Source organism: Ovis aries, chromosome 2, assembly GCF_016772045.2.
Source record: "Ovis aries strain OAR_USU_Benz2616 breed Rambouillet chromosome 2, ARS-UI_Ramb_v3.0, whole genome shotgun sequence".
Taxonomy (NCBI): domain Eukaryota; kingdom Metazoa; phylum Chordata; class Mammalia; order Artiodactyla; family Bovidae; genus Ovis; species Ovis aries.
In genome coordinates, this window is record NC_056055.1 from 31,990,828 (window position 1) to 32,279,185 (window position 288,358).

The following is a 288,358-nucleotide window of genomic DNA, read 5'->3' on the forward strand; positions in this document are numbered from 1 at the left end:
ATACTGCATGGGAAGGAGTCTGTGGGGCTTTATATGTACTTCTCTATATAGCAAAGACCAAAGCCTTCTGGACCAATAAAACAATGAATTTTAAAGCCACACTGCCCATGACCAACCAGTAACTAGTCTCATGACACAGAGAAAACAAGGACCACTGGGTGTTCCCCCCCTCCCCCCCCATGCTTAGATTCAATGGAAATTCAATGGAAAGAAATGTCCCTTATTCTAAGACTCCAACTTACCTAGTTTTTGGACGTGGGGCATTATAACGTTAATTTTTTTTTTTTTTTTTGGTCAAGGACTGGTGACAATATTTGGTAGTCATTGTATCTAAGTGGTCTTACTTTGCAAAACAAAGTGTCAGGTACCCATGTCCTTTATGACATTTTACTAGTCCATGCATTTCCCAAAGCATGGAACCACTGACACAGTAGTATGTCTCAGAGTTCAAGAGTTAGTAAAACAAAAAGCTACTTACTGGGAAAAAGCTTCAGGCTATAGCTTTTGGGACCAGAGAGAAGTAGAATTCACTTTTATTTTTCATTTTCAGGATGCGCATTCTTGCTAAATGATGGATGAAAGTCAAATCTAAGCTTTCGTCTTCCTTTGTCCAGTTCATGGAGAGATAAGTCAAACATCATGAGGAGGAAGCAGTCAGCTAAATCCACAGATTAGAACCTTCTACAAAATAACCGGCTTCACATTTTTGCACTGGGGTGGAGTGCTCTCTGCCTAAATAAGACTTTAGTGGGGATCTTCACTACCTACAGCTTGTTTTGACTGAGATGTTCATCCCATAGTTTCCCACTATGCTGGATAGGGGCCCAGTGGTACAGCTGGCTCCCAGGGTCAGCAATGTGTGTCTACTGGAGAACTGGGACTCTTGGGTACGATGGTTGGGGAGCCACATAGATAGAAGAGACCAGAGTACCAGGAAGGCTGCGTCCCCAGTGAGGAAAGTCTGCACAGAAACTCAGCACACTCAATCTGATGGAGAAGGACATTCACTGTGACAAGTGGCTAGTGAGTGTCTACAGTTAAATGAACATATACATTTACATATAGTTACTAAATAAGAAAACTCAGCATGTCAGCAAATCCTACAGCTCATGTATATACTTGATAGAATTTTCTTGGATTAGAAAACAATTCTCAAAATTTATATGGCATTGCTGCTGCTGCTAAGTCACTTCTATCATGTCCAACTCTGTGAGACCCCCTAGACGGCAGCCCACCAGGCTCCCCCGTCCCTGGGATTCTCCAGGCAAGATCACTGGAGTGGGTTATCATTTCCTTCTCCAATGTATGAAAGTAAAAAGTGAAAGTAAAGACGCTCAGTCATGTCCAACTCTTCGCAACCCCATGGACTACAGCCTACGAGGCTCCTCCGTCCATGAGATTTTCCAGGCAAGAGTACTGGAGTGGGGTGCCATTGCCTTCTCCATATGGCATTCCTAATAATGAATTTTGAAGCTGAAGGTTTTCTAACCAATCAGTAACTGTAATTATTAACTAATCATTTTCATGTCTCATGATGGTGATGTTGACTGAAAAGATACACAAAACCTAAAAGTTGACAGTTATCTTTTACTTAAAGGGAATTCTTACTGTTTAAGTCTGGAGGTAGCATCTCAAGAACCCTGAGAGAACTGCTCCTAGGAGGCGAGGCGAGGAGTCAAGTAATATAGAAGTTTTGAAACAAAGGGCAGGTAGTCTGAAGGTCAAAACTACTTTTGCTAATTAAAGAAAACCAAGCAAAGAAAATGCACTGGTCATAGCAAACACCCTCTTCCAACAACACAAGAGAAGACTCTACACGTGGACATCACCAGATGGTCAACACCAAAATCAGATTGACTGTATTCTTTGCAGCCAAAGATGGAGAAGCTCCATATAGTCCGCAAAAAGAAGACCAGGATCTGACTGTGGCTCAGATGATGAACTCATTGCCAAATTCAGACTTAAACTGAAGAAAGTGGGGAACACTGCTAAACAATTTAGGTAAGACCTAAATCAAATCCTTTATGATTATACAGTGGAAGTGAGAAACAAATTTAAGGGACTAGATCTGACAGACAGAGTGCCTGATGAACTATGGACAGAGGTTCATGACATTGTACAGGAGACAGGGATCAAGGCCATCCCCAAGAAAAAGAAATGCAAAAAAGCAAAATGGCTGTCTGAGGAGGCCTTACAAATAGCTGTGAAAAGAAGAGAAGTGAAAAGGAAAGAAGAAAAGGAAAGAAATACGAACGCAGAGTTCTAAGAAGAGATAAGAAAGCCTTCTTCAGCGATCAATGCAAAGAAATAGAGGAAAACAACAGAATGGGAAAGACTAGAGATCTCTTCAAGAAAATTAGATGGGGAGGGAGGTGGGAGAGGGGTTTATGTTTGGGAACACATGTAAGAATTAAAGATTTTAAAATTAAAAAAATAGAAAAACTAATAAAATTTTAAAAAGAAAAAGAAAATTAGAGATACCAAGGGAACATTTCATGCAAAGATGGGCTCAATAAAGGACAGAAATGGTATGGACCTAACAGAAGCAGAAGATATTAAGAAGAGGTGGCAAGAATACACAGAAGAACTGTACAAAAAAGATCTTCAAGACCCAGATAATCACGATAGTGTGATCACTCATCTAGAGCCAGACATCCTGGAATGTGAAGTCAACTGGGCCTTAGAAAGCATCACTACGAACAAAGCTAGTGGAGGTGATGGAATTCCAGTTGAGCTATTTCAAATCCTGAAAGCTGATGCTGTGAAAGTGCTGCACTCAATATGCCAGCAAATTTGGAAAACTCAGCAGTGGCCACAGGACTGGAAAAGGTCAGTTTTCATTCCAGTCCCAAAGAAAGGCAATGGTAAAGAATGCTCAAACGACTGCACAATTGCACTCATCACACACACTAGTAAAGTAATGCTCAAAATTCTCCAAGCCAGGCTTCAGCAATATAAGAACCGTGAACATCCAGATGTTCAAGCTGGTTTTAAAAAAGACAGAGGAACCAGAGACCAAATTGCCAACATCCCCTGGATCATGGAAAAAGCAAGAGAGTTCCAGAAAAACATCTATTTCTGCTTTATTGACTATGCCAAAGCCTTTGACTGTGTGGATCACAATAAACTGTGGAAGATTCTGAAAGAGATGGAATACCAGACCACCTGACCTGCCTCTTGAGAAATCTGTATGCAGGTCAGGAAGCAACAGTCAGAACTGGACATGGAACAACAGACTGGTTCCAAATAGGAAAAGGAGTGTGTCAAGGCTGTATATTGTCACCCTGCTTATTTAACTTATATGCAGAGGACATCATGAGAAATGCTGGACTGGAAGAAACACAAGCTGGAATCAAGATTGCCAGGAGAAATATCAATAACTTCAGATATGCAGATGACACCACCCTTTTGGCAGAAAGTGAAGAGGAACTCAAAAGCCTCTTGATGAAAGTGAAAGAGGAGAGTGAAAAAGTTGGCTTAAAGCTCAACATTCAGAAAACAAAGATCATGGCATCTGGTCCCATCACTTCATGGGAAATAGATGGGGAAACAGTGGAAACTGTGTCAGACTTTATTTTTTGGGGTTCCCAAATCACTGCAGATGGTGACTGCAGCCATGAAATTAAAAGACGCTTACTCCTTGGAAGAAAAGTTATGATCAACCTAGATAGCATATTCAAAAGCAGAAACATTACTTTGCCGACTAAGGTCCGTTTAGTCAAGGCTATGGTTTTTCCTGTGGTCATGTATGGATGTGAGAGTTGGACTGTGAAGAAGGCTGAGCGCCGAAGAATTGATGCTTTTGAACTGTGGTGTTGGAGAAGACTCTTGAGGGTCCCTTGGACTGCAAGGAGATCCAAGCAGTCCATTCTGAAGGAGATCAGCCCTGGGTGTCCTTTGGAAGGAATGATGCTAAAGCTGAAACTCCAGTACTTTGGCCATCTCATGGGAAGAGTTGACTCACTGGAAAAGACTCTGATGCTGGGAGGGATTGGGGGTAGGAGGAGAAGGGGATGACAGAGGATGAGGTGGCTGGATGGCATCACTGACTCGATGGACATGAGTCTGAGTGAACTCTGGGAGTTGGTGATGGACAGGGAGGCCTGGCGTGCTGCGATTCATGGGGTCGCAAAGAGTCGGACACAACTGAGCAACTGAACTGAACTGAAGCATCCCAGGTTCAGGAATTTAACACTCTTCTCTGTATAGAAGTTGCAAGAGTCTCGACTCATGGAAGTCATTCCTTTCATAAATGCATCTCAGCTATCTGAGGCCAGTATCCTGTGTTTTCACATCTTGAGCTCCTTGAGGCTCACCGTAGGCACGGAGTGGCTGCAGTCTGATGGAGGCTGATGGCAGGTATTCTCCTTCCTCAGTGCCCTTAGGTTCACCAGATCACATTGGAGGGCTGTAATCACTGATGACTATGACAGCCTTGTTTACTGATATGGCAGGAAATATTTCCTCTCTCGGTGGAAAGATTGAATTTTCTTTCCATTCTTTCTAAATGAATGATATTATAAAAGCTGTTATAAGCAGCAAAAAATGTAGTAGGAGACCATCATAAGGTGTGTTAACAGTTAATAGGTAAAATAACATTTTTCTGGGAAAATAGAAATCCAGACAGAGTGCAACACGAATGCAGGTTTTTTGTTCAGCAATAAATGTTTCTGACCTTGGATTTTTAATTGTCATGTGACAAAGCTCCACCCCTACCCCAAATGTTTCACGTCTAATCCAAAATGCAGGGGGGAAAATGCATAAAGATGTTTGTCCCAGTTTTACTTATAATGTGGGGAAAAGACCTGAGTATTTCATGGTAAGGAACAACGAGGCCAACTGGGATATGACAATGCTATTTTAGTATTAAGCAGCTATTAAAACTAATGTTTTCAAAGAGCTTCTAGTAACATTGAAACAGCTGTCATGTTACATCAAAGAAAAAGCAAGTACACCAGACACTAAATGATAGAATATGTCAACTATACTTCAATTTTTAAAAGAGCAGCATATAAAATTGTACATCTTAATGTCCATTAAACTATGTCTAGAAAAAAGTGAAAGGAAAAGACAACTTCCATTGCATGGAATTGCCTCAAAAGCCAAAGAACACACTTGAGCCCCAGGGAGGGCCGGCATAGCACGGTTTGCTGCCTTCAGCAAAGGGCCTTCTCCTTCCCAGGCAAGAACTGGCCACAGAATCCCATGATTTAGAGGAAACAGGCCTGGCCTCCCTCTAGGGTGACTGCCTCTCCCTTCTGGGAAGACAGGAACTTTGTCATCAACACTGGCTGTGATGTAATCTGGGGGCTGTGCAGAACCCCAGAGGGTCACACTGGTGTGGGAGGTTGGCAAAGGATGGGGCAAGAAACTTCTCGTGATGCTGTTAGTCATTCCGGCTACGGGGAATAGGCCCTCAAGGCTGAATTAGCAGAAATAGAGGCTGTTGCCCAGAATAGCTGCTCATGAAACGTATACACACACTTATACACAATACACAACACACAGACATTTATGCACATATACACACATACATATACTCATACACAAACTTATACATGTATATACACATACACGTGGGTTTCCCTGGTAGCTCAGCTGCTGAAGAATCTGCCTGTAATGCAGGAGAGTCCGGTTCAATTCCTGGGTCATGAAGATTGGCTGGAGAAGGGATAGGCTACCCACTCCAGTATTCTTGGGCTTCCCTGTTGGTTCAGACAGTAAAGAATTTGCCTGCAATGTGGGAGATCTGGGTTCGGGAAACCTGGGTTGGGAAGATCCCTTAGAGGAGGGCATGCAACCCACTCCAGTACTGTCTGGAGAATCCCCATGGACAGAGGAGCCTGGTGGGCAAAAGTCCACGGGGCCACAAAGAGTTAGATACTAAGCACAGCACAGCACATGTACACTTAGACACATGTACACACAGGTACATGTAGGCATGGACACATGAACATGCTGCACACGTATGCATATATTACACACATACACTTGCGCACACTTAGGCATACACACACAATATATACACATACACATGGATCATGACACACATACTACTTTACAATATAGACACTTAGCAGAGGAGTATAAAGGGCCCCAGTTGTGGTCAGAGGGCCCACCACTTACTCTAAATTGTGACTAATTGAACCACACTATTAGGTCTAAATCTTTTAAAACACTTTCCCTCCAAAGAGTGTGATTGAATCACCATCTGTAAGATCTCTTTTCATGGTAAAATTCTGTGATTTCAGTGGGACATTATTCACCAGGAGCTTGTCCCGGTCCTTTCATGGTACTGCCAACAGGATCCCCATGGGCTAGCGTCCACCTTGGGCACCTGGCCAGGCCACCCTCACCAAGCATTAGCCCCTAGAGTGACGGGCATCAGAGTCCAATGCCATGGAAACCCCTGCTGTAGTATCTGTGAGGCTTCTTTCCTGCGCTCCTCTCCACCCCTACACATTTCTTTTCATCAGAGAATTGCCTTGTGGACAGGAGACACAAGCACCTGTTTGAGGCGTTTCTGCCAGGATTAGCAGCTGTTTCCTTCTTGGGTCATTTCCTGCTCCACCACACGCATTTCCAGAAATGCAGATGGAAGTGGCTGACTACTCCCTGAAATCCCTTTTCAGGGGCACCTCCCTGACCAGGTGTTCAGCAGGGACAGAAGTTGCTGGCCCTGACCTGGCCCTTGCCTGGCAACTGCTGAGTCCTCTTACCCACACATGACCTTTGGTTGTAATGATAAAATGGACCTCAACCTCAGGTGGCCTTGCAAACAGTCACAGTCCCTGAAAATAGCCCCCTGAGAGCAAATTTTTGGGCTTCAAAATCACTGTAGATGGTGATTGCAGCCATGAAATTAAAAGATGTGTACTCCTCGGAAGGAAAGTTATGACCAACCTAGAGAGCATATTCAAAAGCAGAGACATTACTTTGTCAACAAAAGTCCGTCTAGTCAAGGCTATGGTTTTTCTAGGGGTCATGTATGGATGTGAGAGTTGGACTATAAAGAAAGCTGAGCACCGAAGAACTGATGCTTCTGAACTGTGGTGTTGGAGAAGACTCTTGAGAGTCCCTTGGACTGCAAGGAGATCCAACCAGTCCATTCTAAATAGATCAGTCCTGCGTATTCATTGGAAGGACTGATGTTGAAGCTGAAACTCTAATACTTTGGCCACCTGATGGGAAGAGCTGACTCATTTGAAAAGACCCTGATGCTGGAAAAGATTGAGGGCAGGAGGGAAAGGGGACGACAGAGGATGAGATGGCTGGATGGCATCACCAACTTAATGGACATGAGTTTGAGTAAGCTCCAGGAGTTGGTGATGGACAGGGAGGCCTGGCGTGCTGTAGATTATGGGGTTGCAAGGAGTCGGACATGACTGAGTGACTGAACTGAACGGACAGCAAATTACTCACAGAGCTGAGCTGAGCCCCAAGGCCAGCCTGGGGATCAAGTGCCAACTCACCAGGCTCTGTGTGCCTGGGGCTGTCACCCCCTCATAGCAATAGGTGCCCAACAGACATCTGGGGAATGGCGAATCAGAGCACCTTATCCTCATGAACAGCGTGGTCTCTGATTAAATCTTCAAGAATCCAAAGTCCTGAAAAGACTATTGTCGCCTTCACAAGTATGAATTCAAACTTTTCAACAACAAAAAGAATTAAAACCTGAACAGTAAACAAAAAAAGAAAAGAAGTCAAACAAAATTTTCACTTCTTCCTCGCATGATAACCATTTTACAGGTTGTTGTTTTTTTTTTTAAATAACAAATATCAAATCCTTCAAAAGGCAATCTTTCATCTTTTTATTTCACCTTCCCCCTAAAGTGGGGGGCACATGCTTTGCTGGGCTGCACTAAACACGTGAGTAGTCTCGTATATTACCAAACACATGAGTACTCTTGTATATTATTCAGCAAGCTTTATAGTTACCTGGGTATTTTTAGGTTCCAGTGCTCTTTTTTCTCTGTCCTTAAAAAACTGTGATAAAATAAATATAACATTTTTTTTTTCATTTTAATCACTTGTAACTGTGCAGTGCAGTGGCAGTAGATACACTGATATTGTTGTGCCGCTGGCACCTCCAGAACTTTTCTCATCTTGCAAAACTGCAGCTCACCTTTTATTTTTAATGAAGGTCTCCCCCTATTAACTCAGATCTCTTGGCTACCCTTCGGTTTTACAGCCTGGCTAGCATCTAGTGCTGTTGATGCAGGAGTAGCCAGGCCCAGCTCTCACTTTGGTATGGCTTTTCTGGGGTCACACCAGCAGGATTTAGAAAGACTGGTGGAGATTCGACACAGCCAGAGAGAGTGTTTAGTTGCTAAGTCGAGTCCAGCTCTTTGCGACCCTTTGAACTTTACCGCCAGGCTCTTCTGTCCATGGGATTTCCCAGCCAGGAAGACTGGAGTGGGTTGCCATTTCTTTCTCCAGGGGATCTTTCCAACTCAGGCACTGAGCCTGCATCTCTTGCATTGGCAGTTGGATTCTTTATCCAGTGAGCCATCAGGGAATCCCAGGAAGGGCCAAGGGTAATTTTGTGGTTTCAGGGAATCCTGTAAGTGTAATTGGAAACTGCTTTCTGCAAAAAAGACTACCCAGAATTCTGATTCCTCTTCAAAGGTGTGGGATCTAGATTTTTGAAACAATCAGAACTCCCAGAAGTCCCCTCCAGCCCATGCCTTAGAGACTTTGGGTCATTAGGATGTTCCTGTCCATAGGGAGACCCTGGGCACCCCAGAGCAACCACAGGGGATGAGGAACATGTGCCCAAATGCATTTTATAGCAACTCTAATAAAGGGTCCACAAAACTCTTCTTTCTGGCTCCTAAGAACCTATATCTTTGATTCTCACTGTGGCGCAGGAGGCTATGAATGGTTTGGTTTCTTCCCTCCTGTAGGAGGCAGAGTCATCTACAAATGCTGGGGTTTTGCAACAGTTCTAGCCTAGCTAGAGTTCATGGAACTGAAGACCCCCAAATGTCGCCTGGAATGTCCCCACAGCACTTGCCAGGGCAGGGCAGTGAGCTCATTGGTCCTTAAACTCTGGGTAGTAATGATTCTGAAGCATGGCTTCAATATTTAGGAGCTTAGGTGGCCCCTTAATCGTATGAACAGGCACCTGCATAAAAGAAAAGTCTGAAGACTCGTGAGGGATGTTTGCTGCCTCTGCTTTATTTACCCAGCATCCTCCTTCTGTCCCTTTCTCCTGCTGACAGAACTCCCTTCTTGGGGGAAATTGCTCCTTTTCCAAAACTGTCCCAGGGTTCCCGGGGTCAGGCCAATCATTTGACTCTCTCTCTTCCAGCCACTGGGAGAGACCATGACCCAGGCTGGAGCAGTCAGAATCTTTCTCTGGGATTTTACTTACTGATGCAGCCAGACACAGCCCTTGCCTCCTGGGTCCTATGGCCTGGTGCTAGAACCTGAGCTTTTGAAGCAGGAGGAAACAAAGTGACATTCAGGAGGGAGTTGACACAAGAAAAGGAGGTTCTGGGAGTTCTCTGGTGGCCTACTAGTTAGGATTTTGAAATTTCACTGCCTGAATTCAATCTCCTGTCAGGAAACTGAATTCCTGTAAGCTGAGTGTGGTCACAAAATAAAAGGAGGTTCTATTCCTCTAAGGCAACTGTGATTTCAATTCCAGTGCCATCCTTTTGACACATATCTTTATGTAGCTTTAAATTTTACTCCATTAAAATTTATTTTCTCCCTATAAAAGTAAACCATGTTTATTACGGACAATTTAGGCAAAACAGAAATGAACTCTACTTCCACCACCACAGAAAAACATCACCCACACCATTGTAGTATTTTTCCTTCCAGTTTTTTTTCTTTGCTCATTTTTTTTTTTAAGAAGTCTTGAGATTTTACTAAAGATGGGTTTTGTCACTTAGAGTTTTTGTCACTTACAGCTATCATGCAGGACTAAACCTGATGGCCTGGGGTAGTGTGGTCTCTAAGTAAAGGCAGGCAGGTATGTATCTTTTTTAAAAAATATATAAATTTATTTATTTTAATTGGAGGTTAATTACTTTACAATATTGTATTGGTATGCATCTTTTGTAGTAAGTTTTCTCTTGCTCCCATAGGGCACTAATCTCTCCACCTTTGTACAGAAAGAGAAAGCTTCCTGTTTCCCCATAGCTGAGAACTAAATGATACAATTTGGTTTTGGGGCTCACCCGAGGAAATGGAAAGCTTCTTTTCTTTAAAGCTAAAACACATGTGACATCATCCAAGCTCTTTCTGCTTTTCCACACCATTTCCAACTTCAGTAATAATTAAGCACCTAATAAACTGCTGTTCATTTCCAGTCCTAAGAGATTAGGTTTAATCACTTTCTGGACTGGCTGGTCCCACAAGGTGGGGTACTGACAAATGAAAATATGACAAAAAGAATCCTTTTTGAATTAAAGACCAACAAGCTAATGCAACAAGCAACAGTTTATTTATAAAAAAAAAAAAAGGAAAAGAAAAAAAGAAAACTTTTTTTTAACTACATCTTAAAGATTAAGTAAAAATACCTGTATTAATATATATGTATATACATACTGCATATATATATATACATATGATATATTAAAATTACATGCTTCTCAGGACAGAAGAATTAGGACATGTTCCCTTATTTCAATTTAAAACTCCATCACAATTCAAAATCACTGCAAGAAAACTTGCTTCCTTTATTTTCTTTTTGCGACTTCAAGTACAGGAAGTTTTCAAACCAGGATCTAAACGTGGAGAACTGTCTGCTATGCACAATGACAACAAACTGCCACAAATCATGAGTCGGGGTCTTCTGAATTCTCACACAGGTCTTGGCTCCCTGTGACCGTGTCAACCTTCTACCTGAGACGACAGGGGATGAAGAAGCACGACAGCCTGCAGGTTCCACGTGAACGTTCACACTGACGTTGAAACAAAAGCAAACACGAACATGTCTTGTAGTTAAAACACTGGCCATGAAATTGCTCTAGAGGAGGTTTCTTTCTCCCCTTTCCTTGCCAAAGGAAACACAAAAGTTTCCAAAAAAAAAAAAAAAAACAAACCAACAACAACCAAAAAACCCTCGGGTGAAGCACCTCTGGCGATGATCAGCACACAGCAAGAGACAGAGAGGGAGTGTTTCTTTCTCGACAGCTTCGGGCTGACTTGGATGATTTCAAACACACCCTCTTCTGCAAAAGGCACTCACATATTGTCTGTTTATAAATCATACAGTGGGATTCCTTACATGGGAGTTTTTCCTACAAATATAAAAGAGATAAGCTGAGGACATGATATAACAAAGAAAAGAGTATAAGAAATACACATCTTGGATAAATGTGCGCTTTTTTTTTTTTTAAAGGATATTTAATATAACAGTTTAAAAAAATTTCATTGAAAAGTTAGGAATTCCAGTAAAATTATCATTAAGAAGCAAGGTACTAGAGGATGAGAGGTGGAGGGTGGCTAGCTTTTCAAATGGCCAAAGGTTTAAAGGATAGGGTCTGCTCTTGAACTAGAAAGACCATTCATTCACACACCAGGGAATGTGTGAGAGGAGGGAGGTAGTGGCAGAGAAATAGGTGAGGCGGGGAGGGAGGGGGCGTCCTTCAGGATGTGGGCGTAGGAAGGAACGCGCCAGAATCTCTGGTGGGAAAGATGGGCTGTGTCCCCCTTGCCCCTGCAGTTGGGAGAGACCCTGCCCAAGCCAAAGGCTGCCCTCACCGGGACACGACCGAGCTAATGGAATTGTAAGATGTGCCACTGTTGCAGCTTGAGGCGTAGGCCTCCTGGCCGTTGCCGTCGAGGTTGATTTTGAACACAGAGGACGCCTTCAGCAGGAAGTCCGCGGCGTCCCGACGCCCCAGCTCCCGCAGTTTGGACATGAGAATGCCGACAGTGCTCTCGGGGTAGGAAGTCCATTCTCGGAGCAGGGCGTGGACTGGGCTCGGGAGGAACTCCTTGGGAGACCCGTTATTGGTATTGTACTTGGCCACAAGATCGGGGAGGCCCAAGTTCATGGCAAGGAGGCACCAGTCCTTCCCCATGGGGTCGGGCGGGTCCAGCAGGCGACTGAGTTTCCTCCGGGTCAGGAGGTTCAGATCTGACGCGTGGATGTCCATGCCCAGGCTGGCCTGCGAGTAGACGTCGTGACAGCCGAAGCACATGATGCTGCTGAAGCTCTCCTTGTACCCGCCCATGGTGTTGGTCAGTGAGGTCTCCTTGAGAGTCTGCGCCCGGAAGAAGTCCCGGGGCTGGTAGATCATGACGGGCTCGTGGTGCTCTCGCAGCTGCTGGGGGCTCAGGTAGTGCTTCACCGTCAGCAGCCCGGGCAGCGTGGTGGTCATGACGTTCTCGATGGTGCTGCACACCGAGTCCAGCAGGAAGCAGCACTTGATCTTCTCCGTCTCCAGGCCACGCACCTGGACCTCTATGCCCTGGCCGTGGTTGACCAGCAGCACCAGCAGCTCGGCCCCGCGGTTGGCGATTTTGCAGCCGTTCACCCACAGGCGAATGTCCGCGTCTCCCTCGGCGCTCTGCTGGTGGATCCACCGGCACAGGTTCACCTGCACCTTGTGGAAGATGCCGCAGGGGAAGGGCGTGAGGTGCTCCACCGGGACGACGCGCACGCCGCCGTAGACCCGCACCTCGTCCTCCTCGTCCGTCCAGGAGCGGTGCAGGTTGTCAGTCTTGATCAGGGCGGGGATGTCCACCATGGTCCCGCTGCTCAGGTCCCGCGCGCAGATGTCCATGGCATCCAGGATCTGCAGCAGCTCCTCCACGTCGCTGTCGGGCACCAGGCGCTGGACGTCCTCCATGGTGTAGCGGCCGCGGTAATGGTGCAGGGCCCGTGGGGTCTCCACAGAGAGCAGCTTCCCCAGAACATTGGTGCACAGCCAGCGGGGATCCAGGAGCAGCACGTCCTGGACGGTTTCGCTCTGCATGATGTTGATCTGTCCGAGGGGACAAGGGGAAGTCACGCATTAGGAACATAAAGGGCCAGATAACCCAGCTGCTCAAACCACTGACCAGCCTGAGCAGGGATGAAATCTGTGCAGATGCTATAAAGAACGACCCAGGACACTCATATGGAGGGGGTCTCAAAATCAATACTGAGCCAAGAAATACCAGCTTGGCAATGTCATAAGGGAGATTCTGAAAAGACTACCTTTGACTCTAATTATAAAAGGCCAATGCAATAAGAGAGGGATAGACAGAAGCCAAATGCAATGGGTGATTTTTGACTGGATTCTGAATCCCAAAATAAATACACAAATGGATAAAATTAACTGTAAAAATATACTGGGACAAGTGGCAAATACTTGAAAGAGGACTATAAATTCAACCATAGTATTATATCAACATTGTGTTTCCAGGATATGATAATCAATTATATTATGGTTATGTGGGAGAATGTCCTCCTTAGCAGATGTGAGCTAAATCATTTAAAGGTGAAAGGTCATGATGTTTGCAAAGCAAATAAATAAAAAGAAGAGAGACAAAGTAAATTTAGCAAAGCATAAACAGTTAGTTAAATTAGGTTTGGAGGATATGAGGATACATCCTACTATTCTTGCAACTTCTCTGAAGGCTTGAAATTTTTCAAAAAAGATTCAGAATGCTATATTAGACTCTTCTGGAAAGATATGCTACCACAGTGGTTGGCCCTGGAGGGGAAAGGGAGGAATGAGACGAGAGGTGATGGCCAAAGGGGACTTCAGCTTTTCCTCTCATATTCATTTCTTTAAAAAGCAGAAGTTAGAAAGAAGAATGATACACATACACACAAACAGAAGCAACTTTCTCCTTTTTGGCACTTACCCCTCCTTCCCTGCCTCTCTGTCCTGGGTTAGTTCTACAAAGATCAGTGATCTCACATGGAGGCTGAAACCTGTTTGCGCTGGGAGTACTTTTCTCCCCATGAAAAGTGAAAGAGAGTGTTAGTTACTCAGTCATGTCCAACTCTTTGCGACCCCATAGACTATATCCTCTGTTCTTGTAATTCTCCAGGCAAGAATACTGGAGTGGGTAGCCATTCCCTTCTCCAGGGGATCTTCCTGACCCAGCGATCAAACCTAGGTCTCCTGGGTTACAGGCAGATTCTTTACCATCTGAGCCACCAGAGAAGCCCCACTTTTCTCTCTGTAGCCTTAAGTCTTTGAGATGCCTTCTGTTCAAACTTGAGACATTTCTGGAATGCAGAACAGTGTCTTTTAGTTTTTAATAAGGCATTTGGTAGAATGGGCTTCCCTGATTCCTCAGTTGGTAAAGAATCCGCCCGCAATACAGGAGGCTCTGGTTCAATCCCTGGTTCAGGAAGATCCACTGCAGAAGGAATAGGCTACCCACTTCAGTATTCTGACCTAGAGAATTCCATGGACTATCCATGGGGTTGCAAAAAGTTGGACACAACTGAGCAACTTTCACTTTCACTTTGGTAGAATACTGTCTGCAATTTAGTCCTAGACATAACTATCTCCTCAGGGTCACAGAAGACAGACAGATACACTGTGCCTTATTGGAGGTGACTAAGATCCTTAGATTATTTTCTAGAGAGCAGAACAGTACTGGAGAGGGGCTGGCAGCCAGAGTAGGGCATCCTGATTCAGATTTCCCTTCTTTTCTTTTTACCTTCATTTACTTATTAAAGTCTCAAGAGCAAGGAGAGATGAATTGCTGAACTGACCAGTTAGAAAGTTGCTGGTCAAATGCCAGAAGGCAAGGGAATACATTATTAAAAAGAGTGAGCTTACTATTATGGTTAAAATATATATGTTTATATCTAGTGCTATACGGTAAGCTTTGGTCTTAATTTTTCCCATCCTTGGAGGCAATCATTTAAAGTACTGCTGGAGGATTTAGCCTGTAGTTTCATGGGGATTCAAAGACTGACACAATCACTGCTTGAGGCTCTAGGTTTTTAGGATCACTGGCTTCTTGATTTAATTAGAATTTCAAGCCTATATGATCCATGGCCAAGGGCCTAATGTGGCCCCTAAGAATGGGGAGGCAAACTTCTTGTTTGTAAAATTCTCTGAACTGCTTCTGGGTTTTCATGTTCAGAGCTGTTCTTGTTCCAGACTAGCTTATACTGTTTCCTGATTTCACAAGATGGAAGCATGTGAAATCTACGCCCCCTTTAGAGGGACAGGCAGCATATGAAGCAATTAGAACAGACTTCCCAAACTACGTCCCAGTGCTGAATGTAACACAACCAGAAACAGAGATTTCTATTTCTTGATCATTTCTGGGGACCACTGCTTGCCACATCTTAGTGTCTCCAGATGTCATCTCCTTGAGGATACATCACTGCCATTTCTTGACTGTCTATGAGCCCACTAGGTCTGCGTGTAGTTGACACGCCTCATGGAGAGCAGTCATCCGAGCTGCAGGAATCACAGCTAAGCACCAGCTGCTATGGGGAGAGGGAGGAGAGGCCCAGTCACCCAGTGTAGCAGGAATTCTGCCCTCAAACTAACAGAAGCCAGAAAACCAACCAACCAAAGCAAAGCAAAACAACAACAAAAACAACGACAACAACTAAACAGCACTTGTAAGGTGAACAGGAGAGCAGAGGATCACAGTTCAGGAAATCACTCGAGCCTTCCTGTGAGGCATCATGGGCAGTGCGCAGTTGCCACTCTGCCCCTCCAGCTCATCCCACCTTCAGATGCTGGAAATGCATCCTGGGGGGCTCCTCCCAGATCCCTGCCAGGGTGGAGCTCTCACCTCGCCAGCACTGTGGAGCTGCTGGGCGATGTGCCGGAGGTCTGCCTCACTGGCCAGGGGGTTCAACTGGTCCTGTACGTCATACACGAACTGCTGCAGTGACATCAGCTGGTTGGGGCCATTGAGCTTCCTCCAGGAGGGCAAAGTGGAGATGATCTTTTCACATAGGTGAGTCATTGGAGGGCAGACCTAGAACATGCGGGATGGGCAGGTCAATGTACTGCTGTGGGGACTCAGGGGGAGCTGGGATTAAAAACGATGCTGCTCACATCTGCACTGCTGCATGGAATTATTTGGGTGCACTCGTGCTTTTTTTGGCTAAGTACTGGGGCAGTTCTTTTTTTTAAAATTTGAACAACACTAATAGTTTTATTTAACAAACACTGAATGACTACCTTGTGCAAAGCACTGTGTTAGGTGCCTGGGGCAGTTCTTTTTCCAGACTTGCCTTTAAGCAGGATCTATTTCGCAAATCTACAAGTTTACAGAGGCTTTCACTTCTGCTCATGTTAGACAGATGGTGAGGCTTTGCAATAACAGTTCTGGAACTGTGGACTCCGTGACCTAAGGTGCATCAACTTCTGATGTCCCCCCACCCCCTTGGAGTGAGGGTTTCAGCCAGGGGATGACCACTTTATGAACAAAGAGACAGGAAAAGAGAGTTAAGTATCATTATATCAACATTAGATGGGTTTTTACCAGTAAATTAGGTATCGTTGAGGATTACTGTTGAGATGTACATGCGTGCTAAGTCACTTCAGTCGTGTCCGACTGTGTGACCCTATGAACTGCAGCCTGTCAGGCTCCTCTGTCCACGGGATTCTCCAGGCAAGAATACTGGAGTGGGTTGTGTGCCCACTTCCAGGGGATCTTCCCAACCCAGGGATCGAACCTGTGTCTGTTATATCTCCTACATTGGCAGGTGGGTCCTTTCCATTAGAGCCAATTTGATTAATTCTTGGTAATTGGCTTGTAATGAGCTTTTCATCTCTTAACTTGATTAAATAAATCAGTCTATGTTACAGACTCATATAATCAACACATCTTCCTAATTAAACCTCCCACAAGCCAAACACTGCACCGCATCATTTGGGGCAGTCCCTTTTCCAATCACATTTTTATGCCCCCTAAATTCAACAACGTTCTAAAGCAGTGGGCTAAAAGCAGTGGGTTTGGTGAGTTGCATCTGCCTGATTTCCGGAGCTATGGGGTGCAGGGACATGGAGCAGATATATGCTACAACTCAGCTCAAAACTCTGCAGGGAGCACAGGCCCTTGTCCCACCTGGTGGGCAGGCGCTGAGCCCTTCACAGACCACTGTTCCTGACTGCCACCCACTGGGTTCTGTGACCAGGTTCTCTGAGGCCCTCCAGGCTTACTCCCTGCCCACTGAGTGCTGTAGTGCGGCCCCTTTCAGAAAGTCGGGGTCAGGCTTCATGAGAGAGGAGAGAGTTCCTGAAAATCCCTAAAGCACATCTGGAACTGGAGCCTGGTGTTGTAAACAGATCACTTCCATCAGCTAAACAGTAACTTATAACTGAAGCTGGCCTCTACCAGGCAGCGGGAAAAGAGCCATATCCTTGTTACACTGGAGCTTAGACAAAGAAACAGTCCCTGGAGCATTGTTTTTTTTTCTTTTTTAGCATTTTCCATTGGAACATTTGCTCTTTTCAGATAGCTTTTTGAATATTATGGATAGTAATCTTTCATATACCAGAAGCATTGAGAATATTTTTTTTCCCCAGTCCATGTCACCTTTAACTTCATTTATGGAATTTATTTGCCAGAAAAAACTTTTTAAACTTTTATATTGTCCAATGTATTTGAACAAAATATTGGTGTATTTTCTTTGAAAACTTCTGAGGTTCTCTGTCTTGGTTTAAAAGTTTTCTTGAACACTCTCGAGGTATTTTCAAAATAAATTCTCTTGCATTTCCATTCAAGATACTGCTTTTTACATTTAAATGCTTTAATCTGCCTACAGTTTTATTTTGGGGCTGCGTAGTGAGTAGGAGTTCAACCTTATTTCCTTCCAGGCAAATAGCCAGTTGTGCCAGGTCATTTATTAAATTTCCCCATTACATTTAAATAACATTTCTGTTTTCTATTAAATTTCTGCAGATGTTCTGAACTATTTCTACCCTCACTAATCTATTCCATTTATTTACTGATTGTACAGCCTTTATGTTCACTTACTCTTCTATTGAAATGTTAAGACAAAAACCCCATGTCCTCAATCCCATTCAGATCCTAATGAGAACTATACAAAGTTTATATAACTTGGGAAAATGAAACACTTCCTAAGATTGCCATCTAAGAACACCATCTCATTCCATTTGGTCATCTATTATTTCTTCAGTGAATTTTGTTGGTGACTGTTTTTCCACTTTTCTGCATTTCCCAAATATTTCACAATATGTTTACTCACTTTTGAATTGCTTTTGTAATTTTTAGGAAGCAATTTTACTCTTAAACAAACCACTAAACTCAGAATTTCATACACTCTAAGGTAGTCTGTCTTGCCCATAACAACTCTTCATCTCGAGGCCATCTCCTCATTTCTCTACTCTTGCTCACCCTAGAACAACAGGATAAAAACATGGCCATGTAGACACCTTGTACTGGGTCCCGTGAAAACCAAACCAAACCATGAGAACCACACAAAGAGGCACAAAGAGGTCCAACTCCCTGGTCACTGGACGGTCCGGCTGAAGGTTGGGTCCAGCCCTCCCCAGGGATACTCACCGAAACAATCTGGCTCCGTATTTCTTGCAGGTGATTTCGGAGTACCTTCATGTCCTTAGACCCAGAAGCCCCGGCATCCAGAACAAAGAGCTTATTTGAAATGTGAAGATCGTTCCCAAACCTAAGGGAAGAGCAGTGGCCTCCTGAGAGTGACGCAGTCTCTCCAGCTATTTCCACAGAGGGCCAGGCTCCTGCTGGTCCGAAGAGCTGGTGGGGGGCAAGGAAGGGCTGGTGGCCTTGCGGAGACACACCCCCACCTGCTGTTGGCTGGACTCTGTAATGTCACCCTGGTGTGGAGGCCTGGGGACACCACCTGCTCCAGGTGCAGACAGGTGCCCCAGGTTCCACAAAACTAGGGAACACAGCTTCCCTCGACACAGGAAAGGGGAGGCCTAATGAACTCGTTTGACCAGGCAGGAGAAGAGATGTTGTGGAAGCTGATGGAGTGAGAACAGAGGGACGAGCATGAAACAACACCTTAGATCTAAAGTGTTAGTAGATCACCGAAAACGGTAACAACATTGTTAATCGGCTACACGCCAATACAAAATAAAAAGTTCAAAAAAAGTATTAGAAGCCCTATTTTTCATATCAGGAAGATAATAGGTAAGTGTGAGTTGATAAACCAAGAATTCAAATTACTAGTATATTAAATAGAGCTGTAGGTTCAACATTTTTGGGAGGGATTGACACTAATTAAAAATAAATACTTTTACGCTGTGATTCTAAGCACATCCATATTCCTAAGTGAAAGAAAAAATTTTCCAAGAATATTTGACATAAAATGCACTCTGATATTTTCCATCATGTTCCTCTTACCTGCATTCTACCGCAGGCCTCCGAAATGAAGTTTATGATCCACTAGCAGGTTGCAACTTACATTCTAAGAAATACTGATTGATGTCCTCATACACAAAAAAGATAAATATGTGAGGTGACTGATATGTTAATTAATGAGATGGAGAGAATCCTTTCATATTGTGTATATACTGAATCACCACTTTGCATAGTTTAAATAGCATATAATTTCATTTGTCAATTATACCTCAGTAAAGCTGAAAAAAAAAAAAAATGCATAATATAGCTAAAAAGAGTTACCTCTGGGCAGTGGGACTCCAAGGCTGCTGATTTTTACCCTGTGCCTTTTACTTCTGTTTCATTTGTTATTATGTGTATTGGTGGCTTTGGTAACAGTGAAACATACAATAAAAATTTCGGCCAAGCCAAAGAGACCTTTCAGTTCTTTCATTCCTCTCTCTGGGTCACCTGATTTCTGCTGCACTACCTGAAGATCCAGCAGCCACCTTACCTGTTCCTGATCTCTTTCAGCAACGAAGTGTCTTTGTCATATCCAAACTCGCCTCCAGCTGAACGAGGAAGGTTCACGATGTCAGCATGGGTGGCCACCAGGACAACTCGGAGTGGGTTTTTCAGCTTGCCGCCAAAGGCTGAGGGCAGAAAGCGAGCCATTGCACACCTGCCCAGGTGTGGAGAGTAAACCTCCACCCTGCCCAGGGGAGGTGGGGTGTTCGGCCTCAGGTCTGGGCTGCCTCGCTAGGTGGACGAGACTGGTACATTTTCCTTGCAGACTTGCAAACCTATGCCTGCTGATCGGAGTGACCTACAAGGTCACTACAAGGTCTAGGCCTGGCCAATGATGGAATAAACCTATTTCCTGGGACTCAAGGAAGGCTGCTCAGAAGTGGACCAGAAGCGACCACAGAACATGGCGCAGCTTCTCAGATCTTCCTCCAAGTAGGCCTTGTTTGCATGGTGAAGGGAGATCTAACCTCTGGCTGGGGGATATCCTTTCCAAGACCAGAGCCAGCTGCTGAATGTAGCACAGCGCAGGAGGCTCAGAAGGGAAACTCCTGCAGTTCATATCAGCAGAGAGCCTCTCGCTTACGGCAGTGTTTGAAATGAAAACATGAGAAAGGAGGGGGCAAAAGTGGAGGTACCCTGAAGGGAATCAGCCCAGTTTATTTGCTGTTATATGCTTTTCAAGAAAAGAATTGACTGCTGAGTTTTACATTTCACCAGGGAAGGCTGCTTCTTTTTTTTGTATGAAAAGAACAAAATAAGTCTGTCCTGCTGTCTTTTCCTCTAGGAATAAGGCTAAGATACTACATTTAGTTAACATGGTTTCCTTCCTTTTACATGCCCATTAGCTAAACGCACAGCAGCTGTCAGATGAGGTGTCCCGCTTTGAACCTAACAGAAATGACCACAGCTCGGAAATACAGAAAGAAAGTGAGAAATGACTCTCAAGGAATTGTTCAGAACTGAGTCTTTGTGGCAGAAATATGCAGAACAAAACCAACAGCTGAGCCTTAGGAAGCTTCCTGAGTGGAAATCTCCTGATAGGAAGGAGGAAGAAGGGTGGCTTGCTGGCCACAAGCTGCTAGATCTGGGGGTGAGCGGGAAGCAAGGTCAGGAGGAAGGGCCACCCGCCCATTGGCGTCGCCGCTCACCTATCGGTTCTTCCACTGGGACAAGAGACTTCAGGAAACTAAGCCAGAAAATCACTTGGTTCAGCTGAATCTCATAGGGCTCTTCTAGACTGAAAATGATGACATGGATGGACGTGGGATCGTTTGCAGCAAAATAGTCATAACAGCAGAAGTAGACAGGATTTCCAGAGAACTCCCACACACTGAAGTCACCAATGCCTACAGAGAAAAAGGAAAAGAAAGATTACGATCGCGAAACGCCACCAAATTTCAATTACAATCTTTCTCAGCACTTTAGGGTTTATGAAGAGGGACATCCACCGCATTCATCTGTTTATTTATGCATCTACTTAAGTACAGATCTACATATGGAATATATACATATCCCTATATTTTCTGTCTATGTCTGTTTCTATGCCCACGCCTTGTATCTATACATCTACAGGTGGCTTAGGTGGTAAAGAATCTGCTTGCCATGCAGGAGAACTTGGGTCGATTCCTGGGTCAGGAAGATCTCCTGGAGAAGGAAATGGCAGCCTACTCTAGTATTCTTGCCTGGAGAATCCCATGGACACAGGAGCCTGGCAGGTTACAGTCCATTGGGTTGCAAAGAAGTGGACATGCCTAAGTGACTGACACTACTACTACAATAAACCTACTTGTATCTGTAATCTGCTTTTCCATTTTCCTTAACACTTCCATTATCATATCTGTATCATTATTATATGTGTATCTCCATCACATCTACTTGTAACACCCCAGAGTGGTACAAACACACACACACCCTACACATGTGTGAATGTGCCTGCCTGTAAGCATACATGGAAAGGTGTATGTGCACAAATACTTTGTTTTCTACCCCCCAACACTGGAATCTTCACTATGAAATGTAACCTTAATTTTGGTTAAATTGTGACTAAATTTGCCTTTATGGCTAAGGGAGCAACCTGTTTTGGATGGCCACTGTACACAGGTGTAAGATACAGTAACTGATGAGCCACTTGGCACATGAAGGATGTAAGAGGAACTGTGAGGAGATTGGGTCTGAGAGGCCAACCACACTGGGGAGACAGTGGAAGGGTCAGGCTAGGGAGGAAGTGTGTGTGTGTGTGTGTGTGTGTGTGTGTGTCCCACACAGGGGCTGTGGTGTGGCTGGTTTTCCTGTAAATGTCATGGGCGAGATTCTGACCTGGAGTTTCTAGGGCACCCAGAACCTCCTCATGATGGTCCACACACTTGGACACCACCAGACCCACCAGATCCCAAAAGGTCAGTGCCACCCACCCAATGGCCTCTGGGGAGTCAGGCAGGACCACTGAAGTTATAGGATTTCAGGTTCCTTTTCCCTAATTTTTCCCCTTGGTGTTTACTCTGTGCCAAAAATTCTGCAGTCGAGACATTCTGGAAGATCCACAGGGTTTTTCTAGAGCTCAGCACTCCTGGGGAGCTGACCCTCTAAGTCTGGCAGCTAAGACCTCAGTGGGGATAGTTTTGGGAACACAGAAATAGGCCTTTTGAGCCTGCGGAGTGCTGGGAGCCAGACACGGGAAGGCGGTGAGACCAGGGGAGGAGGATGGCTGAGGGTGTGGGTGATGGGTGCTGAGCACACACTTCTCTCCCTACGTGGCGGGGCCAGCTGTGCTCCCCGGAACTCAGACAACACTCAACTTTTAAGGGAGCAAAATGCATATGAACTTTATTTCCTAAGGGTCCCTGGCCCAGGAGCAGCATCGCCAGGAAACTCCCCAGATGGGCTGAATCAGAGGCTTAGGGCCTGGGCCTTCTGTGTTTCCAGCGGCTCCAGGGGATGTGTGTGTATGCGGGAGTTTAAGAACCGCTGCTTTAGGTAAACACCCTGAGTATTCTATTTTTCTCTGGGTTTAGTATATAAAAGGGCTTTCATGAAGATGCCCCCAATTTCTTCTGAGTTCCTCTCCCTAGAATCTTTAATAGACACCAGCTCATAAAATCCTCACAGTTAAGGGAACTCAGCCTCAGAGAAACTGCTCTATCCCAGTTCTGAATGGACTGCGTCTCAGCAAGGTTTGTGTTCCTGCAGGGGGCCCTGGGAGCTCCGGGGAGAGCCAGCACTTGGGTTTCAAATTGGGTATACCAACTGCTAATGGGACTGTATTTTATGAGGTTAAAAAATGCACTAATTTATTCAACAGACTCAAAAGACTGTTGAGTAAAGTCTTTTTAAAAAATTTACTCAAAGTCTTTGAATTTGAGTCTTTAAATTTATTCCAAAGAGTAAACATACTCTTTACTCAAAAGACTCTTTACTTTTACCCAAAAGACTCTTCACTTTTACTCAAAAGACTCTTGAGAGTCTCTTGGACTGCAAGGAGATCAAACCAGTCAATCCTAAAGGAAACCAATCCTGAATATTCACTGGATGCTGAAGCTGAAGCTCCAATACTTCGGCCACTTGATGCAAATAGCTGACTCATTGGAAAAGACCCTCATGCTGGGAAGTACTGAGGGCAGGAGGAGAAGGGGGCTCAGAGGATAAGACAGTTGGATGGCATCACAGACTCAATGGACATGAGTTTAAGCCAAGCTCTGGGAGAAAGTGAAGGACAGGGAAGCCTAGCATGCTGCAGTCCATGGGCTGACAAACAGTCGGACATGGCTGAGCGACTGAACAACAACTTAACAATCATTTGTTAAGCATTTGTGTTTAGTTTTACTTTTGGGATATTAACCAGCTGTGCCTCAGCCCTGGGTCACTCCTACGCTGGCCCTTTCTCCACGCTTCATGCAGCTGTGGCAGACGCTCGCCGAGACAGGTTCCCTGTTGGAAACTCTTTCCGTTTGGGGAGGGTGAGCCGTACCGTTCAGATAGGCATTCTGGATGTCGATTGCCTTCGTGGACTGGTCATCGGTGGCGCAGTGCGGGTGGTGGGACGGGGCCCCAAACACCTCCAGCACCCCCTTGGTAAGGCCTGGCTCGAACATCATGCTGCGGCTCCTGACGCTCACGTTCTCACAGCCTGGGTACAGGTTGTTGATGCTCACGGACACTGTGGGCCAGAGAACAGGCATGTTAGATCTTGCCCACCCTGTCCCTCCCAGCCTCTGCCCTCTGTCTCCCCCTCCCTTCAGGCCAGGGTGTGTGTGTGTGTCCCTCGCATATGCTGGGCAGCAATGTTTCCCAGGGACATTGTGCTGGTTCTGTTTGCTCCACCTCTTGTATCCTTTCCTGTGCTGCTCTGTGCACTGAGCGGCCGACCCGATGGACTGCCTCTCCCAGGCTTGCTTGCCATTTGCCTCCAGTTAGGGTCTGCCGATGGGAGGCACGGGAGAAAAAGGTTGATGCCCATTTCCCCTTGCACTGCCTGCTGCTTTTCTGATGCCAGTTGTGTCTCTGACTCTAGACTTCCCTGAGCAGCTTCTCCCCTGGAGCTCCAGCTTTCCCAGGATTGTGACTTCTTCCTCTTGCCTTTTCCGCCCCAGGGGTGGTAACTAACCTAGCCTCTGGGTGCTTCACCCTCTCTTTTATGTTCCTGTGAATTATGTCTGTGACTTGGACCTTTCATTAAATCCCTGCCAGGAGCCTGACTGATGATACAGGTGAGATGAGTATCACTCCGGCACTGAGAAGTTAGATCGAATGAAAAATGATCTTAGATGGTAGCAGGCCATAGCGTTAATTAATGCTGAATCACACAGTGAGAAAGCTATTCTTTTAAAAGATCCCCCTGAAAGTTTTTAAATTGCTTTAGCGGCAAGTCTCAGTTTGTGGCATGTCTTTAGCATGTCTTCAATCTTTGCTAATCTCCCCTTTTAATAAGGAGGCAGGGGGTAACAGTACGAGCTTCCCTGGTGGCTCAGATGGTAAAGAAACTGCCTGCAATGCAGGAGACCTGGGTTTGATCTCTGGGTTGGGAAGATCCTCTGGAGACGGGAATGGCTACCCACTTCAGTATTCTGACCTGGAGAATTCCATGGACAGAGTAGCTTGACAGACTACACTCCATGGGGTTGCAAAGAGCTGACATGACTGGGAGACTTTCACTTTCAACAGTATATACCTAGATTTTCATCACATCACTGTCCACCGTATCTATTTTTATTTACTGGTGGCAGTGGTATTGGTTTTCTATTCATGGAAAGGATATTAAGGATTTCATTTTCAAATCTATACATTTTAGTAAATAAAAAGAACCAGTTTTAAAGATGTTATCATGAATAATAATGGTAGGACTTTGTGAGGGGACCCAAATAACACAGTTTGGGTCTCCTAGGCCATGGGCAGAGCCCTGTGTGTCCTCAGTTCTGACGCTTGTTGGCTTGCTTGTCTGTCCAGCAGACCTCCAACAGTATGGTGAAGGCTAGGACTTGGGTGGGCACATTTGGGGGCTCTGAGAGTGCATCTGGGAAGGGCTCAGTGAACTAAATCATACTATACAGTTAGTACCTTGGGTTCAGAGTTAATAGTGACAGACACTGCAAGGTCATTACACCTGGATCACCTGACTTTTAAAACTGGTGATCCAAACACAAAGATAACCCTTGTTGAAAGATCAAACATTTCAGATGGAGGACCAAGACAATCGGAATTTTCAAGAGGTTGGAGGGGAGGAGGATAAAATTGGAGCTCAAAGGTTGGGTCAGGTACAAGGTAGAAAGAAGGTACAATAAGATGGGAAGAATTATTCATTTTTATGTTCTCTGCCCCACAATCTTCCCCCAGCCCTGGTATAAAAGGAGGAAACTTGGCAAACAGAAAGGTAAACAGCAACTTCTAGGCCAACAAGATAGGCATTTTAGTGTATTTCTTTAGAGATTGTTAGTCCAAGTCTGAGAAAACCCATGTGACTTCCATAAAAATGGGTGTGTCCATTTTCCTGTGCTCCAAAACCTGTGTCTGGGACGGGCACCGTCAGGAATAAGTTTTGTCTTAGTAGCACTGTGGGCTTGCCGAGGGAGAGCAGACCAGACTCGGTAGATGACAGGCATTCCTGCACCTCGCTGACAGTTTTTGTTGGGAGGATGAAAATCAGGACATTGTTGTATACGGTATTATTAAGGAACAACTTTACAGGGAAACAATAAAATCACGAGGGAAAATCGCTTCTCAGCCTTTTGGCCAAGATCAAGTGTAAATCACGAGGAAAGCATTTTTGCTAACCACTGACCTCTAGTGGTAAAAAGTGGAAGGCCCCGATGGAGAAGCCACTTTTGCACCCAGGTCAGAAAAGACTTCCTGCAAACACTGCTCTCTGGTAAGCAGGCAACAGCCTCCTGCAGTGCTCTTTCTGGACATTCACTCCTCCCCTGGCACCATTCTTCCTACCGCAGAATCACTGTTCAACAGCTGTGGCACAAAGGGAGTGTGTGCGGCAGCCATGTGCCGTGAGCGGCTGTACCAGGTCCCCCACGCCAGGCTATCCTGTCTCCTGGCTGACGGCTCAACCTCTAGCTCCAGCACAATGCAAAAGGCAAGTTTCTAAAAGCCCACAACCTTCCTGCCGCCTGAGTGACGTAAATGTGCTCATGCAGGCATCTGTCCTGGTGAAAGGAGGAAGGCCTGACCATCCTAGCAGAAGTCAGGGGTGTCCAGAGCTGGGGTGCAGCTGAGCCTGGCTGCAACGGACCTCCTTCCCTTAAGACCATGCTCCAGAACAGCCTTTCCTCATGCCTTACAAAGAAACGCTGCCCTGTCCCTTCTCCTGTACGCAAGGCCCCCGGAGCCTGCCGCCCTCCCCCAGCTGGTTCCCCTCCAGGTGGCCCTCCTGGTGCTTCATATCTGTGCCATGCTCTGTTTTCCTGAGGATCCCCTTCTGTTTTGTGAGGGTCAGAAAGTGACTGTTAGGCTGCCTGGTCTGGGGCTGCAGGGGTCCGGGCTTCACGTTCTGCTGCCTCCTGCCTGCACTCCGCAGCCGGGGGCCTGCTGGCTCTGCACTGGGCAGGGCAGGAGAAGGGCCTGACACAGAGCCTCCTGCAGAAAACACAGCCTCCCAGCTCTTATCAGCCTCAGCAGGACTAGAGTTAGCTGCGAGTGAATCGTGTCACCTCCAGGAACTGTCCATATAGACACTTCAGCCACCCTCAGAGCAGACCAGCCGCCTGGGCACAAAGCTGGGTGGGCCTCTTCCATCCTTGCCCAGGCCCTCTGGGAGGCTGCCTGGCCTTGGTCAGACAGATTTGGGATGAACTAGGAGTGACCTTAGCCCAAGGGTCACACACACCAATGCACTGCTGAAATGTCATTTCTGTCACAGGGAGAAATTTCAGACACAGATGTGGGGAGTCTACTCCCAAGCTCTCCCTCTTGGAGTTAGGGGGCTGGGTGGGGTCAGGGCAAAATGCAGAGCCTGGGCCCCTCAATATGGTGCTGGGCCCCTCAATATGGTGCTATGCCCCTCACCCCAGCCACTAACTGGCTCCAGGCAGAAACGTGAATCCAGCGTGGCCAGAGCTCCCAATCTTATTTTTTACAAGAAACCAAATAAATATCCAACTTCTTAGGTGAAGTGTCTTGATTTGCAAACGCTGGAAGTTAATTCAACTTTTCTCCTTCCCCTTCCTCATACTACACAAAATGCTGCAGCTTACCAGGCTTCTGACCTCTGACCTTACATTCCTGCACCCCGAATTACTTTTCTCTGTGCTGATCGAAGTCAGGGACACTCATCTGGTCCAGAGCACCCGTCATCCTTGAGAGAATCTTGTGTCACTCAGCCCCATGACTCACGTCTCTGTAAGCCCTGGCTGGAAGATGCAGTGAGATTTGCCGATAATCTAGTCATCCTGAGGGGCTTTCCTGGTGGCTCAGATGGTAAAGAATCTGCCTGCAATGCAGAAGACCCGGTTTCATCCGTGGGTGGGGAAGATCCCCTGGAGAAGGAAATGGCAACCCACTCCAGTATTCTCGCCAGGAGAATCCCATGGGCACAGGAACCTGGAAGGCTACAGTCCATGAGGTTGCAAAGAGTTGGATATGACTGAGCGACAGCTCTTTCCTTCACTTTAGCCATCGCGAGCTGTGTTTTATCAAGAGTCTACTTCTGGATTCTTCTGGACATGGGAACTGATCAGAGGAAGAAGAATGGAGATCCGACTTCTGAGAAGTGAGGGTAGAGCTGTTCTCCCTCCTGGAGGGCCTGTATGTCACCTGAAGTGTGCCCATGAGCTGCAGCATAGGTGAAGTGAGAAAGTTATTCAGTTGTGTCCAACTCTTTTCGACTCCACGGACTGTAAAGTCCATGGAATTCACCAGGCCAGAATACTGGAGTAGGTAGCCGTTCCCTTCTCCAGGGGATCTTCCCAACCCAAGAATCGAACCCAGGTCTCCTACATTGCAGGTAGATTCTTTACCAGCTGAGCCACAAGGGATGTCCCCTGCAGCATAAATCATATCTAATATGGCTAGTGAAAATTCCAGATCATGGATCTGTATAGATCCCATCTTTGTCTCTGCTCTTTGTCTGTTTCTCTCTGCCTCCCTGCCGCTGCACCTCCTAGCCTCAAGTCATTGAGAATGGAGTGACCTTACCCACAGCAGGTGAGAACTGGCGACCCCAGGAACTGCTAGAGAAGTTCACTTTGAACCTTGAGCAAAGGTTGGCAGTGTCCACACACAGAGGCTGAACTTAATGGTTAAATCTGGAAAACTACTGGCTTCTGAGAAGGTATAAACCTATATTACATCCTGAAATTGAGCAAAATTACAGTGGAAAATGGAAAATGTGAGCATAAATATGCCCCAGGTCAGATGGAGTTATAAGCATTATTAACAAGCCCTGGCTCAGGAGCCAGACACTTCATGAACTGCCAGCTGTGTGACTCTAGGCAGTGTATCTGACCCCTCAAGGCTTCAGTAAAAGGGTGGCAAAAAAGCCAATAAAGCTGTCACGTGGATTAAATGAGGTGTCAAACGTACCCCATTTTGCCCAGTTCCTGGCACGCGGTTAGTGCTCCGTTTGCATTAGCAGTATTATAATCATTCTAATTATACGTCCATTTTGGCTGTACTTCTTCCCCTGGTTTCAATCCTACTGCTGTGCTCAGAGTGAAAAAGTTGAAAGGGGCATGAAGATCTCAGTCAATGGTCCCTCACCCTACTAAGGCTGCCCAGACCTCTTTCCTCGTGGAGAGAGAAATTACATAGAAACAAAACTTTGAAACACCTGTTTTCATTCTAGGTAACAGGCATGACACCTTTGTATTATGTACAGAAAGTGAATCTGAGGCACAGAGCTTCAAAAATGACATTGTTTAGAAAAGTCTCTGAAGGTCTATATTTCTATTTTTGAAAAACTTAATTCCCTTACTCTAAAAGCGGGGTAGGGGGCAGGAAAAACAACACCCCAGACTGTTCCGCTTCCTCTTGGTCATCTCAGGTGTTTCTCCCTGGGAGGGACAGGTCATCCTGCAGTTCTGGGTGTGGGTCCACTGACAATTGTGTCTGTGGGAGGTGGGGCTAGATGGCAACATCTGCCTTCCAACCAGGGCCCAGGTAAGCAGATGGACCAATTGAAAAATCATTAAGGAGACTTTCAAATCCACCAACCCACTTCCAGATACGCGTGGACGGGCCTCCCCATGCACCCAGATTTGTTGCTCTGTGTTCTTGCATTCCTGGACGTGCGCACAGCATTCCAGGGAGTGTCAGGGGAGACGACCCATCCTGGGAACTGATATTCCATCTGTGCAACCCTGAATTTGTGTCAAAGACCAGTTCTTTGCGTCTTCAAGGGCAGAGTCCTGAGCAGAATATGACACGGTTGTGCTATTCCGCTTGTCTGTGACTGTGGACTGTGAGTTCAGCAAGGCCCTTTCCTTGCTAGCATGGGGGCAGGGTGTACTTGCTGCCCAAGAGTGAGGTGGACACAGGGCCAAGAGCCAGAGGGCCCACACCTTGAAGCTACCAAGGCGCCAGGAGTCGGTCAGCCTCGGGCCAAGTGCTCAAAACAAAGCCAGCCTTCCTCCCAGGCTTTGACTTTGGAAGCACCCAGTGGAGAGACAAGGGCTGGTGGGGTGCACGCATACCTGCCGGCTTGGAGGCCAGGGGCGAGGGTGGGAACCGGGTAGAGTTGGTGGAGGAGAGCCGGGGCCGGCGTCTTCGGAAGAAGCTCCTCAGCAGCCCACACTTCAGAGATTCCACCAGAGTGGTCTTCCCAGACCCCGAGTGGCCGAAAAGCTTCAGCTTGATTCTTGGCTGCAGGTTCTGTGTGGGTCGCAGTTGCTGGATGAAGAGTCCTCGGTGTGTGTCCTGAATAGAGATGAAACGGGGCCCTTAGTCAGGGAGAAGAGCAGGCCCTGAGCAAAACGCACATGCCGATTCCCACGGTTCAAGACCCTGCTGCTTGGGACCTCCCTGGGCGTCCAATGGTTAGGATTCCGTGCCCAGGTTCGATCCCTGGTTGGAGGAACTAAGGTCCTGCAAGCTGTGCAGTGAGAGTAGAAGATAAACAAAAACATAAAACAGCCCCCAAAACAAACAAACAAAAGACCCCCAATGCATCCTTCTGGTCTGTGAGTTTTCTTTGCCTTAAAAAAAAAATGGAGGTAAAAGTAACCTTATTATAACATTAGTTTCAAATCAATGTAAATGATTTGATGTTTGTATCTATTGTGAAATTATCATCATGTTGGTAAGTCTGGTTAACATCCATCACTATTCACAGTAAAAATATTTTTTTGTGATGCAAATATTTTGTGATGCAAATATTAAAGATCTATTCTCATCAACTTTCGAATGTGCTGTAGAGTATTAGTAACTCTAGTCAACAGCTGTGCATTATAGCCCCAAAGTTTATTTAATTTCTAACTGGAAGTCTGTACTCCGGGAGGTCTGCAATTTCTGCTCACGTGGTAGACACCTCTTGTTCTGTCCCCATGACATTAAAAATTTTTTAATGTAAAACAGACATAACATAGGTTCCCCAGGTGGCCCCAGTGGTAAAGAACCTGCTGCCAAGGCGGGAGACATAAGATGCAGGTCTGAACCCTGGGTAGGGAAGATCCCTTGGAGGAGGGCATGGCAACCCACGCCAGTACTCTTGCCTGGAGAATCCCAGGGGCAGAGAAGCCTGGCGGGCTACAGTCCACAGGGTCACAGAGTCGGACACGACTGAAGCGAGACGTAACATACAATTCACCATTTTAACCATTTTAAAACAGACCTTTCAGTGGCTTTTACTACATGTACAACTATTACTACTATTTGGTCCCAAAGCACTTTCATCTGCCCCACAAGGAAACTCTGTACCTATTGGTGGTTACTTCCCAGCCCTCCCTCTGCCCTGCCACTAGCGACCACCGATGTGCTCTGTCTTAACGGATTTGCCCACTTCCATTGCACTTTGATGCACGATGAACTAGGTAAAACAATTTCTGGGAAGCAGTCTAGACTGGCCAGGGCACCTGCCCCTTCTGTGTGGAAAAGTCCTGCTCCTTAATGACATTCTGGAGGTATAAGATGATAAGAAAAAGGGCGTCACCAGGTACAAAGTTAAATGCTGAGGAAGGGCCTGCAGGACATGATAGCATTTCTGCTGTCTTCTTTCTCAGCCCTACAGGGAGAAGCAGAAGTCTCCCCAGCCCTGGCTGATGCACAGATTCATCAACAAACATTCGTGGAGGACCTCCTGTGTGCTAGAACAGGAAGGTCTATACCAGCCCCAGATCCGCAGCTTTGAGGAGAGACACACACACGAACAATGTCCTATCAAATATGACATGGGTGCTTTTGAAGAGATGGTGCTGGCGAGGAGCTCCGTGCACCCGGAGAACCCACCTCAAGGGCTACATGGTGGAACGCTGGTCATGCCACCCTAGCTCCATCCTGGCCCCACGCACCCTCTGGGCTCTCAGCTCCCAGCTGTGTAATAACAGCCTCTGGCTTGCAGCCCGAGGACGAGTCCTTCTCTCCTACCCACGATGACTCCCTATGCTTTAGCCTGTTAACTCCTTGCACCCTAGGAGACCTATCTTGCTGTGACCTCTCCCAGAAGTTTCCTCACGGGCAGGCTCCAGCCCACATCTGGTTCTCCATCGTGACCCCCTGGACGGGAGGGTAATCATGTGATACTCTTCCCCTCTAAAACAGAGGCCAACCTGAGGGCAGGACGGTATCCCCAGCACCTGGCTCACCTAGGATGGCCAATAAAGGGGTGCTACATAAATGAGGTACTCAGGGTGACCGATGCAGGAGTGCTTCAGAGCTAAGGGTCTGCCTTTTCCTTTCAGTGAGGTCTCAGGCCTGGCTGGGCCCCTGCTTCCAGACCTAAATCCTAGGAGGTGCTGATTTAGAGCTCATTTCCTCCTCCTGAGCCACTGTTAGTTTCCACCACCAACACAGGATGGGAGCCCTAGGGCAGGCTCATGCCTGGTAGCCCTGGTAGCAAGCTCACAACTCTCCCGCGTTCCTTCCTCCGCTTCCTCCTGGTAAACTCCGACCCATCTTTCTCGACAAGGGGAACACCGCCCAGGAGCTGGCATTTTGAAAATGGATGCTGGCAGTTTTAGTTCCCAGTGCTGGGGGATGCTGCTGGCGGGCAGTGGGTAGGTGGGTGCTGGGCTCTTGATATGTACACACAATGTTGTGAATGGGATGAATTCTCCCGAGTCTGCTTGACTTCTGAGTGTCTGCTGAGCATTTATATAAGAGAAAGACCTTGTCTGTGATCACCTGAACTTAGGACTTAACTGCATTTTAATATGACCCAGAGGGTTCTGAGAGGGTATGGGTTAATACATACTGACTTCCCCAGCAGTGCAACAATTGTATATGTTGGGGGAATTATACACACATCCTTTCCCGCTTAATCTTTCAGAAGCTCTGATCCCCACTTCTAAAACGTCAGCCTGTTGCTGCTGTTTTGAGTTGCTGTCCCTCCAACATCCCTGGCATCTGTAGGTGTTACATTCGGTGATTCTGTGGATGGGTCCAAGCGTCTGTCAAGTTAACAATGTCTCCTCATCGCCTATGCTCTGCAATTACATACTGAAACACCTTCTATTATACCACATACATATTACTTTGATGTCTTTGTTATATTACAGTTAGGGCATTCTGTTGTCTTTTAAAATTAACCTCAGCAGGTACACTGTTACCTTCGAGTTTTATTTCAGGAGAGTAATGACGGCATCACAAAATGTACATTATAAAGCAGGGGTCCCCACCCCCCCCCACCAGTCCTTGGTCTGTTAGGACCCAGGAAGCACAGCAAGAGGTGAGCAGCAAAGCTTCATCCACCGCTCCCCAGGGTTCAAATTACTGCCCGAACCACTCCCCTATCCAAAAGGCTGGGGACAACTGTTAGAAAGTATTGGTTCTCCTAGGGGTTGGAAACCACAGTTTGGACAGTGATCTGTAGAACATGAGGTTGTCCTTGTTGGGTTTCTTCTTTTAACCTCAAATCTCAGCAGGTACCGAGACAAAACGCAGCACTGGGTGGAAAGGGCTGGAGTATCTTGCCAGCATTTCCCCTGAATTATGACCCAAGTCAGCACAGGAGTTGAAAAGCTCTATTCTGAGGCAGTTACTCATTGGGGTGCTGCTGATCAGGCAAGAAGAAATGGGGCAGGGGCTTCTCCCTGATGCCATTCACTGTGGCAGATGAGCCCATGAAGACAATCTACCACCTCCCATTATAATTTAATCTTCAAACTAGCCCTTCTACCTTCAAGTTGTGGGTGCTGCATGCTAAGTTACTTCAGTTGTGTTGACTCTTTGCGACCCCATGAACTGTAGCCCCCAGGCTCCTCTGTCCATGGGATTCTCCAGGCAAGAATACTGGAGTGGGTTGCCGTGCCCTCCTCCAGGGGATCTTCCCAACCCAGGGATCGAACCCACGTGTCTTATGTCTCTGGCGCTGGCAGGGGGTGCTTTAACACTAGTGCCACCCACGGCACAGTGAGTGTCTGAATTGGGAGCGGCCTCCTCCTTTAGGAGTATCTCATGAATAACTAAAAAAGTTCACCTAGTCCATGACACATGGCTAACTAACACGGACAGATTCTTTGCGTGAAGCCAGGATGTGCTTCTCCTGAGATGGGGCAAAGGCAGAAAACCTGCTCCTGGCTTTAGTCCCATCACTGAATCTGGGGGCATTACCCATAGCATTGCTCTATTCTGTCTGTTCCGTGTCCTCTGATCCTGACACTCTGAGGCTGGGCCAACACATCTGTCCTGTGTGAAGGACTGAGGGCACCTCTGTTCCCTCACACGAGTCCCGCAGGTCTGGGCCCAAGCCTGAGCAGACTGTGGTAACCCTCGGACACAGGTGTTACCCCGTTGCTTCCAGCAGCTGCTCTGAACCAACGTGGGCTTGTTCCACGCCACTGAGAGAGGGTGTGTCTCGGCCTTGCTCAGTGCTGCCTGGACTGAGTGCCCTCTGCTCCTTCCAGTTCCACTCAGGGCAGTGGTGGGCTAGCAGTGGCTGGTGGTCTGTCTGCCTGCTCCCAAGTCAGCCCCAGAAATGGAGGAAACAGGGAAGAGGGGCTGGTGACAGTGGGCTGTGTCGGCCTGGTTAGTCCAGGATGAACAAGAATCCTGCAAGGTCAAGTTTAGAGGAAATCCCTCACCCTTGATATCTGAGCAAACTCTTCATGCCCAACCTTGATATCTGAGCACCTGCCCTGCCTTCAGCAATAATCCTGATGAGTATTATAATCTTTAAAACTTCCTATGTTTGCTGCCTCAACATCCCCACAGAGGATGTCAGCCCCAGCCCAGGTACACCAGTGTGTAAGTGGGCTCAGACACAGGTTCCCCTTCCGACCCTCCCACTGTGACCCCTGACATTCAAATGCCCCAGTGACATGCCCTGCACCTTTCCTTGTGTGCCCACCCTGACGCCAGAAAAGCACTTGCCCCAGGGGCTCTCTGCTTCCCCCTGCTTAACTGGGTCTGAGCTCCGTGACCCAACCCTAATCCCTGTCTCTCTGGGACCAATGATATAAACAACTGCATTTCCCCTGAGCCTCCCTTCCATCTCCTCTTGTGGCCTCAGCTGGCTGACCATCTCATGAAAGAATCCAAGGCATGGCTTTCTAGCAAGAAACCCCTTAGCCTCTGGGTTTTGTCTTAGTGATTTTCCATCCATGAACCCCACCCAATTCCTTGGTTATAAATCCACGCTTGTCCTAGTTGAATTTGGGGTTGAGTTGATCTCTTTCCTCGGCTCCGCACCCACTGCAGTACCCTCAAATAGTCCATCCTACTGTCTTCAACAAGGGTCCTGAACTATTCTTTCATGAACACCCCTAGGAGTTGCGACAGATGCATTTCCGTCTGCAGCTGTAACTTCCAGGTTTGTATCTTCCGGCTTACACTGTGCTTTCACTCACATTCCTCGTTAAACCTCAACCTTTGTGGTTCATGTGGTCATTCTCCCTTTCAGATGTGGAAACCAAGGCTCAGAGAGGTCATGGCCCTTTCTTGACCAAGGTGAAGACAGAACTAGGTTTCCTCTCTACCACTGCTGTCACTGAAAGGGAGGTGATGGGTTTCTAGAAGGGGAGTGGGGAGCGGGGAGGAGTAAACAAGGATTTACAAAGTTGAGAACAGAAACTCAAAGCTGGGTTGTGCTTCAGTTATTAGTCCTAGGACTATGAATATCCAGCAAGGGCCATTTCCAGTTCGTTATACTAAGAAAACACGTCCCAGTTAGTGCAGAGTCTTGATTTAAAGTAAGGCTTATAAGTCATTGCTATGAAAAGGGTCAGTAGGATGAGAGTGCACCCCGCCTCCCCACTCTGGATTTGCACAGACTCGGGCAAGGGTACACTCGGGCACCTCATTTTTCCTAAGCAAATGAGTTGGACCGCTGGCCTGTGTTAACAGGCTCCATGTCCTTGGGGAGCTCCAGGGGAGAGCGTTTTTTTTTTTTAAAGAAATACAGATTTCAATCAGAAATACAGATTGAACCTTCTTCTGCAGGGACTGTGTTCATGTCAGAATCCATCACTAGCTCTCATGCTGTTTCCCAAATGTAGCAATCCTCAAGAAATCTTGTTTTGTCCAAGAAAATACTGCTTCATGGGACTGACAGCTCAGGTTTTATAGTGTCCTCGATTCTGGGACGATCATACAAACACATACACATTCTCACCTTTCAAGTGGAGATGAATGGCAGGCAGGTGAGAAAAATATTTCGATGGCCAAAGAAAGGGGTCTAGGGGTTGCAAGCCATCCCACATCCCTGCTCTCTGCCCAGGGCCTTCGCACATCTCCCTGCCCTCCCTTTCCCTGCAGTCAGGACCTGCTGGCCTGGACTGGGAGGGACCCTCACCCTTTACTTTGCTCTTGGGAAGATGGGCTGGGAAACTGCTTAAAGGCAAGGACAAGCAGAATATACTCAAGTCTTCAGTCCAAGGAAATTTAACCTTGTCCTCAAGGAGGGCTCCTCCCCACTGGTGTTCACTAAGAACCGTGAAGAATCTGAACACAGAATTTGAGACAGCCCTCTGGGACAGAGGTGTGGTACTGGAGAAGACTCTTGAGAGTCCCTTGGACAGCAACCAGTCAGCCCTAAAGGAAATCAATCCTGAATATTCATTGTACGGACCGATACTGAAGCTTCAGTATTTTGGCCACCTGATGTGAAGAGCCAACTCATTAGAAAAGACCCTGATATTGGGCAAGATTGAAGGCAGGAGAAGGGGGTGACAGAGGATGAGATGGTTGGATGGCACCATCGACTCAATGGATATGAGTTTGAGGAAACTCCAGGAGACAGTGAAGGATAGGGAAGCCTGGTGTGCTGCAGTCCATGGGGTCACAAAGAGTCGCAAAGACACTGAGTGACTGAACAAAGTTTCTGACATCTCTCTCCTCCTGGTGGGTGGTGCACTTCCACTTTTCACCATTAGATGTCGCAGCAGGGACGAGTGGCATGCTCAGCTCAGCGTCTGTCCCCAAGAAGGCAGCTTCCAGCAGCTTTAGCGTGTATGCTCTCCCATGCACACTCTGGTTTTGATGCATAGCGGGGGCAGAGAGGTACAGTGTGCTCCTGATTAGCTCGAGAAGGTGGAAGAATGCTGATTTCTTTGGAGGCAGAGGGTGGTCTATATTTAACAGAAGCTCCGAGATGCCCCAGTGCCCAGTCTGGTCAGGCCCTCACTGGCTGGGCCAGGGCAGAGTGAGCAGGGACACTGCTCAGAGGAGAGGCGGGTCAGGACTTCTGGGTTCCCTAAGTCTTGACTCATGCCTCAAAATATTCTCGCGTGTCCCGATCCCCTCGACCCCACAGGCTGGTGGATGTGGCTGGGACGTGGCAAGGCCTCGGGTGCAGGCTGGGAAGATGGCAGGGGAAGCAGCAGGGACCTTGAGGAACCAGAACCCTAAACCGGAACTCAGGCTTCCAGGTGTTCACAAAGGTGCATTTGTGTAATGGGAGGCCAGAATTTCCCCGTTAGCTTTAACCACATACTTCAAATATTTACACAGGATAGCGAGCTCTCATTTGTATTCCTGCCCCAAGTTCACAAAGTAACTGAGCCTGAACAGTACCAGTCCAAGCAGCCGTCCCATCTCACCCGCTGCCAAGACCACCTTCTATCTGGTTTCTGGGTATGAGCAGTCAGAGGGAAATCCCAAGGCAGGAGGAAAGGGGTTGACAGAGGACGAGATGGTTGTATGGCATCACCGACTCAACGGATTTGAGTTTGAGCAAACTCTGGGAGATGGTGAAGGACAGCGAAGCCTGGCGTGCTGCAGTCCATGGGGCTGCAAAGAATCGGACACGACTGAGCGACTGAACAACAACTTACTTAACACACTTGGGCCAGTACCCGATTGCCTTTCCAGGCCAGGCCTATCCGTCTGCTCACCTCAGGCACCGTCCTCTGCCCCAACAATCACACTCAAACTCTGCTGCTACCCCCATAGCCCCCTCCTTTTCAATCTAACTCTTTACTTTCTCAGGCCCGTTTCACTCACTGCTCCCTCTGTCTTCTGCCAGCTCTTCCTCTGGCTGGTTCCTGTAAGGAACCTAGTGGTCTCTGTTGTGACTGCCATATATGGATCCAGAAACCAGCCATAGACAGGAGTAAACAGAGGGGTATAGCTCTGTTCCAATAAAACTTTATTCATAAAAGCAGGTGAGGGGCCAGTTTTGGCTCTAGGTCCTTGTTTGCCACCCCCTGGCCTATCTCACATTTTCTTGTTTGTTTATGGACTGGTCTTGCCTCTTTCCTTCACTTGGTCTCTCATAGTTCTTCCCTACGGTAGACACTGTGATTATCTTTTAGATGAGCATTATTTGGTAACTGCATTGCTTTTTGAAGCCCTGGTGAACACTGGTGTGAATTGAAAACATCTCCTGCCATATTAAGAAACAAGAAATGTGACAGCCATCAGCGATTTCTGGCCTCCAAATGTGAATGAGAGCTCTCGAAAGTGCAGACGCTGCCACCCCCAAGGGTGACTGCTGAGGAACTGGGGGAATGCAGGAAGCAAGGTGAACGAGGGAACAGGGGTGGCCCCAGACAGCGGAGGTGCATTTTAAAGGAATGAACTCAGTGAAGAGGCTTACATCTCCCCATACATAGAATGCCAAATTCCTTAACTTGATACCCCATCTTTGATGTTCAAAATGCCTGCTCCCTTGTTACAAAATTGTATATAGCCTGACTTCCCCTCCTGCCTCTTTGGAGCAGTTTTCTTAGAGCTACTGATATGCTTGTCTCCCTGGCTCAGACTCCTAAACATTCCCACCAAATAAAATAACTCTACTTTTGCATTCTGACTATATTTGTTTAGTCGACACGGGCTTCTAGTTTCCTTTCTTCCAGCACCTTCTACCCCCTGGCAATTCAGCTTTCACTTTCTCATCAGCAAAAGTGACTAAACAGCTAGATTGATGGGAGATCGAGAGCCATCTCCCGTCTGGGAAAGACAGATAAGAGAACTGGAGAGGTGACGTGGCTCTCTGCACGTGGCAGGATGCAATTAGACCCACAGGATGGGAGCAACAACTCTTAATTATGCAAATGCAGTTTACTTGTGGTGAATTCTAAATTTTGGGCAAGCTCCCAACTTTGTCCTATTTTTTCAAACTATTCCTGGGCATATTTCTTCACCATCTAGTCTCAGACTTAGGAAAAGCAACTACTTTTAATATCAGTTTACCGAAAAGCTGATTAGAAGGACAATCAAACAAAATAAAAATAAGCTGACTTCTCAACCCCCTTAAAACTAGTGTTTTAAAATCAGGAAAGAATAGACCTTGATATGATAGTAAAAATGGATGCCAGTACAAAATCTAAGCGCAACCCCCCACACCGCCTGTTATAACAAGCTCCCCTTTTTCTAGGAGAACTGGTTTGGCTAAGTGACCACAGAGTTCTTGAGCAGGTTTGGAAGGCTGAAGGGGGCTTTGTTTAGCAGTGGGGGTGAACACAGAGGACAGAAGAGGGTTGCAGCTCCTTATAAGAAAGTGATACCTACAATGTGTGGTTGAGATAAGGGGGCCTCTAGAGGCCCCTAAAGCAATGGTGTGCTGGGAAACCAGCTCATTGCAGGGGATGGAGGGGGAGCAGGCTGGGGTTTCGCGTAAAAGGTGAAGCCTGACCAGTGTTTGCTGATTCCTGTGGTGTAAATACCACTACCACAGCTGATTTCAGCCCCGAATGTGACGGCACGGAACACACAGCTGGGGAGAGATGTGTATGGTGGGCCCTCCCAGACATTACCATGGGCTCCTGCATGCCACCACCCCGCCATCTCCTCTTGAACTGCGTCAGAGAGGAAGGCATGCTGTGTTCTTCCTTCCCTCACGAGCCCCAGCTCGGCTGCCCTCTCCCCTACCTGCCCGGACACGGATGCGCTGGCTGCAGGTCTCACCTCCCACAGTCAGCCCCCTGCGTTAGGGATGCCATCTCCTCTCACTCTCCTCCAGCCCACCCTCTGCTGCCCCATGCGCCTCAACAAGATGACTTTGGTTCTGTTTTCAGAAGAGAAAGCTCCATGGCTTACTCCTAACAGATGTTTAAGAACACATTCCTAGGCTTGACAACTGATGAGAGGTGAAAACACAGGGAGCATTTCTGTCGCTAATCTGGCCCTGAGAAACCAAATGGCAGAGCAAGGCAACTTACGGCCACCCCCCGCTGCTGTCGCGGACACAGACTTCACCCAGTGACTGCGCTTAGGATGCACGTGGGGTGGGTGAGCAGAGGGTGGCACCACCCCCGGGGGTGTCAGGAAAGGTACAGAGGCAGTTTTTTGGTTTCCACAATGAATGTGGGAGGGGATGCTTGACATTAAATCCTCGGGGGTCCTTGTATCCTGCAAGGACAGGAAGTTCCACTCACCCCCAAATTCTGACAGCTCCCTGGTAAGAAACACTGCAACCTGGAACAGAAAATGATACTGAAAGGAATGGTGATAAAATGCCCCTCAGTGTAAATTACCTTCTTCCGTTCCCCTCACCCACTGTACAGGGCTGTGGGCAGTCTCTTCCTGCAGATGATCCATTGTAGGTTGCCACTGCAAACAAATCGCCTTTCTTGGCTTTCTCTGCAGGTAGAGCCTGCTCCTTAAGGCAACCGCCCACGAGCCCTCTGCGATGCATTCTCCAGGGACACACTGGGACATCATGATCATTTTCAAGAACCAGGTTCCAGCACTGGGTGTCCCGAAATCCCAAGCAGTTATTTATTTTGGGATTTACTTTTTTTTTTAAAGATAGTGGATGGTTAGAAATGTTTGGCAGTCAACTCCTCCCTTTCTGGCTAATGGGAAAGCTGAGGTCTAGATTCATTTGAAGGCATGACTAAAGCAAATGATTACGTGGATCTTGAACATGAAGTTGGGGAGACTCCGCTGAAGGGCACAGGGCTCTGCATTACCTCAAGGGAAGTGACCCATGTCTGCCACCAAGCAGGTGACCCCACCGGAGGGAAGGACCATCCTGGGCTGTTGGAGAATTGACTCTGAAGAAGTCCTGAGCCTCTGATTGAGCCCCAAAAGCATGCATTTCTGTTTTGGTCTGGGTCTCCGCTCTGTAATTAGCATGTTGCTTAACCTCGTGGAGACCGGGATTCCTGCGGGAACATCCGCAACTCAGGGATGTAAAATTACAGGGCTGCCACACACACTGAGCATCAATGGTTGCTGTTACTAAAAACGACTCTCAAATGTACCCTGCCACAGCTGCTATTGCTGACACCCCAACATCTGCTCCTGAGGGCTGGGTCACAAGAGGGGGCCCCCACGGGAACCTCCATAGTTCCCCTGGACCTGGAGGGTGGTCTGCAGGATGCGAGCTAGGATGCCGACTGTGGCAAACACATGGTGCTCAGGGTGTGCAGGCACTGCTCTAAGGACGTCGTTTACACCACCCGCCTGACCCTTACCACCATCCTGTGAGTAGCACTGTACTCACCCCGTTTAACAAACAGGGAAACTGAGGCCCAGCCTGTTAAGCAGATTGGTAGTTCACCCAGCATGAAGGTGTGGCAGAGTGGGGATTCCTGAGTCTGTGCTCTCAGCCTTTACCCTATATTTTGCCTCTCAAAGCAAAGACAAGAGGGGAATCTCCCAGTAGATTCTGGGCTCCAAGAGGGATGAGATACTATATTCACAGGCATCATAATGACTTTCTTCATCTCCTTACAAAAATCATAGGATAATGGTAAAAGACTAAACACTACAATATTCCTTTCTTGAAAAAATCTAGACATCAAAAAGCAAAAGTACAAATTAATGGAAGAAAAAAAAAAAAAAAAAGGAAAAGCCCCAAACTGGGACTGTGCAAGAACCCATGCCACACCGAATTCAAAATTCCAGTCTGGAGACAGCCACCCTTCCTTGAGCTGCATGCGGCTTCACTGACTATTTATATTCTTAATTATAAAAGTGGTTGAAGCACAGCAAGAAATACAGGAATCAGATAACGGGAGAAGGTGCTTTGAGCCCTACCCATCCAATCCACCCAACCTTGGCTATCTTGTAGAGTGCTCTCCTTCCTGTCTTTTTAAATGGCATTTGTCTGTTTTTTTCTGACCTGCTGGAATGGACATCTGGGCTTGTATCTAGCATAGCAATGGTTTTAAATAAAAGTATCTTCCTAAGGGGTAGATGGGCACTAAAACAAAGCACAGTCCAAGGAAAAGCCTTGTCCCTTGGCCAGAAGAGGGTGTTTCCTGGGGTGACCATTAGAGCATGGAAGATCATGGCTTACGGCTGATTTTTGCTTTAAGATGAACAGGCTGCACCTTTCCCTGAAGCACTGCTACGTAACGAGCGTTTCTGAGTTGATGAACCGCACTCCAAGGCAAGAAAGTACGAGGCAACAGTACTGTCCAGAGTGCTACACTTGTGAGAGGGGCTGCCTGGGCACCAACTGAGCCCACAAAACACCTGTAAGGGCGATGCTGGGCTCAGAGCAGAACGATGGCACCAGTGGAGGCAGGCAGGTTAAAATCCTGCTTCGTGGAATTAGGGAAACCTAGGAATACCTGCTTTAGCATGTTTATATACCTGCTAAGGTGTTGAGCCTAATAAAATGTTTCTTCCTAATCGTGGACCATACTAGAGGTATTAACTGTAAAAATGTGTACTCAAACTGTGGAAAGGCCAGATTTGCATCGGGTTCTTTCCACTATGAATGAGTTTTATAATGGGGAATCAACTTAAAACAGCCCTTATTATGGGACTTCCCTTGTGGTCCACTGGCTAAGACTCCGTGCTCCCAATGCAGGGAGCCTGGGTTTGATACCTGGTCAGGGAACTGGATCCCGCATGCTGCAACTAAAACCTGGTGCAGCCAAATAGATAAATATTAAAAAACAAACAAACAAGCAAAAGACACTGTTTCCATTAACAAAAAAAAAAACCACAGCCTTTAAAGTGTGATAATCTGTCTATAAACATAGAATTCTATACTCAAATGTGGGGTCCCTACAATAAAATGCAGCAAAAGTCAGAGGTTGCAAACTGGTGGCCTCTGAGTCAATCTGGCCTGAAGTTTATTTCATTTGGCTGAATATCACTTCAAATAAAGTGAATTTTAAGATGAGGAGATTTTATGTGAAAGTTCATTGTTGATTTGCTGACAGACTCATAGGTTCCTGCACCCCTCCCCCCTCTTGTTTTGCCTGTAAACAAAAAGTTTTCCCTTGCTTTGCTAGTCCAAATCCTCCCTCACAGTGAGGTAGTCTGTGGTGGTACAGAGTGGGAGAACATGAAGTCCAGAGTTAATTTAAGTTTTTCCTGTAAGAACTTGTGAATAAGGCGGGATCTCTTTCCAGAAATCCTAGATTCAAGGGGAGACTGAATCCCAGCAGCGGCCTAGGGGATCTCAGTGTTTATCAGTTCACAGACTCCAAAGCACAAAGGTGTGAAAGCCCATTATCTTCCCCAGGCCAACTCCAAGCACTGAAATCATTCCAACCTCTGCCTGTGTCCCCTTGCCCTTTGCCTGTAACCAGGACCAGGGGACCACTATATCAATTCAAACTTTTAGTAGCTGTGAAAGTTAAGACATTATTATCCCTCCCCCAGGCACTTTTCAATTTATATGGCAGGATCTTTGTAGGATACCCTGGGCTTATTTGAAATAATACTTTTTCATGAACACTTAAATTAACTGATTTAAAAAATTTCTACAACATTTGTCCTTTTTTAAAATAATTATTACATGATTATTTTAGGAAGTTTGGAAAAAACAGTTATATTTAAAGAAGAGACTGTCAATTAAGAAAGCAAAACCCAAAGACACCACTGTTAACATTTTCTTTCTATGTATTTTAAAAAACATAGCTGGAATTATAATGTGCACATAATTCATCTTCTGCTTTGCAGCCTAGGAACATCCTAAACATTAAATTCCTGTTACTAAAACCTCTTCAAGAACATTTAAAGGCCAAAATCCATTCCATTATATAGCTGTATGACAGTTTATCAGACATTATTGTTGGTCATCCAACATTTCCAATTTTTATTGCCAATTTTTATAAATAACACTGCAACGAACATCTTCATGCATACAACTTTTTTAAAAAATGCATTTCTTTCATTTCTTTAGGATAGAGTCACAGACAGAGAATCCCTAACTTAAAGGGTGTGACTGTTTTGAAGTCTCTCAGTACACACTGCTGTGATGTGGGTTGAAAAGGCATACCTGCATGTATTTATTTTTGTCATGTCTTCTTAAACCTTACAGCCATGATGTTTGATAAGCTGGAGCACATGTGATATTTTGGAGCTCGAAACATTTAAGAAAGAAAGAAGCAGGGTCAGCTTTTTCATTTCCCCTCTACTTCACAGGGGGCAGGTACTATAGACAGGGTGACAGGAGGAAAATCAGGCACAGTGGCTGCAAAAAGAGGCCAGTGATTTCCAAGTCCTAACACGGAATAAGAAACCAGAGAGGTAGCCGACACGTTTATGCAAATCGATAAGCAAACCACAGCTCAGGACAGGTGCCTTTTGGTACCACCTGTGTGTCCAACAGATTGTTCATTCTCAGTGTTTGTAAGGGACAAGACAGAATTTTTCACATAAAAAGCACAAAGCATTTCAGAGCACAATTTCTCACCTTTCGGAGTCTCGTGAGGAGGCCTGCTACGTGTTCATGCTGTTCAGATTTCGCAAGATCTTCTGCTGTCTTTCCATCCTGTTGGAAAGAAATGATTAGTTTTTTCTTTCACTGCAGAGAACTGTGTGTTCCACACACCAACATCCCCTTCTGAGACAGAAACAGTGTAACAGGCACCAGAAGCAAATAAGGTGGCAAAAGACCCTGTCCTGAATTATTTCCTTTTCTGTGGAATCCCGATTTCACTGATTGTCCAGGAAAGGAAGATAAGGAAAGCAGAAAAAAAAAAAAAAACATGCATTGGTGCTTTGAGGTCCAAAGGCAAGATGTCTCAGGCCCACAGGCTTTAATCAAACCGGGCACCTCATTAGCAGGCAGATTACTCTGCATCCTGAACCTCCCTCCAATTAGGCCAACGATAAAGACTGTCATTAGCTGCCAAATTCTAGTTAGTGGAAGCTAACGTCTTAGAATCCTTCCAGGGACAAACCTCAGCACTCATATCAAGCTAGTTACGGGTAATTACTGTGCATTTCAAAGAAAAGGCTGAGTTTTACAGACAATTTGGATCTGAAGATCTTCAGTGAAACATAAAAGGTGGAAATAAGGGTCCACGGCACTTCAGTGTTTGCTTTTTAATTAGAGAATTTTCACAGAGCTGCAGTTGCATACTGAGCAAATTTGTTTCCAGGCTGTGAACATGCACGATGATGGCTAACGTTTTTCGAGCGCCTCCTCACAGTATCAGCGCGCTGAGCGTAGTAACCTCAGAGGTGTTCCCGGGCGGTGGGAACGCTAGTGGTTCACCCACCACAGAGGAGGGATGGGAGACTGAGGGGCTGCTCTGCTGCACCTTAGGAATCATCACAAATTTAAAAGTAGAAAAGAGGAGAAGCAATTTCCAAAGAAATAAAAGCAATATTTCTTAAATGAGAAGCCTAAGCAGCCTTTGGCCCACCTGTCAGTGTTTACTAGGGACAGTTCAAGTACCATTCCTGAGGAAGCTGGGGGATGCCCGGATCTGATCGACAGCACACCTGCCAATCTCGCAGCCCAGGTCACAATCCCAACCATCACATCACCTCAGCCTTGGCACTGCTGGCATTCTGGCCGGGACAATTCCCTGCCATGGGAGGCGGTCCCGTACACTGTGAGATGTCAAGCAGTACCCTGGCCTCCACCCCTAGACACCAGCAGATTTCCGTTGCACCAGCTGTGCCAACCCAGTGTCTCTGTGCCGTGCTTAGTCGCTCAGTCATATCTCACTCTTTGCGACCCCATGGACTGTAACCCACCAGGCTCCTCTGTCCATGGAGATTCTCCAGGCAAAAATAATGGGAGTGGGTTGCCATGCTTTCCTCCAGTGGATCTTCCCAACCAGGGATCGAACCCAGGTCTCTCACATTGCAGGTAGATTCTTTACCATCTGAATTACAAGGGAAGCCCCTTACCATCTGAGCCACAAGGGAAGTCCAGTGTCTCTAGACATTGCCAAATGTTTCCTGAGCAGTGAAACTGCCCAAGTTGAGAAGTATGGTCGTAGGCTGTGGTTGGAGCTCTGGTGGGTGCTCCTGGGAGGCGTGCCCTACACTCATGTTGCCCACCTCTCTCTGCCCACTCCCCGCTGTCAAGCCCTGCAGTGGCCCCAGTGGGCAGACAGAAGCTTCTAGTTTGCTTTGGGGTGAATGAGGTAAGTTGTCGGACACCGCATCCAAACAAGGGGGTCATACCAAGCTGTCTAGGTCCTTACTGACATGATAAGCACAGGCCTTACTTCTCAAATCTCATGGCACCATGGAATCACTGGTGTCTTTAAGAACTTCTGCTGCCAGGTTCCCACCCATATACTCAGCTTCCACCTTTCTGAGGTGTGACCTGGACATCAGGGTTCTAAGCCCTCCCAGGTGATTCTATTTTGCAGCCAATAGAATGGCTTCCAACTAAGGCAATGGTTCCAATAGGTTTTGGAATCATTGCCTTAGTTGGAAGAAATCTGAGCCTCAACTTAAAATCTGTCTTCTGTTGTGACTGATCATAGATTTCTCTCAAAGGCCTTAGACCTGCACAGCCACAGACACAGGATGTTTGTTCACTGGCAAAGTTATTCTCCACTGTCAAGTTTCGCAAATGACAGGAAAACTGCCACCAATACTTCCTTATGTTTGCCTGGTACTTTATAGTTTGCAAAGAGTATTGCTCTAAAGGACACTGTTCAGCTTCCAAAAGAATTCTGCCAGTGTTTGGAAAGAGGCTGAACTCTAGAGTGAGAAGGACCCGGGTTTAATTCAGATTCCGTCCCTCCCAGACTGTGTGGTCAGTCACTTGGCCTCCTAGAACCTGGGTTTCTTCATCTGTGAGATGAGAAACGACACTCTACTGTATAGGTTCTTGAGTAGATTAGGGAAAAACAAATCAAGCACCATGAGCAGAAAAAGCAAGCAGCAGTAATTAACGAAGAAAGAGCTGAGAGTGTCCCCAACGTCCCCCTCCCCAGCTTTCTGTCCAAGAAGGAAAGGTGTAGGAGCTAGATCTCCTCATCCCAGTCCCATGCTAAGCAAGGTGCCAGCTCTGAAGCTGGCCCACAAGTGAGCCCAGCACTCTCTGCCTTCCTTGTCATACACAGTGGTCTAGGAGGCTGGCATCACTGAGAGGGTGACATTTGAGTCAAAACCTGAAGGAGGTAAGAGAGCAAGCCATTTGGATACCCAAGGAAGTTTTGCAAAAGGAAAACAAAAACAAATACCACCACCAACAAAACAGCAAGTGCAAAGGCCCTGAGGCGGCAGAAATAGCAAGGCTTGGTCCCAGTGCTCAGGAGCCAAACAGGGCTGCAGATACTGGATGCGGGTCTGAGTTCCCGGGTACAGCTGCAGCCATGGGGCTTCTGAGGGGAGCAGAGGGCAGGGAGAGGGAGGGCAGCTGGCCAGGTGGGGTGGAGCAGCAGCAAGAAGACCTAGAGCTGGAGGAGGGCAGCAGAGGTGGGAGGGGAAGGAGGGCACGTAGGATTTTCTTATCTAAGGCAGGGATGGGTGTCAAGGAAGTACCATGTCCTGAAGAGATAACTAGATGTGACTGCTGGCTCATAGGTGAGAAAGACATCAAAGAAAGGCAAGGAAGGAAATGCTTAGAGAACTACAAAGTCAGAGTGGGGCTCACACTTGGGGTGGGGGGTTGGGGTGCACTGTGGCTGGGACAGGCCACTGGGAGCTTTTGGGGTGGCCTCTGAAGTTCTATTTTTTGATCTCAATAGGGCTACAAAGGCCTTTGTCAAATTCACCAAGTTCTTTTGTTCCTGTCCTTTCTTAAAAAGAAAATCTGTTTTATTTTACAACAAAGAAGTTTTGAAGGCTTCCCAGGTGGCTCGGTGGTAAAGAATCTGCTCACCAAGCAGGAGACATGCGTTCGATCCCTGTGTCAGGAAGATCGCCCGGAGGAGGAAATGGCAACCCACTCCAGGATTCTTGCTGGGAAATCCCAAGGACAAAGGAGCCTGGTGGGCTCTACAGTCCATGTGGTCGCAAAGAGTCAGACATGACTTAGTGACTAAATAACACGACCAAAAAAGCGAGGTGACTCCCTCTGCTGAGTCACAGGGATTCGGCAACAGACTGTGGCGGGTAGAGGAGAAGTGGGAAGCAAGGAAAAAGAACCAGATAATCTGAAGATTTCCCGGCCATCCGGGCTGAGGACAGGCTGGGAGAGGAAAGGGAGCAGCTAGGGGGCGCTGTAGGGTCGAGGGCTGTGGTGCTGACTGGGAAGAACGGTGCTTTCAGGCAGAGGAGAAAAGCCCACTGACAAAATGGGCTGGAGGGTGTTGTCTGTAACGTGGTGGCCAAATTCCATGGACAGAGGAGCCTGGTGGGCTACTGTCCATTGGGTCACAGTCAGATACGACTGAGTGACTTAGCACTTTCATTTTCACTTTCCATTCCCCATGCAGCTCCTGGGGTGGGCTGGAAATGTGGAGCTAAGACGTGCTGTGGATGAAGCATTAAACCAGAGAACTTAAATCAGACAGATTTTGAAGACTTAAATCAGAGAACCGGACATATCTCAGTAATTTAAAAATAATGATTACAAGTCAAAATGATAATATTTGGCATATTATGTATGAAATATATTACTTTATATATTACTTTTAGTATTTGACTGATACTAACTTCCTGTCTTTCTCCCATCAGATGTGGCTACTAGGAAGTTTGGAATGACACAGGCAGCCACTGTCCTTCTATGGAGCCAGCCTAGGCCTGCATCAGGGCATCTCCATGATAACACCCTTCCTGTGTGGAGCCAGCGTGGTTTCTACTGTGCCTGCTGGGGAGGCCATGCACATCCAGCCCCGTCATCCCCCTGCTCCAGCCCACAGCCCTTCTTCTGGGCTCAGACTGTCTTCCTCTTTCTCTGAGGAGTGCTCCTGACCTCTGGAAACCCCTGGGGACCCTGCCTCCCAACTGGCTCAGGTCCCACTCTGTAGCTGCATATTCACTGTGACCCTTGCTGTGACCCTTGGTTCTGACTCTCCCACTAGACTGGAAGTTTCTCAAGGGAGGGCCAGCTCGCCCATCGCGGCCCCACTGTGTTCCCTGTCTGTCTGGTGTGCAGTGTGCGCTCAGTATCTGCTGAATGAATAAACAATGGAGCCCCCAGGAAGTGGACTCGCAGGACCAAGAAGAGCATCTGCAGTGAGCTGGGGTGGGCAGGGAGGGGAGGTACACCTGAGAGCCTCCAGAGGGCGAGCCCAAGGCTGGGGGGCAGCTGCTGTGGGGAAGGCATGGGGAGACAACTGTGGCCTCACAGAGGTCAGGGCTTTCCTGGAAGCTAAGCTGGCAAAGAGTCCATTTGCAATGCAGGAGACCTGGTTTTGATTCCTTCCTGGGTCAGGAAGATTCCCTGGAGAAGGGAACAGCAACCCACTTCAATATTCTTGCCTGGAGAATTCCATGGACAGAGGAGTGTAGCAGGCTACAGTCCATGGGGTTGCAAAGAGTCAGACACTTTAACTTCTGAGCAACTTTAACTTCACTTTCACAGAGGTCATGGAGAAGCCTGAGGACCCATCAGAGGCCCAAGACCCTGACCCACACTGCCAGGCTGGCAGGAGCAGCTCCTGGCATCTTCACAGCCATTGTCAACAGTTTACTTTTTATGAGGCAATATCTGTAAAAAAAAAAAATTTCTTCTCGTAAAAATGTATATAAGTGCTTTATTGTGGAGTAACTAGACTGAGTGCCTAGACATGGTTGGGGAAAGTTTGATAATGGCACATCAGGTTCATAGGTGGCTGTGGGTGGGCTTGTGATGGGCGAGCAGGTGCCCTAAGAAAGTCCAGTCCCAGGTAAAGCATTGGTCATCACTGGGCCTGCAGAGGAGCCCAGCTCAGGGCTCAACACTGCAGAAAACAGACCCCCTGCTTGTGGGGAGGGAATGACATTCTCGTCACATTTGTGCCACCAGGGAGGCAATGCCCTAGGCCAGGGGTTAGCAACCATTTTCTGTAAAGGGCCTAAGAGCAGATATTTGGGGCTCTGAGGGCGTTGGGGTCTCTGTTGCAACTGCTCAAGTCTCCCCTTGAAGAGTGAAAATGGCTGCAGACAATATGTAAACAACAGGCATAATAAATAAATATTAAAAACTTATAAATAATAAATAAAATAATAAAATAATAATAATAATAAAACTTTATTAACAGAAGTGGGCAGCAGGCTGAGTTTGGTCTGTGGTCCACAGTTTGCCATCCCCTGTATGATTCTCCAGCTTCAGATCCCTGATTTTCCCAAGGTTAGCTCCCATATTTTAAAACTCCAGTGGGTCTCCTCTAAAGAAACAGTTTGTGTTAGCAAAGCTCTTGTGAGTTTTAGGAATCTCTCACATGAGCCAGTGGAGACTCAACCCACTGCCAGGCCAGAAACAGCTCAAAAGATAATGTTTCACTGCAGCTGTAAAACAGCAACCTTATCTCATCCGCAGACACAACAATGGGTCTGGTTCCTCTCTAGTATCCTCAAAATGAGGATCAAAGGGTTTCTTCTGCAGGGAGGTACCACGTCTGGAATGGGGAGTGTCAGGAGTGAAACTAAAGAGGGGAAACTAAAGAAACCTTATTTTAAAATATGCAGTGGCTTCCCTGGTGATGCTAGTGATAAAAAAAAAAAAAAGCAAAAAAAAAAAACCCCATCTGCCAATGCAGGAGACATAAGAGATGTTAGGTCCCTGGAGTTGGGAAGATCCCCTGGAGAAGGGCACAGAAACCCACTCCAGTATTCTGGAGAATCCCGTGGACAGAGGAGCCTGGCGGGCTACAGTCCATAGGGTCACAAAAGAGTCGGACACTACTGCATGCATGCAGGCCTAAGAGCAAAGCCAGACCTTTCAAAGACGAGAGGACAGCTGTTGTCACCTGCTCCCCCCACACTGAGGGGCCTTCCTCCTCCCTCTCTGAAAGCCCATGGCCCCTCCAGTCCCCCACAGTGGAGGGGGCATACTTAGAAAAGATAAACACACAAGCTAATACAAAACATGAAGGCCTGTTGTATAACACAGGAAACGAAAAGGCCAGTGGGAAACAGCAGGTGTTCCCGGCAGTGTGGGTCTGGGGAAAGAAGAGGATGAGGCATTAACAAGATCTTACCCTGGGTTTGTGTGGGCAGATGTTTACATAACTGCCTGCGGAGGAGCTGGAGCTTAATAGCAGCCTGTCTGCTTTGCAGTGCAGTTGCCAAGCAATACCTTCCCTCTCGTGCCCTCGAGGCTTGAGACACTGGCAGTCATTTTCTTCTGCCAGAGGGCTACTCACCGAGGTCAGCGCCTCCACATTGGCGCCCATCAGACACAGGTAGCGGACCACGTCCAGAATCCCGTTGTTGGCGGCAAGGTGCAGAGGCGTCCGTCCATACTGCAGGAGACAAAAAGACCCGGGAGAGACCTCACCCTTGCTGCCGAGGATGACATGTGTGGAGGGACCAGGAAGAGATAGGAGGCGAGGTCTCCTTTCTCCAGAAACTTGCCATCTCCTTGGGGAGGCAAGCCAAACAAAATGTTTTCAAGTATTTCTCAGCTAACAGAGTGACTTTAAAATAAAACTTCAAAGGCTGAAAGAGTGGGAGGCTTATCATAAAATAACTAAATTAAGTCTCCTGCTGTGCTGGAAGAAAGGAGGCATGAGTCAGGGCTGAAGGCCCCAAAGTTCCAGAAAAATTTGCACTGTGGCTCAGATTTAGAGACAGCAAGGGAAGAAGGCATGGAAGGACAGAAAGTGAAGATGCTCTAATGCGGTGAAACGCCACGGCCATACCCAGCATTTTTGATTGCCTACGGCTCCCAAACCATGGGCCAAGGTATCTGGGGGCACTGCAGTGTATTCAAGGGGGTGTTGAGGAATACTTTAAATTTTTGATGGAACCAGCAGGTTCCGACACCAGGGAAACTACTAGCTTCAGGCAGTTCAGTGTCTCAAATTAGCTGGGACTGCCTTCCTTTCAGTGACATTGCGTATGCACTGCACAGGGTTGGCGGTGACTGTGATACAAAGCAGGTATCTTGTGAAGATCCACATAGAACAGGATATAGGGGTGGTGGTGTCCACTCTGAGTCCAAGGTTTAAAGAGTCAGTTGTGTACTAATGAAAGGTGTGTGCTTGTTGGACACCTTTAAAGAGTCCAAGGTTTAAATAGGGATTCTCTAGGCAAGAACACTGGAGTGAGTTGCCATTTCCTTCTCTAATGCATGAAAGTGAAAAGTGAAAGTGAAGTCTCTCAGTCACGTCTGACTCTCAGCGACCCTATGGACTGCAGCCCACCAGGCTCCTCCGTCCAAGGGATTTTCCAGGCAAAAGTACCGGAGTGGGGTGCCATTGCCTTCTCTGCTCTTTTTCTAGATGCTCGTAAATGGTAAGCCAGTCTCAGCAGGAAATATTAATGTAATACTTTTCTGTGACTATTTCTGAAGGTTCCCAATGAGCACACACCTACCATTAGTATACAACTGTGGTCAATTGAGAATTTAAAAAAAAATAGCTTTCTTTCAATTTATGTGACTCATTTGTTCCATCAGCTCCTGAAATATTAGGTTGTTTGGGTTGAATAACTTAATAAACAGAACTTAAGCAGCCTGGAGTGCTGCAGTCTACGGGGTCGCAAAGAGTCGGACACAACTGACTGACTGAACAGCAACAAAGGTATTTAAACGATTTTTTTTTCTTTGTCGGCTGTGCCACACAGCTTGCGGCATCTCAGCTCTTGACCAGGATTGAACCTGGCCATGGCAGTGAAAGCCCAGAATTCTAACCATTAGGTTACCAAGGAACTCCTGGAACTTAAGGTTTTTCATTTGCTCGGGGGAAACCAGAAAAAAATAAATTACTTTACACAATGGAAATTATGAACTGAGCAAGTCTGGCTATCTCTGTTTATGTGCAAATAAACGTAGGTTTTTGTTAAGAAGTTAATACATGCTCATTTAGAATGTCCAAACAACATAGAAGGATACACAGTAGAAAAATGAAGTCTTTTCTTTCCATTCCCCCAAGTTCCCCCACTCAGAGCTAGCCCCACGCAAACCTTCCAGGCTTTTCTCTATGAATTCATTAAGTGGAGAGAAATAATTTGAAAAGTGAAGACATAATCATATTCCACCTTCCATTCTGTCAACTTGCTTTATTCATCTGACAACAGACTGAATACTTTTCCACGTCTATAAGGAAATCTATTACATTCTTTCAGATACCTGAATAATATTCAATATTTAGATATATCATAACTTATTTAGTTAGCCTGCTGAGGATGGACACTTAGGGTGGTTCCATTTCTTGCTACTACAAGTAATGCTGCAGTGTGTGTGCATATTTATGTTTTGTTTACTGTTCACTCCTAGAGTCATTTAGAAAACAGATATGAAGCTTTCAAATACCCCAGAGCTAAAGTGAAAAGTAAGGAGTTGGTTTGGAAGCTTTGGAGGAAGTGTTTGGATTTCTGTGTGAGGAAGATAGTCCCGGGTAACAAGATGCATAGTTTTATAGAAGGGGAAAAGGTCAAGGAAGAGACATAGAATGAATAAAAGACTAGGAGGGTTTACAGTTTGATGGCCTCCAATATTTGACCGAACAAAACTCAAACTCCGTAACATTATATTCAAGGCCTTTCACCATCTGGACTCAACTCCCCTTCCTGGCTGCCTCTCTCTTCTTGAAATACGCTTTTCCCCTCTTCTCCATCTGTCCAAATCCCAATCATTTAAAATAATCACCTCTGAACAGCTTTTCCCAGTTTCTTTAGTGTCCAGATGCCCATGCTTCTGGAGCGCCAGTGTCTCTATCACAGTAGTGGTTATAACATGAGACGCTCTTATAGTGAAATGTCCCTGTGTCTGTCTGCAAGCAGCCTGAGGACAAGAGTCATTCCCTGCTGCCCACCTCCCAGCCCCCTCACATCGCACCTGGCACAGTGCTGTCAGAAAAAGGCATTCGTCCATCAGTACCTGGCAGGCACGGAATTCTCGGGCAGGATCCTGGGTGTGTGTGCACATCTGTGTGTGTGTGTGTGTGTGTGCACACCTGTACACGTGTCAACATGCCTTTTCTCCCTTTGCTGATCAGAAGAGGCAATCCAGAAGAAAACAAAGGGTTCAGGGTGTGCTCTCTGTATCATCCAGGTCCTCTCTTCTTCCACGTTCCCCGACACAGCCGAGTTAAATAGCCGGTCTCCCGATTTTCACATGAGAAGAATGCAGATAGAGAAATGCCTGTTTCACTGCAGTGACTGTCAGAAATTGTGACAAGCTCCTGTCACATGCTGGTGACAGGGGTAGGATCTGAATGGCCGTGTGTGTCTCTGGGGGAATGGAATCCAGGGGAGGAAACGGCAGGGCACGGAGAGGAGTGACAGTCTGCCTGGGCGGCGTGGCTGTCACTGTGCCGTGGCCACGCTATCAGGGTCAGTCCATGTAAAGGCAGATATGCTTTCTGGGGAAGCAAGGCCTTTCTCTTACTTTTCTGCACATTTTTTAAGTTCCTCTACAGACCTCATCATCTTTCCTAAAATAAGCAACAAAAAAATGGAAGTGAAAAACAAGCCGACACCAGCTCTTCTGAAGGTGCAAGACCCACCAAGTCACCATGTACAACGGCCAAGTCACAGCCATTCAAATGAGTGCCACGAGGTCCCTAAAGCTGCTTTTTATTCATTTAAAGACTCTTGGAAGGAAAGCCAACCTCTTGATGCTGCTTAATATTATATTACATTTAGTTTCTTCCTTAAGCCGCTTATATAACTGACTTGGCAAGATTAGAAAAGGATAAACTAAGCAAGCAACCAGCAGCTGATGGCTAGGACTTAGGATACTGCCTTTTCATATTTCCAGAATATGAAGACTACCTATTTCAATTTCTATTAGAATTAATCACATAATATGCAAGAAGAATTTTTTTTTGGTAGAAGCATATTTTTCCAGGTATTTCAGTTATTCTTTTACCTTAAACAAACCATATTAAATTCTGCTGGTATCATGTCTGCCACTTATAAACAAATATTTCCTGAAATTACAAAATTAATTCTACTTAGACTTTGTTTTTATTTTTTATTTTTTTAAGATCTCTTTATTTTATTTATTTATTATTATTTTTTTTAGACTTTGTTTTTAACATAATGGTAACAGAATAGTGCTTGCCTTTCATACAGTTACAGAGCTGAAACCATATGACTATCCAACTGTTCTACCATGCTTGGTAAATGAAAATCTAGATGGCATTCAGGGAAAAGAGAAGGCGTTAGCTAATTTCTAGAATTTCCAGAAGTCAACATATGGGGGTTTTAATTTCTTTATCATTCACCAAATGATAGTATCCCCTTAGTCTTACCAAATGTATTTAGCACAAGAAAGATAAAACCATAAAACTCCCAAATGGGGGAAACTAGAGAAATCCGGTTCTAGGAATTTCAATCATATAACTCACTAGGTGTTTTTCTGAAGACTCACTGCCCTGATTTGTACCATGTTCTTTGATTCTTCTCCAGGAAGAGAAAATACACACACACTCTCTCCTCCGCCCTCCCTCCTTCTCTTTCTTTCTGCTGCTGCTGCTGCTGCTAAGTCACTTCAGTTGTGTCCAACTCTGTGTGACCCCATAGAGCAGCCCACCAGGGTCCTCCATCCCTGGAATTCTCCAGGCAAGAACACTGGAGTGGGTTGCCATTTCCTTCTCCAATGCATGAAAGTGAAAAGTGAAAGTGAAGTCACTCAGTCGTGTCCAACTCTTAGCAACCCCATGGACTGCAGCCTACCAGGCTCCTCCGCCCATGGGATTTTCCAGGCAAGAGTACTGGAGTGGGGTGCCATTGCCTTCTCCACTTTCTTTCTAGATGCTTATAAATGGTAAGCCAGTCTCAGCCAGAAGTATTAATGTAATACTTTTCTGTGACTATTATTAAATTAATAGTCTATAGGAAATTAAATAATTTCCTATATAATATTTATTTAATAATTAAATTATTATTGAACAATTTATTAAATTAATAAACTATAGGAAATTATTAAAAAGTCATATGCAAAATACACTTAAAGTGGAGAGCCCTATGAAAAAGAACAGGTCCATAAAAGCAATACTGACTTTGAACAGTGAAGACAGAAACTTGCCCAAACCCAGAAGCAGGTAGACACAGAGACATGGATGGACTGTGCAGAGATCTTCCCTCCAGCTTTACCTTGTTGGAGAGATCCAAATTGCAGTTGGCTTCACAGAGGGCTACCACAATCGGCACATTGCCATCTTTGCAGGCCACATGGAGGGGGGTGTTGCCATGCCTGTCTTGGAAATCGACTGAACAGCCTTGGCTGATGAGAGTCTGGATGACCTCCATCTGACATCGTCTCACGGCAAGATGTAGAGCAATGTGTCCATCCTGTAACAAACACCAGGGCCGTGAGCACTTTTGACCGGGCATGTGGGACTGGCTGGTTGCCTTTCTAGCCTCACTGGGTCAGGTTTAACCGGCAATGGGACCGTTATTGCAAAGCCTGAAGGAGGATTAAAAACCGCAAACTTTATTCCTGGCAGGGTTGAGGTGAGGCCCCACATGTCTCACTCTGAAGAATCACGGTCTGAGCTGACCATCAGTTTAATTAATCTAGGCTTGGCCAGTACATTCAGGTAGGAAGACACCACAGTCTTTCTTGTGTCTGAATTCATAGAACTTAAGTCATTGTTGGTTCTCCAGTGGCCTGTTTTAACAAGTATTTGGAAAACATTTGCTCAGTAATCTTTACTAACTTCGTAAGTAGAGTTTATTGTTATTCTTTACTCTGAGAAACTGAGAAAGCTGAGGTGACATGCTATCACATAGATGAGAAGCAAACTGTTGTTGCTTACTCACCAAGTTGTCTGACTCTTTTGTGACCCCATGGACTGTAGCCTACCAGGCTCCTCTGTCCATGGCATTTCCCAGGCAAGAATACTGGAGTGAGTTGCCATTTCCTTCTCCAGGGGATCTTCCCAACCCAGGGACTGAACCCATGTCACCTGCATCGGAAGGAAGGTTCTTTACCACTGAGCCAGCAGGGAAGCCCTAAGAAGCAAATATAACATATTTAACCTCTGCACCCACGCAGCACCAGCCTGGGAACTCACTCTCCCTGTTGTAGAGCCCCTGATGAAGATAAGTGCTGAGTTTTAGGAGCTCGGTAGAGGGAGCTTAGAAGCATTTCTCTAACTCATCTATTCTAGGGTTGTTCAACCTCAGCCCTGTTAACATTTGGGGCCTGTCCTAGGAATTGCAGGCTGTTCAACAGAGCTGCTGGTCTTTATCTTCTAGACACCCTATCCTGGCTGTGACAACCCCCAAATACGTCTCCAGCCACTACCTAATGTCACCTGGGGGCAAGGTCACTGCCCACTTGAGAACTGCCGCTCTGTACCAAGAGAATACTCCACAGAGGGCAGTGACTAAGTGAACCAGTGTGCCAAAACCACCATGGATGGTAGCATCAGTTTCACTGCAGGATAGGTTCACAATAAGAAAAGATTACGCTGAATTTGCTTAATTAAAGAAGGGAAACCTAGTCTAGAATTGTTATCAAACAAGTAAGAATAGTTTATTGTCTTTCTACAAAACAGCAGGTGATGGAAGTAAATAAACCACCTATTTCTTTGCCTATCTACAAATCAATAGTGCGTTGCCAATTTCAGTCCTAAATGAGGATCTGTCTTGGGTTCCATGATCACCGCTGTACCTGCTCCAAAGCTAAAAAAGCTAAAAATAAAAGAGAGTTGAATTATTTGATCATCTCATAAATTTTGCTGCATCCCACAAATGAACATTAATTATGAAACAGAATCGAGAGTCACGGAATCTTTAGACTGGAGAAGAGAAAGGATAATTACAACTTGTTGCATCTAAGTTATTTTAGGTAAACGAATTGAGAAGTCTTGTGGTCCCTGTAGCCCCCACTAGATGACTTTTCAGCAAGTGGGATACTTTCACCCACAAAGCACCTTGTCGGATGCATTAAGGTCGGCTCCGTGCTCAGCCAGACACTCCACGATGTCTTGGTAGCCCCTGGCGGAGGCTGTCAGGAGGGGGGTCTCGCCTTCTCTGTTCTTAATGTTCACATTGCAGCCGGCTTCACAAAGGGCTTTGGCCACAGAGTAATAGCCGTGCCAGGCAGCACAGTGCAGGGGGGTTTCTTCTTCCTGGCCAAGGAAAGAAGCACAGAGAAGAGGAGAATGCAACAAGATGAGAGAAAGTACAGGCATGGTGAGAGTCCTAACCAAATTTGGCAGCAAACACAAGGCAGTGGAGAGAAAGGGCTTGTAGCTATTGGAGCAAAACATTAACATGAAATAATGGGCTGGGTCTGATGCTTTTCCTTAATTCAAGTTCAGCTTTCTCCAGCAATTTACTGACAACTGACTTTGCAGAGCCCACTGGCACCATGCATGGGCTCAGCTCTTCTGAACAATGGAGCCCCTGAGTGTGTGGATGTATAGCATCTTTCCTGTGAAAGTGCAATAGTTTACTTCATTTGTGATTACTAACAGAGGGAGCGGATTTCTTTGAGCAAGAACTCCTCTAACAAACCTGTCTCAAGATTCCTGTCATGAACACAGCAGAACGGTGAGTCACATAAATGGATTATTGCTCTGGCAGAGAAAGGGCCAAGATAACCATGCTTCAACAACAAGGACTGGTCATCAGGTCTACATATTCATACCAACATCATCAGACACAGAGATATCTGTCTATAAGAGGCTGTTACACTGTAGTAGTTATGAACACTCTGGAACCAGTCTGTGTGGGTTTGAGCACCAGCTCCACCACTACCGAGCTCTGCTATCTTAGGCAATTTCCCGAACCTCTCTCTGCCTCAGTTTCCTCATCTGTAAAATGAGAATTGAAGGGTTGTTCAGAGGATTCATGAATGAATGAATGGCAGTGCTTTGGTCTGAGTCCCTGCCCTCTGTAATTTAAGCAGAAAATCTAACTTGGATGCACTTCCAAAGTACTCAAGCCTATCATTTGGCTGTCTGCACATCCATGCAAAGAGTAGGAAGAAGTGGGGACATCAGCTACCGTGACCCACCTTGTCCTGGAAGTTGGGATTCGAGCCGAAGCTGCACAGTAACTGAACCACATCAGCATGGCCGTAGCGAGCTGCCACATGAAGGGCTGTCTCTCCAGACTGCAAAAGACACAGCCAGAGATTCAGAGCCCCGAGAAACATCTCCAGGGACTAGAACACACAGGACTGGAGGCCCACTCCCACACACGCCTGGCTCCATGTCCTCCCCTGAGGCAGTGCCTGTCCTCAGGCCAGATGCCCCATTGGTGACTGGGCCAGGGACCCTGCCTGGGGTGTCCACCATGTTGCTAGTGTTACACTCATACACCTGGCCTCTCGTGTGTAAAGCACCCGCCCTACCCACCCCACCAAGTGAGAGTCCATTCCGTTTTCCGTGACGGATGTTCCTAATCTTCATATACTGATGCTTCCAGCTATGTGACTTTTTTTCAAAACACAAAATTCCTTGTTTAACATTAAATTACTTAAACACAAGGTTTTATTTACTAGCAAGTTTCTGATTTCACTGTCTATGTTTAGAATATAATTTCTTACATCCTCAGAGATTTTTATAAATATTACCATTAGTCCCTACAATAATATATTCTGTGAATTAGTAATAGACGTAACTTCTTAAGATATTTTTACTTATATCTGCCATAAAACTGTCAGAATAAACTGATCTAAAACAGAATGAGATATTTGTTGCCACCTGACATAAAACTGCTATAATAAAAGTATGTCTTTAAATGACAACCCATTCCAGTATACTTGCCTGGAAAATTCCATGGACAGAGGAGCCTGATGGGCTACAATCAATGGGGTTGCAAAGAGGTGAACGTGACTGAGCAACTGAACATGGAATGTGAATGTCATCCCTTATCCCTTAGATATGGTACAGGGCACAATCTATATAACTGTATGTGACAGCCCTGACTGAATATAACGAATCAGTCTGCCAGTATCAGAAGCAGAGAAGGGTTACATACATGGTGGAATACATACAGATGAGAGAGTAGGAACCCTAGGTGCAAGTCCCAGCCCTGCCATTAATTCACAGGAGTACTGTGTGGACTGGATGAAACATGGTGTGTGAAAGCAGGGTATCTCCCTAAGTTAATAATTTTTTATAATATTTTTATCCCCAAAGCCTTAACTTTAATTGCACTGTCTCATTACCCCTTCTAGTACCAGTGGTCAAAGTCAGCAGAGTCAGTCATGTCAAAGAGGAAGAGGATAGTAAAGAGACATGCACATGGCGAGGTGGGAAGAGGACCAGGACTTGAGCCACTTTCTGGTTGTCCTTCTAGCAGAACTTTTGAGTTTTCATGTTACGAGGAAGACAGTTCACTGCTCACATAATATGACAACCAGTTGGCATATTTCAGCTAAAATCAGGTTTTAATGTTAGACCAAGTTACCAGCAAAAAGAAACTTCTAAATTAAATTTTCTGTAGGAAGATTTTGGTCCCGAATCCTTATTTTTTGGGTCATGATGCAGATGGCATGCCGACACTCAAATGCAGTCTTTTATCACTTTCCATAAGAAGAGAAGTGGCCTTACCTTGTCTTTAACGTCCAGAGGGCATTTGTTCTCATTGAGAAATTTCAAGGTATCTACATGGCCATGCCGAGAGGCCCAGTAGATGGCATTGGATCCACCCTGTACAAAAACCAAGGCAGAGTCACGCTCTCAGATGGATCTGAACACACACATCACTCAGTTGGTATATTTCTTTTTCTATGTGATGGCAAACGCCAAAGGAGCAACTCCCAAGAGGAATAAAACCCCACTTCAGTTTTTGGTTTGACAAAGGGACCAAGGTTATGTAAGACATGAACATTCCAGAAAGCTGGGTGAAAGGGATAAGTGAGCTTTCTATATTATCTCTTTAGACTTTTTCTTTTAATCTAGAATTATCTCAAAATAAAAACTTTTTTTTTTTCCCCTAAAACCTTCATTTCAACTTCCAGTGAGAATTCCCTATATGGTCAAGGGCCAGTTCTAGGCTATCAACAGTGCTGTTGAAAGTCTATGGAAGCTGATGACAGATTCAGCGTAACGACAATTAGCTGGTCATCACTTGTGTCTACACTCCCAGTGAGGTATACACCTCAAAGCATATCCTCCTTATCCTGTTACCCTAATAAACATGTGGGAAAATACATTTCTGATGAGATTAATTGGATAATGAAAACTTCTCCAAATATAACATCAATTAACACCGCTGAGTCAATGTGATCAATAAGGAGTCAATCGGGGCAGGATGCAAAGAAGGGCAGATGCTGAGTAACAGAGCCATGAGGAAGATGAATGTTTGCTTTTCCCTTATAACCTGTTAGACAGGACCAGACTACTTAATCAGTTCATCTTCCTTTACAGGAAACTGAGAAATGAAGTAGGGCATATGTAGTATTTTTCTGTTACCTCTATGATTAGAGACATTTGGAAACACTTAAAAAATTACTCCTTTTGCAATAAAACAGAATTATGACCTTATCCTGGATGTCAATTCTTGAGCCTCTCTTAATGAGCAACTGTAGTATTTGAATATTCCCACAGCCAGCAGCAATAAGTAACGGAGGAGTCCCATGCTGGAAAATGCAAGGAAAAAAAATACAATTTTTCAGGTTTGAAAGGAAAGGAGAAGCCTAAACTACCACTGCTGCTCCAGACACCTTCCTGTGTCTCCATAGACACACACCTGCCCTGCCTGACAGGAGTAGAAATGGGAGAAAATGGTAGCCTGCCCTCATTTGGATTCACAACCAAAAGTGACATTTTTATTTGCAAGATGAGTACATATAAAATTTCATGGTTAGAGGGGCATTCTAGCTGCATATAGAAAGGCCTTGTGTGAAGAAAGGCTCTCAATGCACAAAGACCTTATTTCTAATTCAATTCACTTTCTAAGCAGAAGTGATTTCCCCCACAGTATGGAGTTTACACAGGAAAGAAGAATGGAGAAGCAGATGGGTTCTCTCCACCTTGGACTTGGAGGAGCACAGTCACTATGACCCCTGACCCCTACTCCCCCTGGCAGGACAGCATCAGACCTTGTTGGGCTGGTTAACGTCGTAGTTGGACAAGGAGCCCAGGAGGTGCTGCAGGCCTGGGACATTATCGTCGTTGATGGCATGGATGATAGCTTTCATCACAAAGGAGTCTTCCTCGTCCTTGAGAGAGACATGGAAGAGGGAAAAAGGTTCACACAGCTGGCTATGCTGCCCCTTTTACCAATATCAGAGAAACTAAGGCTCATTTGTTAAGAGGAGCCTTCGGGGGCAAGTAAGCCATTTAATCCCCAAATCTACCTGGTCATAAAGGGAAGCAGGAGGTCACCTTTTGCCCCTCCCACATTGGGAACTAATACCACCTACTATTTACCTGGGACTTTATGTCACCTGCATTGTAACCCAGACAGCAAATAGCTCTGAAGATTCAGATTTAGGACAATGATTGATGACAAACTACTCTTTGTGTTTATCTTAGGAATCTTTCAAAACATATAGTTCCAAAAACCACTGTAGAAAATTTCAGGTGTAACTCAGACTCTAAAACTATTGAACCAAGGAAATGATGTCTTTGAATAAGAAAGACTTACTTTGCCATTTTTGCATTACAGATTGTCATTTTTTGATTACTAGAAATTCCTGTATTCTATAACATAATAACATTCTCTGAAAGTTGGTAACAATTGTTTTTTTTTTTTTAAATAAGGTCCCAAAAGGGGAGAAATGTAAAAATAAAGGCCAGATAAAACAAAGTATAATGGATGCATTTCTATTTATAAAGAGAAAATAACGATACCATTGAACAATAAATTTACTAAATTTTTGCTAATTTGTCAAAATACTTTCTTAAATATATATAAGGTATTTGTAAAATATGATAAATTAAAACCAAAAAATAAGCTAGAAAAATTCCACCACAAAAGTTTTGGATTTATAGAAGTACAGCTACTACAATTTCAGATCTGGGAAAGCATAGCTACAGAGGCTGAACCGCTGCCTGTGGGGGTGGTAGGGAGAAAGCATTTCTCTGAACTTTGCTTTCTCTTTATAAATCTGAATTCAAACGAGCTTCAGAAGGGCTGTAATACTATTTGTAGAGAATACATGTTTAAGATTGGGTTTCCTTTTCTAGTCGAAGACTAAGAGACATTTGCCTGAAAGTGAGAGTGACGAGAAAGGGGAGAATGGAGGAACAGGCAGGTTGCTGTAACACCTCATGATCAACAGGACACTGAGATGAGGCGAGACAGAACCTGAGGGCTGCGGAGGGGGGTCTCTCCACCTGGAGCTCCTTCACAAGCTCAGGCCCTCTCCTACCCTAAACTTTTCATTGCAATGTATTTTCTCCCAACTGACTGTTCTGCGATTTTAATTTATAAGATTTAATCATTCTCATCACCTAACTTAGATTAATAGTTTATATCTTGTCTTGGTTTCCCAGTCCAGACTTCTTCCTCTTCTCCTCTCTTCTCCTAACTTGCATCTCTCCAGCATCTTTTTCTTTTTTTTTCTTTTTAGTATTTCCTAACTCTTTTCATTCTATAAGGCTAGACCTGGAACTTGAGTATAACTGTTAGCTTCAGGGGATTAAAAAAAGAGCTGGTGTCTGCTGATGTGTGACCTTGCCCTTGGAGTCCCCAGATTCCACTCAGGAAGCCCTGACTACTCAGTTACATGAGCCTGCAGGTTCCCACAGAACTACCCTTCCTGTCTGTTTTGGAGTCTCCTTTTCTTCGAGGGTTCACAAAGTCCCGTTGTCTGACTGTTGGGTAAAATCTTGTTGAATTTTGATGTGTCCACTATATCTCAACAGTTAATCTATGATTAGGTTTCAGTTTGGATTAGGGAAAAAAATTGTGCAGTTGTTCTCAAGGACCTTTGGAAGTCAATACAATGTCAACAAAGAGAGCGGGTTTAGCCTTCTGATCTACCATGAACTATATCATCAAGCCCCACTGCATTTGCCCTGATTTTCTGCCGTGTGTGTTTGTGTGTGTTGCGTGTGTGTGTGTGTGTGTGTTTGGAAGCAGGGCTGTCTGTCCCTTTTGTACTATTACAGTTCAAGATTCTCCAAGGTCAGCGGAAAGAGAGGGCCTTCGTTTTAGTTCATGAAAATTAGATGCTCTTTCCCTTTTACTGGCCAGGCTCTCTTTTATCAAACTGTGCTGGGGGCAGAGGAGGGTGGGAAGGTGGAGGTTGGAGGTAGTGGGTATAGCCAATCAAAACAAAGAGGAGAAATGACCAAAAAGTATAGAGTACATCAAATCAGCCATCCCAACTCCCTCTTCGAGAGGAGGAAGAACAGGCCTGACATTTCCAAGATTTCAGGTTTTCTGGGTTGCTGAACAAGTCAAATAACTTAAACATTGTAAATACACAGTGCTAAGAATGAATCTACCCAGGGAAAAGGACTGCTTACCAGAGTATCATCGCTTCTGGCAACACTCATGTTACTTCTGGACAAGAATGACCTGGATAATCTTTGGCACAGTGATATCAAGCGAACAGATTGCTTTATTAAAAAAAAAAGAGAGAGAGCGAGAGAGTGAATAAAAGGCAGCGAGAAAGGAGGAGAGAGAGCTTATATAACAATACTCAAATTAGTGCAGATGACAAAGTCTTTTGAGATAGCATTCGCTGCTGACAGCACATACTCTTCAGGGGTGGGCAATCCAAGAAGCAGGTTAGATTATATTTGCTTAAAGAAACTTCTAAAGGTCTTATAAATCAAGACAACAAAAGAGAGATTCTCCTTCTACATTTCATTATCAAACCATAGAAGTGGATACCATATTTCACTCTCCATATTTCACTCTCTACTCTTTGAGGAATGTGATCTTACCCTAACAAAGCCTGTGGACGTCCCCCCTTGGAGAAGCATGGTAGGCAAGGGCCCTGTGCCCGTGATGCCCAGGCAAGCTGGTAATGGCAGACAGTGTGACTCTCAAAACTCTTACAGTTGTTGGAAATGAGCAGGTGGGGGACTTTTTTGCCAATAGGACAAACACCTCTGCATTTACTCTCAAAGGCAGAAGCAACATGTAAAGACTGTGTGTGTATGTAAGACAGAGAATGAGAAAAAGAAAGTTATGGTGGTTCACACTTCACTTTAAGCCTTATTTTCAGGGCTTCTTTCAGAACTAACAGTCAGGTCTTGAGTAATCTATTGCTGTGGTCCTCATCTCTCTCAAGGCATCCCAACCTGACGGGCATGACAATGAGGTATACCTCTGGGCCAGTGATGAGGAAACATGGCAAGTACCTGCTTCCTCTGGGCTTGACATGACCCTGTGCACAGGAAGCCATCCTGTCCCCCTCTGAACCCTGATTTTGTATTTGTTCAAGTTGGACGGAATGTTCTTTAAGCCACATCCTACTCAGCCGCTGCAGAAACCATCCACACTGAGAAGAGATCATAGTGAATGCTCCTGGCCCACCCTACCCTCATCCCAACCACTCACAGACCAAAGCTGGATTTAGAGAGCCATTTACACAAACTCTGGGATATTCATAATGCCATGCTGTTTACCAAGAGGAACAAATCTATTTAAAATGTGGTTTGTTGCATTTAGAAAAAACTGCACTATAATTTTATTGTACTGATTTAAAAATGTGCCTCGGGAATGGCTTTGATTTAAAAAATAAATATAAGATTACATGTAAAAAGATGAGCTAAATAGGACTGAAATAATATTTTTGCTTGTCTTTGAAAATAGAGTAATGGTACAGATGTGAACTTGAAAAATGGATGCACTTTTGCATTGCTGATATCAGAAGACATACACCCTCAGCAGAGAGAACCATGTAGGAAATTGAATTAGTTAATTCCTTCAAATCAAACAATCTTACTTTCCATTTTTTCCGGGCTGCAAACTTCTTGAATTTCTCCATGTTTACTGCCGATGCTTTTCTACTAAGTGCTTGTTGGGTATCTTTAGGCTAAAATGAAAATCCAAGACAATTTAGAGCTCTCAAATGACAGAAATGTGTTACATGACAACTTCTGGATACCTCTCACTATTTGGGATGCTTACCTATTCACCTTGCTAAAGTAATAAAACCAGTTGGGATAATACAGCAGATCTAGGAACGTAGTCTCTGAAGGCTAACTCTTGTGGCTAAAGATTTGAGAAAAATCCATAAAGACTGGGTCTTGGGGGAAAGTTGAAAAGTTGAGCTTGGACCAAGCTGAATTACAACTCTCCATAAAAGAGTCTGGGAATGGGATGATTCATGGTGAGGCCATGTTATGAGACAAGTAAAGTTAACATCGTCAAGTAATTTAGAGCTGTTTGAGACCTCAGAGGTTAGCAAACTCACTCTATCCCACATCATTAAAATCCCTCCTCCACTGCATCTTTTTCAGAAGGCCATGCAGCTCTACCTCCGAGAGGAGATATCATTGCCTTCCAGGGAAACCAAGGTAACTGCTGGGAGCTGGCACAGGTGGAGTTTGCCAGCTGCCCCAAACCTACTTCTGCAAAGCAAATTACTGCACTGCAATCCGTTTACTGGTTCCATGATTTTAGTCTGCAACTGCCATGCTCCCACCCTTAGTCCTTTCTGCTCTATCTGAAGCAGCTTTGATTCTTTAACCCAAATGCCAACAGGTGCCAGGCAGGTAGGTATATGTATGATGGGGGTGACCCTGGCCTGGCACAAAGGCAGCAGGGTAGAGTTTCTGGCAGCCTTGTGGAATGAGGTCTCAGTGTTGGCAGAACTTCAGATTTTTCAAGAGAAGCTGGAATCTAGATTTGATATCATATTTAAATGGTGGAATTTAATTCAAAAACTTAACAAAAATAGTGTTTGGGCTAATATCCCATAATCAAATGCAAAGTGGTTGAGTGGCTCTGCCCTTCAGCTTCTCACCACCATCCTGCCCTGTGGTAGTTCACTCCTCTTTACCTCTGTTATCATGAGGATTCTCTCAGCTGCCTTAAAATACGGCACCTACAGCAAACACAATACTCCAGACATGGCTGTGGTTAGAACCCACAGTGCCACGTGATATCCTGTGCTCTGCTTAGTCGCTCAGTCGTGTCTGACCCCATGGACTCTTTGTGACCCCATGGACTGTGGTCTACTTGGCTCCTCTTGTCCATGGGGATTCTCCAGGCAAGAATACTGGAGTGGGTTGCCATGGCCTCCTCCAGGAGATCTTCCCAACCTAGGGATCGAACCCAGGTCTCCCACATCGCTCTTTACCATTTGAGCCACCAGGGAAACCCAAGAATACTGGAGTGGGTAGCTTATCCCTTCTCCAGGGGAAACTTTCCAACCCAGGAATCGAACCAGGGTCTCCTGCATTGCAGGTGGATTCTTGAGCTACCCAGAGAGCCCAGGGCAAATGAATTCCAGGATGCCCTATGATCCCCAAACCAACTGCAATAGGCAACTCACCTTGATCCAGGGATGCTGCAAACTGTCCTGAATTGTCATTCTCTTCCTTTGTGGGGGGAGGAGAAAGAAAAAGAAATGCAGTGACCATAGAAGCAAGGACTACGGTTGTTTCCATGCCGGCTGGCCCTCCAAGCAGATGCTCTGGAAAATGCGGTTCGGGACCTGCTTCACGGAAGCAAGCCGAAAACAACGTCAGTCTTTGCGTGCTTATTTCACTGTGCCCACCGGGACTGAAAGGCACAAAGGGGGCCTGCCTGCATTTTCTGAAGCGTTCCACGTGGTACGCTTCTCTTTGCCAGGTGGAAACAACCAGCGAGGAATAAACATGGCTGCGTGCACAGGACAGGTGCTAACCCTCGTCTAGCTGAGGCCACGGCTAGGCAACTTTCAGGAACAAGGGACACTCACTTTGGATCCTTGACGAGGAGTCTTCTTATGAAATCTTTGGCTAGGGCACTCGTATTACTGAAGTACTCTTCCTCAAATTCATAGTTGACAGCAGATACGTTCGCTAATGTTTCTTGCTTAGTGTCTCCGAGAAACGGGGAGGCCCCACTGAGGCTGTTAATAAAGTGGAGCACAGAACATGAGTAAGTCTCTCTAGCGTCATCAGGCTGCTCCTCCAATATCTGATTAGGAGAATGAGGAATAACAGTCTAACCTGGTGCTTGTGCTGTCACTTCAAAATTCAATTACATTTTACAGGGCGTTTAATTGTCATGTACAAAAGCTTCAGCTTATGCAAAGGACACATTTAAAAAGTTAATTTAGAATAGCGTTTAGTAGTTTAGAAAAGAAAAACCTTTCCTATTTTCTCAGCAGTGATGGGCCGTCAAGCTTTCTTTCAGTGATTATGTTGCAATTTCTGATGGCTCATTTCAAATTAAGAGAAAATGTGTAATTAGTATAAACTAAATGTGTTCTGGAGGTGTAAAATGACTATGTGTACATAAAAGCGTGCATAACCTGAAGTGATCAACGTGACACAGAGTTTCAAAGAAAAGGGGGAAGAGCACAAATAGTGAATTTGGGTACTTACAGAATATAGGTTATTACCCCGATACTCCTAGACATGAAACAAGAAGAAAAGCAATATCAGACAAATAGTAAAATAAACCAGAAAAATGACAACATTAATGACATGTTCCTTACCACATATCTGCCTCAAGACCAAGAGGTTCATAGTTGACTATCTCAGGAGCTATGGGGAAACGAATGCACATTTAGTTTTGGAAGGAAGTGAACCAACAGAGTCTAATCTTCATGTATAAATCAGAATCATGTAACAGGGAAATGTTGCTGCAGCAGGGGAATTCTGCCAGCATAATGTTTATGAAAAATGAATGGAATGGCCACAGGAATGAAGAAAACTTACCAACAAATTCTGGTGTCCCAAATATATTTTTGAATTCATTTCCAAAGTCAATTTTATGGGCCAACCCAAAGTCAATGATCTTGATCCGAGGCTTGGGAACATTTCTATCCAAAAGCATTATGTTCTCAGGCTTTAAAAAGAGAAAAATAGTACAGCAATGTTCATAGCAGTGTTCTTCACAACAACCAAAAGGTGGAAATAACATGATGCCCACAAAACAGGGTCTATCCATACAATGGAATATTATTTAGCCTGAGAAAGTAAACTTCTGACATGTGCGTCAATATGAATGAACCCTAAAGACATTGAAATGTCAATCACAGAAGGAGAAATGTTGTATAATTCCACCTATATGAAGCATCTAGAATGGGCAAAATCAAAGAGATGGAAAGTAGAATGATGGATGCCAGCAGCTGGGGGTAGGAGGGCTGAGGACTTATTGTTTAACGGATACATAGTTTCAGTTTGGAACAACAGTAGATTCCAGAAATAGATGGTGGTGATGGCTACACAACCATGTGAATAGACTTAATGCCACTTAACTGCATACTTTAAAATGGTTAAAATGGCAAATATTATATTGTGTTTATCTTTCCACAATCAAAAAAAAAAAATTCTATCATATGTTATGCTGAGGACAAGATGGCAGTGTAGTTTTTCCTCTCTCCTGAGACAACAACAAAAAGTAGGGATAAAAGAGGTTGCAAGAGAACACCAGGAAAAATAAATGCCTTGGTTTAGGTTCTCCCAGGAACAGATCAGGAAAGGGATTTGGCTTAAGTGGGAGGGCACCCCAGGGAATACTGGGCGGCAGAATGGGAAGACAGGAGACGGAAGGAAGCTGACATAAAGTGTCTTATCAAGGTGGGGGTGACTGGAGCACAGTCTCTTTGGAGGACTTGGGGAGAAATGGTAGCACTCAGAATTTTCCAACTGAAGCACAAGGAAGCTGGGGTATTTATCCACCATCTCCCCAGGTCCACTGCTAAGGGCTGCTTCAGTGGGTATTTATGCTTGGGCGTTTCCAGCTCCCAGCAGCAGCCTTTGGGGTGTGTGCCAGTGAGTACTGGGGGATCCAGATGTGTTCTTGACAGCTCTGCTACAGTAAGTATGGGGAAAATCTTCCCTTCTCTTACGTCTTATCCTAGCTCCAATGACAGGCGTCATTCACTTGGCAATCAACCACACACTGCTTGGTGATAATCTTCTCACTGTTTTGGACTGTACCCTGAATCTTACATTGTCACTTCTGTTGCGCATATGGATGTCTTCCCCTCCCAAAGAGACCATAAACTCTGTGATGGGTGGGAGTATGACCTGCCCCCCTCCCCCCTTTTTTTTATTGTTGATAATGCCTTGCCCCTAGTCAACAAAGACCCCAAGTAGACAGTCTCAGAGTCTGGCTTAATTGATTGCGAGACAGAGTCAGCCCAGAAGCCTTTGCATGAAGAAAGAGAGTAGAGGTTAAAATACCTTCCATCTTATATGATAATAGCCAGAGGCGGAGAGAAATGGAGCAGCCAGTGGCTACTCCAGGATGAAAATACCCCATAACCAACAGCAGCCCCCTTGCTTAAAGACTTGGCTGGCAAGAGCCTTCAATTCTTTCCCAGGAAAATTCTAGAATGTGATGATTAATCCTAAGCCTCTATACCACACAATCGTTAGGAACTGCTGTAGTAAGCATGCATTATATAGTTGCTGATTTATACTGATAACTGCTATGTGTTAAACCCCTCTAGGAAAAAAAAAAAACAAAAAACATGTATCTCTTTTGGATGCCTCCATTTGTCCCAGCAAACAAACAACAAGTGCTGTGATATGCATATGCTTTCATCTGGTTTACACCAAGCAACGTACCTTAAGATCAAAGTGGGCAATCTGAAGGGAGTGCAGATAGTAAACACCATTAAGAATTTGTTTGAGAAATTCAGTTGCTTCCTCTTCAGTCAAAGATTCCTTTTCAGCTAAGAAGTCAAACAGCTCACCACCTGCAACGCTGAAAACCAGGAAGCAGAGGTTACTGATGACAGCTTCTGTCTCCTATTGATTTGTTTTCTCAAAGATGATTTGCACGCTCAGACTTCTGGCAAGAAAACAGCATTGAGGACATGCTGAAACTGCTAAGCAAGGAATCAGAATTCTCTGTGTTTCTCATTGTTGGATGACAACTCTGCATTCAGGTATGCTTGTGCTTGAAAGCAGCTGGGTATTGCTCTCCTAATATGCTAGGTTCACAAATGGGGGAGGAGCAGAAATGTGATGGGAAAAAAAAATCAATGCATCTTTCAGACATCTTAATTCAACATATTCATACGTGAAGTCTTAACTCACTGACTGAAAAAAAAACAAACCCTACAATCCAACTTCGTGTAGAATTTATAGGATATATCTTCCTAGCCCAGTGAGAGACTACCTGGAAACTTCGAAATCTGTATGTTAGTCAATTAAAAAAAAAAAAAAAAACATTCACATCACAACCTATGGCCTGACAAGCAGTGTTTATTTGTATACTCTGTATTTGTATCTATGAAAATACTTTCACATTTATAAAAATCACAAACATACACAAAATTGAAATGCCTGTGGTTGCTGGGGATTTATCAAATCTGTCTCCTTGGCCAGACTGTAAGTCCCTGGAGGACAGTGGTCAGCCCCCGGCTGTGGGCCCACTGTGTGTGTTCTCCCCACTCCTCCCACAGGGCCAGGCACACAGCAAGAACACAAAACTTTTTAATTAAGTAGATGAACGAAGAAACTCCCCTAAAAAATCCACAGTAGTGATTAATGGCAAATAACAGAGAACTTGTAATAAGAGTTTTTATAAGTTGATCTTTATCGAGTTTAACCATACATTCACAACACAATAATTAACTGCAATTATGCACATAACTGTGTGTGCATTATCTTTCTTTCAGCAAGACAGCTCCATAAACATACCTACCACATCTACATCCAGAATTAGAAAACTCGTGCTCGTGAAATTAAACTAAAATGACAAACAAGCTGCTTTCACAAAAGAAGTTTGAGATTTTGCCCCTTCATCCTCCATGTTTTTTGTAGCCTGGCTCAGGAGCCACTGGCAGCAGAATGGCTTGGGGTGTTTTAAATATGCAGATTTGGGGTGTCACTTCCACCCTGCTGCATGAGTTTCCAAGAGTGGGGGACCAGGAGTACAGCATTTTAAACAAGCACCTCGGGTGATTCTTGCACATGTGCTAAGTCGCTTCAGTTGTGTCTGACTGTGCAACCCTAGTGTTCCAGGCTCCTGTGTCCATGGGATTCTCCAGGCAAGAACACTGGAGTGTTGCCATGCCCTCTTCCAGGGGATCTTTTGGATCAAGGGATTGAACCTGTGTCTCTTGCATCTCCTGCATTGGCAGGCAGGTTCTTTACTGCTAGCACCACCTGGGAAGGCTCAAGTGTGATTCTTAGCACACTAAAAACTGAGGACTATTTTTCCAAGTCTTAATGACATCCTCCTGTTTCAAGGCTTATATTTAACCTGAGGATGTTTATCTGAGGGGGAGGGCAAAGTGACTCCTCCACCCCTGGGGCCCGAGAGCATTTCTGCCACAAGCCACAGAGCCTGAGCCCTCCCTGGGGGGCAGGAGCCTGGTGTGGTCCTTCATAACACCACCGTCTGCACCCTCCCAGTCTTGCTCCCCTGGGCCATGGGGCCTCGCACTGGCTCCCTGCTCAACTTCATGGAGCCCTTTGCTCCTCACTTTTTTGTTTTATTCCTCTTAAAACCAACAAAACAGAGAGAGGGACTCCTTCAACTATAGGGAACAAAAAGGAGGAAAAAATGGGAAACCATGAACCACCTAATGCTGAGAAAGTCACTCTATGGTCCTTTTGCTTCTTTGCTGTCCGGCCTGCACAGCCACCCCTTAGGTAGACACCAAGGGTTGCAGGATGGAGAGACGGGCCAGAGTCAGCCTGTCACACTCAAACCTTAATTCTGTGGCCAAAGGGTTATTCCTTTATGCTGAGCCTCATTTTTTCATCAAATGGGAATAACAGGGCTTACTACTTTGAGGGTTTTGAAGCTTTATGATAATAAACGTACATAAAGCCTATGGCAGGCAGGTCTGGCATGAGGCTGAGGTGCAGGAAGTAGCCTGGTACTATTATAAAGGAAGGATCCAGGCACCTGTGCTCCAACATGCAATCCCCTTCCTGCCTGTTCCCCTCTCCCCCTTCAAATCCACTCCCTGCATGCTCAGCTGTGTCTGACTCTCTATGATCCCATGGACTGTAGCCCATCATGCTCCTCTGTCCATAGGATTTTCCAGTCAAGAATACTGGAATGGGTTGCCATTTCCCCTGGAAGAGGAAATCTGATGTGCTCAAAGGGAAGGGACGTGTTCAAACAGCTCTGAGACCTGGTCCACTGAGGCATTCCAGATTTTCCCAACAGCATCTCCCACCTCCTTCTCTGCACTGTGATCTTGCATCTGGTTCCATCCCCTTGAATCTGGGCAGGTCCATCACAGCTTTGACCAATTAGACACAGCAGAGTGATGCTGCGTCAGCTCTGATATGCTTTTTCACAGGCCCAGGGCTTCCATATCCCACCCCTTGAATCCCTCCTGTAAGTGTGATGATCCTAAAATTACCCTGTAGCATGGAGAAACCTTGGAAGATGAGATGCCTCATAAAGAGAGAAAGAGGCAAAGAAGCATTGAGCAAGGAAGGAATCTTGGAAGTTACACTGTCCATCTGAGTCCTGCCAGAATTCCTGACCCATTAAATGCAACGGTCATTTTAATCCTCTATGATGGACACCATCATATGAGCTCCGCCCACATTTCCCTTGAGGAAAGATGTACTGTCCCCAATGCTGGGGATGGAAGCAGCATAGCCCCAAGCCCTCATCCAGCAGGGCTCATCTCTGCTGCAGAACCACTGTCCAAGGTCTTGTTCTTTCCCTGGAAGCCCCCACAGGCAATGGCTACTGTGGGAACATAAACCTGAGGTCGACTCACTTCTAGAAATAGTGAGATACTAAATGTTTTAGGCTTTATGGGTAATACAGATTCTGTCACAACTACTCAACTCTACCCAAGCAGCCTGAAAGCAGCCTTAGATCATATGGAAATGAAGAGTGGAACTGTGTTCCAATGAAATTTTATTTACACAAACCCTTACTTGTCTCTTGAGAAACCTGTATGCAGGTGAAGAAGCAACAGTTAGAACTGAACATGGAACAACAGATTGGTTCAATATTGGGGAAGGAGTATGTCAAAGCTGTATATTGTCACCCTGCTTATTTAACTTCTATGCAGAGTACATAATGCGAAATGTTGGGCTGGATGACTCACAAGCTGGAATCAAGATTTTTGGGAGAAATATCAACAACCTCAGATATGCAGATGATATCATTCTAATGGTAGAAATCAAAGAGGAACTAAAGAGCCTCTTGATGAAGGTGAAAGAGGAGAGTTGAAGAAAAAGAGAAAAAAGCTGGCTTAAAACTCAACATTCAAAAATTAAGATCATGGCATCCAGTCCCATCACTTCACAGCAAATAGATGGGGAGAAAGTGGAAACTGTGGGCTTGTCTTGGGCTCCAAAATCACTGCGGACCATATCTGCAGGCACAAAATTAAAAGGTGCTTGCTCCTTGGATGAAAAGCTATGACAAACCTAGAAAGCATATTAAAAAGCAAAAACATCACTTTTCCAACAACGGTCCATATAGTCAAAGCTATGGTTTTTCCAGCAGTCTTGTATGGATGTGAGAGCTGGACTATCAAGAAAGCTGAGTGCCGAAGAATTGATGCTTTTGAATTGTAGTGCTGGAGAAGACTCCTGAGAGTCCCTTGGACAGCAAGGAGATAACAAAATTAAACGAAAGAGGTTCATGACATTGTACAGGAGACAGGGATCAAGACCATCCCCATGGAAAAGAAATGCAAAAAAGCAAAATGGCTGCCTGGGGAGGCCTTACAAATAGCTGTGAAAAGAAGAGAAGCAAAAAGCAAAGGAGAAAAGGAAAGATATAAGCATCTGAATGCAGAGTTCCAAAGAATAGCAAGAAGAGATAAGAAAGCCTTCTTCAGCAATCAGTGCAAAGAAATAGAGGACAAAAACAGAATGGGAAAGACTAGAAATCTCTTCAAGAAAATTAGAGATACCAAGGGAACATTTCATGCAAAGATGGGCTTGATAAAGGGCAGAAATGGTACAGACCTAACAGAAGCAGAAGATATTAAGAAGAGGTAGCAAGAATACACAGAAGAACTGTACAAAAAAGATCTTCATGACCCAGATAATCACGATGGTGTGATCACTCATCTAGAGCCAGACATCCTGGAATGTGAAGTCAAGTGGGCCTTAGAAAGCATCACTACGAACAAAGCTAGTGGAGGTGATGGAATTCCGGTAGAGCTATTTCAAATCCTGAAAGATGATGCTGTGAAAGTGCTGCACTCAATATGCCAACACATTTGGAAAACTCAGCAGTGGCCACAGGACTGGAAAAGGTCAGTTTTCATTCCAGTCCCACAGAAAGGCAATGCCAAAGAATGCTCAAACTACCGCACAATTGCACTCATCTCACATGCTAGTAAAGTAATGCTCAAAATTCTCCAAGCCAGGCTTCAGCAATATGTGAACTGTGAACTTCCTGATGTTCAAGCTGGTTTTAGAAAAGGCAGAGGAACCAGAGATCAAATTGCCAACATCTGCTGGATCATGGAAAAAGCAAGAGAGTTCCAGAAAAACATCTATTTCTGCTTCATTGACTATGCCAAAGCCTTTGACTGTGTGGATCACAATAAACTGTGGAAAATTCTGAGAGAGATAGGAATATCAGACCACCTGACCTGCCTCTTGAGAAATCTGTATGCAGGTCAGGAAGCACCAGTTAGAACTGGACATGGAACAACAGACTGGCTCCAAATAGGAAAAGGAGTACATCAAGGCTGTATATTGTCACCCTGCTTATTTAACTTATATGCAGAGCACATCATGAGAAACACTGGGCTGGAGGAAGCACAAGCTGGAATCAAGATTGCCAGGAGAAATATCAATAACCTCAGATATGCAGATGACACCACCCTTATGGCAGAAAGTGAAGAGGAACTCAAAAGCCTCTTGATGAAAGTGAAAGAGGAGAGTGAAAAAGCTGGCTTAAAGCTCAACATTCAGAAAACTAAGATCATGGCATCTGGTCCCATCACTTCATGGGAAATAGATGGGGAAACAGTGGGAACAGTGTCAAACTTTATTTTTTGGGGCTTCAAAATCACTGAGGATGGTGACTGCAGCCATGAAATTAAAAGATGCTTACTCCTTGGAAGAAAAGTTATGACCAACCTAGATAGCATATTGAAAAGCAGAGATATTACTTTGCCGACTAAGGTCTGTCTAGTCAAGGCTATGGTTTTTCCTGTGGTCATGTATGGATATGAGAGTTGGACTGTGAAGAAGGCTGAGTACTAAAGAATTGATGCGTTTGAACTGTGGTGTTGGAGAAGACTCTCGAGAGTCCCTTGGACTGCAAGGAGATCAAACCAGTCCATTCTGAAGGAGATCAGCCCTGGGATTTCTTTGGAAGGAATGATGTTAAAGCTGAACCTCCAGTACTTTGGCCACCTCATGTGAAGAGTTAACTCACTGGAAAAGACTCTGATGCTGGGAGGGATTGGGGGCAGGAGGAGAAGGGGACGACAGAGGATGAGATGGCTGGATGGCATCACTGACTCGATGGACGTGAATCTGAGTGAACTCCGGGAGCTGGTGATAGACAGGGAGGCCTGGCATGCTGCAATTCATGGGGTCGCAAAGAGTCGGACATGACTGAGTGACTGAACTGAACCATGAATGTTCATTGTAAGGACTGATACTGAAGCTGAAGTTCCAGTACTTTGCCCAGCTGATATGAAGAGCGGACTCATTGGAAAAGACCCTGATGCTGGGAAAGATTGAAGGTAGGAGAAGGGGGTGCTAGAGGATGAGATGGTTGGATGATATCATTGACTCAATGGACATGAGTTTAAGCAAACTCCAGGAGATAGTAAAGGACAGAGGAGCCTGGTGTGCTGCAGTCCATGGGGTCGCAAAGAGTCAAGAAATGACTTAGTGACTGAACAACAAGAAACCAGGTGGCCACCTGTGTTTGGAAAACATGCTAGTGTGTGCATCCCTGATATAAAAGCCAGGTTATCCCAGCCCAGTTGGGGGCAACTCTCAAGGGTCATTCTGGCTCCAGAACTCTGTTGGGCCAGCCAGGGCTGAGCTGCAAGACAGTTCCTTCCTCTACCTTGGAAGAATTAATTCTAAGAGCAGTTCTTCAGGAACATCCTACACATTCTACTCCAGCTCAGAGTCTGCTTCCCAGGGAACACACCTTGCACCCTGCTAAATTTGGAGGTAGTTTGTTACACAGCAACAGCTGTCTGGAACACTCACCATCGTGACTGGGTCTGTTTACTCTGAGCAGCCAAGGGCCATCAGGTCTGCCTTTCTAAAGGCTGGCCACCTCATACCCCATTCAGTCTTCATGTCCTAAGTAACTTAACTCCAACAGTGCTTCCTGACCATAGAAGTGAGGACTGGGAACAACCCTGGAGTGAGGGAGCAGACAGCAAAGTGGCAATGCTGTGAGAAAGGAAACAGGGGTCATCTTTGATTTTCTCCATCTACCCTTAGCCTCTCCATCTGCTCTCAGGCCCTTTCCAAATTCTGTGTTGTTCACAATGAGGTCCATACCATCACTTGTGCTGGGAGCCAAATCTTTTGGCTAGACATCAGGAGGGTTAGGACAGTCCCCATCTCACTGCACCTGGACCCATCACTGACTTCCTGATGCCCTGAAGGTCTCTCCTATATCCTTATTCTCCTTCATGCCAGTATGGGAAGGCTGATTTTTTTAGCCAAGGGCCTCCACTTACAAAATCTTTAATCAATAATCAAAATAATTGAAACTAAGTGATTTCAGCAAAGGGGAGGGAGAATGATAACCATCCCTCGTTAATTTACCCCCTGCTTGTTCCCCTAACTCAGAAGATAGAAAGTGACCTGATATTTTCACATAGAAACTTTCACATGCATGCTTTGAACCAGAACTCAAATGCTTACAATGCCATTGCTGCACAGCAGAATACTGTTAACAAGATCACTCAAAACCCTAGTATTTTCACTCTTTGTTCCAAATTGTACATTTTCCTTAGGAGGAAGATTGATGGAGAGAGGAGAAGAGCAATCTGTACAGTAAATTTAGAAAGTGAGTTTCACCTTCTTTATTAGGGCTTTGAGTCAGTGTTTTAAATTATAGCATCATAATAGAAATTGTGTGGAAGGCATGTTAATAAGCATCGGCTGTTTTCATCAAGAGCTCTGGGAAATACGAAGGTTCACTTTCCTCCTCATGACTTTCATCAAACACCAACGCCTTCCCTGAAGCTACTGTATCTGAATGTTATCAGGACATGTTCCCGCTTTAAAGATGAGGTGGGCCTTCAGAGTGACCTAAGACAAATTACTATCGGATTCCAGTTTCTAAAGTAAAACACTCTTCAGGGTCCCTGACTCTGAAGGAATTGTCCAAGATATAACAAAACTTGATTCTGGACCAGATTTGGTCATAATCTAAATTTCAGGGGACTCCTGGCTATAAGTTGATAAGGCTTTTCAAGGCACATGCCATGATTCTAGTGTTGGACTGGATTTCCATGTTGGTGGCTTAGAGCAAGTCTGTGTGGTTGCTGAAGTGGGGGTCATTCAGGAACTGAGTATGCTCTGCCAGGGCACACCATCGGGGGCCTGGCCAGCTATGACACAGAGCCCTGAGAGGTGGCCTGGCAAGCGGACTGGATGGGCCTCAGCACACAGGCCCCCACTCCAGCTCTGGCCTCAGGCTGTGGGTGGACAGAAGGAAAGTATGGAGGTCACGTCACTTCTCTGGACCTCAACTTCGTTATCGTTATCTGCACAATGAGAGGGTTGAACTGGTAAGTGACTCTCCAGCCTTACTATACATAACAAGAACTGGGAGGTTTGGAAAAATGCAGTTTCCTAGACCCACTCCCTGAGGTTCTGACTCAGCAGGTGGGGCCCCAGAACCTGCCTTTTAACAAGTCCCTCAGGGGTCCTGATGCTGATGGACCACACCTGGAGAGGCCTATCTCCTGTCCCATGCGGCTCTGATAATATAAGATTCTGTGAATCTATGAGTGACTGGAGCCAGGCTTTGCTTCCATCACGCTCACCGTCTCTTCCTGGCTGCACAGCTAATCTGCACTTCCCAGCTCCCTTAAGCTGAAGACTAGCCAGTGCAACATGAACCAGAATGAAGGGTACCACTTTCCAGCCTGGCCCCTGAAATACCTCATGCAATCCTCCACTCTCTTTCCCCTTTCTCTTTGGCTACCTGAACACAGACGACCCAGCAGAGGACCCCAAGGAGGACTAGAAACAACAGAGACAGTCAGAAATTATATGGATCCCTGAGTTAATGCTTGTAGGAGAGCCACTCAACCTGTAGCATCCGCACTGGACTTTGAGTGAGTGAGAAATACATACTATTAGGTTAAGTCATTGAGATGCTGTGGTTGTAGTCTGTTTGCTCTAAATATAAATCACTTCAGTCAGGAGTAAAAATGCAATCCATTTTTTAAATTAAACTCGAAAGATGGTACTGATGAACCTATCTGCAGGGCAGCAATGGAGATGCAGACATAGAGACACACTTGCAGACACAGTGTGGGAAGGAGAGGGTGGGGCGAATTGATAAAGTATAGAAACATACATTACCATATGTAACACAGATAGCCAGGGGGACTCTGCTGTGTGACACGGGGAACTCAACCCAGTGCTCTGTGACAACCTAGAGTAGGATGGGGCGGGAGATGGGAAGGGGGTTCAAGAGGGGAGGGACATATGTATACCTGTGGCTGGTTCATGTTGACGTATGGCAGTAACCAGGGCAATTATAAAGCAATTATCCTCCAATTAAAAAAATATTTTTTCTTAATTAAAGGAAAGCGACCAAAGCAAAGAACAGAGTACATTAACTATTCTGGTCACCTACTGCTGTGTTACAAATCTCCCTGAGCTTAGTGGCTTTAAACACAGCTATTATTATGTCTTAAGGTTTCTACGGATCAGAAATGTAGGAAGGGCTGGGCTGGGCAGTAGCTCTGGCTCAGGGTCTGACATGGGGATTCAGTCAGTGGCTGAAACTGAAATTACAGGGGTGCCAGAACATCTGGGACTGTCTGCGCATCTCTCTCCACATAGTCTTGCATAGTCTTGTGTCTTGGTGTGGTCTCTCCATTTGGGGTAGGTTGGGCTTCCTCACGGGATGGCAGACTCAAGACAAGTGAAGTATTTGCATGGCAGTTTAGGGCTCCAGGGCAAGTGTTCTAGAAACAGGGTGGAAGCTGCCTCAGAAGTCACATAGCATCAAAAGGGAGTCACAGCCCGACCAGATTCAACGGGAGGAGATTTAGGATTCCTCTCTTGATGGGGGAATTTCAAGGGTCCAGATGGACACGGAGGACAGGGGAGGATGTTTCAGCCTTCTTTGGAAAATATAATGTCACATTAACTATGAGAGAGACGAATAGAAATCCTCACTCTTACTTATCCTACATGGATATTTGATAAGGGCTAGGTATAGGCAGCTGTATTAGTTTACTAGGGCTGCATAAACAAACTGGATGGCTTCAAACAATAGAAATTTATGGTCTCACAGTTCTGGAAGCTGGAAATCAAGGTGTCAGCAGTGCCTTGCTCCTGCTGAAGCCTGTAAGGGAATCTTCTTGCTTCTTCCTAGTTTTCAGAGGTTTGCCTAAAAGGAAACCCTGGGCTTTCCTTGGCTATGGATACATCACTCAAACCTTATGCTTGCACATGGTCTTCTTTCTCTCTGTGCCTTCACATCATCTTCCCTCTCTGCAAGTCTGTGTTTATGCCTAAAATTTCCCCTTTATATAAGGACACGGGTCAGATGGATTAGAGCCCACCACAGTAGCCTCATTTTAACTTGGTTACATCTGCTAAGGCCCTATTTTTAAATAAGGTCACATTCTGAGGTACTAAGGATTAGAGCTTCACCATATCTTCTTCTTTTTTTTCTTTGCAGGGGGCATAATTCAAACCATAACAGGTAGTAACTGCTCACAGGGCTGGAACAAAATACTATGGGATGGATACTATGGGATGGCTAAAGCAACTCAGGGAAAGGAGAGGATGCAACAGAAAGGGAGGATAAGTAGAATCCACTGATATTTTTTGTTAGTCTTGCTTTCAGATTCTCTTATGAAGGAGGGGTTCATTCATGCACTATAATAAAAAACTTTAAAGTTCAAGTCAGAAAATGTTGGAGAAAAATGCATATCTGATCCCATCCTGAAGTAATTTCCCCAAGACTTTGAGATGCTGCTTCTTGAAAACCAACTCTCCTGGTGGACTCTGTGTGAAGGTGTGAGGAAAAGTACCCAACCATTTCTCAGCTCTGCCTCGAAATAAACTCCAAATTAAAAAGCAATGCTCCATGGTCATTACCAAGTGTTGAATGCTCTTTCTTGTTAATCTAGGGGAAGTCCTGAAGGGTTTTCACATTCCACCTCTCACTCTCTAATTTAAATTCCCTGGGTAACTGAGGTCTTTGGGGAATGCAAAACTGAAGCTGGAGAACCCAAAGAAAAGATGTGGTACAATATCTTCCTTTTTGCATCTGTGAAACAGGTGTGAATTTAAGGTCAAGGGAGATTAGGGGCTGGACAACACCTTTCTTTGATTATAGACTGTTGCCTCAAATCAGATAAATAATATCAAAGGAGTTCCCAACCTCCACAGCTCCTCTTGAATTAGTCCTGCCTCCTGCATCCAAAATGCAAGCCATATCTGCAAATAAGTTCTCTGTTTTTACTTCAATTCAAGTAGAACTTAAAAAGGAGTTCTGGGGATTCTCATGGAAAAGAATGCCTGGCACTCAAAACTCATGGAAGAAGTGATCTTTCATTTCACCCTGGGCGGTTGTGCCCAAAACAGGAAGACTTCTGAATGTTTCTAGAATGAAATTCCTGAAGGAAGAAAGAATATGGCTCAAGTTAAAAAAAGCATTGGAGGCAGGGTTTCAGTCTGGACTCTGTGACCTCAGATGGGGCAAGTTACTTTCTGAGGCACAGTTCATCTGTTTACAGAAGAGGAATAACACCTGTTATTACCTCTGGGGATGCACGTGGATAATGATGTAGGATAAGCATGTTGGCCACGTGGTCAGTGTGTCGGTGTTCCAGGCAGCTGTCCTGGGCCTTCGATACTCTAGGCCACGGGCATCTGGGTGAGGAAACCCTTGAAGCTACTCTCTGTGTATCTCTTGTCAAAATGGCATCATAAGGACTTCTCATGCAGCGCTCATGCTAACAGTAGAATGACGCCACACACTTGCCTGTGGTTAAACATAAGAGTTTTCCTGAAATGGGGGGACATTCCTAGGGCCCATAATCTGGGGAAGAGGTGGGTTCCAAGACATGAAATAGGTAAGGTGGAAGGGAGCCTTGGCTCACTTTCCTTGGGTCTGGACATAGAGGGATCTAGTCCGGCCTGAGAGCTGCCCGAGGCACTGGGATGAGGGCCTTGAGGGGGAAGGTGGGCAGGGTGGGCAGAAGCCAACCCTGGTCCAGCACCATCCATCCAGTGTGACTCCAGTTCCCTCGTTCCTGGCCAGTCTCAACTGAGCAACAGGAAGTTAAGGACAACAGCCTTTTCTTGGTTAGGCAAAAGTGTTAAGGAACACTGAGACCTTGGTGGAGGTGAAAGAGTCCTCAAGGGAAGTTCAGGCTCATGGGCCAAAGTGATCGATCACCATCCTCACATGCCCCTTCCCAAGTATTCTCCTGTTGGCCAACCTGGTAGACGTGGGCTTAGCCAGGTAGATGGCACAGATACCCTTCCATGCAGGGGGAACTGAACTTTAATTTGGTCTCTTGAAAATATTACACAAGAAATACATGAATATACTGGCCTTAAGGAAAATGGAAACATCATGTATGACACTAAAGTTCCTTCTGTCTCTCTCCCCTTCTCCCCAGTCCTGATCTTCTGTCCCTCCCCTTCCCCAAAAGTACAGATCACGCCGATTCAATTTATGATTTTCCAGCTTCACGATGGTGCAAAAGCCATAAGCATTCAATAGGAACTCTACATCGAATTTTGAAATCTAGTCTTCTCCCAGGGCTATTGATAAAAGGTACAATCTTCACCTATGATGCTGGGCAGGGCAGCTGTGCCCAGCGGAAACAGCCAGTACTCAATAACATAACATGTTACCAGTGTTTATTGCATATCGTGTTTTATGTTCCAAATTCCATCTTGTCTACAAAAAGCCCATCTGTTTCTCCCACTTCTGGTGAGAAGAAGAAGAGGAAGGTAAAATAATTAGTTTTAGCTCAAGATAACTGCTCAACCGCAGGCTGATGCAAGTGTTCTGAGCATGTTTAGGGAAGACCAGGCTAAGCTACAGCACTCCGAAGGTTAGGTGTATTAACTGCATTTTCAACTTATAGTGGGCTTATTAGGACTTAATTAACTCAATTGTCATTCAAGGAGCACCTATGTACACGATTATGACAATGGTGTATATCCCCCTGAAACTTTCTATATATGTCCTATGGACTAGACAGCATTCTCTCATCTACACTCTAAGAACATAAATGGTATCAGACAGCACGAGCTGTTCAACACTCTGTTAATCTCAGCTCAGCTATGCCTGTTGGCACAGGGCTCCGGGGTCCTCCTTTCCTCTGCTGCCTGGCGCTCACTGGAATGTGTACATCAGAGTGCACCCAGCCGCTCCCCGAATGAGGGGCTTTATGTTGTTTCCAATTGTTCACTATTACAAACTACAAGGCAACAATATTTTTGTGTCCCTGGCCTCTCCTGAAAATGTGAGGGCTTTTCTAGGCCATAGGACATAGAGCTTGATTCGGAATTTCTGGGTCAGAGGTTCTTTGTAGCTATGATGCTATTTGAAACATAAGACACAGTATGCAATAAGAGTGTCTGTCAGTTCCCCCCGTGTGGCTGATTGGGAGCTGCCCAGCATCACGGGAGATCACTAGACACGGGAGAAGATTAAAATTCAGACTTTGAAGGATGGTTTCTACTGAATGCTTCTTGTTCCCACACCATCATAAAGTTGAAAAATCACCAAGTTGAATTGGGACCATCTTTACTTTTGGGGAGGGAGGGAGGGAGGAGGCCAGGATTCGGGACAAGAGGAGGTCGAAGGAACCTCAGCTTTGAATATGGATGTTTTAAATTCTTCCAGCTGCAGTGGATGAATGTGCTGTGGATCACAGCCTCACTTGCTGGTGTCATGACTTCAGGCCAATTTGATGGATGAAATGAAATCCCATTATTATCCCACATCTCCCAGCTTAGTAGTGAGATTGGTACTCTTATGTACTGAAAGATTAGTCATCTTTCATACGCTATCAGCCTTTCATCTTTGACTGGAAATACGCTGTCCACACCCTTTGTCCATTTTTCTATTGGACTGTCTTTGGCTTTAATTTTAAATGATTGATAGGCATTCCTTACATCTTTTCGACACGAGATCTAGATCTCTTAAGATTTCAAATATCTTCTTCAAATCTGTCATCTACCTTCTAACTGTGTTTAAAGTGATATTTTCTTAAACAGAAGTTCTCAGTTTGGATGCAGTCCAACTTTTCACTCTTTGTAGCAATCAAGATTTTCTAAATCAAATGTGAGGCAGTGAACCGGCAAGTGGAGTTTTTAGCAGCTGTGTAATTCAGGGCATGGAACTTCATCTTCCTGTGCTTGCAGATACTAACAGTGGCTGCCTGTGAGCCCAGAGAGGCAGAGGGAATGGCAGAGTTTTTTCCTGCACTGTTGTTCTTCCTTGCACCCCTGAAGTTCTCTGCACTGGAAGCTACCAGAGGGCAGCATTACATAGTATCGATTCCCAGTTCCCTGAACTAGAACTCCAAGAGCCAATTATGTGCGTCTCTTCCCAACTCCATCCTTAGGGCTATCATGTCAGAACTAGACATTGACCATAGCGAGATCTGTACCAAAGAAATAGACAAACATTACACGTCAAGGTTTATCTTGCCTGGAGAGCCAGTTTTTATGCATTTACCAGCACACCACTGACAGCAGCGTCCTAGGCACACAGCCCTCTTCCTGCACAGCCTTTAGCTGAGAGCTACTGTTCGTGCATATGGACAACTCTAGACAGAAAATTCTCCTTATGCAGACATGAAATCCAGTTCCGCTCACACAGTCCTGATTCTGTCTTCTAGAACAGAGGTCAACTATTTCTGTAAGAGGCTTTGTGTGCTACACAGTCTCTGCTGCAACTATTTGACTCTTACATTTTCTTCTTGCTTTTTCTTCAACCATTTAAAAATGTTGAACCATTTTGTTTTCCTCAAGGGCTACACATAAACAGGTGGCAGGCTTTGGTTCACTGGTTGGAGTCTGACAACTTCTACTCATAAACAACACAAGATGAAGAACACAAGCTACCCTATGACTGACACAACCATCATTCCCGTATCCAAAAATGCTTCTTACATAGCTCTGGGTCTTTTCTTCTCAAGCCTAGGATTCTTTCAGGGATGTTCTTGAAGTCAACTCCAAATGCAGGAGCAGAGATTTAGGAATGTTTCTAGAATCTGCTTCACTGGGCATCGATACTATAGGCTGGGTTAATGGCAGGAAAAGGAACAGAATTCTGGACTGAGATTAGTCAGGTGCTCTGGCCAACTTGGGAGTGTCACCGGATCTAGAAGAAGCAGAGCACAGGGGAGCTGTCTACATGTTGGCTGTGCGGTCCAGGGCAAAGCACTTAAGCTTTCTGGGCTCCTGGTAGGATAAAGACGACTGCTAATGCTTTGGTACTACCCACTGAAAGCTATGACCTTGGTCCCCTCACCTTGAACCTGAGCAGGCTCTGTGTCTGCTTGACCAGTAGAAGATGAAAGAAGTGATGCTGTGTCCATCCTAAGACACTGGCAGCTTCTCCATCCTGCTTGGAATTCTTGCTCTGGGAACCCAGTTCCATGTTGTGGGGGAGCCTGGGTGGCTTTGTGGAGAGGCAGGCACAGATGGAGTGAAGCCAACATCCCTGCTGAACTCGTGGCTGACAGCTGCCCATCAAGTGAGGAAGCTGTCCTAGAAGAGGGTCCTCCAGCCCCAAGCAGTTGCCACAAGGAATAGAGAAAGCATGCCTGGCTGATCCCTGCCCATGTCATAGATACGTGATGAAAACAAATGGCTGTTTCCATTTTAGGTCACTAAGCTTTGGGGTTGTTTGTTATGCAACAAAAGACACCCACCAGAGTGGGGTCCAGAACACTACCTCCTTGGGCTTTTGTGAGGATTAAATGACATGATGTATATAATGTGCTTAGCTCAGTGCCTGGCACATAAAAAGTCCTCAGTAATTTGCAATTACTTTTTAGAAAAAAATATAGCTACTTGAGTTCCCTTCCAGGAATAGGGGAAATGTTTCACTTCCTATTCTTAGGGGGTCTGCTCTTAACACAGAGCTTTCTAAAGAAGCTGATGTTTCTTGCGACTTCTCATTAAATGAGATTAAATGAAAAGCCTTTGGCAGAGTATGGCATAAAGTAGGTGCTCAGGAAACATCAAAATATCCTGCTGGGATGCTCAGAAACATTTACACAAGCTCTAGCTCATCTCATTATCTCCAGCCTACCATGTAACCACTCTACCTGAAGAGCTCTACCTGATCCTCAAACTCCTCAAGAATTAACAATTTCATTTCAGTTTCTCTGCCTCCTGGTGGACATGGCACCTCCAATGATTTGAGAATGACTGACTGATGTAACTGGCAAGAAAACCTGAAATGGTACTGAATAAATGGTGAGCTGGTCTATGTGCTTTTAGGGACCTACACTTTGTGCAAGAGGTACCACACTTGTTAGCTCTGCCAGCTATGGCAAGAAGAGGAAGATTCTAGTCTTGTACAAAAGACACATTTGGAAATAAGCTGGGGTCCCAATAAGGTCCCCTGTTCAAAAATCTAGCCTTCTATTGTTAGGAAGGACTAATTTGTGACGCTGGATTAAAGTATGGCTTCTGTGGGGAAAAAAATGATTTTAAAGCAATCACTTTCCTTCATGAATGAAAAAGCAGAATCATGACTTTTCTTTCAGTATCCAAGATGGAAACAGGATGCTGGATTGGTAAACAGAAAACGCGTCATGATTTATCAATACAGCAGGCACGACGCACGGGAGCAGGCTGCATCGCTCAGCTGATAAGAAGGTAGCAGTAGCTGTGGACGATACATAATGAGTGATTGTGCTGCAGTCTGAGTGGTCCCGGATGCGATTATCCAACCCCTCACTTACATGACTACATGCTCAAGGTCAAAGCAGAGAGCCACAGTTTGCTGAGGCAGGCTTTCAAACAGGAGGCTGCAGTTTTCAGCTAGATATGGTACTAAAAAAACACCAAAAACACCCTAATTTTCTTAATTGAAGAAGCTCTATGTGGAATATAATGAGGCATTTATAAAACAAGCCAACAAACCAAAACCAGTTTTGTTTCTTCCTCTCTCAGGAATCAAAATCTACTTGTTCTCTGTCATTGACCAGATCAAAATCATTACAACTCTTGAAAATATGCTATTGGCTCAGAGATGCGGTTTGTTAAACCAGGTCTCTGGAGAAGAAAACCTTGATGGCTGATTTTGGGGTGTCAAGACCTGCTGCTCAGGCAGTGGGGTGACAGGTCACACTGCGGGATATCTCACATAGGTGGTCATCACAGCTACAGTAGATTAATGTAAGCCACGGCCATCCACCCCAATTCTGAGCACTTGCTCATTTTCTGATCCCCTACTTCCTCCCTCCCTACTGGATAGGGAGCAAGGGGACATGGGAAAGAGAAATGGATTGAGGACGGAACATAAAAAAATGCCAAATAGAAAAAAAATCAGTTTAAAGCTGAAACCCACCAGAAATGAAAAACAAGGGAGTATATCAGTTTAGGGAAGAAAATAGGAAAAAGGTATAATACAGAACAAAAACCTCCGTAGAACAAAGACTCAACGTGCTTTCCAAAGAATTCTACTAGACCGAAGAATGCCCTTGGTCAGAGGGAATAGTGTGCAAGAAAGGGCTGTGTTGGGAGCCCAGTGTTACTTCGGGAGAACCTTGGGTTTCTGCGTTAGAGTGATGAGGAGCCCCAGATCTGGAGGCTCCCAGGCCTCTGTCCTAACAGGGGTGGAGGGGAAGAAGAAGGGGAGGGTAGAGAGGGAGTGTCAAAAGTGCCCACTCCAGGTGAGATTATAAACAAACTCAGATGAGAAAAAGCAGATGCTCGCACGCAACGAAGGGAACCAGGGTCAGAAGAGACCCTCAGCCACTTGTGCTGGGAATGCAGGTGGATTCAGAACCTGAGCACAGGGGACTTCCCTGGAGGTCCAGTGATTAAGGCTCTGTGCTGCCAGTGTACAGGGCGCAGGTTCGGGACCTGGTCAGGGAACTAAAGTCCCACATGCCAGGCGGCACGGCCAAAAATTAAAAAAAATTTTTTTTAATTAAAAAATGTGTTAATTCTTTTCATCTCCTCATCAGTGAACAACCCGAGGACAGCACACTGTCCCAGTCCTACATTTCAATCAAGAGGCGGAGTCTGGAGGATATTCAGGAAATGCCAGGCCAACAATAGGGGTGATACACGTAAGGCTATAAGATACACTTAAAGACTGCGCATGCCTGAGGAGCTTAGGGAGGCCAAGAAATGGGGGAAGACAAGACACAGGAGGCCCAGGAATGCAGGAATCCTGGCTGAGGTGGTTCAGGCAAGAAACTCACTGGAAAGGCCACATGTGGCCTCCTGGGCATAGTGTTCAGGGTTCAGTGGCGGAGCCTGCCAACTGGGTTACCACAGGTAAGAGACCGGTGTGCAGAGGTGCCTGGGCCCTAGACTTCAGGTGTCTGGGGATGAGGCCCAGAGGTGCCTGCCTGGGCCTAAAGAGTGGTCACCTCCAGCAACGAACAGCCTCATCTGTTTACACCAGGGCTTCCCACACCAGTGTAAGGTGGCAAGGAAGAGTGGCACTACTGGGGGCTGGGGGCTGGTAGACAAGGTGTTGAAAGACAGACTGGTCCCTCTTTCCAGTATGTCCACGCAGATTTCTTTAATTAAAAAACGTATTCATGTAAAGGGACACGAGAAACTCATCAGCAAGACTAAGCACAGCATCCAACAAGCCTCCTTCTATTTTAGTGGATCCAGCCTAAGCTTTGAAGAAGCACAGAAATAATCAGGTCAGTCAAAAGTGGGGCAAGTGGAGAAGCCAGGCAGCCAGATACCTCCCCAGCCTGGGCCACTGTAACTGGTGTGAGAACAAAAGGCCAGCGGGAAGAAAACCACGCTGGGACAGCCAGAGATGGAGGCTCATTCCAAAACCAATCTGTCTCATCTAGCTGCAAACAAGGCAGGGCTATCATCTGGGGAAGCCCAGGGATCCACCCCTCCCACTCCTTGATCAGGTTTACTGTCTCTGACAATCTAGCCCAAAGGGCTCAGATGAAATCTGCTTGTAGTTGTTAATGCCCTGGAAATTCCAGGATGGAAAGCCACTGGCCTGTCACACAGGGGGCACAGGCCATTCTGAAGGACAGAGTGGGCCAGGCTGCCCCCATTGTGGAAAACCGTGATTTTAAATGGGCGCAGAGTAGAGTGGTCCTTCCCTTAAATGTGAGCATGGAGGAGTCACAGGCAGAGGAGGGGTGGGAAGCTGAGCGCCTCCTACTGGCCACCTGGATCGGTACAAGGAGAGAAGGCAGGAGAAGGGAAGCCTGAAACTGGCTCTCCTCGGAAGAGGGGGCCGAGAGTAGACAGTCATCCTCACTGGAGGCGTCAAAGAAAGATGGAGGAGGGATGTAGACCTCGTTTTTAACAGTATGGTCAGCCTGGGGCAGGCTCTATGCAGAATGTTATAATGGGCAAAGCTGACTTTTGACTGTCTGAAAAGCTCTCTTTTTTCATTCGCATAAATATTTATTGAGAACCTGCCTTGTGAAGGGCATTATTATACCAGATGCCAATGACAATCAGCAGCTTTAATTTTAGCCAACTGCCTCTGATTGTCATTGGCATCGAGCCTCACAATGTCAGGCACGTCGGAGGTTCTCAGTTCTGCCCCTCAGAATCCCACCAACCATCCCTCGTTACCTACTCTTTCCTTATCCCTCAACTTAAACACACGGTCCTATTCAGGCCCAGGATAGAAATTAGCTAAGGTGACAGATTGCTCTGTTCTCAGGAGAGAGGGCAGCCCTCACAGGTCACAAATGATGCAGAGCTTTTGGTTTTGTTAATTCTTCTCATTCCCAGGGTCCTAACTAGGAAAGCCCCTCGTTACAGTTCATGAGGATTTTCCCACTAGTCTCCTTGAGTAAATTCAATTTCAGCAACTTTTACTAGGCACTGACTGTGCGCTAGTTTTCCTGTCCTCTTCTAGGGGCTTGAGATGAAAAAAATAAGTTAAGTAATACACTTGCACAGCTCCTAGAAAGCTCACAACCCATTACAGGGAGACCATACAAACATTTAAGATACAGTACTACATGTGCTATAATCAACACACTTCTCAAAGGTGATAAAGACACACAAAAGAAAGCAATTAAATCTAGCCAGGGCAAGTAGGAAAGTCAAATGGAGAGAGTGATGTGTGAGGCGGCTTTGAGAGATGGGCTGGAACTCTCCAGGTGGACAAGGTATGGTGTGTCAGATAGAGGGTAACAGCATAAACTGAGGTGAGGGGTGCCAGGGAACAGGGGCAGAGGCAAAGGGGTGCAGGGGAAGTGGTTGGCTCTAAGGAGGGGGCTGGACATGGGTTCAAAATCCTACATCATTCTATAGATCATGGGCTTTATTCTGTGGCCAGGAGGCAGCCATCAGAGATATCTTCTAAAGCTTTCTTGAGATATGACTCATATACCATACAACTGACTCTTTCAAAGTCTACAATTCAGTGGTTTTTAGTATATTCACGGAGTGTGAAACTACTACCATAACCTAATTTCAGAACATTCTCATGGTTCCAAAAGGCACCTTGTGCCCATTGGTAGCCACGCCTCATTCCTTGACACTGGGAGGCAACTGCTAATCTGCTTTCTGTCTCTATAGATTTGCCTATTCTGGACATTTCATATTCATCAGATCATACGATATGTGGTCTTTTGAGACTGCCTGCTGTCACTTGGTATAATGTTTCAAAGGTTCATTCACCGTAGCAAGTATTAGTGCCTCTGTATTTTTTTAATTGCCAAATATCAGTTCATTGTAATAGATATACCACATTTTTTGTTTGTTCATTCATCAGGTGATGGATATCTGGGTTGCTTCAATCTTTTTGGCTACTGTGAATAATGCTGCTATATATTTCATGAGTAAGTTACGTGGACATACATTTCCATTTTTCTTGGATATAATCTGAGGAGTGAAAATGGTTAACTCTGTGTCGAACATTTTGAGGAATGAAAGAAAGAGAAAGAAAGATAGTGAAGTGGTTCAGTCAGGTTCGACTTTTTGCTACCCCATGGATTGTAGCCTGCCAGGCTCCTCCATCCATGGGATCTTCCAGGCAAGAATACTGGAGTGGGTTGCCATTTCCTTCTCCATTTGAGGAATGGCTGAACTGTTTTCCAAAGTAGTGGAACCATTTTATATTCTTACTGGCAATGTAACTATGCTACATAACACTGTAATTACAATGTAAGGTTTTGGAAAACGTTCCAGCTTCTCCAAAACCTCCACCAACATTTGACATTGTCTTTGTTTTATTATGGTCATCCTGTGTATGTGTGTGTTAGTCACTCAGTCGTGTCTGATTCTTTGCAACCCCATGGACTATAGCCCTCCAGGCCCCTCTGTCTGTAGGATTCTTCCAGCAAGAATATTGAAGTGAGTTGCCAGTTCCTTCTCCAGGAGATCTTTCTGATCTAGGGACTGAATCCAGGTCTCCCACACTGCAGGCAGATTCTTTACCGTCTGAGCCACCAGGGAAGTTCCATGGTTATCTTACTGGATATGAAATGGTCTCACTGTGGTTTTGATTTCTAGAGATACCTAATGTTGAATGATGTTGAGCATCTTTTCATATGCTTATTAATCAAAGATTTTTAAGTAAGAGATGTAGATGTTTTATAATAAATTTGGGGGTGAGTTGGATGGGAGGGAAACTAGAGGCTGTTCTAATAACTCATGGGAGAGTTAATGAGGCCCTGGGTCCGGGGAAAAAGAGAGGGACTCAGAGCTCTTTCAGAACCAGAATCCACAGGACTTAATGACAGATTGACTGAGTAGCGCAGTGGGGAGTGAGGGGAGAAGGAAGTAGCAAGGGTGGTGCTAAGCTCTCCAGGCTGGACAACCAGGAAGATGGCGATACCATGAACTGTGCTAGAGAAGGAGAGGGCAGAAGTAGATTGGGGGGCAGAAGTAGATAGGGGAAGGCGAGATTACGAGTTCAGAGAGGACATGTTAGGCTTGGGGTACCTGGAAAGATTGCTGTGGATGGAGATGTTGGGTAGGCAACAGGAGAAGCAATCGTGGAGCTGCAGAGAGACTGAGAGATAAAGCTGTAGGGACATCAATGTATTGGTAGCTGATGGTTGAGGAGCATGCGCTGTTTACATATGAAGGGATTTTGTGAATTAGGAAGCTTCTGCAGAGTCCTTTCAGTGACAAGTAGAGAAATGGAAAGTAGACTAAAGAGATCTGAAAAGGGAATGCAAGTCATGGAAAAAGAAAGGGACAGATAAAGAGTGCTTCCCATCTCCATGGCAATCCTTCCCAGTGCATCTGTTAGATACCTGTGTGTCGAGGCGCATCAAGACAACTCCTGTCCCTTCAGAGAAAGACGTGGCACTCAAGGGGTAAAAGAGGTAAGGTGAATACAGCTCTCCTGCTGGGCAGGTTGCCCTGGCAACAGAGAACTACTGCCTGTCAAAGAGCCAGGACTTTGAGACTTGCCTTCCATGTCTCCACCTCCTCACTCCAATAGAGTTTTCAACAAAGTAAAAAACAGGGAAAACAAAAGGGATTTATATTTCAAATAAAGCACTTCATTTTTAAGAATTTGTTATGGGCACACAGCCTTTGAGAAAGATGGGCATGAGATCAAGTGGATCCTAACCATCCAGGGACAAACTGGTATATTTTTCAGGCCTGAACAAATTTCATGGAGGGGTGGTGGTGCCAGGAAGTTTGAACTGTAACTATTTAGTGTCAAAAGATCAGAGAACCAAGAAAAAAATCCTTCTAAACCCAGAGCAAGATTACCTCTCCAGACTTGTGTTATATTTTCCATCCACGTTTGGGTACAAGGAGGCTGCTCACTGAGACAGAATGAAAAGGTTCCCTTGTCAATTGGCTTCTAGTCTGGTTTGGCAACAAGCAGCACCAGGAGAGAGGGAGAGTGAGGCAACTCTGCTTCCCCTGCCAGAGTGCCAAGGGAGGGCTGAGTCCCTCTGCTGAGTGCTCAGCTCAGGTCAGGTGGGCTTTCTCTCCAGGAAGCTATCCTTTCCAGGTTCCCCAAACCACTCTCTCTCCTACCCCCCTCCTCACTCCCCGACCTAAGGGTGGTGAGAGCGGCATGCTACCATTAGTCCTAGGATGTTTCCTTATCACTTATTTTCCCTTGGACACACTTTTACTAACAGTCGCTATTAAATGTTCTTCAAATTGCCCTGTTTGTGTGTGCTATCTGCTTCCTGGTAGGATTCAGACTGACTCAGATCCTAATGTTAAAGGTGTTATTCCTTACCCTCTAAGAGCCTTAGTCAAGAGTACGTTTCCTGAAGCCTAAGCAAGCCGATCAGTATCTCACAAAGAAAAATACGGTCAACTGGCTCTTGAGCCACATGTGACTCTTCCACCACATAGCGTTCTTCTGGCCCTATCTGCACACATTTATTAGGTCAAGAATAGTCTTAGGGGCTGTGGAAGCCAAAGCAGGACATGGTCTTGCACTCAAAGAGACATTGAGGGGGGCAAATGTGCACACGAGAGCCCTCACACAGCCTCCTGAACTCCATCATTCCCATGGGAACATGAGAGCGTTTTCTGCTCTCTCCCAGCACCATGGAAATGCTAAGAGATGAGAGGCAGGAATAACATGACTGCTGGAGAAACAGCACCAAAGAGAGAAACCGAAAGGTCTTCAAAGTCCAGACTGGCTTTCAAAAGCTGCTATGTCACTGCTTTGAAATTGAGAGCAGCAAAGTGCAGCTCAGGAGCCACTAGAACATGAGCGACGCTGCCCTCAGGGTCACGTCCAAGTTGACTGCAGCCCTAGAAAAGGAAGAGGGTTGGGGGCAGGCCTGGAATGTCCTCCCTGCTCCATAGTGGTCTTTCATTTCAGTCACCCTCCCCCAAGCCCCAAAGATGACAGCTTAGAAAAGATGGGTGATAGGCCTTGTTGGCTAAGTCCTACAGGTGCTCAGCAGAACTTCAGGACTCAAACGAAACACTTCTCTCCCCCAGAAGCTATCTGAGAATTAGAATTCCCAGCTGCTCAATGTGGACTGACATGCATAGCTTTCCAGATCTGGAGGCTGGTGACAACACCACCCTGCTGGGCTTGTGTCCAAGGACTGAATGAGAAAACATAAAGCAGGGTCCCCCCCCGTGGCTAATTGACTCAACGAAGACTCCAGTGAAGTGCGCATCCCTTTCTTCTCCAAGGAAGCCTCTCTCATCCTCTATCCTGTCTCTCATGGAAGTCTGTAAAGATCCACGTCCATTGGATGTGCCTCAAAACAAGTGAACAGGGTTCCCTGCTGGCTCAGTGGTAAAGAATCCGCCCGCTGATGTAGGTAACATGGGTTCAACCCTGTCCCCAGCTTCCCGTCCCCAAAGCAGACCCCCAACCATTGCCTCAGAATTTTGGGCTCAGCGTGCCTGGACATGCAGGGCTGTATGACTGATGTGGAGGAAAGCAGGCTGAAGGTCTGGGCTGAACTTGGACCACAAACTAGCAGCCCTCAACCCGGGAGGGACCTGGGCTCTAGGGGCAGACACGCAGCTGAGCATTGCAGGGAGGCTGTGATTATGTCCGGGATGGCCCCACCATGGACAGAAGAAACAAGAGCAGCAAGGAGAGGGAACAGAGCAAGAGGAAACCAGAATGCCTGGGTGGGGGGGTGGGTGGGGGGACAGTTAAAGCCACAGTTCCACAGAGTAACCTTCTCTTACGTCCTCTTCAGGTTGATGGTTAGAAGAGGGGTTAACCAACACAGGAAGAATAATAAGATCTGTGACATGGCTGTGAGCTTCCAAGATGAAGTGTGAATGATTCCCAGGGATTTGCAGCACTCTGCTGCTGCTGCTGCTAAGTCCCTTCAGTCGTGTCCTACTCTGTGCGACCCCAGAGATGGCAGAACACTGGAGTGGGTTGCCATTTCCTTCTCCAATGCGTGAAAGTGAAGTTGCTCAATCGTGTCTGACTCTTAGCGACCCCATGGACTGCAGCCCACCAGGCTCCTCCATCCATGGGATTTTCCAGGCAAGAGTACTAGAGTGGGGTGCCATTGCCTTCTCCATGCAGTACCCTATATCATCATAAAGTAGAATCTGTGGTCCCTTAGGAGGGATTAAGAATAGCCCATCCCCAGAGCTCTAGAAGCCTCTGAGGCTGGCAGGCAGCAGTGTTACCCCAGTTTACCAAACTTTAACTAAAAGTATACACCTTTCTTGGAGACAAGCAAAAACTTCAAATACTCACTACCTATAATTTAGGTATACAGCACACAGTATATTTAGCCAGATACTAAAATTATGAATATACGATAAAAACTACACACCTATGAATTCACAGATACTATATGTGGTCCACTTTTATGACTTTCATTGTCCCACTTCTTTTAAGGCCATCTGGAAATCAATTAATCCATTTAAGTGAGTAAAAATGCCCATTTAATAAACACTAAGGAAACACTTTCAACTGAACTGGTAAGAAGTAAGAGCATGGGGGAAATCATACATACGGGGTTTTATTTCTCAAGAGAATGCCTGAGTGGAAAATAACCTATTCTATACCATTTAATTCTGTTGTGAAAGGTTGCGACTGTTGCCAAATGCATTTCAGTTCTCTGTTCTTGCCTAATAGTAGATATCTGAGGAGCCAGATGCCAAAAGTGTAACCCAGAACAGTTCTTGAAATTACCTTTGTGAATAAAAAAACAAGAGTTCAAAAAGTCAAAAGAGCTGGCTGGAGCTCAGAGAAGAAAGAACAAATGTAGTTGCAGGAGAAAAAAAAAGAGAAAGAGAGAGAGAAAGGAAAGCATTTAAGTTTGAGTGTGCTTTTGAGTCTTGGGAGAACCAGGAGAGCAGCAGAGAGTAGGGATGGGGGGCTGGAAGGCCCCGGGCATCAGACACACCCCGTTTACCATCATCACTTATGTCCCTACAAATGCTTTCAACTTAGTACAACTTTGCCACTTAGGCGGCAGCTTGAAACCATCACTTTAATCACTGCATTTGCTTCCTGAAAGGCTCCTGCAATTCTGGATTTGCTGACAGGGCAGCATGAACCCAATCCACATGCATCCACTGTGCTGATACACATGGAAAAATCATATTTATATTCTTATTGGTGTGTATCTCAGTCTGGCTACAAGAGATTGAGCCAGCTTAACAATGATCCCACATACAGTGATCTAATATTGCACAAATGTTTGACTACAACTCAGCAGTTGTTTGCAATGAACAAACTGAATTCCAGAAATTATTAACTTATACAAAGTAGGGGGAAAAAAAGAGCTAAGAAAAGAGGGTTGTTGTTCCATAGGTATAGAGTTTCTATTCTGCGAGATGAAAAAGTTCTGCAGATTTGTTGCACAGGTGAATACATAACACTATTGAAGTGTATACTTAAAAGTGGTTAATTAAGATGGTCAATTTTACGTTATGTGTTTTCTACCAGACTGAAAAACTAATAAAATTTACTTTATTAAATGCAAAAAAAGAGTGCATTAATTTCATGTCCCATACTTGGCTAAAACCACTAACTAAATGGAATTTCCTGTGAAAAAGAGAAAATCAGAGAGAAAGAGAGAGAAAAAGCTTACTCCGATATAAAGTGCAGTGAAAGTCGCTCAGTTGTGTCCAACTCTTTGTGACCCCATGGATTATACAGTCCATGGAATTCTCCACACCAGAATACTGGAGTGGGTAGCCTTTCCCTTCTCCAAGCGGTCTTCCCAACCCAGGGATCGAATCCAGGTCTCTGGCATTGCAGATGGATTCTTTACCAGCTGAGCCACAAGGGAAGCCCAAGAATACTGGAAGTAGCCTATCTCTTCTTCAGAGGATCTTCCTGACCCAGGAATTGAACTGGGGTCTCCTGCATTACAGAGAGAGTCTTTACCAACTGAGATATCAGGGAAGCCCCTCTCCAATTTAAAGACCAGCTTTAAATTCCAATCAGAACAAATAAAGGAGAAAATTTAAGGTTGGAGAGCCCAAACTGGCTTGATTTCTTTGGAACAGTCCACTGTGACAATATGACATGGCAATTCCAACATTTTTACTTTAAAAATCTTAACGGGGTAACCTATCAGACAGGTCACCCAACGTTCAGGTGTCCCTCCTGAAGCAGGCCGTGATGGGTGAGGTCCACTCCTGCTGTAGGCAGACCTAGAATCACTCAACACACTGCAGTCCTCCTCTGCTGAGGCCTCCAGTCGGGAGGAAGATTCATACATCCCATTGTTTTCCGGTTGCCCAATGGAACTACCGCAATTAGGTATTTTATTTTGTTATTAACTGGCTTACATAATTTTAGATTAACATGTGAGCAGGCTCCGAGTCCAACTAGGAGCCTAGTAGTTTTCTGTTCAACTAGTGCTTCTGTGTTAGTTTTCTAGGGCTGCTGTAACAAAGCGCCATACAGTGGGTGGCTTAAAAAACACAAACTGATGGTCTCACAATTCTGGAGGCCAGATGTCAGAAAGCAAGGTGTGGGTTGTGGTCTTGGTTCCTTCTGAGGGTTTCGGAGGGGACTCTGTTCCAGGCCTCTCCCCTAGTAGTGTGTGGATGCTACTGCCCCATCACTGCAACCCTCCATCCCCACCCACATGGTCTTCCTCTTATAAGGATGCCAGTCATATGGGATAAGGAGCCTGCTCGACTCCAGGATGACCTCATCCTAACTAATGACACCTGCAAGGACCCTAGTCCCCAGTAAGGGGACATTTTGTGGTAAAAGGGATGAGGATTTCAACATATCATTTGGGGGCAGGGGACACAACTCAACCTACAACAGCTTCTCCAAAGATGACCCCTAGGGATTCCCAGGTGGGGCAGTGGTGAAGAAACCACCTGCCAACGCAGGAGATGCAAGAGAGGTGGGTCCAATCCCTGGATTGGGAAGATCCCCTGGAGGAGGAAGTGGCACCCTGCTCCTTGCCTGGGAAATCCTATGGACAGAGAAGTCTGGTGGGAAAAGGTCAGACATGACGGGGTGACCAAGCACCCACACAATAATATATAAAAACAAGAGTTTTTCAAAAGATGAACTCTAAGACCAGCAGCGTCGGCATCACCCGGGAATTTGTTTGTAATGTAAATTCCTGGACATTATCGCAGACATACTGACTCAAATCTTGGAAGCGCAGCCAAATAACATATATTTTAACAAGGCTTCAGGAGATTCTGAGGCACGCTAGAGTTTGAGAACCACTGATAAACCATAGCGTACATTAAAAAAAATCATTTTGTAATGCTAAGTGTGTAACTTGCCCTTCCAACAGAGTTGCTAGCCTTCTGGGGCTATCTCTGACTGTATTAATCACATATTGCTATACACAAAAGAGGTAAGAATCTGAAGTTCTATGAAGGCCACATGTGACCTTCCAGGAAGGTTTTATTCTGTCTGCTTGTAAGTATTATGAATTAACTGCCAAAATTAAAAGCCTAGATACCAGACTTTTATTGGAAAAAACTGCAAGATCTGGCAACACTGGATCCAATAACCCACATGGCAACAATCCACTGTTGAGTGGCTGAGGGTTTCAACCAGCCACAGTCCTTATCATTTCCTCATACATTACCAATACTGAGACTCCGTGCAGACCAATCTCACTCATTTACGTCACCTGTCCGGCCCCTAAGGGCATTTGGATTTCACTCATGTCTGGGCAGGGGCTTCCCAGGTGGCACTAGTGGTAAAGAACCCGCCTGCCAATGCAGGTGACATAGAGATGCCGATTCAATCCCTGGGTCAGGAAGATCCCCTGCAGGAGGGCATGGCAATCCACTCCAGTATTCCTGCCTGGAGAATCTCATGGACAGAGGAGCCTGGTGGGCTACAGGGTCACAAGGAGTCGGACACAAATGAAGCAACTTAGCCTGCATGCACACACGTCTGGGCAGAGGAAAACTAAATTATCCACAGCCTGAAATACTTAGCTGTTTCTGAGCAGCAAGTGTAGAACAGAATTCTAGAAGCCAGTGTCTCTGATTAGTACTGACTTTGTTTGGCTTCACTTTCCACCAGGTAATGGAGCAAGTTATAAAATGACACAAACACTGAAGATCAAAGTTTTGTAATGACTTGCCCATGTGACAATGCATGAGTGAGCTATAATATGACAAGAAGAGATTTTCATTAAGGAACAAAGGGATGTGGAGGATATGAAATTGTGATTTTTGAGACTATGTGCCTCATTCATGTACATGCTCTGCTGAGTTGCAACAGCATATCAGCTTTGTTTCCAGAGAAGCATGTGGAGAAAAAGTCACTCTTCAAAAATACTTACAGAAATTCTAAGCAAAATCCTGGAGTAGAATTTGAACAATTTGCCTTTAACACCAAGTATTTTCTGTACATGGAGAAGGCAATGGCACCCCACTCCAGTACTCTTGCCTGGAAAATCCCATGGATGGAAGAGCCTGGTAGGCTGCAGTCCATGGGGTCGCTAAGTCGGACACGACTGAGCAACTTCACTTTCACCTTTCGCTTTCATGCATTGGAGAAGGAAATGGCAACCCACTTCAGTGTTCTTGCCTGGAGAATCCCAGGGACGGGGGAGCCTGGTGGGCTGCCATCTATGGGGTCGCACAGAGTCGGACACGACTGAAGTGACTTAGCAATAGCAATAGTTTCTGTACAAAGGACACAGAAGACACCATTTTTGCATTTTGCCAAGATCCCTGGGAGTAGCTCATGAAATACTGAGGGGAGTGGGGGTTTGGGGTCTCTGTCTCAGTGGTAAGGACAAGTCCAGAGAGTGGTGGTGGGAACTCACACATCCACGTGGAGACAGGCTTCAATAACAGAAGTTTCAACAAGGGAACACACTTCATCGGGAAGCCTGAAGGAAGTTCTACTCGCCATGGAGTTCATCCCAAATATATATTTAAAAAATATATATGTAATATATATATTTCTTAAAATTTTAATATATTATTTAATATATTTGTTTTGTATATTTTTATAAATATTTAAAATATATTTAAATATATATATTAAAAAAATAATACACTCAAAGATTACTGAACCAGAGGATACAGACAAAACAACGCTATGAGCTGCAGGGCTACTTTCTGACAAATTCTTATGTTTTATTCTCTCCTTAACTATCACTGCATCCCAGCACCCATAAGAAAGGAAAGAGAAGATGGAATATGTCACTGATGACTAAATGTTCTTTAAAACTGTTAGAATTTACAACAAGCTTGATTTTCTCAAAGGCAAAGACGTCTCTCTCAGAAAGACCTAATATTTTGAATAGTGTATTAAAAGTTAAAGCATTTCTTTATGACAAAATAAATACATACACAAAATGGGACAGATTTGGGATATGAAAACGAGAGTGTACTTTCTCTCCTTAGTCTTTGGTATCACTGTATTAGCCAGGGTTCCCCAGAAACACAGAACCAATAGGATGCACATATGTAAAGGGAGGAACAGATGTATTTTAAAGAAGTGGGTCATGCCATCATGGGCTGACAAGTCCCGAGACCTGCAAGGTGAGTTGGCTGGAAGTAGCTGGTGACCCAGGAGAGTCAATGCGTTAGTTTCAGTGTAAAGGCGGGAAAAAGCAATGTACCTGCTAAAGGGCTGTCAGGTAAGAGGAGCTCCCTCTTATTCAGAGTAAAGTCAGCCTTTTTTGCTCCATGCAAACCCTGATTAGATGAGGCCCACCATCAATGGGGAGGGCAATCCGCTTTGCTCAGTCTACACTTCAGATGTTAACCTCATCCAGAAACACCCTCAAGACACAATCCAGAATAATGTTTAACCAAATCCTGAGACACCCTGTGGCCCAGTCAGTTGACACATAAATGTAATCATCACGGCTCCCCACATGCCCAATGGGTGAAAAAGCAAAGATAACCACCTCACAGAGATTTTCGAATCTGTGAGGAGCAAATATCCAAGGAAGACAAACATGTGTCTGACTCTGTGGAGAGGAGCCCATCTCCTGAGGCTCATCAGGCCCCTTCCACCTAATAGCTGCTCTTTGTAAGCTCACTCAACTTTTATAAGATCAGTTCTGTTCAGTTCAGTCGCTCAGTCGTGTTCAACTCTTTGTGACCGCATGGAATGAAGCACGCCAGGCTTCCCTGTACATCACCAATTCCTGGAGTTTTTTCAGACTCATGTCCATTGAGTTGGTGATGCCATCCAACCATCTCATCCTCTATCATCCACTTTTCCTCCTGCCATTAATCTTTCCCAGCATCAGGGTCTTTTCAAAGGAGTCAGGTCTTTGCATCAGGTGGCCAAAGAATTGGAGTTTCAGTTTCAGCATCAGTCCTTCCAGTGAATATTCAGGACTGATTTCCTTTAGCATGGACAGGTTGGATCTCTTCGCTGTTCAAGGGACTCTCAAGAGTCTTCTCCAACACCACAGTTCAAAAGCATCAGTTCTTTGGTACTCAACTTTCTTTACACTCCAACTCTCACATCCATACATAACTACTGGAAAAACCATAGCTTTGACTAGATGGACCTTTGTTGGCAAAGTAATGTCTCTGCTTTTTAATATGCTATTGAGGTTGGTCACAACTTTTCTTCCAAGAAGCAAGTGTCTTTTAATTTCATGGCTGCAATCACCATCTGCAGTGATTTTGGAGCCCCCACAAAACAAAGTCTGCCACTGTTTCCACTGTTTTCCCATCTATTTGCCGTGAAGTGATGGGACCAGATGCCATGATCTTAGTTTTCTGAATGTTGAGCTTTAAGCCAACATTTTCACTCTCCTCTTTCACTCTCATCAAGAGGCTTTTAGTTCCTGTTCACTTTCTGCCACAAGGATGGTGTCATCTGCATATCAGAGGTTACTGATATTTCTCCCAGAAATCTTGATCCCAGCTTGTGCTTCTTCCAGCCCAGCATTTCTCATGATGTACTCTGCATAGAAGTTAAATAAGCAGGGTGACAATATACAGCCTTGACATACTCCTTTCCCTATTTGGAACCAGTCTGTTGTTCCATGTCCAGTTCTAACTGTTACTTCCTGACCGGCATACAGATTTCTCAGGAGGCAGGTCAGGTGGTCTGGTATTCCATCTCTTTCAGGATTTTCCACAGTTTGTTGTGATCCACACAGTCAAAGGATTTGGCATAGTCAATAAAGCAGAAAAAAATGTTTTTTTTAGAACTCCCTTGCTTTTTCGATGATCCAGCAGAGGTTGGCAATTTGATCTTTGATTCCTCTGCCTTTTCTAAAACCAGCTTGAACATCAGGAAGTTCATGGTTCATGTATTGTTGAAGCCTGACTTGGAGAATTTTGAGCATTACTTTAATAGCGTGTGAGATGAGTGCAATTGTGCAGTAGTTTGAGTATTCTTTGGCATTGCCTTTCTTTGGGATTGGAATGAAAACTGACCTTTTCCAGTCCTATGGCCACTGCTGCTTCTTTCAAATTTGCTGGCATGTTGAGCGCAGCACTTTCACAGCATCATCTTTCAGGATTTGAAATAGCTCAGTAGGAATTCCATCACCTCCACTAGCTTTGTTCGTAGTGATGCTTCCTAAGGTCCACTTGACTTCACATTCCAGGATGTCTGGCTCTAGGTGAGTGATCATACCATCATGATTATCTGGGTGGTGACTATCTCTTCTGTATAGTTCTTCTGAGTATTCTTGACACCTCTTCTTAATCTCTTCTGCTTCGGTTAGGTCCATACCACTTCTGTCCTTTATTGTGCCCATCTTTGCATGAAATGTTCCCTTGGTATCTCTAATTTTCTTGAAGAGATCTCTTAGTCTTTCCCATTCTACTGTTTTCCTCTATTTCTTTGCACTGATCACTGAGGAAGGCTTTCTTATCTTTCCTTGCTATTCTTTGGAACTCTGCATTCAAATGGGTATATCTTTCCTTTTTGCTTCTCTTCTTTTCACAGCTATTTGTAAGGCCTCCCCAGACAGCCATTTTGCTTTTTTGCCTTTCTTTTTCTTGCGGATGGTCTTGATCCCTGTCCATAGTCCATCAGGCAATCTGTCTATCAGATCTAGTCCTTTAAATCTATTTCTCACTTCCACTGTATAATCATAAGGGATTTGATTTAGGTCATACCTGAATGGTCTAGCAGTTTTCCCTACTTACTTCAATTTAAGTCTGAATTTGGCAATAAGGAGTTCATGATCTGAGCCAGTCAGGTTCGGTCTTGTTTTTGCTGACTATAGAGTTTCTCCACCTTTGGCTGCAAAGAATATATCAATCTGTTTTCAGTGTTGACCATCTGGTGATGTCCATGTGTAGAGTCTTCTCTTGTGTTTTTGAAAACGTGCTTGCTCTGACCAGTGTGTTCTCATGGCAAAACTCTATTAGCCTTTGCCCTGCTTCATTCTGTACTCCAAGCCCAAACTTGCCTGTTCCTCCAGGTGTTTCTTGACTTCCTACTTTTGCATTCCAGTCCCCTATAACGAAAAGGACATCTTTTTTGGGTGTTAATTCTAGAAGGTCTTATAGGTCTTCATAGAACCGTTCAGCTTCAGCTTCTTCAGCATTACTGGTCAGGACATAGACTTGGATTACTGTGATACTGAATGGTTTGCCTTGGAAATGAGCAGAGATGACTAGGTCATTTTTGAGACTGCATCCAAGTACTGCATTTCATGCTCTTTTGTTGACTATGACGGCTACTTCATTTCTTCTAAGGGATTCTTGCCCACAGTGGTAGTTATAATGGTAATCTGAGTTAAATTCACCCATTCCAGTCTATTTTAGTTTGCTTCCTAAAATGTTGACGTTCACCCTTGCCATCTCCTGTCTGACCACTTCCAATTTGCCTTGATTCATGGACCTAACATTCCAGGCTCCTATGCAATATTCAAGATCACTGCACAATAAACTATGTAGAGCTGTGTGCCACTATGCACCTGACTGAATGGCTACAATTAGAAATAGATATTGACAATAAAAAGGGCTGATGGAACAACTAGAACTCCAACCCTTTGCTGGAAAGGCTGTAAACTGGTGCAGCCACTTTAGAAAAAAGTTTGGCAATTTCTTATAGAGTTAAATATACCCATTACATGACCCAGAAATCCCACTCCATTGTATTTACCCCAAATAAATGAAAACTTACATCCACACACACATCTGTATGTGAATATTTACAGTAGCTTTATTCACGATCACCAAATACTAGAAACAACCCAAAGGTCCTTTAATGGGTGAACAGATTGAAAAACTGCATACAATGGAATACTACTCAGGATTAAAAATGAAAAACTGACTCATGCCTGAATCTCAAAAGCATTATGTTGAGTGAAAGAAATTGGTCTCAAAAGATTGAATATAGGTCTACTTAAATAATTTTTGAAAACACAAAACTATAGTGATAGAGAATGGCTCAGCGACCACCAGAGAGTATGGAGTGGAAGGTGGGTGTGACTCTAAGAGGTGAGTACAAGGGCGTTATGGGGGCAAATGGACTATTCTGAATCTTGCTTTGAGAAGTGGTTATACAAATCTACACACGTGTTATCTTTCATAGAATTATACAACTCTCCTCCAACACCAAATTTACTGTATAATAATTTTAAAACAAGTGGCTAAAGAAATTGCACGTCATCTACTTTATGCAGAGGATAAATGCATCTAATGGAAAATTTCTATGAACTGGGAGTCAGTCAACAGAAGTTGAACTGAGAATATACACACACAGGTAGCAGTAATGCCTCACCATCATTTGTACATTCTGATATACAAAGGGAGCAAATGACATTCTTGAGTTACTAGGCGTGCAGGCATGCCCAGTCACTCCGTCATGTCTGACTCTTTTGCCACCCCATGGACTATAGCCTGCTAGGCTCCTCTGTCCATGGGATCTCCCAGGCAAGAATACTGGAGTGGGTTGCCATTTCCTTCTCCAAGCGATCTTCTTGACCCAAGGATTAAACCCATGTCTTCTGTGGCTCCTCCATTAGCAGGCACAGTCTTTACCATTGAGCCACCTGGGCAGGCTGAGTTACCAGGCATGACCTGGTAATTCTCTGAAACGGCAAAACAGTTGTGATCTATATAATTTCTTTCCCAGGAACTTTGCATTCATGGTCTCTGACAACAGCCGTAAGGGAGAAAATTTAGGTTTAGAGATATATGGTAAGGGCTTCCTGGGTTGCTCAGCTGGTAAAGAATCTGCCTGCAATGCAGGAGAACCTGGTTCAGTTCCTGGGTTGGGAAGTTCTCCTGGAGAAGGGATAGGCTACCCACTCCAGTGTTCTTGAGCTTACCTGGTGGCTCAGATGGTAAAGAATCTGTCTACAACACAGGAGACCTGGGTTCGATCCCTGGGTTGGGAAGACTCCCTGGAGGAGGGCATGACAACCCACTCCAGTATTCTTGCCTGGAGAATCCCTATAGAAGGAGGAGCTGCAGTCCATGGGGCTGCAAAGAGCTGTATACAACTGAGTGATGAAGCACAGGACATAGATGGGAAAGGATTTGCTCTGGATTTTGATCTTGGGTCTGTCTAGTTTTCAAATCACCATACAAAGTCACAGCAAAGATTACACTCTGATTCCTCTCTTTTTTCTGCGAACCCTGAGCAGCCCTCTAATCCTCTGTGCTCTTAGAGTCCTGCTCTTCCTTTAAGGCTGTGGTTCTCAATGGGGGAGGAGGGAAGAATCTGTACCCAAGGGACATGTGGTAACATCTGGAGGCATTTTTAATCGTGACAGCTAGGGGAGAGGATGTTCTCTGGTGGGTAGAAGCCAGAGATGTTGCCAAACATCCTACAATACATAGGACAGTCCCCTGAATGATTATGCAGCCCAATATGTCACTAGTGCAGAGGCTGAGAACTTCCCAGAAACATGTATTAAACACATCCATGGAGAAGACTCTTGAGACAGCAAGGAGATCAAACCAGTCAATCCTAAAGGAAATCAACCCTGAATATTCATTGGAAGGACTGATGCTGAAGCTGAAGCTCCAATACTTTGGCCACCTGATGCTAAGAGCTGACTCACTGGAAAAACCCTGATGCTGGGCAAGATTGAGGGCCGGAGAAGGGTGAGATACAGCACAAAAATGGTTGGATGGCATCACCGACTCAATGGACATGAGTTTGAGCAAACTCTGAGAGGTGGTAAAAGACAGGGAGGCCTGGCGTGCTGCAGTCCATGGGGTTGCAAAGAGTTGGACACGACTGAGCAACAAATAAGCCAGACACTTTGCTAGCTATGTTTATATTCTCATCTCACATATCTCCTCAAAACCCTTCTGAGGTATTAATTGATCCCAATTTATAGTTAAGGTTCCTGTTCAGATGCATAAAGGAATGTGCTCAGAGCCCAGTGATGAGACAAGAAGCAAGTGGGTATCCCAGGCCCTTGTGACTGCAAAGCACAGGTCCTCACAGTGAGGTGCCAAGCCCTCTGTATACCTCCCCTCACTTCCATCTTCTCTGGGCTCAAAAATCACCTCTTAGCCCTGAGAGATCTGCAAATAAGAGGGAGCTGCTGGGCTGGCAAAAGGGTACATCTGAATTTCAGAGGCTCCAGGAAATGGGTGGGGCCTGTCATCACTAAGAACCACCCAGGATTGCTCCATCCATCCCTCCCTCAGCCCCCAGGGTGATGATGTCTGTCCTCCACCCAAACCGTCCAGAGACACTCCCAGCTGCATGTTCTTGGATGACTTCCTCTCCTCTCCCACCAGCCCATGTTGGTTGCTGGATTCACCACAGGGAGCGGGGCCCTCAGGCAGGGGGCCAGGGACTGGGACACATCATAGAACAACGCACTACAGTCAGTTTCCCACAATAACATCCGATGGACAGGGTGTGCCTGAGAAAATCAGCAGAACGCTTTAAAAAACAAGTCCTGCAATCACCCCTGAGTGATTCTGCTTCAATCTCACTCTTTCATATAATGAGTGTTGACAGTTTCAACAGTTAAAAATGAGGTGTGTATAATAAGACAGAGGGAAAGAGAAGAGAGAAAGAAAGAGAAGAGACAGAATTCCCTGGCTGTCCAGTGGTGAAGACTCCATGCTTCCACTGCAGAGGGGCATAGGTTCCTGGTCAGGGAACTAAGATCCTGCATGCTGTGTGGCACAGCCAAAAAAATAAATTAAAAGTATAAAAAAAAAAAAGAAGAGAAAAAGAGAAGTAGGAAAACAGAGGGAAGGCAGAGGAACAGTGTGAGAGGAGAAGAGCATATGCCTAAAGCTTATCATGAAACTTACAACACAGATATCTCATGACAAACAAGGAAGAACTCAAGACCGAGGACCCACGGGCAAACCAAGTGTGACCACGTGGGTGGAAGCTACTGCAGACCTCCTCCAGACAACTGCAGTTGGGCCTCAGGGCAGACCGCACACCCCAGTTCTCCAACTCAGCAAGGCCCAGTCGTCCCCAGGAGGGTCCAGGCTGGTGGCTGTGCCGTCCGGCCACTGGGAGCCAGCAGTGCCCCTCCCCCGCCCCCGCACAGCACTCACAGTTCCAGGATCAGGATGACGTCCGTCTTGTTCTCGTAAACCTCGTGCAGGGTGATGACGTTGGGGTGCTGGATCTCCTTTAGGATGCTGACTTCCCGCTCGATGTCCTCGCGGCTCACGCCCCGCCGGCTGGATTTGGTCCTCCTTTTCTTGATGAATTTGGCGGCATACTGTAGACCGGTGCTTTTCTCACGGCATTTCTTCACGACGGCAAACTGCCCACTGCAGAGAGAAGGGAGAAGAGGTCCTGGGTCATTTATATCTTCTTCGTGTGCTGCGCTTAGTCCCTCAGTCGTGTCCCACTCTCTGCAACCCCATGGACTGTAGCCCACCAGTCTCCTCTGTCCATGGGGTTCTACAGGCAAGAATACTGGAGTGGCTTGACATGCCCTTCTCCAGGGGATATATGTTCTTTATTGTTCACTAAAACCCAGGTTTGGGCAAGAATGTAGTCCCAAGGGGTGGGATGGGGGGAACAATAGGATTGTAAATAAGGAAGTCCAAATTGTGGGAAATTAATAAATTCAATAGATAAATTTCTTCTTATAATTTGGCTCCATTAATTTAAGCCTCTTTCTTTATGAACAATGCTGCAAAGAATATAATTTCCTTCCTTGAATCACATTTTATTGAATGGGTAATAACACCTCCATTTCTCTGTTCTCCTCCCCCATTTCAGATTCAGGGGCCACAGGAAGGAGCTCCCTCCCATTGGGCCTCATTTCCTTGTTCTTGTTCTATTTTCTAGGAAAGCAAGAGGTTGGGATCAAGGAAATGGCGGAAATATACAGGGTCCTGCCTTCAGTGATGTATTTCTAGCACATACTAAGTCACTTCAGTCACATCCGACTCTGTGCGACCCTATGGACTATAACCCGCCAGGCTCTTCTGTCAGTGGGATCCTCCAGGCAAGAATACTGGAGTGGGTTGCCATTTTCTTCTCTAGGGGATCTTCCCGACCCAGGGATTGACCCAGCCTGCATTGCAGGCTGATTCTTTACTGTCTGAGGTGCTAGGGAAACTCAAATACTTGTTAATTGAAACACATCAACAACAACAAAAACACAAGCAATACCTCATTTTATTGGGCTTCACTTTATGTGCTTCACAGACAGTTTTTACAATTTGAAGGTCTGTAGCAATCTAGTATTGAGCAAACCTATTTGCTCCATTTTTCCAACAGCATTTGCTCACATGTCTCTGTTTGCAGTATTTCAAACTTTTTCAAGATTATTATATTTGTTATAGTAGTTTGAGATCAGTGATCTTTGATGTTACCCCTGAGAAAAGATTACAACTTGCTGAAGGCTCAGATGATGGTGAGCAATTTTTTGCAATACAATATTTTCTAATTAAGGTATCTATATTGTTTTCTTGTTCTTTAAGGTTTAACACTATTGCACACCTAAGAGACTACAGTACAGTGTGCAACTTTTTTATGTAATTATTTTTGACTCACTTTATTGCAATCTTTGCTTCATTGATGTGGTCTGGAAAGGAACCTGCAATGTCCGAGTCTGCCTCTATATATTTTGTTCATATTTCAGGGACTGATAAGTGATATGCACTAGACATTTGTTGGCTGCTTCTTCAGTATCACCTCGCTCCTCTTCTTTTCCCACAATATCTATTATAATTTGGCTCCATTAATTTAAGCCTCTTTCTTTATGAACAATGCTGCAAAGAATATAATTTCCTTTCTTGAATCACATTTTATTAAATGGGTAATAACACCTCCATTTCTCTGTTCTCCTCCTTCTCCCCCATTTCAGATTCAGGGTCCACAGGAAGGGTTTTTGGTTCTGGGAAGCCAAGGTCCACCCCCAACCATAGATATGGTTCATGTGACCTAAACTAATCCAATTTGTGCACTATATTCTTTTTTTGGAGAATGTGAAGACAAAGATTTTTGTTAAGACACTTTGACCCTCCTCCCCTCCAAAGCTGCTGCCAGTCATCTTGGGACCACTCCTGATCTAAAGCAGAGGCACAACCGGTCAAAGGAAAGAAAACAGGTCTGCGGTAACCCTGTGGAGTGGCTGGATCAACCCTGGCCTGAAGTCATCTGCCTTTAGACTTTCCAGCAACACAAGCCAATAAAATTCCCTTTACTGCTAAAGCCAGTTTGGTTTGGGTTTTTTTATTTCTTGCAGAGGGAAGCATCCTAAATTTGACAGCAGAGCCGCCTATCCAAATGCTGTTGCTAAGTCCTGTCCTATGCTTTGCAATAAAAGGATACAATAACAGAGCTTGACACAAAATAGTAAAGTGACCGTGTAAGCAGGGGAGAAGCAAGCAGTATACCCTTAAGGTAAGTGAAACACAATGGAAAGGGGCTTCCTACATCACTGCTGGCATCCTCACTGCCTCCCTAGTACCCGAGTGCCAAGGGCCAATCCAGCCATCACAGGATGGGCACATTTCTGGGCACCTGCTGGGGAACTGCTATGTGGAGAATTATCACTGTTATTTTTTGCTAGATTTATTCTCCTCACATGACGAAAAAAGGGAGACAGAAAAATCAAATTAAGGCTAATATTTTGATGTTAAAGAATGGATACATTAAAATGTTACTCATTTACTTTGGCAGTGGGAGGCCATGAAGATAAAAACACATAGTGAAGAATTATTTTTACAGCAGTACCAATTTTTTTGCATGACAGGTTATTAATACTTTCTTTCCCCGGTCAGCAGGATAGCATAGATGCTGAAGAATAAATCACATCAGAACACTAGCACCTACTGCCTGTAAGCTTACAACCTTAAAGAGTCATGGGAAATGTTATGACTTTATTACAATCATTTTCTGATTTCCTTGGGGAGTGGAACACTGGGCTTTCCCTCTGGTAGTGGGTAGAGGGTAGGCTGCAGAGATGGGGCTTATGGAGAAAAGAGGAAAAACAGCCCAAATACAAAACAACGTTAGCTTTCCAGAAGCCAGTGAAGTGGTGTTTGTAACCCCTCTCCTCAAAAATACAGTACCACTTCCCCACTAAGCATTCTCAAGGGGCCCCAGGACTCAGCCCAGCCAAGGACTTCCAATCCACAGTAACACATGCTTCTAGGAGCTGGGCCCATGAATGCATCTGGCAGTTACAGCCACTCGTCAGGCAGACTTAAGGCAAACTCGGTGACTTGAATCACATTGCTTAAAAAAAAAAAACAAAAGCAAAGAGCCAAAGGGGAAAAAAAATATCATCAGGAGAGCCACAAAGTATTTTAAACTCAAGCCTGAAATCAAAGATTTTCACAGCCAAATGTTCTATGTTGGCATTCGATGCTTTCAATTATGGGAAGTGAGAGAATCAGGTTCCCAACCCTAAGGCCGAGTTCAAGTGTGGTTCTGAACATCCTGTGTTTCAAGGCGAAGAGTATGTGCACACATCTAAGACAACCGTGTGACCCAGGTTTGCAGCCTAATATCTAGAACCCATTCCCTCACCAAACCATTGACCACTCACTCACACTTCAGGGTCCCCTCATGAGCAGTCTGAAGGTGGGAGAGGCCCCTGCACAGGAGAAGTTGTGATTCTAGTGCCCCCCATGGCAGCATGCTAGCATCTGAGCTAACTTTGGCTGCAGGATGTCAGAGGAGAGTGTAGAACAATTTGGGGAAACACTTTCTAGATCTATCTCAATGCCGCCTCTTTAAAGACACTTTTCCTTATTTATCACCCATTCTTCAACAATCTGCCTCCCCATCCCTTTGCTCCAATGAATGCTACATCCCCGAGTCCACAGGGCACCTCATACCCCTCTGTGGCCCCTTAGCAGGCTGAGGACAGACTCCTTGGAGAAGAAACTTATCTCAAACACAGTGATTTCCTTTGAGAGACCTCATTCCCGTTGGACTATTGGTTAAATGCTGCTCCCAACCTTCCCTTGTGATCCAGCTTCTGGGGCAGGAGGAGAGAAAACGCACCCAGAGAAGCCAGGCCACCACTGCTGCCACCTAGAAGACTGGCTGCCGCTCCTGCCAACCCCCGTCCTGTGACAAACACACGAGGCCCCTCAGTGACTGATACCCACAAAGGCGGTGGATGGGGAAGGTAGCTTCCTTACTAGAAAACAGAAGCATTTAAACTTGACAAGACAGAGTACAGGCCATCCTTATTTCCTCCAGGATCTTTATTTGCAAATTCACTTCAGTTCAGTTCAGTCGCTCAGTTGTGTCCGACTCTTTACGACCCCATGAATCGCAGCACGCCAGGCCTCCCTGTCCATCACCATCTTCCGGAGTTTACCCAAACTCATGTCCATCGAGTCGGTGATGCCATCCAGCCATCTCATCCTTTGTCGTCCCCTTCTCCTCCTGCCCAAAATCCCTCCCAGCATCAAAGTCTTTTCCAATGAGTCAACTCTTCGCATGAGGTGGCCAAAGTACTGGAGTTTCAGCTTTAGCATCATTCCTTCCAAAGAACACCCAGGACTGATCTCCTTTAGAATGGACTGGTTGAATCTCCTTGCAGTCCAAAGGACTCTCAAGAGTCTTCTCCAACACCACAGTTCAAAAGCATCAATTCTTCAGCACTCAGCTTTCTTCACGGTCCAACTTTCACATCCATATATCACCACTGGAAAAACCATAGCCTTGACTAGATGGACTTTTGCTGGCAAAGTAATGTCTCTGCTTTTGAATATGCTATCTAGGTTGGTCATAACTTTCCTTCCAAGGAGTAAGCATCTTTTAATTTCATGGCTGCAATCACCATCTGCAATGATTTTGGAGCCCCCAAAAATAAAGTCTGACATTGTTTCCCCATCTATTTCCCATGAAGTGGTGGGACCAGATGCCATGATCTTCGTTTTCCGAATGTTGAGCTTTAAGCCAACTTTTTCACTCTCCTCTTTCACTTTCATCAAGAGGCTTTTTAGTTCCTCTTCACTTTCTGCCATAAGGGTCATGTCATCTGCATATCTGAGGTTATTGATATTTCTCCCGGCAATCTTGATTCCAGCTTGTGCTTCTTCAGCCCAGCATTTCTCATGATGTACTCTGCCCTTATAATTTTATTTGTAATCTAAAAAACTCAATACTCATAGTATTATTGTGGTCATTTGTGGATCTGACCACAAATGACCAGACATGGTCAGACATGCATGTTCCCAGCTGAGCTCGGTTAAGGGCACACTCTGCCTCCTGTTTCAGCGCTCACAATGTAATCAGTGTCCTTTTCATAGTCTGTTCAGTGCCGTGTTTTCAGTTTCATTTTGCATTTTGTGCTTTTTGTTCATGATTTCACTATTTAAAATGGCCCCCAAGCATGGTATTGAAGAGCTGTCCAGTGTTCATTGAGCATGGAGGCTATGGTGTGCCTTACAGAGATAACACGTGTTAGACAAGGCACGCTTGGCATGAGATATAGTGCTGCTGGCCATGGATCAACATTACTGCATCAACTATATACATACAATTAGGTGCCTTTAAGTTGGCTTAAAGCTCAACGTTCAGAAAACAATGATCACGGCATCCGGTCCCATCACTTCATGAGAAATAGATGGGAAACAGTGGAAACACTGACTTTATTTTTGGGGGCTCCAAAATCACTGTAGATGGTGACTGCAGCCATGAAATTAAAAGACGCTTACTCCTTGGAAGGAAAGTTATGACCAACCTAGATAGCATATTCAAAAGCAGAGACATTACTTTGCTGACTAAGGTCCATCTAGTCAAGGCTATGTATGGATGTGAGAGTTGGACTGTGAAGAAGGCTGAGTGCTGAAGAACTGATGCTTTTGAACTGTGGTGCTGGAGAAGACTCTTGAGAGTCCCTTGGACTGCAAGGAGATCCAACCAGTCCATTCTGAAGGAGACCGACCTGGGATTTCTCTGGAAGGAATGATGCTAAAGCTGAAGCTCCAGTACTTTGGACACCTCATGTGAAGTGTTGACTCATTGGAAAAGACTTTGATGCTGGGAGGGATTGGGGGCAGGAGGAGAAGGGGACGACAGAGGATGATGCGGCTGGATGGTATCACTGACTCGATGAAGGTGAATCTAAGTGAACTCCGAGAGTTGGTGATGGTCAAGGAGGCCTGGCGTGCTGTGATTCATGGGGTTGCAAAGAGTCGGACACGACTGAGCGACTGAACTGAACTGAACTGAAACAGAAACACAACAAACAATGTTATGTGTTGATCTATTGGTAAAATGTGACCTGCTCACAGGACCCTTGCCAGGAGCCAGCACGAGGAGTCCCACCCGTGGCAAAGGTCATGAGGTTAAGGGGCCCGACAGGCAAAGGTGAGTCGGGCCTTAAGGGAGCCTCGCTGGATCTGCTCGTGCATCTGCCCCAAAACCAGAGTCTGCCTGCTTTACTGTGTTATGCTTTCCACCTACTCTTCCGACATTAACAAGGGGCTGTCCCCCCACCACCTTTTTCTGGAAAAAGTTAATTTAGAGCTTTTAGATAATAAAAGCTCCTGGGCATAATAAGAGTGTTCCAATCCAAAAACCCCTCTGATGGCTTTCTAGCCTGCCTGCCGGACTCTTACAGCTGCGCATGTCATTGTTTGTGGCCTCCCAACCACGAGAGGCACAGGAAGCTTAAAACATCCTAGGAATGTAGGGGCTTCCGAGGAGTCAAAATCATTAGAATAGGACCGATTAAGAGTTTCATTTGTTGAGCCAATACTTGCAGCCAAATTTTCATATCTTTTATTTGCAGATATAGTTGGTATATAGAAAAAATAGGTAGTAGCCCTGGTATTAGCAACATTAGATCTTTGAGTTAAGTACTTTCTTTGTTATAACCCACTGCACCTTTGTTCTACAGGAATGTAACTTTATTTAGTACTTTGAGGGTGATGCAGATTAAAGAAAAAACACTTCAGGGGAAAAAGAGCTTTCTGGTTGATAGACATTTATCTAGGAAAAGAGCTATAAAAATGTTAACAAGCCCCCTGGCCAGAAGATGATGTAAAACCACCTAAGACCTTTTGTATACGGGAAGGTATGCAAAAGGTAAGCCTGGTCTCAATAAGGGTCAGGACTGCTGCACCTGCATAACTCTGCATATTCCATTATTTCTTTATGTGCAACTTGGGATTTATATGGTGCTTTTGAAAATAAAGTTGTGGGTCTGGCACCAATGCTTGGCTCCCTCATGTCGTTCTTTTCTCCCTTTTCTGGCTGAATTCCCATCTGGAGCATGGAGGCTCGCCATGTCTACTTACTTGCCCTGGCTTCTAAGACCCACGTGAGAGGGAGCCCAAGGCGGGGCACCCTCTGCTATTCAAGCGGGTGCCAATGGCCTGCGAAGGTGGTGCAAACTCCTTGTCTTGGAGTTTTATTGGTTTTCCACATAAACCAAGTTATTCAGCATCTTTTCTCCACTAATTTTCCTACTACACTATTCTTTCCTAATCTCTCTTTATATTTCTAAATAAATAAGTTTTTCCTTGCCAACTCCGTCCCTGCTTCGAATTCCCTGGATCCACCGGGGCTGGACCCTGACAGACCCTAACTCTGTATTTCCTCCAGGACCACTGGTTCAGTATCTGCTAAGTCAGTGTTCGTGATGAATTTATAGAACATTAATTACTATGATGAGCACTGACCGTGTGTCATTTTTTTTGTTTGTTTGTTTTCATAACATTCTCTGTCATCTAATAACTGGCAGTTTATTACATTAGGTACAGCCAGCCACACTCATTTTAAAATGAAACGTTTCCATTTAAGGTAATGTTTATTAACCACCAGTGGTCAGATGCATATAAAGACAAGAGCCATCCCAGCTTTATAAGAGTTATCTACTTAAAAAAAATTAAAAAAAGTGTTTCAAACATAATCACTAATTTCATTAAAAAGAAAAAACTTTGGCTAAAAGGACCTTCAATAAAATAACCTAATCTAATTTTGGAGGCTTTCCTGGTGGCTCAGTGGTAAGGAATTCACCTGCCAATGTAGGAGATGTGGGTTCAATCCCTGGGTCAGGAAGATCCTCTGGAGAAGGGAATGGCAACCCACTCCAGTATTTTTGCCTGGGAAATCCCATGGACAGAGGAGCCTGGTGGCTACAGTCCATGGGGTCTCAAAAGACTTGGATATGATTGAGTGACTAAACAACAACAATCTAATTTCCAATCTGATTTCCTTGTCTTATGGATTAATATATCTAATTTAAACAGTACCCTGGCAGTCATTCAGTGAGTTTTATCCAGGATGCTATCTATGCAAGGCAGTTTACATAAAATTCACATTATCACCATCTCTTCTATCAATTAATGAGAAAACCAAGCCTCAGAGAGATTTTTAAAAATCACACCAAATCACTCAGCAAGTAAGTTGCATAATTGAGAACTGGAGCCAAATCCAAGTGCATTTGCCTCCAGAGCTCTATTCAATGAGCACAGTTGTTATACTGGGCTTGTGTCCATCTGACTGAGATACAAGCCACCTCCTGTGAAGTCACAGACAGGACTGGAACATCATTCAGGAAAGAGTTTTGTAAGGGGAAGGCAAAGAGAGGGGCCTTGTGGTTAGTAAATTGGGGCAATGGAGCTTCCTCTTCTCCACTGAAAATTCAAACAGTGTTTAATTAGCTAAAACCATGGCTTTTACACTCTCAGGGGGCTCTGTGACCAAAGGAAAACCCTGTTTGTGTGTCAGCTTAGGAAGCAAGATGCTAACACTGAGAAAGAACCACAGAAGGTTCATTCCCAAGATCAGCATACAAGGGTTACATGCAACTGATGAAACATTTGTGTCCATAATTAGTTCCACCTCTCCTGTCCTTCCAAGATTTGAGGTTTTTAACTAACACAAAATAATTTTTACTTTTGAATTCATATATCAAGCTTCTGGCAAAATTTTAGTGCTGGTGAAGAGCCTGGCAGGCTACAGTCCATGGGGTCACAAAGAGTCAGACATGACTGAGCGACTAAGCACATTTTTCTTGAAGAGTTGCATTCTGAGAGTGACATAGACACAGATCCTGCTAGAATACAGGAATTACAGGTCTTAAATACGAGGTGAGGTGACAGAAAAGATTGTTCAAGGATGAGTTCACACTTGATAATAATTCACATTTATGGCAGGCGATAAAAACCCCAAAGAGCTTATAGAGTAAGGGAGAGAGAAGCTTGTTAACACTGTAAGGTGGAAAGGGCCACAGAAAGGACACAGCCACCTGGGACCACTTCAGGGGAGAGGATGGGGTTGGGAGACCCAGGCAGTGTCCTGAAGTCTGGGCTCCAGCCAAAAGAGGAAGAAACTGGGTGTTGGGGGGATGGCTTCCAAGAGGAAGAAGAGCATGACCCAGGGCAGGGAGGCATGAAAGAGCCTGCCTGGCATTCTTGAGAGAAGAGGAAGTGGTGGTGGGGAAACGAGGGATCCTCACAGCCAAGGTCCTGCCCAGAATGGAGCAATGCCAGCCCCAAACCTGCTAACAACGTGGGAAAGCAGAGAGCTGGCTGAGCCTTGGTTTCCTCCTCTGTATAAGAGCAATGGCAACATGAAACGAGGTCATGCATGTGAGTACAGCATTCAAGCACATGAAAAGTATGAAAGTTAGCATGTTGGCTCAGTTTCATACTTCTTAAAGAAACCAAGAGGCTTCCCTGATAAAGAATTTGCCTGCAATGCAGGAGACCCTGGTTTGATTCCTGGGTTGAGAAGATCCCCCTGGAGAAGGGATAGGCTACCCACTCCAGTATTCTTGGGCTTCCCCGGTGGCTTAGCTGGAAAAGAATCTGCCTGCAACACAGGAGATCTGGGTTTAATCCCTGGGTTGGGAAGATCCCCTAGAGAAGGGATAGGCTACCCACTCCAGTATTCTGGCCTGGAGAATTCCATGAACTTTACAGTTCCTGGGGTTGCAAAGGGTCAGACACGCCTGGGTGACTTTCACTCACTCACTCACTCAAAGAAGCCAAGAGGGTGGTATTTCAGAGGCTGAACAGCAGCACCTAATTTCTTCTTGGCAGTTTTCTTTACAACATCTTTGAAATCTAAGTGTTAAATCTCTACATTTCCCCCCACATTAGGACTCAACAAAGCTATTTTCATTTTGGATGGGACCTATGTGATTTTCCGCAGTTGGTCCATAAAAGACCGTGTGGCTTTGTATGCTGAATTTTTAGGTAGGTGATGGGAGGGCTTCCCTGGTAGATGAGCGGTAAAGAATCCGCCTGCTAATGCAGGAGAGGTTAAGAGAAATGGGTTTGACTGCTGGTCAGGAAAATCCCCTGAAAGAACACATGGCAATCCACTCCAGTATTCTTGCCTGGAGAATCCCATAGACAGAAGAGCCTGGCAGGCTACAGTCCATAGGGCCGCAGATAATCAAACACAACTGAAGCAACTCAGCACCAATGCATGCAGGTGATGGGAAGCGACTGCATTTTGCAAAGATGACCTCAGCTGTATCTCCCATCATTCACGCTCTTGTTTGGTGTGGCCCTGCCTTTCCCACCATCCCTGTCCCTGGAATCTGAGCTTTGTCTGACCATTAGAACATGGTAGCGTGACTCTGGGGCTTCTGCCGGGGTTGTCAGCATGTACACTCTTGAGAGCTAGCTCCCTCTGGGAACCCAGCCACCACGCTGGGAGAAGCCATGTGGACATGTTCCCATCAATAGCTCCTGCTGAGTGGAGAGCAGCTTTAAAAAGTCAGCCAGGTGAGCATTCAGGTGGCTCCAGCCCCAGCCAACATCTCAATGCCACCACGTGAGAGAGACCCCCAAGCAAGAACAGTCACAGAAGCATATGTTCATAAAAAATGTTGTTTCAAGCTACCAAGTTTTGGGGTGTTTGTTTCACAACAATGGATAGGTGGAACAGCTACTAAAAAAATTATTTTTAAAAAACAGATGATCCCAGAAGCTATGTGAAGAAAAGATTCAATACACAAGGTGAGGGGACAGAAGGTGACCGGTGTCTCTGACAAGCCTAAAGGAAGAGCCAGGGACAGGAGCAAGAGTGCCCGGACCATTTTGCATGCAGTTGGCCCCCCGGGGTGGGCGTGGGGCCCCACACAAACAGGCCCCTTGTTACATCAGCAGGTATGGGCTCACTTTTCAGGTTCTCTGCTTCTCATCTCGGCAGCAAGTCACCCTCTTTCAAGGGAAGTGTTACATCATTTACGAGGGACCTCTGTGCCAAAACCCAAAACCGATGACAACAAAACCCAAATATCACACTAAAATGCCTCTGCAGATTTCTGGCTGAGCTGTACTATCCCCAACGTAGCTTTCCCAGTCTCTCTGGAGAAGCAGGTCCTCCCCTCTGGGAAATGCACAAGACCCAAAGTCTTCAGCCGCTCAGTCGTGTCCAACTATTTGCAATCCCATGGACTACTCTGTGGCCAGGCTCCTCTGTCCATGGGATTCTCCAGGCAAGAATATTAGAGTGGGTAGCCATTCCCTTCTCCAAGGGACCTTCCTGACTCAGGGATTGAAACTGGGTTTCCCACACTGCAGGCAGATTATTTACCAGCTGAGCCACCAGGGAATTGCCACTCTCCAGCAAGACCCAGTAAACATATGGCTATGAATCTCCATCCTGACTGATGCAGATGCCCAGGGCCTACCCCTAGGGACATCACCTGTAGAGGTCTCTGGTGATGAGGAAGCACTTGGTCCTCATTCAGTGGAAACTTCCCCTTCCATCCCAACCCACCAGCTATGCAGCCTTCAGCAGATGATGACCCAGTATGGGCACCTGGTACTTCAGCACCAAGTCTGAGTTTCTGGAACACTTTCATGCTGCAGCCCACACTTGGAACTGCTCTCTTTCTGCCTTTTGAGAAGCTATGTGTGACAGGAAGAGAAACCACTTTTTTTTTTTACAAAGAAACAAAGTTGGTGATTTATTACTATTTATTACTATTACTATTATTATTAAAAACAAACAACCCTCCAAAAATTACTTTGAACTGCTGCCATGGGTCAATTAAAAAGTCACATGATCTAGAGAACAAGAGTTCCCCCACCAGTAAGCAAACAGAGCAGGTTGCCAGGACACCAAGGGGGAGAAGCAGAGTTTGCCAAGAGGATAAACAGCAGCATGTCACCCCGGGAACCAGGACAACACACGAGTCAGGAGTAAGCTGCAAAACGTAATTGCTGCCCAAGGGTACGCTGGGAGCTACACGCTGGGTGGCGGAGCTCAGACCAGAGACGGACCCCTTGTGGGGAGCATCCTCCCAGAAGATAGGATGCCGGGAAGTTACCCAGGAGAATGGGGCAAGACCCAGGACCTAAGGCAGGGCAGACAAGGGTCTGGCTTCCCACACAAGTGTGGGGCTGCCAGTGGGTCAAAGAAACCAAATACACAGAGTATCAGGAGCAGCCTCCTTATAATTAAGGAACTAGCAAACCAGAGCTGGTGAGGACCCAGAAATAAGGAAGATGAAAAAGAGAACAGCGGGTATCTCCGTTCACCTGATGTGTCCCCGGGATACCTCTTTGGAGGGGGAAGGTATGACCTCCACTTAGAAGATCATTTCCCAAAGTGGGTTCTCTGGAGCTCATGTTTGGGATTAGCAGATACAAACCATGATACACAGGATGGATAAATAACAAGGTCCTATGTCTAGCACGGGGAACTATATTCAATATCCTGTGATAAACCATAACGGAAAAGAATTATGAAAGAGATTGCATACATATATGTATAACTGAGTCACTCTGCTATACAACAGAAATTAACACAATATTGTAAATCAATTATTTAAAACATTTTTTTAAAAAAGAGGGTACTCTTTAAAAAATTTTTTTCATGGAGAAAGTTTCATGGCAAAGCACATTTAGGGAAAATCGGGTAAACAGAGACACAACAGACCTCTATACGGAGAACTCACGAGACCCCACCCTCTGTCTCCAAGGGGGCATGGAATTCAGCGTTTTAGCAGGTTGGATGGTGTTGTTAACCATAATTTTTTTTTTCTTGGTTGTGAAATCCAGTTTTATTGGAAGAGTTTGCTTTGGTCTTCTCTTCCAGTTAATAGTTACATTCTTAAGAGCTGGGACTGAGTCTGCAGACAGCAGTTCCCTTTCCTTTTGAACCTAGAGCTGCATTCAGAGGTGCTTCCTACGGCACGATGCTGCTCACAGGCCTGGGAGAGCTGAGTGTAGAGCTTGATGGAGGTGTTCACAGAGATTCAGATCCTTTCGGGGCTCTGGCCCACTAGAAGGGTGGGGGATCCACTTTGTCAGGCCTGGAAGAGGACGCCACCTGCCACCCTGGGCCTGGGGCTCCCCGCCTCCTCCTGGCTGCTGGTCTGGGCTGCTCACAGCGGGCAGGCAGATGCACAGTGGTCTTCATCCTGGCAGACGCCCTGCACCACCAGAGACTAGCAGGGAATCTGGTGTTTCCTTTTTCTTTCGGATGATCAGTTGGGTTGGATATTTTCCATGACAACTCAGAACAGGCTGAGGAGGTGTGGAGAGTGGGAGCCGAGGCAGAACACAGGTATATCTGCTTTATGATGACTTGAGGTGAGCTCTGGGATCCTTGCTGCCACCCTGGACCATGAGCACCCGCCCTGAGAAGAGTGTGGTGGTGGGAAGGAGGCCTCAAAGTGAGTCCTGAATGGCCTCCCCCAGCACTTGATTTGCAGGAGCCTAGAGAAAACCATCTTGTTCTGGGAGCCGTCCTTTGGTTTGCATTACTCATTGCCATACCTAATCATTCAGCCTGATTCAGATCCAGTCTGTGACTTAAGGAACCTACAACCCACGGGGATTTACAAGACTTTATAAGTTAATATATCTATACGACAGAGCTGTGAGTACTGCGTGATGAAGTATGCCAAGCAGGTGAAATCCTGCTGGAGCTGAGGGCTGGGGAGACTTCATCCACTCTTTTCAGCACCACCCCTGGTACCAAACTCAGGGCTGGGCAGAGAGCAAACTTGGTGCCTGATGACTGTTTGCTTGTTTCTTTTAACTTTTTACTTTATATTGGAGTATAGCAGGGCTTCCAATTAACAGGGTTTCCCAGGTGGCTCAGTGGTAAAGAATCCGCCTCCCAGTGCAGAAGCTATAAGAGATGTGGGTTTGATCCCTGGGTCAGGAAGGTCCCCTGGAGGAGGAAATGGCAACCTACTCCAGTCTTCTTGTCTGGATAATCCCATGGACAGAGGAGCCTGGCGGAGTACAGTCCATGGAATCACAAAGAGTTGGACATGACTGAAGTGACTGAGCATGCTCGCACACAGGCACAGACAATTAATAATGTTATGACAGTCTCAGGTGGGCAGCAAAGGGACTCAGTCATACATATACATGTAGCCATACTCAGCAGGGGCCACAGGACTGGAAAAGGTCAGTTTTCATTCCAATCCCAAAGAAAGGCAATGCCAAAGAATGCTCAAACTACCATACAATTGCACTCATCTCACATGCTAGTAAAGTAATGCTCAAAATTCTCCAAGCCAGGCTTCAGCAATACATGAACCGTGAACTTCCAGATATTCAAGCTGGTTTTAGAAAAGGCAGAGGAACCAGAGATCAAATTGCCAACATCCACTGGATCATGGAAAAAGCAAGAGAGTTCCAGAAAAACATCTGTTTCTGCTTTATTGACTATGCCAAAGCCTTTGACTGTGTGGATCACAATAAACTGTGGAAAATTCTGAAAGAGATGCGAATACCAGAGCACCTGACCTGCCTCTTGAGAAACCTATATGCAGGTCAGGAAGTACCAGTTAGAACTGGACATGGAACAACAGACTGGTTCCAAATAGAAAAAGGAGTATGTCAAGGCTGTAGATTGTCACCCTGCTTATTTAACTTATATGCAGAGTACATCATAAGAAACACTGGGCTGGAGGAAGCACAAGCTGGAATTGAGATTGCCGGGAGAAATAGCAATAACCTCAGATATGCAGATGACACCACCCTTAAGGCAGAAAGTGAAGAGGAACCAAAGAGCCTCTTGATGAAAGTGAAAGAGGAGAGTGAAAAAGTTGGCTTAAAGCTCAACATTCAGCAAATGAAGATCATGGCATCTGGTCCCATCACTTCATGGGAAATAGATGGGGAAACAGTGGAAACAGTGTCAGACTTTGTTTTTTGGGGCTCCAAAATCACTGCAGATGGTGACTGCAGCCATGAAATTAAAAGACACTTACTCCTTGGAAGGAAAGCTATGACCAACCTAGACAGCATATTCAAAAGCAGAGATATTACTTTGCCAACAAAGGTCCGTCTAGTCAAGGCTATGGTTTTTCCAGTAGTAATCTATGGATGTGATAGTTGGACTGTGAAGAAAGCTGAGCGCCGAAGAACTGATGCTTTTGAACTGTGCTGTTGGAGAAGACTGTTGAGAGTCCCTTGGACTGCAAGGAGATCCAACCAGTCCATTCTAAGGGAGATCAGCCCTGGGTGTTCTTTTGGAAGGAATGATGCTAAAGCTGAAACTCCAGTACTTTGGCCACCTCATGCGAAGAGTTGACTCATTGGAAAAGACTTTGATGCTGGGAGGGATTGGGGGCGGGAGGGATTGGGGGCAGGAGGAGAAGGGGACGACAGAGGATGAGATGGCTGGATGGCATCACTGACTCAATGGACGTGAGTCTGAGTGAACTCCGGGTGTTGGTGATGGACAGGGAGGCCTGGCGTGCTGTGATTCATGGGGTCGCAAAGAGTCGGACATGACTGAGCAACTGAACTGAACTGAACTGAAATGATTCTCCAATGGACCAGACAAAACAAACAACACTCCAAATGTTTTTCCCAAATAGTAAGTCGCACACGGGAACCAGGATTGCCCTGTAGGTCCAGTTTTATGGAGAATCAAATGCCTTTACAAAGAGAGAGTGTCATTTCAGGAGCAACTTGCATTTAATGAATGGTGACCACGTCAGGGGACTGGAGATTGGGGCCTCCTGCCCCAGATGGCCAGAGTTGCAGGAGACCCTCAGGATATCCCATTGAGGCTCAGAAGGGTCTATCCCTTGTTTGGTCACTCCAAACTCAGCAAACTACTCCCTAGGCCAATCCTATTATTTGATCCTCCAGACTTTGTCATGCAAAACCCTCCAGCTATTACTGGGCTCAAGATAACTGGGCCATAAGGTACAATCTGTTCTCAACTCAGCAAGCAGCTCTTGGGGAAAAGGCTGAAAAAGGTTCATGTATCTTCACAGAGAGACAGAAGTCAAGGAGCTGAGCTGAAGTTCCTCATGCCTCAGCCAAAGCGAAAGGCAGATTCCTTCCAAGTGCTGAGCTTCTAGATGAGGGAACGAGCTCAAGGTAATGAGAAAGGACCAGTTTGGCCATCTGATGGGTACAGATTGTAACTGTGCAAACACTACATTGAATTGCGTAGATTAAATGTAATTTATAGAAACTGTGGGATGACCCCCACCACCCCCCACCACGCAGTCTGCCCAGTTCTGGAGTATTCCAGGTGCTGAACAAATATGTCTGACTAGCCTCATGTCTTCCCTCTCAGTTTAGCTAGAAATACTATTTGCCTATGTGTTCTCATGAGCAGGTTTGGGACCCTCTGTCCTGCTTTGAGAACCAGCTCTGTCTTATCCCAGGAAATCAGGTCTGTACTGGTGAAGACATTGGACTTGAGTGACCTGCAAGAAATTCAAATACACCGTCGTGATGTGGCTCTTAGAGCAGCCATAGATGGATGTGCTGTAGAGACACTGCTCACGGGCCTGTCTGGCTCTGGAGACTGAATACAAACTGGGGTAGCAGCTTCTTGAGGGTTTGCCTTCTCCAGGGCAGCCAGTGGTTGTCTGGCCGGCAGCCTAGTGAGGAGGAGTCCTTCTCTCAGTGCTCTTGGGCAAGCCCTCTCCCACGGGGTCTAAGGTCTGTCCCCTTGGCTCTGAGTCAGGAGGGGACTCACCTCCCAGAGGAAGTCTGGGGAGAGGAGAAAACAGGTAGAGGACCGAGGGGGTCACTTCAGGCCAGGCAAGGAGAGGCTGGCAGGGAAATTCACTGCTGGAGTTACTCAGAAAGAGAGCCACACAGATAAAACTGAAAGATGATAAGTTAGAGAGAAACCAGAGCTGCCGGGAAGGCTAAGTATTCCCTCAGTGGAAGCAGAACTCTCTGGAAGCCTGCCATGTGGGCTGACCTCATCCTGGAGCCCCGAACCAGAGCAAACACAAAGCTTATCGCCGGAGGCTTGGAGGGCTGTAAACACCCAGCCGGGAGCCCAGACACACGGATGACGTTACCTCTCCCAGGAAGGGAGACTTCTGAGGAGCAGGTGTCACTTATCAGGTCTTAGGTCAAACATTAAAGAAAATGAAAACTAACTCACACTTCACATTCATGAACACAATGCTTCCTGAAGCAGGGGCTTCAAACCCCATGGCCGTTTTGTGACGTCTCTTCCCAAGAAAACTTGGAACCTGCATTCAGAGGGATCTTACCTGGAAAATCCCACGGACAGAGGAGCCTGGAAGGCTGCAGTCCATGGGGTCACTAAGAGTCGGACACAACTGAGCGACTTCACTCTCACTTTTCATTTTCGTGCACTGGAGAAGGAAATGGCAACCCACTCCAGTGTTCTTGCTTAGAGAATCTCAGGGATGGGGGAGCCTGGTGGGCTGCCGTCTGTGGGGTCACACAGAGTCGGACACGACTGAAGCGATTTAGCAGCAGCAGCAGTAGCAGAGTGAGCATGCGCAGGGGGCTTCAGAAGCTTTGTCTGCTGGAAACCTAACTTTCTAGCAGGCAAGGGGGTGGGGAGGGGGCATTGTGGGCTGACCTCTGGAACAGCCCCTGTAAGAGGAGTGGGTAAGAAAACCGCCCCCCACTTCCTCATCTGCAGTGGAAGGCACTGAGGGTCTGTGTAACCCCCACCCTGCCCCACTGATGGCCCTGGACTCTGCAGAGCTGAGTGAGACTGTCAAAACTCCTCCCCTGAGGGTCTTCACTGTTTTGCCACTTGGATCAAAAACCAGTACTTATTTGCAATAACAAGGAGACACCTGGGCCAGGCTACTTGTTGAAAGATCCACAACTTGCAGGCAGATAATGAGGCACAAAGGAAACACGACTACAGGTCTGGAGCAGCGAACAATCCAACCAGGAGTAAACACACCCATGACCCCTAGGCAGGTGCACCAGAGGTTACATGCAACACTCCAGGCCACCTGCTTAGGCCACTTCCAGTTGAGGGACTGACTTCTGGGGGTTCAAGAGCAACTCAAGAAGAGAGGGTAGCTGGATTCAGGTGTGGCTGGGTGGCTTCGTGGTGACAGTGAACTCTAAAAAGCTGTAGCTGTGTACTCTGAAGCCCAGTACACAGTTTGGAATGGACTTTCTATTTAACAGGCACGTGAATGGCAGAGAAGTAGAATCTGTTTTTCCAGCTACTCTGATCTGTTAGGTGTCTATGAAAGATACACCACTAGCTATGTTTAGAACCACAAAGAATTAAAACTTATAAGAGTCTTATAGACTCTTAAAACTTATTAAAGTTTATAGAGTCTGAATTGTAATCCTCTTCATAGTGATCTGCCAATATATTAGCTTGTAAAATGTTGTTTATATCACACATGTATATAGGATTCTTCCTAAAGATTAACACTATTGAGTGCTAAGAGCACAACATGGTACATTCAATAAAATTCTGGAATTAATAATATGTTGATTCAATCACCTTATGGGTCACCCTAAATTTATATGCTGACCGTTTAACAGTTTAGATTGTTCCACTGACCTTCTGGACATGGAAAAACTGTTGGTGCAGTATATAAAAATATCACACAATATGTTTCATCGTTTGCTTTAAGAATTTCATGGCCCTGGGCAGTCCCTGTGCATTTACTTTCCTCCAGTGTTTACTGGGCTTCAGCCTTGTGCTAGGTCCTAACTGGCCCACCTGCTTTAGAAACTGTCAAAAGGATAATCAGTGTATTTGCTCATGTACATTCATTCGAAAAGCAGAGGTATATTATAGTTCTCATAGGGCTACTGACACTCCTTGGAATTCTCCCAATCTCCTTGAGGCCAAGTGCTTTTCCCAAGCAGTTGCTTTTAGGCTATAACCTTAGGTGACTGGGAAAATTCCCTATTCAAAGCGCAACCTAAAGATTTTTAAAATATGAATTGTTCATAGTCATTAATCAACTTGTAATTGGCCCTTGAAAGGTCAATGCAATTTGCAAACTCCTGGAAGTGAGATTTCTAAAAAAGGGAAAATGAGAAGGCAAGGCTTATGAGTTCATTTGTATACAACAGGAACCCTAAAAGAACTTAAGATTTGGATAAAAATCCTTCAAAACCTAACAGAAGATGGATAGAAAGGGGCTAAAGATGGCTGATTAGAATTGATGGTATAACAAACATGTAGGAAGCAAAATTAATTCTCCTGTGCTTTCATTTTTTTCATATGAGGCCAGTTGTCTTCCCTTAGGGAAGACTGGGGAAACGCTACTAAAGTGTAACCAAAGCTTGAGTTTAGAAAAGACCCGATAAAAGACTGCCTGGCTAGACAATTTTAAAAAAAAAGAAAGAAAAATTCAAATCTACAGGAAAATTAAACCTCAGTGTGGCAGAAGCAATCTCAAATCACTGCTGGTAACCTTGGACAAATTATAAGGAGTGATACTGGATTGATATTCAAAAGAAGACCAAATTGGATCCCTCCCTAAGATCAATTAGCTTGTTATTGGTACAGAGCGAACATTGAGAATCAATTATTGATCTGAGGAATTAAAAATAGCAAATAATAAACAGCATAATCAGCCAGAACTTTCCCACTGTCCCAACTGCATTATAAAATCAGTACAAATGGGAAGTGATATAGACAAAGAAATGTTTTGATTTTAGCAGGGACTCTGACATAATTTTTCATGATATTTTTGTAGATGAAATGGTGAATCACCATGCGGTAGATTTTGGCAGGCCTTAAGACTCTTGAGTTTAGCACTGCCCTAGACAAGATATTTTTCAGTGTATCAGATGAAGGCATATTTACCACATTTTAAAATAACACGGAAAGTAATGGCAGTATTTACTGACAGAATCTAGAATCTACATTATCCCAACCGGCTTAATAATAAAATTCTTAACAGAAATAAATAGAAATCCCCATAGTTAGGTTCAAGGAAATCAACCTTACAGAATAGCAGTTCATATAGAAAACAGATGATGGTTCTATCTGACCACACATTGCATAAGCACAGGGTAACCGTGCTGCCCACACCATGCACGTGGTCCCGGTGTGCCAAAGGGGTGCAGCGCTCCTGCTCTCAGCATGAGTCTGTGCCCCATGCTGGGCACTTGCCCTTGGTAGGAAAGATGCTGGCAGAGTAGGTGGCAGTCAGGGGAGGACCATGACAATAGGGAGGTTTTGCTTCTGGGCATGAGAACTGTCACTGTTTGAAAGCTTGTCAAGAGGAATCAGGCCATCAGCCAGGAATGAGTGGGAGGCTTGACCATGGTCTCTTAAATTCTTTCCAACCTTAAGATGCTCTGTTTCTAGAGTTCCAGAGATCAAGGCACTGCACTCCTCACTTAACTGAAAGAAAACATATTACTGAGTACAGTTGAAATGCTATGATGCTATTTTTTCTTCATGAATTTTCTGAACCTCTCTTATACTAATGATCTTCCCAGACTGAAACTCAAAATAAATTCCATATTGCCATCAACTTCTCTCAACTCTATCTGGAAACTTATGCATCTATACCTTAAGATTAATTCTCCAAAATGACAGAGTATTAATAATCTGAGTGGAAATGTACTGTGGGAAGGAAAGAGAGCTCAGCCAGGAGGCAGCTGACCCTACTCTCCCATCCAGCAACAGTGGGAATGCTGATCCTTTAGTACCTTTCCTGAGCCTTAGCATGGTCATTTGGGAAATTAAACACACACACAACTAAGATTAACAATGCATAGCTTATAGGGCTGCTGTAAGACTCAAAAGAAGCAAAAAGATGTGACTGTGTTTTAGAGTCCATACTATCACACAAATATAATGCTAATAATTGGAAATATTTAAGTGATATCACAGCTGGGAACAAAATCCCTGTGTCTATGTCCAAAGATCCCTAATAAGTTCAAGTCAGTCTCTAAGAGGGAATGACAAAAAAAGGGAAAGAATTCTTTTAAGCAGGACTTAGAAACAGCCCATTCAAGTCTTCCAAAATGAAAGCTTAAATATCTAGACAGATAAATCTGCATGACATCAAGTATCTCGAACTTTGGGAAGAGAGGGCCTAGTTTTCTGGCTTTGCCACTTCCTAACTGTGTGAAAAGAGCATAAAAGCAAACAGAGGATTTATACTTTTATGAAACAAAAATTTATGTTACCCTTCACATTTCTTGCAGTTAGCAAAAACATGTACTAATGTAGGTCTTTCATAAAAGCTAAGTGGCATAAAGTGAACTTTTGGAAAGCAGGGGATATGCTTCACTTCATGTTATTCCAGCTTAGGAGGTTTCATAGGAATGCTGTACTTCCATACAGTAGGAAAAACCTGTGCTAGTATAGTATATGGTTGCTTAAAACCATCACATCTCTTGGACAAATATCAAGGCTCATATATTGCCTTATTAGAGAAATAAAAGAAGGAATAATTTATGCAAGTTTTTTCCCACCCTGTTCTGGAAAAGCCATCTTGAACACGGGCTGCTGAGTGAATCCCCCATGAAGGCGGCTGGCTTCAGAACATGAGGATGGTGTTAACCAGCTGGACTCAGCAAATACTAAAATATTCAGGGTGAAGAGAAGGAAAGCATAAGAACAACAATGGCCAATTTTCACATTTTGGTCCCTAACTAATATCATTCTGATGTCTTTCTGGTCTCATGGCTGCAGGAATGACTAGATGGTCAAATTCTGTGAAGCAACCTCATCCTGGGCTGATTATAGGTCCATCTCTTGGACAGCCATGGAGGAAAGACTCTCAGGCTGTTTGAGGTTGTTTCTAACTCAAGTTTACTTGAGTTCAAAGAAGCCTCAAATGTCTCAAGCTAACACTGTGACTTTGATCATTTAAGACCAACATTTATCATGCATAAGAAAAATAATATTTTCTAAAGCACAGACAAAGCATTAAAAAAAATTAAGTATAGGAAGGGAGTAGAGAAAGATCTGGTCTTGTTTTTGCTTCCATTATTAATAACATAAATGTGAAATATAATCATCTACCTGCCATGAAGACAGGAAGCACAGGAAAACTTCAGACCTGGGATCTAGCTATAACATTATCCCTGCCAATCTGACAGCGATGAACTCAGCAACTGGTAGCTACTAGAATAGTGGCCCCAACCTATTTGGCTGGGAAGTTCTAAAGAATAGCAAGGAGAGATAAGAAAGCCTTCATCAGTGATCAATGCAAAGAAATTGAGGAAAACAATAGAATGGGAAAGACTAGAGATCTCTTCAAGAAAATTAGAGATACCATCTTTATTACCGTAAAGATGGGCACAGTAGAGGACAGAAATGGTATGGACATAACAGAAGCAGAAGATATTAAGAAGAGATGGCAAGAATATACAGAAGAACTATATAAAAAAGATCTTCATGACTGAGATAACCACAATGGTGTGAACACCCACCTAGAGCCAGACATCCTGGAATGCGAAGTCAAGTGGGCCTTAGAAAGCATCCCTATGAACAAAGTTAGTGGAGGTGATGGAATTCCAGTTGAGCTATTTCAAATCCTGAAAGATGATGCTGTGAAAGTGCCGCACTTAATATGCCAGCAAATTTGGAAAACTCAGCAGTGGCCATAGGACTGGAAAAGGTCAGTTTTCATTCCAATTTCAAAGGCAATGCCAAAGAATGTGTTCAAACTACCACACAATTTCACTCATCTCACATGCTAGCAAAGTAATGCTGAAAATTCTCCAAGCCAGGCTTCAACAGTACAGGATCCATGAACTTCCAGATATTCAAGTTGGATTTAGAAAGGGCAGAGGAACCAGATATCAAATTGCCAACATCTACTGGATCACTGAAAAAGCAAGAGAGTTCCAGAAAAACATCTGCTGCTGCTGCTGCTGCTACTAAGTCACTTCAGTCATGTCCGATTCTGTGTGACCCCACAGACGGCCGCCCACGAGGCTCCCCCATCCATGGGATTGTCCAGGCAAGAGTACTGGAGTGGGTTGCCATTTCCTTCTCCAATGCGTGAAAGTGAAAAGTGAAAGTGAAGTCGCTCAGTCATGCCCAACTCTTAGTGACCCCATGGGCTGCAGCCTACCAGGCTCCTCCGTCCATGGGATTTTCCAGGCAAGAGTACTGGAGTGGGGTGCCATTGCCTTCTCCGTCCAACCCTGCTAGGACACCTCATTTTCCTCCCTCTCTCAGCAAATGTTTGTTGAATGGGTGGATGTATTAATTTGTTTAGCCTTGGGTCTTTGGAATTCCAAACTTCTCTTGTTAGTTTTTGATTCACTGACCAAATTAACAGAAACGTTAGTTAGATGAATTTCATTGCTAGGCCCATGGAATATGATAAAGACATATGTAAACAAACTAAAGAAGATGACTTTTAGCATGCTGAATTAGCTTTAAAAATGCTGAGTGTCATGTCACTGTGTAACCCACTGTGTAACTGGGTGTCATGTCACTGGAAGAGTTAATATTAGTGGTTCAGGGCAAAGCAAACAGAACTGAACTTTGCACTAATTCCAGAATTCTAACCTCTAACAGAGGTTAACCTGTGTTAAACAAACATACTTAGAATAAAGTTTCACATAATAAAAGCTTTAAAAACTTACAACCTAACTATATTAAGTTTGATTCAATTTACATTTACCTATTTAACTACTATCTATTAAGTACTATCTATTTAAGTGTCAATTAATTTGTTCAGAGATGTAGCCAATAGTTTTTTCATACAGTAAGTGAATTACAAATATATAATCTGGTATATTTATAGGTATAAATAAATATGTGATCTTCCTAGTTAGGACATAAATATGAAATTAAGTTTTAAGCAATTAAATTAAAATATGATTTATTTAAGACAGAAATATAATACAATATAAAATACAATAATTTCCAACAGAAATATAACACAAGTCGCAAATGCAAATCCCATGTGCACTTTTGTGAGTAGCTACAAAGAGAAACAGGTAAAAGTAACTTTAATAATATATTTTATTTATCCCAACATATATCCCAAATATTAGCTTCAACATGTGATCAAGAATTAAAAACGATTATGATTTATTTTACCCTTTTTTGGGTTCTCGAGCCCCAGTGCATGTTTGATACCCCAGCACACCTCCACTGGGACTGCCACAGTCTGAGTACTCTATGGCCACAAGTGGCTCATGGCTGTTGTGTCACACAGCACAGCTTCAGGCTAATTTCATAGCCATAACATAAAATAGGGATATAGCGTGATTATTTTATTTATAGAAGGAAGGTGGAAAGGATACTTGTGAAGTCCCTGGGAGGTGAATCACTACTAATTTAGTACATTAATCATGAGAAGATAAAAGATACTACCACTGACAATACTAACACTGTTAGCATATAGTTAGTAATACTAACAATACTATCATTGTTCTATTATTAGAACAATAACAGAGATGAAAATTCTCCTGGAAACCCAGACTATGTATTCTCGATATTCTTCTTAAAATTATATGAATACATTTCAATTCTTCATTTATGTGCCCTAAGATAGTCTTCTTTGTAAGTATACTCTGCTGTTTGGAGTATGGGAGTCAACTGGACAATCTATATGCTTTAACCAACTTTTTTGCATTTTAAGGTATTTCCTAAGTCTCTGTATCTTTCTCTAGCAAATTCCTGCTACCACAAACCACTGGTTTGTATAGACCATTTTATGGTTCAAAAAAGGCAAACACCAAGATGTCTGTGCAGCATACTACATGAGGCTACAGAAATACATCCAGCCCCAGTGAGAAACACAAAGATTATGACTCAGCTAACCTCAAAAGTTTGACCCCATTTGGTAAATTGATTTTGCATATGACTTTCTTTATTTCAATCATCCTCTCCTTCTACCCAAGGACTAAAGTGGAGAAAGAAGCGCAGTGATGGACATGGAAAAGCGGTAGATGAGCCACAGGTTTCCAAGGAGGCCAAAGCGTGTCTATGGTGGAAGGGGTGGGCAGGTCAGTGGGGGAGGTGCTGTGAGAAGTGTGCGAGCTCAGTCACTCAGCTGTGCACAGCTCTGTGACCCCATGGACTATAGCCTGCCAGCCTCCTCTGCCCATGGGATTATCCAGGCAAGAATACTAAGGTTGGTTGCATTGCACTACTCCATGGGGATCTCCTCCAGGGGATCTTCCCAACCCAGGGGTCAAACCTGCATCTTGTGTATCTCTCCCACTGGCAGGTGAATTCTCTACTACTGTGACACCTGGGAAGCTGCCTGGAAATGGATATACTGGTAGAGTCTCTGGTGATACTGTGGAGCCGAGAAAAGGATACCAGAAACAAGGAGGTCAAGGAAGTAGGAAGCAGGTAAGGTTTCTGTCATCCACAGAGAGGTTGAAGCTGCTGACAGGATGGTGGGGAAGGGTGGAAGGGATGTCTGCAAGCCCAGATTCTCACTGCTCACTGACGTCTGCCCTCCTCATGCACGTTTCTTAAACACAGGGCTGATTTATTTCTTCTCTTGTGAGACATCATGGTATATCCACTATTTCCCCTTGCTTAGGAAACTCATAAGAATTAACAAACGTATCATGTGGACTCACTAAATCTGCCATACTTATTTCTCCTGTCAGATGGTAAGTTTATGTTGAGAAAAACTGCCTGAATTCCAGGGTCTCTGCCTGAATTCCAGGTAATTGTTACTTTCATTCATTCATTCATTCATTCACTCATCAAACAATTCTTGAGCACTGTGTCGGGCACAGTATGGTTTTTTCCCCTCTCAGTTCAGTTCAGTCGCTCATTCGTGTCCGACTCTTTGTGACCCCATGAACTGCAGCACGCCAGGCCTCCCTGTCCATCACCAACTCCCGGAGTTCACTCAAACTCATGTCCATCAAGTCGGTGATGCCATCCAGCCATCTCATCCTCTGTTGTCCCCTTCTCCTCCTGCCCCCAATCCCTCCCAGCATCAGAGTCTTTTCCAATGAGTCAACTCTTCGCATGAGGTGTCCAAAGTACTGGAGTTTCAGCTTCAGCATCATTCCTTCCAACACCCAGGACCGATCTCTAAAACACCACAAAAAGGGGGAGTCTGTAACAATTAAATGTTAATTTTTCCTTGCCTGACTGAATTACGATCTCTAGGGATCTCACCTCTGCTTACTATTCCTTTGTTTCCTCCCTTCTCCCTATTAAATAATAGGGAGATAAATGTCATGCCATTTTAAAAGTGGCCAACTCCACTAATGACCTAAAGACAGGTCCCAAGACCTAGGGAGGAGCTACTTCTTGGCAGATGTGAATACACTACACTGCTCCTGCGGTTCTGATCACTAATATTCAGGGTCTTTTACAGCACAGGGACCCCACTAGAAGTAGGGATGGCTGGCAAAGTGTGATCATGGTAGAAAGAGACGCTTCATGGTTATGGACACACGTGGCAGAAGCAAGTGGAGTAGAGCATCAAGTCTCAACAAACTTGCTGGCCACTCCTGGTCACATTGTTAAGGACTCATCCGTCCAGTCCATTATACGAAGAGCAGTGAAGATGGTCACTGAATGTCAACCACTACTGGGCCCCAAAAGGCGACAGTCCCAGAGACTCTAGAGATTCCTGTTTTGCTACTATTGTTTTCACAACACATCTACTCTTTTAACTCCTTTTACCCTTTGTGTGTGTGTGATTGAAAAGGTGGTTTTTTTTTTTTTTTTTACTTTGTATCGGAGTATAGTTAGTTGATAAATATCATGTTTCAGGTATACAGCAAAGTGAATCAGTTATACATATACACATGCATATACGTATATGTATAACTTTTTTAGGTTCTTTTCCTGTATAGGCCATTACAGAGTACACAGTAGAGGTCCCTGTGGTACACAGCCCTTTTTAAGGGCTGAATGTTTGTGTTCCCCACAATTCGTATGTTGAAGCCCTAATGTTCAGCATGATGATATTGGAGGTGATATTTGAGACCTCTGGGGGAGAATTAGGTTTAGATAAGGTCATGAGGGTGGGGCCCTCATGTTAGGACTAGGGCCCTTATAAGAAGAGACACAGTGGCAAGGCAGCCATCTGCAAGCCAGGAAGAAAATTCTCACCAGAATTCAACCATGTTGTACCTTAACCTGGGACTTTCAGCCTCTAGAACTGTGGGAAAATGCATTTCTGCCATTTAAGCCACCCAGTCAATGGAATTCTGTTTTGGCTTCCTGGGCTGATGTATATTCACCTCCAACTTTGCTTTAAACTATTTGGTACAGTCAGAAAAGCTGACAAGGTTGTAGCAATGCTTCCAGTGTTACTTTATGTGCAGTTCATTCAGACCTCACCGGACACTCCAGCTCATTAAGAAAGGACCTGGAGAAGAAGAACACACTGGTGTGGGGCCACATTCCAGCAGAACACAAAATTCATTTTTTTTTTTAAACATAAAGTTGGTTGTTTTAAGTAGTATAGCTGTGAAGGCTTTCTAAATTTGCTTTCTTCTGGAAATTCAGTTATTTTTTTGTAGAGCACTGACCTCTGTATGTGAGGCTCTGTTCAAAATTTCAGTTAAACTTTCTTATTACATTAAGCTGAAGAATTTCAAATTAAAGAAAATGAGATGGAATAAATGTTCAAAAATATGCATGACCTCCAGGCACATCATCTACTCCAAGTGAAGGGCATAGATGAATTGCTGGTTTGTTCCCTGACCATGACCCTCTCTCCACTGGGGGAAGTTTCTCCAACTTTCCCAACTGGTTTAGTCAGGCATGTTTTAAGGCTGCCCCTGTTTGTTAGCTGGTCATGTGAGCACAATACTCTCAACACACAACAGCTTACCTTCCACATGGCCGAGAGGGAATTGGGGTAGTTAGGGAAAAGAATCAAATTCTAATTTACACCCCAACCTAGCCACAAATACAGAACATGTGGATCTCAAAATTGAAATGGTCTTAAACACCTTTGAAAACACAGGCCCTGGAGTCAGCTTTATTACTAATAATGATAACTATACAATTTTAAATCCATTTTGATTACAGAATATTATTATAAGTAAAATTAACTACATTTTAAAAAGCGTCACAGCTTGGTTCCATCATCACCATTTGTGCTTAGGCAAAGCTGAGTCTATCTGCCTATGGACAGAAAAGCTTTCGCGATGGATTAATGTAACTCCCACCAGCCACTGCTATTCCCTGCTCCTCCTTGTGGAAGGAAAAATGAAAACAAAGGCACAGAAACTATGCAATTTAAAGATCATAGTTGGTGTCTGAGGAAGCTATGCTTTTGGAGGCTGGTCTGAACTGCTGAGAGAAACAGCCTGCATCATAGTTTTAGACAATGAGTTTGAAACTGGTTGAGGAGGCTGAGCGAGTAGTGAGAACCACTCAGGAGTCATCATGTTTTTATCTGACTGGGGCACACAGTCCCTCTGCACCGACTTTGTCAGTATAGCATTCCACGGAGGTCAATGTCATCTCCATTTTACACTCCATTTTACACAGAATCAACACCAAGTTGTATAAAGGCCACACACTGAGATTACGATGTTATTTCGTATTACCTGCTCTGATATACTGTCAGAACAGTACTCAGGATTGCTTCTCCATAAAACTTTCAAAATCCTCTTTGGAAGTTGAACCTCACAGTCCTACCTGAAAGAGCCATACGTGTTCCACCCTTATGGGACAATCTGATCACTACTGGGAGACCATGGAGGCTAGGACCAAAGGGATCGTAGAACAGGTGGTAAAGCAGTGCAAAGCAAGCGCATGTAACAACATGCAATAAACCAAACTTAGAGCAAAAAGTTCCTCCAAAGATAAAGGGATAGACAACAGAATTCATTTCTGTGTAATCTGCTATGAGAGTGAACCTTTTAAACCAAAAAATAGGACACACAGTAGAAAAAAGCCAAATTATACTTGTGCATATGCGTGCTAAGTCACTTCAGTTGTATCCAACTCTTTGCGACCTATGGACTATAGCCCACCAGGCTCTTCTGTCCATAGGATTCTCCAGGCAAGAATACTGGAGTGGGTTGCCATTTCCTCCTCCAGGGAATCTTTCTGACCCAGGGACTGAACCTGGGTCTTCCACATTACAGGCAGATTCTTTACTGATTGAGTCACCAGAGAAGCCCCTTAGGATAAAATATCTGAAATTTCTTACCCCTCATGTTAGTTCCTCCTGCCACCTCTGCAAAGTCCCTTTACTACATATTCACAGGTCCAGAGATTAGGAGAAGGACATCATTGGAGGCCATTACCCAAGTCTGCAACACCCACAAAATGAGCTAAACATAACTACAGATCTTTATTTTTTAAATTAAGAACTAAAAGGAGTTGTATGGAAGAAGCAGAAGACTGGGCAGCTCTGTCTATAGCCTGGAGGTTCTCTCACCAAAATTAAAGCTGTTCTCCAACTGCCCCCTCAATCACTATTTACATGCTATGACTATTGTCTTTGAATAGATTGGACCTTCTTATTGGCTAATTTCCTGTTTCTCTGCCATAGCATCCAGTTTAAGTGAAAACAAAAACAAAAACAAAACCCTGCATATGCAAATGAGCCCATACCTGGGCCTCTGGATACACAGCACATACTCATGTGTTATACAGTATTACAGTGCTTCAGAAAACCAGGGACAAAAGTGACTGCTTTCTGGTAATATATGCTTAACAAACGTATGTTGGAAAGGCAGATGGGTGGATGGATGGATATGTGGGTCGATGAGGGGATGGATGCATGGGTGGATGGACGAGTGGGTGGATGGATGGATATGTGGTGGATAGATAGATGAATGGGTAGATGACTGGGTGGATGGATATATGGATGGATGACTGGCTGGCTAGTTGGATAGCTGACTGGCTGGCTGAACGGGTGAGTAGGTGAATGGATATGTGAATGGGTGAATGGATAGGAGAGAACACATCCAGGAGCCTTTGGGATAAAAGCAAGGCCATCAGTTTCCTTCTGCCCCATCAGTTATCTGATTTGCCCTTAAAAAAAAAAAAATCACTCTGCCAACAAATAAAAAACAATGTAATGTGGCCCTGACCTTTAAATAGAAGAGTTCAATCCTTTCTGCTCTTGTCCCGCCTAAACTTCCCACCTCTCAAATAATGCCAAATTCTTGAAATTCACCAATAGTTGGGCCTCAGATGCTCTAAGCTTGAATTGAAGCTGGCAGGTAGACGTCTACACTTTCAAAAGTAGAGCAGCTAAGATGGGAAGGTACCAGAAGAAGCCTCATGAATTAGAGCAATGATGATTTACAACTTCATTACCACCCTTCCAGCATAGAGACTTTCCTGTATGCATGCTAAGTCGCTTCAGTCATATCCGACTCTTTGCAACCCTATGGACTGTAGCCCATCAGGCTCCTCTGTCCAAGGGATTCTCTAGGCAAGAACCCCAGAATGAGTTGCCATGCCCTCCTCCAGGGGACCTTCCTGACCCAGGGATCAAACCCACGTCTTCTGTATTGCAGGCAGATTCTTTACCCACTGAGCCAACTGAGAAGCCCAGAGATCTTCCTAGGAGATCCCAAACCTAAAGGTAAGTTATTTTGGCTTGATCTACATGGCCTTAGCCATTGAGACAAGCTGGGAAGGCTGCTGCTGCTGCTGCTGCTACTGCTGCTAAGTCACTTTAGTCGTGTCCGACTCTGTGTAACCCCATAGATGGCAGCCCACCAGGCTCCCCCGTCCCTGGGATTCTCCAGGCAAGAACACTGGAGTGGGTTGCCATTTCCTTCTCCAGTGCATGAAAGTGAAAGATGAAAGTGAATTCGCTCAGTCGTGTCTGACTCTTAGCGACCCCATGGACTGCAGCTCAACAGGCTCCTCCATCCATAGGATTTTCCAGGCAAAAGTACTGGAGTGGGGTGCCATTGCCTTGAAGGCTGCATGATGTTAAATGGCTAGTGGAAATGTTCTCAACCTCTTCCTCCATGAAAGTAGGGCACATTCGGTTTAAAAGGGAAGTCTACAATTATAATCATTCTGTGCTTCAAGCAAATATCATTTGTCATGGAAGGCCAAGAAAATGGATTCTCTGATTTTTTCAGTTGAAGGTCCTTAAAAGACTTCCCTGCATGATGCACTGTAGAAGTGCACTTGAGGGTGTGTGTTGGGGTGTGTGTATGTGTGTGTGTTGTGTGCAGATGCAGTGTCACTTCTGCATTAGATGACTTATAACTTGGTTGATGGCCTACAATAATTTAATTTTGATTGTAATCCTATGTATGCCCTTTGCTACCACATCCCAGAGCATTTATTAAGGGCCTCTTAGGGGAGCTGTCCTAGAGGTCTCCTTGGTAAGCTGGCGTGCATGACATGAATGGGTTCAAAGGTTTAATGGCAGTGAAGATGAAGCCCAGATACAGTAAAGAAAGAGTTACAAGAGAGCAGAGCTGGGAATTCCAGATGGCTTCAAATCCCAAGATAAGATGAAAATTCCCAAACTAGTGCTATCAGACAGTAAAAGATAAACATGACCCAAAAGATGAATGAAAGGAAGATAAGACACATAGGTTTAGAAATCTGTGACCACGTCCACAGAGAGCTGCTAGAGAGCAAGAACATGACCACTTGGCTCAGCAAAGTGACAAGTTTTGTTTGTTTGTTAAGATAAGCACCAATGTTAGCAAAAGTACAAGCAAACAACACACTTTCAGAGGGTGGGAGTGATAACGGCATACATAGCCCTTTGGGAAAATGAATTTAGCACTAAGTAACAAGAACCTTTAAACGGTTTAAAAGTTTTGGCTCAGTGATTCTACTTCGAGGAATCTATCTAAGGAAATAATCAGAAAAGCAAGGATTTATTTACAAGGATATTTGAACTTATCCTGGAAAAAACAGAATGGAATTAACCAGAGTGAAATTGCTGAGACAATTACAACAAATCCATACAGTAAAATCTGACGCTGGCTTTGAAACAGAATTCAGAGAATATCACGCAAAATTATCATAATGTCAGATAAAGAAGCAAGGTATACAACTGTGTGTGTGTGAGTGTGTGTGTATATATATATGTGATCCTAATTTCATATTGAAAATAACATAGAAGTGCAAGATTGGAGGCTAATACAGCGAAATGTTACATATTTACTTATTTTTTATAATTATTGCTTTTTACCATACTTTTTTTATTGTAGTATAATATCTTGACAATGCTGTTAGTTTCTGCTGTACAACAACAGGAATCAACTATAATATCCCCTCCCTTTTGAGCCTGTCCCCCACCTGTCCCCATCCCAGCTCTCCAGGTCATCACAGAGCACCAAGCTGAGCTCCTTGTGCTATGCAGCAGCTTCCCATTAGGTACCTATTTAACACATGGTAGTGTATGTATGTCAATGCTACTCTCTCAACTCATAAAATGGTGACATGTAATGAGATCTTTGGAGGAACTGGGTTATGATTATGCGGTATTTCTATTTTCTTCTTCAAAGTTTCTCAGTTTTTTCAGACTTTTTGTACATGAATGTGTGTGGTACATTTACAGTCAGACTTGCATCACAGAGCAGAGCGCTGCAGGAATGAAGCAAAAGCAATAGAAATTTTCTGTGGTGTGTGGGTAGCATCTCCCCCACTCCCTGTGAGCCCCTCTGGATTCATGTTACAAGTGGATTCTTTCCCTCATTCCAACATGAAGGAGGAGGGAAGAGGAGGAGGTGGGGAGGGGAAGAGGGAAGGAAAAGAAGATAAGATGGAAACTCTTCAGAGCAAAATTTTTCAAACGTGGCACACAATGAAATTACCTGGGAACCTTTAAAACATCCTCATGTCTGGGTTCTACCCCAGGCTCCCAGAAAATCACAGCCTCTGGGATCAGGGCCCTGGTGCATGTATTTCAAATCACGCCTCAGAATTCTCAGGTCTAGCAAGGTCTGAGAACCCATATATATAGCGGAGTGTTCTCAAATGTTAGTGTACATTCAAATCACCCAGAAGTCTGGTTAAAATGCAGACTGCTGGGCTTCATCTCCAGAGTTTCTAACTGACAAGTCTGGGGTGGGGGCACTGAGAATCTTCATTTCTGACAGGTTCCCAGGTGATGATGCTATGGGGTTGAGGACCACACTTTCAGAACCACAGATATAGAGCAAGAATTTATTGAATTTGCCCCAGGGACCTTGAGTCCCACACAGAGCTGCTGCTACTGCTAAGTCACTTCAGTCGTGTCCGACTCTGTGCGACCCCATAGACGGCAGCCCACCAGGCTCCCCTGTCCCTGGGATTCTCCAAGCAAGAACAATGGAGTGGGTTGCCATTTCCTTCTCTAATGTATGAAAGTGAAAAGTGAAAGTGAAGTCGCTCAGTCGTGTCCGACTCTTGGCGACACCATGGACTGCAGCCTACCAGGCTCCTCCGTCCATGGGATTTTCCAGGCAAGAGTACTGGAGCGGGGTGCCATTGCCTTCTCCACCCACCCACAGCAGGTTCTCAAATTTTAGTGACAAACCAGATTATTATTTCTTGCCTTAAACACCGACTGGCAGGGTTCCACCCCTCCTCCCCCTCCAAAGAAGGTAAAGTTCTGGAAAATCAAGACAAAGAAAGGAAATGCCCACTGACTTAAGCAGCTGCAGGGAACTGGGCATGGACTGGACCCTTCACATTCTCTAGAACTCATTCCATCCTCTGAGAGAGAGGCATGGCCATCTCTATTAGGAAAGTGTGAAACTGTTAGTCACTCAGTTGCATCCAACTCTTTTGTGATCCCACGGACTGTAGCTCACCAGGCTCCTCTGTCCATGGGATTCTCCAGGCAAGGATACTGGAGTGGATAGCCTTTCCCTTCTCCAGGGAATCTTCCCAACCCAGGGATCGAACCCAGATCTCCAGCATTGCAGGCAGATTCTTTACCAACTGAGCCATCAGGGAAGCCCAAACCTGGGTCTCCCATATTTTGGGCTGATTCTTTACCATCTGAGCCACTGGGGAAGCTGGTGGAAGTTTCCCTGGTAGCTCAGCCAGTAAAGAATCTTTATCATAGGAAAATGAAAACTGAGATCCCAGGAAACAGGGTCATTTGCCAGGGACAGGCAGCTACTGAGGGGTAGGGCCGAGAGGCAACCAGGGTTGTCAGATGCCCAAGTCCTGGCTTTTCTCCCACTGAGAACAGACACATTTTACTAAGATAAAACCTCTCCTCTGAACAAATATCATGCTGCCTGAAAAGATATGACCTACATAACATGAGGAAAGTGCAGGAGCAAATGTATGAGTTTATCATGCTTTTTTTTTTTTTTTCACAGTGATTAGTTCAACGAAGAAGCAATGCATTCAGCGTAAGAAAACATCTTCTCAGCCTGCCTTTAGCACAAATTCAAACATACTTTCAACGTATGTCTGTGAAGAATGAGCCCATCAAAATCCACTGAAGTTTGGAGGACGCTGAACACTGATGATTAAAGAGGATTACACTAAAGCAGACATCCTGAGTAGTCAGTAAAAGCAAAGCAAAAAACTACAGAAAGCATTTGTAAAAAATGTGAGATTTGTCTACTTTAATTTCAGGACTTAATTGTATTTACAGCCTCCCCCTGCAAGGCATGGCCGAGTTTACCCACATCTTTGGTCCCGCCCTAGATTCCACTTGCTGGGGAGAGCTCCTTATTATCTGTGAGTGTGAGGACTGCTATGTTCCAATTGTTTGGAATGATTAGACTGAAGAAAACTTATTTTCCCACCTCTTCGGGCACTTTCTCTTCTAAAGTGAAAACTTTGTGTTTGCTGTTAGGCTAAAAAAAAGTGGGAAGGCAGCCCATTATGGGCTACACAGAAGTTATCTAAGGTATTTTCTAAAAACAAGACAGAATATTTTAGAAAAAAAAAAAACACAGAATGACCCACTCAGCCCTATACTATCTGAGAAAATATACTTAGCTATCAATGTTCAAATAATATAGATGCCACTCCTCAAACTGCTTCTTTGAAACCCCCATGAAACCTGACATCCCAGATCCAGGCTCCAGATCCAGGCTTTCATTTTACAAAAGAATGATCTCAGGACCCAAATGCTGCTAAGATTCACAGGCTATATCGTGCTATAGAATGCACCCAATGCTGATTCAAAACAACCATCTCTTCTGGTACTAAGACTTGGTCCATTTTTCTCTTCTTGCTGTGGTTACAGTTAATCTCTTTGCCCGGCTCCAAACACATGTGCAAACATCTCTAGCAAACTGATGATGGCATCAGAGAAAATGCTATATATCTACCAGTCTTGTTTTCTGCCTTTAAGCTTTGATTACTGCTGGCAGCTTTCTCCTCTAATCTGCATTCCACACCAATCCTAATTAATTATATTACTAAATAATAATTAATTGGATAAAACTATAATGCCAGCTCTGGCTTCTTTTGGAGGAATGCCTAAGCAATCCAGCACAACCTCAAACGTCTTGTGGTACATAATGCAGCTTGGAATTATTGATCTGAAACATTTGGTTCTAATTCAAATACTACCTGGGTCTGAAAATGACCGTAAGAGGCAGAGCCAGTTGTCTATCCCAATATTTGATCTTCCTTTATCTTGAGTTTTGTGCTGTGTGCTGTGCTAAGTCACTTCAGTCATGTCTCACTCTTTGAGATCCTATGGACCATAGCCCTCCACGCTCCTCTGTCCATGGGATTCTCCCAGCAAGAACACTACAATGGGTTGCCAAGTCCTTCTCCAGGGGATCTTCCCAAACCAGGTAACAAACCGAAGTCTCTTACATCTCCTGAGTTGGCAGGTGAGTTCTTTATCACCTAGAGTCCTAGAATTATCAACTTTCAGCTGAGAGTCAGGTCACTTGCTATAAAGGCTACATTTCCCAGCCTTTCTGTGGCAATGTAACTACCTAGCTATAGCCATGTAACTTCATGTTGGTGAAAGTGATTTGAGCAGAAGTACTGGGTGAAACATTCAAGGGATGTCTTTCATGAGAAAGCACATGCCCTCCTTTCTTCTTGCGGATGGAATGAAGATGTGATGGCTGAAGCATGTGCAGCCATATTGGACCATGAGGTGAAAATCACATATTTAGGATGGCAGAGTGACATCACAAAAGATGGCAAAGTCTTTGATACTATAGAGGTGCCACAGCAGCATGGTCTCCTACACAAGGTAGAAATAAATTCCTATTTTCTTTCAGCCATTATTATCTTGAGTTTTCCATTACAAGTGGCAAAAACTAATCCTAACAAACATGCAGCAATGGAAATATCTTCAAACCTCCAAATGATCAAGGGTCAGCTTGGGATAGAGACATAGAGATCAGGGGCAGGAAGTGAATCCTGTAGGACCATTTCGTAAGCTTGCTGAGTTTCTGGATACTTATGGAGACTGGGGCTGAGTGTAAGTGACTAGAGAATGTCTGGAGGCCATAGGACACTGATATAAGGTGCTGGCTAGAGTTGGGAGCACTTCCAGAGCCTAGGCCTTCCTGGTCAGGGATGGACAGCACCAAGACACCATGCCAGGGAAGCCCTTGCTGTGCTGCCCACCTCTGCAAATATATGCCCAGCCTCCTCTAGAACCACTTATCCTCACCACCCCAGCCCCAGCCCTCCCCACTTCCTCCTCATATCACCTCCAGATGTTATGTTAATACATGGCTGTGTGCAAGGACACAACTCAAGGGTCACCAGCTCTTTAGGGAGCACTGTTTCCATCCTGTAGACACAGAGCCTTAGCTGTGGTGCCACCTGGGAGAAATGTGTAGCAGACAATGAGACATGCAGGGAGGAAGACCAGCTTAGATCACATGGCAGGAAGTGAGGCCCATTCCTCCTGGCAGCCAGGGTGGCTTGCCAGCTATGCAGATTCAGCAAGAAGGAAAGATATAAACATGCGTGCACCTTTCAGCATCTGATTCCAGTCAACAGTAAGTCACAGGTAGTGTGAGGAAGGAGGTGTTCTGGGCCCCAGGAGGCTGCATTCCTGTGTGTGGTCTTGTATAGATCACAGCTCCTCTCAGGGTCACAGTTGGCTTACTGCATAAAAGCAAGGCTAGGGGCTTCCCAGGTGGTCCAGCGGTTAAGAATCCACCTTGCAATGCAAGCGACACTGGTTTGATCCCTGGTATGGGAAGATCCCTCATGTTGCAGAGTGACTAAGCTGGTGCATCACAACTACTGAGCCCATGTGCCCTAGGGCCTGTGCTCCGAGACAAGAGAAGGCACTGCAATGATGAGCCCACATGCTGCAATGAAGAGTGGCCCCTGCTCACCACAACTAGAGAAAGCCTATATGCAGAAACAGAGACCCAACACTGTCAAATGAATAAAACTTTTTAAAGAACTGAAAAATAAAAGCAAGCCTGGTGTCTTAAGAATCAGCATCTCAAAGGTGGAAGTTCAGTTCAGTCAGTCCAGTTCAGTTGCCCAGTCTGTTCGACTCTTTGTGACCCCATGGACTGTAGCACGCCAGGCTTCCCTGTACATCACCAACTCCTGGAGTTTACTCAAACTCCTGTCCATTGAGTCAGTGATGCCATCCAACCATCTCATCCTCTGTCATCCCCTTCTTCTCCCACTTTCAATCTTTCCCAGTATCAAGGTCTTTTCAAATGAGTCAGCTCTTCACAACAGATGGCCAAAGTATTGGAGTTTCAGCTTCAGCATCAGTCCTTCCAATGTATATTCAGGATTGATTTCCTTTAGGACGAACTGGTTGTTATCTCCTTGCTATCCAAGGGACTCTCAAGAGTCTTCTCCAACACCACAGTTCAAAAGCATCAATTCTTTGGCACTCAGCCTTCTTTATAGTCCGACTCTCACATCCACACATGACTACTGGAAAAACCATAGCTTTGACTAGGTGGACATTTGTTGGCAAAGTAATGTCTCTGCTTCTTAATATGCTGACCAACCTAGATAGTATATTCAAAAGCAGAGACATTACTTTGCCGACTAGGGTCCGTGTAGTCAACGCTATGGTTTTTCCTGTGGTCATGTATGGATGTGAGAGTTGGACTGTAAAGAAGGCTGAGCACTGAAGAATTGATGCTTTTGAACTGTGGTGTTGGAGAAGACTCTTGAGAGTCCTTTGGACTGCAAGGAGATCCAACCAGTCCATTCTGAAGGAGATCAGCCCTGGGATTTCTTTGGAAGGCATGATGCTGAAGCTGAAACTCCAGTACTTTGGCTACCTCATGCGAAGAGTTGACTCACTGGAAAAGACTCTGATGCTGGGAGGGATTGGGGGCAAGAGGAGAAGGGGACGACAGAGGATGAGATGGCTGGATGGCATCACCAACTCGATGGACATGAGTCTGAGTGAACTCCGGGAGTTGGTGATGGATAGGGAGGCCTGGCGTGCTGTGATTCACGGGGTCACAAAGAGTAGGACGTGACTGAGCGACTGAATTGAACTGAACTGACACAATGGAAGGGAAGCTATATTTCAGTCTCCAGGAAATTCCAACGATCAGCCAGATCTGGCAATTTCTGACTTAGAAATTCGCCACACAGGGTGTTCTGTGGGCCTGCAGCATCACACTCATTAGAAATGCAGACTCTCAGTCTCCACCCACACCTACTGAACCAGAATTCATTTTCACAAGATCCCAGGGGATTCATGTACACACTGAAGTTTGGGAAATGCTGGCTTAGGCCCATGATGTCATGACTTCATGGAGAACGTAACATGTTTAGCCACTGTCTCATTTTGTTTCATTTTTTAAATAAAACATACTTACTGTGAGATTATAAGTGATAATGCTTTTAAAGGTTATGATATAGTGTGAAATTGATGAAAGTGAAAGTGGAGAGTGAAAAAGTTGGCCTAAAGCTCAACATTCAGAAAACGAAGATAATGGCATCTGGGCCCATCAGTTCATGGGAAATAGATTGGGAAACAGTGGAAACAGTGTCAGACTTTATTTTGGGGGCTCCAAAATCACTGCAGATGGTGAATGCAGCCATGAAATTAAAAGACGCTTACTCCTTGGAAGAAAAGTTATGACCAACCTAGACAGTATATTCAAAAGCAGAGACATTACTTGCCGACTAGGGTCCGTGTAGTCAAAGCTATGGTTTTTCCTGTGGTCATATATGGATGTGAGAGTTGGACTGTGAAGAAGGCTGAGCGCCGAAGAATTGATGCTTTTGAACTGTGGTGTTGGAGAAGACTCTTGAGAGTCCCTTGGACTGCAAGGAGATCAACCTGTCCATTCTGAAGGAGATCAGCCCTGGGATTTCTTTTGGAAGGAATGATGCTAAAGCTGAAACTCCAGTACTTTGGCCACCTCATGCGAAGAGTTGACTCATTGGAAAAGACTCTGATGCTGGGAGGGATTGGGGGCAGGAGGAGAAGGGGACGACAGAGGATGAGATGGCTGGATGGCATCACTGACTCGATGGACATGAGTCTGAGTGAACTCCGGGAGTTGGTGATGGACAGGGAGGCCTGGCATGCTGCGATTCATGGGGTTGCAGAGAGTCGGACACAACTGAGCGACTGAACTGAACTGAACTATAGTGTGAAATCCCACAAGGTCTAGTGTTTAGAATTCCTGCTTTTCACCCAGGTGGGCTGGGTTTGACTTTTGGTGTGGGAAGAAGAATGTTTTGGGCTTCCCAGGTGGCGCTAGTGGTGAAGAGCCCTCTTGCCAATGCAGGAGACATAAGAGACACCGTTTCGATCCCTGAGTTGGGAAGATAGCCTGAAGGAGGAAATGGCAATTCTCTTGCCTGGAGAATTTCTGGACAGAGGAGCTTGGCAGGCTATGGTCTACAGGGTTGCAAAGAGTCAGGCACTACTGAAGTGACTTGGTATGCATATAGTGTGAAAGGTCAAAAAATTCTAGCTTGTTTTTTGCTACCACCATTATTATTAACTGTGCTATTCACTGATCTCAATTTATCACGACTCAATTGGGATCATTGAGGGTACAGGAATTTCAAATTCTGAAGTAACTCTTTTGACTTGAGACACTTTATCCCCAACCCCTGGCAAGTCAACACTCTCCCCCAGTGAACCAAAACACCTTCAAAATCTTAGTTCCAGCTGATACTCCAAAAGCAAAAGAAAATGTCCTGGGACTTGAGGTCTTCAACCAAAGTGCTGGCTACAACCAACAGCAAAGCCAACTCCTCAGCCACTCTCAGAAGAGAAAAGTGGCTTCCAACCCAACATCACCATTCAAGGAGATACAGTTTCTTCACCCTTGTGTGATGGAAGGATCAAGGGGCTGCCATTATCTGCCCGTAAAGCTGCTGCCCCTGAACTCTCACACTGCACACAGCCGTTGCCTGCAGATAACTGAACAGTGGGTCGACACTTTTTAAATGGATTTAACCACAGCTGAACTGCTGGCAAGCAAATGGGACCCGCATGACTGACGCAGCCATCAATTTGTGTCACTGGGGCTTTTGCAAGAAGAGGCAGGTTGAGAGGAGGAACCAAACTCTCTCTTTCCGTTTTCAGTCTCCTCCTTCTGTTTGATGTCTGGCCTTCATCAGGGGACTTGGGGCCCAATGCCTGGCCTCTTCTAAATAAGCCAGGTCCGCACTTTGCCACATTCCTCTCATTTGTAAGCACCAGGAGAAACTACTCTTTCAATGCAAACAGCGGCCACAATGCAAACATTTGCTCTGGGGTTCCTAGCAAGGCTGATTTTATAAAGAGTGAAGTCGGGTGAGCAGAAGACTGGGGTCTCCCATCTAGTCCCCAGGTAATAGCTTTTGTTCCCAGGGTACAATTAAGTCACTGTTCACTTTTTTGTGTGTGGACCGAATACACAATGCCTTTCATTCTCAGGGACTAAAGAAAACAGGGGTTGGCATGAGGTGTCCACATTTTCCTTAATGAAATGAACAGCCCAACCCGAAATTCAAGTGCTAAACTTTCAACAGCAAACAAAAGGCTCGTGTTCCAGTCCAGTTCACTGAAACCAAGTGACTTTTATTATCAGCCTCGAACCTTGGGAGCATTTACTTACTTATTCTTCTCTTATCAGCATGTTTAGGGGGCAGTTCCACATGTAAGCAAGGAAAACAAATACAGCAAATGACACTCAGGATGAAAAAAAATTGCTGAGACTCATATCCAACATGCTATGTGTTCCTGAATGCTTTCTCTGCCTCTCCTGTCCCCCAAGTCTGGGGAGTCAGGTATTTCAGACATTTGAACAGAAAATTCAGTCTTTGGAATAAAATCTCCTCTGGTGGCTGCTGTGAACGATGACTCTATTCCTTCGAGAAAATCCTGAGAAGCGGACATGTTCAGTGGGCTTTTCACCCCCTGAAAAAAGTTATCTGCTTGTAGGTGCCCCATGAATTCTAGCTCTGCACATAAACTCTGTATTACTTACGCTATGTGCAATTGACTATTTGTTTGCATAACAAAATAATAAGAAGAATGGAAAAGAGCACGGCCCAAGTGGAGGGTAATATCCTTGAAGTTAAAGCAAAGTGTTTGATGATATATAAATAGATATACGTGGCAGATTTTCATCAAAGCCATTTTGAGATGTAATAAAATTAGTCCCAAACCTAAGTTTTCTCCCCCTTACTGATCAACTCAGTAGTAGAATCTCTCAGTGTTAATAATTAGACAAGGTTGGGATCAGAAGGGAACTTTCTAGTAGACAGAGAGGCCTGAACAGTCAGAATGGAGGGTGACTCCTGTAGACACTGGAGGGAAGCAAGACCAGGAGTCCATATGGGCCCAGGTGATATTTGATCTGCAGGGTTTGTACCTTCTTTCTCCTGGAATGCAGCTCACTCTTAACACCAAAGAACAACAAAAATAATATTAGCAAGTTATTCAGTTATGCAAAGACCAACAGTACAATGTGCAATGCAAACTTCAAGAGAAGGAGTGTAAGAATCACATGCAGGAAAAACAAACTGCTTTTGTTTCAGAAGTGTTTCCAACACGCTAAGACCCAGAAACATGAATATTATAGTACCAGAAATAAAATCATGACATTCAGAGTTCTCAAAGGTGGGTTTTATGGTGATTTCTTGACTCAAAAGAGAATAAGTAAAACTATGTTGACATTATTGGTCAGAAGTGTTTTCTGGAATCTGAAAGAGAAGCAAGAGGACAGACAACTCTCAGCCTTGCATTTACAGCGATTTGGCACCATTTCTGCAAATAACACAAGATCAATGGGCTGGAAGACCTCTAGAACAGGGATCCCCAATCTCCATCCATGGACTGGCACCTCCTGCCAGATCAGTGGTGGCATTATATTGAAAATGAAGGGCACAATATATGCAATGCACTTGAATCATCCTGAAACCTCCCCCCCCCCCGCCCCCCACCCCTGGCCCTGCCACTTCTACTCCATTGAATACCTGTCTTCCACGAAATCAGTCCCTGGTGCCAAAAAGGCTGGGAGCCACTGCTCTAGAAGAGAAAGAACCTGGCCCAATCCAGTCCTTGCTGCCCCATCCAACACCACCCCCTTCCCCCAGCAGCGACGAGCTGGGCAGTCACAGCCTTTGCGCCTTAACTGACATGTTTCAGGAAATCTATTTTCACCTCAAGTGCTTGCCAAAGGTGGGACCATAAAGTGTTTCTATTTATTAGAAATACTTGTAAATGGTGTGTTTGTGTGTGTACTTGAGTGACCATATGGTAGGGAGTGGTTTACAAAGGGCTGAAAAACTTTATTAAAAATCTAAGCCAAGATCATCTGGGGTCTTTAAAAATAGAGTCCAATGCCTTCATGAGGTTCTTAGTCATTGGACAGGGCAAGGCATAACTGCCCATGTTAACAGGCTCCCTGGGCGCTTTGATGCTGTGAAGTCTGAAACCTCCAGACTTGTAATCGTTCTCAACCAGAGTTACAGGGAGCTATTGAGAATGCAGGTGCCTAGACCACACGTGGACCAACGAAATCCTAATCTCAGAGGCCGGGCCCTGATGGCAGTGGATGCTAAAGTTCCCAGGAAATTCCCTGGAACCACTGAGACTCTTGCAGGCTGGTGCTGCTCATGCGAAATAAGGGTGGCCTAAGGCATTACTGCATCAAGAAAGTGTCCCCCGCCCAACCAGTATTTTTAAAATCACTCCTGCTCGGTTGACACTTCCTTTCAGGAGCTGACTCTGTTCCTCTAAACTCCTTTCCCAGTATGAAGCCTGCTCATTACCTCAGCCCAGAAGTACACCAAGTCCTTTGCTGTGGCAAGATCCTCCTTCAAACACAGGGGGTAGATGATGAACAACTGCAATTTTAAAATAGATCTGCTTTGCAACCTCCCCAAACTATAAACTACAGCTCACACAGTCCTTTTTCCCCCTTTTCAAGGATTTTTAGAGAACAGTTTTTTAACGACTTCTGTGAGTCTAGAGAGCCTCCTCTTCTCCACCATGACGCACAGCCACCTTGCAGAGTTCAGACCCCTGTGCAGACAGAACGGGGGTGGGGGGTGGAGGGTATACGGTTATAAACTGCAAGGCAATGCTATGCATACTGCATCTCATTTTCAAACTCTCTTTAGCCAAGATTTGTTGAAGCTGAGGGATTTAAAGCAGGCTCAGGAAGGTGGTGCCACAGATGAAAAAACATCTCCCCCACTGACTGCATTAATTAGAAACTAAATTGTTTCACCAAATTCTTTTAAAACGCAAGTACCCTCAAAAGCAGCTAAGCATCATTCACTGGGGAATAGTACTGTAATCTGACGATCAAACTAGAGGGCTGTGGGATGATTTTTGTTTGAGCCACAGTGTTTTGAGAAGAAATGAATCCACTGTCAATATTTTAAACTAATTCTTGGCACTGCCTAGACTTGGAAGAGGTGGCAGTGCTGGCCCACATCCTTACATACGACCATCACACAGTGAATAATGGCTGGCCACTTGTGATGACTCTGTGCCCTCTGGCAGGACACAGGTCTCACTGCTCCCTACTGCCTAGTGCCTAGCCAGCCTCACTCACTGCTGCTAGCTGCAGAGCCCCTGCCAACATAACACCTGAGTTTGCAAACTCTTCTTCCCTCTAAATCAACAGAACAAGTGATAAGATCTGCATTCACATTTTTCATCTCCTACTGCTGAGCCATGGGTCTCAGATGGTCACAACCTCCTCGTTGGATGAAGCCAGAGTTTCTTTAATATTACTATTCCAATTAAGTAGTGACAGCTTCTTGGGGAACCTATGAGTATGAAAAGGAGCTGAATGTGACTGTGAAAGTATTTGGAAACTAAAGTCATAGACGCCTGTAAATCCAATCAGCTCAAGACGGCCACTTGGAACAGTTGAGTTATGCTTGAGTGGGAACACCATGGAGAGCAGTCTGGGGTGGGGGTGGGGAGTAAGGGGGCTCGGCTCATAGGTTAATGACAAGGCTCGGCTCATAGGTTAATGACAAGGCAACCTGGGGAATTCAGGCAAAAGCCCACTGAGAGGGGCAGAGACCTCAACCCTGCACCTGGAAGAGCACAGATCTGATCAGGCTTCCACAGCAGCAAGCTGATCAGTGGAAACCAAGTCAGGAGCTGAGACTAGTTTAGGAAGTTGCAAGATGAATTCTTAAATGGGAACCTCCTAATTCCCCCATTACTTTGGGTTCTGACCCAGCATTTCCAGTTGAGACCAGGATCTCCTGGTCCACACTTCGTCTTTCTCTAACAGGAAGAAATACAGGTGGAAGAAAGACAAAGAGAAGCTGAGAAGACAGTCACTTATTTCTACCCCATCCCCCCACAGACCTTATCTTTCCCTTTATTATCAGTTTAGTAGATTATTTGCATTTTGGCAGGATTTCCTTTTCCCAGGGCCTATCAAGTGAGTCTGGAGGAGACGGCAGATGGCCTGCTGCACAGCTAATTTGAGTACATATTCAAGACAATAAACAGCTACAGATTGACTTGGCACCAGCCACCAGGGAGGGGACGCCAAGTATTTCTCATGTCTGCCATGTCCCCTGGACTTTGCCTTCACTTGCTTTGCCAATAGAAAGAGTATATTTTAATCTTCTAATAATTGGTTTGGGAGGAACTCTATATTTCATAAGTAGTCCAATTATATCTTCAGATGAACTATGAGCACAAATCTTTGCACTGGTAAACATTATCAACCAGAGTTCTTGCTATTTTGCTTTCCAATCAGTCACCAAAACGTACAGTTATCTTTCCAAAGGTATATATTGTACATTTCCAAAGTACATCTCTTTCCATATTGACCACAGGATCTGTTCCAGGTAGCAATCAAACAGCCTGCTGAAACCCTCCGGGTGCGGTAACCACACTCCTCTGTTCCAGTAGCAGTCATCTTTTCAAACAAGGAAATAAGGTCAGCCTGTTATGACCAGCTCCCCAGTGTTCACTGCTTTCCTTTCATCCTTCTAAGAGGTCGATTAGTGCATCTAACCCATCCTCGTTCTTCTTCAGAACATCAGTCTACAAGCCTTTTTTTGTTTTGATTCTGTATTTAGTATCTGTCAGAATCTAGGCTAGTTCTCTAGTCAATAGTACTGATATAATTGATTCTCCCCACCTTATTTTTGGTAGGTCCTTTCAAAATCTGAGCTTATTTAAAACACTCCTTATCTAATCAATATTTATCTTCTTCTACCATTTCCCTTCAATTGGAACACCCTTAAAATAATCACATTCACTTTATTAGTCATATTCTGTACGTTATGGCTATCAGCACTACTAATCAAGACTCACCCCTATTAAGTGTCCATCAACAGATGAATGAATAAAGATGCGGTGTATATATATATAATGAAATACTACTCAGACATAAAAAAGGGAATTTTGCCATTTGCAACAACATGGATGGACTTGGAGGGTATTATGCTAAGTGAAGTAAGTCAGACAGAGAAAAGCAAATATTGTGTGATATCACTTATATGTGGAATCTAAAAAATAAAACAGACTAGTGAATATAACCAAAAAAAGAAACACACTCACAGATACAGAGAACAAACTAGTGATTGCCAGTGGAGTGAGGTAAGCAGGGAGGGGCAATATAGGGATAGCAGATTAAGACATACAAACTATTGTATATAAAATAAGCTACAAGGATATATTATATAACACAAATAATATAGCCAACATTCTATAATAACTATAAATGGAGTATAACCTTTAAAAACTGTGAGTCACTATACTGTACACCTGTAACTTCTATAATACTGCACATCAACTCTACACTTTAGTTAAAAAAAGACTCTTTCATAATTTTCTTCTTCATGAACCACTGAGGACCTTTGTTACTGATTGTCATTTTTGGGCATCTGGCTTACCTTATGGCCTTGCTACTCAAAATGTAGATTGTGGGAGCTTGTTAGAAATGCGGACTCTTGGGCTCCTCTTCAGACCCACTGAATCAGAAGCTGCATTTTAACAGGATCGCAGCTGATTCCCGTGTGAAGCACTGCAGTATGGCTGCAGTTATATCCAGGACTCGGCAGCCACATCTCACGGTCAGTGCAGGGTTCCCCTAGCAAAAGAGTTATTCTCCAAGCTTGGTCTCCTGGTGGACCACCACGCCCATTGTGTGCCAGGATCTGAGTAGAGGCCCCAGAGTCAGTGAAGGAGAGGACAGCCTCTTTCCCTAGGAAGTCAGCATCTAATAGGAGACACTAACATGTAAATCCCAGGTAGCTCAAATGGTAAAGAATCTGCCTGCAAGGCTGGAGACCTGGGTTCCATCCCTGGGTCAGGAAGATCCCCTGGAGAAGGAAAAGGCAATCCACTCCAGTATTCTTGCCTGGAGAATCCCATGGATGGAGGAGCTTGGTGGGCTACAGTCCTCAGGGTCACAAAGGGTCAGACACGACTGAGCAGCTACTACTTTCACTTTCAACCTGTGAGCAAAGAACCACAGGGCAACAGAGAAAGTACCACTTACAGAGATGTGTATCAAGGGCTCCAGGAGAACTCAGAGAGGCACCTGGGTCTTGAAGATAGGACATGAAGCTCTGAGAAGGAAAGGGGCAGACAGCCATTCCAGACTATGGGGACAATATACCCAAGAAGGAGCCAAAAATCACATCATGTTGGAGAACAGCAAGAGGGCAGGTCTAGCTGTCACAGAGGGTAAGCGAAGGGAGTGGGCCACAGCCAACTGGCGGCGGCAGAAACCGCCAACTTCATAGTTCAAATAACAGTCATTGACTTGCTCACAGTCTGATGTTTGCGATATGGGCAGGCTGTCCACTCCTCACAGTTTTGTCCTGGCTCATTCATGTGTTTGTGATCCACTGGGGCTGGCTGGGGTTGATGGCCTAACTCATATGTCTGGTGGCACATGCTGGCCATCACCTGGGCCTCTCACTCCACGTGCCTCTCACCCTCCAGGAGCCTACCCAGAGCATCGTTAGGTGAGGACAAAGTGGCCAAGAGAGCAAGGCCTAGCCTCAGAGGTCACCACATTCCTCCTGTAGGACTCTGCTGGGCCAGGTCAAGTCACAAGGCCAGCTCTGATTCAAAGAAGAACAGAAACGCCAAACTACTAAGGCGGGTGGCGCCCCTTGCGGAGGTTCCTGAGGGAACATGAATATTACCACCTACCCTAGAGAGGAAAGAGATATCATTAGACCATGCATGTATACCTTCTCTGTGGGCCCCTTAAATTCAAAAGCATTCAAGAAGCTTAAAATCCTGCTTACTTTTGTAACTCCAACTGTAACTCTCATAGTTCTTTCTGGTGAGTACTTAATAAATTGATATGGATTAATTAAATTGTCACAAATGCACGTAATTATAAACTTAGGAATTGGAGTTTATGGGCAGAGAATGCCCAAGGGCCCAGTTAATAAAGAATAAAATGTCTTTTTTGCTTACAAAACCCGTCAAGACGACAGAATAAGAACATGACTGTCACACAAAGAGTATGCGCCCTGGAATTCACCAGTAACAAATCTCCAGACAGATTACTGCTCTCCTTCCATTTTCCAGCCTTCACTCCAAATCCCATCGTTTGTCATGATGGAGGTAAAAAAGTTTGAGAGGTCAGGACCTGCTTTAGGTTCCATAAAAAAGCAGAGCAAGTCATCATGTCTGGGCAGAATCTTCTTTAAATCACTCTTTAAGCTTAATATACAGCAAATTGTCTTTGCTCAGCAGTAGCTGCAGACTGCCGTTTCAATCTGTCTTCCTAATTTGGGCAACTGACAAGCTATCATTTTATGAGTTAGACTTGGCAAGATTTATTTCCTTCTAGACATTGTGCCTGAGATTAAACAAATGGAATGGTAAGGTTATACGGGAGTCTCAAATTCCTTTAGGTATAAATAATGTAGGGACTTGGATTAGCAAATGACCCAGTTCTTGACCCCTTTTCTGTAGAAATATAACTCTTTATTAAAATAACTACTGTGGCAGTGCTATTCGTCACATATTTCAGCTATCTTTCTGGTCAGCACATGGTAAGGAGGCACCCTCATACTCTTCAAGTTAGGCTTGGCCATGTGACTTCCTCTGGATGATGAAACGTGAGCCAAAGTACTTGCCTTGGATAAAAGTTTCAAGAGCCAGCCCTCGATTGGGTACATCCTCTCCTCTCACCCAAACTGACTGCTATTTTTCAGATGGAAGAGCTTAGGTACTAGAAACAGGACATGTGACACAGAGCCCTCAACTCATTCCTACTGGCCATTGGTGTTGTTTGTTACAGTGGTATGACTTTGCCCATCTTAACATAACTAGATGAACACACAATTACCTTAAATTGCTACAAGGAAGAAAGTGATAGCCCATTTAAGCAAGATGGCTCCTTGATTGTAGGGCAGTTTAAGTGCAATAATTACTCTGCCCCTCACTTCCCTCTGCCTGAATGTTCCTACTTCTCTCTTCTTGCTAGCCTTGAATTTAGACATTCGTTTATATCCTTTCTTTGCAGGGAATGCACAGAAGTGACTGGGTTAAGGGAGAGAGATTGGGGTATATCAAGCTTCTCTCTGGCACAGGATCTTGGCCTTGACCCCTTGGATAGCACCCCCAAGTCTGGATCATGGGGTCAGAGGGTCTTTGCGTTGCCTATCAGGGCACTCACAATCCTGACCCTGAGGGCAAAGAGTGAGTCACCTGCCTAAAGTAGCAAACTCAGGTCTAAAGCCCGGCTGTTTTCCAAGGCTCGTGGCTGGCTCATAGACTGTATTCCCTGACACTAGTACATGGACCACATGGAAGCCAATTTCTTTTTTTTTTTTTTTAAGCCAATTTCTGCCTGCCATCTCCTCCCACTAGAATATAACTTGCCTTTTCTGCCTCTGGTTTGAGGGTTTCCAGGTCTGAGATTCCTCTACTTCCCCAAGAGGTTTCTTTCCTCTGGTCCTAGAGCTACATTTCCTCAAAGACCACCCCTTGGATGCCCAAAGCTGATCACTTCTAGCTGATCATAGCTCCTCCGCAAGAAAAGCCCACCAGGACTTTCCAGCCCAGCAACTGACAGTCCTGCTCCTGCCTCACCACTTTGAGGAGCCAGGACTTAAGACAGTGCCCACACTCTCTGTGCCCTCTTGCTTCACAAACCCCCGTAAAGCACAGAGGAAGATTAAATTACCTGTCTGCTCAAACCATGAGGGTATCTGGGCAATTGCAGTCTGCAAACCAGCCTCAGTAACTCTCCCCCATCCTTTCTAACAAAGACCTAATCACTATGAATGAGTGTCTTTATTAAGCTGCAGTTTGATGAACTATCATCTGAAAAAGACTTCTTTAAGGGGACAACCCTTTTTCCCTTTCACATTTTAAAACCCATTTAAATAGAAGAATTTTAAAAGAGACCCATGCAGAGGAGACCTCACAGGCAGCTGCTTTATCCCACACTTCTCCATGACAAGACACACAAAGAAAAGGACATCAGACAGCGACACAACACACTCTTTTCCTCTATTTTTGGAAGAATTCAGTGCCCTCAACCACAAAGGGAAGCTGGCATGCTTTAGCAGCAAAAAAAAAAAAAAAAAAAAGCAGTTGAATGCCTCTAGTATGAAGTGCAGGCCATTTGAAAGGAGTCTGTGCCCCAGTTCTTGATGCCATATCCTGAACCCCAAGAGGGTAGATGCTGAAGACCCCCAGCTGAGCTGCCGGCTGCCTACCTTATGTCCACCCCCTTCCATCTTCCCACCAGAATCAAATTTTATTCATGGCAGCAAATGTGCCTTGTCTCCCGTGCTCTAGGGGAGGGGCCAGGGTGCCTTCTGATACAGTCTGGTTGATAAGTGGACAGTCTCAGGTGGTACTTCCAGGATACTGTATGCTTCCCTTCCTCTTGCCTAAACCATGGGCATGGTGGATGGAGCTTTGGTGGCCAACATGGAGCCTCACAATGACAGTGACCCCTAAGGATGGCAGAGGAGAAACCCATGTGGAGTCTGTCTTTGATGGCACTGAGGGGCCACCACGCCACACTCAGCCATTTAACCTCCCCACCTTCATAGGAGAGAAAAATTAATCCTTTAACATGTCAGGATTACTGTGCTCAACGTACACAAACATTATCCCCAAAGCAACGCCTATCCAACCTACCATCTGAACGGGGTCATTCTATAGGCCTGCAGAATTTCTTTTTCCATGGAAAGTCAACAACCTAGAGGAATTAAAATCGCTAGGAGGCTTCGTTAGACTAAAATCCACTTTGGGCAGACACATTTGGTACATTTTGGGGTGATGAGAGGAACAGAATGAAAATCTTAACATGTGTTGCTCTTAAAATATGAAATAAGCACAAACTACTCCTCATCTGTGACCGCAGCCATGAAATTAAAAGACCCTTGCTCCTTGGAAGAAAAGCTATGACCAAGCTAGACAGCATATTAAAAAGCAGAGACATTCCTTTGCCAACAAAAGTCTGTCTAGTCAAAGCTATGGTTTTTCTAGTAGTCATGTATGGATGTGAGAGTTGGACTATAAAGAAAGTTGAGTGCCGAAGAACTGATGCTTTTGAACTGTGGTGTTGGAGAAGACTCTTGAGAGTCCCTTGGACTGCAAGGAGATCAAACCAGTCAATCTTAAAGGAAATCAGTCCTGAATATTCATTGGAAGGACTGATGTTGAAGCTGAAACTCCAATACTTTGGCCACCAGATGTGAAGAACTGAGTCATTAGAAAAGACCCTGATGCTGGGAAAGATTGAGGGCAGGAGGAGAAGGGGATGACAGAGGACGAAACAGTTGGATAGCATCACCAACGTTATGGACATGAATTTGAGCAAGCTCTGGGAGCTGCTGATGGACAGGGAAGCCTGGCGTGCTGTAGCCCATGGGGTTGCAAATAGTCAGACACAAATGAGCAACTGAACTGAACTCCTCATCTAATACAATAACTGTCTAGATATATTAATTATATATTATTAATATACCTGGGGAAAAGGAAGAAAAGATAAAATAGAAGGGCATCCAAACATCCATCAGTGGATGAATGGATAAAGGCAAACATACATACGATGGAATACTATTTAACCTTTAAAAACAGAACCTTTAGGCCAGCACAATGGACAGCACGGAATATTTTCACAATCACTGAAAGGTCTCTCACACAGCACTGGTATAGATGCTACACTATATACTATATGACACAGTGATGGAAAGAAGGCTCCCTGGGGCACTGGGATCCACATGTGATACATTCAGTTCAGCTCAATTCAGTTCAGTTCAGTCAGTTCAGTTCAGTCACTCAGTCGTGTCCGACTCTTTGTATCCCCATGAACCAGCCTCCCTGCCAGGCCTCCCTGTCTATCACCAACTCCCAGAGTTTACCCAAACTCATGTCCACTGAGTCGGTGATGCCATCCAACCATCTCATTCTCTGTTGTCCCCTTCCCCCCCTGCCCTCAATCTTTCCCAGCATCAGGATCTTTTCTAATGAGTCAGCCCTTTGCATCAGGTGGCCAAAGTATTAAGAGTTTCAGCTTCAACATCAGTTCTTCCAATGAACACGCAGGACTGATCTCCTCTAGGATGGACTGGTTGGATCTCCTTGCAGTCCAAAGGACTCTCAAGAGTCTTCTCCAACACCACAGTTCAAAAGCATCAATTCTTCAGCACTCAGCATTCTTTATAGTCCAACTCTCACATCCATACATGACTACTGGAAAAATGTGATACAAAAATTTATGTGATACATAAATTATACTATCAGCACATAACTTTTAGGGCTCTTCAGTGGGGAAAATGGGATTATACTTATACTTGTCAGGCACACAGTAAGAGCTCAGGGAAGACCAGCTATTATTTTGTGGGGAGGGTGCAACTGGAATACGAATGCACACAAACACATATACGCTGGGGACTCCTTGCAGAGAGGGAACATGAATCCATCCTCTGTACACCCTCCTTACCCCGAGAGAGTGCATAAGATTCCGATTAAACAACTGAAATGGACAGCCCCTCCCAGACGGCCCACGAGACACCAGGCACGGGGGCCAGGCTCAAGGAGGTCTGGTCTCCATTCTCCCACCTGCTTATCAGGAGTCCACCCACAGAGACTGTAGGGAGAAGGACCACATGGGTGGGTGCAGCCGAGAGCAGGTTATCAACGAGTCAAGTGAGGGATCCACAGATGAAAATTTGCTGCTCATGTCAATAGGAACCCCTTCGATCACAGCCCTTCGCTTCAATGACTCTGAGGTGATAGATGTCAGACACCCAGGGGCCAGCCAGTAGTGGGAATTGTTCATGTCCCTCAAGAGGGGCACTGATATTCACTGACTGCTTTGCACCTTGCATATCTAACGTACTGCTACTGTGTATGTGTTTACATGTATGGACATAGACATATGCTATATTTGTGTATATGGAGCACATAATCAAGGAATTCCAAGATCCTTTACTCATTCAAGATATTTTTCATAATTAAAATATATCTCAACTTTATAAACTTGCCTTATTTATTTTCTCCCATTGGTCTGTGGGTTTATCCTCAGGTTTTGTAATACACATCACTGGACTGTTATCACGAAAGGATCCAATCCACCTTGTTTAGCATCCTCCTGGGATGCCTCAAGGACAGTATGGACAGGCAACACACTAGTGTGCAGATAAGACATCAGCCGGGGAGATTTTGTGACCATGATATGAAACCAGACAGACTGCCTGCCCCTTGCACTTGACTTCCAAGGGGCTGGTCAGACGATTGGACGTGTGACAAGCTCACTACCAGCTACCACACTGGGCTCTCACTCAAGATCCTGATCACTGAAGTTAAGATTAAAGACTGATCACAGTTGGGTAAGTGAAAGAAGGAAAGCACTGACTTTTCAGAGACACACATGGCTAAAGGACTAGGTATTTTTAAAAGCCCAATACATTTTTAATAGATAACATCTCAATGAGTAATGGTTTAAGTAATAAGAGGAGGATTCTGTAGGAGACAGGAAAAAAATTCTATCAACTAAACCTTTGGGCAGTAAGAGCAATGAACAAGGGAATTCCCTGGTGGTCCACTGGTTAGGACTCAGTGCTTTCACCACTGAGGGCCTGGGATTGATCCTTGGGTGGGGAACTAACATTCTGAAAGCTGCAGAGCATGGCCAAAAAAAAAAAAAAAAAAAAATGAACATTCAATGTTATTTTAACTTCATAATTTCTTAATCTGTATGGCTTTAGAGCTCACAAAGGAGAACTTTTTGAATCAAAGAAAGAAAACTATAATTTTCTTTTTGAACGCCATGCATTCAGAAGCACAAGGAAGGGGCCAGATGTAGTGAACATCGGTCAGGACAAAAGTAAAAGGTGATTCCCCTGAGGCCTAGCCATGAAGGAAAAGGCAGAATCCAGGCTTCCAGACTCTTCTCAGGAGTCCCATACATTCCTCAAAGGGCTGCTTGGTAGATGTGGGGCTGCCAGGGAACATGCCCTGAACAAATGACTAGAGACCAAAGAGGATTAGAAAACCACAGCCTCACAAAGCTAAACACTGACCTTGGAGAAGCCAAACTGCTGAAGGAGATGGCAGCCCTTCGTTCCTGCAAAGTGGCCTCGGGGAGGATAAGGGTAGAGGCCAGGCCTCCACCTTCCTTTTTTCCTTGACTCCTTAGAGGATGTGAGCAGCTGCGGGCCAGATGGAAAGAGCTGAAGGCCCTCCATCCACCTCCACCACTAGATCTGAGGCGCTCTGCCTGCCCTGCCTCCATCTCCAGGCTGCCCCCTCGCAAACAGCAGCTGAGAAAGCCCAGCCCCAGCCCCCAGGCCCTACCTTTGCGACAGCACCCCATTTCAGCCTGGCAGGGGCAAGCCATTTCCATTCTTAGGCTTTCCTAAGAGCAAAGAGAGGGAAAAGCCATTTTTCTCCCTGTTTACATAAAAACATGGGGAGGAATTCTGCTTTCTAAGTTGCTGGGCACACATAGGTCTGAGCTGGAATCCTCACACCATGTTTGAAATACGCATGTGTGTGTGTATGTGTGTGCGTATGAGCTAGTCGCTCAATTTGTGTATGTGAGAGAGAGTTAGTCACTCAGTTGTGTCCAACTCTTTGTGACCCCATGGACTGTAGCCCACCAGGCTCCTCTGTCCACGGGATTCTCCACTGGAGTGGGTTGCCATGTCCTTCTCCAGGGGATCTTCTCGACCAAGGGATCGAACCCCGGTTTCCTGCATTGCAGGAAGATTCTTTACCATCTGAGCTACCAGGGAAGCCCTAGTAGGGATTTACCTCAGGGACTGTTACAAGGATTAATTGAGATAATACATGAAAAAGCACTTAGCACAGTGCCTGACCCACACAGCCGTTTAGCCATACAAGTTACTGTTAATGAAAGGTCCACCCAAATTGCCTTCTCCTCCTTCTATGTCCAGCTTCATTCATGAGTCCCAGTGACCAAAACTAGAACACAAATAGACAGTTTCTCCCCTGCTCCAAGGCAGTAATTATGATGGTCACGTTTGCACTTGCTTCTTCATTCATGATACCTAATTTTCTCAATTGTCTTTTAAAGAATAAAACAGTTATCTCCCACAGTGGCAGCATGTGACTACCGTCACTCCTTTAAAGAATCATTTTCCTGTGCACCACTTAATCATATTGATATGGAACTCACCTGCCTTGTAGTGAGTTAGTAATTTTTTTAACAGCGTGCTCTTGCGTGATTGCATATTTGTGCTTAACAGTAAACTTTAAGGTGCTTTCAGTGGTTAGTTTTTAAAATTGGGGATTTAAATTTTTGCTTTTGTTTTTGTTGTGTGTTTTCTAGTCCATAAGGATCAGTCCCGGTTTCTCCTTGATCCATCAGAGGGGAGAGAGAGGCCAAAAGGAAGTGCAGATACACTGCTTTAGAAGGTTGAGACCAGGCTTAGCTCTGACCTAAGTGCTTCTTGGTTTAACGCCTGCTGAAGACTGTGCTATATTAGGGAAGTGCTCTAATGGGACAGCCAGTTTGGGAACTGGATCTTCTCAGAGCAACGAGATTCAGAAATAAGGAACTTACTTGGCTGAGAAAAAAGGATATTATGTAAACCTCCATGTCCTTAAAAGTCATACCAGTGAGGCTTCCCTGATCACACAGCTCTCCCGCATCTGCTTTGCTACCAGCTCTGAGAGGCCAGTCCACAGTTACTCCTCTGTTCCAGCAAGTCACTTGGCTCCCTGAGCACCTAAAGAGCCATCATTACAACCTCGCCCTGGGCTGTGTCAGGGAATTTGTCACCAGCTAGGCTTCTCTGCAGATGATAACTGCAGCCATGAAATTAAAAGACCCTTGCTCCTTGGAAGAAAAGTTATGACCAACCTAGACAGCATGTTAAAGAGCAGAGACATTACTTTGCCAACAAAGGTCCGTCTAGTCAAAGATATGGTTTTTCCAGTAGTATGGATGGATGTGATAGTTGGACCATAAAGAAGGCTGAGCACCAAAGAATTGATGCTTTTGAACTGTGGTGTTGGAGAAGACTCTTGAGAGCCCCTTGGACTGTGAGGAGATCCAACCAGTCCATCCTAAAGGAAATCAGTCCTGAATATTCATTGGAAGAACTGATGCTGAAGCTGAAACTCCAATACTTTGGCCACCTGATGTGAAGAACTGACTCATTTGAAAAGACCCTGATGCTGGGAAAGATTGAAGGTGGGAGGAGAAGGGGATAACAGAGGATGAGATGGTTGGATGGCATCACCGACTCAATGGACATGAGTTTGAATGAATTCCGGGAGTTGGTGATGGACAGGGAGGCCTGGCGTGCTGCAGTCCATGGGGTCGCAAAGAGCTGGACATGACTGAGTGACTGAACTGAACTCAACTGAGGCTTCTCTTTAAAGACCACCTAGAGAACCAGCTAAAGCTGACAGCGGAAAACCCCTGCCCCAGGTGTCCATGCCAGGTGGCACAGGAAGCCAGGGCTGGACCAGCCGCCACTGTCCCTCCAAGTAGTCAGCGGGCCCTGAATAGTCAATGGGCCCTGAATAGTCAATGGGCTTTGCTTCCTTGGCCCAGGTTGCCTTAGAGGTTAGCAGTCTCTCCCTAGATGCCCCCACTATAGGACCACCGGAGGGAGCTACGTGAGCACCTCTAAGTCAAGGTGGTGAGGAAGGGGGCTTTGTGCACAGACTAGGTAGGTTGGACCCCAATGGCCCTGCTGGGTCAGAGGGAATGTTCTGGCTTAGTCACTGTTATGTCTGGAAGGAAAGGATTTCTTTTCTTTCAACTGAACTTCCTAGATGAAGTAAAGATGAACTTAACATTTTTTTCAGTATTATATTTTACTGCTTTGCTTCCCGTATTTCACAATTATTTAATCATTAGTTAAATTAATCATGGCTATTGAGCTTAAAAATGCCCTGAGGCATTGCACAAGTCAGGAATAAAATACTTTTTAAAATGGCAGTCAGCAACAAGAACCCTTAACAGCAACAGTATGACTGCACTTGAGAACACCCTCCTTTGACTTCCTTGCACTCATTGAAGAGACTACTGAGGGCAAAACCTACTGTAAAATTTTAATGAATCTGTAGCTCCTTATGAACTTTATTGAGAAGAAAATTAAAATTCTATTTTTCGGCCTTGGGACAAGATTTCTGACCTGTAGGTTAATGAATGGGCTATGTGTTTGAGTATTTCAGGGCATTTTTCTGACAAAGGAGTATATACTCTCAACTATTCCCAAAGAAGATTCCCAAAATGTTAAGTTTAGAGTCTACTTAATTTACAGAAAAGTTATCCCATCCAGTTCCTTTTATTCCCTTGAACATGTTAAAACTTGGTGGAAGACACATATGGGGGTGTTTTTCTATCTCCTTGTTCTGCCCACAAGTTACTTATCTCATCCTCTCTCTTCTTCCTCCTCTCCTTGTCACCCTCATCTGGAAAATATTTAAAACTAAATAAATCAATATTGAGTACCATGTGCCGGACATGGTGTTCAGAGTTGTGGATACAAGGTCATTCTGACAGGGCCCATGTTCCCAAGGAGCTTAGTGTCAGATGAAAGAAATGAAGACACAAATAATCTGATGTGCCTAAGGCAGAAAGCTGGAAGAGCCTCACAAGCTGCGAGATGTGAGTTTCCAATCACCAATCCTAGCCTACATCAGAGACAAAAATCAAGGGAAAAGATACTCAAAGAACCTGATGACTGGGGTCTCGAGTGGTTTCTAGCCCAGTTGGCTGGCTGGAACTTACGAATTAATGAAATAATAAGCAAAAACCAGAGAAGAAAAAAAGACTTAATGAAAAAAAATTCATATTTTATGGCAAGATGAGAAAAATTTGAACATAAACTTTTTCTCTGCCTGTCTGGGTCTCCTCCCTCCCTGTTAGTGTGTGCTGTGCATGAGCATTAACCAGACTTTCTCAGGAGGGCTTCCTTGGTGGCTTAGCGGGTAAAGAATTCGCCTGCAATGAGGGAGACGTGGGTTCAGTCCCTGTGTTGGGAAGATCCCCTGGAGAAGGGAATGGCTACCCACTTCAGTACATGTGCCTGAAAAATCCCATGGACTGTACAGTCTGTGGGGTCACAAAGAGTCCAGACAGAACTGAGTGACTTCCACCTTCACTTTTCTTCAGTTCAGTTCAGTTCAGGCACTCAGTCGTGTCTGACTCTTTGCGACCCCACGGACTGCAGCACACTAGGCATCCCTGTCCATTACCAACTCCCAGCGTTTACTCAAACTCATGTTCATTGAGTCAGTGATGCCATCCAACCATCTCATCCTCTGTCATCCCCTTTACCTCCCACCTTCAATCTTTCCCAGCATCAGGGTCTTTTCAAATGAGTCAGTTCTTCGCATCAGGTAGCCAAGTTATTAGAGTTTCAGCTTTAGCATCAGTCCTTCCAATGAATATTCAGGATTGATTTCCTTTAGGATGGACTGGCTGGATCTCCTTGCAGTGCAAGGGACTCAAGAGTCTTCTCCAACACCACAGGTCAAAAGCATCAATTCTTTGGCGCTCAGCTTTCTTTATAGTTCAATTCTCACATCCATACATGACTACTGGAAAAACCATAGCTTTGACTAGATGGACATTTGTTGGCAAAGTAATGTCTCTGCTCTTTAACATGCTATCTAGATTGGTCATAACTTTTCTTCCAAGGAGCAAGGGTCTTTTAATTTCATGGCTGCAATCACCATCTGCAGTGATTTTGGAGCCCACAAAAATACTCTCTCACTGTTTCCATTGTTTCCCCATCTATTTGCCATGAAGTGATGGGATCAGATGCCATGATCTTAATTTTCTGAACACTGAGTTTTAAGCCAACTTTTTCACTCTCCTCTTTCACTTTCATCAAGAGGTTCTTTAGTTGTTCTTCACTTTCTGCCATAAGGGTGGTGTCATCTGCATATCTGAGGTGATTGATATTTCTCCCGGCAATCTTGATTCCAGCTTGTGCTTCATCCAGCCCAGTATTTCTCATGATGTACTCTGAATATAAGTTAAATAAACAGGGTAACAATATACAGCCTTGACATACTCCTTTCCCGATTTGGAACCAGTCTGTTGTTCCATGTCCAGTTCTAACTGTTGCTTCCTGACCTGCATACAGATTTCTCAAGAGGCAGGTCAGGAGATCTGGCATTCCCATCTCTTTAAGAATTTTCCAGTTTGTTTTGATCCACACAGTCAAAGGCTTTGGCATAGTCAGTAAAGCAGAAGTAGAATTTTTTTGGAACTCTGTTGCTTTTTCGATGATCCAAGAGATGTTGGCAATTTGATCTCAAGCTCAAGAATACTGGAGGGGGTAGCCTATCCCTTCTCCTGGCGATCTTCCCAAACCAGGAATCAAATTGGGGTCTCCTGTATTTCAGGGGGATTCTTTACCAACTGAGCCACCAGGAAAGCTGCACTTTTCTTAAGAGATAACATTCTTTCTTAATCTCATCAAGAGTTTCAGCTCCTTTGGAAATAACCTTCTTTCTTAATCCTGTAGTTCCCTGGTGGCTCAGACGGTAAAGCATCTGTCTGCAAAGCAAGAGACCCAGGTTCGATCCCTGGGTCGGGAAGACCCCCTGGAGAAGGAAATGGCAGTCCACTCCAGTACTATTGCCTGGAAAATCCCATGGACAAAAAAAAGAAAAAGAAAAAGAAAATCCCATGGACAGAGGAGCCTGGTAGGCTACAGTCCATGGGGTTGCAGAGTCAGACAGGACTCAGCGACTTCACTTTCACTTTTCTTAATCCTGTAAGGGGCCAGGGTGACCCACGACCCATGACTTGCTTTAGAAGTGTAGATCTGGATTGTGTAAACTGTCAACAGTACATCATTTGATATATAACCCTTTATCCCAAATACTTACTTATCTGTGCTTCGACCTCTAAGGGCCATGAACAGTTCTCAGAGCTTGTTGAAATGCTGTCTCCTGGGTTATCACCTTAGGGTGGCTCAAATAAAATTTTCCATTTCTTAGATCAAAATCTTCCTTTTCTTACTGCTGACATATTTTTTCATTAACAGTATCAATAACAATGTCAAGGATGAACTGTGTATCCTTGAGAGCAGTCTTAAATTCAGAGATAAAAAGCAAATGACCAGGAGGAAGGCTGGGAATGGGGAGCTGGTATTTCATGGTCACCGAGTTTTGGTGGCAAGATGTAAAAGTTCTGTAGGCAAATAGCAGGGATGGCCGCCCAACGATGCGAATGCATTGAATGGCAATGAACCGAACACATTAAAATGGTAAATTTTAGGGAATGTGTATCTTACCACGATTAATGAAAAGCAGTCTTGATTTTCCAGTGTGTGCTGTTTGCTATGTAAAGTCGCTTCAGTTGTGTGCGACTCTTTACAACCCCATGAACTGTATTGTCAGATTCCTCTGTCCATAGGATTCTCCAGGCAAGATTACTGGAATGGGTTGCCATTTCCTCCTGCAGAGGATCTTCCTGACCCAGGGATTGAACTCATGTCTCCTGCAATGGCAGGCGAGTTCTTTACCACTAGTGCCACCTGGGAAGCCCTTTCTGTACACAGTTGACAAAAAAAGAGATGTTACTGGCACCCCCTTAAGCTGGGTTGCTAAAGAAAATGAGTTTGCTGGACCCAGAGTTTCACAAACCGTGATGCACGCCTGGTTCTTCCCTAGATGGTGTCCCTGCTCAGGCTGACACTCCCTTCCTTTCTTTCCTCTAGGACGTCCTCAGGGTTGAAAGGAGTCCTGAGCATCCCGGAGCCTAGCTGTGGTGCCTGGCAGCCTCCTCTGACACTTGGAGTGGCCACCAGCTACAGCCTCTCCTGCCTGCTCCCTGGGTCCCGGACAGTATCACATTTCCATCTCAGGCAGCCTGAAAAATGAGCCGCTTGTGGGGAGAGTTACATGGGCTTCCTGGTCATCTCAGAACTTGATCTTGGTTATCACAAAGCCCCCAGGCTCACTGGCAGCTGAGATTATCTAGAGTGCTATGCTTCTAGATTTGCCAGCCCACAGACGGATCTGAAACTCCGCATCAGCTTCCAGCTCCCATGTCTATCACTATCATATGGAGGTGATGCTTATCTTCACGATCCACCTTCAGGGTTCGTCACCCTCTGGTCTTCTTATGGCTTCTCTGTGCTGAGGTATCAGGACCTGAGCTGCCTTGGAAGCATTTAAGGCGCTGATCACTTCCTTCCCCATGACAGGAGGCTGGGCTGCCAAGGGGCATTGTGCTGGGCTGGCCCTCCAGATGCACAGAGAAGCCTCTTCCCTTTATTATGCAGCTCTGGAGGATGTCACCTTCTTCTCTGTCCTTCATCGCTGCCAGCACAGGCCTGGGGACTAGGACAACCTTCCCTTTACTTTGCGGTCTTACTAACACCCTCAGTCACTGGGTCTTTAGGGATTTCATCACTAACCTTAGACAGTGACCAATAGATCTTGGCCCAGGGTCTAAATGAAGGGACATGATGATGTCACCCGCTTTTAAGAAGGAGGGCTGTGGTTTATATTGCTGTCTCCCAACTGGACTCTATCCTAGCAACACTTCCAGGTTGCTGCCCATAAGAGAGGGGGGAGGGGGGATCCACCAGCGGGGGTCCTCTGACCTGGAGAGGAATGCCCTTTAACATTCACCCTAAGACACACCCCCACCCTGAGGTCAGCCTCTCTGGCTTTCCCATGGTGTAGGAACTTCTCTCAGGCTCTCCTGGGTACCAGGCTGTTCTGCACAACCCTGAGAAGGTTGCTATTTATTTTTATTATATATAAAAATACACAACACATACTTATTTTCTGTCTCTGCCTTCCTAAATATTGCTGCTTCTGGACGCTGGGACATCTCATCCCTGCTCCTGGTCCCAAGTCCCCGAGATGACACAGGGGTTAGACTTTCCTTTAGTTGTCTGGACCACTGGCAGCCCAGCCTCCTCATCTGACCCTTTCTGGCATCCCGTGTGGTTGCTGTGCACCGCCCCCCGCCACCCATCACTCTCTGTTTATCTCCAAGCTCTGCTGACACTTCGTCCCTCTTTGGGTTCCATGCTGACTTTATCCCTGGCCTAAGGGGTTCCTGGCCATCACTGCACAAGGCCCCATTTTGCCTCTCAAGCCTTTCTTTGGCCCCAAGAGGCCTCCCTCCCCTGAATTCCACTTCAGATGCAGAGAAAGCTTCAGTTCACAGCTCACTGCCTGCCATTTTTGACACCAGCCCCCCTTAGGGTCTCATCTAACCCATGTGTCATCCCCTCACCCTACACAAAACCCCTTGGAAAGTAAGCATTGTGTGTGTGTGTGCTAAGTCGCTTCCGTTGTGTCCAATTCTCTATGACCCCATGGACTGTAGCCTGCCAGGCTCCTCTGTCCATGGGGATTCTCTGAGCAAGAATACTGGCGTGGGTTGCCATGCGCTCCTTTAGGGGATCTTCCCAACACAGGGATCAAATAGGCATCTCCTGTGGCTCCTGCATTGCAGATGGATCCTTTACCACTGAGTCACTCAAAAAGCCCAGAGTAAACAATACTTTAATCCAAAAGAAACTTGAATGCATTCAAGTCCTTTTATAGAAAGGACAAAGGGAGTCACCTTGGCACACCTGCCTGACAATTCCCAGTGCTTGCCCAGCAAAATTAACTTTCACTACCTCTCATAGGGGCTTCTTGGTGGTGCAGACAGTAAGGAATCTGCTTGCAATGCAAGAAACCCCGGTTTGATCCCTGGGTCAGGAAGATCCCCTGGAGAAGGAAATGGCTACCCATTCCAATATTCTTGCCCAGAGAATTCTATGGACAGAAGAGTCTAGCGGGCCAGAGTTCATGGGGTTGCAAACAGTCGGACATGACTGAGTGACTAACGCATGCACAAATACCACCTATCACCTACAGGTCTACTGAATTTATTGAACCTCTCTCACTGTTGGTCAAGTAGAAACTGACTTTCTCATTATTTCACTGTATATTTTAAGGTGAAATGTCAATTATTCTACAGGAGCTATTTTATGGCAAATATGAAATTCACTTGCTATTTCATTTTCCCCAAGTCTACACCACCAATAGTCAAGGCTTACTGTGGTTACTGTCCTACAGCTGATGGGTCCTGACATGCTAGGGAATCCTCCATCTCTTGGTTATTATTATAGAGGAACACAGAAGGAAGCTATTTTTTTTGAGATTATTTATTTTCTAATCATCTTCATTCCACAGATATGGAAATAGAGGCCCAGAGATTTGCTTTTGAATCTCAGTAGATTAGAGCTGGAAGAAGATGAGCCAGTCCTTCCACACTAGTTCTGTATCCAAGAGAAACAAAAGCACAAGTCCACAGAAAGACTTGCTCAAGAAGGTTCCCAGTGGCTTTATTCACCAGTCAGAACCAGCACCCACCCACAGGATAGCAACTAAACAAACTATAGTTTACTTACATGATGGAAAACACCTCAAAACAAAGTACTGACACGTGCGACAACCTAGGGAAACTTTCAGTCCTTCGTTGGGGTTCTGGGTTGAATTTTGTCTCGCACCCATTGCCTCCCACAGCCTCTAGAGCTGGGAGAAAGCACATTTCTGATGCTTAAGCCTCTGAGTCTGGGACACTTTGTTCCACCAGCCCTAGCAAAATGTTGGTGGCAACAGAGGTCTTAACAAGAAAGCGTATAAAATGTATAATTTTATCTACCTTGAGTTCTAGAACAGCTTAAACAAAACTATAGTGAAAACAGGGAATGACTAAGAAGGGGGCAGAGGAAACTTTCTGGGGTGATGTTAAAGTTCTATAATTATCTTGATGGGGGATTGGGTTACATGGGGGTATGCATTTACCGAAGCTCACTAAAAGGTGCACTTATGACAAGTGTTTCTCTACATGTAAAATTTACTTCACATAAAAAGAACTACAAAAAAACCCCTGAATTCCAGAGGGTGATAGGCAGGCTGAAATGTTAAGGATTGGCAGGTACTGGTATTCACAATTTACTCTGAAATCCACAAGAAATGAAAATGGTTTGTTAGAGGGCTAAACCCATGAACAGAGGTTTGATAAAGCAAATAGAGCAAAATGTTCACTGCTGAATGTAGGGAATGCATGGAGGTACTCAGACTACAAAGTTGCAAATTTTCAAAATAAAATATGGAAAACTGTTACCAGGCCCACTGTCTGATCTCATTCAGGGCACCACTTCCAGGCAGTACACCTCATGACAGTTCTGCTAAGGATCTGAAAACCAGGTTAACGAGAAGGAACATTACTTTATGTTCTTTCCGATGAGGAAGGTTTTCCTACTCCAATCTATTTGTAAAACTAATTTGTCTGAATTCCTACTTTAAAAAAACAGAATAGAATGTGGATAGTATCAAAAGCTTTTTCTTGATTTCACAGATGTCTATTTTTTTTAATTGAAACATTGCTAATATACAATATTATATAAGTTACAGGTGTATAATATAGTGATTCATAACTTTTAAAGGTTATACTCCATTAATAGTTATTATAGAATGTTGACTATGTTCCCCATGTTATATAATATATCCTTCTAGCTTATTTTATACCTAATAGTTTGCACCACTTAATCCTCTGCCCCTATACTGCTCCCCCTTCTCTCTCCTCACTGGTAATCACTAGTTTGTTCTCTTTGAGTCTGCTTCCTTTCTGTTATCTTCACTAGTTTGCTGTATTTTTTAGATTCCTTATACAAGTGATATCATACAGCGTTTGTGTTTCTCTGTTTGACTTATTTCTCTTGGAATAATACCTTCTGGGTCCATCCTTGTTCTCGCAAACGGCAAAATTTTCCTTTTTTTTTCTTTTATGAGGGAAATCTATTCTTAATTATCCCCGAGGATAACTCAAACCAACAAACTACATAAAAAATTCACATTCAGTGCTGAGTTCTCAAAAGGTGTGTCCTTGAGAGCCTTGTGTGGAGGTGTGGCGTAGACAGAAGTTCCCCAAAGCAAAAGCAGGTATTGAAACCTGATGGGCATACCAGGAGCAAAATCAGCATGATGCTCCCCAAGACGGCAGTCAAATATGAGGAAGCGGCTCAGAGACAGTTACTCAAAAGAAAAGCTTTACACAAATAAGAAAAATGCCATGCTTTCCTCTTTGAGTAAGCAAGGTAATTCGAATAAGTAAGTTTAGTTGTTCCTGTAGAATTAAAGAAGCTATTCCAGCACTCCAGCATTAAAGAAACAATGCAAATCAATTTAACTCTTCAACAACCACATGCCTTTTATTGATGACGTCATCCGTTTTGTAGGAGAGACGCAGGAATAGGAGAAACGTAGTCCATTAAGACAGTGAAAGAGACAAGCGCAAGTAAAATGTTAGGACCTTCTCATCCTCTTTCCCCTCATTAAAAAAAAGAAATGCAAGTGGAGGGAATAATCTTTCCTATATTAGAGATTGACGATACTGCTCACAGCCATTCAGTGACTTACACATCACACAGCTATTTCAGGGGCAGAACGAGGGTTCTAACCTAAGCTTTCTGACTTTAGCCTCCACGAAAAAAAAAAGACTGGTGTTTACAAAGCAACTCTGCCCCTCACAGCTAAGGGAGGCTCCCAGGCCCTCTGTAGCCAAGCTGCCTAGTGTGAATCCTAATTTACCGGCCTAGCGACCTTGGCCAAATGATTTTAACCACTACTTCCACAATGTTTTCTACAGAGTGTATAACAGCATTTATTTAATGGAGCCCCACATGAAGTGCCTGGCACACTAACAGGCGGACTGTCCTTACTGTGTGCTGTTCATCTGGGGTGGCTATTTAAATTTAACTTTAGATGAGCTAAAATTAAAAATTCGGTGCCTCAGTCTCATTGGCTATATTTCAAATGCTCAAAAGCCACATGCAGCCAAAAAGACACCTCTTCTTTTATAGTTTTTGGGGATGCAGCAAAATGGTTTGTCATGGTTTCACAGGACCATGTGAAACTGCTCTCAAACTTAATTATCAGATGAACATACAAAATCCCTTACTTTACAGCTGAAACATCTCTCCAAAAGTCACCACCATGAGTAAAACTAGGTTTATGTTTGTCTCTTTCACCGTCTTGTTGACCGCGTTTTTCCTATTCCTGTGTCTCTCCTGCAAAAAGAGACGGATAACCTCATTAATAAAAGGCATTTGGTTGTTGAAGAGTTAAACTGGTTTAGTGTTGATCCTAAACATTCTTACTGGTGTCTGTATCCAGCCTGTTTTTCTCAATCTGGTGCACATTCACCTAAAACTAATAAATGACAAAGACTCTTGCTTGTGGTTGTCTTCTTGTTGTTGTTCAATTGCTAAGTCGTGTCCGACTCTTTTCAACACCGTGGACTGCAACATACCAGGCTTCCCTGTCCTTTACTATCTCCCCAAGTTTGCTCAAACTCATGTCCATTGAGTCATTGATGCCATCCAACTATGTCGTCCTCTGTCATCCCCTTCTCCTCCTGCCTTCTATCTTTCCAAACATCAGGGTCTTTTCCAGAGAGTTGTTTCTTCGCATCAAGTGGTCAAAGTTTTGGAGCTTCAGCTTCAATAAGGTTGCCTAATCCTCTCTCTATATATGCACTTTTTCATTTAAAAAGCTGTTAAGATCTATTCATCTGAAGTACTGCTGGAATTGAGATGATTAATAACAATTTACCTTTGGTTTTGGTTTTTCTGGTGGCTTAGTGGTAAAGAATCCACCTGTCAATACAGGAGACTCAGGAGACACTGGTTCAATCCCTGGGTCAGGAAGATCCCCTGGAGAAGGAAATGGCAACCCATTCCAGTATTCTTGCCTGGGAAATCCTGTGGACAGAGGAGCCTGGTGGGCTACAGTCCATGGGGTCACAGAAGAGGTGGACGTGACTAAGCGACTATACAACAACAGCAACAAGCTTTGGGTTCAGGAACCATTCTCAAGCTAAGTGCTTCCTAACATCTCACTAGGGAGCCTTCTCTGGGAGAAGTAGGGAGACCAGACTGCTGGGGGTCCCTGAATAAAAAATGGTTGTGGTTAGCACTTCAACAACTGTTCTGACAATCTCTGCTCTTCAGGAATTCTGTCCTCATCTGTGAAGTTACAAGGGTAGCTGACAATATCTTCCAGATGGGAAGCAGATTTGAAAGCAAGCAATGAGATGCTGAAAGCAACCTAGGGGAGTGTGAGAATGCTGCCCACAGTGTGGGGGCTGCAAATGTGCATAAACTCATTTACCTGCCAGAAAGCAGAGCTGTTATGCAGTTCTACCTTGGGGACTGAGGAGAACCAAATTAAAATCTTCACTTTTTAATTTCATCCTAGGAAAAAAATGCCTTTCTTTCTGTATTTTGGATACCAGCAGGAAAGTTAACTTTGTGTTGATCTTAAGCTCTCATTTAAAATTTATCATTATTCAGCTGTCCTGCCTTCCCTGTTTGAAGTGGGACATACAGAATTCACCTTGAAAAGAAGAGCACCATCTATAGGGACCACCCAAATCTTGCTATGAAAAATACAGTAAGTCCCTTACACATGAACCGTTAAGTTGCAGACTTTCAAAGATGTGAATGTGTGTTCCATCAGCATCAGGCATGAGTGAAATTGCAGCTTGTCCTCCTGTCTCCTATTGTTGATGATTCTTCAGCTCTTCCATCTCCCACTTCCTCTCCCTTCTCCAGGCAGTAACTCTTCTTGCCTGTTCACTTGTATGCCAGTTATTGTACTTTTCATGTTATTGTACTGTAAGATTTAAAATGTTTTATTTTTTATGTTTGTTTATGATTATTTGTCCAAAAAGTATTATAAACTTATTACAGTACAGTATTCTATAGCTGATTGTGCTAGCTGAGTACCTAGGCAAACTCTGTTAGACTAGCTGGATACCTAGGCTAACTCTGTTAAACAAATTTGATTTACGAACATGCTCTTAGAACAGAACTCATCTGTATGTAGGGGACATGGTGTAAATATACAGTCACCAAATACAAAGGAAAAATACTTATTTTCATAAAGGTGCAGACTGTGTTTTGGAAGAAATGTTAGACAAGTTCCTGAAACGTGTGTACATATATGTATACATGTATACACACATTACCTGAACACACTCATAGATTCTCAAGTATCATACATTCTTGAGTACGGTATTTACAAAATTTTTCCCTGCTCATGCATGCAATGTTTGAAAATGAAAACCTGGTGAACTACTGGTTTATCTTCATTGCCAACAAATGTTTATTAACTCAAAATCATGACAAAGTTTTAAAGAAATAGTAGAGCTATGGGTGAATTTTCTTCTGTTTTTTTTCAAAATTTGGTTAATGAATTGTGGTCTATGTATAATTTTTCTACAGATAATAGATTTGCACATTTAATCATGTATAGTCTCTTCTGAAACATTATCCGAAATAATTTTTTGGATACAACCCCTGCCTTCTGAGGCTGTAAATATTAATATTTATAGCTTCTATATTTATTATCTCAGCACAAGTTTGTTTAAAATATGACAGATCACTAATTAAGGCCACAGTCTTCTAAATCTTCAGTCTTTAAACCTACAGCCCAATGTTACAATAAACAAAATCCAAACACACAAGAATATACTGAAATTAACTTGGATATTTAAAAAGTGAGGCTTGTACATTTTCCCCAAGTCTGTGCCACTTCATTCAGCTCACACAAACTCAAACAGTTTGCATTATTAAATAATGCAATGCTTAACAAAGCAACTGCAGAAAAAACTCAGATAAGGACAAGTGATAAATATGCAGAAAGCTTCATGAAATGAAAAGATAATCCTCAGAAGCATTTATGCTGATTGTGCTGCTTTTATTAACCACATCAGAATCCACTTATCTACCTAGAGAAAACATTTATTAACAACAATGTATTTTAAAGAAATTGGGTTCAAAATGATTAATAGATATACTTAACTGGTGAGCAAAGAAAATTTTTTGCATAAAAAGCAATTTTTAAGAGATGAGCACTGAGAAAGATTCATCCAAATGCCTGTTAAGAAGGTCACCATAATTTTGTTTTCCTTTATAAAGACTTCCTGCCCCCACCCAGCCCCAACCTTCAGGGTTAAGGGATGTTCAGATCATCTGCTTCAGACAAGCAGAACTCATAGCCGAGAATTATATATTTTACACATAAACGTGAAACTTTAATTCTTTTAGAATTTCTTTTATGTGATTCTCTAACTTGTTCCATATAATACATGCCATATTTTTAATACTTACTAAAGTTATTCTTGCAAAATGTCCACATGTTTTACAGCAGAAGCAATAAAAATTTATTCTGATCTGTCACCTGTACAATCACTTTGTTGTTGTTCAGTCACTCGGTCGTGTCCGGCTCTTTGCGACCCCATGGACTGCAGCACGCCAGCCTGCCGTCTCCTTCACCAGCAGGTTGAGCTTGCTCAAACTCATGTCCATTGAATCGGTGATGCCATCCAACCATATCGTCCTCTGTTGTCCCCTTCTCCTCCTGCCTTCAATCTTTCCCAGCATCAGGGTCTTTTCTAATGAGTCGGCTCTTCTCATCAGGTGGCCAAAGTATTGGAGCTTTAGCTTCAGCATCAGTCCTTCCAATGAATATTCAGGATTGATTTACTTTAGGATGGACTGGTTGGATCTCTCTGTAGTCCAAGGGATTCTCAAGAATCTTCTCCAACACCACAGTTCAAAAGCATCAATTCTTCGGCACTCAGCTTTCTTCACAGTCCAACTCTCACATTCATACATGACTACTGGAAAAACCATGGCTCTGATGATATGGACCTTTGTTGGCAAAGTAATGTCTCTGCTTTTTAATACACTGTCTAGGTTTGTCATAGCTTTTCTTTCGAGGAGAAAGCATCTTTTAATTCCATGGCTGCAATCACCATCTGCATTGATTTTGGAGCCCAAGAAAATAAAGTCTGTCTCTGTTCCCACTGTTTCCCCATCTATGTGCCATGAATTGCTGGGACTGAATGCCATGATCTTAGTTTTTTGAATGTTGAGTTTTAAGCCAACTTTTTCACTCCCCTCTTTCATCTTCATCAAGAGTCTCTTTAGTTCCTCTTTGCTTTCTGCCACAACTGCATTAGGATTTAATTATAAAATGACATGCTAACAATATGCCAGGTTATTTGAACATCTATGTAGGACCATGCTGCCATTTCATGTATTGGTCAATGAACTCTTTGGTGATAAGCGCAAGGAAACTTGTGCAGGGCATCCAATCATTTCAAGGCTACACTGACTCTGAAGTCAGCCCCAGGCAATGACAAGGGTATTAGTCTTGGCTTCAGACAGACTTGAGTTTCACTTCTCACTGGCCATCTGTCTTTTGGCAACTTAGCCACAAAGCCAGTTTCTTCATCCTTAAAATGCAAATGATCCTTCTAAGCTCATGGGGTTTGGTGAGGCTTCGAAAAAGTCACTGAATGTAAGTCACATTTAGCACCATAGGTACCTGGTAAGTCCTCATTAACATGCACAGGAAAACCTAGCTGAAACCCCTGCAGCACAGGTTAGATCTGGTGAGGCAATGGCATGCACGCTGCCTGCAGATTCATACTGTACTGACATTACTGACAAAGTTAGCAATGATGGGTGGAGCACAATGTCAGGGACCAGGAGGTCAGACACACCTGGGTTCATTCTGGCTTTGTCCCTTACTCTCTGTGTGGCATGCACAAATTCCTTCACCTCTTCAAGCCTCAGTTTTCTCATCTGCAAAACAGGCATAACAGCAGCAACCTCTTACAATTATAGTGATGATTATGGGAAAACCCATAGAAAGCACTATTATTAAACATTATTACTATCTGATTTAAGTTTTTAGGAAATGTTGCCTATTATTATTAATAATTAATTTTTGTACTTTATTAATTGTCATTGTTAATGTGAAACTAAAGTGAGCTAAATTATTATGAAGGGATAGATAAGGATAATAAAACTTTGCTGACAAACTCTGTACTTCATTTTTTTTGAAGTCCCCAACTCTTTTTTATTAGAGCAGAGGACTTATAAATACTACTGTAGTCCTTAAGTTCAAGGTCTAAAACAATCTAACTTCAAAATATTTCTTCAAAAATTCATTTCATTCTGTGTAGCTATCATACCGCTTTAAAGATGACCGAAGACATTCTCTAATCTGAGACACAAGGGACTACTGAAAACAACAAAATCTAATTGTAACAAACAGGAAAAGCATAAATATATATAGACTACATGGTAGATAAATAACAGAAAAATAAGTCAATAACATTAGCAACCGGAAGGGCCCTACAGATAACAATAGTACCTGTGGCAATGCAAGATGTGATAGCAGTTAATAAAAATATATCCTTGAGAGATCCTAACTCTTCTTAGTACATCTTCAGCCTGAAAATAAACTTCACATTTCCCCTTTTGCAGTTCTTCATTGGTTAACCACAGGGTTTTGAGGGACTTTTCAGAAAGTCACAAGTTTCCTCTAGTGGGATGCAGTTTGCTCTAGCGCCTTTCATTGTCTCTTATCATTATTCTTTAAGTGCTGGAAGAAGAATCACTTATACTTTACCTGGACAGGAACTATACAGCAATATATAAGCATTTACCAAAAGTGGCTGATGGAGGAATAAAAGCAGTAACCAATATTCAAAGTTTAGTAAAAGGATGTTCTAATTGAATGTCTTGACTTTGCTCTTACTTATCTACTTCTGATAATTTACACATAATAAATATTACTATGTCTTTTTGAAAATCTGGAGTACTTGAATCAAAATGTGGTAAAGTACGAGAATGCTCCTGGAAAGTCAAATTATTTTCATTTCTGTGTGAGGATGAGACTGACATGGAAAACTAAAACAGATTTCTGTGGCATGCATGTCACAGTCCAAGTGAACGTAGGTAAAGAGAAACCAGTTCTGTGAGAGGGTCTTTCATTAATTCAACAATTATTTCTATCTCAAGTACATGTCAGTCCCAGGAATTAAAAAATGATTAAGACAAACTCTTCACTAAGACGTTTACAGTTTAGGACATAGACAGATGAGTGACTACACTGTGGAATAATATGTATAATAATTAGTTACGGCTGTCACACTGATATCCCTATTATCAACTATAATTACTTGTCCTATTAAACTAACTTAACAGCAGCCAGGGAAAGGTTTTATCTAGCTTTCACCAGCACATATAACCATACATCTTAAACTATACATCTATTCACCTTAAATCTAAACAAAATCCACACAACTTAAACTTCAGTAACTGCCTTGATGTTAAGCCTCATCAGGACTTCCCTGGTGGCTCAGATGGTAAAGCGTCTGCCTACAATGCGGGAGACCTGGGTTCAATCCCTGGGTTGGGAAGATCTCTGGAGAAGGAAATGGCAACCCATTCCAGTATTCTTGCCTGGGAAATCCCATGGATGGAGGAGCCTGGTAGGCTACAGTCCATGGGGTCACAAAGAATCTGACACGATTGAGCGACTTCACTTTCACTTTCAAGTCTCATCACTTCTAGGAGACTTGTTTAGTCGTTAAGTCCTGTCGGACGCTTTTGTGACCCCAGGGACTGTAGCCCACCAGTCTCCCCTGTCCATGGAATTTTCCAGGCAAGAATACTAGAGTGGGTTGCTATTTCCTTCTCCAAGGGATCTTCCTGACCCAGGGATCAAACCTGCATGTATCTCCTGCATTGGCAGGCAGATTCTTTATCACTGAACCACCTGGGACGTCCCTTAAGGAGACTTAAGCTAACATAAAAAGCCTCCAAATATACATATAATCAATTAGGGTATTTAGCCCACTTTTTAGAGTCTAAAGGCCTTTACTATCTAGCGACTAAAAAGAAATCACAGCTAAACACCCCAAGCCACCTAATTTTAAAAACTGTTAAAATTAATTTAAAAAACAAAGTCAACAGTTTATAAAGCTATGACAATTCATTGTTGTTTTGAAATTTATTATTTTTAACTTAGGTATATTTAAATATTTTAATTAATCAAATGGACAGTTGGTTTTGTGGTTTTAAAGTATTTTTATTTTTGTTTAGTTTTGTTTCTAATCTCTCACAATGTCTTTTTAGTCATATGGGCGATTTCCATAGAATGAGTCAGCAACAAAACATCTGGGCAGAAAGTCAGTCTTGCTTAAATATTGTACCTTGCATATTTCAGGATTTTAAAAGAATTTTGTTCAAATATTTGTTCTAACAACAGGTCTCCAAGACATGTGAACTGTGACATATTGGGGATTTAAGACAAAGGCCTTTGAAAGGGAGACAATAATAGAACCTTAGGTTGAAGAGAAAGATACTAACCTTTATAGACACAACATGGACTGCAGTTGTGTAACATAAATTAACACATACACTTTCACACAGCCTCAGACATCTGCATTTATGATTGGGAAATGAAGGGATATTTACAATGATTCTCTTTGAGTGGGGGAATTATAAGTGATTTTCTTTTCTTTCAGGTTTTTTTTTTTAATGGTACTTTTTTAAATTAGGAAAGAAAAATATCTTTCTTTAAAAAAAAATGTACCCCAAAAAGGCAGATCTCTAAATCATTCTTTAGTGTAATTACTTGGTTCAATTATTAGCATACTACACTTCTGTAGGAAATTAACATCTTCAAATGTCTTTAAAAGATTCTAGAACTACAGTCTTAGCGAATTCATTTAAACAACATTGAGATTGTAGCTTTAACATTCATTAGAATCCTTTGACTTTACAGTAAAAATGGGAAGAAACTGAATTCTTCAAGCCATCTGCTGAATTACAAAGTGTTCTGGACCAGTAAAATACTTGTAGTTCCCAAGGGACGGTGGATCAAAGCTGGCAGCCCCTGCATTTGTGAATGGGAACACATTTCAGCTCCTCTCAACCCCCTGGGTGGCCTCTGGCTCTGCTATCTGATGTTTATAGTTTTAAGTGGTGGATTTTATTAGGATGCTCCTTGGGCCTGAGAACCAATCTGGTCCCCAACAACATTTTCTTCTGACTTTACCGAAGCACATTTCATTCCATCTGCTGCTTCCAGAAATCCTTTTCCCTCCACTTAGAGCAGAGCGTGAGAATGCATCCTTTATGACATCCACTATTCCTTTCGAGAACACAGAGACACACACCTTATACAATACATACTACACACACACACACACACACACACACACACACACACACACACACAGAGGCATCCCATATGCCTCACAAACACAGACCCTACCACACCCGGGAACATCTTCCTGGACCCTCAGCCTGTCAGGGGTTGGTGAGGGGGCAGCTAAGACAGTCCTTATCACAGCAAATGCTGATGTTCTCAACAGGACTTCCAAAACACATAAAAACCTCATCTCTCTTCGGTATCGATTTTTTTCTAAGTACAATTTAATTTAAAACAACTATTATTGCACAGATGATAAAACCAACACTGCTATTCCATTATAAACAATATAAAATGATCAGGATAATTAAAAAATTTTCCCATTCTTAAATTTTGAATACATTTATTGTCATTGTGCCTATTTAAAACAATACAGAATTTAAATAAGGATAAAACATTCTCAGAGAGGATATCATCTGACTTAAAACCAAATGACATGGAAAGAGTAGCAATAAAGGCAGTAATTTGTGAAATGAATTAAGTATAGCATAATACTAGTTTCATTTAAAGCTGGCATTAATGGGGCGGTGACTGAAAAGAAGAGTGATTGGGAAATCAAGTATTGTTGATTTTTTTAAAACTCTCATATGACCTCAAGATTTTTCTTTTAAACAAACTCAGCTGTCAGACTCTTAGGCAGTTGGTTTTCAAAACCAGGATAGACAGATAAAGGCTTTAATTGTTGAGCAGTTCCCTGGAGGAAAGAAACCATCATTACTCAGCCTTTGGGTCACATTCTCATTCACATGGTGTCTTAAAACCATCTTTTCTTGCAGACGCGCACTATGACTTACATCCTTTCGCCTCACTTGGCCTGACATCATCTTTGCCAGGGAAGACAAAGCCCAAGCTCTCCGCATGATGTGATTCCCCAAAAGAAACCAAGAGTTTATTGATTTAACATCCACTGAGACCTGAAGCCTTCTCCACGCCCCTGTCTCAGCCAGTTAGGCCATTCTGGTGACAGCAAGCTACCCTTACTCCTGACCTCCAGGAGCTCCTGGTGCTGACCTGAGCAGTGATCTCACCTAGAGGGCAATCAAGAAGGCCAGATACAACCCTAAGGTGACTGTCACTGATAACACTGTACTCTTGCACTATATAAGGGCCATAAGAGTAGCATTTACAACATTCTCATTAAAGAAAAACAACTTTCCTTGGATCATAGAGAAAGGGAATTCCAGAAAAACATCTACTTTTGCTTCATTGACTACACTAAAGCCTTTGACTATGTGGATCACAACAAAGTGTGGAAAATTCTTAAAGACATGGAAATACCAGAACACCTTACTTGTCTCCTGAGAAAGCCATATGCAGGTCAAAAAGCAACCATTAGAACTGGAATTGGAACAAATGACTGGTTCAAAATTGGGAAAGGAGTACAACAAGATTGTATACTGTCATCCTACTTTTAACTTATATGCAGAGTACATCATGTGAAATACTGGACTGGATGAATCCCAAGCTGGAATCAAGATTCCCAGGAGAAATATCAATAACTTCAGATTTGCTTACCAGGTGTCAATAGTGGTAAAGACCCCTTCTACTAGTGTAGTAGATGGAAGAGACATGGGTTCGATCCCTGAGTCGGGAAGATCCCCTGGAGTAGGAAACGGCAACCTGCTCCAGTATTCTTGCCTGGGAAACCCCATGGACAGGGAAGACTGACAAGCTACAGTCCATGGGATTGCAGAGAGTTGGACACTTGGACAACTAACACTTTCACTTTTTCAGATGTGCAGATGACACTACCCTAATGGCAGAAAGCAAAGAAGAACTAAAGAGCCTCTTGATGAAGGTGAAAGAGGAGAATGAAAAAGCTGGCTTAAAACTCAACATTCAAAAAACAAAGATTGTGGCATCCGATCCCATTACTTCATGGCAAATAAAAGAGGAAAAAGTGGAAGCAGTGACAGATTTTCTTTTCTTGGGCTCCAAAATCACTGTAGATGGTGACTGCCGCCATGAAATTAACAGATGCTTGCTCCTTGGAAAAAAAGCTATGACAAATCTAGACAGCATATTAAAAAGCAGAGACGAGACTTTGCCAACAAAGTTCTGTCTAGTCAAAGCTATGGCTTTTCCAGTAGTCATGTATGGATGTGAGAATTGGACCACAAAGAGGGCTAAGCACCAAAGTATTGATGCTTTTGAACTGTGGTGTTGAAGATACTTGAGAGTCCCTTGGACTGCAAGGATATTAAACCAATCAATCCTAAAGGAAATCGACCCTGAATACTCATTGGAAGGACTAAAGCTCCAACAATTTGGCCACCTAATGTGAAGAGCTGACTCACTGGAAAAGACACTGATGCTGGGAAAGACTGAAGGCAAAAGAGGTGAGATGAGAGGTGAGAGGCAGAGGATGAGATGGTTAGAGAGCATCACTGACTTAATGGACATGAATTTGAGCAAACTCCAGGAGACAGTGAAGGACAGGGAACCTGACATGCTGCAGTCCATGGGGTCACAAAGTGTCAGACACAACTGAACAACAACAATATTATATATGTTTGTGCCCCTGGTGGCTCAGCTGGTAAAGAAGCTGCCTGCCGATGCACGAGACGCAAGAGACATGGGTTTGATCCCTGGGTGGGGAAGATCTCCTAGAGCAGGAAATGGTAGCCCACTCTAGAATTCTTGCCTGGGAAAATTCACGGACAGAGAAGCCTGGCAGGCTACAGTCCATGGAGTAACAAAGAGTTGGACGTGACTGAGCGCACATGCACACACTGGCACATGTATACATATATGCACACACACACACTAATGGGAGGAATCTTTTCACAATGCTTATCAAATCACCATGATATCCACTTTAAAATATCTTAAAATTTTGTCAATTACATCTCAATAAAGCTTTAAAAATCCATTTGTATGAGTTCTGCCTCACTTGGGAAGGAAGAAAAGCTGAGAGGTACTGCAACTGATTTTATTAAACAAAATCTATCATTTTAGTTTTTTTCATTACAGTAAAACATCTACTGTAGAAATTTTAGAAAATTGATGAGCAAAAGGGAAACAAAAATGACTAAGATGCAATTTTTTATGGAAAGATAACCACCACTGGCTTTTGATTAATATATCTAATCCTTTTCTTCCCTATATATATGAATATATTTAGCTGCCTTAATAGTATGTCTTAGGCAAAAGACATTTACTATATCATCATCTATTTTATAAAAAATAATACAAACTTTATCTAATAATTTTGTAAGGAATTGGTGAAGCAAATTTACGGCTCTGGAAATACACTAAGATATCCTGAATTATGTCAATTATGTCCCTATCATACAGAAGGAAATAAAACTCTAAAGGACTATGTATTTAAATTAACTAAGGCAAGACTATAACCTTGCTTAGAAAAGATAATCATATTTATAGATAGTACTACATTAAAAAAGATTATATAGTTGACATCAAAGGAGACCTTCACACATAAGAACTCCACGTTAGGATCAACTGAACCCTGTAAGTTATTCTGAGTATCTATAATTTACAATATAAAATGCTGATTCCATATAAGAACCAGTTTCAAATTTATAGGACTTTTTTTAACCACACTCAAAAGCTAGGACTTATAATTTTAAGTCAGTATAAAAAACAAATTAATTTCATGTCAATACTAGAAGTGAACACCAAGATAAATCTAAGAACACTGGTGATTCAGCATGTTCACAAGCAACTCTCTGCTGTTTTCTGCTTGAAGCTGCTAAGGGAACAATAATCCAGGGTCAGGTAAACCCAGGAAAGGGGGGCTAATGGAAGAGTCATTTGTAAGCCATGGTGACAGCACAACAGGGGCCATTTCAAAGGGATTAGCCTGGGGCTAGCAGCACAGAGGACGCGGAAAAAAACAAAGTGTCATCCGTTCATTCACATCACATAATCTCTAGAAGCTAAGCGCTGATGAAGTTTTATTTATTCTTGTGTGTGTGTGTGTGTGTGTGTGTGTGTGTGAACTCTCTTAGGAAATTTCAATCACACAAAACAGTGTTATCAACTATCATCACCATGTTATACGCTAGATCCTCAGACCTTATTCATCTTATAGATGAAAATCTGTACCCTTTTCACAACCTTTTCCTGTTTCCTCCAGTGCCTGGCAACCACTTTTCGATCTCTATTTTTATGAGTTTGACTGGGCTTTGAGTTTTTGTTTGTTGTTTAGATCCCACATAAGTGATACCATGCAGTGTTATCTTTCTGTGTCTGGTTTATCTCATATACCATAATTCCCTCAAGGTTTATCCATGTTGTACCAAATGGCAAGATGTTTTTTTCTCGTGTTGAATAATATTCTGTACCACTTCTCTATTGATCGAAACATTAGGTTGTTTCCATATCTGGGTTGCTGTGAACAATGCTGCAGTGGACATGGGGGTGCATATATCTCTTTGATATCCTGTTTTTCTCCGCTTTGGAAATTACCCAGAAGTGGGATTTCTGGATCACATGGTGGTCCTATTTTTAAATTTTTGAGGAACATCCAATACTGTTTTCCATAGGGGCTATACCAACTTACCATCCCTACCAACAGTGTACAAGGATTCCCTTTTCTCCACATCCTCACCAACATTCATCTTTTTGATGACAGCCATTCCAACAGGTGTGAAGTGATAACTCACTGTGCTTTTGATTAGTGATGTTGAGTATCTTTTCATCCATCTGTTAGCCATTTGTATGTCTTCTCTGGAAAAATGCCAAGTCAGTTCTTCTGCCCATTTTCTAATCAGATGGTTTGGGGGTTTTGCTATTGAGTCATATGAGTTGCTTATATGTTTTGGATATTAATCTTTCATCAGATATGCAAGTATTTTCTTACATTCCATAGGGTGCCTTTTCATTCTGTTGGTGATTTCCTTTGCTATACAGAAGCTTTTTAGTTTGATACAGTTCCACTTGTTTATTTTTGCTTTAGTGCCAAATTCAAAAAATCATTGCCAAGACTGATGTCGAGGTGCTTACCACCATACTTTCTTCTAGAAGTTATAGTCAAGTCTTTAATCCATTTTGAGTTATTGATAGGATTGATTCTATGTATGGTATAAGACAGGTGTCTGGTTTCATCCTTGTGCATGTGGATATCCTATTTTCCAAACACTGTTTATTGAAGAGACTGTCCTTTCCCCACGTAATGTCTTATCTCCTTTTTTGAAAACTGACTATAAACATGTGGGTTTGTTTCTCGACTCTCTATTCCAGTCCATTGATTTATGTATCTGTTTTATGTCAATACCACACTGTTTTGATTACTATAGTGTTACAATATTATTTAAAATCAGGAAGTGTTTATCCCTTAATTGTCTGAATAATATGTCTTCTAGAAAAGTGTCCTTCATATTAATAAATGCATTTGCACAAATCAAATCAACTATAGAAAACAAATCAAGGATGAATACAACACAAGCAAGAACACAATTTTAAAATAATGGTCTCCAAAAAAACAGGTTGTTTCATGTGTTCACGATACATCCACTTACAAGAATACCGAGTATGCCTAAAGTTGTTATTGCTGTTCCTTGGGTCAGAGATGAATCAAAACTAAGGCATCCTATCAACAACACAAAGTCTGTTTAAAGCAAGCATTACAGAGTAGCTGCAAGAGGATCAACATTATGTTAAGGGGCTTAGAAGCTTTGAGTAAATGTCCAGCAGAGTACTCCAGCCCTCAGGAGCAAAGACTGGGAGTGGCAAAAAACTGTCAATTAAAAAACTTCTAAACCAAACTAATTGGAACAGCATCGTAGGAATAAAACAAAAACCAAAAACAGTTGTCAAAATAAGCCATCTGTATTTTGCCATATGTGTGGTACATAGTTTTGTGTACATTTACTGCTAAATAGGCTATAGTTTTCCTTAAGAACTCAGAGCAATTTGAATAGAATATTTCTCCGAAGAAATTGGGATAATACCCTCCACCTGATCATAGCGGTGGTCAATACCACCCATGAAAAGTGCTTTAAAAACTGTAAAGCACTATGCAAACATACATTTAAATATAGTTTGGGGACAGAGAGTTGAGAAGGTTGTGAACACAACTGGTTAAAGATTAATTGTTCCAGTCATAAAAGGCTCTCTGATAATCAAAGTTTCCTCATTAGTCCTTCAGGTAGCAGGTTGCCTAATGCACTTCAGACTTTCCCTCAGGAACCCGACTGCTCCCCTGAACCCCGCTCTGCTCCCCCTGCCCACATGGGCACAGTGCACTCTGGGTTGGCCGGCCTCTATCCCTAAGGGCACCTCTCCACCTGTCTGAAACCACCTGGAACACACAGCCGCCTCTTTTCCTGACTCCTCCCACTCCTCGAAGGCTCTTCTGGAGCCAAGCCCAACAGGTGCAGGCAAAATTGCAACACAACTGTGGGAGCGCTCAGGCTTCCGGAGGATTCGATAAAAATGGGCATGCAAGCCCAGGCTGCCCTGGTGGTGCCACACACCCTGGCTAGAAATGGGGCTGCCCAGGTGACCACATGTTCCCTTCCTTAAAACACATCTGCTCACAGTCTAGACACTCAACCTGGCCTTGTCTCTAGCAGCTTTAAGTTCACAACACTGTCCTGGAGTCCAGGCCCAGCAATGCATAGTTCTCTCCCAGCAGCTGCCTCTGAACTAGCTTCCCCTAAATACCATTATTTTATGGACAAGTTTCTTACTTTATGTGTAGACATATACACATACACGTATATGAACACACAATTTTACAATGTGTGTGCATACACACACACACACACACACACACACTTAGTTTTTTAAACCCAGGCTTTAATTAATTATCTCTTCCTGTTTGCTCCTATCTACTTTTAGCACCTCCCTTTTACTCCATTCAGAGAATAAAAATATTCCACACCCTTCTGGCTATGCCTCATCATAGTGGAAATAAAAGTAACCCATAGTTGAAATGTAGTAGCATATGCCACTTATTTTAAAATGCATTGAAAAGGAGGTAGAATAATGGATAGATACAGGATAGAGGAAATAAAGCAAAATGTTAGCAAATGCAGAATCTCAGTGGTAGGCATATTAGTGTTTACTGCATAGCAAATTTCTCTGCATATTCCATCAACTGTTTTGCATATTTTAAATGTATCATAATAACATGTTGGGAAAAAAAGGGGTAGAAGTGGAGGGATAAGATTTCTTTTTTCTTAGCATCAGAGCACTTGGTTATGGACACCTGGCTCTATCTATTCAACAGTTTCAACATTTATTCATTGTCTAGCATTTTCAGATTTTTATAGGGGGCATGAAAAGTGCTGTCAAAACAAAAATTGCTCCACTATAATAATATAAACAGGATAAACTTAATACATTTCAATTCTCAAAGTTTAAACAGCATAGGATAACGGTACAATATGCCAAGCCCAATGATATAAACCAGAGATTAAAGACTTTTTTCTATAAAGCGCTAGACAGTAAGTATTCAAGGGTTCCAATCTCTGCCACAACACAACTTTATAGCATAAGAGCAGCTGTAGACCAAATGTAAAACAATGGGCGAGGCTGTGTCCCAATGAAACTTTATGTGTGGATACTGAAATCTGAATCTCAAATAATTCTTACATGTCACAAAGTATTATCTCCTCTTGATTTTTTTTCCAATCATTTAAAAACGTGTAAGCCATTCTTAGCCTGTGAGCTAGACAAAAAGGCATTCGGCCAGACTTGGCTTTAGAGTCATCTTTTGTGATCCGATGTAAACCACAGGACCTTGGTCAAGTCTGGCCCCAGTTGTCAATGGCACATAAGGGCTCATAAATAGGAGAAGATCAAAGGATGTCATTAATTCCTACATGGCCAGAAAGAGAGCAGGCCCATCAGAGCACAAACACCAGTTTAGTAATATGTTGTAAAGATGATAATGCCTCAGAGAAAAGTAAAATGGAGAGCCAGGAATGCTCTCGCCACTATCTGTAACAGATTATGGAGCAAATGCCCAGGGGACACACTAGGAAAACCACAGAAATAAGAGAGCCCCGGGATTTCTCTGAACTGATACCATCCCTTAGGCACCCTCCTCTTTCTCTCTCCCATAGTCTCCAATATACTGAGAACTCTCCAGCAACCAAGAGCAAACAATAATTGCTTAACTTTCAACAGCTAGCTTTATAAACAATATGTAATATCTAATCCCTGAATGAAATCCTTAAGGATCCCATGCCTTCTGCCAGGGAGAGAGTAGCTTTTCCTTAGCATTAAAAGAAAGTGATGACTTTTTTTCTACCCATCTACCCGTCCTGGGTCACTAATCTCACAGAGGTTTGCACTGACCTGAAACACACCAGGCTCTGCTGTCTAGTGACCAGGCTCTCACCCCGGCTTTTCCCTCTCACAGTTCACAAAGCCTTCAGATAATCTCATATCACGACCCTTCTTTTTGCTATTTATTCTGTTTGCCCCAATTACTGTACAAAGGAAAACATGCTCAGTAAAGAAAATGCAGGAAATTTCAAAGGAAAAAAAAATCGGGCTAGTTTTCAAATATTGCTTCTTCTTTGAACAACCAGGCCGGAGGCTGGTGGCCCAGTAATGCAGTTCAGTGGCTGATGGCAATGGGGACAGGGCAGCCCCTCATTTGAAGGGGACGGTACACAAGAGGGCTTGTGAACAAGGCACCATCCGCAATGGGGTGCACACAAAGCAAGGCCACTGTGCCCAACACAGACCCATCAGACCATTTTTGTCCCCTAAAAATGTCTGACTCTTCTCTCTTTCCTCCGTGCCCCATCTTTTGCATAAATCCACCTCTTTCTACCTTTCTTTCTCACTCTTCCGCTCTCTTCCCTCCCTCTCCATCTCCTTTGAGAGAAAGGGTTAGATAGCTACTTTAAAATACATCCATGTCTCTACTCGACTTTCCAAAGGGTAAGCATTTCTTAAATTCATCAGTCTCTATTTTTAAAAGGCTTGATGCTAATTCTTGGCTCACAGCTGCTCCATCCCCCAGGGAAGGAAATTACTTAAAAACCTCCTTTGAAGGGGAGAACGGCATGAATATGAACAGGCCAAGGGTCTGGCCCCAATGACTATCTTTGTTCTCGGGAGCCTGCCCTTCAAAAGGGCCGCTTAGGGATTGCCTGATGTCCTTTCCCACAGGCCTGAGAAGGCTCCCCACTGTGTGTCCTTTCCAGGTAGCAACACCCAACCCCTGAATCCAGGGTGTCCCCAAATGCCAGAATTCCACTGGAAAGTCGTGTCTAGAAATTAAAATTAAATAACATGCTTATCTTTTTAAGAGCTGTATTAATATTCCTCAGAGGAAAACTGTTTCGGAGTTTTCTAAGAAATAACAGTGGATGAAAGAACTTTTCAGCCATTATTAAAACTAAAAGGGAGGGCACGCAGCTGCCTATTAACTGTCTCTGCTAACTTCAAAATGGGTCCAGAAAAGAAGAACTATTATCTGACCCTCAGAGAGACCAAGGCAGTCAATGGATGGTAGTCAGTGTACTGAATATAAACTGTACCTATGAAACAAACTTGAAATCAATCTGCAAACTTAAAACCAAGCTACCTTCCAAAAAACTAAAGGCATGGGCTGAAAACACGACCTATGTTGGTAACGCAAGGGTCTCTGAGGTCGATGCTAAAGGTCAAAAGAGCTCTCAACTGCTTCTTCCAGGTCTCTGACAACTGCACAAACACGACAGTCTCAGTGTTCAGTTATTCCTCATATTCTGGCAAATGCTACTTTTCTATGGCCTAAGTTATGGTGAATGGAAGAATAACAACAAAACACAAGAGAACCATATAGGTTCTTGTCGGGGAAAACAAGAGGGCAAGGTTTTTCTTGATTCTAAGTCGGGATGGTAGCAGGGAGGAAGCAGGGAGCTTAAAAATTAATGACAGAACTGCAATCAGAAGTTATAGACATTCTTTCATTTAATGCACACATTAAAGGCAGTTCTTAGCATTTTATTTTGCAGATGAGGAAGAGGGGTTCTGAGAAGCAAAGGAGGCATCAGATACTCTACCACCCCATGTATTCTCATAACACTCCAAATTTAAAGGGCCAGAGGCAACAAGGAATAAATTTACCGCAAGAGACCAGATTCCAGTGCAAGGAGGAGATCTGCCCTGCACTAAGGGGCAGGTGACCAGGACTCCTTCTCCTCCTCCTAGGCTCTCTTGGTCCAGCCTGAGCCTCCTGAGGGTCACAGTTTCCTCACTCCAGGCAACCTTAAAGCAGTCAGTTATCCCAAAAGGAAAAGGGATGTGGACTGCAGCCCATGTAGTGTTAAAGCTCGGTCTCCTTCAATGCAGTCTGGGCCTTCCCACCAGCTTTGCAGGCAAGAAGGAAAGCAAACAACTACGCCTTCATGCATATGTTCACGCCATCACTTTTTATCGAGCACCTATTATGTGTCAGGCAGATAATGTTCTAGATACCTAGGATAAAAGAGACAATGATCTCTGCCCAGAAAAAAAAAGAAAATCCATTCTTAACTTTAAAACACTGACTCAATGGACATGAGTTTGAACAAACTCCAGGAGATAGTGAGGGACAGGGAAGCCTGCAGACCATGGAGTCGCAAAGAGTCGGACACAACTAAATGACTGAACAACAACTTTAAAACGCTAAGGTTATATTAGTAGCATGTTAGAAAGTGCTAAGTGCTGGGGGAGATATAGGGCAGAAAAATTGAGGGGGGTGGGGTGTAGGGTAAGAAGTGAGTTTAATAGGGTAGTAAAGTTCCACTTCACTGAGACAGTTACACTTGACCAAACACTGAAGAAGGTGAGGATTAACATGTGACTCTTGGGGAGAAGAGCATTCCTGGAAGAGGGAATAGACATCATATCTGTACGATAAGCTTAAGTGGACAAAGGAGTCACATGTTGTTGAAGTACTCATAAGAATGATGAATACAAAGGAGCACTCACTCTCAGGATTTTAGCCTTACACGGTGCATTCTCTGTACAAAGGTGGCTTAATATATCTATGTATGGAATTCAAACTACCAGTGCATATGGGCATATGAAATAATGCGGGCTGAGCAGAGCACTGGGAATGCTTCTGAAATTTCACTTTCCACCTCAAAGTCCCCAGAACACAGCAGCCAAGGAGGACTCATGGCTTCTGTATTCCAGTCGGCAAACGATCATTTGGAGATAAGACCTCAGCCAAAAGACCTCTGCCTGTCCTAGGATTTTCTCCTGGCTTACCATGGCGTGCTATCAAAGGAGAAGTGTTGATATTTTAAATGTCACTCACAAGAGAAGGAGGATGTGAAATAACCATCTGAGGTAAGTCCCAGTAATTCAGCCACTGACAGCTCACAAAAAAAAAAAAAAAGCTCAGTATTTGGAAATGGTCCAAAAAACCCTACAAGGTTTGTGTTTTGAAAGACAGTATTGCATGCACATCTAAATAGGGGATTTTCAAAGGCTCTGGAGATCTTTGCCTAGACAGCCTTCTTCATAGGCCTGGATTCAGAAAGCATCAGAGAAGTTTCCTGGGAAGTTCCCAAGGGGAGCAAGCTGTACCTGCACTCTGTGGGGGGGCAGGGCCATCCCAGGCTTGTCCCACAACAGAGTATGCCCCCTACCCACCATGCGTGGTGAGCAGTGATGGCAGCAGGGACCTCCCCACGGTACCGAGCTGTCACTTCTGGACTTGCAGATGTAAAGCGCAAGGATGTGCTGTGATCTGAGAGGGTGACATCAGTGTCAGAGACCCAGGAGGCCCGTCCCCTCCAAGCCCTTCATTCTGGCAAAGAGGAACTAGAGAGTAGGTGATCTACCCAAGGATACACAAGTCAAAGTCAAAAGATGAGTTTCCTCACTTTGTCTCTTGGATTTTTTTTGGTCTCTGGGAGATCAACATCTAGAGAGGCAGATGTGCGTGCTCAGTTGCTAAGTTATGTCTGGCTCGTTAAGACCCCCATGGATTATAGCCTGTCTGGCTCCTCTGTCCATGGGATTTCGCAGGCAAGAACACTGCAGTGGATTGCCATTTCCTCCTCCAGGGAATCTTCCCAACCCAGGGATGGAATCCCCGTCTCCTGCATTAGAAGGCGGACTCTTTACCACTGAGCTACCTGGAAAGCCCAGAGAGGCAGAGAGTTGCCCCCAGATGAAACACCCCATCCGTGAAGTATGCAGACCCCAGCTCTCCTCACTGGAGTGTGTAGCGCATGTAGCCGGCTACCAGTCTTTGCTTTCATGGAATGTTTGTGGAATTCTATTTCCATCAGCTAAGTAAGTACAGAGGACTAATGTCAACTTTGACCCTCCACCCTTCAGGCGTCCATTTTCACAGACTGCCTGACAACAGTGTGTTCTGTTCAGGGGGTTCTTCCCATCTCTTCCACCTTGGCCCCACTGCCAAGAGTCTTCCCTGTTCTAATGGGGAGAAATCCTGTTGAACTAGCCTCCAACTGTCTTTGAAGCAGAAATCAGCATATGGAGATGGTTTAGTCTGGGTTCTGAGTTTTCAGAAAAATGCTTTTTATAACATTTCGAATTGGCCTCAACATCAAAGAAGGCATGTCACCCACAAAAGCAAGCAGCAGAGAACAATTAAGGATAGCTGAAGGGTGAGAAGTCAACTAGATTTGGGCACGGTGACAAGACCACACCACTATCACCTCAAAGGACCATCCACTGCACAGTTTCACAAGAGTGCCTTGGAGGATGCTGCTCAAAAAGCTTTGCCTTCGAAAAAGATGCCAAACATACTAGGTTAGTACCATAACAATTCTCTAAAAGCTTCCCACCCATAGCAAATGGAGTCAAAGTGCTAATATTAGAAAAACTCAGGTGTCCCTCAGTTGGTAAATGGATACACTGTGGTGTATTCATATGACAAGACACTACTCAGCAATAAAAGGAATGAACTAAGATATCAACAACGTGAATGAATGTCAAATGCATTATGCTAGCCTGACTTAAAAGGTATATATGCTATGATTCTATTTCTATACCATTCTCAAAAAGGAGAGACTAGAGGAACAGAAAACTGATAGTGGTCAGATGCTGGGGACAGTGGGAGTGCTAACTACAAGAGGCGCAAGGAAATTTGGGAGGGATAACAAAACTGCTGTATCTCTCAATTGCAGCAGAGGCTACAATATGGATTTGTTAAAACTCATAACATTGTACAATATAAAGTACAATATTACTACACACCAAGTATGTCTGAAAAAAACAAGGCCAACAAAAAGATCTAGTACTAACCAGGAAAAAGTGCAAAACCCAATAAAGAACTTAAATATTTGCTGTTTCCAGGTTCCATTTTAATATTTAAAAACAAACTTACATCTCTCTGTACTTTGGTGACTCAACTGACTGGCCGTGCCCTTCAGAACAACTGACTTCTCACTCGTGGTAGGAGCAACAGGGGCAGGTAATTAAGTTCCTCAAACATTCAAGCATTCAGTACATGCCAAGCATAAGGAGAGGAGCATAGGCAAAAGAGAGATGTCCCAGACCAGTCCTTGGAGAGCTCATGGGGGAAGGGATGAAAGGAAAACACATGTTTTCTGGACATGGACCAGAAGCCCCCAATCTAGATGCGGCTGCTTTGTCAGAAGAAATACCACAGGGGTTTTTTCCGAAGTTCATATTGTGTCATTCATTTATTCAACACATTTTTGAGCAGCACGCAGTGAAAAACAGAGATAGAGAAAAGTCCTAGAACTCACCCTCATTCACAGAAAAGACATATCCTTCCAGCCCAGTTGCTTCCATGGGCCACCCACAGATTTCCATGGGATAAGATGGGACCTTGGGGAAACTGCAGGGCACGCCATTCAAACGGTCAGATGTGAATGTGCATGGCTGGTGTCCTCTGGAATACTACGGGGAGGTGGTTCCAGCAAGGAACCCACCCCAGCTCCACCTGCAGGCTTCTGAGAAAGACACAAGTTCAAGAGGCCAGGTCTGTGCTTTCCAGCTTTTCTCCCCCACCTCATGGACCATGCAGAAAGGATATATGTGCTGCCTGCAGCCTGAGATAACCAGCCTCGGGACTCCGTTGCCCTCAGGCCATGCCCAGCTACCCTGAGGGTGAGGAGACCAATGTCCCACGGCCCAGCCCACCTGGAACATGAAGGGCGCTCCTTGACCCTCTGTTCAAGGAGCCTTGGAGGACAGATCCAGAAGGGTACTTGCCAGTGGGTCTGGAGACCGGGAAACTGAGTTCTTCCATTATGGCACCTCGTGCCTACTTGGTGCCTTCAGGAGAATTAGAAACAGGTGCCCCCTCCTCCAGAAAGATGCCGCTGAGCATCAGCTGGACTTCAGCCCTGACCTCACTGCCCCTAGCCTGCTGCAGAGCCTCTGGCAGGACACAAACTGGGCGCCGTGCAGGACAGCCTTACCTAAGAGGCAGTTCTGTCCTGTGTGCTGCATGTAACCTACCTACCTGTCATCGGGGAGACTCAGCAAATTCAAAGTACTGACCAGCATGCCTGCGATTTTTTTTAAGGATAGCAAACATAAATACCTAGGAGCTCATATTTCCTAGAATGAGACTTCATCAGTCTAGATCAGGCTTCATTTCTGAAGCCTCCCCCGCCCCAACTCACATGGACTGCTCAAAATGGCTTTTCTGCTGCTCCCCTATAGCTAGGGGCATCCAGCTAGTCCTCAAACCATGTTTGATGACCAAATGGCAATCAAGGAGCTCACTATCAGGAATAAGTACACTTGGAGCGACAGTTCACACTTTATACCCAAAGGAATTCCAAATGGGTCACAGAATTTAAACGTAAGTAATAAGACTTCCCTGGTGGCACAGTGGTTAAGAATCCACCTGCCAACGCAGAGGACATGGGTTTGATCCCTGGTCTGAGAAGATCCCACTTGTCACAGCACAACTAAGCTCGTGCACCACACTACTGGGTCCAAGCTCTAGAGCCCAGGAGCTATGACTACCGAGCCCAAGTACTGCATTACTGAAGCCCACACACCCTAGGGCCCAGAGGCCACAACTGAGTCCTTGTGTTGCAGATATTAAACCCCATGCGCCTAGAGCCTGTGCTCCACAATAAAAGAAGACACCGCCATCAGAAGTCTACGCACTACAACTAGAGAGCAGACCCTGCTCACCGCAACTAGAGAAAGCCCCTGTAAAGCAGCGAAGAGCCAGCACAGCCAAATATAAGAAATAAATAAATTAAACAAGTAATAAACCAAACCATAAAAAGTATGAGAAGAAATGATAGAAAATAATTTTAATAAACTCAAAGTGAGCAGAGACTTGCCAAATGTGATATAATATCTAAAAAGATGAAAAACTGTTGATAAATTCAACTACTTTAAAAAAACAGAATGGTGAAAATGTTTGGAGCTAGATTGTGGTGTATAACCAGTGTGAATGTTCTTAATACCACTAAACTGTACACTTAAAAATGCTATGTTTTATTTTATGTATATTTGACACAATACTGAAAAACATACATATATGGGAAAGAGACCAGAAACAAAGTCAAAAGACAAAGGAGAACCTAGAGAAAAGATGTGTAAATCGTGCAACAGACATAAAGCAGTTTTCAGTATATAAAGAGTTCCTGCAAATTAATAGAGGTCTACAATGCTACTGAAAAATGAACAAATAGTATGAACTGAAAGTTCACAACAAAGACAAATAGTTCTTAAACACATGAAGAGATGCTTATACTCATTCATATTCAAAAATTAATGACAGAATCCCCTGGTGGCCCAGTGGTTAGGACTTGGCACTTTCACTGCAGTGGCCCGGGTTCAATCCCTGGTTGGGGAACTAAGATACTGCAAGCCACGCGGTGGAGCCAAAAAAAAAAAAAAATTAATGAAACCACACCTATCAAAGTAGCAAGTACCCAAAAATTCCAGAAAAGTGGGGAGAAAGTGGCTCTCTCAATTGTACTGGGTGGCACTATGCTGTGCTTAGTAGCTCAGTCATGTCCAACTCAGGGACCCCATGGACTGTAGCCCACCAGGCTCCTCTGTCCATGGGATTCTCCAGGGAAGAATATTGGAATGGGTATTGTTTCCCTTCTACAGGGGCTCTTCCCAACCCAGGGATCGAACCCAGGTCTCCTGCATTGCAGGCTGATTCTTTACCAGCTGAGTCACAAGGGAAGCCCGTACTGGGCAGTAAACTGGCTTATTTTCTATAAAGAGCAGCCTGGAGGATATCTATCAGAATAACAAATGCTCCCCTCTGACCCAGCTATTTCACTTCTTGGAATTTATCCTACAGATAATTTCAACCTTTTATGTAAAAGTTTTCATTACAGAATTATTTGTAATAAAAAACTGGAAACAAACTCTAAAAGTTCATAGATAGGGAGAGAGTTAAATAAATTACAGTAAACCCATAGAATAGAGTCATTTCTCTTTGTGCAATAATGGGCTGATTTTCAAAACCTGTTGTCAGGTGAAAAAAAACAACTGTAGAACAATGCCTAGAACACGATCTCATCTTAGTAAACACATGAAAATATGCAAAAAGTTTTTCGATTGAAATATGCACCGGCTCCACCTGGAAGGATCCGCAAGTAGCTGAGGAGCTGGTGGCTGGAAGATGGAAGGAGGGACACGATTTGCCCTGCGCGTCCTCTCTGGCATCTGTGTCATGCGACAGGCATGACCTGTTCCATTTCAGACGATGTGATCTCTCTCTTGTTCCCATCACTGCTTACCCACATTGACGACTGATGACTAAGGAAGTCTCCACACTGATACACAAGGAGGCCACGTCAAAGACGGGGCAGAGAGTTGTCAGGCCTGATAAAGTGGGAAGAAAGGGACACAGAAGGAAATGCTGTCCTCTCTCCTCTTCCTTGTGTCCCTGCTCGAGTGCTAACATCCCCCTAGAAGGCAGGGCTCTGTCGGCCAGCTCTGACGGTGGAGACAGTCTTTGCTGTCTCTTCTTTCCGGAGCTTCCTCACTGCCCACCAAGGACCTTGTCCTCATGGAGTCCCACAAACTGGCTCCAGGTCCCAGCTTTGAAATCTCATTCATCCCTGTGAACAACATGTCCTCCAAGCACACATTTGGCACCATCCTTGGGACTGGGCTCAACAGTGAGTAAGACAGGCAAGCACTTGCCTTTTCAGACCATAACGATGAAACTGGGAAGCGCTCTAGATGACCAGCGCTACTCACAAGAGCCCACTGCTCATTTTGTAGGAATTTTGTGAACTGCTGGTTAAACACAGCCACTGTTAAAGAATGCAGAATCCAACAATGTACACCAATCCCAGCAATGACATCAAAGGCTGAAAACACAGCACTACCATAATCAGCAGTGCTGAAGGTGAAAGGGGTTCAATTTACTGAATATAATTTGTACAAGGGTGAGAAATAGTCTAACAGTAGATCACATGTCAGATTCAGGGGCAATCAATTTATCAGGAAAAGAATTAGCAGATGGACAAGAACTGGCATTTGTCAAAACATCATCAAGCATAGGTTTGTCAAAAATTAACAAATGCATTCTGGCTATATACTGGCTATACGAAATTTATAATAATGAATATGGATATTTTGTATTATTTGTCAATTGATAACAATTGACAAATAATACAAAAATCCATATTCATTATATGCATCCATGTGTATATTATATATATGTATATTTACATGTATGTAAGTTCTATATACACATACACATATTTCAATTCACTGTGAACTGACCTATGCTACCTTGAGCCTATCTTCTCTAAACTCTAGTTTCCCAATCTGAAAAAGAAACAAACAAAAAAAACACTTTCCACCTACCTTCAAGGGTCAAAAAGGAAACTCTAAGTCATAAAGTTGAACCCTAATTGTTTCCAACATCCTAATTTTTCCCATCTCTCAGTGGCTGATTTTTAAATATATACTCCCCAGAACTGTCCCCTTGTCTTTGGCTTTCGAGCAGCTGTCTTCTTGCCTGTAACCTCTTTTTTATCACAGGAAGTGCTACCTGAGAAACAAAAGCTTCTCTGCCCTGGAAACTGCTCTGGTTCCAGGTGTCCCTGTCCTCCAGAGCAGGGGTTCCCATGCTGGCAGTCCCCTCTCTTGTTCCCTGAGTGAGGAGGCTAATTGACATCTTGTCATAAGGCTGGCAACGTGCCCAAATCCTCCGCAGCAGAAACCCATTTTCTCATCAATCCGTTTACACGATTCCACCAGAGCCCTCTGTTTCTCCTCTCTGGGTACAACTCCAAGCACTTCCTAGAGAACTAATTATAAACCATAATTAAACCTTATCTTTTCAGAACATGATACACCTTTCTACTTGCACTAGAATCAATTAAAATTTGGTGGAGAAGAAGTCAATTCCATATCCAGACCTCCTTTTTCCTTTTTGAAGTCCCAGTTTTCCAGCATCGTAAAAAAAAATAGCAAACTTGACGGGACTCACATCAGGGAGAACACCAATTGCAGAGAGCTTTAACATCAAGTCCCATGGGTTTTCACTTTTAAATTGCAAATATTCTAGGGCAAACAGTTGTGCTGTAGAGGCTCCATTCACAGACTCAGCACACACGTGGGCTGCTTTCTCTGAGAGCCACACAAGCTGTGACGGCACATCAGTGCCTGATGCCTATCAGCTCTGATACCTTGCTTTCCCTTCAGTAACTGATGTGGGGTCAACCACAGCTTACTCCCACCAGGCTCCACCATGCTTTTTAAAAAAAAAAAAAAGACAATGAGAATAGGTTACACGATAAAAAAAAAAAAAAGTGCCACCAGATTTGGAGGAAATTATCAGGATGCCATGATGGAAAGGACATAGCCATTCTGTCCATACCCTACTCTCCAGCGAGCTACTGACATTGGGACCCACTCTATACCTTTAAGGGGCTGATGCTATTCCAAGGGTTATTCCAAGGGGCTGATGCTATCCTTGAGCAGGGCTATTCCAAGGATGAAAACATACTATGCTTCTTAAGGAAGTTTTTAGTGACGATTTAGCCCCCCTTAAAATTCATAGGAGGTACGGTACAGTCAGGCATTTCAGAATTCTGTTGATTATGGCCAATGAAGGGAACTGACCACCAAACAACAGGTACTTCTGGAGTACTTTCTCTGCACAAGATGCTGGGAACAAAAGAACTATGACAACTTAAGTGGCTTACAATACAGGGAAGATAGACACATAGAAGAGAGCCTCTTGATGAAAGTGAAAGAGGAGAGTGAAAAAGTTGGCTTAAAGCTCAACATTCAGAAAACTAAGATCATGGCATCCAGTCCCATCACTTCATGACAAATAGATGAGGAAACAGTGAAAACAGTAACAGAACTTATTTGGGGGGGGGGGGCTCCAAAATCACTGCAGATGGTGACTGCAGCCATGAAATTAAAAGACGCTTGCTCCTTGGAAGAAAAGTTACGACCAACCTAGACAGCATATTAAAAAAGCAGAGACATTACTTTGTCAACAAAGTCTGTTTGGTCAAAGCTATGGTTTTTCCAGTAGTCATGTATGGATATGAGAGTTGGACTATAAAGAAAGCTGAGCACCGAAGAATTGATGCTTTTGAACTGTGGTGTTGGAGAAGACTCTTGAGAGTCCTCTGGACTGCAAGGAGATCCAACCTGTCCATCCTAAAGGAGATCAGTCCTGAATATTCATTGGAAAGACTGATGTTGAAGCTGAAACTCCAATACCTTGGCCACCTGATGTGAAGAACTGACTCATTTGAAAAGACCCTGATGCTGGGAAAGATTGAAGGTGGGAGGAGAAGGGGACAACAGAGAATGAGATGGTTGGATGGCATCACTGACTCAATGGACCTGAGTTTGAGTAGGCTCCAGGAGTTGGTGATGGACAGGGAGGCCTGGCGTGCTACAGTCCATGGGGTCACAAAGAGTCAGACATGACTGAGCGACTGAACTGAATACACACAGGGACAGCCAGCGATGCAACATGGAGGGTCTAAATGCTGGATGACTGTGTCAAAGAGGAAATATCCAAGCATTTGCAAGAGGAAGGAACACTTTGCAAGGGCACGGTCAACAGTGACTTCCTGGGACAAATGGAATGGAGACCCAGTATTCAGAGTAGAGAGGCGGGTCCTGCATGCTGACAGTACAGATTCTGAGCACCTGCACCAACAGAGGGGAGCAGTTTCCATGACAAGCCCAGTGCTATTTCACAGCCGTCATTAGTGGGCATCCCTCTCCTCCATCCATCCACACAGCCAGCACCCCCCCCAAAACAGTTCTTCGCTCTTCTCTGCCCAGCCAGAGGCTGCCCTACACCCTGCCCCACCCTGGCTCCCTGCAGGGGATTAACAGGAAGCACTAGCAGGAAGGAGGATGGAGAGATTGGGGTGGTGTTCTTCCCTGGAGTGGCATGTGCTGAAGGCCCTCCTGGGTTCCTGGGTAGCTCCGATGTATCATCTTCCCAGACAGTGCGTGCTTGGCCATTCTTCACTGTGACCATCAAGAGCGGACTCACATCCTGCCAGCCCCCTGACTGACCCATTTCCCTTCCCCACCATGCCCTCCCAATCAGCCTGGATCCTTTCACATCCTCCACCACTGACAAGCTTCCTCGGGTAAACTCCACGTAAGTGCCCCTTCCCCCAGCGAGCTGGGAGAGGGCAGAAAGCATTCTTCACACCTCCTGCCACATCCCAAGACCCAACCTTTCACCTTCAAAAGCCCCCTGCCAGAAGGAGGCGATATGGGAGGCAGTAACTAAGCTCTGTGTGTTCCCCACAGTCCCACAGCATGCTATGCCATCCAGCCTGCTGGAGAGGCTGGAACCGCACTGTAGGCTTAAGAGAATGTAAAGCGATTAAAAAGCAAGGAGTTGAGAAGATCCCCTGGAGAATAGCCAATCCAGTATTCTTGGCTGGAGAATTCCACGGACAGAGGACCATGGTGGGCTACAGTCCATGGGTCACAAAGAGTCAGACACGACTGAGCAACTAACATACTTTTCTCTAGCTCTGACTAAAAATCAGAAATCAGTATTAAAAAGAAAACCACATAGCTATTCAGGTTAAAAACAGTCATGGAGACAGTAGCAGAAGGCCACCCTTGGGAGAGAGCAGAGTGGACCAAGAAAGAGCAGGCCATGATGGGGACCCGGGTGAGCCATGACACAGAGCAGCCTGCTCAGCAGGGAGGGGCAAGGCAGAAACTTCCATGTGGGCCATGGGTGGCTGTCACCCTGGGTGAGCAACACCATGGAGTCTCTCCAGGTCTTACTCACTGTCTGTGTGCCACTCCGTACTACTGGGACACAACAGATCTGCCCACTGCAGGGACAACATAAAGACCAGACCACAACAACACCTGCCCCAGAATTCTGGCTCACACCAATGGTAGCCTGCTCTCTTCGTTCCCCAGCTCTGGACACCTAAGGCCAATACCTTCTTTCAGAGGCAGTTTCTTTGCTCACTGGGTGCAGGATCTTCCTTGCCTACCACCTGTTCCAGCCCCTAGGTCCATTTGTTAACACTTCCCTGTCTTGATCCTGTAAGCCCAGTGGTTCTCAGTGGGCTGGGGTGGGGGTAGGGTGAAATATTACTAGCATCCAGAGGGCAGAAGCCAGGGATGCTGGCTTCCCACAACCACAAAGAATCATCTCGACCAAAATGTCACTAGTACTGAGGTTGAACACTTCCAGTTTAAAGGAAGGAAACACGTACTGAACATGTCGTATGCCAGGCATTGCTCTGAATGTTTTAAAGTTCTTTGAACTTCCCCCTTCCATGACAGTGGCAGAGGAATAGGCCACAAAGTAAGCCCATCACCCAATTTCCAGTCATCGCTTAGCAATCTGGGGTGTCCAATGGTGGCTTCCACTATTTTAAACATATTATCCAAGGCCAATGTCTTTCTGTACCTCAGTTTTCTCATCTGTAAAATGTGGGTTACAAAACTTACCTTCAGTCATTGGTCTAGAATGGGTTCCCAGTAAATCTTAGTCTCCTAGTCTCTTCCTTCATGTCTGAGTTCCAATTTGTTTCAGGGAATAAACAAGTAGACACACACACACACATCCACTCGGGCACCTACCTGCTTATGTTTTTAGTCCCCAGAAAATCTGAATGAGTGAATAAACAAATGAACCCTCAAAGTCAGAATGGCCTCTCTTTGCTAGAAGTTCAGAAACAGTTTTTCCTACTTGGTTTCTCTCACTTCTTATTTAGGTTTTCTATTATCATTGGTTATGTAAAGTCTGCCTGCCCCACTTGGAACGCATTGAGATAAAAGGTTCTGCCCACTACCCTAGCCAGTGCCCTACCATTCAGACATCAATCAGCCCTGGATGAATGAATACATGATGAGTGGATATCACAGTTCACGCGACAGCTTTTGTTTAACAGGCCATTTATGTTGCCTGTTTATAGTTAACATCGTCACTCCCTGATATTTCACCTGAACTCACCCTATAAGCCCAATTTCCAGGCATTCTTCTTTACAAATTTGTGAGCAACCAATGTTACTGTTACAAACTACAGATATCTCAACACAAGGGGCCCAAAGAATAAGGAAGCATCCTTTTAAAGTGGCCTTTTGTGAGGCCGCCATATTACTTGAACAAATGGGCCCCGAGTCCAGGGAACAAGGATGCACTCAAACGCCTAAGTGGGCATTCACTCCCAGCAGCTGGCAGAGCCTCACCATTAAGTAAATCCTAACAATTCAGCCTTTCAGCCACCAATCTAATAGGCTTTTCTTGGCACAGGAGACTCCGGCTTGGCCAAACACTCATTTTCACATCTTAAATCAGTACGTGTCAGAACTGAGCAGAGGCTCAGACCTGCTGTACGTCTTGCCTTCTGCAGCAAGCTCATCTTGGAATGGAACTCACACACTCATTCAGACTCCTTCCCCCATAAAGATCTGTAATAAAAATCAATGATTTGTTCATCGGATCAAATTCCTAGTCTCTTATTCAGCTGCTTAAGACAGTTTTTTTCATTTAAAAAGCAGCTAGAAAATTGAAATTGACTTTTCAGGAAGCTACAGTACACCCCGTTAAAACATGAATTTGTGTGCAGGCATACCTCAGGTTCTTAATAATGCCAGGATGACCATCCCCCCTGAGCATTTCTGAGCAGCCCTCCGTCCATTGTTGTGCAGCTTTTAGCTGTTCTGGCTTCCCCAAAAGCATGTCTTCCCATCTTGATATGAGCTCCTCCCTCCCTCTTCCCAGAGACTCTGGGTGCACTTTGGCAATGGCATCCCATAAGCCCCATCTCTAGCAGCCCACTCTCAAATGAATGGCTAAATTCCTGGATAACTTGTTTCTCAGGAGTTCTGAGAATCACTGACCACACCACAGGGCAGACCAGCGAGGGAGCCCAGCACATAAACTGAGTCCTGGGTCTGAGCCAGCTGAAGCAGACAGCCAAGATGGAGCACACAAACGACATCAAGCTCGGCAGAGTGAGCCCACCCTGGGGGCTGAGCCAAAGACAGAGAAGAAGAGAAGGCAGGAGGATGGAATTGAGGAGAAGCGGGAAGTAACCCACTTCTCCTCAATTTGCTCACTGGGTACAGGATCCCGCCCCTAGGCGGCCAGGCCAGAACCTGGGTCGGGAGATGAGGAACTAACAGGAAAAGGCAGGCCCCTGAGACCCAGAAGCACGTTCAGTCTCTCCTATTCTGTCTTAGTAAACAGCCACCCCTTCTTCAGCACTTTCTATGTTCCTGCTACTGGGTCAAGCGCCTTACACACATCACGTATATCTTTACAACCTTCTGAGGCAGGTATGATTATTATACCAGTTTTACAGATGAGAAAACTGAGTCTCATAGAAGTCAATTGCCTTCCCCAAAGCAAGTGCTTTGTTGCGTCAGGGATGTGGGTCAAAAGCTCTGATCTATATTATCATTTCTGAATATGTACATTCATAGCTTCCCTGGTGGCTCAGACAGTATCTGCTGCAATGCGAGAGACCCAGGTTCAATTCCTGGGTTGGGAAGATCCCAACTGCATGGACAGAGTAACCTGGTATGCTACAGTCCATGGGATCGCAAAGGGTTGGACATGACTGAGAGACTAACACTTTCGAGGCAGATAAACAAGGCCTCCTGTGCAGATAGCTGAATCCCACCCAATGTAAGACACACAAAAAGTCAATTTGTGAAATGCCCAATTCATAGGGAGAGCCAAGAATCACAGGGACAAGCCAAGTACAAAAAAAATACCAAATGCCTAGTTATTTACCACAAATTAAGGATATAGAAGATAAGAAAGAGAACCGGCAGGACAAGCCTGGACAGGATCCACAGAAGGCTGCAGGCCACCACTGGCCAGCTCACTTTGCATTTGCTTTTTGGTTCTCCAGGTTAAAACTTCTCTCTAATGCAGGTAATATCTTTTTTTTAATTTTAAAAAATATGTTTTTATTGCCCGCCCAGCGTGGGCCAGATGGAGGTGGCTCAGGGTCGGTGGGCGAGGGCACTGGCCTTCACGGGCCTGCATCCTCCTCCGGGCAGGCTAGGTGCACTCACCCGCCAGTCAGGACCCAGCCCCCGCAGGGCTGCGGGCAAAAGGCAGGCTGTGCAATGACTGTGAGCCCCTCCCCATGGGCGCCTGGGTTCTAGATGAAATTAAAGGACACACTGTGCCTTGGGGAAGGAGCACTGGAGACTCAAGAATGTTGGGAGTATGGACCCAGCAGGACTCTGGATCCTGCTCCACTGTTTCTCCATCTGACTTTGTCCAGTGGGTGCAAATTTTAAAAAAAAAAAAAAACAAAACTTTTTTTTTTCAATTATATGCCTCAAAGAATGTTGCTTCTGAAGATAAGCCCTACAAGGACTGTCCATCTTAACTGGTACCATTCATAAAACTGGATATATTCATTCAGTGCCCCAACCATGTTTAGCAAAACCAAGGGACCTGATGTTTCTATACCACAGCTAGGCTTACTGTGTCTGTCCCCAACTGCATGTGCCAAGCTCTCCTATCTCTCTGTGTCAGGGGAGGGGTGGGGAGGAAAGCGAGATGATAAAGCTTCATCCTGGAAAATATTCCACTTGTTCAAATTCACTTTCTCTGCCAAACAATTGAATCAGCTGCCTAAAGCTGGTGAGGAGACACATCTGACAGGTGTCCAAACTTTGCAGAACTAAAAGGGTCACTGCAACTAGCTTCCCTCTACTCCAAAGGCAGTGTGAATTACATGGCAAAGAAGTGCCTAGAACAGGGTCTTGAGCACTCTTTCATTAGATTTTTCACCAAATGGGATGACACGTGAGGACTCCACTCTGATGGTACGATGTGGGAAAAGAGACATCAGGAGGAAAACAAGAGCACAACTGCCTTAGGTCAGGCAGGCCTTGTCCCGAGCACATGGTGCCACTGCAATTATGGTCTGAAGAGAGGTGTAAGCTGGCCAAGGAAGGGGAAGGAAATAAACCTATTGTTATCCAAAGAAAGGGGAGCTCCTGAGGACATTTTGGTGGAAATTTCTGGCACTACGAACAGCAGTTCACGTGCTGATTCTCAACATCAAGTGGCAAAAACAACACTTAGAAAGACAATTTCTATATCCACATCTAAGGTATATAGCAGAAACCCTGGCAGGCTCTGGTTTCAGTTAACTGATTTATGTAGCAGTAACATAGTATTTTTAAGATAACAAATAACCTACTAATCTTTTTTGACTTACCAAATCTCTAAGAACAGTTCCTCTGGGTATCAGGTGCAACTCAGCATTTACAGCTTCAGCAGTTAGCTGTGAAAAGTCTATTCTTTACAGTATCCATACACCTACAGGGCCAATAGCTTTGTTTTTTTAAAGGGAAGCAGTCTATTGTATAATATTAGACTCAAAAGGTTGCAGCTTTTCAACACTCTTTCAGAGACACATATTTCTGCTGCTTACCCATAAACCACAGATGGCAAAAAAAAAAAAAAAAAGCTTTAAAGGAGGCAAAACAATTTAGAAAAACTTCTCAAAGTGGGGTGGAAACATCAGAGCAGAATCAGCACAACTACTGATCTCTTCTCCCCCAAGCCACTCCTTCCATGTGCCTACGTATCCCTGACACAAATCTGTCCCATCACCTGAGCTGAGTCTTATCTACCCTCCCATACATATAGCCTAGTCTAAGACAGCAGTTTGAGTTGCTAGGCAGACACACAGTCAGGCAGTTCCGAGGGAAATTTGACCCTCTTCATGATGGGACCAAAAAAGGTACTGATTACCTCTCCTATGGAAAATTCTACACTGGGAGGTAGACAAGAACATGGTGGACTGAAGTAAGGTCTCAAAAATCCTGGCAATTTTTACAAGCTAAAAAGGGAAGGGCGCGTGGTTCTGAAGGTAGATAACAATGAGTGATGGAAAAATGGAAATTAGCTCATTACTTATAAGTGAAAATTTACTATATCAACTGTCCTGAGATATTTAAAAACCAGTCCCACTCATCACATGATATCTGAGTGGGAATAATCAAAACAGTTTTGACTGAAAATGTGTCCTGCAAAAGTCCACACACAGAGCCAAATTTTCCAGCTGAAAACCATCAGGCTTATGAATATCAGCACCATCCACATAAACTTTTCAAACACCAGTGATCAGCAGTTCACAGCATTCATTTGTTCAAACATTATGTTCTTCATCCAAAGTTGAAGGTGTTTTTAAAGGGGGAAAAAACCAACTTTCTCCCCACCTCCTTCCCCTCCTGATGTCTCTGAACATAACATTATATTACTGAATAAAATTTCTCAAGGTCACAGTTGAAATGTCGACAGGTAGGACATAAGGGAAAGATTCAGGGTCATTTCTCAGAGGTAAGCAACATTATACTTAAATGATCACACTGTGGTCTGTAAGCCATACGAGTGCTTAACGTCACCTCCAAAAGACAGGAATGATCAACAAGAGTCACTAAGGATCACACCTGTCAGCTATCACAAGAGATTAGTTACCAGCACATGACTGGTTTTGTTTTGTTTTGAACTAGGATTGAAAATGAGACCAAGTAGGTTATGGGTTTGGGCAAGCTCTGGGAGTTGGTGATGGACAGGGAAGCCTGGCGTCCTGCAGCCCATGGGGTTGCAAAGAGTCAGACACGATGAGCAACTGAACTGAACTGAACGGAATATTAAACCTAGAACGGGGATATGGCACTTTCTGTTTTACCTAAGAAAGATGTACTAGTTAGACAGTTATTTTGATTAGATGATGTAGAAAAACCAAAGATCAATCACTTTTTCCTCTACTCTCTCCTAACTGTATATTTAAAGGAATTCATTTAAAATATTAACAAAGTAATAATTGTATTTATTATAAAAAATTATATTACCATATAATCTCTTCAGTACTGAGGGATGATGCATTCTGTTGTGATAACTTATCACAACAAACCAAAACAAAACAATCAGGTGTCACTTGCCACATAAAGATTTAAACAATCATACCCCAACCTTAAACCAGACAGACTAGTGATGGTTAATGAAATGAGAAGCTGTCACTTATAGGGTGGCCTATTAGGTAGAGCCACAACGCTCACATATTCCAAGACTCAAAGGTTAAATAATAATGAAAAGTGTTCTGTGAACTTTCTAAAAAGCTAAATTATTAACTTTGAGACTTGGATAGAACTACAGCAGGTTCTAGCGCCATTCACAACCATGGGGCACAAGCCATTTGGAAAAGGCAAGAATGTCGTATGTGTTGTCAAGTGCCCATGAGTGTTCTGAATGCCAAGGGTCAACCTCTGCATGGGTGAAAATGAAAACCCACCATGAAATGGTTACTGGTTACTCCTGACCACCCTTTCCAAGCAGGTAGTAAGACAGATGGACATTAGATGGCTACCTAAACCACTTCTCTTAAATATCAACATTTCCTGGCTTCCAAAAAAAGGATAATTGCCAAATCCTAAGTAGTATGAAGAATATAATGAAAACAGTCCTGCTCAGGAGTCCAGGTCCATCTCTTGCTACCTACCAACCAGCTACCTCAAGAAAGCTACTGTACCTACAGTCTGATGAAATGAAACAAGAAGAAAGGACTCACTGACTGCTTAGCTTCTTCTAAGGTCTAATTGTCCAAGGGTCTTGGGCTGCCCTTCACCAACAAAAGCTCCTCCCCTCCTCTCTATTGGTAGGTAGCTTTCTTTGTCTCCTGATCAGAAATAAGCTTTTACACTAAATTCATGTTTTATTTCATGCATATGAAATACAAGATTAGGTTAGGTTAGGTACACAAAGCAACTGACTAGAATTAAAGGTGAAAGTTCATAACACATTCCCCGGCAGGGTGTCCCAGAAGTCAGACAACACAATCTTGACCTTGAGGTTCACCTCTCATCCCCCTACCACAGCATCTCTGAAGCCTCTCCCCTCCACCCCTCTCCTCAATGCACACACACACACACTCACACACTAATGCCTCAAGGAAATGCACTCTGCACTTCAGAGGTTACAGATTTGCTGGGAGACCGGAGGATATGTCTGACAATGGCGCCTCTTCTGACATAATACCGTATTTGCAATTACTGAAATTAATCTGAGCATCCGTCTCTGTAAGCTTATGGTGTTTTTCATGGCTTTACGGGGTGAGCCAATGCTATGGGGCTTTTAGGTTCCTAAGCAGCTGGGTGAGACACAAGCCTAGAGTAAAGCGTACAGAGGGGCCAAGAAAGCTGTTTCAATGTTCCCTGGCTTCTCCATCAATAAGCACCTCCATACCCTACATTCCTGGGGTATGCCCCACTAGGTTCCAGTAAGCTGAATTTCTGTGTTCCCAGGAAGTCCAGAGGCACATTCCGCATTCTCAGTGCTGGCAAGCAAGCATTCAGCCCAAATGCCACTCAGCACTGTCACCACACCCTCCCTTCACATTCTAGAAGACTATTATTAGATCTCCCTGAAATGCACAGAATTTTTAAATCCCTGACTGTTATCTCTAATAGGTATATTTGAACTTTATCTCTCTTAAAGCTTGGCTGCCTTTCCCATCAGACCAAACATCTGAGGGGACAAGAAGGCAGAAATGAAAAGAGAAAACTCACAATCAGCGAGGTCCTACAGGATGATCTCACTAGTCAACCCCACGAGCCTTTGCGCCCCACTTCCAGGGAGAAAACATGCTTGGAGGTCTCTCCTTCCACCCTCACCCCCATCCCCATGAGACTGCCAGTATTCTTAAGACTGATTTCTGCAGTTCACAGTAAATCAACTGAAAGATGTACTCAGACTGTCAGGTTTATTATCAATACAGCTCCTTATGTTGATTAAAATGCTCATGGATTTTATGCCAAAATGAGAATGTTTTAACTTTGAATTATTATCTTCCAGTGACCATCCAAACAAATGTAGAATATGTAAGGCTCCACAGTGTTTTGTTTAAAACTCATCTTGTGCTTAGAAATTTTGGCTGCTGTGCACATTGCTGTTCAGCCAGAGAATGCAAAAGCAAAAGCAGCTCTTATTTTGATGAGCTGCAGTCTTTAATATCCTGTTTATCCCCACCAGTCATCACTTATTGAGGGTCATATACATGTAAACATATATGGGGTGTTCACGATGCTTTATGAATATTAATCCATTCATTCATTCAATCAGCAAGCATTTATTGAGCACCCAGTATCACACATCTAATTAGGCATAAGAGATAAAAAGTGATGAGAAAGTCCAAGGCCACAACCTTGTGACACGTTGTGGGGAAAGCAATCAAACAAGTAATGAGTATGCACTGTGGTAAATGCTGTAATGAGGAAAAGAGGTTATTAAAAATAATATCTAGGGCAGTGACTATGTATCCGATGTTTACAGCCACTGCCTCCAATTCTCACAACATCCTGCAAAGGTAGGTTATCTTCCCACTTTCCGGTGTACCAGGCTGTCCCATGCTAAACACTGCCTCTCCATCTGTGTCGGCATCCACATCATCGTTTACATCTCAAATCCCCATTCTGGTCTCAATATTGTACCTGCAGGCCTGCCTTAACTTATTCAGGCATCGATCAAATTTTTGCCTGGAATTATAAAGCACATTGTACACCTTGGGGAGAAAAGAGACCAGAACACACTCTAAAGGAACTTTCAAGTAGGCTACATGGAGTAATATAAGAACATTAATAACACAAAGCAAAGATGGAGCATGGACTGGGCAGTCTGTGGTCACGATCAGTGGAGTGCTTCAGACAAGCCATTTGGCTTCTGAAAGGGAGAGATCATTGTGGAGAGATTTATTCAGGAGGTAGGACCAAGGTCTTAAGATCACATAAGGTCAGACTGGAAGAGAAACAAGGCCAGTCCTTAGGAAGGCAGCGTTCAGAGAGGTGCCTGGAAGGCTCACAGATTAGGCTGAACCAAAGCCAGGGGTGAAACTGGAGCCTGATGGTGGGACAAGCCAGACTTCAGCTGCCCCAAGCGCCCGCTGATAAGAGATGCTAAAGCACCTGGGGCATTAAAATGACCCAGTGTAACAGCACATGCAGAAATCCACATTTGTAAGAACTCCTCCCAGAAACCACTACACATGACGGAAGCAGTTCTTCATTCTACCTCCTGGGATAGAGGCTGAGACCCAAAGGACCTCCTGGAGTCAACAGAGGTCACCAAACAATACTCTAATGATGAAGTCCTTTTCACAGCAGGCACTTGTCTCCACTTGACTTCAAGGCCAGAGCTGCATTATTCAGAATCAGAGTAGAGAGGCTGAGGGCCGTCAGCAATGGGTCTTCCTCACGGCCCTTTACCCACAGGCCCTTCCCCAAATTGGTAAACAGACACTGAAAAGAATATCGGATTGCAAACCAAGTTATTAGCGTGCCTGAAATACTCACGTCTCAACCAAGTTCTGCCGATGATATCTTTGTTTGTTTAACTCCTGACCGCTGATAAAATATTTTTACATGTCTTAGATTACTTGATACTCACAACAGTCATGAAATAAGCACTAGGCCTCTAATTTAATAGATGAAGATCCTGAAGGTCAGGGGGGATAAGTGACCTATTCAAAGTTATAAAGCTACTGAGCCATAGAGCCAATTTTGGATCAGACTATCTGTCCAGTGGTCTGTCTGCTCTGTCACTACTGCAGATGATTATAATACTTCATAAAGCTTTTTAGAGCTGACAAAGAGTTCTTATGGTAGTCCTGGCAGTATACACACTAATATACACAGACAGAGACACACACACTCTCGCCCTTGTACATACAAACTTTTGTTTTCATAAAAGTAAAGTGACAATAGTAATAATCATAATACTATATTCTACTTGTTAAAAAACCCATCTTTCCTCCTCTAGCTATGGACTTTTCTCAGCTCATTTATAAGGTGAAGAAGAAGTGAAGTCGCTCAGCCGTGTCCGACTCTTTGTGGCCCCATGGACTATAGCGTATCAGGCTCCTCCCTCCATGGGATTTTCCAGGCAAGAGTACTGAAGTGGGTTGTCATTTCCTTCTCTAGGGGATCTTCCCTATCCAGGGATTGAACCCGGGTCTCCCACATTGTGGGCAGATGCTTTATTCTCTAAGCCACCAGGGAAGCCCTTTATAAGGTGAATAGCTATTATTTAGATTACTGCTAAAGATACATGGGTGAAGTCTTAAATCCTAGATGTTGGCCTATTTGTAACTCACCCTTAGAACAACCTTGCTTTTGTGTTAAATGTCTGCCCATTTCCATTTTGCAACACTAAGCTCTTGCCTCCACTCCTAATCTCCTTGCAGTGACACACAAAGCAGCATCTTTCCCAAATGTTCATCTTATGCCTGCATTTGTTTTCAGGAAGTGGCAATTTCCCAGCAGACATAAAATTCACAGGACTTGAAAAAAACTTCAAAAAAAAAAATCTAACTATTTACCCCATTTTTAGACAAAAACAAAAGACCTATTAGACAGATGGGCACGTATACTTTTTTTTCAAAATTCCCAACTCCCAGTTTTTCAGAGTACTTCTTTGAAATTCATAGGTCACACAAATTAAAATTCTCAATAAACAATTTGTCATTTAGTCTTGCACAGTGGGGAGAAAATTATACACAGAAATGTAGAACGAGCCAGAATCAAAGCCAACAGCTAGTGACAAATGAGCAAACCACTTCCCATAGCAGAGGCAGAGGGCCTGTCATCACACCCACGAAATAAAGGATCACAAACTCCCCCATCAGCCACAGGGAGTCCTCATTTTTTGTTTTTCCTTCTCATCGCATAATTCTATCAAAAGATCTTCATGAAAATAAGGTCAGCATATTTAATCTATAAAGCAGTCACCTCACCTACTTTTAATCATCTCTCTTTATGAGAGAATTTATATAATCAGGCCACACTACACAAACAGAATTTAAATATAGTTTTTCACCTTTCTCCCCTGTTCCCAAAGGAGAACTCCATGTACCACTCATCTTGCTAAAAGCCACAGGAATAAAGTGACTTAATTCTAGTTAAACCAAGTATTTCAACCACATACTCTTAAACCTTAATCTTAAACATATCCACGAAATGTGATTTTTGAGAACTTTCCTTCTTACTCATTCAGTAAATCTCCAGTATACAATAAACGTCCCCTAAGCACAAGCTCCCAGTGATGTTCTTAGTTCATACTAAATGTATACATAAATATTTTATATAATAACTTGAAAAACATTGCTTTTAGCCTGAACTATTACTTGAACTTGAAAAATATTTTAAACTCAACTTCAGTTCTCATAAGGGAATCTAGGCTGTGGGTGTTTTTTAATTTCCTTTTCATGTGGAAAAAGGAAGCACTGAATCAGACAACAGATGTATATGGAAAAACACATATTTTGATACACATATTAAATAAAGACATACTTTTTTGTTTGTCTAAAGATTCTTCTGTCTACTTGACTCACAATACAAATAAACCACAGTCAAATTCCTTATGCTGAATTTAAATTAAGGTGTGAAACTTGGGTTTTCTGCTGAAGTCAGACCAGAGCACAACCCACTTTGTCAAATCCCCAGTCAAGAGGAGACCCATCCGGCCCTTCACGGTTCTTTGTTCACCTGGAACTGAAAGGCTCCACTTTCAGAATCACAGCTCCTGCAGCAATGGAAGTATGCTTTGAATCCAGATAGCCATATTAGCCTCGCCATCAGGGATTTGTTAAAAATTTAACATCTTGAAAGAAAGCAAAGCAAGCAACCGCTGACACCAACTGGGTAATTAAACTGCTGGTTCAAGGAAGTTTCAAAATCTAAACCCAACATCAACATCTGGTAAGTCTTCATGTGTGACCTACCAATACTTGTGCATGCATGTTACTCCGAAAATTCATAAAGAGGGAAAGTATTACGCTTTTAAAAGCCTATTAATTGGTTTGTTCTCTCTATCTGAATCACACATAAGCAGCTAACTCCAGTTCCAACTACGCATCAGCTTTTGCCTCATTGTCTCAGAAGGGCAAAAGCTGACAAGTTACTGAAGACAATTAAATCTGTTCTTGTCCAGGGTCCTCCATCAATACACTGCATCATAATCTAACACTGAAATTGCCTCTTCACCCCCAACCCCTTGGATGAGGCAGTTTATTTCTGGGCCCTAGTCCTTGCTAGGTTAGTAACTCTTTTCTCTATAATTTGCACATCTCTTAGAAGGGCGAGGGAGACATCTGAATTCAAACTCCATTTGTTTACCACCCGCTACCCGCAATACTATGCATTCCCACCATCCAGAAACTTGAGCTTTCGGCACCCCACCCCACCTGCCCCATACCTGCCAAGTTCCTCGCCGGTGTCGTAGTAATCATCCACGTTTTCCTGCCTGAACACGGTCATGATAAACTGTCACGCGTCACCACAGCCCAGCGCACTTCAGCTCCGCTTCCCAAACCATCACCACCACTCCTGCGCCTCCGTGGGCCCCTCATGCATCACTCAGCAATCTTTAAAAAAAAAAAAAAAAAAAAGGCAATATAATAATAAAATGACAACCCCAAAAGGAAGTACCCTTCCCCTGGGCTAATTCTAGCTCGCTGAAGACCACCTCTCCGGAGCTGCCCCACCCCGCCGGGTGGAGAGGAGCACTCTTTGTTAAACCCCAGCATAGGGATGCCCCCAGCCCAGCATCGCTGGCGCACTCGTGTGGCCCGGCACCGCCGCACCCCAAGGTCTGAGTCTCCGAAAGCAAAGCGCGGAGCACCGATCAGCACCCGCTCCGGAAGTCGCTGGCCTCCCCGCCTCCTCTTTCTATGCACACACGCCCACCCAGCTCCCCACCTCCAGGGGCGCCGCGGAAGAATGAAGCCCTCGCCCGGGCGGAAAGCGCCTGGCTGGAAGCATCCCTCTCCTGCCAGCAGCAGCCGTGCAGCCCCCGCGCCACCTCTCGGCGCCCGCAGTTCCCCGGACGCCACGGCCACCTTCTCTCCTCCCTCGAGCCAAGCTGTCCCCAGAGGCACATTCCTGGCGACTCCCGCACGGTTACCCAGCCGACCCGGCGAGCGGCCGCCCGGGGGAGCAAGGGAGGGAAGGGAGCGGCCGAGGGAGGCGCGGCCGCCGGCTTCCAGTCTTCGCGCCCCGAACACAAAGCGCCCGGCCCGCGCCACCTGTTCCCATCCGGCCCGCGGGGCTGGGGGAACCTCCTGCTGGCGATCCCACTTCTCCCCTCAGCCAAGTTTACCCTGCCTCGGCCTTCCCTGTTGTCTTGGGCGCTGCCCGGGCAAACCTCGTCGTGCCGCGGCCGCGAAAGCCAAAGCAGGCTGCGGGGCTCGGGAGGAGCGGAGAGTCGCGCGCGGCCACTCACCCGGGCGCCCGGGAGCTGCCCGGGTCCTTCCCGGGCGCTGTCGGAGGCCGACGGTAGGCGCCAGCGCCCGAGACGAGCTGGGCGGCGGCGGGAGTGCAAGGAGGCTGAGGGGGGGCGCGGATCCCGCGCGTCCGCCCGGCGTCGGCTCGGCCTGGCTCTCCCGCTCCGGCTCCGGAGCAGCCCCGCGGCTCCTCGCCGCCTTCCGGGCGGAGGGCTGCCGACAGGCGGCCAATGGGGACCCCGCGGGCGGGCTGGCGACACGGCCCACCCACCTCCGAGCTGCCCGGCCGGGCCGGCGCTGCAGCTGCTGCGCTGCGCTGGCTGCTCCTCCCCGCTCGGCTCTTTGGGCTCGCTGGCGCGCTCTACCGCGCACACCCCCACACCAACCCACTCACCCTACACCCGCGCAGAGAGCGGTCGCGCGCAACGTGGGTGCCCCCCCTGTGACAAGCGGCTACGCTGCCCTCTTCCGCTAGGATCCAGAGGAATGCGATTCCTTCCTCCTGCAAAGGTGTTTTGAGCCCCCAGCGTGGGCCAGGCACGGTGCTTGGCACAGGAAAATCACAACATCATAAATTTTTAAAAATCTCTGCCCTTCTGAAACTTACATTTTAACAGAGAAACTAGACAATAAGTATATAAACAAATAAATGAGATCATTTTAGAAAGGATGGGTTCTGTGGAGACGATACTGACGGATAAGCCGATAAATAATGACAAGAAAGGAGTAGACCTCATTAGGAGTTTCTCTACGGGACTGGAATGAGGAGTTTCTCTAGGGGACTGGTGTTTTGAGCTGAGATCTGGACTGTGAAAAGATATGAAACCAAAGAATAAAGTTTAGGGTATCAGAGGCCCAATGTAACAGCAGAAACGAAAGGCTTATGTGTGCAGTCCAATACGAATTGGTTATTGATGAGTTGAAATGTGGTTAGTCCAGAATTAGGTGTGCAAGAAGTATGAAAAATACACATGGGATTCCAAGACTTGGTATAGAAATAAGGATAAAAAACATTTCTTGAATATTTTTTATGTTAAATGCATGTTCACATAATAGTATTTTGTACTATTGGGTTAAATAAAATATATTATTAAAATTAATGTCACTTTTTACTTTTCAAAATGCAGATATTATAAAATATGAGTACCTATGTTGCTTGCAGATTTTTCTGTGGTCTTCTTAGAGATCCCATACCTACTGGAGATCCTTATCCATTCTCTCTGCTTCTTACCCCAGGCCCCCACCAAGCCCTGAAATGTGAGAAACAGAAAGGATGTTTCCCTATAAGGACTGCTGTACCTGCAAGCTCAGTCATGTCTGACTTCGTGTGACCCCATGGACTGTAGCCCACCAGGCTCCTCTGTCCATGGGATTTCCCAGGCAAGAATACTGGAGTGGGTTGCAATTTCCTTCTTCAGGGGATCTTCCAGATGCAGGGATTGAGTCTTCTGAGTCTCCTGCATTGGCAGGCGGATTACTTTACCATTGAACCTCCTGGGAAGTCCATACAGACTGCTGGGAATCCTTAAACAGAGAAAAGCTCCTATTGGAAAAAATCTACCTTACTGCTGAGAGTTACTAAAACTGTTATGTGAACACACTGAGAATTCAGCTCCATGTCATTGTTCAAATTTCCAGATTTTCCAAAATGAGATGGTTTAAACTGTCTTTGTGCTAAGTCTCTTCAGTCGGGTCCGATTCTGTGCGACACCATGGACTGTAGCCTGCCAGCTGTCCATGGGGATTCTCCAGGCAAAAATACTAGAGTGGGTTGTCATTTCCTTCTCCAAAACTCTCTTTAGTTCAACAGAAATTCTTGAGGTAAAAAAGAATACTCCTCAGATCTTATGTGAGACCCTCCTCTTAAAGAACATTTCATATAGTGACCCACAGAAAGGGCACACATTTATTATGACAGAATCAAGGGAAGATTCCAAATTGGGAGGCATTATCAATCTAAGTGACGGGTTTCAGAATTAACACAAAAGGATCTTGAGAGGTGAGAAATACAGGCAAAAATAACAAAAAAACGTGATTCATTTTGGGAAAATGCAATTGAATACATCTGTTGGCAGGAGGGATTAAAACACAGACTTGAGTGCTTGTGGATGACTGCTTTAGGGGTAATATTTTCCCGCTAAATAAATAAATAAGTTTTCCAAAGCAGTGAGGAGAACTGGCTCTGTTTGGTGACCAGCATGTCTTCCCTACCCTATTGGACATGAGGATCACAGTGAATTTTCTAGAATATTAAATAAAAGTACAGACTTGGGAGTTGCACAGTTGGATCTAATATTAGTGGAACCATTTAATCCTAGCTGTGAATGACCCTGACTGTATCCTTTGCCTCTTAGGTTCATGTCTGCACTAATTTAGGCAAGCATTTTAGACAGGGAAATGTGCCAAAATTCAGTGAAGAAGCTGAGTCCAGTTCTCCTCCAAGAATATGAAGTAGCTGTGGTGGCTTGAGTTTAAGAAAATGTAGTAGAAGTTAACAGGGTGTAACATCCTTCTAAGGCCGGGTCATAAGGTTTTAGAGCTTCTGCCTAATACTCTCTTATTCTCTCTCTCGCTCTTTCTCTCTCTTCCTCTTGTTCTTTCCACACACTCCAGAAGCCTTCAGCTGCCATGGTTACACTGGGGCTGCCATGTGGAGGGACCATGTGGAGAGATCACAGAAAGAGAGAAGCCCAAAGAAGCCAGCTGTTCCAGCCCCACCCCCACTCTCGGCTATTTGTGCCTTCACAGCCCGAATTTTGGGAGCAGAATAAAGGACTGTTACCATTCTAAGTCATTATTTTGGGGTGGTTTATCATGAGGCAATAGATAACTTATGTAAGAAAACTTAGCTCTTAACTTGTGCCAAATGATAATCAGACTGAATTATCCTCTTGCTTAATCTTCAAACAACTCTAAATTAATTGTTTTTTCCACTTTATATTTAACCTTCTTAGTCTCAGTTTCATCACCTGCAAAATGGGAACAATAAATAGACCCTTGTGTTTTCCTCAGAGTTGCTGGAAGATTCTAAAGAGATGATGCGTGAAACAAGGCTTTGTACATTATAAAATACATCAGAATGTTGGTATTATATCTTCTAACATATCCCAAGCAAGAAGACTTCTTAGGGACATCTCTTTCAAGAAGATGACAATACTACAATCCTGAAATTATGAGATTCAATCTGGAAAGGACTTCCATGAAGAGAACTTGATTATGAAATGGACTGTGACTTATGATAATCATGATGATAACATTTAAAACAGACTCAAGTATAGAATTTAGGACATTATTTTACATCTGCATTAGTCAGGGTAAAATAACTGCTGCTAAAAACTCCACAGATCTTAGAGGTCTGATGCATTTAAAGGTTTATTTCTTGCACTCAGAACAGATATTTGCAGGAATTAGAGAAAGGGTTCCCCTCCACATAGTCATTCAAGGATTCAGGCTTCTGTCCTCTAATAGATCCATGGTTCCTCGGTACACTGAGTTTCTCAGTTGATCCTTTTCATCTGTTGGCTGATGAGAGAAGAGAGAATTCAGAAAGGACTGCACTGAAGTTTTTTTAGGGGGTCAGGTTTGAAGTCTGAGGCTTAACAGTTTGTTAGAAAAGACGTTCTAATAGCAAAGAGAGTGGAATACACTAGCTCAGTTCAACTTTGGGTTACTTTTTGTGACATGCCTTTGGCTTTTATCAAGGGCTAGTATTTTTAAATGGCCACAGGAAGAATGTTTCTACACCTGTGGCTTCCCTGTTGAAGATATTGCCCATTATGTAGTTGAGTGCCTCTTATGTAGACAGCCACATGACTGACTCCAATTCTTTTCCGCATTGAGCACTGAGAGAACTCATCACTTCTCTTCGCTTTCTGGCCAAATGATGTTTCTTTTTTGTGATAATGAAAATTACAGAGCTCACTTTGTTTTCCATTTTCCCCTGGCTTCCAGAAAGCGCATAGCAAGATCCGAAAATATAATCCTCCAAGTAATGTCCAATTTGCTATACTCTCTGAATCAATCAATAAGCATTTATTGTCCGATATATATTAAATACTAAGGATGCAAAGATAAATAAAACATTCTCTGTCCTCCGGTAACTCAATCCAGTGAGGGAGACTAAAGAACAAAGGGACAATTATATTAAAGTGTGGTTGTGTTAGATATAATCCATTTATTTCTCTAGATGTACTTTCTATGCTTCTCGACCATTACAGGTCGCCAGGCTGGTTGTAAGATTATTTTAATTCATTACCTTGTCTTCTGGTGGGTTTGGCCAGTGAGGTACCAGGCATGGGGTGGAGGAGAAGGGAGGCAAAGGAGGCCAGGGTAATTATTGTCCTGCTTCTCTCACTGCAAGTTTGCCTTGGTCACTATCCAACAAAAGTCACTGCTCCTCACAGGTGAATTTTCTTTGTGATTGTCTCTGTACAGGTGTTATTGGTAACCACTCTCTCCCCTAGTTTCTTCAGACCTAGAACTGATGGCAGCTCCACATTACAGACCTGGAGTTCCTGCCTCATCCTTCGTGGCTCCTCTGTACCTCTTGCACACCTTGTTGAATCATCCTGATTTGAGTGTGCCATCTCTTTCCTCTGCAACCCCCACAAACTGCTATGGAAACACAAAGGGAGGGCACTTAATTCAGATAAAAAACGGGGATGGAGGGTGACAATGGGTGAATCTGAGGTTTCAGGGAAGTTTCCTGGGGGGCGGGGGCTGATGATCCTTCTAAAAACCTGTGAAAGCAGATTAAGAGCTAGCAGAATAAAGTGGTGGGTGATGGGGTGGTGGGTTGTGAGGTGAGATGGCTGGGAGAGAAGGACATCTAGGGAGAGGAGAACAGCGAGGGTGAAATCATGGATGTGAGGAAGACAATGGCTTGTTTAGGAATCTGTAAGTAACTAGAGTTTGGGCAGTGAAATATTCCAATGTAAGAGTAGCATGGGGAAAGGTCTTTTGCACTGTGTCCAGCACTTGGATAAGAGCAGAAAGGCAAACCAAGGGAGAGCTTGACAGTCTTGTCCATTGTGCTCAGCACTTGGGTCTTCTCTCTGAAGACCCTTTCATACCCGGGGTGATTTGTGCTAACTCGGCACATCCTAGGAGACAGTGGGGAGAGAGAAACAATGAGAAACTTTAAGGAGGTAGAACTCATAGGACTTGGCACCAGAGGAAAAGGACAGAAGTTTGAGGTGTCCATGGGGCATTTAGATAACATCCCTGTGGAGAAGGGTTCCTATGGGAGAACAGAGGTAATTCTTGTATACACCATGGGAGATCTGAGCATGAGTGAGTCAGCTGAGCAGCTATGGGTTTTACTTGTATTTCTTGAGGTCAGAAAGAGTTCAGTTCAGTTCAGTCGCTCAGTCGTGTCTGATTCTTTGCGACCCCATGAACCGCAGCACGCCAGGCTTCCCTGTCCACCACCAACTCCCGGAGTTCACCCAAACTCATGTTCATCGAGTCGGTGATGTCATCCAACCATCTCATCCTCTGTCATCCCCTTCTCCTCCTGCCCTCAATCTTTCCCAGCATCAGGGTCTTTCCAAATGAGTCAGCTCTTCCCATCAGGTGGCCCAAGTATTGGAGTTCCAGCTTCATCAGTCCTTCCAATGAACACCCAGGACTGATCTCCTTCAGGATGGACTGGTTGGATCTCCTTGCAGTCCAAGGGACTCTCCAGAGTCTTCTCCAACACCACAGTTCAAAAGCATCAATTCTTTGGTGCTCAGCTTTCTTTATAGTCCAACTCTCACATCCATACGTGACTACTGGAAAAACCATAGCCTTGACTAGACGGACCTTTGTTCACAAAGTAATGTCTCTGCTTTTTTAATATGCTGTCTAGCAGAAAGGGTTAGAGTGGTGAATTGAGACCTCATGAATATTGAGTGCCTCAAATGCCTCCTGTATGTACAATGCATTATAAATATTTGCTGTCTTCTTGGTCTAATAGGTTACTAACTTCCTTATCTGTGCTTAACACATCTTGCAAGTTTAATCCATCCCATTTGTTTTCTTGTTTTCTATAACAGAATTGAATATTCACAACCAAAATGTCTAACGCACATTGCACAACTCCTTCTGAGCTGTGAGATAAATGAAACACTTCTCTGACCCCTTCTCCCACCATTGCTCCAGACTCAGCCCCACATGCTCCTCAGACTTCATGTATCAAAGACTGACCTCATCTTCTCATCCCCCAAATAACTCATCCATCTGTATTTCAGCTCACATGATAGCAATATCTATCTAATCACTTAACCCCAAATTTGGGTATTGCCCTGACTCTGTCCTTTTCCTCTGGTACCAAGTCCTATGAGTTCTACCTCCTTAAAGTTTCCCATTGTTTCTCTCTACCCGCCATCTCCTCGGATGCGCCAAGTTAGCACAAATCACCCCAGGTATCAAAGAGTCTTCAGACTGAAGACCCAAGTGCTGAGCACAATGGACAAGACTGTCAAGCTCTCCCTTGGTTTACCTTTCTGCTCTTATCCAAGTGCTGGACACAGTGCAAAAGACCCTTTCCTCCTCTACTTTTTTGTAGTGTATAATTGTAAAGATTAGGACTTGCCATTACCTGCCTGGCCCTCTGGACTGGAGTTTAAGACCCTGAATTTGAGACCCTATGGCATGCATTTTGCCTACTTGGCTATGCCTACTTTCCTTTGACTCAGTTTCTTTCCAATTTTCATTTACTTATTTTATGGTATTGAATGCTTTGCTGCTGCTGCTGCCAAGTCGCTTCAGTTGTGTCCGACTCTGTGTGACCCCAGAGACGGCAGCCCACCAGGCTCCCCCTTCCCTGGGATTCTCCAGGCAAGAACACTGGAGTGGGTTGCCATTTCCTTCTCCAATGCATGAAAGTGAAAAGTGAAAAGTGAAGCGACCCCATGGACTGCAACCTACCAGGCTCCTCCGTCCATGGGATTTTCCAGGCAAGAGTACTGGAGTGGGTTGCCATTGCCTTCTCCAGAATGCTTTGCTACCCTTCATTAAATCCTTTGTTTTTTTTTTTAAAAAAGAAATAAGTGGGATGTAAACAAACACATAGAAATCACTGACCAGTGTATGAAAGGCCATAGAAGATTATAAATGTCTCCAGATACAGGCTTACTTTGGTCCCTAGCCTGATTTCTTTTATGCGTTGCCCAGTTTCTTTTAGGTTCAGACACTGGCTGGAGCAAAAGATTGGTAACACTGAATCACTGAACAGCACTCATAAAACTCATGGCCCAGAATGTCAGCCATGTTCTTAACTAGAGGTGCATAGAACTGTGTCTAAGCACTGTACATGTCACTCATATTACTGTTAAATGCAAATATAACATTCATATAACTCCTTATCACTCCATAGAGTTCCTACCATTGGATTTTTAGTGCAGTTAGCCACCAGATTATACAGCATTTCCCCATTTGGATACAATGGATAAAGTTGGGACCATATGCATTTGGATATAGAGGGAAGGGGAAGAGAGGAACATTCAAGAGTTTCTGTTTTGTTAAACAAACTTAAAGCAAGACTGAAAGAAAAGTTACCCCTAAGGAAGCACTTGACATTACTCTTCCATTAGAACTGGGTGTACAAATCATAATTACAGGTAAAATCTAAGCTTATAGCCACATTGATTTAGTGAAGGTAATTCTATTTATTTTCTACTGTTTCTAATCTTTTTTTTCCTCTATCAGTAAATAATGAACCTCTTTAAAATAATCAGATTTAATATCATTGTTTTATATTTATTTTCCTTTAAGAAAAAATTATGGTAAAAATATTTTACCAAATTCTTTTTTTTGGACACAGAGGTATTAAATATTACAGGAGGAGATTCAATATCAATGAAAGCCTCCATGTTTCTTGGCATGGTTTCATGAAATACAGGTCCCATTACTCAAGCCAATGATGTGATTTACAGCCTTATTCATAGCAGCTTGGTAGGATTTATAGAAACATTGCTTTTTAAAAAAGACAAACGTCATAAATTTTTCAAGAAGGTTTTGTCAGTCTGAAGATTTGAAAATAAAGCAATACTCTTTGACCCTTTCAATGCTGTATTCTCATAAATCTACACACCTATAAAATTGATAGCTTTTGTTTACATAGACTAAATAAGCCCAAATATATTCTTTTAAAAAAGTTGTATTCTTACAATGGGCATAATTTAACTTGTTGCTTAAGTATTTCCTCCATTTTCTCTTAATTTTAAGAAATATTGAGATGATAAAAATTTCTAAGGAAATACTACTTAAGAACACTATACTGGATTTATAATTTCTTAGGAATCCAGAATTACTTCTAATTGTTTCATACTCACTCATTCATTTAATTATTTATTGAGTCTTAAGGATAATGGTGAATAAGACAGAACCAGGGAGTAATGACTTAGAAGTAGCTACATTTTATATTTCTGTTTTAATAGAATCCTCTTAAAGAAAGGATTGACTTGGTTTTTCTGAAATTTCCTGATTAAGATTCCTAGAAGAAATCTTCCCAATGGAGCTCTCTAACCTCAATCAATAAGAGTAGTTCCTAATCAAGTTTATACAATAAAAAAGACATAATAGCTGAAAATGTACCTCCCACCTCTTCTGTAGACCTTCACACCACTGCCATATCTCCAGTTTACTGCACTGTCTTAATATTTAAAAAACATAAGATTCCTACCTCCATCCTATCCTAACTTTTTGCAAAGGTGGTTAAATTTTCAAATATTAACTAAATAGATTCTTCCATATATTAAAAATAATAATCACATCTAGGGAGAATTCCCTGGCAATACAGTTGTTAGGACTCCAAGGGGAATACAGGTTCAATCTCTGATCAGGTAACAAAGATCTGGTTTGCTGCGAGGTGTGACCAAAAAGAAAATTACATTTCAGTTGACTTAAATATGTCTTCAATGACTTAAATATGTCTTTTTAAAATGAGTTTTGCCCACTTGATTTGCAAAGTCAAATATTTTTTAAATATTTGATTAAATATTTGATTTATTTAAGTTTTTAAAATACAGACTCCTTGAGTGTTAAAAGTCCGTGTTTTGTATCTTTAAGAAGATCTCAAAAAGTTAGTACTAAAAAAGAGTGATGGGCTTCCCTCGTGGCTCAGCTGGTAAAGAATCTCCCAATGTGGGAGACCTGGGTTCAGTCCCTGGGTTGGGAAGCTTCCCTGGAGAAGGGAAAGGCTACCCACTCCAGTATTCTGGCCTGCAAAATTCCATGGACTGTATAGTCTATGGGGTCACAAACAGTCAGGCACGACTGAACGACTTTCACTTCACGCACATAATGGCAGTGAAACTTTGGATTAACGGCCTTTTAGCTACAATGATGTTCTGATATACAAACAGTCTTTGCTTTTAACCAAAATGCATTAGAGGAAACTAGAACATCGTGCAACCCACAGTGTAAACATATGGTGCTTTTCCATGGGAATAATGCAATAACTGGAGGTTGTACTACTGACCAAGGGTTTGGCATGATATAAAACATGGCAGTAAACAAAAATATGTCATAAAAATCAAGGCTCAGGAGCAATGACTCTGTGAGGATACAAAACATCAAAATTATGTTCCAAGCCTAGTAAAATGGGCATAAATGCACTGTAGACATCACCACAGCACTCCACTGTTACAGATACATGTGTATATACATATGTATGTCACATAAAATGCATTGCACAGTATCATAAATTCTAGTTAAAATAGTATGCTGAATAAAATATGCATTAATTAAACAGTTCATCAATAATAATTATGCTTATTTTCTAAGTTTGAAAGCACTTTGGGGAGATAATTGGCATGGAGCAGGTTTCTAATATCTGTTCAAGAAGGTTTAAGGTGATTCCCCTTTCTCTCTTAGGAAAGTTCCTTAAAACAGTGAGAAGCATTGGAATTCATCAGTGCTGCTTCAAAGGATGGTATGAAGTTATCAACATGTGTTACTTGTTCACATCAATGGCTACTACACTGAGAAGTAATTTTTTAAGGATCTCAAGTTTGACCAAACATCTCTTCTTCACTGTTTGCTGCATCATCAATTTATTTACAAATTCTGTTTATCATGAAATAAAAGGAAAGCTCCCAGAAAAGAATACAGAACAACATTTCCAGTTCACTGGAAAACCTTGAACTTATAATAATAGTTTTATGTATTCTAACAGAGTTAATCAAGAAAGGCATTTAGCACAATCTGAGCAACCTGAGCTCTTTCCTTGGTTTCTAACAGAAGCCATGCAGTGAAAGCAAAAAGACATTTTGAACTTTACTGTATGACAAATAAGAAACCTTAAAACCCTCTAGCTATGAGTTATTAGAAACACTAATAACATACAAAAACATCATTTAAATGTTCATCTGCAGCTGAAAGAAAGTGAGGAAGAAAAAAAAAAACAAAAACAAAACAAAAAGAAAAGATAAAGCTACTAAAATTTTAAAAATAAATGATAAAAATGAACCCTGACAGCACTGGAGATGGGTGTCAGTCTCAGGAATATAAAGGGTTAGACTTTTAATACTCAAATGGGACGGTAGTTGAGACTTTGGGCAGTTTTAGATAAAACGCTCTTCAAGAGATCAATCTTCAGTAAGAGATGAACTAGAACCCTCTTACATGGGCTGACGACATAAAGCTGATCTGCCACAAGGTGTGTGGGAATTTGTAACTTTACATCTCCTGCTCTCATGATATTGAATTTAAAATTGATACTTTGTGTTGGTCCAGAATCACTTATGTCAGGAAAGTGGTCTTGAACTGGTAAAGTCCACTGAAGAGACCTGGCCTCATCCCCACCCCAGGGAGGATACCCAAGTCTCACTGAAGATGAGTTCACAATCAAAAGCTATAAAACTCTCCAAGAACCAGTGCAGCAGAATTAAGAATCACTAGACTTAGTCATGACTTCTCTGGTGGATGAGATGGTAAAGAATCTGCCTGCAAAGTGGGAAACCTGGGTTTGGTCCCTGGGTCAGGAAGATCTCCTGGAGAAGGGAATGGGCACCCGCTCCAGTATTCTTGCTTGGAGAATTTCATGGACAGAGAAGCCTGGTGAGCCACATACAGTCCACGGGGGTCTCAAAGAGTTGGACACCACTGAATGACTAACACTTTCACTACTTTTCAGGCTTAATCAATGAGGGGAACAACCTCTCTCCCAAGAAATTTAGCTAATGGGATAATTGGATAGAGATTAGAAAGTAAGAATGTTAAAAATGACTAAAGACATTGAAGAAAGACTCAGACTTAAAAAGTACAAAACGACACAAATGGAAAAGGGTTGCTAGATGACTGCCAGGCAGTAGGGAATGCACAAACTTCCGTACTAAAAGAGATGAAAAGTGGGAGCTGTGGGGCTTACATGTTTGATTTAATCAGATCATTCTCCGAACACTGCATTCAGCCGCCTCGTTCTTTAAAAATTACATCTGCTTTTTCAAGGTAAGAGTGGGGTGGAAGGATATCAGTCCTGAAGGAGAAATAATAGATTTGTGTGGCTAAAAAGTAGACCAGAGGGAATTCCCTGGCAGTCCAGTGGTTAGAACTCCACACTTTCACTGCCCAGTGCAGAGGTTCAATCCCTGGTTAGGGAACAAAGATCCTTTTGCACAAACTGCAAAGTGCTACCCCCCAAAATATATGTAGACCAGAAATCCTTATGGAATTAGTTAGTGACTGCAAATTCTTACTGGGACCACCATTCTGCATTTGAGTAATTTTGACATTTTAAAAATCATAAGGCATTTTCTGTCATCACCTTGAAAATTATTTATGTTTGGCCACATTTCAGCAGGTTACCCTTCAGACTTCTATATTTTTCCCTTTCAATATCAGTTGGAACATTGTTCTAACCTGTTCACCTGTCTTTCTGAGCATTTCAGGGTATTGATATGGAAGCCTCTATAAGGGAGAACTTTGTGGAAGAAGCACAAGGACAGAGTTGAGAAGATCTGAGTTTTATCATCTAGTGTGCCACTAACACTGCCATGGGGCCCTGCGCAAGTCACTTAATAGCTCCCAATGTCAGTTTCTCTCTCTCTTTTTTGTATATGAAGCTATGTGCCAGACAGGAAATGTAAGTAAGGTGACGTAGCAAACAAAATACGTGTGTGGACCAGATTCCATTGATGTGTACTGCATGTCTGACTGGGTTAAGTTTGTTTTAAAGACTTTATTTTTTAGTGCAGTTTAATTGGGAGATTTTAGGGGACGTGTACAAAGATCTCCCATATAGCTCCTGCCCCGTACATGTACAGCCTCCCCTATTATCAACATCATCAACATCTTGCACCAGAGTGGTGCATTTGTTACACTGACGAACTTATCTTGACACAACATCACTCAAAGCTCCTCGCTTACATTAGGCTTCATTCTTGTTGTACATTCTATGAAAGTGAAAGTGTTAGTCCTCAGTTGTATCTGACTCTTTGTGACCCCATGGACTATAGCCCTCCAGGTTCCTCTGTCCGTGGGATTCCCCAGGCAAGAATACTGGAGTGGGTAACAATTCCCTTCTCCAGGGGATCTTTCCTACCCAGGGATTGAACCCAGGTCTCCTGCACTGCAGGCAGATTCTTCACCATCTGAGCCACCTGGAACAAATTGATAATGACATGTATCTACTAATATAGTATCATACAGAATAGTTTCACTGCTGTTAAGATCCTCTGTGCTTTGAGTATTCATCATCCAATGCCCCACCTCATCCCTGACACCACCATCATTTTACTGTCTTCATAGCTCTATCTTTTCCAGAGTGTCACTTATGTGGAATCATACAGTAGGCACCCTTTTCAGATTGACTTCTTTCACTTAAGAATATGTTTTTAACTTTCCTCCATGTCTCGTCATGGCTGGATAACTCACTTCTTTTCAGCACTGAATAACCTTCCATGGTCGGCATGTGCCACAGTTTAGTCATCACGTACTGAGGACATTTTTGTTTCTTTAAGTTTTGGCAATTGTGAACAAAGTTACTATAAACATCTACGTGCAGGTGCTTGTGTGGACATAAGTTTTTATCTGGATGTTGGGGGAGTTGGCTCTAAAGACTGAGTAACACGGTTACTGGATCCTGTTTAATTTTGTAAGACACTGTGAAGCTGTCTTTCAGAGTTGTTCCATTTTGCATTTGAAGTAGTAGTGAATGAGAGTTCCTGTTACTCCACATTCTCACCAGCATCTAATGTTGTCAGTGTTGGAATTTTAGTTATTCTGATAGCTGTGTAGTGGTACCTTGTTGCTTTAATTTGCATTCCCTGCTGACAAATGATATGGAGATCTTTTCATATGCTTATTTTCCATCTATGTATATTTTTAAATTGCTTATTTATTTATTTTGACTGAACTGAGTCATTGTTGCACTCTGGCTTTCTCTAGGTACGAGTGAGTAGAGGCTACTCCTCATTGTGGTGGGCAGGCTTCTTCTCACAATGGCTTCTCTTGTTGCAAAGCACAGGCTCTAGGACTCATGGGCTTCAGTAGTTGTGGTGAATACTGGAATACTGGAGTGGATTGCCATGCCCTCCACCAGGAGATCTTCTCAGACCAGGCATCAAACCCATGTCCCCTGCATTGGCAGGCAGATTCGTATCTACTGTACCACTAAGGAAGTCATTCTTTTTTTTTTTAATTTAATTTTTTAATTTTATATTGGATTATAGTTGATTTATAATGTGTTAGTTTCAGATGTGCAACAAAGTGACTCCATCATACAAATACATACATATCCATGTATCTATTCTTTTTCATATTCTTTTCCCATATCGATTATTATAGAATACCGAGTAGCCTTCCCTCTATTGATTAGAACTCCCCCTAGAATTCCCTCCTACCTATACAGTAGGTCCTTGTTGACTATCTATTTTGTATAGATAGTGTGTATATGTTAATGTATATCTTCTTTGATGAGATATCTTAAAGGTCTTAGAGTTTCCCTGGTGACTCACTGGTAAACAATCCCCCTGCCAATGCAGAAGACCCTGGTTTGATCACTTGGTTGGGAAGGTTACCTGGTATAGGGCATGGCAACCCTCTCTAGTGTTCTTGCCTGGAAAACCCATGGACAGAAGAGCCTGGTGGGCTACAGTTCACGGGGTCACAAAAAGTCAGACATGACTGAGCACATAAGCACTCTTTCAGGTCTTTGGCACATTTAAAAAATCAGATTGCTTGTTTTTCATTGTTATAGATTAATATTTCCAATTTGTTTGCCATGGAGTTCAATTCCTTGACATGCATATTCTGTGTAACATGCATTCTGTGAGAAACAGTGTTCCACGGTCAGATAAGTAAGTAGAGTTAAACAGTCTCTCTTCAGCTTAACTTCCGAGAACTTTAATACACTAACGTACAGGGATCCAAGTCAGGAATTTGGTAAGCCTGGTCACCCTTAACTATTAGACCTTCTCTTTGCCCAGGAACTCTAGATATGCAAAATTACTTCCAGTTCTATTATTCTTTATGTAAGGATATAGATACACTTTTACTTATGTGCTATTTCTAAGTCGATTTAGTGGGGTATAAAAAACACGATTACTAGGAGCAGAAATGGCTAGCAGTGGTTGGGCAGTTCAGGAACCGCAATAGGCAGAGAGGAGATAACCCACGTCCAAGATCAGGAGCAGCATCTGCACTTTGCTGGAGCAGCCGTGAAGAGATACCTCACATCCAAGGTAAGAGAAACCCAAGTAAGACAGTAGGCGCTGAGAGAGGGCATCAGAGGACAGACACACTGAAACTACAATCATAGAAAACTAGCCAATCTGATCACATGGACCACAGCCTTGTCTAACTCAATGAAACTAGGCCATGCCAGTGAGGCCACCCAAGAAGGACGGGTCATGGTGGACAGGTCTGACAGAATGTAGTCCACTGGAGAAGGGAATGGCAAACCACTGCAGTATTCTTGCCTTGAGAACCCTATGAACAGTATGAAAAGGCAAAAAGATAGGACACTGAAAGATGAACTCCCCGGGTCAGTAGGTGCCCAATATGCTACTGGAGATCAGTGGAGAAATAACTCCAGAAAGAAAGAAGGGATGGAGCCAAAGCAAAAATAACACCCAGCTGTGGCTGTGACTGATGATGGAAGTAAAGTCCAATGCTGTAAAGAGCAATATTGCTAGGAACCCGGAATGTTGGGTTCATGAATCAAGGCAAATTGGAAGTGGTCAAACAGGACATGGCAAGAGTGAATATCGACATTCTAGGAATCAGTGAGCTAAAATGGACTGGAATGGGTGAATTAAACGCAGATGACCATTATATCTACTACTGCAGGCAGGAATCCCTTAGAAGAAATGGAGTAGCCATCACGGTCAACAAAAGAGTCTGAAATGCAGTACTTGGATGCAGTCTCAAAAATGACAGAATGATCTTTGTCCATTTCCCCCAAGGCAAACCATTCAATATCACAGTAATCCAAGTCTATGCCCTGACCAGTAATGCTGAAGAAGGTGAAGTTGAACAGTTCTATGATGACCTACAAGACCTTTTAGAACTAACACCCAAATAAAATGTCCTTTTCATTATAGGGGACTGGAATGCAAAAGTAGGAAGTCAAGAAACACCTGGAGTAACAGGCAAATTTGGCCTTGGAGTACAGAATGAAGAAGGGCAAAGGCTAAAAGAGTTCTGCCGAGAGAATGCACTGGTCATAGCAAACACCCTCTTCCAACAACACAAGAGAAGACTCTACACATGGACATCACCAGATGGCCAACACTGAAATCAGATTGATGGTATTCTTTGCAGCCAAAGATGGAGAAGCTCCCTACAGTCAGCAAAAACAAGACCAGGACCTGATTGTGGCTCAGATGATGAACTCTTTATTGCCAAATTCAGACTTAAATTGAAGAAAGTGGGGAACACGGCTAAACAATTTAGGTGAGACCTAAATCAAATCCCTTATGATTATACAGTTGAAGTGAGAAACAAGTTTAAGGGACTAGATCTGACAGACAGAGTGCCTGATGAACTATGGACAGAGGTTCGTGATATTGTACAGGAGACAGGGATCAAGGCCATCCCCAAGAAAAAGAAATGAAAAAGCAAAATGGCTATCTGAGGAGGCCTTACAAATAGCTGTGAAAAGAAGAGAAGTGAAAAGGAAAGAAGAAAAGAAAGATATACTGAATGTAGAGTTACAAGGAATAGCAAGGAGAGATAAGAAAGTCTTCCTCACAGATCAACACAAAGAAATAGAGGAAAACAATAGAATGGGAGAGACTAGAGATCTCTTCAAGAAAATTAGACATATCAAGGGAACATGTCATGCAAAGATGGGCTCAATAAAGGACAGAAATGGTATGGACCTGACAGAAACAGAAGATATTAAGAAGAGGTGGCAAGAATACACAGAAGAACTGTGCAGAAAAGATCTTCATGACCCAGATAATCACAATGGTGTGATCACTCACCTAGAGCCAGACATCCTGGAATGTTAAGTCAAGTGGGTCATAGGAAGCATTACTACAAACAAAGCTAATGGCGGTGATGGCATTCCAGTTGACCTATTTCAAATCTTAAAAGATGATGCTATGAAAGTGCTGCACTAAATATGTCAGCATGTTTGGAAAGCTCAACAGTGGCCACAGGACTGGAAAAGGACAATTTTCATTCCAGTCCTTAAGAAAGGCAATGCCAAAGAATGCTCAAACTACCACACAATTGTACTCATCTCACAAGCTAGTAAAGTAATGCTCAAAATTCTCCAAACCAGGCTTCAGCAATACATGAACCATTAACATCCAGGTGTTCAAGCTGGTTTTAGAAAAGCAGAGGAACCAGAGATCAAATTGCCAACATCCACTGGATCATCGAAAAAGTAACAGAGTTCTAGAAAAAACAGCTATTTCTGTTTTATTGACTATGCCAAAATTTTGACTGTGTGTCTCACAATAAACTGTGGAAAATTCTGAAAGAGATGGGAATTCCAGACCACTTGACCTGCTTCTTGAGAAACCTGTATGCAGGTCAGGAAGCAACAGTTAGAACTGGACATGGAACAACAGACTGGTTCCAAATAGGAAAAGGAGTACGTCAAGGCTGTATATTGTCACCCTGCTTATTTAACTTCTATGCAGAGTACATCATGAGAAACGCTGGACTGGAAGAAGCACAAGCTGGAATCAAGATTGCCGGGAGAAATATCAATAACCTCAGATATGCAGATGACACCACCCTCATGGCAGAAAGTGAAGAAGAACTAGAGAGCCTCTTGATGAATGTGAAAGAGGAGAGTGAAAAAAGTTGGCTTAAAGCTCAACATTCAGAAAACTAAGGTTGTGGCATCTGGTCCCATCACTTAATGGCAAATAGATGGGGAAACAGTGGCTCACTTTATCTTTTGGGGCTCCAAAATCACTGCAGATAGTGATTGCAGCCATGAAATTAAAAGATGCTTACTCCTTGAAAGGAAAATTATGACCAACCTAGACAGCATATTCAAAAGCAGAGACATTACTTTGCCGACTAAGTCCGTCTAGTCAAGGCTATGGTTTTTCTAGTAGTCATGTGTGGATGTGAGAGTTGGACTGTGAAGAAAGCTGAGTGCCAAAGAATTTATTATTTTGAACTGTGGTGTTGGAGGAGACTCTTGAGAGTCTCTTGGACTGTAAGGAGATCCAACCAATCCATCCTGAAGGAGATCAGTCCACGGGTGTTCATTGGAAGGACTGATGTTGAATCTGAAACTCCAATACTTTGGCCACCTGATGCAAAGAGCTGACCTATTTGAAAAGACCCTGATGCTGGGAAAGATTGAGGGCAGGAGGAGAAGGGGATGACAGAGAAGGAGATGGTTGGATGGCATCAATGCCTCAATGTATATGAGTTTGGGTAAGCTCCGGAGGTTGGTGATGTACTGGGAGGCCTGGCGTGGTGTGGTTCATGGGGTCGCGAAGAGTCGGATACGACTGAGCGACTGAACTGAACTGAAATACAGATTATGCCATTCCATCAGAATTATGGCTGTATGTACCAAAGTGTTCCCAAATTTGAAAACTTCTGTTGAGAATATTAACCGTCTCTTAGGTCCAGCACATGTCCTGTTTTCTCCATAAATAATTCCCTATTACTTATGGTCTCTGTTGATCTCTCTTCTCTAAGCTGCTTTGACCTTTAGGTCTCTCCATGCAACTTATCCCCAAATATATGTATTCCTTTACGTAGCCTTCATAGTTCCATGTTTGAGGCTCACATCTCTCAGCACAGAGTTTGTTTCTTCAGGAACATGCTTTGTATAACTGCTAAGTATCTTACACCTACTATATACATGGATTTCAATTAAAACTGTCAAATAATTGTTTCTTTCCTAGTCTTCCTTCATTTACCTTTTGATTAAATATATGCTGATTGAAAGCCTAACAGTTCTATTTATTTTCAAAGTGGATCACTGTCGTGCTAAATTAGATCACCTGGCTTTTAATATGCACTGCAAGCTGTTTAAGTACACCAAGGCACAGATGTTCATAAGGTTCAAAATTCACAGCATCTTTATATGCTGTATTGGGGCAATCTTTCTCAATGATAGATAGGCTATACACCTTCCAAAAAGCAAAGAAAAATTTATTTAATGATGATGAAACACGTTGTATTTTGACAGTGGAATAAACCATTTTAAAATATAATTGCAAAAGACAGACTTATATGCAAACTGTAAATGTTTAACATATCATGGCCTGCCCTTGGTGTCTTTTGTGATGCTAAATAGAATTAGCCAGGCAGATTTCTTGGTATTCTGATTATAATGCAGAGGCAACCAAGTATTTGTTAAAAGCTGTCATCAGGGAATCCCAGGGCTTTCAATTTTCTAGTTAGCAAGAATTCGGAGTTTTCTACAAAAGAATAACCCAGATACAGGAGCAACAAAACACCCAAATTAGAAATGATTCATGTGATTAGGAAAACTCAGTGGATAGTTTTACCAAGGATAATAATCACTTTGAAAATGAATAGCAAAATGTACTAATCATCTTGAATACTTAAATGAATTTCAAAAAAGGTGTTTAAAAAAAAAAAAAAACTTGCAGAATTATATCCAAAGTGACATTGAGAAAACTCTTGAAATTCTTGAGGTAGTGTTGTTGCTGTTGTTCACTCAGTCATGTCTGACTCTTTGTGACCCCATTGACTACAGCACACCAGGCTTCCCTGTCCTTCACTATCTCCCAGAGTTTGTTCGAATTCATGTCTATTGAGTAGATGACTCCATCCAATCAACTCATCCTCTGTTGCCCCGCTTCTCCTCCTGCCCTCAATCTTTCCCAGCATCCGAGTCTTTTCCAGTGAAAAGGTGGCCAAACTATTGGAGCTTCAGCCTCAGTATCAGTGCTTCCAATGAAGTGTTGATTTCCTTTAGGACTGACTTGTTTGACTTCCTTGCTATTCAAGGGAGTCTCAAGAGTCTTCTCCAACACCACAGTTCAAAAGCATCAATTCTTTGGTGCTCGGCCTTCTTTATGGTCCAACTCTCACATCTATGCATGACTACTGGAAAAACCATAGCTCTGACTATATGGACTTTTGCTGGCAAAGTAATGTCTCTGCTTTTTAACACAGTCTAAGTTTGTTGTAGCTTTTCTTCCAAGGAGCAAGCATCTTTTAATTTCATGGCTGCAGTCACCGTCTGCAGTGATTTTGGAGCACAAGAAAATAAAGTCTGTCACTGTTTCCATTTTTTCCCCATCTATTTGACATGAAGTGATGGGACCGGATGCCTTGATCTTCGTTTTTTGAATGATAAGTTTTAAACCAGCTTTTTCACTCTCTTCTTTCATCTTCATCAAGAGGCTCTTTAGTTCCTCTTTGCTTTCTGCCATCAGGGTGGCATCATCTGCATATCTGAGGTTATTGATATTTCTCTTGGCAGTCTGATATAATAGAACATAACCTTTTTCATGTAATACACAATATAAATATATTCTTAAAGTCTCTGGATGAATTAGTTGTCAGACAACCTCCAGAGCTGAATCCTCTGTAATTGTTACTACAGGGCATGCATGCTTGGTCATTCAGTCATGTCCGAATCTTTGTGACGTCATGGATTTTACTCTGCCAGTCTCCTCTGTCTATGGAGTTTTCCAAGCAAGAATACTGAAGTGGGTTGCCATTTCCTCCTCCAAGGGATCTTCTCAACCCAAGGATCAAACTCCCGTGTCTCCTGTGTCTCCTGCATTGGATACAGGAGACAAATTCTTTACCACTGAGGCACGTGGGACTACAATAGATTTGTAGTCCTGTTACTACAATAGATTTGTTTACAATAATTTTTCACCGTTTTATGTTGAAGGACAATTTCAATTGTAGTGACACGCAAGATACTTTTTTTTAAAAAAAGCTTTTAATCATTTTATTGAAAACACAGTGTGTTTTATCGTGGAGCACGGCCATTAATTACATATTTGAGAACAGACAGGAAGATGTGTCTGTGAAAGGACATTCCTCAATAGTTCTAAGCATGCAAATATCTGAATAAAGCATTTGTTAATTGGCCCTGAAGAGTTAGATTTCATCCATTATGACAATAAGATTGTGTCATCAAAGAATCACTTGTGAGCAGCTAGCAATGGAAGTTTAAAATCAGTGCCTCAGCTGTGTGTACATGATTTTCCATTCTGCCTTCTCTGTAGAAGATTCAAAGCAGCTTATGGAGATGAAGATGTGGTCCACCACACTGAAGTTAATAGGCACTCCTGAGACTTATCTTTAACTTTTTGCAACAAGAGAATGTGATCACCCCAGGAGACATCCAATTTCTTTTCTAACGTCACCTCTTGCAAAGCCATGTTTGATTAACACTCAGGATGACTGGGATCTTCTCTTTCTCTATTTTATATTTTCTCACACAAAACACATCCATCCTCCAGGCTGAACATCATCTGAGGAAGATACTCAACGGTTGTCCTAAGTCATTGACAGCACTATGGTGGGTTTGGATAAACATTAAAGCGATCTCATTTTCATAGTGGTGACATGACCTCACCGTCTTCACAGTTTAGGTGAATCTCCAAAAAATGATCATGTCATTTAGCATTGTGAATGAAGAAAGTGAAGGGTGAAGAGAAGAAAGGGCCATTAGAGGTATCTTTCTGGACAAGAATGGTCATGTGGCCAAGGAAACCTGCAATGGCTCAACTCTCACAAAACCACACACTCTAGATACTCTCCTGCTGGGTATTGCTCACAATTCCAGAGCCCTGAGAGAGACAGAGACAGAGAAACACCCAGAGGCACAGAGATACACACAGAGAGAGGAGACAGACACACACATAGAGAGAGTGATTAGCTGTGTTACAAGGATTTGGCACATTCATTCACAGATGGTTTTTTTTTTTTAATATAAACATAATAGGAGCAGAATTAGCAAACTGGGATCACACACACACACAGAATTTTGAAAAATGTGAAACATCTTGTATATGTAAGGTATTACCAGTTATATATTTTTCTACCCCAACTGTATTTCTCCTGCCTTCCCTATATCCTTCAAATTGTTGAGGCTGAGAAATTCCCCATCACATCTGCATCCATATGCCCACCCCTAGCACTAGGCTGGCTCTACTCCTTACCCAGTACGTCAGTAATCTCCTTTTACTTCTCCATTTAGCCACACACCCCAAACTGTGTGTATGTGTGTGGCCTGGACAATCTTGCTGGGCTTCTAGTGATTTCTTACTATCAAGCTGGTGGAGGAGAAAAGGCAGTAAGGCCCAGGCCCCAGGCCATATCTGCATTCAGGGGCCCTCTATTTGGCCCCATCCTGTCTGGGTCTGTATCATCACAGGCCTGACACTGAGTCTAGTTTGTGCTCTGTTGCAAAGGTTGGATTCATCCTCCAAGCCCAGGCACCCCTCTTGTTCTTGGGATAGGAGCTATGTCCTGACCCCTTTCTTGGGATGACAGCCCTAATACTCTTGCCTGGCTTTGTAAAACCTTGCACCCAGCAGAAGAGCACGCTTGTGCCTCTAGGATGGTGCTGATGTGCCCCCCAGACTCCTTCAGGAACGAAGCACTGATCTTCCCAGGTGCTTGGAGGTCCCCTGGCAGAAAACCCTCAGCTGTGTGCCCAATGGAGGACCCTCCTCAGCTGGCAAGGGCCTCGTGACTCCGCCTGGGCTGGACTCATCCAGCGATGACTGGAGACATCTTTGAATAGTTATCCTAGCTTTAGACTTCCTGAATGAGTTATCCCAGTCCGTGGCCTTCTGCTGCTGCACTTCTCCCTCTTTCCAGTCTTATCCCCTGCCCTTCATTCCCTCAAGTGTGGATCTCTAGATACTCCTTACCCGACATTCTGCAGGCCAATCTCCTCTGCTGAGTCCTGGGAAATCCAAGCCCCATAACCCAGTTCCTGGACCTCCAGGGCTTTGGCAGTGGTGACCTCTGCTTATCTGGTGTTCGGTATTCAGAGTCACCTGGATTCTCACTGGCCACACTCCTTCCAAGTGTTTCCTGAAGTAAGACCAAGTTCTGCTGCTTTGAAAGAAGGTGAGTTTATTGACTTTCACTTTTCACTTTCATGCAGTGGAGAAGGAAATGGCAACCCACTCCAGTATTCTTGCCTGGAGATTCCCAGGGGTGGCGGAGCCTGGTGGGCTACCGTCTGTGGGGTCGCACAAAGTCAGACACGACTGAAGCAACTTAGCAGCAGCAGCAACAAGTTTGTTGAGGTTTCATGTATAAGCTTTAGGAAGCTTTCTCCCTGAATGAAGAAGCATAAATTAAGTTTCCTATGTCTGAGAGACCTTGATGCTGTATTATAGGAATTTTCTCTCTGTTATTTTGTCCCAGTTTTCCTCCCGTTATACTTAGAACCTACTGACTTTTCTGGAAAGAAACATGACTCACCTCCACCAGCTTTTAACCATTCTTGCTCAGCCTGGCTGCTCTGGTTAATAAGCAGACTCTGAGTTTAGAAGATGCAAGATAAAATGCCATATGGAGAGAGAGAATGAAGTAGATTGCCAACAGTGAAACTGCACTGACCACAATTTTGTCTTTTCTCTGATGATCCAGAAGGCACAGTGAAATCTGGAAGAATTACGAGCATCCTTTATGGAAATTCCAGCTAACAGAGATTTGGAGGTGTTGAAATAATTGGTAAAATCTGTTGTAATGCCAGAGAAAAAGTGAACATCTAGATCCCAAATAGCCAAAGCAATCCTGAGGAAAAAAAAAAACTAAGCTAGAAACATTATCTTCACTGATTTCAAACTATATTACAAAGCTGTAAGTAATCAAAATAGCATAGTATTAGCATAAAAAGCATATAGATCAATGGAACTGAATTGAGAGCTCAGAAATAAGCCTAGGCCTATATGGTCAATTAATTTACCACAAAAGAGCCAAGAATATACAATGGGGCAAGAGTAGTCTCTTTAATTTATAGTGCTGACAAAACTGTACTGCTACATGCAAATGAATGAAACTAGACCCATATCTTATACCACACACAAAAACTAACCCCAAATGGATTAAAGACTTGAACATAGACTTGATACCATAAAATTCTAGAAGAAAGCATAGGTGGTAAGTGCCTTGGAGTTAGTCTTGGTGATGAGTTTTTGGATTTAACAGCAAAAGCAAAGGTAACTAATGGAAAAACAAGCAACAGGACTATATCAAACTGAAAAACTTCTGCACAGCAAAGGAATCCATCAACAAGATTAAAAGGCAACCTATGGAATGGGAGAAGATGTTTGCAAATCATATATCTGATAAGGAGTTAATATCTAAAATTTATAAAAAAAAACCTCATACAACTTAATAGCAAAAAAAAACACCCCACATTCAATGAAAAAATGAGCCAAGGATCTGAAAAAACATTTTTCCAAAGAAAACAAATAGATAGCAAACAGACACATGAAAAAGATGCTCAATCATCAGGGAAATGCAAATCAAAACCATAATGAGACACCATCTCACACCTATCAGAAAAGTTGTTATCAAAAAGATGAGAAATAACAAGGGAACCCTTGTGCACAGTTGTGGGAAAGGAAAACTGGTGCAAACACTATGGAAAGCAGTATATAGTCTCCTCAAAAAATTAAAAACAGGTCTATCACATGATCCAGCATTCTACTTTCAGATACTTAACCAAAGAAGTGAAAACACTAACTCAAAAAGACATACACACCTCTATGTTTACGTAATATGGAAAAAAATCTAAGTGTCCACTGATGGATGAATGGATAAAAAATTGTGGTATACAATGGAATATTATTCATCCATAAAACAGAATGCAATTCGCCACACCGTGGATGAATCCTGAAGGTATTATAAGTGAAATAAGTCAGAGAAAGAAAATTACTATATGATCTTAAGGACATGCAGAATCTAAAAAACACAAACAAAAAATAGGCAGAACTGGGGGGTGGGCAAAATGGGTAAAGGAGGACAAAAGTTAAAAATTTCCAGTTTTGAAATAAACAAAATGTGTATAATATAAAGCATAGTGACTGCAGTTAATAATACTGTGTTGCATACTTGGAAGTTGCTCAAAGAGTACATTTTAAACATTCTTATCATAAGAAAAACAATTTTTGTAACTATCTTATAACTATTTGTAAACCTAAAATTAATAAAGTGTTATGTCAATTACATTTCAAAAAAAAAAAAAAGATGAACATCTGATACCTTAATATTATTGTCTCTGTGTTTAACTTCAGCTATTGAATTGACATTGAGAGCCACACACTTTTGCCTAAATTTATCTATTTGAGAGGCCATGAGGTGCAGAGAAATTGGTTAACTGAATAAATGGTTACAGTTTTACCAAAAGCTTTGCGAATCTGGGTAAAGTGGGAAAGTGGGTAAGCCACTTTCCTTCTTTAGAGTTCTGTTGTCACTGTGGTAAAAAGAGGGGAATGGGTTAGATATTGCCGTGGACCGCGTATTCATGTCTCCCCCACCAGCAAATTTGTATGTTGAGCTCTACTGTCCAATGTGATGATATTAGAAGCTGACTAGGTTATGAGTGGGAGCTGATTAGATTATGAATGGGATTAACACCCTTATAAAAGAGATTTGAGGACATCCCTGGCAGTTCTTTTCATCATGGGGAATGGAATGCAAAAATAGGAAGTCAAGAGGTACCTGGAGTAATAGGCAAATTTGGCCTTGGAGTACAAAATGAAGCAGGTCAAAGGATAACAGAGTTTTGCCAAGAGAATGCACTGGTCATGGCAAACACCCTCTTCCAATAGCACAAGAGATGACCCTACACATGGACATCACCAGATGGTCAATACTGAAATCAGAAGGATTATATTCTTTGCAGCCAAAGATGGAGAAGCTCTATACAGTCACAGAAACAAGACTGGGAGCTGACTGTGGCTCAGATCGAGAACTTCTTATTGCAAAATTCAGGCTTTAATTGAAGAAGGTAAGGGAAACCACTAGACCATTCAGGTATGACCTAAATCAAATCCCTTATGATAATACAGTGGAAGTGACAAATAAAATCAAGGGATTAAATCTGATAGACAGAGTGCCTGATGAGCTATGGATAGAGGTTCCTAACACTGTACAAAAACATCCCCGAGAAAAAGAAGTGCAAAAAGGGAAAATGGTTGCCAGAGGAGGCCTTACAAATAGCTATGAAAAGAAGAGAAGCAAAAGGCAAAGGAGAAAAGGAAAAATACATCCATCTGAATGCAAAGTTCCAAAGAATAGCAAGGAGAGATAAGAAAGCCTTCCTAAGTGAACAATGCAAAGAAATAGAGGAATGGGAAAGACTAGAGATCCCTGCAAGAAAATTAGAGATACCAACGGAACATCTCATGCAAAGATGAGCACAATAAAGGGAGAAACAGTATGGACGTAACCGAAGCAGAAGATATTAAGAAGAGGTGTCAAGAATACACAGAAGAACTATACAAAAAAGATCTTCAGGACTCAGATAACCATGATGGTGTGATCATGCACCTAAAGCTACACATTTTGGAGTGTGAAGTCAAGTGGGCCTTAGGAAGCATCACTATGAACAGAGCTAGTAGAGGTGATGGAATCCCAGCTGAGCTATTTTCAATCCTAAAAGATGATGCTGTCAAAGTGCTGCACTCAACATGACAGCAAATTTGGAAAGCTCAGCAGTGGCCACAGGACTGGGAAAGGTCAATTTTCATTCCAATCCCAAAGAAGGGCAATGCCAAAGAATGTTCAAACTACCACACAACTGCACTCATTTCAAATGTTAGAAAGTAGTGCCGAAAGTTCTCCAAGTCAGGCTTCAACTGTACATGAACCGAGAACTCCCATATGTTCAAGCTGGATTTAGAAAAGGCAGAGGAACCCGAGATCAAATTGCCAACATCTGTTGGATTATAGAAAAGGCAAGAGAATTCCAGAAAAACATCTACTTTTGCTTCATTGACTATGCTAAAGCCTTTGACTGTGTAGATCACAACAAACTGTGGAAAATTCTTCAAGAGATGGAAATCCCATACCTCCTTACCTGCTTCCTGTGAAACCTGCCTGCAGGTCAAGAAATAACAGTTAGAACATGGAACAGACTGGTTCCAAATCAGGAAAGGAGTATGTCGAGGCTGTATATTGTCACTCTGCTTATTCAACTTATATGCAGAATACATCATACAAAATGCCAGGCTGGATGAAGCACAAGCTGGAATCAAGACTGCGGAAGAAATATCAATAACCTCAAATACACAGATGACACCACCCTAATGGCAGAAAGCAAAGAGGAACTAAAGAGCCTCTTGATGAAGGTGAAAGAGGAGAGTGAAAAAGCTGGCTTAAAGCTCAACATTCAAAAAACAAAGATCATGGCCTCCAGTCCCTTCACTTCATGGCAAATAGATGGGGAACAATGGAAACAGTGACAGACTTTATTTTCTTGGGCTCCAAAATCACTGTGGAGGGTACTGCAGCCGTGAAATTAAAAGACGCTTGCTATTTGGGAGAAAAGCTATGACAAACAGGCAGCATATTAAAAAGCAGAGACATTACTTTGCCAACAAAGGTCCATCTAGCCTATGATTTTTCCTGTGGATGTGAGAGCTGGACCATAAAGAAGGCTGAGCACCAAAGAACTGATGCTTTTGAACTGTGGTGTTGGAGAAGACTCTTGAGAGTCCCTTGGACTGCAAGGAGATCCAACCAGTCAATCCTAAAGGAAATCAGTCCTGAATACTCATTGGAAAGACTGATGCTGAGGCTGAAACTCCAATACTTTGGCCACCTGATGCAAAAAGCCGACTCATTAGAAAAGACCCTGATGCTGATAAAGATTGAAGGCAGGAGGAGAAGGGGATGACAGAGGATGAGATGGTTGGATGGCATCACCGACTCAATATACACAAGTTTGGGCAAGCTCCGGGAGACGGTGAATGAGAGGGAAACCTGGCGTGCTGCAGTCTCTGGGGTTGCAAAGAGTAGGACATGACTGAGTGACTGAACAACAACAGCTGGTGGTACAGAGGATAATAGTCTGCCTGCCAATGCAGGGGACATGAGTTTAAACCCTGGTCTGGGAGGATCCCATATAGCATGGAGCAACTAAAACACATGAGTTGTAGCTACTGAACCTCTGTGTGCAAACTACTGAAGTCGGTGAGCCTAGAGCCTGTCCTCTGCTACAAGAGAAGCCACCACAGTGAGAAGCCTGTGCATTGCATCAAAGACCAAGCACAACCAAAATTAATAAAAGAATTTTAAAAAATAAAGTAAATAGAAACAAAATCAAAAGAGAGAGAGAGGTACTAGAGAGCTGCCTTCTCCTCCTGCCATGTGTGAGGATACTGCAAGAAGTTGGCAGTTTGCAGCCTGTAAGAGGGTCCTTACTGGCACCCTGATCTTGGATTTCTCGTCTATAGAACTGTGAGAGATAAGTTTTTGTTGTTTACACTCAGTCTGCGGTATTTTGTTACAGAAGCTTGGGCGGTCTAAGACAGGTGTCAAGCTCTATGACTATGATTTCTTACGTGTGTGTGCTCTTTCGCTTCAGCTGTGTCCGATTCTTTGTGGTAGCCTACCAGGCTTCTCTGTTCAAGGGATTCTCCAGGCAAGAATACTGGAGTGGGTTGCTGTACCATCCTCCAGGGGATCTTCCCTACTCCAAGATCAAACCTGGGAGGTAGGTGCTAAACTGTTGTCCCCATTTTTTGAAGGAGAAAACTGAGAAGTAGGGAACTTCAGTAGCTTGTGTTTACATGGAATGGAGTTGAGATTTAAAATGAAGCCTCTAACTGCAGAGACCATCTGTGGTTGTAATGATATATACAACTCCCACTAAGAGATAGTGAGGTTTTATTTTCTTGATTTTCTGTTCCTTCTTGGGAGTTTTAAACACCATTCAATGAGGGCAGAACAGGTAAACACAAATACTCCAAAGGGAAACACTGTTAAAAGGTTGGTGGCTTTATTCTTATTCAGGGAAGACGCCAGTCAAGAGGTGAACTATGAATCTACACCAGACAATAAGCTATAACACAGAGGTAGAGGTTTGGAGGCCCTTTACACCAACCACACACAGTCCATGGGGTCGAAAGAATCAGACACTACTGAGAGTCTAATACTTTCACTTTTTCATAAGGTTGATGTAAGTTTAAAAAATGTGTATAGCCTGGTGCTTGACATACAGTACAGCTCAGTGAATATAAACTTTATTTTTATTATTCAATCTGCAATATGACTATCACATAAAATTATGAGGGGTTGGATGATTACTATTATAGAGAAAAAATTAGAATAAAAATAATACAATTATAGACTATTGTTTAGTCTTAGATAGTAGCTAAAATCATTAGCCTATCTCTCATGTAATCTTTATGACCATGGGAGGGATGAAGACCTAGCATTGACTTTAATATAAAGGTCTGGAGAAGGAATAACAATCGAATAGACAACAGTTTGAGCTTAAAATTTATTCCTCAGCAAAAATAGAATAGTACAGATTTCTCACATACTCTACGTTCTGAGGAGAGAAAAAATAACTCACAGAGAGAAAAGGATAAAAACGTGTGGGAGTGTTTCAAAATCGGGCTAGGAAAGAAGAGTCTCCTGGTTGCTCCTTTCAAGTTAGATTGAAATGAGTCTATTGCCTACCCAAGAAATGAAAGCATGATTTGCAGTGTATGTTTAATTTTTGCTAAAAATATGTAACTAAGAGAAAGCCAAAGAAATATTTTCATTTAAGAGAAGCCAATTTTTGCTGTTGTTTTCTGTGTGGGTGGCTGTGTTTTTATTCTTGCCAATCAATAACCAAAATTCAAAGTCTTGATACACATTCCCACTAAATGACTATAACCTGTCTGGTCTTTAGGGAGTTCAATGTTGAAAGCAGCAGGTTTCCCAGGATAAATCTTTCTCTAGTCGAGATGTGTATTCCCTGATGTACAACCAAGAAGTTATTTCCAGTGCTCTATCAACATTTTGTTCTGCTTGAATTTAAGCCCCATTCCTTTTGTGGGTCACACGTGAATATAAACCAGAGCAGTTGACATGTTCTTTGCATATTTGTGTCTGACCCAGTTAGCACCTACAACTGTATTTGCTCTATGGAGAATTCAAAGACACAACCTTGCCTGCGCCCTGCTTGGCTCTTTTCATCTGGATCTGCATCGTATTTTTAGTTAATTAATTAATTAGTTAATTTTTGGCTGCTCTGAGTCTTTGTTGCTGTGCTCAATCTTTCTCTAGTTGCAGTGAACAAGGGCTACTCTCTAGTTGCGGTGCCTGGGCTTCTTGTTGCAGTGGCTTCTCTCTCTCTCTTTTTTTTTAAATGAAAATCTGACTTTTAAAAGAATTTTATTTATTGGCTTATTTTTGGCTGCACTGGGTCTTCTTTGCTGCACAGGCTTTTCTCTAGTTGCAGTCAGTAGGAGCTACTCTCCAGCTGCAGTGTGTGGACTCCTCACTGAGGTGGAGCATTGGCTCTCGGGGGTGTGGACTTAGTAGCTGTGATACATGGGGCACAGGCTCAATAGTTGTGGTGTATGAGCTTAGCTGCTCCACAGCATGTGGGATTCTGACAGATCAGGGATTGAACCTGTGTCCCCTGCATTAGCAGGCAAATTCTCAGCCACTGGACCAGCAGAGAGGTCCTGCAAAGTGTTTTTAAAAATTTTAAACATTTGTTGCCAATGTTAAACAAAAAAGGGATATTTCTCATAAAAGTCTGTGATGCAACTTCTCATATAAAGTCAGTAAATTAAGAAAGATGGAACCAAGTTCCTTTGTGGCAACAACTGTGGATCTTTACAGGGGTTCTTTGCCCAGACAGAGCTGTTATCTAACTCACTATGGACATCTGTGTTCTCCAACTCTTGAAGTTTCACATGTGTTTGTTAAGTAGAGAAGGACCAGTGATTGGCAGGATTAATTTAAATTTACACGTTTTTATTGGAATATCCAGTTTATTCTTAAATTTATGATGGTCCAAATATTTGCAGGACCTTTATATTATCTATTTAATTTATCTAAATTAAGCAACCTGGTTATTTATAACCTAAAAGTTTAATTAAATAACATAAATATTTACATTACTTAAATTCCAGGAAAGGGAAATAAATGCTAAAATGTTAGACTGGGGAAAAAGCTTGAATGCAAAGTTCCAGCAATGACAGATTATGACAGTGGTTTGGCCAAGTCCTCTGAAGGGAACCAGGGCCTTGACAGAAGTGAACTGTTCATGGAAAACACACAGTTTTATGGTATCAAGTACATTTAAAATTACTATAAAGACTCCAGACTACTCTGAATTCCATTCCCCCTGGATCAGCCATTTCTCATTTTCAATTTGTTTACTACTTCTGTCTTACTTGCCTTGCTTCACTGTGCTTAATGAAATTATTCTGGAGCCTCTCCTGATTTCAAATTAGAACCAGACAAATTTAACCTCCCAAAACAGAACTGCTATGGTCTGGTTTCTGTGAAATGACTTAATGCTGAGTGAAGTTATATGAACTAGCAATTTGAGACTCTTTGTTGAAAGATTGAGCTGTCACCACTTCATGCATCACATACAGGTATCATTTCATGTGTACATGTATTAAGGGCAATTCAAAGACAATGACTGGTCACCTTCCTGGGTAACTACGCATTGTAGTGGAGAAACCAGAAGAAAAGAAATTGGCTACCAACACCTGCCGAGGGTGTACAAACAGGAGATGGAGGGCAGAGTTGTAACTCAGTGACAGCGAAGCTGAGGCCATCTTCAATCAATTTTAGCAACTCTTCATTAAGGTGCACTGAGCTCATAACTGGTAACCTCTTCCCAATATCCATTTGGTAACTCTAGGATGGGATGGGAGGGCAAGAAGTGGGGGCGGGGAGGTGGGGGGGCAACAAGTGAAGAATTGTCCAAGGATCCCAAAGGGGCTTTACTGACTGTCTTGTGGGCTATGGAGAGCTGTATGACAGTGGTACCACTTTTAACTATTGACATTGACTTTGACATTGAAGTCGCTCAGTTGTGTCTGACTCTTTGTGACCCCATGGACAGTAGCCTACCAGGCTCCTTTGTCCATGGGATTTTCCTGGCAAGAATACTGGAGTGAGTTGCCATTTCCTTCTCCAGGAGATCTTCCTGACTCAGGGATCGAACCTGGGTCTCCTGCATTGTAGGCAGATGCTTTACCATCTGAGTCACCAGGCAAGAACTTTTAACTATTAGGTGATGGAATTAATGATGACTTGCTTTGAAAGAAACTAGAGTTAGCTGTCACTTGCTACGCCCCATCCCTCAGCTGTACCACTTTGGCACATGCCACCTGCTGGCCCTGATGTCTCTTTGCCTGCTTGCTCTGTCTGTGCCATAGAGTAGGACAAGAGTGCCGGGGATGAGCACATGCAGCCCTCCCAGCAGCTTTAAGTAACGATAGATAGGAATGGTATGGAAATACCCTGGCAGAAGGAGATGCCTTCAAAGCACTGATTCTGAAGTTTCCCAGCAGGATCAAGTTTCTGTTGCCCATGGTGGCAACTGACTTGAGCTCACACCCTTTATTAGCCTTCTTCCCTTCCCAGCTTCACTTCTCCACTCCCTGGCTCTTGTTTTTGGCCTTTCTAGGATGGAACGGGAGAGCAAATAATAACAGGTAAATCCCAAATAGATCACTTGCACTTGATCTTTGTCCCAGGGACTGCTTCTGGGGGAACCCAAACCAATATAGCTTCTATTTTTCAAAAGTTTCTCCTTTGTCTGTGGGATAATACCATGAATGCCTGGGCTGCCGTATGTCTATATGCATTCACTAATTCACTGACTCATCTTCTCTTTTCAAAAAATATCAATGGAATGCCTATTTGATGCAAAATTGCTGAGCTAGGTGCTAAAAAGACAGTAGTGAATAGTCATAAGTCTTGTCCCCTAGAGCGGCCTGTCCCAAAGAAACAAGTTATGTGCTACAAGTGTAATTTAAATTTCTTGGAGGCCACACTGAAAAAAAGGAAAAAGAGAGAAGCTCAATATAGCAAAATATTGTCATTTCAATGTGTTCCCAGTCTTTGAAATCTAGTGTTTGTTTTGTATTGGCAGCATCTCTCAATTTGAACTGGCCACAGTTCAAGTGCTATGTAGACACATGTGGCTAAAGGCTCCTGCCATAGAAAACAGCCCAGTTCCTGAGGTTTATGGTTAGTGAGCAGGAGGAAGGAGCAGATCACTTAAGAGACAATCACACGATAGGAGGTTGGTTACGTGAGTTGGTGGTCCCCCAACTTAGTGTGTATCTGAATTGCCCAGAGAGCTAATACAGGATACACAGTCTAAGGCTCATAGGAGACACCTGGGACTAAGCAGCCTCCCCAGGTTCTCCAGGGGACTGGATACACAGCGAAGCTTGACAACCACTGCCCTACCTCACCCTCAACCAGTCTCCTCACTCTCAGTTCTTTGTGAAAATGTTCATGCATGCATGCTAAGTCGCTTCACTCGTGTCTGACTCTTTGTGACCCAATGGACTGTAGCCCACCAGACTCCTCTATCCATGGGATTCTGCTAGCAAGAATCCTGGAGTGGGTTGCCATGCCCTCCTTCAGGGGATCTTCCCCTACCCAGTGATCAAACCTGTCTCTTGCGTCTCCTGCTTTGAGAGGTGGGTTCTTTCTACTAGCACCACCTGGGAAGCCCTTATATAAGTGTAGAGGAGGAGAAATCATTTCCCCTCAACCCTCCCAGGTTCTTGGCTGAGTCCCCCTGTAAAAAAAGACAGGTTAATGAGAGAAAAACAAGTGAAAGTCTGTTAGTGTGTATACCTGACATACACATGGGAGATACCCAGGAAAACTGAGTAGAACTCCCTTAAATGGCCCAAGCCACCACTTTAAATATATCTTCAGTTAAAGACAAAAGGGTGGGTGGGGCAGAAGGGGAGCCAGTTATGGGAGGGTACCAGGAAAAGCCCACTAAAGGAGGACAAGGTTGTTAATGCAGATTTAACTCAGTAGTGGCCACAGGACTGGAAAACGTCAGTTTTCATTCCAATTACAAAGAAAGGCAATGCCAAAGAATGCTCAAACTACTGCACAATTGCACTGATCTCACATGCTAGTAAAGTAATGCTCAAAATTCTCCAAGCCAGGCTTCAGCAATACATGAACTGTGAAATTCCTGATGTTCAAGCTGGTTTTAGAAAAGGCAGAGGAACCAGAGATCAAATTGCCAACATCCACTGGATCATCGAAAAAGCAAGAGAGTTCCAGAAAAACATCTATTTCTGCTTTATTGACTATGCCAAAGCCTTTGACTGTGTGGATCACAATAAACTGTGGAAAATTCTGAGAGAGATGGGAATACAGACCACCTGACCTGCCTCTTGAGAAATCTGTATGCAGGTCAGGAAGCACCAGTTAGAACTGGACATGGAACAACAGACTGGTTCCAAATAGGAAGGCTGTATATTGTCACCCTGCTTATTTAACTTATATGCAGAGTACATCATGAGAAATGCTGGACTGGAAGAAACACAAGCTGGAATCAAGATTGCTGGGAGAAATATCAATAACCTCAGATATGCAGATGACACCACCCTTATGGCAGAAAGTGAAGAGGAGCTAAAAAGCCTCTTGATGAAAGTGAAAGTGGAGAGTGAAAAAGTTGGCTTAAAGCTCAACATTCAGAGAACGAAGATCATGGCATCCGGTCCCATCACTTCATGGGAAATAGATGGGGCAACAGTGGAAACAGTGTCAGACTTTATTTTGTGGGGCTCCAAAATCACTGCAGATGGTGACTGCAGCCATGAAATTAAAAGATGCTTACTCCTTGGAAGAAAAGTTATCACCAACCTAGATAGTATATTCAAAAGCAGAGACATTACTTTGCCAACAAAGGTCCGTCTAGTCAAGGCTATGGTTTTTCCTGTGGTCATGTATGGATGTGAGAGTTGGACTGTGAAGAAGGCTGAGTGCTGAAGAATTGATGCTTTTGAACTGTGGTGTTGGAGAAGACTGTTGAGAGTCCCTTGGACTGCAAGGAGATCCAATCAGTCCATTCTGAAGGAGATCAGCCCTGGGATTTCTTTGGAAGGAATGATGCTAAAGCTGAAACTCCAGTACTTTGTCTACCTCATGCAAAGAGTTGACTCACTAGAAAAGGCTTTGATGCTGGGAGGGATTGGGGGCAGGAGGAGAAGGGGATGACAGAGGATGAGATGGCTGGATGGCATCACTGACTCGATGGACGTGAGTCTGAGTGAACTCCGGGAGTTGGTGATGGACAGGGAGGCCTGGCGTGCTGCAATTCATGGGGTCTCAAAGAGTCGGACACGACTGAGAAGCTGAACTGAGCTGAACTTCTCCACTGATAAGTTTCTTGTGATTTACAGTCATCCTATTCCTCCTGGTGTAGAGAGGGAGACACCACCATGGAGGGAGAGTTCCCTTTTTAGTTAAAAAAAAAAAAAAAAGTAAATGTTCTTTGCTGCTGCTGCTGCTAAGTCATGTCAGTCGTGTCTGACTCTGTGCGACCCCATAGACGGCAGCCCACCAGGCTCCTCTGTCCCTGGGATTCTCCAGGCAAGGACACTGGAGTGGGTTGCCACTTCCTTCTCCAATGCATGAAAGTGAAAAGTGAAAGTGAAGTCACTTAGTCGTGTCCGACCCTTCACAACCCCATGGACTGCAGCCTACCAGGCTCCTCCATCCATGGGATTTTCCAGGCAAGAGTACTGGACTTGGCCTCCAGTGCCTTTTCCATAGTAAATGGTAATTTCTACTCTGTTTTCAGACCTCTCATGACTGCAGTTTCTCAAAACAATCCTTAAGCCAAGGATGCATATACATATTTAGGGGTGGTATACTCTGCTACTCTGCATAAGACTTGCTCTCAAACTCATTTGTACCTTGGATGCACTTCAGCAGTATTAAAAAATACGGAAGCCTTGGTTTCATTCCAGAAATTCCGATTTGAAGGTCAGGATTGAGACCTATTCATCAAGGTATTAAAGGAGTTGTTTATCACCAACTCCTGGAGCTTGCTCAAACTCATGTCCATCAAGTCAGTGATGCCATCCAACCATCTCATCCTCTGTCATCCCCTTCTTCTCCTGCCTTCAATCTTTCCCAGCATCAGGGTCTTTTGCAGTGAGTTGGTTCTTCACATCAGGTGGCCAAAGTACTGGAGCTTCAGCTTCAGCATCAGTCCTTCCAGTGAATATTTTGGACTGATTTCCTTTGTGTGTTTCTCCCCAGACTCACCCAAATCCTCCTCCCCACTCCACCCCCCCCGCCCCCCCGCCCTGCCGGCCAACCCGCAACAAAAGCAGCCTGGCTATAGCCCAAATCAGGCAAATCACCTCCTAATGACCCACCCACCCCGGGTTCCTCAGATGGTCTGAACCTTGCAAGAGGCTCAAGGAAGGATGTGGGCGGCATGCATTTCCCTCATCATGTTATATTCCAAGGCAAAAGCCTATTTTGAAAGAATGAAACCATTTTGCACTGTGCTAAAAGAAATTCAGCATCTGACTACTGTAGAGCAGTCTGTCACTTCGGGGTGAGTTCACTGGGAAATAAAGACCAAGCAAAACACATGAACGTGGACATGAAAACCAAGGAAGATACAAGAACTGAACAATCAAAACAGTGTTCTTTCTTTTTGGTTTCAATTCATTTCTGTCAGGACAGATCAAACCACCATGTAGACGACTTTTTAAAAGTTAGCAACAGTTTAAACTTAACTGTACTGCAATTTTCAAATTGAACTTAAAATATTTAAATGTGACTTCCATGAATAAACTGAAACACTGAAGACATTACACAGTGGCTGAAAGAGAAGAACAGACTTCATTTCAAAAATACATGGTTGCACCCGAGTGAAAGCGCTCCGATCAATCTTGAACACCAGGGATTATCTGTGCAAACACACAAAATTTAGCACCTCTGAATTTGATCACTCAGACGTAAATGCAACTGTTCTCAGAGAAGATCAATGTTTATAGCCTTAAATTCATTCAATATTTAATTTAAATGCAGGCAGGTTTATATCTGAAACCAAAGCCTGACATTTCAGAGTTTTTTTCATCCCTGACAGCCCAACCCAGCGTGAAGCTTCATGCTAACTCCCAGGTGCCAAGGAGACTTCAGAAACCCAACTGCAAAGCCCTCTTGACCAGGGATCCAGAAACAGTGTAGGAAAGCATGCTCACAAATCCAACCCAGTCCTGAAAAGGCTAACACCAGCTTCCTAACTGGTTTCTCTGCCACCTCTGACCCTCTCCAGACATCTCTATGAGGCTGCCAGAGCCATCCTTTCAGGGCCATCCATCCTTCCAGGGGGCAAAAATGGGAAGCATTCAACCCTTTCAAATCAAGATCAAGTTAAACACTTAGGAAAGTATTGCCAAAGAGCAGGGCAGACTTAATAGGTGGAAAATTAGAGGCAGAACCCAAACAAAAAAAGCCCAAACATATCTAGATCCACCTTTTATATAGTGTTTTTCATTGGGTTTCATTTCATTAGCTTCCATTTCAAACGTTGTGCACACCCAGCACAGAAAAATTACGAAGAACATCTTTATAATCATGCTTGCAATTCTGGAATGGCATGTTTGTACAAGTCCTTCAAGATTCTTCCTTGTGGGCGCACATACATATAGGCAATATCTTTACAAAACTGGACCCCTGAAGTAAGTGCTGTCTGTTACACACCATACTTTAGGTCCTTGATTCTCAAACTTGGCTATGCTACAGTCCATGGGGTCACAAAGAGAGAGACACAACCGAGCAATTGAAATGAACTGAACTGGGGAGAGACAAGCGTGGGAGAAGGATGCTCTAGTGCTTGTCCTCTCTCTACCTTGCTGGCCTTGGGGAGTCCTTGGTGAGAGACTCAGCTCCCTCCAGCTCCTACTGACAAAATATGACCCAGAGTCAGTGATACTTTCTCCTCAGTCTTTTAGGGACTACATCACCAGGCTATCATTGAGACCTGGTGCCACTGGGAGCATCCAGAGAGAGCCAGAACATGGACTTGGGCCATCCTGTGGTGGGTGCTGAAAGCAGGGCTCAGTGTAGCTGAGGGCAGAGAGCAGCAAAGAAGAGACCAGCAGAGAGGAAAAATGTGGGGGTGCCCCACTTGAGGAATGTAGCTGATATGGGGGTCCAGATGAGACTCTAGCCGGGGGCACCCAGAATTAATCTGTGACGCTTTTCAGTGTTCTAGAAAATGTCAGCTCAAGGGTCAGAGAAATATGGACTTTCCCTATTAATAAGACTCCATGTATACTCATCTCCTGTATTAAAGGCAAACAGAATGAAAACACTTTTATTCAAGAGTAATGGCTTATATTAGCAACAGAAGTGCTTCCTGAGCTAAAAAGGCCCCTACGTGGGAAGGTCAGGGGTGACAGGCTACAACATCCAGTCTTGGGTTTCTAGAAAGATTCCTAGAAATCTTACCCTGGAGCATAACAATAAACAAGCAGTGTTTGAATTTTCACAGAGGATATGCCCTCGGCCAGCAGCCATCCGCAGAAAATCTTCAGAAATGCGCGTGACGCCGAAAGAGGTGTGTTGCTTTGGAAGTACCTTGTAATCAGTTCCAAAATCTTACCAAACAGCAGCACAGTCTATAATTTCTATGTAAACTCGGCCCCTTGTTTGCATCATGTTATGTTTCTTTGCTGAGGATGTGTCATCCATCAAAAAACAACAGTTTTGACTATCCAAACTAGGCAGTCACCTGAAATTGCTGGAGGGAATGGTTGCTTTGTTCAACGGGGGTGGTCTGTTTGGGTGAGACAACCAGGATACCCAGGGTCAGGAAGCCCGGGGTCCTGACATTACTCATTGTGCAAGCTTGGACTTCCGGTCTTGTAAAATGAGAGCCTAAATGTAGGTTTTTATTCAGTAACTACTTTCTGGGTAGCAGATTTGTGCCTCATATTTCCAGAGACTTTTCTCAACCCAATCATCACCACTTCATTTCTGATTTCCAAGGTTCACTTCAGTCCTCAGAGTTTAATGTGCCTGGGAACTTAAGTTTCGAATTCTCTGAGAAACTTACCTGGTGTGTAAAAAAAAATGGAAACATCTCAGTTATTTTTCCTGATTTTAACTTGTCAGTTATAAATATTCACACAAGATGGAAATTTATAAAATAAAAGCCACTTGGAAGCGTCCCTGTCAGCAATAACCACAGTCCATATTTTGGGGTAGCCCTGTCCAGACCTGTTTCTGTGGAGCCTCATACACATTAATTTTTCCTAGGGTATTTTGAGAAGCCTGCCAAATCCTCATGTGTTTTCCCCTCTCACTTCATGTTATGTGGATATCTTTCCACATCAGTGTGAAAACTTTTCATGTCAAAAAATATAGATCTACATCCTCATTTTCAATGGCTTCAAAATACTCCATTATATGATTAAATCATAATCTCTGTATTGTTGATACACATTGAGGTTGATTCCACTTATTGTATGAAAACAAAAAGAAGATGAATATCACTGTAAATCCATCTTTGTGAATATATATCTTTATTTCTCTATTTTTCCCCCTTAGATGAATTCTTAGAACTGGAAATCCTAATTCAAAACATACTTAGTGAGCCTGTACCAATTTACATTCTTGCCACAGTGTATAAGAATGCCTGTTTCTCTAAACTCTAGCTACATTGTCATTTGTTGTCCTTTAAAATTTTTACCAAATGTCAGACAAAAGATGGTAGCTTTTTTTTATTCCTTTGATTATTAGCAAAGTTGAACATCCTTTTTCTGTGTTTATTGATTATTTTATTATTTTCTTTTGTAAATTGTCTATAACTTTCATTCTTTTATAAGAAAATATTTTCTTATTGCTTTGTAAAGACTCTTTCTATATTAAGGATAATCTATAAGTGCTAACACAGACCACATACTTTTATTCTCAAATTGCTCTTATTTCAAATTAAAGCTCAATTCATTCCTCAGTATATAATATATAAATGGAAAACTTGAGGTATGTTGAGAAGAGTAGATTGCTAGATGAAGATCAAACCTTATTTTATATAATAATTTATTTCCAAATTTTACTTTTTTCTTAAATTTCACTCCCACTCGTTGTACATAAGCCTTTCTGAGTCCCCAACTCCCACTTCAGTTCCCCAAAAGTGAGGCTATTAAGATACTGAGTGATTAGAGGATTTGAACATTTTGAAAGAGAAGTAGGTGGTGACGGCATGTTATTGAAACTTGAAAGAAAGCCAGTGTGATATAATTTCACATTGAGAGCTGATCACTATGGCAACAAAGAACAAATTTTGAAAAATAAGGTTCAATATAATAGAATTAGGGGAGAAAATTGATGAAAATAAAAGGACTGTTTATCTTTTTTTTTTCTTAACCTGTTTATCATATGCAAGAAAGCTCTATATGAGCACCCAAAAACATATTTCAGCTTTCAAAAGCAAGCAGATTTTAATTATGTTTACATTATATGAAGTTATCAGAAGGAAATACTTTTGGTAATATTGTTTTTGTTTCTAATAATAGTACAGTATCTCTTTGAGTCTTTTATTTGAGAAGAAATAGGGTAATTTACAGTACACACATGGGCTTCCTTAGTGGCTCAGTGGTAAAGAATCTTCCTGCCAATGCAGGAGACAAGAGTTTGATTCCTGGGTTAGGAATATCCTCTGGAGAAAGAAATGGCAACCTACTCCAGCATTCTTGCCTGGAAAATTTTCAGGACAGAGGAGCCTGGCAGGCTATAGTCCATGGGGCCGAAAAAGATTCAGACATGATTTAGCAACTAAACAACAACAGCAAAATAAACATAGCTTTGAATTCTTTCTTTATTTTTCACTCAGTACTTCCATCCACCCATTCATTCATCCAATAAATACTGAGCCACTGTTAACTGAAAATACACTATTGAGGAAATTCAAACCTGGTCTCTGTCCTCAGGAAGCTTACATTCTATAGGAAATATTGTACCATATTCTTTGGAACATGAATACAATAGTACCTAATATTCCAGTGTATGTTTACATGATAACTTAATTATACTATTGTTTTACATTCAGATTGATTTTAATTGTTATTATAATAGATGATTAAATGATGAGCAAACCTGTATATTAATGTGAGTTGCTGATTATATCCTTAGGATTGCTTCCTAGAAAGGGAATTACTAGCTAAAAATACGTAAACGTCTCTCTTAAAAAAATAAAAAATTTACAAATGATAAAAATCACAGTTTTCCCAGTGAAAAGATTATCCTAACTGTAACATTATTTCTAGAAACACAGCATGGTTAGGATAGGGCAATAAATTACTTTTTAAAATTAGTATCTCCTGAAGTAGATGTGGAGTGTTGACTTTTGCTTTAGAAACCAAACTGAAGTTTAATAAAATGTCAAAATTCAATCAGCTCAGTTCAGTCACTCAATTGTTTCCAACTCTTTGTGACTCCATGGACGGCAGCACACCAGGCTTTCCTGTCCATCACCAACTCCCGGAATCTGCTCAGACTGACGTCCATCAAGCCAGTGAGGCCATCCAACCATATCACCCTCTGTCATCCCTTTCTCCTCCTGCCTTCAATCTTTCCCAGCATCAGGGTCTTTTGTACTGAGTCGGTTCTTCACATCAGGTGGCCAAACTATTGGAGCTTCAGCTTCAGCATCAGTCCTTCCAACGAATATTCAAGACTGATTTCATTTAGGACTGACTGGTTTGATCTCCTTGCAGTCCAAGTCCAAAATTCAATATTACTATTTGTTGCATAGAGGCTTTGTAGAGAAGGTCATCTTTTGATCAGAAAGAAAAGAGATGCCATATCTATGCATTAAGGGAAAGACATGATCCAGTTTAGATATTAATCTCCTTCTTTAGGAGATAAGTCCTTGTAGTCAACAGGCAAATTAGGAACATCAGAGTCCAGTGGTCTAAGGAGTCAGTCATGAGTTAATTCTCTTACTGATCTGTCATCACTCATGACTATAACTCCCCATGACGAATGATAGCTTCTTGTCACCCCATTTTTATCCCATAAAGACTTCTCGTTCCTTCTGTCAATTATGTTGTTTTCCAAAATATAGAGTATTTATTTGGAATCCATTTTACTTGCTCGAAAGACATCTGCATTACTTTTTACAAATCATCAGACCCACCAACATAGTATTGTACAAAATTTGCATTTGCAAGAATCAAAATGATAAACTCTGCTTCCTTTCATTTGGCTCAAAACATATGTATTCCAGTAAGTATTTTTCAGGTAATTACTTTTCCCTGATAAGGAAACAAGAAAGAAACTGCACAAATGTTAAGAGTCTAGGTTTCTGTTCTTGGGTCTGAATTTACATGATTTCAGGCAAATTACTGGGTCTCTGCACCTGAGTTTCCCCGCCTATAAAATGAGGAGGTTGGACTCGATGGTTTCTAATCATGTCTAGGGGTCCTTTTTTCCTTTTCATGCGCTCTACTGATAGTTTATCCCCATTTTTCAATCATATGGTAATTTTATTCCTAGTGTTTCAAGGAACCTCCATTGTTCTCCATAGTGGCTGTATCAATTTACACTCCTACTGTGTTGCTCTTCATCCTGTTCATGACTCCAGTTGTCTCGCTGTCCACACTGTCTGCACTGTTCGCTGATCCCAGGGTAGGCAAGGTGCTAGCTGAGAGGCTGGAAGGATCCATAGGAACTGCAGACACGTTTCTTCTCTCCTGGCCTGGTAGCCATAATACAGCCTCTCTCCTGGTTGATGCAGGAGCTGTAGCAGCAGCCACAACATCACCATAAGAGAGCCACAAAGGAGCCATGACATAACCTCATATAACATAATCGTGATGCCGCTCCAAGGTAGCCCAAGGCGGCAGCAGCCAGGGCTTTCATGGTGAAGCTCATACCAGCATACTGCACACACTAGCCTGCAACCAAACGAGTACCTGGTGACAAAGCAAGTACCTCATAGCGCACATGCACAGTGCTATAAGTTACATAGCCATTATTTACCGGACATTAGGTGAGCGAGATGGGAATACTAGTCCACCTGACCTGCCTCTTGAGAAATCTGTATGCAGGTCAGGAAGCAACAGTTAGAACTGGACATGGAACAACAGACTGGTTCCAAATAGGAAAAGGAGTACGTCAAGGCTGTATATTGTCACCCTGCTTATTTAACTTATATGCAGAGTACATCATGAGAAACGCTAGACTGGAAGAAACACAAGCTGGAATCAAGATTGCCAGGAGAAATATCAATCACCTCAGATATGCAGATGACACCACCCTTATGGCAGAAAGTGAAGAGGATCTAAAAGCCTCTTGATGAAAGTGAAAGTGGAGAGTGAAAAAGTTGGCTTAAAGCTCAACATTCAGAAAACGAAGATCATGGCATCCGGTTCCATCACTTCATGGGAAATAGATGGGGAAACAGTGGAAACAGTGTCAGACTTTATTTTGTGGGGCTCCAAAATCACTGCAGATGGTGATTGCAGCCATGAAATTAAAAGATGCTTATTCCTTGGAAGAAAAGTTATCACCAACCTAGATAGTATATTCAAAAGCAGAGACATTACTTTGCCAACTAAGGTCCGTCTAGTCAAGGCTATGGTTTTTCCAATGGTCATGTATGGATGTGAGAGTTGGACTGTGAAGAAGGCTGAGCGCCGAAGAATTGATGCTTTTAAACTGTGGCGTTGGAGAGTCCCTTGGACTGCAAGGAGATCCAACCAGTCCATTCTGAAGGAGATCAGCCCTGGGATTTCTTTGGAAGGAATGATGCTAAAGCTGAAACTCCAGTACTTTGGCCACCTCATGTGAAGAGTTGACTCATTGGAAAAGACTTAGTTGCTGGGAGGGATTGGGGGCAGGAGGAGAAGGGGATGACAGAGGATGAGATGGCTGGATGGCATCACTGACTCGATGGACGTGAGTCTGAGTGAACTCTGGGAGTTGGTGATGAACAGGGAGGCCTGGCATGCTGCAATTCATGGGGTCGCAAAGAGTCAGACACAACTGAGCGACTGAACTGAACTGAACTGAGGTGAGCGAGAGGCTGTGGGGCGAGAGAGCCTGACCACACCATCTTGGCTAATTTGCTCTTGTCCTACACCTACCAGCAGTGCAAGAGGGCTCCCTTTTCTCTGCATCCTATCCAGCACTTATTGTTCGCAGAATTTTTGATGATGACCATTCTGACCAGTGTGAGGTGATATCTGATTGTAGTTTTGATTTACATTTCTCTAATAATCAGCAGCATTGAGCATCTTTTCATGTATTTATTGGCTATCTGTGTTGTCTTCTTTGAAGAAATAACTGTTTATGCCTCTTGCCTAATTTTTGATTTGGTTGATTGTTTTTCTGATATTGAGCTGTATAAACTGCTTATATATTTTGGAGATTAATCCTTTGTCAGTTGCTTAATTTCAATTATTTTCTCCTATTCTGAGGGTTGTCTTTTTATCTTGTTTATGGTTTCCTAGTACTGATAAACCTATTTGCAGGGAAGGAATGGAGGTGAAGAAGTAGAGAATGGATTTGTGGACACAGTAGGGGAAGGAGAGGGTGGAACAAATTGAGAAAGTAGCATTGACATATATACACTGTCATGTGTAAATTAGATAGCTAGCGGGAAGCTGTTATATAACACAGGAATCCCAAGCTGGAGCTCTGTGATGACCCAGCGGGTGGAGTGGAGGGGAGGGGAGGAAGGCTCAAGATGGAGGGGATATTTATATGGTTATGACTGATTTTCAAGGAGATCTAACCAGTCCATCCTAAAGGAGATCAGTCCTGAGTGTTCACTGGAAGGAATGATGTTGAAGCTGAAACTCCAGTACTTTGGCCACCTGATGCAAAGAGCTGACTCATTTGAAAAGACTCTGATTCTGGGAAAGATTGAGTGCAGGGAGAGAAGGGGATGACAGAGATGGTTCGATGGCATCACGAACTCAATGGACATGAGTTTGAGTGAACTCCAGAAGTTGGTGATGGACAGGGAGGCCTGGTGTACTGCGGTCCATGGGGTCACAAAGAGTTGGACACGACTGAGCAACTGAACTGAACTGAGCTGAACAACAGAAAACAACACAACATTGTAAAGCAATTTTCCTCCAATTGAAATAAAAATCTGGATCTCCTAGGAAGCATAGGGGTTGATTATGGAGGAAACAGCAAAACTGCCAATAAGGCAAGGCTAAACTAGAGAGAAGGAAATACATATGCCCTTGAACTCCTATTCACGAGGAATTCTCAGACTCCAAGTCCAAAGCTTGTGAAGAAAGCTGATGCTGAAAAAGATAGGGAATAAATTCAGCAATTGGTTGAGGAATTTAATCCCAAGGAGCCATCTGAAAATGATTAAAATAAGTATGTCTACAGATGGCCAATAGTCACATGAAAAGATGCTCAGTATCACTAATGATCGTGCTGTGAGCTCAGTCTCTCAGTTGTGTTCAACTCTCTGCTACCCTTTGGACTGCATCCTACCAGGCTCCTCTGTCCATGGGGTTTTTTAGGCAAGAGTACTGGAGTGAGTTGCCATTTCCTTCTCCAGAGGATCTTCCTGACCCAGGGATCAAACCCACGTCTCCTGTGGCTCCTGCATTGCAGGCAGATTCTATATCCACTGAGCCACCAGGGAAACCCTCACTAATGACTAGACAAATGCAAATCAAAACTATAATGAGGTATTACCTCATACCATCAAAATGGCCATCATCAAAAAGTACGAAAAACAAATGATGGATAGCGTGTGGAGAAAAGTGAACTCTCCTGCACTGTTGGTGGGAGTGTAAACTGGTACAGCCACTGTGGTAAACACTATGAAGATTCCTTAAGAAACTTAAATTAGAATTACCATATGATCCTGCAATTCCACTCTTGGGCATATATCTGGAGAAATCTCTAATTGGAAAAGATTCATACACCCCACTATTCATATCAGCACTGTTCACAATATGCAAGACATGGAAGCAACCTAAATGTCCATTAATAAATGAATAGATAAAGAAGATAGTGTATATATACAATGGAGTACTACTCAGCTATAAAAGGAATAAAATAATGCCATTTGCAGTAATATGGATGGACCTAGAGATTATCATACTAAATGAAGTAAGTCATAGAAAAACAAATATCATATGATATCACCTGTATGTGGAATCTAAAAAAATGATACAAATCAACTTATTTACAAAACAGAAACAGAGTCCAGACATAGAAAACAAATTCATGGTTTCCAGGAGGGAAGGGAAAGAGGGATAAATAAGGAGTTTGGGATTAGCAAAGCTATATATAAATATATGTAAAACAAACACTATATATATAAACAACAAGGTCCTACTGTATAGCACAGGGAACTATATTTAATATCTTTTAATAAACTGTAATGAAAAGAAAATGAAAAAGAATATATATATCCATATATTATGTATACATATATATGTAACTAAATCCATTTGCTGTACACCAGAAACTAACACCAGAGAAGGCAATGGCACCCCACTCCAGTACTCTTGCCTGGAAAATCCCATGGATGGAGGAGCCTGGTAGGCTGCAGTCCATGGGGTCGCTAGGAGTCGGACTCGACTGAGCGCCTTAACTTTCACTTTTCACTTTCATGCATGGGAGGAAATGGTAACCCACTCCAGTATTTTTGTCTGGAGAATCCCAGGGACAGGAGAGCCTGGTGGGCTGCCGTCTTTGGGGTCGCACAGAGTCGGACACGACTGAAGTGACTTAGCAGCAGCAGCAGCAGCAGAAACTAACATAACATTGTAAATTGACCACACTTTAAAAAGTTTTAAAAATGTCTAAAATCAAAAGAGACAGAGAAAGGAAAAACATTCATCTGAGCCTTGCAATCACTAGGCACGGAGGTGTCAATTTGTTCTTTGGTAATTAAGAATCTGAGGCTTAGACAGATTAAGAAACTAGCTCAATGTCCCACAGCCAGTAAGTAGGAGAACCAGGTGTCACAGTCAGGGCTTTGAGTACAAAACTAATTACTTAAGCACTGTTTTATTATCCCTATCAGTGTCTACAAAGTAAAATGTCTTTACATGTTTCAGACTATCCTAAAGGAAGAAATACAACAGAGCATTTCTTGAGAAATAAATTGGGCATGCAGAAATTTGGCCTCCACTGCTGAACTAGAAAACAAAAACTCATTCCATGGAATTTCAATTCAATAAATATTTACTGAGCATCTACATCTTGTCCATCTCCTTGCTAAGTGCTGTGAGGGTGGATGATGGTGGTGGGGAGAGGAAACAGTAGAATTTGAAGTCTCATAGAGGGAAGGACATGGGCTTGCCCACCAGTTTACAATAATGTTCAGCAGGATGAGCTCACGGGAAAAAGAATGGTGTGGCCAGTCAGACAACCAGGATGCCAGCAAAAGCAGTGGCAGGAGAGGCATTCAAGCACAGACTGAACCATGTGCACAGTCTGGATGGAGTGATCTGCCAGGGACACAACTCCAGGGAACAGGGATAACTTGTCAAACAGAAAGACACAGGGAAAACAGAGCCACTTTCAGGGCCCAGTAAATACACCAGATTAGCAATTAGAGAGGAAAGATTCCACAGGAGGGGCAAGAATGCATTTGTGCAGATCAGATTAAGTTCAGGTTACACCTATCCCTCACTTAGTGAGTATCATTCATTCCTGCAAAGCTTGCTATAAAGTGAAAAGCCAGCAAGGGAAGAAAAATTTTCATTAATTTTAATAGGAAAAATTAGAATGTGTTCCAGATCAGAGCTAAGATGCCTAATGTGCAGAGATAGAAAGCGTATCAGTTGAACAATGATACCTTTATAGGTCCTAAAGAACAATCTTAAGGTTAATACATACAATTTGTACATGACTCACAAAAGGTTTTGGTCCACAGGATGGAAGAGAAGATGACAGCTAGTGTTAGTTGATGGAGGAAAGACACCATGAAGTCATTTTCCTTCTGCTCCATTTTCTTTATCAACTTTTCAACTTTTGGGGGGCCCAAGATTTTCTTGCACTAAAACCGCACAGGAAAATAAAATTTTAACTCAGAAAACATCTTTTGGGCAAAATGAAAGCTGTGATGAAACACCTGGAAACAAAGGCTGCACAGCACAGGTGGAGGAGTTGTCAGAGATGGCAGTTCTGCATCCTTCCCACTCAGTGGGATCTAGGCAAAGCCAAACATCTGTGAGTCACCCAAACATGTACCCACTAGCCTCAGTCATCTCCCAAGGGAGTCTGTGGGTAAATTCATGAGTATGGCTTTGCTTGAAATGTAATGTTGAGCAATCTATTTGCTATTTAAGTTTGGAGGTTAATACTCATCATGTTAGAAAAACAGGAATTGGTGTTTGCAGAGTGAAACTTTTCAAGAGCCCTTAGGGCTTCCCTGGTGGCTCAGAGGTTAAGGCGTCTGCCTGCAATGCGGGAGACCCGGGTTCTATCTCTGGATCAGGACGATCCCCTGGAGAAGGAAATGGCAACCCGCTCCAGTATTCTTGCCTAGAGAATCCCATGGATGGAGGAGTTTGGTCGGCTCCAGTGTTCTTGCCTAGAGAATCCCATGGACGGAGGAGCCTGGTCGGCTCCAGTCCATGGGGTCCCAAAGAGTCGGACACGACTGAGCAACTTCACTTCATTTCACTTAGTGTGAAAAGTCGCTAAGGAACAGTTCTTAACCTTGTGAAATAGGTTTGTGCTTGTGAGGTGGGAATTTCTTGTGAGATAACTAAACTCTTCTTCTTGGAGACAGATGTACTATTAAGAAATACCTGCTTCTACCTGTGTACAGGGAACCTCCCATTGTACTTGGAGGCGGTGGTCTCAATTCTCAGAATATTCTGGTGGCCCTTTCCTATCAATATCTAAAGAACGGAATGTTTGAATTGCAAACAATTATGTGTCACATATTAGTAATATTTGTGGTCTTGTGAAAGGTTGTTACTTCTGTATATAACCTTTTTGATAAATATCTGCTGAGGCTCTAATGATCTTGTTATTAAAATAGAACAACAAAATTATGAAGACCAATTCATGGTGTTATAACAGGAGTTGTTTGGTTTTCTAGGTTGATATGTAGCTAAGACAAATATTGACTTCGCTTTCAACTCGATGCTTCCAGCATATATGCCACTAACCTCCTAATGAGGGGACAATTGCTCAAAGGGAGAAATTAAAGAAAATATGAAGTGAGAGGGAAATTCTTCATTACTATCATGAAGAAAGAAAATAGATAAGCTAGTCAGTAATCTTTAGTAATTGGTTTTTTCTTTTTGGTCATTTGTCTCCAATTTCTCAAACATAGAAATAACCAGGTCAAACTCTGTGTAGGCTTTGCAATAAGAAAAGGGTAGTAAGTCTGCTGCTGCTGCTGCTGCTGCTAAGTCGCTTCAGTCGTGTCCGACTCTGTGCCACCCCATAGACGGCAGTCCACCAGGCTCCCCATCCCTGGGATTCTCCAGGCAAGAACACTGGAGTGGGTTGCCATTTCCTTCTCCAATGCATGAAAGTGAAAAGTGAAAGGGAAGTCGCTCAGTCATGTCCAACTCTTCACAACCCCATGGACCGCAGCCTACCAGGCTCCTCCGTCCATGGGATTTTCCAGGCAAGAGTACTGGAGTGGGGTGCCATTGCCTTCTCCAGTAAGTCTGCTAGTCTTATCTCTAATTTTGAATATTGCACATTTTTTCTTTCATCTCCATCAAAATGAAAACAGATGTACGCTGAGGTTGACTTCACATTCATTGCTGAATTAAATAATAACTTGAGAAATAAGAGGGCCATTCAATGTTTACTCACACTCCACTACTCTATTAAATAATTAGTTAGGGGTTCATCATTTTATGGTTAATAATAAGGATGATGACAATAATTAGTTATGCGGAAGTGATGCATGAACTTCGAGGCATCGTGAGCCATCCTCCCTACTGAGATGCAAAGAGCTTTTGAGGTTTATCTAAATTAAGGCTAATTTAGCCTGAAATAACTATGGGCAGTGGAACAATTACATCAAAGGTATTTGCATCTTCATATAAATTGTAGCTCTCAGACCTGGGATCCCTTGAGGTGTATGCATTTTTCAATCTTGATGTAGAACACAAATTTGACCCTAATTTATATTCAGGAAGACTCTGATTGAAAAATCTTAATAATTAATATGTGAAAACCAAGACCACACATGTATATTAATGGGTAGACAATTATGTTAATAGATAAATAATGTTCTATCACACATTTTAATTATACATTTTATTGGCAGGTCGCTTCTAGAAGTGGCTTTCTCAAAACAAGCCACTTGAACTTGTAACACTTGAACTTGTTACTCCCATTTAGCACAACGGCAAGCAAGAGATGCATGGAGCAGGTAACTTCCTCAAGGTCAAAGAAGTAAAGTAGGAAATGGAGTTCACAACCCTTGAGCTTGAGTTGTTTGCTAAGTTCTTCTTTGTTGCTTCTGGTCTGTTGCCTATAAACAGCAATGCTTCCTTGCCCAACAGCATAATATCTGCAAAGCATGCTATTACCAGTGTGGAGTTTTTAAGCAGAACTCAAATTCTTATAAATTAGTTCTTTGAATTCTGTATATGGCAAAAACAAACAAACAAAAAAACAGAAGTTCTTCTGAAACAATCATAGTTTGTGGAAGTTGAATTCTGCCAAGTTCTGAAAAAAAGAATTTTTATCCTAAGGACTTATTTAGTGTCACTTTTCTTTTGGAGTTTCCTTTTCTTTTAATTTGCTATTTATCTTTTCCATTTATTTAATTGTTTTTAAGAGGTGATATCAGTATATCACAGCCAAAAGGAATCTGTTTCTCATAGGAGGGAATAATGATAAAGAACTTTGAAAGCAACAAGAATAGTAGCTGGTAATAATTGGCCATTTACTAGATGCCAACACTGTTTTCTATATTTAACTTGTAAATGGTGGCGTCAGAATTTGAATCTAGGACTCTGGTACTGATGTGCGACCATCAGTCTCATGACACTACCTTAGGGGAGCACAATGGCCATGACCATGAGCTCTGGAGTCAGTCTCAACATCCTGTCCTGGCTGTACTCTTTATTACCTTAGACATATTGTTCTAATGCTATTGTCTTTCTTCAATACAAAAAAGGAGGGTAAATACATTCACTGTTAATACATTAGTTAGGAGGGGTCAAATGACATAATGCATGTTAAGTACCTTATGCCTGGCACATAGTAGGTGTTCTGTGTTAGCTATTGCCATTGTTAACTATAGTATTAATGGGAAATCTCTGTACCAAATGCTTTTCAGAATTGGAAGGGATCTTTAAGTTCACAGTTCAGCCTCATCAATTTCTGATGAAGAAATTGAAGTGGGAGAGGCTAAGTAACTCATACAAGGTCCCCAAATTAGATAGTGCCCAAGTCAGAACTGGTCAATGTTCTCAAGATGTGTTAGCCTTCAAGAGTGGGAGGATGTGTGTGTGTGTGTGTGAACACAGGTAGAGGTGGGGATCCAGAAATATAACGAGAGATTCAGACAGGCTTTGAGAACCAAGTTGGGAGGTGTGCATATGTGTTTGTGTGGATGAGAGCATGTTTTTCCGGGACACCAACTTGCTGTAGCACAGAGGCTATGGAATAGTACAGGGTTTGAGTATGCAGAAAGTCCTATTTATGAATACATTGGATGGGCACTGAAGGATGGCAAATAAGGCCTGGCCATGGAAACAGGATTGTCAGACACACCAGAAGGAGGCCCTCCTAGGTGGTCAGAGAAGAGGACAGAAAGAAGGATGGGAAGTACAGCAGCCCAGCTAGCCAAGGGACCATATGGCTAGTCCAACTGCCATGTAGGGTTGCAGGGGCATCTACTTTCTGTGTAGCCCAGAAAGGTCTCTCCCTGGACCCTGCTGGCTGCTGGGTCAGAGGTTTGGTGCTCACTACTAGTCACTGCAAAGACCCTGGGACTTACTCTTATTAGTAACTCATGAATAACTTAATCATGTTATAAATAAGTAAATCATGTTACGAATAACTCAAATCATGAATAACTTAACTTTATAATCCCAACTTCCATCTATCTTGGACTTTTTCCTGACTCTTATAGAATGTAACCTTTGGAAAGATATTTAAATACATGTAAAACAAATAACACAACCTCCAAAATACTACAATTTTACTCCAAGATCTTCATTTACAGCATTTAATTTCAGCTCTAAGCTCTTTAAGAGAATGCTATGCTCTTCTTAGTCACTTAGTCATGTCTGACTCTTTCACAACCCCATGGACTGTAGTCCTCCAGGTTACTCTGTCCATGGGGATTTTCCAGGCAAGAATACTGGAGTGGGTTGCCATGTCTTCCTCCAGGGCATCTTCCCAACCCAGGGATCGAACCCTGCCGGGAGCCAGCACGGGAGATACCACCCATGACAAGGTCATGCAGAGAGGCCTGATGGGCAAGGCGAGTCAGGCTTCAGGGGTTCCCCCTGGGTTTTCCTGAACATCTACCCCCCAAAACCAGAGTCTGCCTGCCTTATTGTACTGTGCTTTTCACTCTTCTGCCTCTAAAAGGAATTAACTTAAGGCTCAAGTCAACAGTCTCCTGCATATAAAAAGAATGTCTCGGCTTAAACCCCTCTGATGGCTTTCTAACTTATCTGACTGGTCTGCTGTTTACAGCCCCCAACCATGAGAGGCACGAAACTCAAACCATCTTAAAGATATAGAGCCTTTTAGTTTGGTGAAGAGTTTGTTGAGTTAATGTTTGCTGCCAGGCCTCCATATCCTTTATCTTTTAGGCACCTGGGAGGATATTAATCAATGTAATCAGGATGCAGAAATAGGAATATAGTAGTTTTGATGTTAGCAACACTAGACTTTTGAGTTAATTAACTTTCTCTTTGTTATAAATCACTGTACTTCTTTCATTGTTATAAATTGCTGTGTCCTTGCTATGCTATGTAAGAATGTAACTTTATTTAGTGCTTTCTGAGAGTGGCACCAGACTTTGGGAAGAACAACACTTTTAAGACAAATATGTCTTCTGGTTGACAGACCCTTATCAGAAAAGGGCCGTAAAATGTTAATTGGCCTTCTGGCCAGAAAATGATGTAAATCATCTAAGACTTATGTATACAACAAGGTATGCAGAGAGAAAGCCTGGTCTCGATAAGAGTCAGGGCTGCTGATGCTGCATAATTTTGTATTATCCATTGATCTCTATGTAAAATCAAAAGTATATAAGGCCTTTCTGGACAATAGAGGATGGGCCAGTCACTGGACTGGTTTCCCCCATGTCTTACTCTGTTTTCAGGCTGAATTCCCATCTGGAGTGGGGAGGCTCATCATGTCTACTTACTTGCCCTGGCTTCTAAGATCCGTGAGAGAGGGGGCCTAAAGTGGGGCACCCTCCGCTATTCAAATGGGCGCCTGCAGGGGTCCAGCCCCGGTGGATCCAGGGTGATTCGAAGGTGGGGGAACAGAGTCGGCGTCCTTGGAAAAATACATATTTAATCACAGATATATAGAGAGATTAGAAACGGATAGTGTAGTAGGAAGATTAGTGGAGAAAAAGAGGCTGAATAACTTGGATTACGTGGAATAGCATCCATGCTCCAGATGGGAATTCAGCCAGAAAAATGGGAGTAAGAAGGAAGCGACATGGGGGAATCAGTCTTTCTGGAAACTGACCCGATTTCTTTATTTTGGGGTTTGCTTATATACCTTTTGTTACACATAGGGATGAATACAGAGTCACGGGGGGTCAGCAGTCCTGACCTTTATCAAAATCAGGTGCTTCACATAAAAAGGTTGTAGGGATTTTATGATCCTTTCTTTCTGATAACCAAAAACCTTGTTTTTTCCAAGGGTGTTTTTTCTTAAACCAGGAACCACCCTCCAAATAAAGTTGCATTCCTATAGGGTGAGGGTGTAGTGAGTTACAATCAAGAAAGGAATTTATTTAACCCAAGGTTAACATGATTAATCTTAAGGGTTAATACTTATTTCTCCTATATGCTTAAAGGTTAATGCTTATTTCTCCTATATGCTAGTTATATTCGTTATAAAGGCAGGGAACATGGAGATTTAGCAGCAAACATCAGCCCAACAAATGAAAATCCTTTCACCAATGTTCCCGTTAAGATCTATTTGGTCTTAAGTTAGTGATAAAGTTACATTTTTACATAACAAGGACACAGTGATTTATAACAAAGCACAGTGATCTATTACAAAAGAGAAAATCCATTAACTCAAAAAGTCTAGTATTGCTAACATCAAAAACTACTATATTTCCTTTTCTATAGTCCAAATACATTGATTAATATATTCCCAGGTGCCTAAGGATATGGAGGCCTGGCAGCAATCATTGACTCAACAAGAAGAAAAAGCCCTATGCTAATTAAGACTCTCAAAATACTCCAAAACTCTGTGCTGTTTATGGTTGAGAGGTAGTAAACAATCATGTGCTAGTGGCAGGAGCATGGATAATCCTGTCACACAAGCTAGTCTGTCAGCAGAGAGGTTTGACCTGAGACATCCTTGTCCCACCCAGAGCAGGGAATTAGCAGCAATTATTGACACAACAAATGAAAAACCCTTCACCAATATAATTCCTAACCAACCCACTATACTAATAATTTCTAACTCCCCAAAAGAATTTGCCTTTAGTAAGTCTAAAACATCTCGTGCCTCTCAGATTTGGAGGCTGTAAACAATCTCATGTGGCCAGATGAACCTATACAGGTGGGCTAGATAACCTTCAGAGGAGTCCGTAAGCTGAAACACTCTTGTCATGCTCAGGAATTTTTATTGCCTTGGAGCTGCACGTTTATTCCTTCTCCGAGAGAAACGGTTATGGGGGAGAGCCCCCCACAAAGTCAGAGGTGTAGGTGAGAGCATAATACAGACTCTGGTTTTGGGGTAGATGCTCAGGAACAGGGGGTTTCCTGAGGCTTAATCACGCCTTTGCGTATGCCAAGCCTCCTTCCTCATGACCTTTGCCATAGGCAGAGTTCCTCACGCTGGCTCCTGGCAGGCGCTGGTGGCCCAACATAGATGATGCAAATCTCTTGTCCTGAGGTTTTATTAGCTTTCCCCGTAAACCAAGTTATTCAGCATCTTTTCCCCACTAATTTTCCTATTACACTATTTCTTCCTAATCTCCTTTTATATTTCTAAATAAATAAGTTTTCCTCACATACTCCGTCTCCCCTTCAAATTACCCTGGATCCACCAGGGCTGGACCCCGGCAGAACCCAGGTGTCCCTCATTGCAGGCAGATTCTTTACCATCTGAGCTACCAGGGAAGCCCAAGAATACTGGAGTGGGTAGCTTATCCCTTCTCCAGGAGATCTTCCCAACCAGGGATCAAATAAGGGTCTCCTGCATGTCAGGAGGATTCTTTACCAACTGAACTACCAGGGAAACCCCTTTAAGAGATTAAGTCAGCTCTAATCTGTGGCTCTTCATCCATTACCATGCTAACTTGTCCTTGCTGAGTATTGTCTGGTTTTTTTGAGGGCAGGTAGGAGGCACCTCTCCTAGTGAGGGTGCTGGGTTAGACAGGTGCTCACACAAATAGCATTGCTAGTATTGTCAGAGAAAACTGCCCAGAAGACCACAGTGACATCTGGGACAACCACAAGGAGAGTTGGGCTTGGGGGACACGGTGACGATGGACAGGCAATGACTAGTGAGATGGGAGAGAAGTACCAGTAGGGGTGGGAGGCCTGCTTAGGTGAAATCTTTTCCAATGAGTCTGTTCTATGCATCAGATGGCCAAAGAATTGGAGCTTCAGCTTCAGCATCAGTCCTTCCAAAGTATACTCAGGATTGATTTCCTTTATCATTGACTGGTTTGATCTTGCTATCCAAGGGACTCTCAAGAGTCTCCTCCACCATGATTCAAAAGCATCAATTCTTTGGCACCCAGCCTTCTTTATGGTCCAACTCTCACATTCGTACTTGGCTACTGGGAAAACCATAGCTTTAACTATACAGACCTTTGTTGGCAAAGTGATCTCTGCTTTTTAATATGCTGTCTAGGTTTGTAATGACTTTTCTTCCAAAGAGCAAGTGCATTTTAATTTCACGGTTGCAGTCACTGTCCACAGTGATTTTGGAGCCCAAGAAAATAAAGTCTGTTACTGTTTCCATTAAAAAAAAAAATACACTAAGACATTTCAGAGTTCTCCTTTTGATAACATCTCCTGAAAATGGTATCTTAGGGCATAGGGCTGTACTCCAGATTCTCCCTCAGGATTAAGTGCAGCTGCATATAATGAAAGACCCCAGTATGCAACCTAACAAACTAGAGGTTGGTTTCTGCCTCATATAAGAAAGATCTGGAAGTAGGCAGTGTAAGGCTGAGATCAAGTAGTTGAAGTCTTTGTCATCAAGGAACCAGGCTCCAACAACCCTTCTGCTCCACCATTTCAGCAAACATCTTCCTTACTCAGATGTCCTCACAGTTCAAGATGGCATCTGGACTTCAGCCATTAAATCTGAGTTCAGTGTGGAATCCAGAAGTAGAAGAGTGGAAGGATATACCTCCCAGCTGAGTCAGTTCCCTTCATGAAGGCCTATAGGACAATCATTTTACCTCTGTTTACATCTCATTTGTCAATTCTAGCAACAAGGAAGTCTGGGAAATGTAGTCTTTCAACTAGTCTATACTACAGTTCTATCTAAATCAATGAAACTAAGTCATGCCCTGTGGGGCCAGCCCAGATGGGCTGGTCATGGTGGAGAGGTCTGACAGAATGTGGTCCACTGGAGAAGGGAATGGCAAACCACTTCAGTATTCTTGCCTTGAGAACCCCATGAACAGTGTGAAAAGGCGTAATGATAGGATTCTGAAAGAGGAACTCCCCAGGTCCAATATGCTACTGGAGATCAGTGGAGAAATAACTCCAGACAGAAAGAAGGGATGGAGCCAAAGCAAAAACAATACCCAGCTGTGGATGTGACTGTTGATAAAAGCAAAGTCCAATGCTGTAAAAAGCAACATTGCATAGGAACTTGGAATGGTAGGTCCATGAATCAAGGCAAATTGGAAGTGGTCAAACAGGAGATGGCAAGAGCGAATATCGATATTCTAGGAATCAGCGAACTAAAATGGACTGGAATGGGTGAATTTAACTCAGATAACCATTATATCTACTACTGTGGGCAGGAATCCCTTAGAAGAAATGGAGTAGCCATCAAGGTCAACAAAAGTCTGAAATACAGTATTTAGTGATGGACAGGGAGGCCTGGCATGCTGTGATTCATGGGATCATAAAAAGTCGGACACGACTGAGTGACTGAACTGAACTGAACAGTTCTATTAGCAAGGAAGATGGAAAAATGGATATTACAAAGACAACCAGTGGTCTCTGTCACACCATCCCCACTTCATTATCATCTTTCATTCATGCCTCTCCTTCAGTTCAGTTCAGTTCAGTTGCTCAGGCTTGTCCAACTCTTTGCGACCCCATGAATCACAGCATGCCAGGCCTCCCTGTCCATCACCAACTCCCAGAGTTCACTCAAACTCACGTCCATTGAGTCGGTGATGCCATCCAGCCATCTCATGCTTTGTCATCCCCTTCTCCTCTTGCCCCCAATCCCTCCCAGCATCAGAGTCTTTTCCAATGAGTCAACTCTTCGCATGAGGTGGTCAAAGTACTGGAGTTTCAGCTTTAGCATCATTCCTTCCAAAGAACACCCGGGGCTGATCTTCTTTAGAATGGACTGGTTGGATCTCCTTGCAGTCCAAGGGACTCTCAAGAGTCTTCTCCAACACCACAGTTCAAAAGCATAAATTCTTCAGTGCTCAGCTTTCTTCACAGTCCTACTCTCGCATCCATATGTGACTACTGGAAAAACCATAGCCTTGACTAGATGGACCTTTGTTGGCAAAGTAATGTCTGTGCTTTTCAATATGCTTTCTAGGTTGGTGATGACTTTTCTTCCAAGGAGTAAACATCTTTTAATTTCATGGCTGAAGTCACCATCTGAAGTGATTTTGGAGCCCCAAAAGATCTATATATCAAAAGTTTCCTGGCTTATCTCTGATTCCTAACTCTTCTCTTAGAATTTTTTTCCCTAACATGTTAGTAGCTAGGAGGGGTTAATATTCAAGCTTATCTTGAGGATGAACTGTTAAATGTCAGAATTTTGGGTGATTATGGTGAACTGAAGATAAGATGAGTGGAGAAGAGAAATTATTAGATGAATATACTTTACACATAGAAGACTTCACTGTGTGTCACCTCCTTCCCCTAGCCTCCCCTTTTGTGATTTTCAGAACTGAGTCAACCAGTGCTTCTCACCTGACACTTTGGGCTGCTCTGATTTCCAAGTCAGTGAGTTTTAACACTGGCTATGCTTGAGGACCCTGGAGGAAATGGCAACCCACTCCAGTATTCTTGCCTGGAGAATCCCACAGAGAGAGGAGCCTGGTGGATTATAGTCCATAGGGTCACAAAGAGTCATGTCTCACTCTTTGCACCTAAATACACACACGCATGCTTGAAGAATACCTCTCTGTCCACAGCACTGTATCTGGGTTCCATCACACTCTCTGAGGTTTTATCATGATCACATTTATTTTGAAAGAGCACTCCAGTTTACACTGGTGGGCATTCTATCTTGAGAACTACTGTTTTTAGACATTTCTGATTAAGGTGGGAATTTTTCTTAATGCTTCAGTCTCATATCAAAAATAATGAGGAGAACTTAGCATTGAGAATGCCACCCACCCCAACTCCTATTAGCATGACCAGGGCAGCAGTGCCTGCTGGAACATGGAACATGGAACATCTGGAGTTCTCCATCAGTGACTGAATCACAGAGCCCTGTCATTGAGTGGTCCCTGCTCTGAGAATGGGGAACATCTGTCTGAATTCCTGGAAAGGGATTCTGAGGTTTGATGAATTAGACTTTCCTTGAACTCGGCTTTGAAATGATGGCTACCCTGATTATACAGCTTACCATAGTGAGCATCTGTGATTTGTGTCTGAGAACATCTCTTTCTTGAGAACCTATTTCTCTTCCTAATCTATGTGATTCTGGTAGAGCTGCCATCAGAAGACACTGTTGCTGTGCCCACCACAGGGCTGGCACACCACATCAAGTGGGGTCTATCAGACTCTTTTCCACAAATTTGAATCATTAGCAAATGTAGTTGGAAGAGAAACTTCAGGAAATAGTCTATACATTCCTAAAGTTAAGGGTCCTGAAACTTTTTCCTAGGTTTGGTTGTTAAGAAGTTCTTTTGATTTCATTATTGAGTTTATTCCTGAGTAGCCTTTTTTTCCTTACTTGGGTTAGTCAGAATGAATTGATGTTATTTGCATCCAAAGAACTCTGAAATACACAAAAATTAACAAGAAAGAGAGTAATGGATGGATTGCATAATATAGATCCTCAAGGAAATAGAGATGATTAGAATTCATTATTAAACCAATTTTAAAAGAATAAGACATTCTGGGAGCATAGAAATAGGATGGTTTCTTCTAACATCACTGGATATTTTAATAGCTTTATCAAACTTTGAAATTATTACTACAAGATGTGATAAAACTCAGAATCTTCATGAGACTGTGGTTGAAATCTGTTATTATGTAGTCATGACCAAGGATTTCAAAATAGCATATAACAGAAGAGAAAATATCAAAGTACATTACATACAGCTCGAATAAGAAATATTTCATATAATTTTTCATTCAGTTGTATGTGTTGTGTGAACTTATTTGTGACAGAGAATTTATTTTCCATGAATAATGTAGGTTATGGCCAAAAGTGCTTGAAAAACACTGAATATTTGCAGCTTGCTTTTGGCTTGTAGACATGGGGCTAAAACAGCTAAAAATGAAATTCACAGACTGATTCTGCAGGTTGCTAATTTAAGTACCAGTTTAATTTACAATCTGACCAGACCTTTTACTAAACATTAGGACTTTGACTGGGGACCTCAGTAATTGAAATAGGAGATACAGTGAGATTGAATGTGCTTTTCAGATTCTCCAATCTTTCTAAAGGCAGTATTTCATTTGACAGAGAATCTTATGTGTACAAGAAAGACAGTAATTTTCCACATGCCCCATCTCTTATTGATGCTTCGAAAGGCACCAGGATTTAAACATAATATGATTAGGAAGATGAAGTGCAAATTTTAGATGTTGTGTTTAGGAGAACCTGAAAGGATTTGTAAATCTATATCATTAAAAGTCTAGATCGATTTTTTTTTTTTGAAGTGGATTTTTAGAATGCTTCATCAGAGATGGGACTCAAAGTATTTAATGGGTGTATTTACTAGAGATTCAGTGTGAAGTGGGCTAGGGTCAGCTGACCAGCTGTGGTTCTACTTGTTTTCTTGGTTAACATATAATCTTGGATTAAATGCTGGCCCTTACTCAATAACACAGAAAGGCCAATAAGGGTCTTATAATGCAGGAACAGTAGTTTCAAGAATTTGTATAACAGACGCTGAACTGGATCCATCACATACACCTTGCCTGCCCCCTTGTTCTGTCTCCAGATGGGACTGAAAAGACTCTCCCTCTACTCTTGCTATGAAGATTATGCTGATGAGAAAAGCATCACAATATTTAGGAAGAGCTTTAAACCTGTTCTTGAGAGAACAAAAATGCTGATGAAAAATCCTGCTATTGAGTCAAGCTTCTTGATTTTGGTGTGGTTGAAGGAAGCTCAGAATGCCTGAGTTCAAATGACAGCAGAAACCAAGTGGATGTGGTCATTTCATTTTGCAGCAGGGCAGGCACAGTGTGACGATTTTAAGAGATTCTTAGTTTAAAGCATGCATATATTTCTGGCCGTGGTTTTTAAATTATGAAGTCCTTAGAAATGAAATCAACAAGCAACCCATGAATGAAGGGAAAGAGATATTTGACTCAAGCTATTACATTAGAAAATAAGATTTCTTACCCACCTCCATAGTATGAGTCAGTCAAAAAAATCTAGAGCCTCTTGAATAAAGGTGAAACTGGGTACCACCAATGAAAGGATGTGCTGTATTATAGCGTACATCCAACAGGTTCCTTCTGGCATCCCTCCTGAATAATTGTGGCTATTTTATTGTAAAAGCTATTATATGCCAAGATGAAATGAATTCTCAGTAGTATAGAATGCCATTGTAGTTTCCTGATCAGAATAATTGGCTAAATGTACTAAATAGTATATGGAAAGCAAAATTCTATTTCTAGGAAAATTTCAGAGATTATATTACAATAAAACATTTGAATATGAATATCTAATGGTCTTTATTGCATTCTGACATGCTTCCCAGTTTGGCAAATTTAAAAAATGGAATGATCCTATACAATAAAGGTAAATTATAAATTTTACTGGGTAGTAATTCCCATTGTGGATGCTCATCCACACTAAATTTTATTACTGGAGCAAATTTATAAGCCTCTTACATTTGATGGGCAGTTATTTAGCTGGAATATATTTTTAAATTTGTTTCATTAAGTGGAGAACACCAGAAATATATTGCTTTTACCTGACAGGTCAGCAATATACATTTGCCACCCTCCTGCAGGGATGTATCAACTCTGACTTTGTGCCCCAATCTAATCCATAAAGATTGAAACCAGTTTATCATTTTAAAGTAAATACCACTAATGCTTGCACTAATGACATTAGGCTGATAAAAATGGAGAATAGGAAGTAGCAGGTTCTTTGGTTACTCTAGTAAGGCAGGTGAACGAAAGACATTGTAAAATAACTTATGTAAAATTTCTGGAGCTCCAATGGGCTGGGAAAGATTCAGTTATTATCTTTTCAGTAAGAAACAACTTCTGCTTAATATTATGTCTCCTACCACCAAGAAAGAGGCATGGTCCATAATGAGCCTCTGTGGATATTGGGTGTTCTGTTTGGACTAATTTCCCAAGGGCTCCAAAGCTGTCAGCCTTGTATGGAGCCCAGAATAAGATATGACTCTAATGGACTTGCCTCAGAACATTCAATGATTTCTAGACTATCTGTGGCATATCAGAATGTATGCGAAACTCATGTCAAGTCCTGATGGGAGAATCACTACAGAGACCTCAGGGAATACAGAGCAATGTTATGCTCCTATAGGCAAGTAACTGTGCTCTTTTGACTCTTGACTTGCTACTGGGCTTTTAAATTAATTATTTAAAAATTTTATTTATTTATTTTCATTGGAGGCTAATGACTTTATAATATTGTGGTTGTTTTTGCCATACATTGACATGAATCAGCCATGAGTGTACATGTGTTCCCCATCTCGATCCCTCCTCCCCCCTCCCTCCCCATCCCATCCCTCTGGGTTGTCCCAGTGCACCAGTTTTGAGTGCCATTTCATGTCTTGAACTTGGACTGGTCATCTGCTTCACATATGGTTCAGTTGAGTTCTGTTCAGTCGCTCAGTCGTGTCCGACTCTTTGTGACCCCATGAATGGCAGCATGCCAGGCCTCCCTGTCCATCACTAACTCCCAGAGTTCACTCAGACTCATGTCCATCGAGTCAGTGACATCATCCAGCCATCTCATTCTCTGTCGTCCCTTCTCCTCCTGCCCCCAGTCCCTCCCAGCATCAGAGTCTTTTCCAATGAGTCAACTCTTCGCATGAGGTGGCCAAAGTACTGGAGTTTCAGCTTTAGCATCATTCCTTCCAAAGAACACCCAGGGCTGATCTCCTTCAGAATGGACTGGTTGGATCTCCTTGCCGTCCAAGGGACTCTCAAGAATCTTTCCCAACACCAGAGTTCAAAACCATCAATTCCTCGGCACTCAGCTTTCTTCACAGTCCAACTCTTACATCCATACATGACCACAGGAGAAACCCTAGACTTGACTAGACAGACCTTTGTTGGCAAAGTAATGTCTCTGCTTTTGGATATGCTATCTAGGTTGGTCATACACATATATATGGAATTTAGAAAGATGGTAAGGACAACCCTACACATGAGACAGCAAAAGAGACACAGATATAAAGAACAAACTTTTGGAATCTGGGAGAATCATCCCACCCTCGCCTTCTCCCACAGAGTCCAAAAGTCTTTTTTTTATATCTGTGTCTCTTTTGCTGTCTTGTGTGTAGGATTGTCCTTACCATCTTTCTAAATTCCATATATATGTGCTAATATATTGTATTGGTGTTTTTCTTTCTGAGTTACTTCTCTCTGTATAATAGGCTCCAGTTTCATCTACCTCATTAGAACTGATTCAAATGGATTCTTTTTAATAGCTGAGTAATATTCTACTGTGTATATGTACCACAACTTTCTATCCATTGGTCTGCTGATGGACATCTAGGTTGCTTCCATGTCCTAGCTATTGTAAATAGTGCTGCGATGAACATTGGGGTATATGTGTCTCTTTCAATTCCAGTTTCCTCGGTGTGTATGCCCAGAAGTGGAATTGCTGGGTTGTATGGTAGTTCTGTTTCCAGTTTTTTAAAGGAATCTCCACACTGTTCTCCATAGTGGCTGTAATAGTTTGCATTCCCGCCAACGGTGTAAGAGGGTTCCCTTTTCTCCACACCTTGTCCAGCATTTATTGTTTGTAGACTTATTAATGGCAGCCATTCTGACCAGCGTGAGATGTTACCTCCATTGTGGTTTTGATTTGCATTTCTCTGATAATGAGTAAGCTGAGCATCTTTTCATGTGTTTGGTAGCCATCTGTATGTCTTCTTTGGAGAAATGCCTGTTTAGTCCTTTGGCCCATTTTTTTATTGGGTCATTTATTTTTCTGATATTGAGCTGCATGAGCTGCTTGTATATTTTTGAGATTAATTCTTTGTTAGTTGCTTCATTTGCTATTATTTTCTCCCATTCTGAAGGCTGTCTTTTCACCTTGCTTATAGTTTCCTTCATTGTGCAAAAGCTTTTAAGTTTAATTAGGTCCCATTGTTTATTTTTGCTTTTATTTCCAGTATTCTGGGAGGTGGGTCGTAGACAATCTTGCTGTGATTTATGTCAGAAAATGTTTTGTCTATGTTTTCCTCTAGGAGTTTTTTAGTTTCTGGTCTTACATTTAGATCTTTAATCCATTTTGGGTTTATTTTTGTGTATGGTGTTAGAAAGTATTCTAATTTCATTCTTTTACAAGGGGTTGACCAGTTTTCCCAGCACCACTTGTTAAAGAGATTGTCGTTTCTCCATTGTATATTCTTGCCTCCTTTGTCAAAGACAAGGTGTCCATTGGTGCATGGATTTGTCTCTGGGCTTTCTATTTTGTTCCATTGATCTATATTTCTGTCTTTGTGCCAGTACCATACTGTCTTGATGACTGTAACTTTGCAGCATAGTTTGAAGTCAGGCAAGTTGATTCCTCCAGTTCCATTCTTCTTTCTCAAGATTGCTTTGGCTGTTCAAGGGTTTTGTATTTCCATACAAATTATGAGATTATTTGTTTTAGTTCTGTGAAAAATACCATTGGTAGCTTAATAGGGATTGCACTGAATCTATAGATTGCTTTGAGTAGTATACTCATTTTCACTATATTGATTCTTCCAATCCATGAACATGGTATATTTCTCCATCTATTTGTGTCATCTTTGATTCCTTTCATCAGTGTTTTACAGTTTTCTATATACAGATCTTTTGTTTATTGAGCTAGATTTATTTCTAAGTATTTTATTCTTTTCATTGCAATAGTGAATGGGATTGTCTCCTTAATTTCTCTTTCTGTTTTCTCATTGTTAGTGTATAGGAATGCAGGAATTTCTGTGCATTAATTTTATATCCTGCAACTTTACTATATTCATTGATTAGCTGGGGGTGTCTTTAGGGTTTTTTATGTAGAGGATCATGTCATTTGCAAACAGTGAGAGTTTTACTTATTCTTTTCCAAACTGGATTCCCTTTATTTCTTTTTAATTTATTTTTAACTAGAGAGTAATCGCTTTACAATATTTTGTTGGCATCTGCCATGAAAGTGAAAGTGAAAGTCACTCAGTCTTTGCAACCCCATGGACTATAGAGTCCATGGAATTCTTCAGGCCAGAATTCTGGAGTGGGTAGCCTTTCCCTTCTCCAAGGGATCTTCCTGACCCAGGAATTGAACGGGGGTCTCCTGCATTGCAGGCAGATTCTTTACCAACTGAGCTATCAGGGAAGACCAGGTGTGTGCTGTGTGTACTTAGCTGCTCAGTCATGTCTGACTCTTGTGACCCCATAGACTGTAGCTCTCCAGGCTCCTCTGTCCATGGGATTCTCCAGGCAAGAACACTAGAATGGGTTGCCATTTCCTTCTCCATTGCATGAAAGTGAAAAGGGAAAGTGAAATTGCTCAGTCATGTCCAACCCTGAGAAAGCCATAATTGAAAAAGACGCACATACCTCCAATGTTTACTGAGCACTATTTGCAATACCTAGGGCATAGAAGCAACCTAGGTTGTCATCCCATCCCTCTAGATTGTCACAGAGTACCATGCTGAGTTCCCAATGTTATGCAGTAATTTCCTATTAGCTATCTATTTCACTTATGGTAATCCATGTGTTTCAATTCTACTCTCTCAGTTCATCCCACCCTCTCCTTCCCTGCTGTGTCCAAAGTCTGTTCTCTAAGTCTGCATCTCTATTCCTGCCCTGAAAATAGGTTCATGAGTGTCATTTTTCTAGATTCCATATGTATGTGTTAATATATGATACTTGTTTTTCTCTTTCTGACTTACTTAACTCTGTATAATAGGCCCCAGGTTCATCCATCTCACTAGAACTGACTCAGCTGCATTCCTTTTTATGACTGAGTAATATTCCACTGTATATATGTACCACAACTTCTTCATCCATTCATCTGTCCATGGATATCCAGGTTGCTTCTGTGCCCTAGCTATTGTAAGTAATTCTCAGTGAACATTGTGGGTATATGCACCTTTTTCAGTTATGGCTTTCTCAAGGTATATGCTGGCTACATGATCTAAATGCATGATCATGAGTTGGATACTCTCTGACAACCCCTTCCCCCACCCATGAAGTTAGGCCTGTTATCAAGCATAAGAAGCAGTTATAGGAGTAGGCCTGAGCTGCCTTTGAAGACACAAATAGATCTCATGACCACGTGGTTCAGGCTTCCAGCCTGCCTACTCCCTCCACACATCTGTCCTTCCTTCAGTCAACACGTGACCACTTGGAGAGTTCCCTATAACTGACCTTTTTAAAAAAACCAACTTGATCTTGTTCGTAGATATTCCTTCCAGACTTGCCAGTCTCTACCAGCATGGGTAATGAAATCATTTCAATATGAGAGTAGTGAAGAAGAACTAAAAAGCCTCTTGATGTAAATGAAAGAGGAGAGTGAAAAAATTGGCTTAAAACTCAACATTCAGAAAACGAAGATCATGGCATCTGGTCCCATCACTTCATGGGAAATAGATGGGGAAACAGTGGAAACAATGGCTGTCTTTATTTCTTTGGGCTCCAAAATCACTGTGAATGGTGATTGCAGCCATGAAATTAAAAGATGCTTGCTCCTTGGAAGGAAAGTTATGACCAACCTAGACAGCATATTAAAAAGCAGAGACATTACTTTGTCAACAAAGGTCCATCTAGTCGATGCTATGGTTTTTCCAGTGGTCATTTATGGATGTGAGACCTGGACTATAAAGAAAGCTGAGTGCCGAAGAACTGATGCCTTTGAACTATGGTGGGAGGAGACTCTTGAGAGTCTCTTGGACTGAAAGGAGAGCCAACCAGTCCATCCTAAAGGAGATCAGTCCTGAGTGTTCATTGGAAGGGCTGATCTTGAAGCTGAAACTCCAATACCTTGGCCACCTGATGAGAAGAGCTGACTCATTTGAAAAGACCCCGATGCTGGGAAAGATTGAGGGCAGGAGGAGAAGGGGATGACAGAGGATGAGATGGTTGAATGTCATCACCAACTCAATGGACATGAGTTTGGGTAAACTCTGGGAGTTGGTGATGGACAGGGAGGCCTGGCATGCTGCGGTTCATGGGGTCGCAAAGAGTCGGACACAACTGAGTGACTGAACTAAGCTGAACTGAGTAAGGGAAACCCTTCCTGTGGGCAAGATTTTTAACAGTGTATTTCTTTGTCCACTTTCCTAGAAAGTGAGGTATGTGAAGTAATAAGGATTTACTCTGCTGGATGGTGGTTCTGGCCACATAATCAGGAGATTGGAAAGAACAAGATTGGAAGATCTGGCCAAAGAAGTCTGGAGAAGGAACAGTCTTCTCAGAATCTACCCAAAATATGAGAATCTTTGTATCCTGTTTGGATGATGGGAAAGAACTTGTCTAGAAGTTCTCTGGGCTTCCCAAGGTATAGAATGAAGAGAATCTTCCTTCATGAGGTCATAGGAGACCCTCAACCTCAGAGGAGGGCATGGAGATGGAGTCTATAATCATGAAAGCATTGTGGATATAAAGAGCCACCCAAAGTTTTGGGAGGGAGGAAAAGAAAGTTTGCACTGGTGGAGCACCAAACAATACAGTGTAGGAGGCTCTAGGCTTAAAAAGGGACTTACATTCTGGGTTTTGATCAAGGTTAATAGAGAGGTAAGACATGATAGGTTTATTTGTCTGAGGGAGTCCTAAATCAGATAAGAGTTAAATCCAACTAGTTGCTAAGTACAACTAGGACTCCAGCTGGAGTAGGAACAGGATTCTAGGGAATGATTCCAGTCTGGGGATTGACACCACCCATTAGCCATTTTGTTCTTCTTTCTTACTAACATACCCATCTTTTGTTCTGGATGGCATGCGCCCCTGCCCCAAATCACTTGATTTCTCAGGCTTCCTAGAAATAGGAATAGCTCTGTGACATAGACCATCAAGTCCATAGGTAAGGTTTCTTAGAAAGCTATTATTTTCCTGGTGAAAAGAAAGACTCCACAGGCATGTTCTGCTTTTCCATTGGCTGGCCACCTTTCTCCTGCCTGAATCCAATTGTGATGCCATCTTGCCACCAGAGGATCAATACTTCAAGAAAAGGATGGTACTTATGGCTGATCCACGTTGTTGTATGGCAGATGCCTGGAGAAGGGAATGGTAACCCACGCCAGTATTCTTGCCTGGAGAATCCCATGGACAGAGGAGCCTGGAGAGCTACAGTCTATGGGGTCACAAGAGTCAGACATGACTGAGCAGCTAAGCACACACAGCACACACCTGGTCTTCCCTGATAGCTCAGTTGGTAAAGAATCTGCCTGCAATGCAGGAGACCCCCGTTCAATTCCTGGGTCAGGAAGATCCCTTGGAGAAGGGAAAGGCTACCCACTCCAGAATTCTGGCCTGAAGAATTCCATAGACTCTATAGTCCTAGGGGGGTCCTAGGTCTTTGATGATCTCTGCAATCTACTATAGCAGCTCTGGACTTCTTGGTCAGTGAGGAAATTAACCCCTTACTTGTTTAAGGCACATGGTTGTCATCACTAGTGATATCAGCCCCCCCCCTCCCCTTCCTCACCTCCATGCTTATTGCCTTCTTGTGATGTCTATGCATCTTTCCTCTTTTGATATTAGCTTACTGTTTACCATGAATCAGCTTAGATACAATAGTTTAGAAGTGGTTGTAGCCTAAGAGAGTAGACAGAAGTTTGATTACCCATGTAGCTGAATGTAATCCTAGCTGAAAAATCTTTGTGGATGAAGATAGATGCCTGGATAGAGGCTTGAACGATTGGAAACTGGTCTCCAAATGTCAAAATAATTTTCTTTCTCAGTGTCTCATTGTTGGAGTTGGGACAGGATGAGAAGGTGATATTGGGGCTGAAAGAAAAGGAAACCAATTCAGTTGTTTGGTAAGGTATGAACTTATACAATCAGTTCAACAAATAATGAAATGGCAGCAAGGCCTCTTGGTAGCCAGCAGCCCCAAATCAACCATATCTCCATGATCCTGTATATTCTGGGTTCTGTCTACATGAGAGTCCTGACCTGGGAAGATTTAAACTACAGGAGGCAGAAGAGAGATTGGAAGAACTCCATGTGACCAGGCTCACCAGCCAGCTAAATCACCTTATCTCCTCAGGGGCGGAGTGGATAAGAGAAGCATGTATTGTGCTCTGAAGCAAAGAGAGACATTGACTCCAACTGTGTTCACACTTAGACTTTCTAAAACTGCCAAGTTCTTTCTTATGACTTGCCCAAGAGTAGAGCCCTAGGCCCCTCAGGCCCATAGCTTATTCCATCCATCATGTTTATGAAAATGTATATAAATCACCAAATATGCAGAGCCCAGCCCATAGTAAATGTTCAGTATGGTAAGAGGGCATCATTTTTTTCTGTGGGTATTAGTAAATATGGGAGGCCATCTGTGTAGTAGAAAGATTATAACGCAGGGACCTGGGGTATGATCCCAGTTCTGCTGTTAGTAGCTAAACAACCTGGAGAAACCAGCTTCTCTAAGGACCTTGCTCTCTTCACCTGTGAGTGTTGGATAATCTGTGTACAGCACACAATTCTCGGAGTCACCAACACATAGAAGACAACGTAAAATGTATCCCCTGAAGCTGGGCGGTGTGAAGGGCCTGCAGTTGCTAACCTCCCTCCAGGCTAGAGCCCAGGAAGAATTGTGACTTTGCTTGGCTTGCAGTCAATACTATCTGATTGCCCTCCCAGCAGTTATGGTATAATCTATTAGTCAATGGGATGTGCTTGAAATCAGTGATGAATTGTGCACCCGGGAATTAGCCAGCCTTGCTGTAATGAGCTTCAGGCTGGTGAGCCTGTATTATCTGTCAGGCGGAAGGGGTGAGAATAAATCTAAGAGGGAAGCAGAATGCCTACACGTGTTCTGAAGTTCTGATCTCTACAGGAGACAACCGATCAGGCTGACCACTGGGCTCTTGAACGCTGGAGCTTTCAAGACCCCTGAAACAATATCTGACAGGCTACTGGAACATCACAGGAGATGGGGTGGAAATAGGAGGCCAATTTATTCTGAGAAAAACTTGAAGCTCTGTACACATACAGGTGAATTAACTACTGGGATGGTTGTCATCACTAGTGACATTACTCCCCTCCCCCTCCTCACCACCATGCTTATTGCCTTCTTGTGATGTCTACACGTCTTTCCTCTTTTGATATTAGCTTGATGTTTGTCATGAATCAGATTTCACTTAGATACAATGATTTAGGAGTACTTGTAGCCTAAAAGAGTAGAGAGCAGTTTGATTTCCCAGTGTTATTTAGAAAATATACAATCCAGATAGCTGTGTAAAAAGTTAATGGTCCACTTTTGGTCAAGTAACAAAAGATGACATTTTGATTGGAAGAACTTTTCAAAAGAAAATACCTAGAAAGCATGTCCCTTACGAGGGTTCCATTCTATGCTGCACTCTTCTGTTATTGTATTCTATTTATTCCAGAGTGACCAGCCTGGGTTCTTGTTGTTGTTTAGTCACTAAGTCGTGTCCAACTCCTTGTGATTCATAGTCTGAAGCATGCCAGGCTCCTCTGTTCTCCACTGTCTCCAGGAGTCTGCTAAAATTCATGTCCATTGAGTTGGTGATGCTATCTAACCATCTCATCCTCTGCCACCCTCTTCTCCTTTTGCCAGACTATATTTTAAAACAAGCAGAGGCTTCCCATGTGGTTTGGTGGTAAAGAATCCATCCTCCAATGCAGGAAACACAGGAAACATGGGTTTGATCCTGGGATTGGGAAGATCCTTTGGAGGAGGAAGTGGCAACCCACTCCAGTATTCTTGCCTGGATAATCCCATGGACAGAGGAGCTTACTGGCCTATAGTCCATGGGGTCACAAAGAGTTAGTTGAACACAACTGAGCACACACAAACATGACATTTTAAAGCAAATAATGTGGATACATACAAAGTAGATGCATGTTGCTGCTACAAACTATTACATCCATTGTCTCTCCACTTGCCTTTTATGTCCCATTAAAACATCCTTCACGCACTTCCCCTCAACTGCCAGATGCATTAATAAAATAAAATGCATTAATCAAATAATATAATTCCTACTCTGCTGCTATTATGTTCTTAGCAGATGTTTGAGTGGATGTTTCTGGTTATGCAAGAGCCCAGTGATTTGTTGCAGGAAGACTTTAAAATAGAGTTAAATAAAATTTTATTTTGGCAAGTTTAACAACCAATTATCTAGGGGAAAAGAGCAACCAAATCCCAATTTTAGTATTTGCCAGTATCTGTGGTGTGAATACTCTCACTGTGGCCAATTTCAAGCTATCAAAGTGCTTCCCCTGGATGCAGAGTTGGGAAGAGAAGCATATAAACAACTCCCATGGGCAAGTATGAGCTGCTGTCTCACCACCAAACAAATTTCAAAGCTCACTGTTTAATGCAGGAGAATTTCAGAGAGCTGCCAACAATTTGGCAAAATCTAAAATCCAAGAGGATTTAGTTCAGAGGGTAATGTGTTCAGAAAACAAAGCCAAACCCAAAGGGTTCAGTTCTACCAACTCACAGATATGATTAACTTGAGCTTTTGAAGAAACAGGGGATGAAGCAGAAACCATAATCCTTTAGCAAAGTATCTGAAAATCATAATAAGCATCAAATTATTGCTTGCAAAACTTCAGCCATATTTGGTTTTTGTCTGTACTCTTATTTATTTCAGTATCTTAGTTAATTTTATTCAACTCATTTTAAAAACTTAGCTTCATCTTAAGCAACTATATTCATTAAAGCATGGAGATGGTGAAGTAATTATGCTTTCAAATATACATTTAAAGAAATATATAACCTTTAAATTAAACATTCATTGTAGGGGGAGGGATAAATTAGGAAGTTGGGCTTAACATATACACACTACTATTTATAATATAGATAACCAACAAGGACCTACTGTATAGCACAAGGAAATATAGTAAGAATTTTGTAATAACTTTTAAGGGAAAAGAATCTGAAAAAGACTATATACGTGAGTGCATATAACTGAATCACTGTGCTATGCATCTGAAACTGGCACAATACTGTAAATTGACTGTATTTCAAAGAAAAATAATTCATCAGATAAGGCCTAAAATCACTTTGTATACAGTCTGTAGTATCTGAACAGGTACTTGGGCCATACTTTGTGAAACAATGCACCAAATAAATGATGTCCATTATTAATATTTACCTTTGGAGCCTAAGTATTGAAAGGCTCTGTATAATAATGCAGGTGGTAAATTCTCAGTCCTATATTTAGAAAAATCATTAGAAAACCTGGCTCCAAGTATCCTGAAAACCTTTAGGAAAAATGTGACCTTTAAAAGGTCACTGCTGCTAAGCACATCTTTCTTCTGGGATGCTGACTACATTTCTTAGGTTTTATTAAAGCACCTGCCTTGGTGGGGTTGAGGTGGAGGTGGAGGAATGTTTTCTGTTTGTCTGATACGTTGATACAATAAAAGCACAGAGAGGATCACAGGACTGTGTACAGAAGTGTTCCTGGATTTCCTTCCCTGCTCTTGAACATCTGCAGGGGTCTGTGCTGTAGGCAACACTCAGTAAATTGGAAAATGAAGAACTCCATGTGTTCACCTTGGGCCTGCCACCTCCTCACTAGGTAATCACTGGGCAGCCACCCAAACTTAGGTTCCCTGTTTGTCAAACCAGTTAGAGCAGGAGCCTGTTTCCAACTGTGGGGAAGATCAGATTTCAGAAATGGAAGATATTTTGCCCCATCCTCCCTCCTGAGTTGATCAGTGGTAATTATTAATGGCAACAACACACTGTGGGTGATTTTCCTTGAATTTGTTGATTTCTAACCATGATAGAGAGATCTCCTCCACTGTAAATCTGGAAGAGAAGTACTGTGCTCTGGAATTTAAAAATCTCCCCCCACCCCCTGTTTTAAGAGAGACTATTGCATTCAAACAAACAAACAAACAAAAAACAAATCAAAACCCAGTTTCTTCAGGTG

At 43.6% G+C, this 288,358-nt stretch overlaps 1 protein-coding gene and 1 long non-coding RNA gene across 11 annotated transcripts; both read right to left on the bottom strand.

The window, feature by feature from the left end:
- Positions 1-10,434: 10,434 nt before the first annotated feature.
- DAPK1 (death associated protein kinase 1) lies at positions 10,435-216,524 on the bottom strand. Of its 10 annotated transcripts, none has more exons than XM_042243060.2 (27): positions 216,443-216,524; positions 215,145-215,313; positions 107,703-107,924; positions 70,623-70,761; positions 68,763-68,892; positions 68,540-68,588; positions 68,427-68,453; positions 67,796-67,948; positions 67,388-67,433; positions 65,834-65,923; positions 64,404-64,496; positions 62,027-62,146; positions 61,466-61,564; positions 60,534-60,632; positions 58,991-59,089; positions 57,903-58,100; positions 56,116-56,313; positions 51,216-51,314; positions 44,423-44,500; positions 29,919-30,141; positions 23,756-23,944; positions 20,940-21,137; positions 19,778-19,916; positions 18,469-18,589; positions 15,724-15,912; positions 11,719-12,947; positions 10,435-11,255 (listed from the first exon to the last, which is right to left on the bottom strand). In XM_042243060.2, the coding sequence occupies exons 2-27, from the start codon at positions 215,204-215,206 to the stop codon at positions 11,222-11,224; spliced, it is 4,323 nt and encodes a 1,440-aa protein (XP_042098994.1). In that variant the 5' UTR covers positions 215,207-215,313; positions 216,443-216,524; the 3' UTR covers positions 10,435-11,221. The 10 variants fall into 10 exon arrangements, with proteins under 10 accessions (XP_042098994.1, XP_027820043.2, XP_060265060.1 ...); XM_027964242.2 differs by having other exon boundaries at positions 216,171-216,507; XM_060409077.1 differs by having other exon boundaries at positions 107,703-107,949; positions 216,171-216,507.
- LOC132659150 (uncharacterized) lies at positions 172,676-203,212 on the bottom strand. Its single transcript, XR_009599149.1, has 2 exons — positions 178,697-203,212; positions 172,676-178,122 (listed from the first exon to the last, which is right to left on the bottom strand). It is a non-coding gene; the product is annotated as an uncharacterized LOC132659150 (long non-coding RNA).
- Positions 216,525-288,358: the final 71,834 nt, after the last annotated feature.

Excerpts from the sequence above, each read along its gene's own strand:
- DAPK1 (XM_042243060.2), bottom strand. The coding sequence starts at position 215,206 with ATGACCGTGTTCAGGCAGGAAAACGTGGATGATTACTACGACACCGGC. Across the intron at positions 67,434-67,795 it reads CTCCTCGTCAAGGATCCAAA|GAAGAGAATGACAATTCAGG; the intron begins GTGAGTGTCCCT and ends CCCCCCACAAAG. Across the intron at positions 61,565-62,026 it reads ACGTTAACCAGCCCAACAAG|CATGGGACTCCTCCGTTACT; the intron begins GTCTGATGCTGT and ends TGCATTTTCCAG.